Source organism: Myotis lucifugus, unplaced genomic scaffold, assembly GCF_000147115.1.
Source record: "Myotis lucifugus unplaced genomic scaffold, Myoluc2.0 scaffold_70, whole genome shotgun sequence".
In the NCBI taxonomy this organism is placed as follows: Eukaryota; Metazoa; Chordata; class Mammalia; order Chiroptera; family Vespertilionidae; genus Myotis; species Myotis lucifugus.
Window position 1 is genome coordinate 659844 of NW_005871118.1, and position 288358 is coordinate 948201.

At 39.7% G+C, this 288358-nt stretch overlaps 1 protein-coding gene and 1 pseudogene across 1 annotated transcript; one reads left to right on the forward strand and one right to left on the reverse strand.

Annotated features, from left to right (window-relative positions):
* Window positions 1–49026: 49026 nt before the first annotated feature.
* On the reverse strand, window positions 49027–215485 carry IQCJ (IQ motif containing J). Its single transcript, XM_023755176.1, has 7 exons — window positions 215478–215485; window positions 213213–213312; window positions 78246–78310; window positions 72604–72684; window positions 62070–62205; window positions 60607–60611; window positions 49027–49057 (listed from the first exon to the last, which is right to left on the reverse strand). Exons 1-7 carry the CDS (start codon window positions 215483–215485, stop codon window positions 49027–49029), a joined length of 426 nt encoding a protein of 141 aa, XP_023610944.1.
* Window positions 49231–53596, forward strand: LOC102442358 (annotated as a pseudogene).
* Window positions 215486–288358: the final 72873 nt, after the last annotated feature.

The following is a 288358-nucleotide window of genomic DNA, read 5'->3' on the forward strand; positions in this document are numbered from 1 at the left end:
AGTTATTCTCCTTTTCAATACATAAATTTGGATGTCAAAAGCATTCTCCAGAAATTAGTTCTCTCTTGGTGTATATGTAATGTCAAAATCATACACACATAAACAGAAATATTCAATCAAACTGGTCGGTTAACACTCTGTTTATAGATTCCATTGTTTTGCTGATTTATATTACAAAACAGAAACAATTTAGTAAAACTAGTGCTGCATGTAGTGACAGCCTTACCCAGCATTCTTATTAATTTATTTACTTCCTTAGTTGACAACCTGAAAACCTCCTTACTTTGATAAGGGCTAAGCATTATTTCATGGACTCATTTATACTTTGACAAGAGTAGAACCAGGGTCCACAGAGCCCAAGAGGAAAGGTCGCTGCGATGTTTGGGTAACGCTGCCAACATCACTGCTTGGTTGTGAAAGAGTTGAATTAGTCTAGTAGAGAGTTAGAACCAGAAGAGATCTTTCCTGTCATCTTCAAGCCTAACACTCTGTTTAAATATATGGGGATGAGGTCCAGAGATGTAACTTACTGAGCCAAAGACTCCAGTAGGTAAAAGAGCTGGTACTAGAGCCCAGGTGCCTGGACTACCAGCTGTTTCTTTCTCTATTAAATCACATAGAATAACTATATGTGATAGAAGTCATTGATAAAGTTTGGACAGATGAATAATAACAATGACAACAAAAATAAGAAAAGCTTTCATTGTAATGAGCTCATATTTTCTCAACTTTTCCCAGGCCAGGCCATGGAGTGAGCATGTAATATTCATTATCTCCCTTAATTCGAGGAACAATCCAACCGATGGGCATTACCGTTACCACTGTTTTCAAGATGAGCAAAAGAATTCTAAGGATTTTAAGAAGTTTGTCCAAGGTCACAGAATCAATAAGAGGCAGAACCAAATTGCTGTTCAGTTCTGTCCGATTCCACTGAGGGACTCTTAGCTACCTCCTAATGTACACTTGCAGAGTTAGATTATTAAAATAAAGTAGCACCTCTCCTACCTATGTCCTCACTTACACTTGAAAATAAGAATTTTACCTGAATAATATGGGTGAAAACATAGGTGCTATCTGTTATCAGGGTGAAAAATAAATGAGTTTCTGGAATTTGGTTAGCACACCAATCATCTCTAATCTTGGAAAATGGAGCTCTCAGGATGAATGTTATCTTTTCACTAAAAAAGATGACATTCATTTAAATAGAATAGAAGGTTCCCGCTCTATAATATCCCAATTCCACAGCAGTCACCTGTCATTAACTCGGCACGTATCTCTTTCATTCAGGCTGAACAATGTTCTGGAAAAGGCGGCTAGGCTACTTAAACATTCATACCTCTATGGGTAGGAATTCGTATTTTCAACAACTGCACACTTATTCCTTATGGACAGAAAAGGTAAGATATGAGTGAAATATGTATTGAGGAAGGAACTATTTCCCCAGGACAGTTCAAAATAGGTGGAAAGCACTATAGTAATTTCCTTGCAATTGCATAGTTCCTTTGCTTATTAAATTTTGAAGAGGTTATCAATTTGGAATATAACCTAAAGAGTTTATGTTTCATAACTTTACTTTATTGCTGAAATATTTATGCAAATATCAGTGTAGGAAGATGCTGCCAGATGGAAATGCAATAGTTGTGGAATTCTTCTTGGCATTTCCGACAGAATATATAATACTGAATAGCTTTATGCTAATGTTTTGCAATGGAATACATATTTTATAGCTACTTTGAAATGCAAATTTAAAAGATTTGAACACTTTAGAAATCATGCCAATGCAAAGTAAACTAATATAAAAAGTAGGAGTTAGATAGATAAATTACAGCAGTGTCATATCAGCTGCATTTTGGTGAAAGTAATGAGCCATGTCTTTATAGCCTTTGTGTAAATACACTTTAATATTTAGAAGTAACACTGTTTTGGTAAGATTAATGTTAACTAACTTCAAGATGTATGTGACATCTGACAAATATCTGACTTCTAAGAGGTACATTCAAGGATACTTAACTTTCTTACTCCCCTTTCTCATACTAATTTTCATCATTGATAAATTCTATGATGTAGGGTATGTGGTATCTTTGCTGCACTCAGAACTGAATGGAAAATTTGGGGCATGTATCACAAGTGAGTTTGAGTTATAAGAGGATTAATGTTTTATTATTATTGAAGATCATTAAGCCTGAAATTTAAGTTTCTATAACTTGTCGATCAATTTTATCTCACTATGTTTTAATAACTTCTAAGAATTAATACAATATCCTAACCCTGTCATCTCTTAAAATTGTGGTTAGAAACTCAGTGCTTAAATTCTAAAAACATCATTTTAAAGACACTAGAAAAGCACACGCTTCTCAACAAGTCCATTTAACAATTCCTTCTTTCAAATTGGGATATATTTCATACCAGGATTTTGAATAAAATGGCATCTTCATTTAAAAGGCATGGTTGTTTTTGACAATGCCTTCAATTGTTATTCTCATTTTTTGAGCTATTTTAACAACAATCATGATTCAGGGATTAAATCTAGGCAAGAAAAAGAAAATTGTGAGATTCTCATAAATGATTAAAATTATAAACCCAAAGCTTGATTTAAAATAACTATTTTGGTTTATTTAAGGTCCAAAATACCTGGAACATTTATTTTCTTTTGCTTCATTCTTTCTTAGTCTCAGAGAGGATATTTTAAAACACACACACAAAAAAAACCTTCCAACAACAACAAACAACATCAGTGCCGCTGGACTTCTTTGCAGACAATAGACTTCAAATCCAAGAAAAATAATGTTCCTGAATTCAGTATTAATAAAGTATATTACAGTATTTGACCATTACAAAATGCTTTAATAGTCATTATCCCATTCATTTCTTACAATTACTATAGTAGGCAGGTTTTATTCTTTGTTTTCCCAGTTGGGGAAATAAGACTCACAGAAGTTAATTGGCTCATACAAGTCACACATCCAGAGAATATTGCTTCTGGTATCATCTCTGATAGTTAAACTCTGATCATTTAGGGTTGGCTTAACCACATGCTGTAATTGCTTAGAATGCTTCAGTGTTAGTCTCACTCTGCTCCCTCTAACCAGGAAGCAATTCTTTAGAGCAACTACTGCCCTCTGGTCCACCTTGTTTTATCTCACTATAGTCTATAGAGGCAGAGGTATATTTACTATAGTCTAATGTACAGTATACTATATGAAGCACAATCATATAGTACTCTATATACTTGCTAGAGGCTGTAGAAGTGGACTGTGTGAGGTATGTGTATTTGTGGGGGACAGAGCTTGTGAGAAATCTGGGTTGGTCATGAAGCCAGTCAGGTGTGAAGCTATGGAAAAAAGCAAGGGAGAAACAATATAATTCCTCCCATCCTGCTTCACTGGAAGCCCTGACCACCACTGTGAGCAGACCCCTGTCCAGCAGTATTTCTTGACTCTGAGGCCTGGCACTCAAATCTGACCCTGCATTTGCAAACCGGAATCTGATATTATAGGGGTTTTATTTATTAACAAAAGCACTAGTGTATGCATTAAAGTTTTACCCCAAAATGTTTGCATGCCATTACATTTCTGGGTGAATAAACTGTAAGATACATCCACTAATGGCAATGACCACACCCATACACACCTACTTACCTCAGAAGGGATGCTGTGGGTGGTTATTATTCATAATAAAATTACTATTCTCTACAATGCACAAACCCAAGCTAATCAAACATGAATCATGTGGCTCCCAACACATTTGAGGTAAATTAGGAATCACCATCTGGCAGAGAGCTTTCTTCTTAAAATTGTTCTCTCCTTTTTTTAATTAAAACATGTTTTAATTAAAAATAGACATGTCAAGAAGCACTGTATATCAATTACATGACTGACAATATGCTTTCATTTTTCCCCCTAAAACATATGAACCAGAAAAGGAATGTCATTGTTTCTCTCAAGAGAAACAGTAAAATGCAGAGCATAGCGAAAAGAGGATTGCTACTGGAAGCCCCCTCAGCTTCCAACCCAAGCTTTTCATGAGTGTTTTATTGATTTAAAAGAAACATCAAAAGGCTGTTTAGGTCTCATTTTTTGATGTGACTATTGGGGTTTTTCAATCATTCTATACCAGGAATGGTACTGGAAAAGTTCTCCAATGTTCTTGGCCAGTCTCCTCTTAGTGATGCTGGAATGCTTTAAGACCCATTATTTATATCACTGTGGGTTTCCTTCTTTAAAAAAAAATCTTTTTCCAGTATTTGGTTTTGTCTTTTAACTTGTTTTCATTATTTTTCTTTACTTTATGGAACTGCAATTTATCATTTTTCTTAAGGAGACTTTTATCATTTTAAAATAGTTTTATTTTTACATAAAAACTGTGAAAACAGTACCGAGTTCCCGTATATCCCATCCCCAATTTCCCCTACTATTAACATCTTATATTACTATGGTTCATTTATCACAATTCATAAACCACTGTGGATACATCATTATTGGCTAAAGTCTATATTTTATTCAGATTTTCTTAGTTTTGACCAGGATACCACATTACACTTAATTGTCATGTTTCTTTAGGCTCCTCTGCATTGTGACAGTTTCTCAGATGTTCCTCAGATGTGGACAGTTTTAAAAACTACTGGTCAGGTATTGTGTCACATGTCCCTCAAATGGGATTTTCCTGATGTTTATCGTGGGTAGTGCGTTTTGTGAGGAAGATGACAGTGCCACTTCACCACATCATAGCAAGAGTACATACCAGCAACATGACATGATGGCTGATGTTAATCTTGAACACTGAGTTGAAGTACTGTTTGTCAGGTTTCTCCCCTGTAAAGTTATTCTTTTTCCCCCCTTTTCACACTTTTCCCTTTTATTGGAGAATGGCCTTAGAAACCAAGAAGCAATTTAATTTTTATTTGTATATATTTGCATGCACATATACATACATATATATACACATACATATGCATATATGTATGTATGTTAAATAACCCATCTTGTTTTAAAATAATTTTAAGTCTTATTAGAGTTATTTTTCCAAATAGGAGCAGATATTTTATTTTAAAAAATTAAAGAATTAGCATAAACACTGAAATTTAATCCATAAAAAACAGAAACATGGAGAAACCAAGATGGCAGCATAGGTAAACACCTGAAATTGCTGCCTCGCACAACCACTTCAAAAATACAACTAAAAGACAAAACAGACATCATCCAGAACCACAGGAAGGCTGGCTGAGTGGAAATTCTACAACTAGAAGGAAAGAGAAAAGCACACTGAGACTCAGAGGAGGAGCAGAAGTAAAGTGCAGAGGTATGGAGGCTCGAGCGCGGAAAGGGCTGGCAACTGAGGACGCAGTTGTCTTTTTCAATCGGGAGGGAGGCACAAGCTCCCAACTGCTCTGAACTCCAGTTCTGGGCGAGTCTCTGGGGACCCAGACTCATACAGGGAGAAACTGGACTGTCTGGCATCAGGCAGAACTCAAGGGCGGCTTTCTCTCAGAGGTGCTTGCAGCGATTACCAATTACCGCAGGACACTGAGACCCAGGGCCTCTTAGGGCAGGGCTGAGGATCAGCCATAGCTGTTTGCTCTGCCCTGTTGACTCCCTGAGACTCCGCCCCATCCAAGCTGTGCACAGAAGCTTTTGCATATGAATGGCCTGGCCCTTTGCAATCTAAAATTACCTAACAAACTGCATCTGGGTCAGAGAGACCCAGAACATCCAAAAGAAGGCCCAAGGCCCCACAGCAGCTTGCATTGCTTCACAGCTGGGCCTCATCTGGGCACCTCCAAATCCCAAACAAGGAAGAGGAATCTGCAGATCTCTCCGTAGCTCCTGCTGGGTAGCCTCAGGCAGAGGCTAAATTAGCACCACATCAAACATCCAAGAGGCAGTGTACCCAGTGGTCAGAGTGGGACCATCCGGATTACAACTCCTCAGATCCATAAGGGACACACTCAGGGAGCAGACTCAGTGAGCACCAAAGCCCCACTGAAGCAAGTCTTGCCCCATAGGGGTGTCTCCAGCACAGAAGTTCTCCCACCATAGACACAGCTGATTCTCACAGCCATTTGCCCTGGAGGTCTATTCCTCCCACTGATACCAACAACAATCAAGACTTAACTACAACAAGACTGTGCACACAGCCCACAAAGGGGTGCACAAAGAGTGTCCACCTCAGGTAATTGGGGAGGCTGAGCCACTGGGCCCTATAGGACACCTAGCACAGAAAGCCACTCTATCAACACAGGGAAGCAGCCAAAATGTGGAGACAAAGAAACAGGTCACAAATGACAGAAATGGAGGAAAGCAAACGACTGGATATAGAGTTCAAAACCACGGTTATAAGGTTTTTCAAGAATTTTCTAGAAAACGCTGATAAATTTAGTGAGACCCTCGAGGATATGAAAAAGGACCAACTAGAAATTAAGCATACACTGACTGAAATAAAGAATAATATACAGAGATCCAACAGCAGACTAGAGGATCACAAGAATCAAGTCAAAGATTTGAAATACGAAGAAGCAAAAAACACCCAACCGGAAAAGCAAAAAGCAAAAAGAATCCAAAAATATGAAGATAGTGTAAGGAGCCTCTGGGACAACTTCAAGCGTACCAACATCCGAATTATGGGGGTGCCAGAAGATGAGAGACAGCAAGGTATTGAAAACCTATTTGAAGAAATAATGGCAGAAAACTTCCCCCACCTGGTGAAAGAAATGGACTTTCAGGTCCAAGAAGCGCAGAGAACCCCAAACAAAAGGAATCCAAAGAGGACCACACCAAGACACATCATAATTAAAATGCCAAGAGCAAAAGACAAAGAGAGAATCTTAAAAGCAGCAAGAGAAAAACAGTTAGTTACCTACAAGGGAGTACCCATACGATTGTCAGCTGATTTCTCAACAGAAACTATGCAGGCCAGAAGGGAGTGGCAAGAAATATTCAAAGTGATGAATAGCAAGAACCTACAACCAAGATTACTTTACCCAGCAAAGCTATCATTCAGAATTGAAGGTTAGATAAAGAGCTTCACAGATAAGAAAAAGCTAAAAGAGTTCATCACCACCAAACCAGTATTATATGAAATGCTGAAAGGTATTCTTTAAGAAGAGGAAGAAGAAGAAAAAGGTGAAGATAAAAATTATGAACAACAAATACATGTGTATCAACAAGTGAATCTAAAAATCAAGTGAATAAAAAATCTGATTAACAGAGTAAACTGGTGAATATAATAGAATCAAGGGCATAGAAAGGGAGTGGACTGACAATTCTCGGGCGAAAAGGGGGTGCGGGAAGAGACTGGACAAAAATCGTACACCTATGGATGAGGACAGTGGGGGGTAAGGGCAGAGGGTGGGGTGGGAGCCGGGTGGAGGGGATGGGGGGGGGGGGAAAGAGGAACAACTGTAATAATCTGAACAATAAAGATTTATTAAAAAAAACAGAAACACCACTTATATATTTTATAATATGCTTCTGTTCCTATTCTACGTAGGATCTACATATATACACATCTTCACTGCATTGATTTAGCATGCACAATGTTTACTATAACAAAAGAAACAATTCTATCCATAGCATTGTACAAGCAATATGCGATAGACTGAATTTATGTTAGAAGCATTCTTTCTCTTGGGGAAGAAATATGTACACTCATGGAGTAGAATATATATTTTCTGCACCACTGACTTTGGACTTAGCCCTATGATCTCATTTGGCCAATGGGCTAAGAGCAGATGAGATGCAAGAAGAAGTTTAAAAGATGCTCACATGGTTTAAATTGTACTGTTACGCTCCTGTGATTTTCCATAAGACAAACACGCCTTAGGGAGCTGCTGGTCTGAGAAGAGCATGATAACACATGGAGCAGACACAGACCCGGTTCTAAGGCTGAAGCCAAGCTCTGCTGACCAACAGCTCAGAGGAGGTTTTTACATGTGGGACAATGAAGCACATTACATTTGGGGTGGATGAAAAATATGCTTTCTTTCTTTTTTTTAAGTGGAAGAAGGGCAGCTTTGAAAGGAAAAGTAGGAAAAAATAATCTAAAATATGTTCTAGAGAAAATAATCTCGATCAGTTCTAGAGAAAAATTTAATAGGAAATTGAAATTCTGAGATTTTTTTTCTGTTAAAAACCACTCATGCCCTTATTCTCCTAGGAAAATCTTTGTGGACCCCTGTTTGAATGCCATGGGCTTAAAACATCTATTATATAAGTTCACATATGAATATATGCCTCTCTATCAAACTGTTACCTAAGGGGACTTTGTTCTTATCTCAAATAAATGAAATGCTTTCTGAAGTGCAGTTTCATGTTTGAAGATGTTTAGTAGAAAGCCAGAGAACCTCTTTGTATGGCGAAAAGCTTCATATTCTCTTTCCACTTCATGATGAAACTTCTTGAAAAAGTGGCTCTGAAGAAGAAGGTCATGCTTGTGACCTTGGATAAGATCCTTTCAAGCCTGTTGGAAGAGACTAACACCAGTGCTTGCTTATGTGGAAAACAAGGAGTTTCTGTCTTTACCAAAAAAAAAAAAATGATGTGCAATCAAGCCTCACAGTGTTGCCATTTGAGTGAAGGACAGCAAGAGTTTGCTTGGATAATACATTTCTCCTCATTTGGAATATGTCAGAGGCCTTTGTAGTTTCTAAAAGGGGATCATAATATAATAATTCTTCACCGTAATAGGGATGCACAGAAGAAATGAAAAACCTTCAGTGAGCTTCCTTTGATGGTTTTATCTGGGCTGCCTATGAATGCCCATTGAATCTGCCAATATCTTCACAAAATGCTACAAAATGTTAGAAGTGTCCTCAGTACTGGGGATAAGTGTGTCATGTGACTGAGGCCCTACACTTCAGCTATAACCGATAAATGCAGCATTTTCCAGAGGACCTGGGTTCAAAGGTCTATGATTGGTGTAGCTTCTTGTGATTGAAACTGCAGTATGCACTATGTAGATTCTTCAAGCATCGCCTTCCATATTTGATGAAATTCAGATGTACGTAATATGCCAGCATGTTAAAAATGAGGCTTCTTTACCTTAAAAATAGCAATAGCATTCAATATATTGTTAGGATGTTCCTTCAGCTTAGCTAGATTCATGTTGCCGTTGGTGCCACCTGGCGAAAACCAGCACATCTCTTGCCTGGATTACTGTAATAGCCTCTAAACTGGTCATCCTGCTTCCATTCTTGGTGCCAGGTCTATACTACACATGGAAGAGTTTGATCACATCGCTTCTCAAAGACTCCCAGTGCTTTCTCAACTTGAGTAAAAGCCAACATCATTATGGTGGCTTACAAGGTCCTACACAATATCATCAACCATTACTTCTCTCATCTCATCTTGGACCATCTACTTGCTCATGCTGTCCACCTGCCACCTGGGTCTTTGCAGATCTTTGATATGCCTTGTATGCTTCTGCATCAAAGCCTTGTTCTCTCTGCTTGAACATGATTATGGAGGTATCTTCAGGGTCCACCCTCACCTCACTCAAGTTTTTACTAAAAAACATCTTTTCACTGAAGCTCTTCCTAGCCTCTCTATTTAAGATTCCAAACTTTTCGTGTGCTTTAATTTTTTTTGGCACTTGGCATTTTAAAATTACTTATTTAAATTATTTATTTTTTTCTTGCTTGACCCAATCTAAAAATTTTAGCATTGTGAGGGCAAGTATTTTGGTCTGTTTGTTCACTGCCATATTCCTAACACCTAAAAAAAGTTCCTGGCACAAAGAGGGAGCTCAAAAATATTTGTTGAAAGCAGGCTACTAGTGAGAAAGCAATGGGGCTTCATCACAAATGGTAATGAAGATAAGACCAAAGGATATGTAAAGTTTTATGTGTGTTCTTTGACATTTTCCAATTCAAACACTTAAGATAGTGTTTAATAGCAGGGCATGTTTAATCACTAACAATGAGAAAGGATTCTAGTTGTCATAGGACAAAGATGATAATAATTTTACAATGCATGAGAGTATTCAGAAGTATCTCATGCCACCATATACTTTTGGATTGAAATGAGGCCAGTATTTAAAATTAGAGAATATGTCACAAGATTTCTTAACAGACAATTTTGGCTGCCACCGGAGGTCCTTGATGGCACAGAAAATAGAAACCTGATTATTAAAGACAGAGAAGCTATTAGAATGGCTAAAATAAATAATGCTGACCATACCAAGTGTTGACAAGGATATGCAGGAACTGGATCTCTGATATGATGCTAGAGGAATGCAAAATGGTATACCCAGTCTGGAAAATGGTCTGGTAGATTCGTATAAACCCAAACATGTGGCATTTGGCTCTTAGTTATTTACCCAAAGGAAATCAATACTTACATTAACCAAATAACACCCATACGGGAATGTTTCAGAAGCATTAAACATAGTAGTGAAAAACTGAGAACAACCCAAATGCCCTTCAATGGGAGGGTTATAAACAAATGGAGGTACATCCATACAATGGAATACTACTCAGCAATATAAGGGACCAAACTACTCACACATATAATACAAATGGCTCTGAAAAGCTTTATACTGAATACATGAAGCCAGTTTTAAAAGGTTACGTATTGAATAAATCCATGTATATAACATTCCTGAGAAGGCACAGGGATGGAGAACTGATTAGTGGTTATCAGGAGGTAGATGTTACGGGAAAGTATAAAAAGGTAGCATGAGGGAATTTGGGTGAGAGATAGGACTGTTCTATATCCTCAGTGTGGTTGTGGTTACCTGAATCTATGCATGTTTGCAAACGCATAGAAGTGTATACACACACGCACACACACGCACACACAACAAACTATCTAATTTTACTTCTTATTTTTTCCTCTCTCCAGTTTTATTTATTATTATTTTTAATTTCTTTATTGATTAAGGTATTACATATGTGTCCTTATCCCCCCATTACCCCCCCCCCACTCTTGCCCTCATTTCCCCGGAGTCTGTGTCCATTGGTTTGGCTTATATGCATGCATACATGTCCTTTGGTTGATCTCTCCCCCTTACCCCCAGCCTCCCCTACCTTCCCTCTAAGGTTTGACAGTCTGATCAATGTTTCTCTGTCTCTGGGTCTATTTTTGTTCATCAGTTTATGTTCATTATATTCCATAAATGAGTGAGATCATGTGGTATTTATCTTTCTCTGACTATCTAATTTTAAAACCTTCTGCGCTAAAAAAAAATTAAAAAGACAGGACAGGATTTGTCAGCACTGGTTCTGGGGTAAAGCTAAAGTACTAGTGGTGTCATAGGAAACACAATACACAGTTGTCTCTTTTAGATCAATGACCTTTAGAAATCTTCTTTACTTGCTCCTACCCTGTACCATCCTATTTAATAAAAAGCTAATATGCAAATAGACCTAATGGCAGAAAGACCAAGCTATGACACTATGACATGCACTGACCACCAGGGGGCAGAGGCTCAACACAGGAGTGTGCTCCCACAGGGGGAGCAGCTCAGCCAGAAGCTGGGCTCACAGCTGGCAAGTGCAGCAGCAGTGGCAGGAGCCCGCCTTTGCAACAAAGCTAAGAATGTCCAACTGCCCACAGGGAGCCCCAGACTGTGAGAGGGCACAGGCCAGGCTGAAGGACCTTTCCCCCGCCCTCCCTCAGTGCACAAATCTCGTGCACCAGGCCTCTAGTCTACTTATATAAAAACCATGGGTGGTGTTCGTCACATAGGGATGAATAGCGACCGAGCGGAAGGAAGTCAGTCCTACAGGGGTTGTCTTGGCAACGGCTGCGCCCTCCCCCAAGCTGTTTCCCAGAGCTGTTTCCTGTAAGGGTGGAGTTTGAGGCAGGAACCCGCCCTGGGAGCGTGGAGGCAGATCTTTCTAAAGTGTGCCCCAGCATGGGGTGAACCTGAGTGGGGCGGCTGAAAGGCTTAGAAAAGACAGACAAGAGAATGAAAGCCAGGTCTCAGTGGGATGCTGCTTCTCTGAGAGACTGCGACCACGCCCACAGCCATGCCTTTATTTTACAGCAGATGCTATGAGGCAAAGTAAGGGCGTGACCAAGATGTTTACAAACATTCTCCTGGGTTTCAATCCTACTCAACTACATGCACCTGAACTCTATCAAGCCCACATCATTCAGGTACGTGGGGCCATGTGTTCAGACCATAGGTTCAAGCTTACAACTATAGCTGTTGGCTGCCCTGCCCTCCAAGCTGGGACTTGCACGTGGCAATGAGAAGACTGTGCCCTCTCATCAGTCCAAGCCTCCAAAACACTGTAGTGGCTCCCCACAATAAACTTTTAATTCTGTTTCTTTGTTACTAATGTTGTGGTCCCACCCCATAACAAAGAAACAAAGGAAAATTTCCCCATCGAATTTCTTAATAGTATTACTCCTTCGGGAATGCCGTGTCATAAATTAAAATTGAAAGTGGGTGCAATCATCATGCTATTGAGAAATCTCAATAGTAAATGGGGTCTTTGTAATGGTACCAGATTTATTATCAAAAGATTACGACCTAACATTATGGAAGCTGAAGTATTAACAGGATCTGCAGAGGGAGAGGCTGTTCTGATTCCAAAAATTAATTTGTCCCCATCTGACACTGGCCTCCCATTTAAATTGATTCGATGACGGTTTCCCGTGATGCCAGCATTTGTGATGACTATTAATAAATCACAAGGACAAACTCTAGACAGAGTAGGTATGTTCCTACCTGAATCTGTTTTTGCACATGGTCAGTTATATGTTGCTTTCTCTTGAGTTTGAAGATCATGTGATGTTACAGTTAAAATTCTAAGTACTTCATCACAAGGGAAATTAGTCAAGCACTCTGAAAGTGTTTTCACTCTTAATGTGGTGTACAGGGAGATATTAGAATAAGTTTAATCACTTTATCAGTCATTGTTTGCATCACTGTTGTTTTCATATCATGTTTTTGTCATTTTATATCATGCTTCTGTTATTGTTATATCCTTTTGTTACTGTTTATTAATAAATTTATATATTATTTTCATATACATTTTACTAATTTCCTTTCATCTCTCACACTTCTATTATAGAGAAAGGGCAAATAGCAATATTAAAATATCTCCACTAATTAATTCCCTTTTTAAAAAAAATATATTTTATTGATTTTTTACAGAGAGGAAGGAAGAGGGATAGAGAGTTAGAAACATCTATGAGAGAGAAACATTGATCAGCTTCCTCCTGCACACTCCCCACCGGGGATGTGCCCGCAACCAAGGTACATGCCCTTGACCAGAATCGAACCTGGGACCCATGAGTCTGCAGGCTGATGCTCTATCCACTGAGCCAAACCGGTTAGGGCAATTAATTCCCTTTTAATGTGCAGGAATTTCGTGCACTGGGCTACTAGTATGAAATAAAATCAAGTAGTGAGACAGTCTCACCCACAACTTTCTGATATATTTTCAGATGATCTGAAAGGCCTAATTAGAATGAGCAGATATTATCAAGCAACATTTCTACATGATAATGTTGATTCTTGAATGAAATTATTTCTTGTGACTTTACAAATTTAGAGGCATGTAATGTTGTTTTCTTTTCTCCACAGAGTATGATCTTCAGCACCATATTTGAGTAAGCTATTGAGTGTATGTTTCAAAGCTGGCAAGTATATTTTTATTTATTTTTTTAAAATATATTTTATTGTTTTTTTACAGAGAGGAAGGGAGAAGGAGAGAGAGTTAGAAACATTGATGAGAGAGAAACATCGATTAGCTGCCTCCTGCACACCCCTCACTGGAGATGTGCCCATAACCAAGGTACATGCCCTTGACTGGAACCGAACCCGGAACCCTTCAGTCTGCAGGCCAACACTCTATCCACTGAGCCAAACCGGTCAGGTCATGGAAGGTATATTTTTAATGCTTGCTTTCTTTTCTATTAATTATTTTTTTTTGGTTCAACTGGAATGATATCATTCCTTCTGGGAATTCAGGATAAAGCATTTGGGCCATAGGCCTGGCCTATCAGGACTAAAGACCCATTAATCACCTCTTAAATTTTAATGTTTACTTGAGAAATCCCATTAATATTAGTACTTTCTGTCTCCAATTTAACATAAAATATATTTTTAAAGACAGAGTTGATGGAAAGGGGATTCTATTGCACTTTGATGATATCAGACTAATACAAAAATTCAACCTAAAGGTTTAATTCAAGCAAACACCTTTAAAGCACATGTTGTAAGAAGGCCCATATGTATAAAAATAGTCTTTGATATTTAATTTTTTTCTTTCATGTTTGCTATGGTCTTTGAGGGTAGAATTGTAAGCACATAACAAATCATTAATTTCAGTCTCAGAGGAAGAGTCAGTGTGTGTGTGTGTGTGTGTGTGTGTGTGTGTGTGTGGTATAATTGGTAGTAGCTGGATGTTAACTAATACCAGCACCACAGAAGAACAAGACTTCATTCAGCAACTGCCTTTTCTTATAATAACAGTAATGATAATTAATGATAAACAAACCTTTATTGATTGTTTACTATATTCCATGCATTAGAGTGTCTTACATTAATTTGCTTTCCTTTCCTACATTTTTCACACAATGTTTGGATTTTCCAAGTCTTACATTTTCCAAGTTCTTATATCAGGGATCCAACTGATTCAGAATTTACATATTTTTTGAGACTTGGATTTATAGATAATTTAATAACTTATAAATAAGTAAGTTTGTATCTTAAGTTCCACAACACAAAAATATTCTTGTGAAGCCGACATAAATTTATTTTGGGAAATTATTTCTTATAATTTCCAAGATACAGGCTTTATTTCAAAAGTAACATTTTTCCAGTACAGCCTTTCGTTTTTGTTTTTTATGTCTCAAGTCAATGACCACTCTATTTCCAACATATACTGAAACTGACACCAACTGTCAAGCAAGAACTGTGGTACATGAGCAGCTCTTGCAGGAGACAGGGATACATAAATAGTGCAGTAAAACCCCAGAAACACATCCACAAAACTGACTTGTAATTGATGAATAATCATTTTACTTCCACAATCAGTGATGTATGTAAATTTACTGCTTATATTTCCAAATCTCCTTACCCTGCCCACCCCCAGGCCCTCACATATATCCTCTTGACTGTCAAACTGACTGATGCTTATTTAAATTCCACAAACTCAGAGGCATCACAATCTAAACATGGATATTCATTGCCATGGTCTAACTCTGGCCCCACACATAAAAGTTCCACTGCAAAGTCACAGGCCCCTCTCAGCAAGCTCTGCATAAAACCTTGCAGGACTCATATTCTTGGTGGCTGATTATTTCCAACCTGTAAACACATTCATTTGTAGAAAGAATGAAAAATTCAGGTTATTTTCTTTAAACTCATAAAAAGTGAAATAGAGCAAATGTTTAGTGTTTTATATTGGTAAAAACTGATTTGACATAATGGAAAGAACATAAACTTTGGAGGCAGATTTGAGTTCAAATTCTAGTTTGATCATTTATTAGCTCTGTGATCTTGAACAAGGTGGTTAGCCTACCTGACATCAACATCATTAAAGATAATAATGAGATCTTATAGGACTGCTTTAAGGATTAAAGAAGAGTGAAAGGTAAGTGCTTGCACTCAAACCATTCTCTCTGGTCTGCTATTATAAGGGGAAATCCCACTCAAGCCATGCCCAGTGGGTACTGGGGCATATGGATCTGTGCAGGGAAAGAGATGTCTGGGAGGAGATATGAATTTAGAAACCATCAGCAGATACGACATAGTTGAAGCCAGAGGAGGAAATGAACTCACCTTGAGGAAAGGAGAAGAGGCAAAATATTTAGGACATAAAGTAAAAAGGAAAAAACTCATGCACAGTGTGTGAAACTGAACAGGCATTATTAAGTACCAGTTCCGTTTCAAATAGTGGTCTTTGACAGAGAAGTTCTCAAACGAAATTGTCTGGAGACAGTGGACTAATTATTTTATAGTCTTAATTTATAGTTCTTCTGCTGTACCTTGAAAATTGAGTATTTACAGGTTCTTTATGAGCTGTAACATTTTATGGCCTGTCAGGGCATTGATTGATACAGGGCACTGAAAATAATCATATAAGATTACCTTAAAATACGTATCAGTATCTGTCATGTTGACAGTGGAATTGCAATACTATAAATCTACAAAGATTAAAAATTTTAAGTGGAATGTCCTAAGTTGAATATTTATTAAAATACCTCACTGCACCAGAAGAAGAAACAGAGACAAATCACTAAATTGACTTGAAGAAAATTTAGCTCTGCAATTTTAGGACTACAACAGTTCTCTTGTGTTAATGGACCTTAGACTGATCTGCTGTTCTCACTGCCTTTCTCATGACAAATGATTTCCAGACTAGTGTGCAATTTTATGGAATGCCATATCTCCACTTACATTTCTAAACAAAACATTGAAATAAAAAGGCACATATGATCTATGCATATTTTGACAATGGTCTACTCCAAAAATCTGGGGGGAAATAGGTAACGATGTGATCATCTTTCAGCAATCTTAAAGAAAAGCTAGTGTAGTTGGTTTTACCTTCCCATCTACCACAACCACCATGCTGCAGGCCTGTGACTCACAGTTTATTCACCTCCTAAAGTCCATGGGGTAGGTATTTTGAAAGATTTTATGCATCAAACTGCACATATTGACAATATTTCAATGTTTTATTAATCCGATATTAAATAAATCTACTCAGAGCTTTCAATCAATAAGATACAACCACTGCCATCACCCCTGATTTGATAGAACTTTAGCCAAAGTTGTGTTTTTTAATCTATATTGAGGGTGCTTGCGCCCTCACTTTTATTTCCACTGGCAGTGGGAGTAGAAAGTCCTCAATTAGGAAACACTGCTATAGACTTACAACCAGAACTAGAGTTTTAATGCACTGAGTGCCATTTTCCACTGTTATGAGGAAACAAGAAATGTTGGAAAGAAAAAATGGAAGTGAGATGAAGGCCAGAGAAAAGAAGTAGACTTTGGTGTAAAATCAGAGTACAGAAGGTTTTCAAAGAAATGAATAGGAAATCCAACTAATTCCACAGCCAGGGCTCTATATCCCAGACTTGCAACCCTCATGCATAACCCACCAGCCCTTCATGCTTCCTCCAGCCTACAGCCCCCAGGACAATCTCGGGGAGAGGAGGAGGATGTGGGTGTTTTACTGTAGGCTTTGGTTCATTTCTGTCTCATGATTGCACTGGGGACTACTTTTATTTTCTACTTCTATACCATTAGCTTCTCCTTGGTTCAATCAATTCTCTGCTTTTAAGCACGCCCATTCCCTCACTGAAAAATAATCCCCAACAAACACCCCCTGACACACACATGATGCCACTATCCCTTTGTAGTTTAGAATATCTCCTTGGGCAGGAGAGATGGTGTGTGTGTGTGTGTGTGTGTGTGTGCCTTTGGTGTACCATATTTATGTCCTTGTCCTATGCCTCCATACATTCCCACTCTATGCAACATTATTAAGGCACATTAGTTAATTAGTTAATTAACATATTAATGTGTCTCTGGGGGCACAGATGGGCCTCACTCATTTTTTTTTCCTTTGTAACAATGGGGCCAAAAGAAAAGAATCCAAGATTTATAGGACACTTACTATGTACCAGGGACTGTGCTGGTTGCTCTACCTATATCACATTATTTCATCTTCATATCATCCCTATGAGATGGAGATAAGTCTCATTTTACACACGAGAAAACTGAGACTCAGATGAATTAAATAACTTGAACAAAGACATAGTGAAATGTGCTGCATTCAAAACATCAACCCTTTGACAACAAACTCCAAGCTTTTTCCATTCCAATTCACATAAATATCCTATCTAATAAAAGACAAAAAGGGTAATTAACCGTACCTCCACTATGCTTCCCATTGGCTAATCAGCGAGATATGCAAATTAACTGCCAACAAAGATGGCGGCCGGCAGCCACGCAGCTGAAGTGAGCAGGAGGCTTGCTTGCTCCAGTGATGGAGGAAGCCAAGGTTCCCTGCCTGCCGCAGCCCCGGCTCTGAGCTCCAAAAGCAACAGCTCCAAAAGCAACAAAGTTTCAATTATAGAAGCTAAACAAACCCCAGAGACCTGCTTTCAGCCAGCCACGGCCTCAGAGCTGGGAGCGCCAGTGACAGCAACAGAGTTTCAATTATAGAAGGTAAATAAATTCCAGAATAAAGAAAAAAAAAAAAGGAGAGGCTGGGAGCTTCAGTTGCCGGCCAGCCTGAAAATGGCCCTCAGCCCCTCACCCAGACTGGCCAAGCACCCCAGTGGGGACCCCCACCCTGAAGGGGGTGTGACCAGCTGCAAACAGCCATCAGACCCTCACCCAGGCTGGCCAGGCACCCAAGCGGGACCCCCACCCTGATCCAGGACACTGAAGGGGGTGTGACCAGCTGCAAACAGCCATCAGACCCTCACCCAGGCTGGCCAGGCACCCAAGCGGGACCCCCACCCTGATCCAGGACACCCTTCAGGGCAAACCAGCTGGCCCGCACCCATGCACCAAGCCTCTATCCTATATAATAAAAGGGTAATATGCAAACTGACCCTAAGAGCAGAAAGACTGGGAATGACTGGTCACTATGACACACACTGACCACCATGGGGCAGACGCTCAATGCAGGAGCTGTCCCCTGGTGGTCAGTGCGCTCCCACAGGGGGAGCTCTGCTCAGCCACAAGCCAGGCTGATGGCTGCCAGTACAGCGGTGGTGGTGGGAGCCTCTCCTGCCTCCTCAGCAGCACTAAGGATGTCCGACTGCAGCTTAGGTCTGCTCCCCGATGGCAAGTGGACATCCCCCGAGGGCTGCCGGGCTGCCAGAGGGATGTCTGATTGCCAGCTTAGGCCCAATCCCCCAGGGAACAGGCCTAAACCAGCAGGTGGTCATCCCCTGAGGGGTTCCAGGCCTGGCTGAGGGAAAATTTTGTGCACCAGGCCTCTAGTCTTATAATAAGAGAGGGATAAGCTAATTAGACCAGATATGCTATTAGTCATGACTAAATATGCTAATTAGTCATGACCAGTATGCAAATTGGCCATCACTCCAACACACAAGATGGCCACCCCCACGTGGTCAAAGATGGCAGCCCCATGTGGCCACAAGATGGCCACCACAAGATGGCCTGCAGGGGAGGGCAGTTAGGGGGGAACCAGGCCTACAGGGGAGGGCAGTTGGGAGCGATTGGGCCAGCAGGGGAACAGGCGTCAATCAGGCTGGCAGGGGACTGGTTAGGGGTGATCAGGCAGGCAGGCAGGCGAGCAGTTGGGAGCCAGCAGTCCTAGATTGTGAGAGGGATGTCCAACTGCCCACAGGGATAAGGCCTAAATGGGTAGTCGGACATCCTTCAAGGGGTCCCAGATTGGAGAGGGTTCAGGCTGGGCTGAGAGATACCCCCCCAAGTGCATGAATTTCATGCACCAGGCCTCTAGTGATCATATAATTCCCTAGCTATTTAAAACCATCACTGTTTCCTAACTGCCCCCAAAATAGAGTCCTGGCCCCATGGTGTGGTGCCAGAATCCTCCCAGTTTTGGCCCCCCTTCCCTCCCTGGGCTCAGTACTCCAGGCCACACTAAACCAGGGTCATTTTCCTGAACACTCCACACTGCTTCACCCTTTCTTGGTTTGCTCTTCTACTCCTGCTTATAATGTTCTCCTCCACCCTGTCCACCTGGGGAAAGCCACATTTATGAGTCACGTCATTTCTCCACTCTCTGTGAAGCCTTTTCTTAACAGCTGCTCTTCCTTTGCCCTCCTATATTTCCTATAACCCATCCATCACTCTTAAGCCTCCTCATCCTAACCCAACCCCCACAACAATATGTGGACATACTCCTATCACAGCTCTAGTAATTAACTTGCTTAACATATTTATCTGCCTTCCAAGATTATACATTTCTCAAGGGCAGGAGTCATGTCTCGGTCATCGTGTACCTCATATCATACTTCTATGTACCGCTGCCCAGTAGAACTTCCTGCAATAAATGAAACGTTCCTCTATGCTTGTCCAAAATAGTAACCGCTAGCCACATGTTTTGTGGCTTGAGAAACTGAGATGTGGTTAATGAAGCTGAGAAACTTAATTTTAGAATTTTATTTTATTTTAAGTATTTTAAATTCAAATAGGCACAAGTGACTAATGGCTATCATACTGCATATTGCAGTTTAGAGCTTATAAAGGGTCTGGAACATAGCAGGTCTCAGTAAGTATCTGCTGAATGGCATGGCCATTCAGTTCAGTCACCCAAGGTTTCCACCTACCCAAGCCCAAGAGCCTTTGCTATATTCTTAATTCTGCTCAACCACTTCCTTGGTGGAGACTTTCGAGGTGATCCTTCATCTCCCCATACTTTCCAGGCCTGGCTAGAGGAGCACCCCTCTGTTTCTTGGAACTTTTCTGACCACTAATTTGTTTCCTTTGCTTTTTTTTTTCTGACTCTCATTTCTACAGAGGCTATAAAATAGGATTGTATTTCCACCAGAGTATCATTCCACAAGTAACCATAAAACATAGAAGCAGAGTTATTAAAGCCTCAAGGGAAAATGTATGGACAAAATATCAGCCTGATTCATTATGAATAGCTGTTATAAACAGTGGGCTTGCTAACAAATAACACGAAAACTAATTTGCCTCTGCAACAAAATTACCCCACACATATCCACCATGGTTCCCAACCTTCCTCCCCATGTTTTTACTGGGATTCTTTAATTAAAGAAATCCTGCCAATTTAGAAAGTTTTAGAGTCTGCTACTCGTGTTCATGGGGGCTCGACTTGAAATCTTTGCTAATAATCTCAGTATTGCCTAGATTTCCAGGTGGTTAGAAAGTTCTCTACATACCCAAGAGGAGGACCTGAGCTGACAATTACTGGGTATTTACAACATTCCAGGCACTGTGATAAAAATCCCCCCCAGAACTTCTGAATAGGCATTAATATTTATTTTGAAACAATGAGGAAAAGGAGGATGAGAAAGGTCACTACTTCCCCAAGGTCATGAGTGGCTGAGCTGGGAATACAGCCTCAGTTGCTCAATTGCAAAGCCCATGTACTTGGAAACAACCTAAGTGTCTGTTGATAGATGAATGGATTAAAAAAGGGTGTATTATTTATATATCTATCTACCTATCCAATATACACAATGGAATATTTTTCAGCCATAAGAAAAATTCTACCATTTACAACAACATGGATGAACCTTGAGGGCATTATGTTAAGTGAGATAAGTCAGACAGAAAAAAAAAACACACCAAATACTAAATAATCCCACTTGCATATGGAACAGAAAAAATTCAAACTCATGGAAACAGCAGTAGATTGGTGTTTGCCAGGAGCTAGGGGTGAGGAAAATGGGGAGTGTTGGTCAAAGGGTACAAACTTTCAGTTATAAGGTGAATAAAGTCTGGGGATCTATTGTACAGCATGGTGATGATAGTTAGCAATTCTGTATTATGTACTTGGATTTACTAAAACAGATTGCTGTCCTGTCCTGATTCTAGGTTGAATTTTCAAGGTAATAATTCTAAATTCCAAAGACTTACTCTCTTATAGATACCTTCCCTAGCAGGGGAGCACTTAAAAATATGCTAATACCAAGGACATGAACAGACAATTCACAGAGAAAGGAAAACATGACTTAATATGTGAAAAAACCTCTCAATCTTAGTAAGAATTAAATTACACTGAGAATTATGTTTTACCTATCAGTCTGGCAAAGATGAAAAGTTTGGTAATACACCCTGTTATCACTCCACAAATTAACCAAAATTTATGGAAAGCAATCCAAACAAATTTATATAAATTAAATGTCATACATCTTTGATTCAGAAATTCCACTTTAAGGAATTTATCTTATAGGTATATTTGCATATGTATTAAGAGACTGAATGTACAAATGAACAATGGTTGACCCATATATAAGATGAGAACTCTGACCCACATCCTATAGCAATCTGTCTAGGAAACCAATTTCTTATTTCTAATAAAAAGCCTAGGAAGCCAGCCTGCTGTAAGTCAGACTTGCAGAATGCCAGATAGCTATCTCTAGTAACAACCCAGGAAACTAAACAATAACTTCTGTAACAATGAGCTCAAACTGTCCAGGCCTTGATTATAAACTGACAGATTCCCTCATTTTTGTCCCCACTTCCAACTTAGAACCAATCTGCACAGCGACGACGATCTACCCTTAACCAATCACATTAGATGCCCAACTCCAGCTTCTCTACTACAACAGTCTCCCCAATCAGGGCACATCTGAAGCCTTCCTCTTTCTTTTTTCAATATAAAGTTTTCCTACTCCTCTGCCTGCCTTTGAGTCTCTACCAAAATACAAGTGCTGACCCGCTTGCTATAGCAAGCCTTGAATAAGTAGCTTTGGCTTTTCTCATTTGGTTGTTCTTTGTTTATTTCCATAGAGTGCAAAGATGTATGTAAAAGGATATTTATTCTAACATTGCTTCAAGTAGCAAAAGACTGAAGACACTCAAATGTCCACTCATAGGAGACTGATCCATCCATAGATGGAATACTGTGCAACTATTAATGAGAGAGAGGTAGATATTTGTGTGTGCACATGGACCAACTACCAAGGTACAGCATTACAAAAACAAACAAACAACTAAATTAAAAAAATGAGGTAAACAATGTGCTTAAATAGATTTAAATCTATTCATAAGGAACTGTTAAGGGGAGATGAATTGAAGAACTGAGAAATAAAGATGAGGTGCAAAATTAGTATGCATGTATACCCTTTTGTGTCTTTTGAATTTTGTATTATGTTTATGAATTATTTATTCAAATAAATAGATTAATTTTTAAAATATAACTTTTTCAATACCTGGAATAATAGCAGAGTGGCCATTTTCCCATAAATACACTCAAATTGATAATTTTCAGCCTTAAAAATATGGCAATGCATCAAAAAAATAATTTTAATGCTCATCCTTTGAGTAGGGACCCAAGGTAATCATGCAGAGAAGGCTTCCTGGTCCTCCAGTATTGGAAATGTTGCCCTTGCAACAAAACAGTTATAGCTGGAGCAGTTGGTTACAAAGGGGATTGACAAATCAACTCTGGTGATCACTGAGGTACCAGGAATCAGAGACAGAGAAGTTCCTGGTATTCCTAAATTTTAAATTCACAAACAAGTCCCATAGCTTTATATCTGTTCACTTACAACTACACTTAAAATATAAGGGAACTTTAATAGTCACTCGTGTAGCCTATATTTCCACCTCAGGAAAGAGCAGAGCCCAAAGTCTTTCTCAAGTCAGTCAGATGCCCTGCATCACATTGACTGGGGCAGGAGGAGGGTGTTGTTAAAAGAACAGATTCCTGCTCTGACTCAGCAAGTTGACAAGCATCCCTGACAATTGCTATGCTTGGCAAAGAGGACAAACCCTGCTTGGGACTGAATTATCTAGCTCAGCCTGGGCCTGACCTGACCTTCTGCTGATTTTTTTTTCACTTGGACACAGGCTCCATCTCACCCCCTGTGGCTCTCAGTGACATTCAGCACTCTGGGTGGGAAGTAGGTTTGGGATTTCTCCCTTGAACTTTGAAAATAGAGCTGGTTATAAGACAGAAATAGCAAAATGGACTTGGGATCCCATGGTGTCCAGTAAATTGTAAGAAGTAAGAGACAGAATGACCATGTTAAGATGTCAGTGCCTGCTCCTACCCAATAATTTTGACTTTATGCTGTTATCACTAAAAGGATAAATGATGGCCCCCACACCAGAATATAGGCTCTGCAGATTTTTATGTTTTATTGACTGATATTTCTGAAGCATCTAAATAGTGTCTGCCACATAGTAGGTGCTCAATACAAGTTAGATCATTCAAAATACAAGTTGTCTCACAGTCAGGGTCAAGAAGCTGGACTTAAGTTCTCATTAATTAATCACTCAAATCTAGTCCTCTAATGCTGCCCCAAACGCTACACAACTTTGGTGTCTTCTGCCTAGACCAAGCGTTAGAACTATTAACAAAGATGTAGCCTGGAACAATTCTTTCCACGCTGATAAAATGGAGTTAAGCAAAAGATATGGATGTACTCTCTAACTAAAACACTACCTAGAAAAAGTAGCTCACTAAATGATATGTGTCCCTGGTGTCAAAAATAATTAGTAAATATAATGTCAAACTCACAGTCTAGAGAATAATAAAAATAAATTCCAAAATCTTTATTACTCAATAACAATGTTGAGAAATCATGCCATTGTCTAGAAACCTTAAAGATATTCTTTTTTATTTTATCTGAGTAGACAATAATGTTATCTTCTACAAATGGCTTTATTTTAAAAAAGGAAATTAAAAGTCAATAAAATAATAGTTTTTAAAAATAAAAATCCATTTTTTGTCTATTTCAATTCTTGCCTGAAAGAAATTGGCATAATTTGTTTATATTTAAGTGCTGTATTGATCTTATAGAATCTGCTTCATAAAAGAAATAAAACATCTATATGTATAAAAGCCTAAGTGATCATTATGACCTGAAAACCGGATGACTGGCCAGTAGCTATGGTGCTCACTGTCCACCAGGGGGCACTCAATGCAAGAGCTGCCTCCTGGTGGTCAGTGCGCTCACACAGCCAACCTCCCACAGCTAGCCAATCTCCCGCAGTCCCTCCACCCAGCCGGCTGGCCCCGATGGGCCCCGATCGGGACTGGGCGAGACAACCCCGATAGCCCTGATCACCAGCCAGGTTGAGGGACCCCACCTGTGCATGAATTTGTGCACTGGGCATCTAGTACCTTTATATTTAGCTATCTCTGGACTATCATTAGTCCTTATTTCTAAGATTCCCAGTTATTTATCCCAATGAAATGATCCTCAGGTCACTGAAAAAAGATGGAGGGTCTTGTCACTAAGGACACAATGCATACATGAGGAAAAGAGGTGTTTTTTGTATTTAAAATAAGCACTGAGGTTGGGTGCTCACTTTGTGTCAAATACTTTAAATTTATTAAATCTAAATCTTCAAAATCCCTCCCAAGTAGATCTCATAGTCTCTATTTTTCAGATGACACGGGGAGAGATTAAATACAATTCCAAAGGCTACCTGTTTCATGAATAAGAAGCTGGCATGGGAAGCACATCCATGATACTCATGGTGTATAATCATTCCATGCTGCCCTCTGCACACTTTTAAATACTATGGAAATTAATGAAGTATCCTAAAATCAAAAATGCATTTCACAAATAGGAATGACCATGATTCAACAAACTAAGATTATACTATTTCTAAGGTAAAACCAGGACTCACTATCAAATGTCTTAAATAAATGGCTCTTAAGTACAAAATGCCAAGAGGCTCTGGGCCTGCGTTAGATTGATGGCTAGAGATGAACCACTGGAACCAGGTTGCCAAGTGAACGAAGCCATGTCTCGTTATCTGTACAGAGGGATGCTATTAGAGCATCAACAGAGCAAACCTGTGACATACTCAAACACTTAATTGGCCAGCATTAAGTACTGCCTGACAGATTCAAATGAAGAGGAAACCATGATTATAAAAGAGGAGGAAATGCTTTGATCATTAATTACACTTGAAAACTAGACACCAACACAAGACTGGATCTTTTTTTAAAAAAAGAGCAACAAATTTCAAAGCAAATGGAAAACAAGGCATTAATGTCAGAGAAGATAACTGCTTATACAAACAGACTTTACTAAATATTAACATCACTGCCCAAGAAAAAGGTGTTTCCACTGACATCTTAATAGAACTTTAACATGTTCACTGGACAATGATCTTGGCTCAGTTCTCAGCTGCAATCGTGATCTTAAAAGCATACCCTAAAGAAACACACAGACTTGCACAGACATTCATAACAGGTATTTAGGTTACCTACATGTTTATATGCGTTTGTTAGTGGGTTTTGAGGCCCAAATAGCTATCTGTCTGTCTTATGATTAGCTTTTTCCTCTAGAAACCAACAGCTAGGACTTTTCATACTATAACTTGCAAGACACTGCCTTTACTACCGCTCACCAGTATGACTGTAAACGTAAAGAGAAAATGAAACTTTCTCCAGTGAAAGGTCCATATCACCACTGCCCACATGCAAATGAGAACCAAAAAGATCCTTCCATCAAGGCGCCTCTTCTCCAAGGGTTATGGGCAATAACTTGAGCCTCAGGGTGCCCTCCTGACTCCACACCTGGTTTGAGGGTTTTGTATGGATGGCAACCAATATTTGGATTAAAATAATATAAAGAAAACTCTTGAGAATATAAATAAGCATAGAATGGGGGGAGGTATGAAAATCATCTAATTTTGCTCTTTATTTTATAGATGGGTCCAAAAAGACTAAATGATTTGATGAAGACCTTCCTTTCCATCGAGCCTTTTTACATCTCTCCCATTGGTGAGCATGTCTAATTTCTTATATGTTATAAGCTGAAACAGCTTCTGTCTTTTGTATCTTGCTATTCTACTTTATAAAACAACTCTACCCTTAGAAACAGACTAGAGCTTATTCATTGGACAACATACACTTATGTTTAATACATCTTCCTTTTCACCACTTTACTTTCAAATAAATATAAAGACCTTTAATTTGCATGAATATTTAATGTTTCTGGGTGGTTTCCCAACAATTTATATTCAGGCTATGATTCTAAAATGATGAAAAAATATAGAAGTGGATAAATAATGGATATGAATGTAAGTATTAATACATATATAAATACCATTAGCACAATGTGATACTACTACACATACACACACATCAGAATGCCTAAATGAAAAGACTGATACTATCAAGTGTTGACAAGGATATGGAGCAGCTATAACTCACACATTTCTGTGAGAGGGTAAATTGATATGGCCCCTTTAGAAAGTATTTGGTAGTACAGTATCTATTAAAGTTAAACATGTACATAGTTTATAACTGAGTAATTTAATTCTTAAGTTTACACAAAAAAGTAATGTGGACATATTCACCAAAAGATATGTGTGAAATATTCATAGCAGCACTATTCCTAAAAGCTAAAACTTAGAAACAACCTGAATGCGCATGAACAGTAGAATGAATAGATTGTAGTATATTTTCACAAAAATCATGCTTCACTTAAAGTGGTGATAACAGTCACTAGTCATTGGATCCAATGAAATGAAATACCAAGACTCAAATTGGATTTCAATCATAAGCCCTATAACAAATAAGTAGAAATACAGAGATAGGTTCAGTTCCATGTTTGGCTGGAATGACATCTGAGAAATGCCAATAAAGATTCAGGATATTTCTACTTTTTTGTTCTGTTGTCTCTGTATTGGCTTTATTTTCATACTGGAAACAAGATAATGATCATAGTTTTGGGCAATATATCTAGAAATAGCCACATTCAAGGGTAAAAAACAGTAAACTATCCTTTTTTAGGAGGAAATGACTTCCTTAGGAGACTATAACATACTTTCCCTCATATACTAGTATCATTGGACAAAAGTGAGTATATGCTATTCCAAACCAATCACTAAGACCTGTTTTCTGGAATGGAATGGATATTGGAGTATTGGGCACCATGACAACTAACAGTTAATATTAACAGCATTTATTTAAAACTCAAATATTGGATATCTGGTTTCTGTTGAAAGGCAAGAACTGTGGAGCTCTCAAACTTACAACAAAAATCTGAACAAACAGTAAGTTCACAAATTTTCCCTTACCCATCAGATGGCTAAGGTTGTAGGGCAACTAACTATCCAGAACCTATAGGAAAGCAGTGAAAAATGAGACACAAATACTAACCAAAAGTATCTCCCCCAAAATGTTTACTAACAATAAAGAGAAAAATAGTAGCTTTATAATGGAGAAACCTTACAGGTAGCACTTACACAAGTGACTAAAGACAATATCACTAGTGATGTCATGCTGATATCATGTGGATTCCTGTATGATACAATGAGGCAGGCCCTTTACCTCTGTGGTATTCTTCTCCAAATTCCATAGCCTTAGTCTAACACTGAGAAGAACTCATACCAACCACAATTGTGACACATTCTACAAAATACCTAAAAATATTCTTCAATAGAGAAACAATGAGTGATAGACACAGATTGAAGGAGATTAAGGAGACATGACAACAAAATGCAACATGGGCTCCTGGATCATATGCTGGCACAGAAAAGGACATTCATAGAAAAAAATAATGAGATCCAAATAGTTTGTGGATTGGTTAATAGTATTATACCAAAGTAATTTCTTACTTTTAAAAATTGTTAGACATTAACATTATGTTATATTATGTTATATGTTAACATTACAAAGTGGGTGAAGGGTATACAGAAAGTCTCTGTACTATAGTTGCAACTCTTTTGTAAGTCTAAAATTACTTTGAAAAAAATTTAACTGCCTATTTGCTATTCTTCTAGATTAATTTTTAAAATAAATATTACCAGACTTTCACACATTTCTGCAGTTCTCTACAGTTATGGTGTTTGTACCAACAAAATGAAGTGATATCATTATGGTTCCTAGGCACTATATATAAAACACACACACAAAAAGTATTCAAGTTTGGGGAGATAGAGAAAGATATAAGCCAGTTAACGATAATTTGAATGTCAGGAAACCAAATAACATTGCTCTTATCCTATTTCCTCCTTCCTGTATATCTTGGTTCAGAAGTAATTTTCACAATTCTTTTAGAGCTCATAAATCTTCTTCCATAATCCTTACAATCACTGATAAAGAAGCACTTTTTCTTGTTAACTCCATTATATGCTTTAAATAATGAGGACTGCAGAGAGTCATACTAAGTAGTTGATAGTCGCTAATCTGAGTTGCAAGAAAGCAAACAAATATGTGTTCTTGCTACGATACAAATACTTAGGCGATTTTTCAAGAGAAATAACAGCATAAAGGAAAGAAGATGACATTTGTGATTGAAGCTAAAGAATAATGCAAGGTTCTGCAGAAACAAAGGTAAGAAAAATGGTTTCTGGCTCACTATTGATTATCTGTTTCCTAACAGCAAATGTCAACCATGGTGTTTATCCCTGCTCCACCATGGTTTCCTGAAAGTATGGAAAAGGAGGGTGGGGAATGGATAATTTGCCCTGGATAAGTCATAGGTCATCAGATCATAAGGAGCCACATCTGAGGCTGTAAGAGCGTGCTGGGCACCTTCCAGAGATTCTAGAGTTTGAGTTCCATGCAGGAAATATATAAGATTTCCATAGTCTATGTATAGGAGGAAAAGTGAAATGAGTACTTGGTAACCAAAATGGTGAAGAGTGACAAAGATTGCTATGTGTTCACCAAACTCCATTTCCACTTTCTCCTGGTGGACGACTGGACCACATTCCCCAGCTTCCCTTGAAGTCAGATGGGGTCATTCAATGGAGTTTTGGCTAAGGAATGTGGGAGAAAGTGATGCATATTGCTTTCAGAACTGGCTCCTGACAAAAGTTCCATGAGATTCTCCATACCCTCCTTCTTCTCCCACCTCTCACCTAAGGCTACTTTTCTAGTCTCACATTCAAGAGAAAGGAATCTTTGGTCTGCCTAGGTTCCTGAGCTCCTCAATCACCACTTTCTTACCAACCTACACTGAACTGTGATGTGAGTGAGCAGTAAACATTTACTATATAGGCCAGTGAAATTTTACATTTTTATTTATTACAGCAGTTGCCCTACCTTGACTAATACAGTATTCCTAATTTAGGAAATAGTGATATAGGAGATTCCCAACTCTCAACTTGCCATGTGATATACATTGTATCTTGATAGAACAAATTCAGGCAGGCATTCCTGATTGGTTTTCCACTACCGCTTCCTTCTTATTCCTTCTTTTTTCCTTTGGTTTTATGTTTCCTAGGCTATGGTTTTATTGTACTTGAGTTCTTTGGTAAGTGGGATGACTGTATGTCCCAACTTTCCGGGGATGGTGCTAGTTTATGCCTGCTGCCCCAGATTTATGATTAATATTAATCCCTTCACTCCCAAATGTTTGGATGATAAATTATAGGGTCACCCTAATGATCAGCCACCTCATCTCCTTCTTGAAAGCAGATGACACATAAATAGAAGAGTCAATAAAATAGATTAATCATGAAGAGCATTATACTTTTTGAGTATTTTCAGTTGCATTTTCCCCCTATTGTTTTTTAGAAAGCCAAAAATATGGTACTTTATCTCTGGTGTACTGTATAATATTATTTCTTTACAAGTTTATTCATCACAATGATTAGCAAAAGAGTAAATGGGAAGCCTGTAGAACATAATGCTGACATTCTTTCAATGATTTAAAACAAACTGTTTTGTTGTGTGTTATGTAATTTCATTATAATTTATTAAGTGATACATCTGATTATTAAATACTAATCATTACCAAAGTATGGTCATAATAGTTTTGAATAAAGAGATTCTATGTACAAACTTAGGACTCCTGGAAGAAATAGAACTAAAAAAAGATCTGGATCACATGTCACACCTGGGTGGCTACGACTTTAAGTTCACAGTAAAGGCTATGCATAAAAATTAATTCCATGTGAATTTTTCCATTAAAAAGAATTTCACACTCACAAAAATATTCTTCATTGGCAAAGTGGGGGTAATTCTTGATTTTCTGAATCATTAACTGCAAACAGACATTTCTTCACACTCCTTAGAGTCAATTTTAAGAAATCACCTTAGACTATTTTTCCATAACAGGTATATAAAAGAAACAATAAAATAGATGCTCAAATGAATACGATTAAGTTAAGGTTTGTTATAAATTAACTTTAAAATAGCTTCCTTTTGAACAATTATAGTGAAGAAACTTCCAGTTTAGGAAAGGAGAATATGGTGAGGTTTAGTGAATATGGTACCTTATTATAAAATTGTAAAAACTATAATGTTATATGGAAGGGACTTTGAGTAGGCAAACTGAAGATTTACCTTTGTTCTACCTCCCACAATAATCCAAACCCTGGCCATTTTGAAGATGGATCACATCTCTATTTTAATTCTGGCATGCAAATCGTATTAATTTTATTCAGGTCACCACCTGAACCTACATTACTGAAATTTCCCACACCTTAGCTCTAATTTATTATTTCAAAAAATGTCATTAACCTTTTATGAGAATTAATCACAAAAGATGTTGAAATTTTGTATTATAGTCTGTACCTGCAAACCTATTTGAAACATGCTCTTCCCATTGAGTTTCTGTCTAAAATCACTGATTTAGGCCCTTGATATAGTAGAACCGGTACCCCATTCATTGTGTTATCATTTTATACAGTCTGTCCATAAAAACCCCAAGAGAAGAATGTGCTGTCTGTCCATGAAAAATAACCCACTGTCTGTGGCTTATGGAAACAACGATAGAATTTTAAATACCTTGGAAAAGTCAGGCATAGCCATTTACATGATGTTTGCCAGGTTTCCTCTGGTTGAATGGCAACATTCAAATATAATGAACAGAGAAAGACAATTAAATATGCACCCTAATGAGGAATGGAGAACTGAGATTTTTGTCATTTTTTAAAAAAAAAAAGCTTCCAGAATTTAAAATAATGAAGTCACATGCTGGAGAGAAGTAAAGGATGCATTATTAGACACAGCAGTAAATGTCAAATATAATATACTACGGCAATATTCTTCAGTTTGACTATGGCTCTTTTATTTCTCGTTCCCATGTATCTCCTGCTGTTAACTGTTCATCTCCCATCAATTTTATTCTCATCAGTAGTTGCCCTGGTCAGACAGAAAGACTGGCTTGATTTAATTAAATGCCCCCATTAATAAGAGGAAGCTAAGCAGGCTTGGGCATGCCTACAGCACCACTCTCACATTTGAGCAGGTGGTGGACAAGCCTCCAGCTTACACTAAACTGGATTATATTTCTGCCTGAGTTGAAGACTCAGAAGATTATTTTCTCTAAAAATTCCTCTGAGTTTTGATGCCCTAAAGAATGAAAATGTTTTATACCAAGATAATTAATTGATTTTTGCTACATCAAACTCTATCATAATGACTTAAGATATATTATGCACCCAACAATTTTGTTTTGAGTAAAATTGTGCTCCAAAATATTGCACTGTGGATCCAGCAAGATGTTCACCAAAATTAGAGTTATTAAAACTAAGGTTTAAGTGTTGAAACATTTTGAGCTGTTGCTAGGTCGAGGGAGAATGCAGGCACCTTTAATTCGTCTTCACCAATTTCAGTCTGATAAGAGGAGGGTGAACAAGGAGGAAGAAAAAACACAGTAATGTTGGGCTCTGACAACCTGGAAGGCTGCAGATACCTTTCACATGTGAGCAGCAATGCAAAGGGCCAGGCAACACCATCATCACGATCAGATGAGCATGACTTTATGTGTATCCTTGCAGAATGAAAATGAGTCTAACTCCACATCTGTTTGGTAGAAATTAAGTGGACCAATAAATGCTGGCAGAGTCTCAACAGTTTATGAACAGCAGGAAGTGCAAGCACCGGTCCTGCTCATGAGGTCCCTGAGAGGAATCAGGGGGCACTAATTGAGTGAACTCACTTGTTTGTACTGAAGGGAGTCTAAATTAGAGGTAAACCTAATTCATAGGCTTTTTTTAAAAGTGAATTTTTTAACCATTAGTTCTTATTTATAGCATATGTCATATAATTTATTAAAAACTTAAAAAAATAATCCACACTCACCCACACCAAAGTAACAATTACTTTCACTTGTCCATATTCCCTGCCATCCTTTATCCTTACGCATATGTAATAGATTAGTGTGCCAGGTGCTATCTTGGGCACTGCCCATACAGCTCATTTAACCTCCACAATGACTCTAAGAGTGTAGTCCCCACTGCACAGGGGGGGTTGAGAATTAGTAAAATTAAGCAACCTGCTACACATTGTGTGGGAAGTTAAAAGATCCTGGAATTGAGTTCTGGTGGGTCTAAATCTAACTTCTGTACTTAGCCACTTTGTAACGGGGCACCTGTCTATGTGATCAAGTCTTGGATGGACTTTTCTGGCCTGCTTTATATTCCAACTTGCTAAATGAACTTGTTCTTATCTTTTTTATTGGCTGCACAACATTCATTTGAAGAAATGTATCATAATTTAACTGGCTTACTATTCCTAGATATTTATGTAGGTCTCATTTCTCTGCCTGTGTAGCCAGCACTACAATGAACACTTTCTTGTTTAATGCTTTTTTCTTCTTCCTTTTGAATTAGTTCTTAAAGATAAATTCTCAGGAGTGATATTACTTTGTCAAGGGATATAAATACAAACTATTAAATTATCTTAAATACATTTACAAAACCTTACAGAGGTTTTAGAGAACTTTTAATGAAGAGATAAGAATATATTACATTCTTTGAACATTCATTATGAGCTTGCTGCATGCTGGGTACTGAGCTACAAAACCACCAGAAGTTGCCTCCCTGGTACTTCATTCTACTAACATAGAAAATTACATATTTATTTTAAATATATACTAGTATTTTCTTCATAAGTTATATGATGACAAAATTCAAACCAGATTCCTCTGTTATTAGAAAGAAAGAAGGCTAAAGTAGTAAGACACTTGTGTGTGTGTTTTCCCCACAAAGGAAGATAGCATTTTTAGGTGCCCAGTACAATCTCAGCTCCCACACTTACAGCATGTCCTTGGGCAATTTACTTAATCTTTCAGTTTCTACTCATGTAAAATGGACATAATGTGTTATAGGAATGACTGAGATAACACCTCTGAGCACTTAGAATGGTGCTCAGCTTATTAAGCACTCAGTAAATGTTAGATAATTCAATGGTGTGCTGGTGCCAGCTCAGACAGGCTTGTGCTTGCTAAATTTTTAGGAATTATAGTTGTTAAACACAGCCATTATTATACATTTCTCGTGGTAGGAGTATTTATGTCATAGAAATTGGCAAACACTACTAATCAAGATTTTTTCTCAGAGATGTTAAATATTTGTTAAATATTTACTAGCATATATGTAGTATCTTTCATCTGAAAAAGGTTGCTGCAGAGGGTGATTAACAGTTAAAGAAACAAGTGGTCATTGGGGTTTCTTTCGTGTAGCTGACTTAAATGTGCTCTAAGATAGTTAAGAAGCTACTGACTGCATTATCAGTGTATTTGATACATTTTAAGTAATGCCCACACAGACAAATCACTTTAAACCATGTTGAAATACGAGTTAAGTGAGCAATTTGTTGCCTGATTAACAGATACGGTTATGGAGGAAAGAGAAGAGAACCCAGAGTGGGTTAATGGAAGTAGCATTTATGGTTTTGCCATTAGACCAAGCCGATATAACTTAAAATACTAATTAGTTAATCTCTCTGAGTCTTGGTTTTGTTATCTTAAAAAATGGGGATAACATCTAACTCATAAAATTGTTAAGAGGAATAAAAAAGATAACATGTTCTGAAATGACCAACATATAGTAGGCACTTAATATAAATATATTTTCATTTCACCCTTAAGATAGAAAAATCATAAGTGCATTCCCATGTTGAAAGACAGAGCCAGTGGAAATGAAAGAGAAGTTATTATTGATGGAACATGACCTGAGAGAGGTGTGCAATGGATGATATCAGTTGACAATGAAAGGGTTCACTTAGGACAAGAAGAGGAACAATATTTCCTCTGAGAAAGGAAAGAAGGAATTAAGGTAGGATTTAAATAAAGACAAATTTGCAGATGTTGAGTGGGAAAGGCAAGAAGTTCACACTGACAGCCTCTGTTTTCTCTGTAATGTTAAACAAAATGTTTTTGCTCAAGAGCCAGGAGCTACCGGAGGGAGGAACTGGGGAAGACCTTAGAAGACAAGAATTACTGAGTTAGCAGTCCTGAGGACATAGCTTTATGAGAGCCCACACTTGTAAGGTGTCCCTTTGCTATCTGACCCCAGTAAGGCTGAGGGGCCAGATGAGGAAGAAGGCACCCGGTTGGACTGATCCAGAAATCAGAATCAGTAGGGCAGTGGCAGTAGAAAAATGATGCCGGAGAGGAGGTACTGCAAGAGAGGATGAAGTGATGGATATGAGAGAAATGTTGAAGTCACGAGGTGGTTTAAAGCTTTGAAGTAACAGGATGTGTCAAGGAACCAGAGATCTCCATGAACTCAAAACCAAAACCCATGTAGGGATAAGGGGAGGAAAGAGACAAAGGGGTATGGGCTGTTGTCAGAAAAGGTGAAGATTTGGGGTGAATTATTCTGGGTAGGAACAGGGTTTTGGTCACCCCCAAAGTTATTCAGAGCCAATTCCTCTAAAGTAGGGCATGACATGGCTGAAGAATGATTGAGGACAAAATACAACACTAATTTTTTTGTGACTCAAGCTGTGAATGTCTAAAAAGGAAATAAATCCAAAAATGTTTAAATAATTGGAAATGACAATGAAACAAGTAAATACTTCCCCAAGGAAATACTTTTCATTCCTTTATAGGAGACAACATGCACTTGGATATTTTAGCATGTGTACGTTTGTGTGAAAAGTGAATCTTGTTGCTTCATAGCTACATGACAGCTAAAGAAAAACAATATGAAAAACTCATGCAAACTCATTAGACCGTGGGAAAAATAAAAGCATGAAGATGTCATTCCAGCTTCATTTATGAAAGGGAAACATTGGAAACTTGAATGTCAACAAAATACAATGGTTAAGGGAACTGTGAAATATAACCATGGCAGAATATCATCTGGTTGTTAAAATAATGGTTATAAAGACTGTACAATAACATAGAAAATACAGATGAAGACCGAAAATTATAGTGGATTTTATGGAGGGTTTCTCTCTTTTTTTCTATTTTATATATTTTTTAATAATATAAGATGAAAACCGAAAATTATAGTGGATTTTATGGAGGGTTTCTCTTTTTTTTCTATTTTATACATTTTTTAATAATACTAGAGGCCTGATTGCATGAAATTTGTGCAAGAGTAGGCCTTCCTTCCCCCAGCTGCCGGCACCGTTATAGATGGTTATTTTTAAAATTAAGACATATTATCCAATTTCAACTCCTTCCTACTGCTCAAAAATCCTCTTGTTGGACACCTGTGAATTTCCTAAAACAGCTCAAGAAAGGAGCTTGCAAACTTCATTCCTTTTTTCCAGCCTCAATCCCATCTCCTCACCCAGTAGGTGACCTTGTGTTTGACCTGATAGGCTAAATCTCTCCAGGGAAAGCTACCATCTGTCATCTCTCTCTGTCTTTGCACTCAATTGTCTGCAATATCCCACAAAGGACTCTGTCCTCTTCCCCAGGCGAACCCCTTCCAGTTTGGAGAGAAAAAGTTCATCCTGTTCTTCCCTCTACCAGTGGTTCTCAACCTTCTGGCCCTTTAAATACAGTTCCTCATGTTGTGACCCCAACCACAAAATTATTTTTGTTGCTACGTCATAACTGTAATTTTGCTACTGTTATGAATCGTAATGTAAATATCTGATATGCAGGATGATCTTAGGTGACCCCTGTGAAAGGGTCGTTCGACTGCCAAGCCGTGGTTAGCAAACCACGGCTCTCGAGCCACATGTGGCTCTTTGGCCCCTTGAGTGTGGCTCTTCCACAAAATACCACGTGCGGGCGCGCACATACAGTGCGATTGAAACTTTGTGGCCCATGCGCAGAAGTCGGTATTTTGTGGAAGAGCCACACTCAAGGGGCCAAAGAGCTGCATGTGACTCGCAAGCCACGGTTTGCCGAGCCGCAGTTTGCCAACCACTGGCCAAAGGAGTCTCGACCCACAGGTTGAGAACCTCTGCTCTAGACCATTGCTTGTGTGATTTCCGGGTGGGGGTGGAAAGGGTTGGTTTGTTTTGTTTGTTTTTGTGACACTTTCCTAACTCCCCTAATCCTGCTCACTTATTAGAGCCAAGGTGTAGTCATCCCGCTCCTCTGGGATACTCTCCCTAATGCTGCTGCCTCTACGAATCTCCCTTTGAGAACGTTCCCATACAGCATTTATCAGAGTGTGTGCTCTAAAGCCCGACCTCCTGAGCTTATGTTCTGGCTCCTCCACTAACTAAGTTATTTACCCTTGCTTTGTCTCAGTTTACTCATCTTTCAAATGAGTATAACAATAGAATTTACCTCCCGAGCACTCAATAAACGCAAGCTTTTATTATTCTTGTTCTTTGATTATTTGGGTGTTCAACTTGTCTTCCTATCCACAGTGAAAGTTTTTGGGAACTGTTTTAGTCTTATTTCTGTTTTCCCCTTGAATGGTAACCAAATGTCTCTATTTTCCCAGGACTTATGGGTTTCCCAAGACAGGATATTTTTGGTGCTAAAATTGGGAAAGTCCCAAGCAAATTGGGATGTTTGTCACCCTGTCTAAGACATTGTTTTACATGTAGTATGTGCTTAAGAAATTCTCATTAAATGAGTTTGTAATGTAGTATGTGCTTAAGAAATTCTCATTAAATGAGTTTGTATGTAAAATATAGGCAAAATCATGATACATACACACATATTCCCCGAATAAACAGGAATATCTGCATTCATTGTGGGACAATTTCTAAGACAGAGAGGTCTCTTTTCTTGTGTGGGTATAGCAACTGGTGTATTTTAAAAATTCTTTTGTGGACTGGTAACATATCCTGATATTAAAGGCAGCTTTGCCTTTTCTGATTTTGCAACACATATTGGGCTTCTGCAATGGTTTTATATCATCTTTTCAGGCTAGATAGCCTTTTAAAAATGCTTGTACAAATTTAAATCTGTATTAGCTGTCAGATTTCCTTCTACCCTTAGAAAACAACTGGAGTATAATTAATTATCTCTGTAGTTCGAGTGATTTCTGCAAGTTGAAACCAAGTACTTTCCTACTTACTTGGGGCTGAGGATTCCTTGTCCCAGGAAAACTCTAGCCAATAGAACCTGGAGTTAAAGCAACTTGTCATCTTGACATCACATGCTTAGTTCTCCTCACTACCAATATGCCAGCATAGCAATAGCAGCTGGTGCCTAGAACAGCATTGTTTAAAATAAACACTCTTCCCAGTTGGCATTTGCAAGTGATCTTTTTCTTCCAATCGTTAAAATGTAAGTGTGAACATATCTGAAGAAGATGGAAAACAAATGAAGACTGCTTGGAAAGGTATGCAGCAGAAGAAAAATCATGAGGAAATGCTAACTGCCAAAAGGGATTTATGTTTTGCCTGTTATCACCACTGGAAATTCTACTCTCAGATATATTGGAAGTATTTTTTTCCTAGGGGTTTCCAAAATTTGGAATTCAAGGACCACATACAAAAAGTCATCTTCATATAATTCCATTTTTTCATGTGTTTAGAGAGTGCCTTCTATGTGCTAGAAGACACAGAGAGACAAACATGGAAGAAAAAAAGTCATAAGACAAGCACACAAATAACTACAAAAATATAAAGTATATGGAGAGGCTACATAGAATAATGGTTCAGAGCATGTTGGAACTACTTAGTAGTGGTGTGGCTCCATAAGTCACTTAGCTTTTGTATGTTGCATTTCCCCACCTGTGAAATGATTAGCACCTATTTCCAAAGACTGATGTGAGGCTTAAGTGGGTTAATTTACATAAAGTGCTTAGACTAGGGCCTGACATATAGCAAGTGCTATATACATGTCTACTGTTACTAGTTTTAAGATGGGATGTGACAGGTTATGAAGACATGCAATGGACATTTCAGAGAGAGAGAACATGTCTCAGGAGAGCATGACCAACTTCAAAGAGAGGGTGAGTTGTTGGGTTTTCAGTAGTATGATAAGGGCATTAAGAGAAGTAGAAACAAAGTACAGAAGTGGCCCGGCAAAGGGAGCGATGAGTCATTTGAGCAAGAAGAAGGTACAAGGGCAGGGGCCATGGGGCATCACTTGACAAGATGGCTCTCCATTAGCTCTCTCAGGGGCAGTTAACAGAAAACATGTTTGGGTATTAGATCATAGAGTCTCAAGACATAGGTATAGGCTTTAAACAAATGTTTCCATTGCTTTGGTTGTCATGTAGCTTATAGTCAAAGACTAAGAAAATATGTTAGTCATGTCCTAGAGGCCTGCCTATAAAGCAAGTTCCAGAAGAAATGTTTAGAAGTATACTTTGCTTGAGGTAATAGAAAAATATAGCTAATTCAGCACAAAACAATGGCAGCTTCAATAATAATGATCACAAGATGTTTAGTTTCTGCTTTTTGCTCCAAAGATAATGTCAACAAAGTACAAGCATGAGATGTTTTGCAGCATCTTGATTCTTACACCTGGTTAGATCACCTGACCACAGCGATGAAGACACCAGACAAGATGACGTCAGGAACTGATTTAACCAGACTAAGAAAAACTGCCGAAGTTTGCACAAGAACTAACCAATCAGCTTTGTCTGTGACCCTTATCCCTTTACCCTCAATCTTTGCCTTTATAAACCCTTGATTAAAAACCATAGGGGAGTCTGCATTTGAGCATTAGCCGGCTGTTCTCCTGGCTTGGTGCCTGCCAAGAAACCGCTTTAATTTCTCCACTGTAAAACTTGGTGTTCAGTGATTGCTCTTCTGCGTGTCGAGTGGGTGGACTCCCTTGTTTGTAGCATAAGCGTGACTTTGTAAGGCCTAAAGGTAGGCTAAAGAAGAGAAAATTACCTGTCTCCTTCTGGGAATTGTCTGGTTCTGATCCATTCTAAGAAGCTTAGTAAAAGTATTCCTAATTCTTATGGACCAGAAGTACCTAGATATGGAATACCTATAGAGATTGGGCAGTTAAAGTTGCTAAATAGAGGCCCTGACTGGGTAGCTCAGTTGTTTAAGGCATCATCTCAATACAATGATGTTTCGGGTTCGATCCCCAATTGGGGCATATATAAGCAACCAATGAATGGATGGATGGGTGGAACAACAAATCGATGTTTCTCTCGCTCTCTCAAGTCAATTTTTTAAAAGTTGCTAAAATAGAGATTTATTGCCATTCTAAATATTTGATTATAATTTAAGACTCTAAAATGTACTTCAGGCTTCTCTGGGTAAAGACAAAACCCAGTCTCTCTCATTATCTTTCTTTCTTTTTCTCTGAAAAGTACAATCTTGATTCTGTATGAAGACTTTAAAATGTTTTGAAGGTGGAAATCTCAGTAGCAGAAAAATAACTGTAAATAGATTTTGTCAGGATTTGAATAATTTTTCAACTTTCTGCAGCATATGCAGACAACAACCAAATAAAATTATAAATCATGGTGTGTCACTTGAGAGTTTTACTGAAAGAAAAATGTCATCTCAAATCTCAGCCAAAAGGTAGGCTATAAATAAAGACCTATATATTCTCAAGTTACAATTTCCAAAGTTGTTTCACTACACAAAGGGGGATATCTTAAAGTATCTCGTTAGCAGGTCCAGCTTGTGAGAGCTCATTGAAATCCCCAAATCAAATTGACGATATCAGTGCCTGTCATTTACTGTTGATGCAGAGATGGAAACAAATAGACATGCTGCTAGTAGTGAGATAAACACAATCCACATTTATCATATGCTGCTAAAACAAATGTTTGCAGGTTTTGGAAGCATGCTACTTGCCCTAGTACCTGGAGCCATTTAAAGTTGCACTTCCCAGAGATCCAAATGAGCAGCTAATCCAGCCTCCTCATTGCATAAATGTGGAAACGAAGTCCTAGGGTGGTTAAATGACTTGTCCACATTGCCCAGCACCAGCTTATCTGCTGCAGATGGATGATCATACAGCTCCAGAGACATGGCACCTTCAGAGCACTGTCTTTGGAGTCAGAGTGGACCCAAGATCATCTTGCCATGTAGTTTCTGAGCCTGATTCTACACATGTGTCTAACTCAGAATCTTTGTGCCCCTGATTCTTGGAAATCTCCCGTGTTGCTTTAATTTCCTTCTAAAGAAAATAATTATCTGAAAGAAGATTTTATTTCCCTCTCATCTCCCCCCTTAAAAAAAGAAAGAGAGAGAACTATTTTTCATCCAACCACTGTTCAGGCAAATTGTCTGAATGACATCTAAAGAGTAATAGGCTTTCAAGAAAGCTCAGCAGCTAATTTGATATCCAGGACAACAAACAGAGGAAAGGAAGTGTGGAGGCAGAAAAGACACCTATTTTTCTGAGGTCTCTTTGCATTAACTACCTGCTCTTTGGCTCACTTCTAACTTGCAGACAGACTGCTACTTGGCTTTGTCAACAATGACCTATCAGAATTGCAGTGCAGTTTCAAACCGCAGATTGAAATACATGAAGGCCAGAGCAAGAAACAAAATTGTGACTTGAGTAACACCTTCTCACTTCCATACCATCTTCTTGCCTCTATATAAATATTGGCATTCATCAAGGTGAATACATAGAGCATATTTGGTTGCCCAGATAAGTTCCTAAAGGCCTCATAACACTTTTGCATGGTCTGATCAGCCTTTTGGAGATGCTTTCTGATTTGGTGGCCAGCTCCACATGGGGAGCATGGCTGGGCAATGGACCTGAGGTCATTCTTTCTGTTAAAAAGGCCACAGCAAATGGGCAAACAAGGAAGGAACTGAAAAGGTAACTAATTTTTAATATGCAGAATCTTAATAAGAAAAGTAGAAAATGTACATAATGAAATTCCAAATCCTGGTATCTCTATCTGTATTTATAACCATATCTCTCTGAGTATGCTATAATCCTAGATAGAAAAACAAATTTGTAAAGATATCAATTCTTATCATATGAGTTCATAGATTTAATAGAATTCTAATTAAAGTCGTTGAAGGTTTCTTTTGGAATTTAACTACACAATTTTAAAGTTTATCTGGAATGAGCATGATTAACCAAGACATGAAAAGAAATAAAGTGGAGAACTTTTCTACCAGATACTAAAGTCTATAATAAAAATGTAATATTTCAGGCAGTCTGATAAGGGCACTAGAATTGAAAGATATAACAGGAAAGCAGTTCAGAAAGAAATTCTAATAGATTTTTAACATGTGGTAAAGATCATGTCACAAACCAGTGGAGAACAAAGGATTCATTGGCAAATGGTGCTCAGGTAATGGGTTAGCTAGTTGGAATAAAATAAGATGATTGCTTCTATTGAGAGACTGTTTCCCACAAATATGAAGGCACCAGATTAATATACAAAACTGTTAAGGTGTTTATACAAATAGTTGAGAAAAACAATGAAACCACAATAAAACAATAGGCAAATAACTAGCCAGACAATTCACAAAATAAATTTAAATGGCCACAAAATATGGGAAAATGTCAACATCACAGGCCACAAAATATGGGAAAATGTTAAATCACAGTAATTAAAATATTTATATATATATATAAAGGCAGCTACCGTAACAGCCATAATGACATAACAACTAGTGACTATGAAGCCCACTGTGGCCAGCGAACCAGCCGATCAGGGGGTGGGGCTGGTGACCCACCTTGCGGCCCCTCCCCCCTGCTGGCCTGCCCCTGATCAGACTCTCCCACCCCGATCAAGAACAGGGCCTGTTGCCCTGGCCGGTTTGGCTCAGTGAATAGACTGTCGGCCTGCAGACTGAAGGTCCTGGGTTTGATTCCAGTCAAGGGCACATGCCCAAGTTGCGGGCTTGATCCCCAGTAGAGGGCATGCAGGAGGCAGCCGATCAGTGATTCTCTCTCATTATTGATGTTTCTATCTCTTTCTCCCTCTCCCTTCCTCTCTAAAATCAATAAAAAATTAAAAAAAGAGCGGGGCCTGCTGACCAAATGCCCCCTCCCTACCCCCCAGCTGCATCCCCCATTAGCCCACCCCCAATTGGCACCCCCACCCACCCCATTTGGGGGTGGGGCCAGCCATGGGGAGGAGCGGTGGGCCGGCCCTGCCCCCAGTCGGCCCCCCAACCCCAATGGGGGCAGGGCCCACCGGCCAATTGCCCACGGCCCTTCCCCCAGCTGGCCCGGCCCTGATTGGCCAGCCAACCTCCCACCATCTCCTCCTCCCAACAGGCCCAGCCCCAATCGGCCCTGATTGGGGCCAGGCTGGCCAGACCCCACCCGTGTATGAATTCATGCACTGGGCCTCTAGTTTATTTATAACACTTTCAATATATCAGGTTAATGGTATTGGCAAAACATTTCCAGAAATGTAACAATATGTATCAAGATCCTTAAAAAAATGTATAAAAAATTTTATGCTACTTATGGGAATCTCTTTTAAGGAACTAGAAGTGTAAGAATATATAAACACCCCCAATATGATGCTGTTGATATGAGTAGGTGGCATCGTTCAGTGAATTACAGCTCATATACCTATCAGAATTTGAGGAATTTTAATGGCATATAAATTAAAACATGGAGTTTAAAAAGCAAAGTTCAAAAATATTGGAAATATTTCTTAAGAAAATATTTATATTTAATATCTCTCTATATATAATTTTATATATTCATATTTAATATTAAATATATAATCTCCAGTGTATGTGCCTAATTCTAAGAAATTCACCAAAATATTAATAATGGTGGTCTCTGTCTATTAGATTAAGGGTAAGAAATACTTTTAAAATGTTGTCCATATTTTCTAAAATAACCATAGATACACATTATAATTAGAAAGAAATAAGCATTGCTATAAAATGAGATAGTCTTTTATAATGTAATTTAGAACATTATCTTCCAAAATATGTTGATTTTTAAAAAGGTGTCTTGCCATTATTGGTAGATTTCATTTATCTAAAAGCCTCATTTCCTGAACAGTTTTAGAGAAACTAGTGGTCACTGTACTTAGTTTTAAAGTGCAAGTAGCTCCCTTCTTCCACCGACGAACCTCAGGTTTTCTGGTCTTTGCAAAGATGCAAAGTATCTTTACTAAGAGGAAGCAGATTCAACGCTGCACTTTTTCACTCTCTACACTGAAAAACCCCTATTAGCACCTTTTTCTCAAATATATAAAGGACATATTAGTATTTTTGAAATATATATATATATTTCCTCTCTCTCTCTCTATATATATATAGGCACATATGTGGAAGCCTACGTTTTTGAAAATGATTCTGATCCAAATAAAGACACTATTTAGAACCCTCCCATGTAATTATGATCACATAGCTTAACCATTTGCCTGCCATAAGCGTCTATAGACCAACTTAAAATCATTTTTTTGTGAGATTTTTCAACTGAAAATATTCAAGAACACCCGAATTGTGAGTAATATATTTATTTTTATAATATTCATTGCAAATTGATTTTTTAAATTAAATTCAAAATATCGTGGCGTGTAGGGATGGTTTCCGTTTTGGATGCGTGGCAGTTAACTGGTTAAACTTCACGTGAATAAATGCTTCCCTGGATCCCAACAAGTTTTCCTGCCTTTCTCTTCCTTCCAAAAACATTAAAATGAAGTTCCAAGAGTATATACTTCTTCCTGTTTCTAATTAGCCCATTTTTTGTTCAGGTGGCAAATGTGACATGTGCAGAATGAATAGTTCTCTTTCAAAGAGAACCGATGTGGGAGATTTTGAACAGTCTATGGAAGGTTCCGTGACCTTCAATAGGGTCCATCTAGCCTCTCAAATAGAAGCTTCCCAGCCACACGGCCCACACGTCAGACAGAGAGCTCCCACCACACATGCGTACATGGATCACTCCTCTCCCATCCCTTTCCTGCTGGCACTAGTCAGAGGTGCTGCTCCAAGTGCAGAATGCAGGTATAGGCAGCCATAGACAGCGTGTGCATGGCTTTTTTGTGTCTGTTGGTGGGACACTGGAAAATGGGTCTGGCACAGCTCATCTCTCACAAATGCTTAAAGCCATCCTATCACAAGCCCAGAAAAACACAGCTTTTAGCTGCTTGGTACTGAAAAATTTCAGGCAAATTTCCAAAAGCCCTCAAAGCTAATGTTGACTTGACAAAGTGCCAAAAACCTCTCTGGCATTAAATTCCCACTCTTTATTTTCTCCCTTCAAGTGAACAGTTGCTAAAACAATAATGTGATAATGCCACCCTGTGTTCCAAATATCTCGAAGCACCATCTTGTTAAGCTTCTCGGCATCCCTTTGAGACTAGTAGGAATTGAGCCAGCTGACTTACACATTTTACAGATGAAAAGGGTCAAATGTCTGTGCAATGACCATGTATACCTTATCACATAAGGTCCAAGGTCTGGATTTTGTTCTCAAAACAATGCCAAGTGTTATAGGAAAGGACCTGAAAAGCTCAGTGAGCATTAGAAAGGGCCAGGATATAAGTCTCACACAGGATGCTGGGTGGGGAGTGGGGTGTGTGAGAGGTAATAAACTGGTGAAAGCGATAAAAACATATCCCAGGAGGGACAACAAGGCATAGACTAGGCGTGTGGCCAACTGGAATCAGTGAGAATTGACATGTTGGCATGCACCGTTGGTAGAGCTAATGCGGCATAAGGGGCATCTTACAACAGCAGGCACAGTGGATCTGTTCCTCCTTTCTTTTTTCTTTTTTAAGTACATCTAAGCCCCCTTCCCATAATTACAGATTCCACTGTTATGGGAGTTACTGCAAGGGATAGGACTCTACCCCCCACTATGAAAATAACATCCCTTCTGTGAATCCTGGCAATCTGGCTTGAACACATGATCTAAGCCAGTCACTGGGATAGCCCTGGTTCAGGGCTCTGAGTCTGAAAGGAAGTATCTCAGGGAAGCAAGGCACGTTTTAGAACTCCTCATGGCAAGGCAGCCACTGTCTTATAAGGTCAGCAGCACTCCACCCAGGCTGTCCCTGCAGTATGCCTTTGCCTGAGGTTCCGGCCAACCAGTTTCCTTTAGTGCCTCCTTGTTTTCTGAGCCTGATTTTCTAGCTTCCCTGTGAATTCAGTTAGATAGCTGATATCTTTTTAACAAATTAATTTTTAGCTGGAATGAACTAGGGCCAGGTTCTGTGGTTTGCAACCTGGAAGACTGAAACAAGCATTGGCCAAGGTTATAGAGGAGTGAACGCTGAGCAGAGCTAGCAGTGCATGTTACGTTTGTAGCAGCACGAACTACAAGTTTGAAGGAAGATTCCTCCCAGATAGAACAGAAGTCCAGATAGGGCAGAAATAACTATGGTAAGTGATCTAAAATGCATGCTTTGTCTTATTTTTATGTATCCAGTAGATAAAGTAGGACTCTATTTCCCAGTCACCCTTGCAGTTACTGAGTTCCGTAAAAAAAAGTGTGAACTGAGTGACATGTGTGTCTGTCAGACCTGGCCCATTAAAACCTTCCACGTACACTGCTCCATTTCTTTTTCCCTTTCTGGTTTGCTTTAGGGTGAAAGCCATATGTTAAAGGTAACCGAGCCTACACCATCCTGGGTTCTCTGAATGACTGTATGAAGGAGGGTCCATACATTGACCTGCTCATTGGTCCAGCACTGATACCTAATCAGGAAATAAACTCCTGTTGTGTTTGAGCTATTATACTTTGGGGGATCTATTTGCTACAGCATAGCCAAAATATACCATGTATACTAAAAAATCTAGTTAATCAAGGAAATATTCAAATTCAGAGCAGGGCCAGAAGTAAGGTTGACTTGATATTGAGCCCTTGAATTGATGGTCTACAGCTTCAGAATTTTTCAGATAGACTCTCTAAGGGTAGATCATGCAGCTACAACTACACAGGTGAAAAGGATGCAAGCAAAAAAGCTCATTAGAGATTTGACATTCCTGAATAGAATCATAGAATTTATTAGAGATCAGTAAATTCTAAATTTTTTTGTTTCTGTTTTATGCATTGACATATCTCCATGCTAGATTATAACCCTGATTTTGCTGCCCCCTCCACCCCCCCCCGACCCACGAACCTGGTTTTCCAATAGGTCCAAGAGATATGTCTTATATGTCTTACTCTCCCTCCTGGGTGTGCCCCCCCCCAATCTCCCCCTTTCTTAGTCCTCAAATGGGTGGTTTCTTGGAGGGTTTAGTCAGATTTGGATAGTCATATCAGTTCATAGAAACACCAGTGGCTTAAGTATGTATCTAATAAATGTTTGCTGAATAAAGAAATTATTCTTGTTTTCTGCTTTTAATGAGACAACATTTACTAATGTCTCCACCAATGTTCAAGTTGAAAGAGATCTCAGAGATCATCTAGTCCAACCAGTACACATACACACACCCTTCAACAATATAGAATCCCTTTCTACAGGATCTCCAATATGGACCATCCAGTCTGTGCATGCATATTTCTGGTAATGAGAAGCTCACTGCTTTGTGGAAAAGCCTATACCATTGAACAACAGCTCCAAAGTTTAAATAGTTGTTTTTTATTTTAAATTAAGAAAATTTCTCCATAAAACTTCAACTGATTGCTCAGCATTGGGGTTCCTTGGTGACCCCACATCCCAGTAGAAATTCTCTTGCCCAGGAGTCAGAAAAAAATCTGTTTTTTAGCTCTACCTTTGCTGCTGACCAGCTATCTAACCTTAGGAAGTTGTTTCTCCTCTCCTGAATGAAATATTCCCAACTATTAAATGAGAGGTAGGGAAAAGATTATATTTAAGTTCATTGATAAAAAACAATATTTATGACAGACACCTATTACACATCACTAGATACGCACCTCCAGGCTAACTCTGATTCATTAGTTAACACAATTTCAGGAAGGCTACTTAACCAGCCAAAAATGTATTATTATTTTTCCACCCATCATTCTTTATTTTCTCCACAGAGATTTAAAAAAAACAAAAGCCCTTCAGAGTCATAAAGTCCATATATGATGCTATCCTTATATTTGTACAGTTCCAACAAAAGTTAAATAAACATGGGCAAATTTGTATGACTTGCTCTAAAGCAGGGGTTGGAAACCTTTTTTCTGCCCAGGGCCATTTGGATATTTATAACATCATTCGCGGGCCATACAAAATTATCATCTTAGAAATGTGCCTGCTATATTTGGTCAAACATTTAATTAACTCACCCCAATGCTTGGCAGGGCCAGACCAAATGATTTCACAGGCCTTATACGACCCTCAGGATGGACATTCCCACCCCTGCTCTAAGGTATTGGAGCTTGATCTTCTTTTCTAACTATCCTCAAATTTAGGCTAAGTCTAGATTTGACCACTTCTTTTTTTTAAAATATATTTTATTGATTTTTTACAGAGAGGAAGGGAGAGAGATAGAGAGTTAGAAACATCGATGAGAGAGAAACATCGATCAGCCGCCTCCTGCACATCTCCTACTGGGTTTGTGCCTGCAACCCAGGTACATGCCCTTGACCGGAATCGAACCCGGGACCTTTCAGTCCGCAGACCGATGCTCTATCCACTGAGCCAAACTGGTTTCAGCAAGATTTGACCACTTCTTAAAATATAAAGATACTTATTTATAAATCATGGATAGTCAAAGGACATGTTTTCTATGCCAACACCATTATCTGCCCAGTACAGATCTGCCCGTCAGTTCCAATTCACCCAAAATGAAACCCCAGGTGGAGAGATGTCTCTTTCTGACCATAGTGGTGAGATCACTGCATAATGTTAAATTTAAAATGGGTTTTTCCATCAAGATGGGTCTTATTAATGGAGTCATGCTGTGTAATACAGTGTGCCGTGTGCAGACGAGCCGATGAGATGGTGTCAATGATCCACATAAGAATTAGCACAAGATCCATTAGGTAAAATGGAAATGGCCTGAATTCTTCTCCTAACTGCCCAACTAGATGTGTGCTTGTATTTCATGTGCTCCAGCTTGAGTTTACTTATGGGAGGGAGCCAGGTTCATTTAGAGGAACTGGCATTTGAAAGACTAGTTAAATGGAGAAAAGCATGATATGCAGACTTATATCTTTCTGGAAGATATTCCAACTATTTTGAAGTCTTCCTTGGAAAGTCTTTAAGCTCTTTTCAGTTCTCTGAAACAGTTCAGCTTACGCCACAGTTTCTAGTAATATTTAATATAATTCTTCAATCAGTTAGGTCATATCCATTTAGGACCCACATGCACTGTAAAGTAGGACTGTCCCTTGGGAGTACAATTCAGAGAGGGAAGGGACACTGACAGTAAAACATGACGACAGAGGACAGCAATCACTTGATGGAAATCTCTGTGCAGAAGCATCAACCCAAGATGATTCTTTAAGAAGTTGGAGAACTGCCCTTGCTCACCTGATGTCAACTGAGCCCTACCCATAATGCTCATAATGCTAGAAACTCACTAAAACAAGCTTAGAATCCATTGGAACCAACAGGGGTCCTGCTTCACTGAAATAATCCAAAGAATCCCCATTTCCCTCGGAGAATCTACTCTTTGGGACCTTCCTACAACACATTCCACTTTTGGTCTCTACCCTCCTGAACCTGGTCCTGCGGGAACTGTAGCTAGAAGAGCTGCTTCTGGTAGGAAGCTGTGGTGGGGCCAATGCAGCAGAAATGAGTCTGTGAGTATCTCAGATGTAAAAACTATTCCCCAAACAAGCGTATCTCTCTTAGTGTCAAGAAAGGTTGAAATCCGTAGTAAGAATCACACCTGTCAATCAGTTCCCTCTATGTTCAGCAACCCTGAAAAGCATCCTCAATAGGGTGGTTTTCATTAACTAAATATGCCCTTAAATCCCTTGTAGCCAAAGGTTCTAAAACCTTTGCAAGGGTGTATGGACCACGCACACAAAAGAGATCCATGAGCACATTTTTACATTGGCAAGAAAAGCAAAATGTCACTCAACTAAATTTAAGATTGTTCATGCACATCTGCTACCACCAGACTGTTATAGGGGGAAAAAAAGAAAGAAAAGAAATGTGAATTGCTCACATAAATAGTTCTGGATATTTTTCTATTGTTCAGATGATTTCAACAATGATTAAAAGGCCATCAAACCAAAACATGTTTGTGGTCTGTCATACAGCAACAATTTTTGGTTAAATAAATACATAGACAACCATATCTCAACTGCACAATGTTATTTTAGATTGTTTGGTGTTATAGATACATCACTAAAATATGTGTGGAAAAACAAGAAATATAAAACATTACACTTCTGATAGTATCATAAATGAATCACATCTTTGAGAGACGGTGACAGAGACAAAGATTGCTAGAGAATAAATTTCTGAATCAAGTGCATTTACCCCATTTCAGAATATAAAGCAGATGCATCTTATCACATAAGCTGCAAATCCTCTAAATTAGAATGCTACAGTCTAATCAACCAGAATGATTTGTCCAAAGTCCACCACCCGCAGGGAATGGAGACAGTTTATCATAAAAGAACAATCAAAGTTTTAAAATCAGAGAAGTGCACTCAACAGTATGTGAAAAGCGCTACTTATTCATATGTAAAAATCAAAGCATAATTATAAAATTTGGGGAAATTAAACAAAAAGAATTGGAATAATAAATCTACCTTTCACTCTTTTCAAAAACAGAGTTCTTTTAAATATTAACATCAATTAAAGAAATCATCAGTGGATCTATTAAGCAAAGCTGACAAAAATGTATAACAAGAACTCAAATTTAAATTAAGTCACTTCCTCCAAAATTTTACACTCCAGACAAAATTTACCCAAAAAACAAATGCCAAATTATTGAAGAGTTAAGAAGCAGCAGCAAATTCACTTGGAAATCCTATATAATAGAAAGAATTCATTATAATTTTATATAAAGAATTAGGGGTTTAGCTAAGTAAATTACATATTATTATTGGTTTGTACATATGAGGAGAACTATTGAAGGAAATAAATTACATATTATAATAATATAAAAAGATAGCTTAATTAGACTTTAAAATAAATGGTTCAGCATAAATAAATGTTCCAAACCCCACAACAGGCTTGAGAAAAGATAATAATTTGTCAAATTATTTTTATGACACTATATTCTCTTAGACAAATTTGAATAGTTAATTAAAATATCTACTGGGGGCATTCATGATAGCAATTCAAAGTATCTTTCTTCATTGTCTGGGTGATATCATGAAATTACACTTTTGACAGTTTTAAAGAGAGTGTTAAAAGGTTTTTGAATAAACCATTTTTTAAATTTCTGGTTTGAATAATTAAATTGGACTCTTTTGAAACTAATTACATATTTTCAATGATTCCTACAAGTCCTTCTGCAGTGGCCCATATCTAATAATTTTATAAAAAGATCTATCCTTACCACTTAGTATAGTCTGTAGTTTATATATTGTATATCAGTAAATTTATAATTTCATAAGTCATCAAATATTCTCTATGTGTCCCGACATTAGAATACCTAGACATTTTCTCCTTTGGTAACTGAAAGTATGATCAGCAGTTAGAAAGTTTAAAACTGTCCTTCCCAATGAGAAAAAATCAGAAACTACTTTCTAAAAGAGAGCCTTGTGTTTACCAAGGGCAACAATCTCTACATTTCAAACTATTTAATGGGTATGTGAAAATGCTATTTCCAAAGCAATTGCAAGGCAATTACTTTGTGGTGAATTAAAACAAAAACTCAGATACTCAAAATTCAAAGCACCAAGCATCCACATACCAACATATACAATGAGAAAGTAATTTTTCAAATTACTGTACTAACACTTTCTAATATAATATTTTAAATGGTTAATCCTGAATTTAAAATCTAATGAAGGCCATCACGTTTTAGAGCTTAAATTTAGCCTGGCTTGCTTAGACTTTGGAGTTTCCTCTCTATCTGTAAAAATACTATTCACCTAAAGTAGGTGACAGGTGTTTGTAAAACTTACACTGTCCGACTGCTTGCTGTGGCCACAGTCCCACGTCCTCACATGCTGTCCAGACCTCTCCATGGTGCTGAACAGTTACTCTTGCCCATTTGAGAGGAAAGAGTTTATTGGAACCAGCTTTGAAAGAAATCCATAGAGGGCCGGCCGCCTGTGTTAGCAAGTAAAGGTATCTGAAAATTTTCTGTAACACATACTACAAAGGAGAGGTTTTGCCCTTCAGTTATCAACCTCGACGCTCAGGCAGCTCAAAGATTCTGGGGCAGAAATCTTCAAGTATTGACAAAAGAGAGAGAGAGAGAGCTCTTGGGAGCTGGAGTTTGCTGATTTTTGTCAGTGTTCTTCAAATTGAAAAAACACATACAGAATACAAGGCTACTCAGAGAACAGAGGATTCCAGAAAAGTTCTTGATCTTCATGCAGAAAACGAGCTCCCATTAGTCCAAAGCAGCCAATTCGCTTCATCCTATCATAACATGCACTTTTTGATAAGAAATGAAATAAAGCTCAGAATTCCACAAGCCACTGCACACACCATGTAAACAGATATGCGTCCCTCCAGCCCGGCTCCTGTCTGCTGAAGACTGTCGCAGCAGAAATCAGGCTCTTGTGGCTTTCACAGATTATCTCCTTCTGAGGCTGAAATGTGTAAGGAGCCACACAACACCCAATGATGTCATCTCTAAAGCAGGTCACAGTTGCTGCTGTATGTAGATGAAGTCCTTCCAGGGAGTGCTTGGCATAGTGATTTTCTTGAAAATCTACTTGTATTAAATAGCACAGTCTTCTATCAATATACTTAACCCTATCAATACAGTGCCATGAAGAGAAAATCAATTGATTGCTCACATATGCAGCAGAGTCTCTGTCTAACTTAAGATCAGCTCTGGCTCTGCTTTAGGAAATGAATAATGTAAGTAACTCATGGTGAATACAGTGAGGAAGGAGTTTTCCCCCACGGAGCTGTTTAGGGAACTAGAGGAATTGTAGAAACATAGAATCTGCTTCTAAAACATGACAGAATTTTTAGCAGGTTAAAAACAACTTACTCTTTTAAAAATCAATCCATAAAGATTACAAAATAAAAATGAAGGCAACTGTCTTCAACTCCTGACAACATTTTACTTAATGGAACTTAAAAAAATGTTTTATAGATGTTAAGAAATCTTACTATCTCTGAAAAATGTATGTTTTCAAATGTTGGTAGAAAACTTTCTTTAACTCATTATTTTTAGATGTTTTCTAGCTCTGAATAAAGTAACAATTAAAATTTTAACTACATTGTAACCAATCTGTACATGTAAAGTAATAGCTTCCTATAAAATAATATATATAACATTGTAGGATGTGTAATAATGACAAATGCCCATTTCCATTCTGTGTAATGTATTTCTTTTATCTTTCTCAGCTATGTATGACACATCATAATTTAGGCTTTTTAGTCATAGCTGACATTCCTGTCAGCTAATAGTTAAATCATCTAATTTCCATCATGCCAATTCTCAATAATCCTGATAGTCAAAGAGAAGAATAACTTTAATGTAAGCAGTGTTTATTGAATGCATCCCCTTTTCATAAAAACCAAAATGCCCTGTGTCTGGACCCATCTTCTGGCCCATAGTGAAATGCTCCTTAGTGAGATGCCCCAGAGTGAGATTGCCCACGACGAGGTACCACACCAAGAGGTTTCGGCCTCCACGAAAAGGTGGCCCAGGTCATTGGGATCTCAGTGGATCTGAAGAAGTGGAACAAGTCCACTGAGTCCCTGCAGGCTAACCTGCAGTGGCTGAAGGAGTACCGCTCCGACTCATGCTCTTCCTCAGGAAGCCCTCGGCCCCAAGAAGGGAGACAGTGCTACTGAAGAACTCAGGTTGGCCACCCAGCTGATCGGACTAGTCGTGCCCATATGGAACGTCTACAAGAAGGAGAAAGCCAGCATCATCACAGAGGAGGAGGAAAACTTCAAGGCATTCGCCAGTCATTGCATGGCCTGCACCAATGCCCAGCTCTTTGGCATCTGGGCAAAAAGAGTCAAGGAAACTGCAGAACAGGATGTTGAAAAGAAAAAATAAAGTGCTGTTGGTATCTTGAAAAAAACACCTTGAAATGGATCAAACAACAGATACCTTCCTTGAAAAGCGTAGTACTCTGCCAAGTTTTTATTTTATCAAGAATGAAAAATCTGAGGAAGAGAAAACTGAATTTCTATACAAACTCTGCCACTGAGAAAATTCTATTAAAACAACAGTAATTGTTTCAGAATTAGATCGGGAGAATTTTGCCTCCGCACCTCCTGAAACTATAGGTATGCAATGCTAAAACCTCAAAATTAAATCTTGAAAAATATTGACCACCAAAAGCTTCTGGTCATGCAAGTTTCCTTACTAAAGCTGATGTTTTTTGCAATTTCTATAGATCAGTGTTTTCTATGCCTTCACAATGGGAAGGTTGCCTAGAATATTTTTAAAAATACAGAATCCCAGTCCTCTTCCCAGATAATTCTGATGCAATACATCTGTTGTGGTTCTGGAATCAGCATTTTTAAGTTCCCAAAGTAATTCTTGTTTGGAAAACACTGCAGTCATTAATATATTACATTGTATACAATCATATAAAAATCCAAATCAGTAAAAATATTTATGACATTTGTCATGATAAAAGGCCGATTGTTGCTACATGAAGCATCTAGTCGAGGGGTGGGGGGTGGCTCTCATCTTCCCATCTCATCAGGTTTCTAGGAGGAAGCACTTTCCTAAATACTCCCAGTCTCTGATTTCCACCCTTTAATGCTCTCCATGAAGGCGGAAGGAGTTAACTGGTTGAAGGATTAGGCAAAGGAACTCAGCAGCCCAGGATTATTCTCCCTCCATTTTTCTGTGGGATCCACCTCCCTGCACAAGATCTGTGGGGGTGGCCGGCAGTGTTCAAGTGTGTCCTATGATGGGTAGGCTTCCCTAAATCCAAAGTTTAGTGGTAGGAAGCCCACTGGAGCCACAAGTCAGAGTTATTCCCTCAAATCCAGCTTTGACAGAAAATAAAACTGAGATTTTGATATCACTTTGTCTAAATCTCTTGTCTTTCAAAATAAGTTCTGAAATTAAGAAGCTAAAAACAGTTACTTATTGACTCCCTAAAAGCCCATATTCTAACATTGTTATTCTGTTGCCAAGACTTGGTCTTTATTTACCCACTAGCCAGTTGCTGTAACAAGTTTTATACATGATATAACTTAATAAATTTTCACTTGCATAATACAGCTCTATGATACAGGCCTATAAAAAGGAGATGTCCTATGTTAAAATTGCAATTCCAAATACATTGTTCAGCTCATATATATTATTGAGTCATTTAATAAAAAAAAAAAAAAAAAAAAAAAAACCTCTAACACTTGGAATTTTCCTCAACAACTATTAACTGTAGGATAGTGTTTCCTGAAGTTTCCATGGATCAATAGTTCAGTAAGGTGTGACTCTTAATGAGTTTCATGGTCCGAGAAGCTTGGAAAAACATAAAATCAAAATACCCTTCCTGCAGATTGGAAATGTTTGTTAACTAGAAGGCTCTAAGACAGTGGTTCTCAACCTTTGCTGCCCATTAGAATCACCTGGGAATCTTTTTAAAATCCTGATTTCTGGGCTTCATCCTCCAGAAATTCTGTTTCTTTGTTACTAATGTTGTGGCCTCACCCCATAACAAAGAAACAGAATTTCCGGAGGGTGAGGCCCAGAAATCAGGATTTTAAAAAGATTCCCAGGTGATTCTAATGTGCAGCCAAGGTTGAGAACCACTGCTCTAAGAAGTCCTGAAATAAATAAATTGGTTTACTTCACCCTTCCCCCAATTGCCATCCATAAGTATCCTATGAAACTACTATTCCAACTACCACATGCTGGGAAATTCTGCTCTAGAAGATGTTTCAGCAGTCAAGTTTTTGTTAATACCTAAAGCTTCTATACAATTGATCAGTAAAATATCGAGTATTTCCTATAAGTTATCAGTGCATTTATGAGAATTTCCAACCATGGCTGGGGAATTATGTAAATTCTGCAAGGGTAAAGGTTGTATGTATTTGGATGATCATTGTGCCTCTATTGCTTAGCAACTGCCCAGCTCCGATATTTGTTGAATGAGTGAGTAAATAATAAAGACCCAACTCAGGGATGTGAATAACCATGCCTCCTCTGCCCCCTTCACACAAATATGTCTTATTTTTTATTTTTTTAGTTTTAATTTTTAAATGTATCTTTATTGATTTCAGAGAGGAAGGGAGAGGGAGGGAGAGAAACAACAATGATGAGAATCACTGATAGGCTGCCTCCTGCACGCCCCCTACTGGGGATCGAGCCCACAACCTGGCATATGCCCTTGACCAGAATCGAACCAGGGACCCTTCGGGCTGCAGGCTGATACTCTATCCACTGAGACAAACCAGCTAGGGCAAGATGTCTTATTTTAAAAAAATAAAGTTTAAAAGAGCCTTATGCCAATAAGCCAGGGGTGGGCAACTCCTGGCACACGTGTCAAATATGGCACACCAGTAACTTCTGCTGGCACGCGAAACCCTCTCTTATAATCTTCCATTTACAACTGTGAATCTTTGTTCTCAGTGATGAATTTTGTTAAGTCACATAATAGGAGTAGCCTGACAGATGAAAGTAGTAGCTCGTGCATATCTCTGAAGGTCATGAAATATAAACCTGATGTAAAATCTCTGTCATCAGTGATGCAGCAGCAAAAGTCCCACTGATAATATCATACGGAGTTATAAAGTTTTCTGTTGGACTATCAGTGTACATGTATACATTAAAAAATAAATGTATTTTTCATCATCATATACTGTGTTTTTGTCGCTCGAATGAATTTTATTATTTCTTCAAGGTTCTTCACATACGTACACCTTAAGAGATATCAAGTAGGTGTAACATGTACTCAAAAAATTAGGGTTGGCACGCAGAAGAATTTTGAGTCAGAGATTTTGCTGGTTTTGTCAAGCACCCACAAAAAGGTTGCCCACTCCTGCAATAAGCTTTCCAGTTCCACCCCATCCAGTTTCTCCTTGGATCCTAAAGCATCTTTCATGCCCACCTAATGGGTATCATGCCGATTTGTAACAATGAAAGTGGATTTTGTAACAGAGGGTGCACTCTGGGTCTAAACTAGGGGTTCAATACTGTATCTCATCTAAGCTGCAGAATAAAGACAGGACTCACGTGAGGACAAATGTGGACACTGGACTTGAGGTAAACTACAAAGAGAACAAGTTCTTTCTCCATTCTCTCTATCAAAATGGGGCACTTAATGCCTAGGTTTTTGAATCTATACTCACAGGTCAGTAACTCTGAGGCTGCTAAGGAGGATTTATTATATTATTATAGATGAACAAGTCAGATATCAAATAGCAAATTGTCAATTTTGTATAACATTCTGAACCCTGGAAATGCTCAATATTAGCAGTGTCTCAAAAAATGCTCATTTTTAAACCTATCAAGAAAAATGTCCTCCAATCATTAAGTTAAAAGGATAATTATGAAAATAAATGTATACTATCACTCATATTCAAAGACATAAAAAGAAGAGTGTCTGTGATGTAAAGATATTTTTATACATACATATATTCATTCAAACTGTTATATATAATTATATGTCACATAATATCATTTCTAAGACTTGTGAAGAGAAAACATTGGTTCTGTAAGTGCCTGGTTCAAAGAAAAATAGATCCAGTTCTGTTCCACATATGATTCTATACTGCATTCCTTGAACCAAAATTTAAGACAAATAGACTAACAAAGAATTTGCTATTCAGGGGTCTGAGAATTGGGGTGCTCAGACACTAGAACTCATGGGGCTTAAGTTTATAACAATAGCTGGGCATAATACTATAACTTGGCTGTGACCTGGAAAATCTAGGTTACTAAATATTAGGTAGCACAAGGCTTACATTCTCTATAACTTTATAGCTTTCAAGATTATATTGGAACAGGTACCAGGGATTTCCTTTTAGGGCCTGAGTTCCCCCAAAAAACAAGTGCGACTTTGTAAAAATACTTTCTCCCTTCAGTCACTAGAGTTTTCCTGATGTGTTTAAAGCCTGGAAATTGTAAATCTCAAAAAAAAAAAAAAGGAAATAAAACTTGAAGGCTAATGAAGGAGTTTGAATGTAGATTCACAAGCACATTTGGCAGATGGGCAGTGCTGGCTCTTGGTAGTATACTTGGGAAGGTTTGGTGGGCCACCTGGATGCCCCATGCTAACTACCCAGCTACTCTTGCTAAAAGCCAGGGCCACTCAATCAGTGCCATCGATATGAGGGCTCTACAGCCTTCTTTCCAGGTAATGGGGTCTTCAACTGGCCCAAACCACTGCCCTTGAACCTGCTCAGAACTGCAATTCTTCCTAAACAGGAGAGCAGCAAGACCTGGAGGCTGGGGTGTGCAGCTACTGGAATGGCACTTCCTACACTGATTTGCCTGAGAGGTGAGGCCAAGTAGCCCCATTCTCCCCACCTTGCTGCAGATCCTCCCATGTCTTCTTCCTCAGGTCAGAAGGGAGGAAAATGATCTAGGCTTGCTTTTACTAAGTATACAGGTGTGGCCTCTCAGAAGAGGCCACTCATTTAAAGGCAAACGGATTTGTACCTGGTTTTACCTTTGGATCTTGAAAATTAGTCTTTAAAAGGAGCAACACTAAAATAAATGCTTAATTTATTACTTTTATAATGTGCAGCTCCAATCTCATAATATACATACACATTGTGAATACACATCATATGTGTGTGTGTGTATGTATGTACATATATACTCATATTCTATGGGATAATTTGATTTTCACAGATTCATTTGGTGAATCAGAAACAGGCACTGTGCCTCCCCAGTTGGAATCAAGTTAAAAATTCCACCTCTGTTCTTCACAACTGTTCCTCAGCATTTTGAACACATGGAGTGTTTTCCAAGAGCAGATTCAGAATGGGCTAACATTTATGGAGAAGCATCATGTGTCTTGTTTTACATATGTAGTGCCATTTAATCTTCACAGTGACTCTAACCCATCTCTGAGGTGGTTGTTATTTCCAGTTTGCCGACGAAAAGGGACCTGTCAGGTGTTATGTCTTAGACTCACAAAAATAGCAGAGAGCTGCTATTTTAAGTCAGGTGGTCTAGGGCCTGACTCAATGAGCCACACTGGTCCCTACAGGCCAGACCATAAAATATGGGGAACCAATGGCAGAAAGTGGGCATCGCCAGGAAGAAAGGCTGAGGTAGATGGAGCCAATCCAAGCCAAATGGGACTGAGAATGTCTCCAAACAATTCAAAGATTTTTCTGGATTTATCTGCAGGAGTAGGCTAATTATTTGTGAAAAGGTTACCAATCTAGTTTAGAATATATCATACTATACTTTCTTTCTATGATATCCTATGAGGCAAATTACAGATTTCTCAGAGCTGGGAACTAAAAGGATAAGTGTTTGGTCATATGAAATTGATTAATAAAAAGAACACAAAGCATTTTCCACTGTTCTCCTCGGTGCAATCACAATATTTTTAGTGTTTTTTTTATTTTTAATTACTTTTTTCTCATTTTGATACCTGTGGTAACAGTTATTATTCAAAATTGCTATTTCTTTTTTAAAATAGATACCATGTTCCTTTTCTTAAAAAAGAAATGATTTCAGAGAGGAAGTTGAGAGGGAAGGAGAAAGAAACATCAATGATGAGAACCATTGATTGGCTGCCTCCTGCATGCCCCCTACTGGGCATCGAGCCCACAACCCAGGCGTGTGCCCTAATTGGTATCAAAATGTGACCTCCTGGTTCATAGGTCGACGCTCAATCACCTGAGCCACACAGGCCAGGCTCAAAATTGCTATTTCTAAAAACAAATTTTTCTGTTACCGCATGATACATTGTGGTATAATGGTACTTAATATGCAAATTGCTAATAATACTTAATATTATCTTCCCTCCTGTTGCTCTTTCAATTTGGCATTGAGCAGCTGAGGCTTGAGGTTTTAATCAAAGAGCATTAAATTAGGCAATTTATAAAATCAAGCAAGGATTCTCTTTTCAATTATTTAATTCACTGTTTATACCTATTAAATTGTAAAATAATCTTTAAAATTCATTAACTGATTGTCTCTTCCAATGCTTGACCATGTCTAAACAGTCTTTTTTTCAAGTGGCACAGTATGATAGAATAGTGCAGCGTGTGGGCTCCAGTCAGATGCGTAGCCCAGAGCAAGTTAATTATATCTCTAAGTCTCATTTTCATCATCTGTAAAATGGAGATAATAATTATTCATATGGTCATTGAGAGGATTAAATGAAATAATCCACAGAAAGCATTAGTAAAGTATCTGGTATTTTTTAAAAAGATTTTTAGAGAGGGGGGGGGAAGAGAGAGAGAGAGAGAGAGAGAGAGAGAGAGAGAGAGAGAGAGAGAAACATTAATGTGAGAACGAAACATCGACTGGCTGCCTCTCACAAGCCCCTCACTGGGGATTGAGCCCAAAACCTGGGCAGGTGACCGACGGGGTACACGGAACAATGCCCAACCAACTGAGCCACACCAGCCAGGGCAAAGTATCCTGCATTTAGTAAGGGCTCCGCTCTTATCAAGATGATGAATTTGGGAGCTCATACTGAAACATTACTGTTGATATATGTTGTAGAGCAGAACTATTCTTTTTATTTAAATATATTTTTATTGACTTCAGAGCGGAAGGGACAGGGAGAGAGAGATAGAAACATCAATGATGAGAGAGAATCATGGATCGGCTGCCTCCTGCACGCCCCACACTAAGGATCGAGCCTGCAACCCGGGCATGTGCCCTGACTGGGAATTGAATTGTGACCTCCTGGTTCATAGGTTGATGCTCGACCACTGAGCCACACCAGCAGGACAAGCAGAACTATTCTAAATCTATATTAACCATTGTGCGTAACCAAAACAATCGGAGCAGAAGTATGTGAAAGGCTTCATTCTCTGCTCAGCACAGGGAGTCATCCAGGTCAGCTGGTTATTAGAGGGAGTGCATCTGTTTGTGACAGGCTTAGCCAAGGTGGGAGTGCACAGAGAGCAAACACAAACTTAAACCCACAGGCACTGATTTCTGAGATTCAGTGTCCATCATTCACATAGAGTCTTAAAAGCCTTTTAACTTTCACCTGCTATTGGCCTGCACAGAGAAGGTATCCCAAACACTCAATTTTCACACTGTTTTTCACTCTCAAATCAAGACTTAAATATAAACTTTACTGAACTCAACCATTTTCCAATGTGGTTCATGCGCGCCCTCTAGTGATATACTAAGGGCAACTAAGACCATTCATTCCCCCAAAAAACTCTCTTAAAAAGTGCCGATTCACTAAGTATTCAATTTCTGCTGACAGCTAAAAATAGATTTTCTGCCACTGTTATTTGCACAGCTATAAACTCAACTTACTGCTCTCTCTTTAGAATCAACAACTAGATAAAACTGTTCATTAAAGGATACACAATGCAATCATCTGAAAACATTTCGAAGTAACCTTTGCGTGCTCCCAATGTGACTACATTATTTTGGTTGTTGGGAAGCCTTTTGACAAATAACAGGATTACAAAGTTGTTAAGGAATATTTCTTTAAAAATAATATCCTTGGATAGTTACTTCATTTTTCTTCCTACCCTCTTCCAGTATTCCAGTGACTATTCATAAATTATGACAACGGCTAAATCTGCAAAACTCTACATTATAACCACCTAATCATTTATTTCCTACCACATTTGGTTGTGGTCGTTGTTTAAATAGAGACTTCCAGCAGGTTGTTCCACTCCTTAACTCTGTACCCAGGGATCTTAAACGGGTGGCCCTTGGAGCAAGTGTGGTCTGCAGACACGGTCTAGATATGTTTTAAATTTTCTTGTTGCCGACATTTAAAATTCTGGATTTCTGGTCTCCCCTGAAGAAAGAAGATGACTTTTGACAAGAGCCATCCTGTATCCCTACACAGCAACCCACTTCCAGGAGCTCCACGGGCTGCCATTCAGGGCAGGCCTGTGTCCTTCACACTTGGCCCCCATCAGTCACACGGGTTACTTACCTGGCCCCTGCAGGCATTCAAGTTGTAACCTCTGAGTTTGTAATCCTTTTCAATACTTTCTGTAAAAGTTCTCTTTATGATCTTTACAACCAAACTAATCTCCTATGATATTAGCACCACCAAACACCACCAAAGGCACAGACTAAATGGAGCATGCTGTTATAAAGAAAAGGAAGGTACTCTTGGTAATAGAGGAAGGCAAACATATAAAGGAGTACTTTAGGTTGATGTCCAAGGCATCACTTCCCTCAGAGTTGATAGAGTTCACTCTGTGTTTATGAATCATGTCTTCATTTGGTGACAGCAAACCCTCACCGTAGGTTCACATTCAGCAAATAAGCAATGGACGTCCTCCAATCACAAGCCACCTGCTCACATCCCAAGATTGCTCTCTTGGAGCCAAAGCCCTGGTGATCAGGGGATTGGCCTGGCCGGTCAGACCATGGAAAGGAAAATGGCACTCACGGGTGTGCTGCTGTCGGAGAAGGTGTTCATGCTGACGGAGCTGCTCAGCTTATCCGAGGACACGGAGGGCGGGGACGGGCACCTCTTCTCCAGGGGGTCCTGCCGCTGCAGGTACTCGCGCCATGCTCGCTGAATGCTACAAAAATAATAATAATAATAATAATAATAATAAACAGCACACACACTGTCACAGCACACAGACTTAGACAGCACAAGGAGTCTGAAGGAAGTGGCTTTGGAGCCGGGGAAATGGCACACACAGAATGTGGCACAGAAATCAGAAGACCCGACTGTCTCTCTGTTTTACTGGTTTGACTTTCACAGACATGACTAAGCTCAATCAGTCCACAAGTATCAACTGAGTCAGAAAAAGTCATCCATCAAAGTGAAACTGCTCTGCTCATGTAAATGTACTTTGATCTATGGAACACAAAATCTTTCCATTTCTCATCTTATATTTCAAATGAAAATAATGCACAGGCTGACAGAACACTTGCTCGTTCATTCAGGACAGCACTGTGGAGGACTGTTCTGTGCCAGGGTCAGCCCTGGGTTCTGGACGATGCAGTGGCCCTGCTCTGGGACAATATAGGCAAGAGCCCTGTGGTCACGGATTTTACAGACATAGAGAATGTTTGATAAATAAAGAAATGGAGAAGAAAAAATATCTGTGAGCATTATGTACTACTCAGAAAATTAAAGTAATGTATGATTAAGTGGCTGCTTGAGATTTCATCTAAGGAAACTTTTTATTTTATTACTTTACTAGAGGCCTGATGCACGAAATTCGTGCAAGAGTAGGCCTTCCTTCCCTCGGTTGCCGGCACCAGCTTCCCTCTGGCACCCAGGACCCGGGCTCACCTCATAGCCCCAGCTTTGTCTGGAAGGACAGAAGAATGTCCTTCTGGACATCTGGTCTAATGAGCATATTATGCTTTTATTATTATTAATTATTTTATATTTTTTATTGATTTCAGAGAGAAAAGGAGAGGGACAGAGATATAGAAACATCAATGATGAGAGAGACTCATTGATCAGCTGCCCCCCACAAGCCCCACACTGGGGATTGAGCCCACAACCTGGGCATGTGCACTACCTGGGAATTGAACCATGATCTCCTGGTTCATAGGTCAAAGCTCAACCATTGAGCAACACCGTCCAGGCTCTAAAAAAACTTATTTCTTATGTTTAGTATCCAAAAAATGTCGTCTTCTGCTCTGGGTAATAGAAACCTCTTCTTTTTTATATATATTATATAATTCCATTTATTATTATTTTTTCAATCTTTAATTTCTTTATTGATTAAGGTATTACATGTGTGTGCTCATCCCCCCATTAATCCCCAACCCCCCCCCCACTCATGCTCTCACCCCACTGTTGTCTGTGTCCATTGATTGGGCTTATATGCATGCACACAAGTCCTTTGGTTGATCTCTCCCCCTAACCCCCACCCTCCCCTACTTTCCCTCTGAGGTTTGACAGTCTGATCGCTGCTTCTCTGTCTCTGCATCTTAGAAACCTCTTCTTTGTGAAAACTAGGTGATTTTTTCCCATTTGGACTGGCTTGTAATCTTAGTGATTAACATCTAGATTTTTACAAGTGATCAGTGAACACAATCTGTCCTCTCCAGGGAGTGAGCTGAACATAAAGACCAAGTGTCAGGATTCAGCCTTTTAAAATAGTTACACTAATTCTTTCACCATCTCCTCTAGACTCCCGGAAGCATCTGATCTTCTATAATTCTTCTACATACAACTGAAGTCATTAAAGTTGTTTCTGTATAAACAAACTGATTTTCTTTCATTTGGCTCGAATGGTTCAAAGACGATCAATTTTCAACAGTCAGAGGATATAAAGAACACAAAAAAGGCTACCATCTTATTGAGTGTGTCTGTGTTCCCTAATTTATTAAGGCTCTGCGAATTACAACGCTCAAGGAAAAGTCCTGAAGCTGCAGTGAAACGATACCTTGGTATCCGAGGCCAATTTCTCTGAAACTATGAAATTTAACTCTCAGGGGCCCTTACTTACTTAGAGGCCAGAAGCTTCTGCTAGAGCCTACAAGGCTCTTCATGGTTTATATAAAATTGCAAAGGTAGATATGTTTTAGGCTTTTTTTTTAAAGGGCCCTCCGAATTATATATACTTTAGATCCCATTAAAGTAGGATCTGACCCTGGTGTGGGTTCTAGGTGGTCACTGTTTCATTATGTGATGCATCCTTTGTTATTTTCCTTTGGTTTAAAGATTTTACGCATACTCTCAAAGAAGGCCCTGTAAGACTGCATGCCTGGGTCTTGTTGCTTCTTCAGGGGACCCATTTTATTGAGGAGTATTAATCTTTTGGAAGCTGTTAGTGGTTTCCACATTCTCCCAAGCGCTGGAAGTGCTGAGTAGCTGAGTGTCTCCCAGGGTCCTGCTGACAAATTCTGCCCCTCAAGGGCTTAAAAACCTCTGACATTTTAAAAGTGATTTTTAAGATAGAATGATCTCTCTCTCTCTCTCTCTCTCTCTCTCTCTCTCTCTCTCTCCACCCCCCCTTCCTCCCTCCTCCCTCCCTCTCCCTCTCTCACTCTCTCACCTTGATTATTCAGAGAATATAGAAAGAATAGTGGCCACATGAGATATTACATTTTAGCCTGTTGAGCACCAGAGGGCAGTGTGACACCTTTAAAGAACATAACACCGCTGGTCAAAACTGAGGTGAGGTCTGCACGGGTGGATTTGCACTGAGGCATCCCTCCTCGCTCTATGGAATCTGGAAAGTGATGTATCAGTTTTCCTTAAGTCAGAGGTTAAGCATTCAATCTTCTTTTCTTCCAAGTGGATGGACAGTTTCTTCCTTCTTTAATTTACAAGAGAATGTGGCAATACTAAAGACATGAAGAGGATCCCAGATGTCACCCGAGGCCAGGTGAGGGTAGGCTGGGCAGTGCCTGCTTCTGGTAAAGAAGAATCCCATAATGGGGTTCTGTCACCTTTACAAGCACAGTCAGAAATCTGGATTCTCGCATGAACGTTACTAGCTCTCCCATCTTGCTAAATAATTTTTAAAAGTTCAAAACACATTATTATCAAGTAGGCTGAATTTGGAGATGGGAAAAAGAGGACACCATCAAAAACAGCCTCAGGAGACAATATCTAATTACACACAGCTCTTTTTGTGTGTATTCTCCCACTCAATCCTTACCACCAATGAGCTGTCAGGAGGGCACTATTACACCATAGCGGTAGGTTTTGCCTGCCCAACGTGAGTCTCTCCTTCTTTTGTTCCAGCACCATTTTCCCATGAGCGTTGGGTGGAACAGATCTTACCCCTGCACTGCAGAAAACAGCCTGTGTGTTGGGGCTGACTAGCCAGGAGGCAATGGCATGGCTCAAGTCAGACCAAGGCAAGACTGCTGAGAAAGTAGCCCCCTTTCACCTGGAGAGTTTCAGCTGGTAGGAGATAAGCCTAGAGCCGTCCATGGCCACTTTGCCACAACGTTAGGGAGCCCCTGTGAGAATGAAGAAGATGAAGAGCAGAGCTTATAGAAGAAGAAATGCAGGTATCTGATGACCTTGTTCCACCACCTGAGTCTAGCTGTGCTTGAGGCACATTAGGCCCTGGGTCTTTCTGTCAGGGGCTCCAATATAACCTCTTTCTATACACATTAGTCTGAATTGCAACAAGAGTCCTGGCCAAGTTTCGGGGAAGAAGATGGAACTAATGGACAGACCCACACTTGGGCCAGATTCCCTGTGTCCCCACCACACTGTGCTCCCTCCTCATGGTTCAGCGAGACAGGTATACAGTAGGAGCAAGACGTGGGCGTGGTCGTCACATTCTAACTTAGTGGGTAAGCAGAACGCCTATTTTTTTTACATCTCTGTTAAATTGTCTACATGCAACTAAAAGTTACTCTAACATATAGGTCATGTTTTCATTACTTGGTGTCTGCCCCAAGCCTGTGTCCTGACAAACCTGCCCAAATGCCAGGAAAGGGCCCCTGCATAGCCCTCAGGTTTCCCACAGCATCCCGCACCTCTGGCCTGTTTCTCCTCCACTCCAGTTTCTGCCTGGTTTGCAATTCCTAACTTCAGCTCCTTGCTTTATCAGGAAAACTACTTCGCTCCATTTCATGAAGGGTTTTTCCAAAGGTTCTATCATTTTCTTTCATTGGGAACACATTCCTTTGTTTCCTTATTTTGCATGACTCTGCATTGGTTTCTATGCATTAGATCAGCGGTTCTCAACCTGTATTTGCAGCTGTATTTGAAGCACATTGACCCCCTTTGGCGGTCAAACGACCCTTTCACAGGGGTCGCCTAAGACCATCCTGCATATCAGATATTTACATTACGATTCATAACAGTAGCAACATTACAGTTATGAAGTAGCAACGAAAATAATTTTATGGTTGGGTCACAACATGAGGAACTGTATTTAAAGGGCCAGAAGGTTGAGAACCACTGCATTAGATGAAAACAGCCACCTCTCCTAGTCAAAGATCAGCCTTCTGAAGGAGATAGACTTATCATTCAACCCTGCCCTAGCTCTTGGTTGTCTCTCAAACCTTTGTGACTGTCCAGGCAGCCTATGTTGTTTTTCACCGCTCCCCCATGGTGAGGGTGGGCCAAGATCAGTCAGTGATTCAAAGAAGAGGATCTCAGTCAGCAGCTGGATTCCAGCTGATTGGAAGCCAGACACGCAGGCCCCAGTTTTTAAAGAATACAAATATACGTCCTGCAGGACCACAAGCATAAGTCCCACGATTCACCAGAGCCTGGCCAGCTGGCAATATGTCTGGGTGACAGTTGCAAAAACCAGGGCTCTAGACAAGTGTATAAGCTCCTTTTTGGGAGACACCAGTGAGTGGTAGCAAGGCAAAGGGAGAGCGCAAAGCTGTGTCCCCCAGCCCACGTTCTCTGAGAGCAAGCACCCTCGCAGGCTCTAGCTGTGTGCCTCACTGAAGCCTGCCCGGAAGCTCCAGGACAAGTAGGCCTCCTTCACAGAAAGAGTGCACCTCCGCTCACCCTCTGACTGTCTATGCAGCATCCCAAGGGGTGGTAGCCTGTCAAGAACTGTCTCTATAATTGTTACAGTCCCATGAGTCCAAACAACTCAAGCCCTTTGGCCACTAGAGCCAGGAAATCAAGAGCTATCCCCTTAGCAGCAGCCACAAAAACCAGGTCACCAGATGTAAAACCAGGACATAGGACATGTGTAGAAGCCCCCCTATGGGAGATGTTGATACTCTGGAGTGCGGCAGAGGGAGGGGGCGAAGATGGGGCGAAGATGGGGCTCCCTGGCTGGAGCCAGGCAGGGGGGAGTACAAAGATGGCACTTACTGAAAAAAAATGAATAAGAAAAGAAAAGAAAAAAAAAGGAAAAATAAAAAGAACAAATTTAAAAAAGAGCGAGAGAAAGAGGGCCCCTACCTGCTTTAGCAAGGCAGAGGGAGGCAGGAAGATGGCACCAGCCAGACTCCATCCCTGGAGAGTATCCCAGCAGGCCCTGCCCCTCAGACCTGTGCTTTAAAATTAGCAAATGAGTCTCTTTCTCCTAGCGTCTGGGCATTTTTCAAAGGGCTGCTTCTGCGCTGGGCCCTGGGGAGGGTAAGTCTGGGCACAAGCCCTTTAAGAGCTGCTCCTGAGCCCTGGCCAGTGGCTCGGTTATTTGGATATCCTCCTGTACTCCAAAAGGCTGTGGGTTTAATTCCTGGTCAGGGCACATACCCAAGTTGTAGCTTCAGGCATGTACAGGAGGCAACCCACCGATGTTTCTTTCTCTCTCTCTCTCTCTCTCTCTCTCTCTCTCTCTCTCTCTCTCCCTCCCTCCCTCCCTCCCTCCCTCCCTCCCTCCCTCCCTCCCTCCGTGAGGATTAAAACAAAAGAGCTGTTCCTCATTTTGCCTTAGCCCATGGGTCTCCTGGGCATGAGCCCAGTTGGTCTTCAGAGCCAGATTTTGGGGGGCTTATCTTTCTGGTGCTGGTCTTAGAAGTTGGGGTGTGAACCTTTTGCTCCTCAGGAAGAAGCTCCAGGTTTTGAGTTTCCTCCCAACTTTGAATCATTGCACTGGGTGGTTAATGGCCTTTCCTACCTGCTTCTGTGTGGTTTCCATTTTGTTTGGTCAATGTGAAGGAGTTGCTCTGCCAGTTTTTAGGGTTTTGCTTTCAGAGGAAATAGTTCCCTCTGTAGCTGTAGCTTCTGTTGTGTGCACTGGTGGAGGTGAGTTCATCATTTCCCCCCAGAAAGTAAGTGCACTTAGAGTGATGTAGGTTTTATATCTCATTAGCTGTGGCCTTGGGCAAAGTACTAAGCTTATTGGCCTATATTTTGCTTATCCACAAAATGAGAATAATAATAACTTCTTTGTAATTCTTGCAAGGAGTCAAGGACAAGGTTTCTAAGTCACTTAGCCCCAAACTTGACAAATAGAGCTCCTGGATAAGTCATTATAATTGCTTAAGACTATCAATCACTTTCAAGTATTTTTAAGTAACATGTGCAAATTGTATCCATTGATAGGATATGCAGGATTCCTGAAGATCTTTACTGGCATTATTCTATTAGCCCAATTTGATGTAAAAATGTACTTGAAAAGGTGTAATTGCATGGAGAAGATACACTAGGCTAAATGCTTTTCTTGGATTTTCTCCTTGAAAGGTCACTATAATCATTTACGACATGGTCAGTGTTTTATAGAGGAATGCAGCTGAGGCCCAGAGAGGGAAACAGTGCTCCCAAGGTGACAGGGTAAGGAGCAGAGCTGGGATTTGAACCTAGGTTTCTCTAACTCCAAAGTCCATGCTCTCAACCTCTCTTTTCTTAATTAAACTTCTGACTAAAGTTGTTAGGCATTACTCTTAAGCAAATCCAATTTAATAAGGCTTTAGTGAGAATTATCTTTGACATTTTGGAGGGAATTCTTTTCTTCTGTGTGTGTCTCCTTTTTAGAATCTAAATGTTTCATCATTAAATCACACATATTAATAAAAATGAGAAGGAATTGAACAATTTAATGAGAAAACTTTAAAAAGATTATTTGTATGTGTTGCCTCCAGTCAGGGAATGGGACCCCCTCCCCCCCACCCCCTCATCCCCCGAAGAAGGGGGAAGAGGGAGGAGAGGGGGAGTGATTAACTGATTAACCTGAGAATTTATATGCATAAATGTATAGCCCAGGGACAGAGACAATAGAATGGTGAAAACCTGGGAGGGGCAGGTTCAGGGTGGAGGGGGTCAATGGGAAAAAAACAACAAACAAAGGGGACATCTGTAATACCTTCAACAATACAGATACATTTTAAAAAAATAAAAAGAACAAAGTTGAAGTGGAAAAAAAGGAGATTTGGATTCAATAGATCTCTATGTTATTCATCACAAAATAAACATATTGTTAAAACACAAGGAGAGGGGTTGCACGCAGTCGATGCACAACTTTTCAATGATGGGATCTGATGAGTCTGTTTCCTTCCTTGCCAGTCAGGCCTCTGTGCTGAAACCCCCACTCCTTTGATATGGGTGTCATTCTCAGACCTTTGATCCAGTCTTGGCTCTTAAGCACATTCATCCTTAGTCTTAGCGTTGTGCTGAGAGCCTTCATTGTGGTGCTTTCAGTATTAATTTTGCTTTAGCTAAGTTTTCTGATTTGAGAGGCTTGCCTTTGCTTGATCTTCAGAAAACCTGCCTTTTCCCTCCCCAACATGACGTTTTATTAATAGCTGTGCAATCTTGATTGCTTTTGCCCTTTTGATGCAGTTCTTTGATCATCCGAGTCTAAAACTCAAAATTGTCTCGTAACATTCATGAACCAGGCAATGCACTCTTCCTGGTATTTCTTCTAAATTCCACCCCTCCTTCCTTCCAATTATACTTGGAACAGCGACATGTAGGTTGAGCCTTTCTTAATCATATTATTTCCTTTTTATGCTGCCCTGAATATGAGGAAACAACTGAGACCCTTTCCTGACCCATCCAACCCCCACCCAGGGTTCCCGCTAGAGCGCTATACAGTAAAGGCAGCGACACCTGAGTTCTCATCTTGCTTTATCTTTTACGTCCAGAGATTGACCTGCCAACATACATCCCATCTCAGGACTTGCAGGGGCTGGACTATCCAGAAACCTTAATTGGAACCTGCTACTTGCTCCTCCTCATCAGGGAAGGGGGAGGAGAGTTTCCAGAATAGTGGATTTTATGGTGTAGTAACCTCACTTCCCTCTACCCCCTGGGGGAAGGCAGATGTCCAGCTGGGTCCTACCAACAGAAATGAGAAGACCCTAAGAAAAAGCCTGTGACATTTGGCAGTGACTCGGCAACCTGGGGCAAGGCCCCATCTTTCACACTCAATACTCTGCAGGTCTAAAGGACATCTCTTGGAAAGTGAGGATAGGTAGAGGTATGCCAAGATTCTCCCTGTGGATGATGCCAAGGTCATCCTGGGGTAGACAGCCTACACCATTGGTGGGGATTTCAGGGCGGGGAGGGGATCCAATGGCCCTTCCCACAAGCTATAAAATAACCCCACAGAGTTGTTTTAAAATAACTGTCTGGTAGCTTCAACTATCTGGTAGCTCGAATGTTCACCATCAATGAGAAGACTGGGGAAGCCTTGGTGTTTAGCAAATGAGTGGTGAGTGAGATGACATAAAGGGGGAGAAGAGGAAGGAAGGCAGATGGGGAGATTAGAAAAGGGAGAGGGAGAGAGGGGAGCAGGCTGCACAGCTGTAGGAAAGGTCGGATGTGTGTGGAGGAGAGATGTTTAACCTGTCATGACAGTTAAGAATTTAATAACCAGATTAGACAAGAGTCACTGAACTGGACTAAACTCTCCAATGGGACTTGAATTCCATTATTGGCCAAGATTAAGTTTTCTCTCCCTCATCCCCCTCCAGTGAGTGGAAATGGGGCCCAGAGTTATTAGAAGAGATAAAGCCATTCAGTTTGCACCTCACTGAGCTGAGACTCCTCCATCAAACCAGCTACACATAAAATCTCAGACTTTCTGAGTTGGCTAGACTCTCAGACACAGAGATTTATTTTTTCCTTGCCTGTTCCTCCTCCTGGCACCTGGCCCTCTGCCTCTACATATTAGAGATGATGAAAGCTAAGAAACAACAGGGAGGTTTCCTAACTTCATTTCAGCGTTCAAATGAAACACCCCAATTTCTGACCCAGCCAACTCTCCTTTCCAGCTTTTTCATTTAAGAGGATGTTATTATAAGAGAAAAGCTCTTAAGGATAAAGCAGCCGATGGCTGGAAACTAACATTTGTGTAGTGGGGCTGACATACTGCTTACAGAGAACGACTTGGTAGCCTGATTCATTACTCATTTAGTAAGTGTAACACAGGGCTTCCTGGGGGGACCCCACGGGTTCCGAAACCATGTTTGAACTTCACCTGGAGAGGTAGCCCGTTGTGCTTGCTCAGAGGCAAGCCTTTTACTGTAACCAAGGTTAACACAGATTTATAGTGGTGTGTGTTAATATTTGCCTTCATCCAGCAGGACATTATATATCTGCATGGTTTCTGTCTTCATTCCTAAACTCAGCAATGGCTTATTGTACATGGCAAGGCCCCCTTCTTCAGGTGGCTTCTTCTGTAAAGATTCCTCCGGGCTTTTTGCAAATGATCCGTGATCCTGGCCAAGCACCGGTATATTTCATTTCTCAGAAGCATGCTTCTTGGAGCATTAAGCTGAGTGTGTGTATGTGTGTGTGTGTATTATACACACCCTCAGTGGCTATTCTTATATGCGCCCCTGAAGCAAAATCAGAATGGGAAGGCTCACAGAGAGCTGGCGTGAATAGTTTAAAATTGCTTCTGAGGGGATTATGACAGCCCCTTCTCTACTTAAAAGTGGTTTTAAAAGGTTGTCATTTTGTTCCTTAATATGCCTGTCTCACTTTGTATCTTATTAGTTCCAGTTTTGTTGATATTGAGGTGTTTTTTGCACAGTTAATGCAATAGTCACACACAGTGGGGAAAGGGGACTAATATTTGGCCTTAGTAAGAGAGAATAAAAAATAAAAGGATAGAAAATGAGAAAGACAAGATATGTTTTTCCAAAATATTTAGATGAGAGCTGGAATGGACATAGGAAGAAGGAAGAGAGTTAAAAGGGTGTGTGTGTGTGTGTGTGTGTGTGTGTGTGTGTGAGATCAAGAAACACCCTGAGGTGAAAATAACCACATTGTTCCAAGATGGAATTAACCATCTTGATCACTAAAATAAAAGAAGTGGAAAACGCTAGTGGAAGTTGCAGAACAGTACTCTCTCTGCCTGAAGGAGGAAAACCAAGAAATGAAGTGATGACAATCAAATAATTCCCTACACCATCCAGCAGATGGTGCTGTGTGCCCAAAACAGCTTTGTGTGACCGAAACAGCTTTGTTGCTGTTTAGACCAGAGAGGAAATAATGTGTAACACATAAATGTGAAATAAATAAATGTGTAATTCTTACACCACAAAACTCCATAGTAGTTCAGAAACTAATAAAACAAGAACTTTAACACTGTTGCTTTAATGTAAACTTTGAAATAACTTACATTTTCACTTTTGATTCCAAGGGCTGTAGATTGAGGTGATAGTTTTCAATATTATTCTCCATATCCATGGCCAACTGGTGACTGCAAATAGAAATAATATCTCAATATAGCTAAATCCAGAAAAGTAACATTTATAGCAGTAATACTGCCAATTTATTTTAAAAAGCAGACATATTCTTTTTTTTTCATTTTAATTTATTAACAGAGTCCTAAAAGTTCCTATTGATGGATGATGGATAAATAACCATACCATAGAAATAAAATGTTGATTTTCCTGTTACCTTTTCTGTTCTTTTTATTTCAACTACTCAGTTCAACATTCATATCTAAGGCATGAAAATCATTTCCCTTAAGAGAAGAAAAAAGCAGAATACTGAACCATTGCGGGGGGGGGGGGGGTAAAAAGAACGTTATAAATCCCATGGCAATGTCCAACTAGTAAGTTGTAGTGAGGATCTCATTCATCTCCAATGGTGCCACTGCCATCGAATCTTCCCCCCTTTTTATCTTGTAAGCTTTTCCAAAGCTCCCATTGTGTACAACAAATGAGAAAGGCAGAGGTAGACAGTAACTGCTCCCAACGAGCTTATAAGATAATCACTGGGTGCTACAATGGTCAAGGAAGGCTTCATGGAAAAGGTGGCACTTGAGCTGGGTTTTGAAGAATGGACAGGAATTAGGTAAATTGCTATGTGAACAGTAATACATATGAGGAAGACATTAAAATAAAGACATAGAGGTGAAACATTCAGGCTATTGTTAGACCATAAAAATATCTATTTGATGGAAGTGGAGGATAAAAGTAGGAATGTAAAAGGAATAAGTTTGGATAAGCAGGAAACAAATAGTCATTGGCCACATCCTGTGTACAGCTGTCATAGACATTTTATATGTACTATTTAATTCTCGCAGTAGCCTCTACCAGTTATTATTTTCCCCAATGTACAGCTAAGAAATCTGAGGTTCAGAGAGTTTAAGTTAAACTTAGAAGAAACCACATTAAAACTCAAGTCTCACTACCACAAAGTACTGCTTGGAGGATTTTAATATCAGACTTATTAAACATAATTCTACTAACTGTGGTTTTCATAAGTAAAGTATCTGACAGCCCAACCCAATACACATGCATGTGGTAAAGATGTGTGTGTGTTTAAAACTGAAACAAACGTTTAATGAAGCATTATTTCCCCAACTACATATGTTGTTCTCTGGTATTTTTTTTTTACTATATTTCATTTTTTTAAGGTCAGTGGTTATCCATCAAATTGATTTAATAAACCATCAATGAATTGTGATCTTCAGTGTGAAATCATTGCTGCAGGAAAACATACAGCATTTTAACCAGGACAACATGCTGGATGGATATTTAAGGATGTTTTGCAGTGGCAGTGAGCAAGGAGAATAAAAATATATATATATTTAGAAAGGTATTCAAATTGGCCGGATAATGAGGACCACAATTATGGTGATAGTAAAGAAAAGAAAAATATGAGGGAAAAAAAAACATTGTGCTGGAGGCATTATTAGGATAATGCACTTATCTCCCCCTCCTTGGAAAGGAATAAGCAAGTGATGGGGAAAACACGGTAGAGCAGATAAATTCACACATGGCCACTAGGTGGTGCCATCAGCCCAAGATAGCTTTGTAATTACCCAGCTGGGAAGTTGAGGGGCAAGGAAAAAAGCACCCGTTTGCTCTGTGTGGTCGGTATTCAGGGTCCATTATATATTCCATCCTTACTCTCTCATTTAGATATGTTGGCTATATTCTGTGCCGGGAATGATGTAAAGCATGAGGGACACAATGGTGAAAGCACTAGACATGGTCCCTGTTCTTAGGGTTTTACAATCTAGAAGATGAATATTACATAATTATAAATGCAATGGATGTTATTAAAGGGACCTAATCAACGGTTGGCAGGCATATAAAGTCTCAGTTTTGTAATTCTATGTTCTTGTAGGGACAACAGCCTTATAACAAGGATACTTTAAGATTTTGTAAATTAAACCCCCAAATAACAAATTATTGAATTGAGCAATAGAGGTATATAGGTGAGGTGTTGTGGGGGTCTGTAGCAACCAAGTTTTCATAGAGAACATTTTTTAATAATATTAACAAATTTGTTAATTTGGGGTTACTATTTATACATCTTCAGCACACTATAAACTACAAATACCCGTAGGCTTAAATTGGATAACGTTAGGGCATGGTATCAATAATTGTCTGTGGGTGATGACATGATTATATGTCAGGAGAATACACAACTTGCAATCACACATTTCATACCAAAGACCCAGGCCAATCCAATATTTACAAAAAAATAGCTGTCAGCCTTAGGTCCTACATAAGTTAACGAATGATTATAAAAAAACAATAGAGTCATAAGCAGTCTCCTAGTCATTGCTCTTCTCTGTTGCCTTCAAAGTGTGTGTGTGTGTATGTGTGTGTGTGTGTGCATGTACACAAATACACTCAATTGGCCCTATACGTGGTCTCAAGCAGAATGGAGTTACAGCTTCCCCTCCCTTCACACGGACTGCCTACCACAAAACCCTGTTGAGCATTCAGAATAAATGTAATGTTCCAAGGGGGAATAACCCATCAAGTGCTATGACACCGCTCTCACTTAACTTACGGTCATTTCAAGTAGCTGAGATGATTTACATCAGCACCTAAGTCAGCTACAGCTTTAATGAAATGCTTAATCGGCTCACTCAAAGTACACCAATTTTTCAATCAAATCTGACAGCTTTCAAGGACACAGTCCTGCCCTAAAAGCAGACCAGAAAAGTCTCCAGAATTCCAGGCAAATGGGTCTAGTTGTTAGGGCAGGCAGCCACTGTTTGTCTTTTTTGTCCTGGACAAGCAGGGAAGGGAAGCTTACCCCAAAGGCCTGCGTGCTTTGGGGGTAGCTTTAACTCCCATCCCTCGAATTCCTCAATCATGATTGGAGAAAGCAAGCACACAAAGCAGGCTGGCCATTTCCAGAAGCTTTTAGCTTTCGCAGGCCTCTAGATCATGAGAGGAAAGAACAGGGGAGCGAGGAGGAGGCAGAAGCCCACATATATACCGCTAATTTCACGTATCTTCCTGAGAACAGGGGGGATGGGGAAGGTACGTGCCAGTGTGGGGGTGTGGGTGAGAGGTTTAATATAGAGCTGTGGTCAATTAACAGGAAAAAAACTTTCAGAGCTCACTTCTTACATTGAAATCAATAATGAAAAATCAGCATAGCCAGATTTAATAGATAAATGGGCTGAAAAGCACAGAGCAAGTGTGTCCTCAGAGAATTAGGCTGCACGTGAGTATTGAATGGCCAAACAGATTCTAAAATGCATCTAGACCATTGGTTCTCAACCCCAGCTCCTTATTAGAATCACACACAGGAAGCTTTTAAGAAATACTGATCTCTGGACCTCACCCCCAGAGGTTCAAATTCAATTTGTCTGGGTGGGGCTTATGCAGGACATTTTCATGAAACTCCCTGGGTGATTCTAAGTACAGTCAGGGTGAAGGACCACTGATCATGTCATTACAACATTAATCTCCACTGAAGAAAAATCTTACTTCTAGGTCAGCAAAAAGCTCTCCAGTTACAATTGCTTACATAGAGCTAATGATGGTGGTGGTGAGAAGGGGTAGAATAACTGAACTGTTACTCTTGTTTATGCATATTAATGAGAACAGACATAACGAGGATAAAGTAAATCCATAGGTAATGCAGAAACTTGGCTTGATCAAAGGGCTCAAGCTGTCCTTCAAGTGGGGACAGAAAATCCTTAGAGTCTTGAAAATGGAATAAACCTGAGAAACTAGCCCAAACAACCCCCGCCCCCAGATGGAAAGGGAAGGGGCTGACATTGAAGACACGCTTGTCATGCTGTCATACGTGTCTCCGTTAATGCTCTCGATAGACTGTCAAGCCACTGTTATTATCTTCATTTTTAAAGATGGGGAGAGTGGGCCTCAGGGTGGTTAAGTGATTTTTCCCAACCCACAAAGCTAGGAAAAAGCAGAAAGAGGAATGAAGCCCCAGGTTTTCCATTTTCAGGAATGTTGTCCACAGCATCTCAGACGCATGGTCATTTACGCTCTCCTGGGCCTTCCAGTGTCCGTGAGCTCACTCTAATGGAGAAGTCCTTTCTGTTGGGCAGGCTGGGTTTTCACAAAAGCTATCCTTTTTCTGAGTCACAAACTGTTTCTCCATAAACCTTTCTCATTGATCCTCATTTTCTTCCTAGAGTAAGAAGAGCAATTTAGCCCTTCTTTTAAAGGAAAATCCCTTCAAATGTTTAAGGATAGCCATTATGTCTCCTCTGGGATTTATTTTCTCCAGCCTCACATCCTCAGCCCTTTGTAGTAGTTTCACATGATTTCAGAATCCTATAAATTTTATTGCCCTCCTCTGGTACTCTTGGGGGTGTGCCTTTAAAATATGCCTTTAACCCTAGCCAGTTTAGCTCAGTAGACAGAACGACGGCCCTTGGACTGAAAGGTCCAAGGTTTGATTCTGGTCAAGGGCACCTACCTCGGTTGCAGACTAGATCCAGGCCCTGGTTGGGGCGCTAGCGGGAGGCAACCAATCGATGTTTCTCTGTCTCTGCCCTTCCACCCTTTCTAAAAACCAGTGGAAAAATATCCTTGGGTGAGGATTAAGAAAAATAAATAAATAAACTGTGCCTTTAAAATGTGGTGCTCAGAGCCAAGCGTGACACTCACACGGGCTTGACATTCAGACTTAGCGAGTGGTTGAGAGCAGAGGCTCTGGTGGCATTCAGACCAGAGTTTGATTCCCACCCTTCCTCACCACTCAGCTGAGCATACTTACACAAGTGCTGAAAGCTCTCTGAGCCTCTTTCCTGGTCTGTAAAATGGAAATGACAATGCCTATATCACAGGGCTATCCTCAGAGTTCCTGTAAGCACTAATAGAGAGTACACTGTAAAAATTCAATAAATGATAGCTAATTTTTCTTCTTTTATCTTGACACTGCATGACTACTAAACAGTTTAATATTGTGGTAATATTTTTAGAAGCCACAGAAAATCACGGTCTCATGTTAACATCAGATAAAAAATCTCTAAACATTTACCCCCAAACTGAAATCAGAATATCTCTCTCACATGCTCTAATTGCATAATTTTTAAAAAGCCTAAATGGAAGACTGTATTTTTATCTCTGTTTAATTTCAACTCTTTCTTGCTTTCTTTTCAGCTCAGTTTTGTTCCATTCTGTGTGCGGTATTACTTTGAATGTTCATTCTATTAGTTTTAGTGTAAACTGTGTACTTTTTTACAAATTTATGATTGGCTTCTATACACATCCCTGATTTAAAGCCAAAGACAGGGCAGGGTTAAGTTTCAAGTCCTCAAACATACCACCAGAGATATCTGCGGGCATCATATTACTCAGTTAATCAGTATAGCTTGTGTATCATAGCTCGACTAGTCATGAATCTATCTAACTATATCTCAAATGAGACACATTTCTGGGTCCTGACCACAATTATACCATAAGGAACTGCCAAATTACTTATTTATTTTTGCCTTGCCAGGTAGTGTTTCTTTTTTTCATACAAGCTTTTCAAGCTTGCAAATAATTGAATTTCCAGGGTGGTGGTGAGAAGTATTTTTTTACTTACTTTTCAAGTAAATATTTTCCATCATTAACTTGTTCTAAAGGATTCTGCAATCTTTTCATTTCTTCCTGTGGGAGGGAAAAAAAGAAGTGTTTTATAAATTGACCCATGTACTTATGAGCAATGATATTTGAAGACAATTATTAGTAAAAATGAGATAACACACCATTAGATGTTCTGGACTTTGCAATGGATAAGTGCTTAAACTTACAAAACAATTTCCTCTTTGATCCAATTACAATACGACACTGCCAGTCAAATCATATGATTTTTTCCATCATTAAAGGTAATGCTTCCTGTCATTTTCCTAGAGGGAGGACATGTTTATATGGATCCATCCATTCAAGTTGCTCTGCCATCTGTACTATGTTTGCTGGTTGCTGGGGGAGGGGCTCTGATGAAGATGAGCTGGGTTTGGCCGGTCAGTAACCATCTTCTCTTGTCTCTTGAGAGCTCTCAGCAGCCTCTTCTGTTAGCCCCAGTGCTCAGGCACAGGCACACACACAAACACAAGCCCACATCCCTTCCTGACTTTCAGGCATCCCAGTCTTTGTAGTCCCATTTTCCTGGCCACAGTGATTGGTTCAGGGATGTGACGGGAGTCAGCCCAGGTTCCTGGTGAGACTACCTGTCCAAGGGCATTTAAAGAAGGCCCACGGGACTCAGTTTTTAGAGGTCATACTCTCTGACTCATCACCACAAACTGCTGAGGTGCCAAGAGAAAGCCCCAATTAGGATTAAATGCTCATGTGCCCCTAAAAGGCCCTCAAAGCTAGTCTCAACGTGCTTCTACCACCAGACATGCAAGGCTGCTAGGTCATCCCTCATTACCCAATCTCTTTAACTTCCTAACTTCTCTATCTCCTCAATTTCTTTGAACATTCCCTGGAGTATCTTGTTCTAACTGAACCCTGCCTTGATGTTCTGAGAACAGCTAACTTTTTGTTAGAGCAAGAAGATCAAAGAACTGTTTAGAAAAAGGCTTCTAGGATCTAAAGGATTTGCTGATGACAAACTTGGCTGAGTCCCCGATCACACTTATCCCCTGAAGTCCTCTTAAGAAGTGGCCATTTCTTCCCCACCTGCTATACCGTACACAGTCCACAGGAGGGATAGAACCCTTCTTGCTCCTCATTGCTGCTCCTAGAAACTCCTCATGCCTACAACATCTTAGCTCCTCTGGAAAATCTCAGCCTGTCCCAAGCTTCTGTCCTCTTCTCTTCCCTACCTATCCTCTCTCCTCAGGAGGTCTTCACCAGTCCTATAACTTTAAATTTATATCTGCACCCGAGCTGCCCTTAAACTCCGCCCTTATACTCCCACTTGCCTACTTGACAGTTCCATGTTCATTTCTGATAGACATGTCAAGTTCAAAACCAAAGTCTTGATTTCCCCACCTATACCTTCACCCGAACCTCCATTGTCACTACTTCTATCTCATCTTAGTAAACGGTATCACTATTCACTTAGATGCCAGAGCCAATACCCAGGAGTCAGCTTTTATTATTTTCTTTCTCTCACAATACAGTCATTCAATCAGCTAATTTTGTTGGGCCCCGATTAGAAATATATCCAGAACTTGACCACCACCTCTCAGCGTGGTCTAAACCAACTGTGCCAGACTCCTGTCTCCCTGCTCGGATGTCAGCCCACTTCAGTCACTTCTCCTATATCAGCCAGCATGTTCTCTTAGTATCGGGGCTTTCTTTTGTAAGGGTGTGAAATGCATATATCACAAGTCTACAGTACAATAAGTTTTGACAAAGGAATACATTGGTAGAACCACCACCCAGAACAAAATATAGAACATTTCTCTCACTCCAGAAAGTTCCTCTGTGTCCCTGTATAGTCAAGTTCCCTCTCCTAAAAGCACCCCTGTTTTGATTTCTATCACAGTAGATTAATTTCTCTGTTCTAGAAAATCATATTAAATTATCTATTCTTTTGTATCCAGCTTAATTTACTCAACATTATATTTTGACATCGGTTTCTTAACTGATGCTAATTGTTTAAACTTCACTTCAGTATTTGGAGAAGACTTTTGTTTCCTTCCTCTGATTTTAAAAGCATAGGATTTGAAATGTGAGGAACCCAGGACCTGCAATAGAAGTGTTTGCTGTTGTGAAAAAGGCTAACCAGAAGGAAAAGATAACAGAGCAAAGAGGATGGAGGTCAAGGAAAACAGCCAAGGAGTCAGAGCCCTAGTGATGCTGCAAACTTTAGGGTCAAACTGTGGCTTGAAACTAGGATATTGAGAGATTTTTCAGTTTCATGTGCCAATAGATTCTCTCATTTTATTTTTTTAATCCTCACCTGAGGATATTTTTTCCATTGACTTTTTTAGAGAGAGTTGAAGCGAGGGAGAGGAGGAGAAAGGGAAGAAAGAGAGAGAGATCGACATGAGAGAGACACATCGATTGGTTGCCTCCCACTCGAGCCCCAACCAGGGCCAAGGATTGAACCTGCAATTGAGGTATGTGCCCTTGACCAGGAATCAAACCCCTTGATGCTTTGGTCCAGGCCAACTCTCTAACCACTGAGCAACCCAGCCAGGTGACTCTTAATTTTTCAAGGCACTCTTGGTTGCTATTTCTCTGTGTGTATTTTCTTGTTGGTTTGTTTGTTCACAATTGAAAGAATCCTAACTCAGAAGTGACAGTCTGAACTATAACCTAAGAGTGCTACATATAAAATCCTACCTTGATGAGCCATAGAACTATAAAAATTTAGAGCTGGACAGGTGCTGTTGTTTTGTTTTGTTTCATTTTATTTTGGCGTCGTCTTAAATTTTTTTTTTTTATTCAGAAGACTAATGGATAAAGCAGGTTATGGTCTTCAGTTCCTTTTTGTTAAAGGCTGCTGCTTTTATATCCAACATTGGTATAACAAAGCTCGAGTGAAAAACATTTCTGCATCTTCTGCAAAATTGCTGTATAAAGCACTGTATTTTTTGCTACAGGTTTTCTTTTATGTAAATGAATAAGATTTTAGGATTTAGTGCTAGGGGATATTTTCTCATTTTGATATAATAGTGCACTTCTTTTCACCAACAATAACTACTTATGTCTTATAGCGGTTGTTTAATTTGCCTTGGTTGCCAGAAGCTTAAGCTAAATTAAATATTCAATTGCCAGAACTATTTTTTCCAGGCTGTTAGTACAATTATCCCCTCCCCTTCACTACATGATGTGCAAACTTCTTTGTTTTTATTTTAATCCTCCTACATGTATGCTTTTCAAAGTACAGGCAAGTACTACATAGGCAGAATATAAATGATAAATGGACAGGAAGATAGAGATGACATATAGATAGGTAGACAGATAGATGGATAGTTAGATAGATAGGCAGATAGATAGATAGATAGATAGATAGATAGATAGATAGATAGATAGATAGATAGATAGAAAGATAGATATGCAGATAGATAGATAGATAGATAGATAGATAGATAGGTAGATAGATAGATAGATAGATAGATAGATATCTAGTCAGATAGATTGATAGATGATAGATAGATAGATAGATAGATAATACCTAAAGATAGAGCATTCTTTAAATAGTATACATGACTTTCTATTTTCAAGGTAAAACTTTTCATCACTATATATGCTGGATCCTTATTCTAAGAATAAGTCTCCACATCTACCCTCTGTTTGTCCCAACTCTCCATCCCTCTTACCTAATCCTTCATCATAGCCCATCCCACCACCAGTGACATAAGCAATAAATCCAGGTCAGATAAAAGGTCACGCTTAAAGTCACTTTCCCGAAAGGAAACAGACTGGACAAGAAGCCTTAGTTGTTCTTGAAAAACAGAGGAGGATTTTTTAGGTCATAAACATTCTCTTATTTACCCCCTCCATTATGATTAGGAAAGAGATGAGGTGTTGGTAGTCTCAGCACTTTCTTCTCTAAGATGTGCCTGTGGTGTGCTTTCATCTTTCCTTTTTCCCTGGAGATTTGGGGGGCAGGAATGAAAGGGCTTTTGCACTCTGCCCACCACTCTCTTTTCCTTGGTTCTTGCATTGCGGGGAGCTTGCCCAGGTGGGGAGGGCTTTGAAGTGGTACTTTTTTCAATCTGACTATCCATGCTCTAGGAAATCATATTAAACATAAGGTCAATGACTAACAAGAGCTTTCTGAACAGCTGCTCTGCTGACAATTTGGAGGATGGATTTCATCATTTGGTTATTTAAGCTAACTATACAAAAACACTTCAATTCAATTGGCCCGGAAGTTCCAAACCATGTCCTCATTTTCTCGGAGATGGATAAGGAAGAGGCTTGTTCAACAGATTTTCGCTTGGAGTTTCACTCTTTGGGATAGTTTTGTTTTAATTTGGCATTAAAAATATACAAATTGGTCTTTCCTCTCATTGGTTTCTCCCGCTCGTCCTCTTTGTCTCTGATTTTATATCTAACAATGCCATTTCCCTACTAGAAACCAACATCGCCCCCGGTGCTTTCAGATGGTTTCCAGGGTCTCTGCCAAGGTCTGATGCACCCGGGCTCAGGCTGTCTCTGCCGGCTGCACCGCCAAGCCCTGCCCCATACACTCCCTCTCCAAGTCCGGTCATTTGAAACTTCACCCAGTCCCAGAACTCACATGCTTTCTTATTGGACATTCGAGGACAATGCGTCCCCACCCTTCTATTGGCCGCTCCCATTCTCCCTTTAGGAAGCCTCCAACTTTCCCTTCCTCCATACAGGTTTTCAGAACTCAACAGGAGGGTTGGGCACCCACCCTGCTTCCTCAGCAACCTGTGCTGATCCTTATTAGCACTATCTCTTTATCTGACTCCCCGCCTTCCCTGCCCCACCCAGCTAAGTTCCTTGAAGTCAGGGATGGTGACTTACCTTAAGGTCCCTAATTTCCAGATGAAGCCTAATAAATATCTGTTGAATAAATGAGTTGAATGCATTGATATGACTGGAATGAAACGAAACCTTAGTAGCTGAATGCCCCTCTCCAAAATCCCAAGAAATTGTATGTCCTCTGCTGATTCTTTTCTGCCCCTCTATTTCAACTTTTTAAAATCACTCTGAGGTCTTCTTTTTTATTTAACACTAGAGGTCCAGTGCACGAATTCGTGCACCATTGGGGTCCCTCAGCCTGGCCTGCGGGATTGGGCCAAAACTGTCTCTTTGACATTCCCCAAGGGGTCCTGGATTGTGAGAGGGCACAGGCCAGGCCCAGGGACCCCACCAGTGCACAATCAGGGCCAGGAAGGGACATGGGAGGGCTTCAGGGTGTGTCTGGCCTGTCTCGCTCAGTCCTGATCAGCCAGACCCCAGCAGCAAGCTAACCTATTGGTCGGAGCGTCTGCCCCCTGGTGGTTAGTGAATGTCATAGCGACTGGTCAACCAGTTGACTGTCTGTCCCCTGGTGGTCAGTGCATGTCACAGCAAGCGGTTGAGTGGCCTTAGCATATCATTAGCATATTAAGCTTTGTTTGGTTGAACGGACAACTGGACAACCAGACACTTAGCATATTAGGCTTTTATTATATAGGATTATATTTTTCTAGTTTTATTGAGGTATAATTGACAGAGCTGTATATATTTAAGGTGTACATTTGATATATGTATATGTTGTGAAATCATGACACTCAAGCTAATTAAAATATTCAGCACCTCACCACGTAGTTACCATTTTCTCTGTGTGTGTGTGTGTGTGTGTGTGTGTGTGTGTGTGTGTGTGTCTGTGGTGGTGAGAACACCTAAGATCTACCTTCTTAGCAAACTTCAAGTCTACACTACAGTACTGCTAACTGTAGGACATTGTTGTACATTAAATCTCCAGAACTTTTTCATCTTGCCGACCTGAAACTTTGTACCCCTTGACCATCATCTCCTCATTTATTCTCTTTCCCTTTCTCTAGTCTCCTCTGTGCTCTGGGAGGCTCATAATTTGGGACCTTATCAAGCAGTCCCCTTGGTTCTGTGGCTTCAGATAGAGTTTGCACAGTGGAGGCCCTGGCATGAAATGAGAGGGTAGCCGAAGAGAAAAGTTGTCAACTCAAGGGCCTAACCCCAAGTTTCTGGCTCAGTTTGCCTCACCAGGAGGGGATAATTTCTGCCAGGCTCTATTTAACTTCTACCTTTTTTGAAATTTTGGCTAAGCCCCTCTGCAAAATATAAGTTGAATTATTCAAGTACAACCCAAACATATAGCATTCCATATTCTGTAATCCCATTTCTCCAAATGAAATCTTTGTTATGAGTGGCTGTGAAATGTAGGCTGTGCTGTTAGGGCAGATAATTGATTGACTACTTGCCAAAGCCATGCTTCCCACTGTCATAAGAATTGTTCTGAAGTGACTTGGGAGTTAACTGTTAGACTGGATGGTGGATGCTGAATTTTGTTCTTTTGTGTCTGGCTTTCCCCTCACACCTTAATCCTGCAGGTATTTCTCCTGTCACAAACAGGAGACCATAACAAAAGGTTAGACAAGCTTATCTCTCTGGCCACTTGATCAGCCCCTTAACCTGCCCAATAATAAATAACACGCTGTTCTTACGTTTTCCCATCCCTACCACTTATACTGTCTAAACTTGTTCTTTGGACAACTTTAAAATCAGAAGTCCACACAAAATTGCTTTTTCTCTAAAATGCACTTCTGCCTAAACCTCAGCCCTTTAATTATTCTTACTTATACCCTGGCCATTTTATTCTCAGCATATTCCAGAACATGAAAGGTAACTTAAAATGTGAAAACAATCTGCAGTTTACCTCCCTGTGCAGTTATGGGTAACAAGGCCTGTGCCCCTTACATATATCATCTTTTTGTGCAGGGGTGTGTGTGTGTGTGATAATTTCATATTAACCTGAGGGTAACTACTGAACAAAAGTTAAAAGCCAAAATTACTTTGACACTTTCAACTACCCAACCATTCAATTAAATATCACCAGCCTTCCCACTGTCCCCGCCCCCACTACTCCTTTTTAATGGAAGTGTAATAAGAACACTAAAAAAAGGGGTTACTAATGTTTGCCTAATTTGGAAAAGTAGAAGACATAAAATCCATACTAATTTTAGCTCTGCATCATTAAACATGAAATATTGATTATTGCTCTTTGTAACAGAGTTTATGAAGCTAGCTGAGCTGCTGTGTCCACATAAAGTGGTTCTGATGCTTTGCCCTCGGACCTCAGTGGCCGTAAATGATGCTCCTTGGTGACAGCTGGGAGGCTGGCATTCTAATCCACAGCCTTAAGAGGTACATTTCCCAGATTAGACCAGGAATGACCCAGCTGCATAGCCGAACTTCAGAAAATTAAATTGGAGGGAGTCCAAACCGCTGTTGAAATAACTGTGTGAATTACAATGCTTCCACAGGCCTTGTTATAATGTAAATGTGCTTTACAATTTACTGCCATTTCCCTTCCACCCCTGCTGTGAATATGGACATTAATAGTCATCTCATATATTTAAAGGCAAAAAGGCATCAAAAATAAAAATGTAAAATTCATGGCTTCTCCCTTTGGAAAGCAGAAAGTAAATTCTTTTCTTTTTTCTCTTGCCATTTTTTTTTTGTAAAAAGAGCATACGTTTTGTTTATGTATTATGCATTAATGTTTTTTATGGTTGACAGATCTGTAAATTTCACACAGGGAAGTTACCTTGCAGCTGAACATGAATTTCTTTAGGAGGAAAAAAGTGGCTAATGGGACATCAACAGCTCATTTAAAGAATTCATTCAGGTAAGTTATGAGCACAATGGGCATATATGAGGTAGCAGACTTAAAAAGAGATCTGCCCTGTTTCTAGCACTTTAAGGACATTTTGAATGTTTGATGAGATGCAGAGTGACTGTGATTTTATGGTGACAATCACTGAGCAAGGTAGTCCTAACCCTCCCTATGTGAATTCTCAGTGATATTATTACTTGCTGCCTCATACATAGTGAAACTTACTAACTTATAACCATAAGATATGATAATGAGAATCACTGTGATAGCTCATTCTTTTGTTAAAAAATATATATATAATATATTTTTATTGATTTCAGAGAGGAAGGGAGAGGGAGAGAGATAGAAACATCATTGATGAGGGAGAAATCATTGATCAGCTGCCTCCTGCATGCCCCACACTGGGGATCAAGCCTGAAACCCAGACATGTGCCCTGACCGGGAAGGAACCATGACCTCCTGATTCATAGGTCAATGCTCACCCACTGAACTACACTGGCCAGGCTGATAACTCATTCTTTATTCTTGTTTGACCAACCAGACGATGTTCCTAGACATTAGGACATAAAAGTCTTTAACTGACAACTCTGAAAATGCAAACATCTGAGCTCATTTTAACCAAATAAAAGCAAGTAAAACCCAGTTGTGACTGTTTCAGTCATTGGTCACCTTGGATCTGAGATGACTTCAGTCCCTGATATTCTCCTGGAGGAATGAGTGGAATGGTACCCATCTGGAAGGGTATACCTACAACCACATCATGGGGCTGGCTTATCTGAATAAGTGCCTGCAAACTTCATCCAGGTGCCAGGGGTGGACAGCCCCAGTGGACCCAGGACTGTCAGACAGGATGAGCCAGCCATGTTAGGTTGAATAATACCCTTTAGGCTTACATGTCCTTCCTTTCCTTTCCCTAAAAATTGCACATGTTCTCAAGATTCTTCTGCTAGTTTTAGATCACAAACATTCTAAAGTGATTCTAGAATGAAGACAGAGCTCATTACAAAAAATCCAGCCACTTCCACTACATCTAGGATATGAAAAGTGGTCACATTCTGAAAAAAATATATACTGGAGACCAGGCTTCAAGGTGAGAACTCAAAATACAAATAAGCACACAAGCAAATAAATAAATACCCCTCAGAATGCAGACAGAATAGCAAAGGTGGCAAGTGACTCCATACACTAACTCCAGTTTCCTGTGCCAAAGGATAAAAACAAAGTGCCGGCGATCAGGACATGTAACTCCCCAATGTTTACACCTGATTCTGGAATGCATTTAGCTGCAAATACTGTCCAGATTAGATTTTTGGCTTAGTCAAATTGGAAAATGAGTTTGCATTTCTTATGTACTCACCAAGTAATATTGTGGGGAAGCAACCCAAATGCATGCTGGGAAGAACTCTTCTAACATGTTCTGTAGCACCTCAGACGTGTCAGGCTTTTCCTTTCCATTCCCTGCATGACCACCTGTGTTCAGGACCCTGGTGACTCTCACCAGGATTATTACACTGGGTCGCCTAATTGCTTCTCTTGAGTACATTTCCGATCATTTGACTCTCTTACTCATAAACCCTACTGCCAGCCTAAATAAAAACAATCATCAGGATTAAAAATACTCTTAATTCCCTAAGCCCAGTATTGCTCCTTCTACATCTTCTGAACTCCTTTAAAGTTCATCTCCAATGTGATTTTATATATTTTAATATTGCCTCCCATAGCTAACTGCATGTCATTTCTTTGAACTACCGTTATTACTAACATTTATTGAATTTTACTAGGTTCCAGGCACTTTGCATAAATTATCTTTTTAAAATTATGACTGCAGCCCCATAAAAATAGCAAAAGATGCAATTATTATTCCCATTACTTGTGTAAGAAAATAGATTCAGAGAAATTAAGAAACTTGACCAAGGTCTTATAGGAGAAATGGAATGCCAACCTAAGCAGTCTGATTCCAGAATCTGAACCTTATCCTCTCTGCTCTTTCCATGAATGACATGGAACATACAACAGCATGAGCAGCGATGATATCTCACCAATGGTGCACCGATGGTAAAAAAGAAACCATAGTGTCCTGCAAAGTACCCAGGTTTCTTATCTGAACCAGGCATCTCACCTACCCGCTGTGTGATCCTAGACAACTGACTGTAGGTCTCAGTTTCTTCATTTGTGAAGTGATGATGGCAATGCCTATGAAGACATTCTCTTATGTGAGAATCAACTAAAATATCATGTTTAAAAGTGTTTTGTTTACTCTAAAGTGCTGGTCACCATAAGGAGATTCTTTAAGCATCTATCTTATTGAGGACAGCAATCATGTCTCACTTGTCTTGTCTTTCCTGTGGTGCCCAGCTCTGCTCCATTCGAAGTGGTGTTATCTTGGGTTGGGTAATCCCACCTGCGTCTCAGTTTCATCATCTGTAAAATGGGGACACTACTATACCAAATTCCAAGGATTGCCATGAGGCTTGATGATTAAAAAATTATGTAAATCTTATACCAGGCACATAGTAGGTGCTCAATAGTATTATTTTCATTATTATTAAGTTTTTATTTTTCTATATTTCCAGTCCCTCCAAAACATGGGTATGCACCTAGACACCTTCTCCTGACTCACTCTAAACCCATTTCTATCAATTCTATTTCCTAACTGTTTCCAGAGCACACCCTCTCTGATTTCACTGTCCTTAGTTGAGGATTTATCGTCAGCTAGAATGAGCACCCTAATAGGCCAACCTCATCATTAGGTTTGAAACTGCTCCCCTCATCCAACAGTTAGAGCCTAAGCTCACTGGCCTGACAAGACCTTTTATGAGGTTCCATGTGACTGGCCCCATCTGTCCTTCCAGCCCCTTTCCCTAACTCTCCCACCCCCATTACACTTAATCATCTTGGAACATAATGTCATTAAAACCCCCAGTTAAGCCGAACTGGTTTGGCTCAGTGGACAGAGCGTCGGCCTGTGGACTGAAGGGTCCCGGGTTCGATTCCGGTCAAGGGCATGTACCTGGGTTGCGGGCACATCCCCAGTGGGGGGCGTGCAGGAGGCAGCTGATTGATCTCTCTCATCGATGTTTCTAACTCTGTCCCTCTCCCTTCTTCTCTATAAAAAATCAATAAAATATTTAAAAAAAAAAACAAAAACAAAACAAAAACAAAAAAAAAACAGTTAAGATCAGGCACTCAAAAACTTGGAATGAGTCAGTCCATGTGTTGAAATAAAACAATGACACAATCTTTAAAATAAGAAAGTGTATATTATTATCAAATTGTACAGCATCACCTCAGTTATCTAAAGAGTGGTCTCAGAAGTTTTCTACATTGGAACATGCTTCATACCTGAATAGTAAGTCCCAAAATACCCCTCCATAACCCTTAACCTAAACCCACCCTTGTTACCTGTAAAGTCTTTATTTAGAGTGTTCTTTACAACACAATTCTTAGGCTTAATTTTGTTTCCTAACTTGCAGCAAATAAAAGAATCTCTATATATAAAAGCCTAAGTGACTGTTCGACCGCTCAATCATCCGACTGGTAGCTACGATGCGCAATGACCACCAGGGGCAGACGCTCAACGCAGGAGCTGCCGAGCTGCAGTGACTTGGCAGCTGCGGTTCTTAGGTGACGCACCCGGAACCAGAGAGGAGGAAGCCCCTATTCGGGGTGTGTCACCCGAGAACCACCCTCTCACAATCTGGGACCCCTCGGGGGATGTCAAAGAGCCAGTTTCGGCCCAATCCCCAAAGGCCAGGCTGAGGGACCCACCACACTGGTGCATGAATCCATGCACCGGAGTCTCTAGTTCATAAGGATATTGTCAGAAGATGTGAAGTGAGGGGATCACAGATGAGATGTGGGAGGAAGAAAGAGAAAGACTAAAACATAGATCCTGTTCTGTATTTTCACCGAATACCCAAAAGAAAGAGTCTTACTGCCCAGAATGTTGCCTCCTCTTGAAATCTTCCTGGAAGTTCCCCTCATTTGAAGTAAACTTTGCCTCTCTGAAATCTTAAAGCTATATTTGTCTATGCTGGGTACAGACCTTATGTTATCTCTTTAAGTTGTATTTTATTTTCTTTAACATTTTCTTTAACATAGCCTAAGTGTTTATGGGCAGTTTGTTTGTTTGTTTGTTTTTTCAATAAGCCTAAGAATCTTTCAAACTTACCCTACTCCTGGACTGCACAAACTGGGGTTTGCCAACAATAGGCCAGGGGTACATTGAGCCTGAAATTGAAGTACATCCTTTCAAGTTGTCATTGTTCCTCCTAGCAAAAGCATGATTTTAAAATAGAAAACACGGTTTGCATTCATTTTAAAGCAAAAACAGGAGGCCTCAGATAAAGTTCAGGTTTATTTGTGGCTATGTCTTCCCACACCCCAATGGTATACATGCTCACTATTTTCTGCCTTCAAGATTTCTGGACGGAGAATTTGATAAGCAATGCTCTAGTCGGGATGGAAAGTGAATATCATGTATTTTTTAAATTAAGTTTGTTGGGAAGTGTGTAATAGTCTGATTCCTATCAACTCTGAATAAGTAAAAGCATTTTGTACTTGTCAGGGCATAATATTCTTATTTTTGATGCTATAGGAGTTCATTTATATTTCTTTCATGCTACTCACTGGTTGTGGAGGAGGAGGTGGAATCCATGTATGTCTAATGCCTTCTGTCCATATCAGATTGTATGAAGTAGACATCATCCTACTTAAAGAAGGAAAAACTCACTTCTACACCTAACTGCCCACCAGACCCACTGAGCTTTCTGGGACTCGGTTATGATATCATGGGGACATCAAGTATGATAATTCTTAGCAGCCAGCATAATTCTGGGCACACAGCAATAACTTGGGTGTTAAGAGGAATATTCAATAGTCATAAAAAGAAGAGAAGTACATTTAGGAGTTCAATAGAAGCTACAATGCAGCAATCATGAAGCTGAAAGCAGACTTGAGAAAGAACATGAGAAAAAAGGTGTTGCAAGTCAGCAAACTTTCCTTTCATTACTTATTCATTCATTATTCTGTTCAATATTCAATAAAAATATAGTCATATGTGCTAGGCACGAGGATACAATGGGGGAGGGGAGAAGACAAACAGACACAACTCCTATTCTCCTGCAGCTTGAGAGGCCCAATATAACCAAAGGAGAAAAGATGTTTTAAGTAGTCAAGAAGTTGTTCAAGGCTGTTTTTATTAAAAAACTGGCTTAGCCCAGCCAGTGTGGCTCAGTGATTGAGTGACGATCTATGAACCAGGAGGTAACAGTTCAATTCCCTGGTAGGGGGCATACAGGAGACAACTGATGATCAATGATACTCTCTCATCACTGATGTTCCTCTTTCTCCCTCTCCAAAATCAATATAAAATATATTTTAAAATATTTTTTAAAAAACTGGCTTAAATATTTTGACATTCAGGACAGAATGCACATCCATTGAATAAGCCTGACTCTTGTGTGTATGATAATAGAGCTTCAAAGATGACATTCTAGAGAGGGCCAAGAAAAGGAGGTGGGGATCCATGGGCTCCGCCTGGCTGACCAGATAGGTGTGCCTGTGGGAAGGATGTGGAAGGGTTGATAGAAATGTCTCCAAAGTTGAAACGCAAAATTCCAAGATATGGGTTAGGGGCTTACTCAATAAAAATGACATTAGTTGAGGGAGACAGAGAAAAAGCAGGCAGACAGACAAGAGAACAGAAGACAGGGTGTCTATATCTGCTTTGTCACGTGATGAGCCATGGCACCATTACAAATGGAAATGCCCATTTACCCCCTACATATTATAATCTATAGACAACTGAGTATCACATAAGTCTAGTAACAACAAAGGCAGATTGTGCATTGGAATAAGTCTTCTATAGATAAATAGAAGAAAGGAGAGGAAAATATTAAGTCTTGTATAAACAGAGCATCGCAAAACCAACAAGAAATTGCCAATGAGATGACTTTATTTTCTTCACAGGTGAAATTCCAACATATCATGACTTTAATAATTGCCCAAATTGTTTCATTACAAGTAGGTGAACAACCTTGATAAAAATTACTTTATTCACCCAGTGGTGTGGCTCAGTGGTTGAGTGACAATCTATGCACCAGGAGGTTGCAGGTTTGATTCCTGGTCAGGGCACATGCCTGGGTTGTGGGCTCGATCCCCTCTAGGGGGCATGCAGGAGGCTGCCAATCAATGACGTTTCTCTGTCCTCTATGTTTCTCTCTATCCCTCTCCTTTCCTCCCTCTCCGAAAATCAATAAAAACTTTCTTTTAAAAAAAGAATTACTTTATTCTAAACCAAGGTGCTTTAGAATTGACATTTTTCTTTCAGACAGTTATAGCAGAATGTTCAGAAAGAATGTCAAAGTCCCAAATAGGAAATTAAACCTTAGTGCAGCACTCTGTTATTAAAACTACTATTACATCTTTTAGACATGTAATCTCTAAGTACTCAAGATATAATGACACAACTGTTATCTAAAAGACAAGTGTAAATACACAAAGGGAAAATGGGTGGTCTTCTAAAGGTAGAGTAGGAGGAAGGAAAGAGGAGAGAGAATGAGTAAATTGGAACAGAACATGGAATGCGTCTCTACTACTGAGGATTGCTAATTGATGTGGACTAACTCCCTACCACAGCACACTGAAGCTTCCATCTCCAGCCGGGTAACTAGACTACTCTTCTCCTGATTTCATATTAAATGACCTCACTGACTCACTTCCCTTCTCTGTTCAATTTGAAATGTTCACTCTCCATATCTTTAAAATCTTCAAATTGAGGATTTCACCCTGAATTTTCCAGCAACTGTTCTTAGACTTCTCGCATACACTGAAAAGTTCTTCAGAAAATGCATTTCTTCTTTGATAAAACATTTACACCACACTTTAGGGATAAATGTTTCTCCTTTCCATGTGGAAATCTGGCAGAATCTTTGAGAAATGCTTCCAGGCAGAATCTTCAAGAGAAACTAGAGTTATGCAATGGGGCCCATCTAACCAGCCTGTGCTTAAAGTCCACTCTGAACCTGGCCATTTTCTGCCAACAGCTGCTTTGAATTGCTAAGGTGGGAAACAGCCATTTAATCCATAGCACTAGTTTTAAAGGCCATTATAATACACTAGGGGCCCAGTGCATGAATTTGTGCACCTTGAAAGAAACTGTGGGCTTTGAAGCAGCGGTGGGCACAGGGGTGGGTCTTGGCCCATCCTCCACACCCCCCCATCTGGTCCCTCCCACTGCAGCCCCCAGTCCCCTGTCTGCTGACAGCCTTGCTCCCACTGCCCCTCGCACCTGCTGATGGCGCTTTGCGATTGGGGCTGGCGCCAGCAGCGGGTGCGAGCACCAGGCGAGACCGTGGCGCACAGAAGCAAAGAATTTCCAGTACCACCAGAGGCTCGCTGATGACAGCAACCGGCACCCTGCCTTGGTCTGGCACCCCTGCTCACCTGCTTCACCATCCCGCTGCAGCCAACACCTGCCATGTTCTGCGCACACCCCCTGGTGGTCAGCACACGTCATAGCGACCAGTTGTTCGATTGTTTGGTTGTTCTGCTGTTCAGTCTATTTGCATATTAGCCTTTTATTATATAGGATTCCAGCATTTACCTATATGCAAGTTGAGGAGACCAAATTCATTCTGGGACATTCCTTTAAAGAACAGTCCTGCTATTTCATCTGCTCCTCCCCGCCCCCATCCCACACACAAAATAAAGATGTGCAGACTATGTAAGAGGGCCTTGAGAATATCAATATAAGTGGTTATAAGCTTTAATAGACCTTGGAATCCAATTAGCTACAATTTTGTGGTGGATTAATAATTTATGGTAATTGTAAATTCATTAGATTATAATTCACCATAGCCAAACCTATGGATTTTCTCATATCTTTAAAAACATGTATTCTCAAGGTGAAGCATGACATTGTCTATGCTCATTGCTACCAAAATAGTCTAATTTAACAATTCAGAATGGCATCCCATTACTTAAACCTGGATCATTTGGAGGTTTTCCCTGTTAATGCAAAGACATAAACCTAAGAGCATTGTACCAGCTCATTAAGCCTCCGATTTCAGCAGCTGTCTAGTATTAGCTAGAAGCAATCTACTGTGTGTACTTAAATGGCCCCTGTTCACCTTTTCCTCTGCTCCATAAACAAAAACAAATCAAGAGAATGTACACACACAGGTACATGCATACCACACACAAAACTTTCACAAAAATGCATAGTTTGGTGAATTAGCATAAGGTAAACTTCTATAACCATCTCCTAAGTCATCGGTTCTCAACCTGTGGGTCGCGACCCCTTTGGGGGTTGAATGACCCTTTCACAGGGGTCGCCTAAATACATCCTGCATATCAGATATTTACATTACGATTCATAACAGTAGCAAAATTACAGTTATGAAGTAGCAACGAAAGTAATTTTATGGTTGGGGGTCACCACAACATGAGGAACTGTATTAAAGGGTCGCGGCATCAGGAAGGTTGAGAACCACTGTCCTAAGTCAAGGAACAACTTCACCAAACATGTGACAAGCTCCTTCACATGCCCCATCCCTATTACAACTCCCTTTCTCCAGAACTAACCACTATTACTGTAACTTATAAGCAACCACTTCCTTACATTTTAGTATAGTTTGCTCACTCAATTGTGCATCCTTAACTACTATTGTTTAGCTTTGCCCATTTAAAAACCATTTTGAAATGATAGATTCACAGAAAGTTGCAAAAAAATGTACATGGTGGTCACATTCACCCTTGACTCTTTCTCCCCCAATATTTACATCTTGCATAACTATTTACACCATGAGCACCATGAAACTGACAATGATGCACTTTGCAGTTTATGCAAATTTCATCAATTATATATTCACTCATTTGTGTGTGTTTTGCAGTGCTATGAAATTTTATCACATATGCAGCTTTGTGTAAGCACTACCACAACCAAGATACAGAACTGCCCATCACCACAGATCATGTTGAACTATAGTTTCCAAGTCTGGACTGTAGTGACTTACATGCTCTTGGTGAGGTTCATGCATGCAACTGGATCCAGAAGCCTGATAAGATTTTATTTTGATCCTTTTGGCAGGGCTTTAGGTGGCAGTGTGCTCTTTTTTTCATTTCTATTTTAGAGATATAGAGGGAGAAGCATCAATGTGAGACAGAGAGACACATCGATTGGTTGCCTCCTGCATGCACCCTGACCAAAGCCAGGGACCAAGCCTGCAACTGAGGTACGTGCCCTTTACTGGAATCAAACCCACTATCCTTCAGTCCATGGCCAATGTTCTATCCAGTGAGCCAAACCAGCTGGGCAAGCAGTGTGCTCTTTCATCAGGAGGCTCATCATGGTCTGGTGGTCTCTCAACGTCTGAGGACAGTAACCACTGAAGCTCAGTGCCTACAGCCATTAATTTAGGAGGAGGTCGCAAAATGGTTATGTGCTAATTATTTGATTTTATTGTGTTTATTATGTGAAATAATTTTTATAAAGAAACTTTTTTTATTTACTATTTGTTTACCTACTAGTACATTCATAGAGAAGAGCCAGGATAAATCTTATTTTCTTTTATCAGTTTTTAAGCTGAAGTGGCTCTCCATCATCCTGCAAAGGTGGCCAATTATTTTTTTAACATCACTAGGAATTCATGAATGGAAACAAATTTGATGAGGTTTTCCTTATTATTAGACATTAGGTACTTCCAATTATTATTGTTGTCTTACTAAAATTTAAATTGTTTCATTTGGGGGGCAGTGGGAGCCTCTTCAAGTTGGCTCTTGTGTCCTTGTGATACACTTGTAGTCTCTGGTACCTTCCTGGTTATTTGCTCTGACAAGATGATGCAGACTTATGCGGTTCCTGCCAAAACCAGGGATCAGCCATTTCTTCAAAAAGACCCGGGGTTTTTTGTTGTTGGAAGTGTTATTTTAATATAATCTGGGCAGTCGGAATGCTCATTATCACTGCAATGGCCCTTATTTCTAGGACACTTCAGTAAAAGAGCTAGGATATATAATAAAATACCTCATGGGCTCCATACTGAGACTTTCAATTCAATTTCCAGGACCACAGAGTTTTAACTTAACCTCTTTTAACAGATAATGTGTCTGCATATCTTCCACACTCAAGTCCTGGTTCTCAAGGACATAGGAGGTAATAGAATTAGAATATTACATAATTATATTATACACATAAGAAGTTATACATTTAACATTGCCCACTATGATTACTAAAAACAAACTTTTTACATATGCTATCCTCATTTTTATCCCTCACTTATTTTAATAGTTTTACTACATGTACATTGTTGCATATGGCTATTATATACTATATTCTCTCTTTTTTGACCCTTGTTTAATATTAATTTTTCAGTAACAATATATTTAATGCATACCACTAATCCATCAGCTTCTCTCTCTGGTCAGTTTGGTTGTCTGAAGCCTATTTTCTCATAAATTCCTCTTAGAAACATAATTCTCTAAGTTGCAGGAAGGGCTCTCTCTGAACTCCCCTTATCTGCCTAAAGACCATTTCTCCAAAAGGAGCCCAATTGTCAGGAATCCTCTCCCTAGGAATTCCATCAATAAGGGAAGATGATTCTTATTACAGAAGAGAGAACAGAAAATTCACACCACATCCAGACAAACAGTGTCAGAAATTATCACATCCCCCATCTATTCTTCTAAGGGCCCATTCATCTTTCCTAAACATGTTTTGCTCTTCCATAAGTTCCCTATGTCACCCATCCTTTCTACCCTTCCCCTTACAATGGATATATAAATTCTCAAATCTCACTGCAGTTTGGGTATTCACTTTCCCCCCCTATGATGTACATGTAATATGAACATTTAATAAATATTTATTGTATTAATTTGCCCCTGTTAATCTGCCTGTTATCAGTTTATTTCATGGCCCCAGCTATCGAACCTAGGATGGTAAAGGAAAGTTTTTCCTCCCCTACAGTGTTTTCTCCCCTTTTACTTGGAAGTTTTGCTTTTAAATATATAAAATCTTTGGGATACATTTTCTTTTTTTAGTATCTTAAATATGTCATTCCATTTTATTTGGGTCTAATAAAAATATATGGTAACCCAATTTCCCTTACAAATCACATGTTCTTCTTACCTAGATAGCCAATGGCTGTTTTTCTTTTTCCTTTTGGTTGAAAAAGTTGACTAGAATATGTCTCAGTAGTTGTCCTTCTGGGTTGAAAGTCTCAGGTACACAAGGTCCTCTTTCAATGAGTAGTTTCAAATCATTTTTATTTCAGGAAAGTTTCTCTAATGAAGGATAATTTTATTATTTGATTCCCTCGCTTTGATTTTCTTTAGGGATTGAGTATGTTGGATCTTCCTCGCATGTCTTCAGTATTTGGCATGATCTCCCAAATCTCTTTCTTTCTCTCTTCCTCCATTTCTTTTGTATTTTAAGCTTTACCCTCTTTTTGGCCTTTTATTTCTCCCCATCTGTGTGCTTATTCACTCTTGTGTGTCTTTCAGCTTAGTGTTCAATTCTGAAGTTATTTTTTCCTCTAATTTTTAATACTTTTTTTGGGGGTTCTGTCACCTCCCTAGCAGAAAGACTTGCTCTCAAATAAGCCCACCAAATTGGAAGAGTGGATGAAGTTGAAACTTTAAAAAAAAAACCAACTAATTTGGTATGGCTTAAGGGACTGAGATAGCAGGGGCTTTTGCCACTCGGAAGCATTTAGACTAAGTAGAAACCTAACAATGTTCTATATTCAAATCTCCATGAAGTCTCTGGGATATTGGACAGGACATTATGTACCTTTCAAACCCCTGCATTTGCCTCTACTTAAGAGAAAATAGTTGTAATTTATGACTTCATTCTCTGCAGGGAAACACTCAGGGACAATTACCTCCAGGCTCTTTCCTTCAGAATTCTAGGACTGCAGCAGAGACCATTTTAAGAACAACTTTGCAGAAGTGCATCACTTAACCCTTGAAGGTCTCTGGTTATATATCTGTGGTATTGGGGAAAGGAGCCTGGTAATCATAGAATCAGGCACTTACATTTATTATACAATTAAATATCCCCCCACAAGCCTATGAGACTACTTTAATCACCTCCATTTTAAAGAGGAAGAAACTATGACTCCAAGAGGTTAAGTACTTGTCTAGGCTCGCACGGAAGAGTGGGCATTTGAATCCCGCCTGTTCTAACTCCAGGACCATAAATAAGGTTGCCTTCTGTTTGAAATTTGAAGCAAAACAAAAAACTCCCTAATTTACCTACGCTCTGCTGTCTTATTCTAAGTTGCCTTCCACATGCTAGAAATCTGACTGTTATTCTCTCCACAACAGATTTTCGCTTTGTATAATTAGGTTTCTCAAATTCTGAGAGAACTTGAAGGGTAGCAGAATATGCCACCCCCAAAGTATGCGACTTATGTAAATTGATTATCTTGAGTTGAAGGCAATTGAGATGAAGCAGGTCCAAGGAAGGCTCTCTGTCCTTCCCTATTTGCCATAAAATTGTAAAGGTGCCTTCCCTGCCCTCTCTACCAGGAAGAACAGAAGTTAATACCCAGAGACAATTCTAGATCCTTTGCAGCCCAGAGACCACCAGAGGAATCTATATAACACATCTTGTAAAAACTAGCCCTTACCTACTGTTGCATTGTCCCTCCATATATTTACCTTTCCACAATTTGCTAGAAACTCGGAGTTATTTTCCCTTATCTTGTCAGTTTTCTAAAAAATTATTGTTCTCTTATTAAGATGCTATATAAGCCCAAGTTCTAAGTGACCCTTCGATTTACTTATAACTGAGTACTCCCTCATGAGTACTCCCATGTGTACATGCGACACACATATTAATTAACTTCTGTTTGTTTTTCTGTTAATCTTTCGTTTGCCAGCCTCATATACAGGGCCCCAGCCTGAGAACCTACGGTGAGCATAGGGAAGACATTTTTTTCACTCCTCTACAAGCCAAACATGTAAAGGAAAACTGGTATAGCACACTAATGGATAGTTTAGTTCAGGGGATAGAAGAACTTAGGCAAGTCACCTAACTATCAGCTTTGTTTTCTAATATTTAAGATGAAAATAACAACAAGAATTATAGTCAGCAGCCAAGATTTGCAGTTCCCAAACCTTAGTGTTCTAAAATCACAAAGTTAATGTTCACTCATGCTCCATGTTCATCATGGAACCACTGTTAGGATACTGCGTCTCTGTTGTGCTGATGTTGGAGCCCAGGCCAATGAAGCAGCCACCATCTGTAGTGTTTCCAGTCCGCATGACTAGAAAGAAGAGAGTGTATCAGTCTTCTAGTGCTGCTATAACAAAATACCACATATTGGGTGGGTTAACCAACAAAAATTTATTTTCTCACAGTTTTGAAGTCTGGAAGTCCAAGATCAAGATGCCAGCAGGATTGGTTTCTGCTGAGATTTCTCCCTTTTTGTTTGTAGATGGTTGTTTCCCGGTTGGGACCTCACATGGCCTTTTCTCTGTGTGCTCACTTCCTGGTGTCTCTTTGTTTTCTTGTAAGGACACCGGTTCCATTGGATTAGGGCCCCACCCTAATAACCTTATTTAACCTTAATCATGTCTTTAAAGGTCTTATCTCCAAATATAGTCACATTGGGGGTTATAGCTTCAACATACGAATTTTTGGGAGGGTGAAGTAAAATGCAATTCCTAACAGAGACCATGGAGAACTGTGCACTGGCTTCGATCCCATAACTTTACTCCCATGTTTAACCCACTGCCAAGGCTACCTTTTAAAGTCTGACAACATTAGAGTGAAAAAGGAATTATCGGGGAGCACATGTTATGAAAATCTGAGATATAGAAGGAATAAAAGCATACCCATTGTAGACTCACCCCTTGTCCATTAGGTTTTGTTCATGTCTCAACAGAGAAAAATTTCAAGAATATAAAGGGCAAAGAGAAACCTGTTAAACTTCTCCAGGGACACTGCTGAGTGCAGAGAAAAACATCCCACTTAACTAGGCTTTTTCCTCTGCTCACCCAGGGCCTCATCCAGTGGGACTGATAACAGGAGGATATTGCAGACTTAAATGTGATGTGAAAGTTAGGAAGATGTCTTTTTAGGCCAGACCAGATATCATTTCTCAAATACGGAAACACGAACCAGCTTGTATATCTCTCCTAATGAGACCAGCTGCTTCATATTATTGAGACAGAAGTACAAGTCAATACAGTCAGAAGGAAAATATTAAAATCTCTATCAAAGAAGAGATCTTTGATATTTTATTAGAAAAACTCTGAGATTGTTTTAAAGATCTGGAATTGGCTTTCTTTTTCAATAACCTTTTTGAAGTTTGTTCATTTATGAATACAAAATTCACCTGCTCTGCTGAGTATCAAGTGGTCATGTCTCTCTTGAGGGTCAGGAGGTTGTCTTCCCTTCTGACCACAGGTCATTGCTCAGAGGAGGTCCTACGTTATTCTCCTGTGTAGAAGAAGGCCGGTGATTTTGATGTGTATGGAATTGAGAAGTGGTAGTGCCAAGCTTCTGGCTAAGGAAAACTGCCCTCCATCCTTCCTGCAACACAATTCTTAAAAAGATCAGTTTTCTTTTAAGTTCTTAGTTAAAAATAAATTCTTGGTCTTTGGTTTTACTTCCTATAGTATCCTCAACCAGACACAACATGCAAGGGTTTCCTTTGGCTAGACATGCTTTTTCTTAGAGATTATTAATAGTTGTGGTAGACAGAATAATGTCTCCCACCCCCAAGGATGTTCCTGGGACCTATGAATATGTTCCCTTATGTGGCAAAAGGGACACTGTGGAGTTGAATAAGTTAAGGATCTTGAGATGGGGAGGTTATTTTAGATTATTCTGGCAGATGTAGTGTAATCACAAGGGTACTTATCAGAGGGAGGCAGATGAGTTATTATAAGAGAGAGGTTTGATGGTGTTATTTTGATGGCTTTGGAAGATGGAAGAAGGGGCCAGAAGCCAAAGAATACAAGCGGCCGCTAAGAAATGCAAACAGTCTTTTCTAGAGTTTCTATCACCCTTGGTTTAAGTCCAGTGACACCATTTCAGACTTCTGATTATCAGATTATAATCTTATTTGGGCTGTTTTAAACCATCAAGTTTGTAATAATTTATTACAGTAGCAATAGAAAACAAATAGAAAGGTTCAATTCATATAGCCCCCAAATAGAGTTTAAAATTGAGGATTCTGCCTGCTTTATTTATATTTACTCCACTGACAATATAAATGATTCTGAGACATACTAATTCTTAAATCCTTTTCTCATGCAAGCTCACCTAGGGAGTTTCAAATGGTCCAATTAAACCAAAAGTAGACTCTGACAGTATTTCCTGACCCCTCTTATTTTATAAAATACAAAGAGACAAGGTGGTTCAATGAGCTCATGACAGTACTGCATTTTTATTTTTTTGTTAATCTTCACCTAAGGATATTTTTCTAGTAATACTTTTAGAGAGAGTGGCAGGGAGGGGGAGCGACAGAGAGATAAACATTAATATGAGAGAGACACATCGAGTGGTTGCCTCCCACAGGCACCCTGATCGGGATCGGGGATGGAGCCTGCACCCCAGGTTCGTGCCCTTGACCGGACTTGAACCTGAGACCCTCAATGGGCTGATGTTATATCTACTGAGCCAAACCAGCTTGGGCTGTACTGCATTATTATGTTTCTGATTTGACCACTGGCTTCATCTCAAACATGTATTGACTAGCTTGTCATAATCTTGCATCTTTCTTGTGTGTTTGAACTTCTATTGAACTTTTGACTATGTTATCTCTCTGTGCGTGCCTCTCTCTCTCTCTCTCTCTCTCTCACACACACACACACACACACACACACACACACACACACACACACACCTTTTGAGAAAATGTTTATCATTGTCTCAATATTTCAGCATAATCACTTAGGGAACACTTAAGTGGAAGCCATGTTCACCATGTCTCTAGGTACCTGTGACTCTGTATCAACTCACAGTTACTATTCATTCCGCATATTTATTAAGAACTCAGACTCTGGAGCCAGACTGTCTGGGTTCAAAGCCCAGAAACAACTCTTGTTAGCAGTGTGAGCTTAAATATTCAAGTTAATTAACTTTTATTTTGCCTCATCTCATCATGTTTAAAATGGGAATGATAGCAATAATTACCACACAGGGTTGTTTATGATACTCACATGGATGGATTATATCAAGTACTTAGAATAGCAACTGCCACCAATGCTGCAGATGTGAAGAGAACACAGTCCCTGTCATCAAGGGGTTTTCTATTGGGAGATTCGGTAAGAGAAGAGGCCAGTCTGACTCAGGGTGAAATCTTCGATGGGCAGGCTCTGGGAGCACATAGGGGGATGCAGAACTTGGGCTAGAGGAGGAACAGTTAAGTAAGGCTACTAAATGGGTGTTATCCCTGCACTGGAACTTGGAAAAATGAAAGGAGTTGGCCAGATAAATGGAGAAACTGAGGGAAGAGGCTATGGTATGGAGCAGACATAAAAGAGAAAGGGACAAAAATGTGAGGGGTGGTGGAAATTAAGTAGAAAGGTATTCCCTGCAAGGGGGACAGAATGTGTACAGGAAGGAAAGAAGCAACTTCCTATTGATTTCCTGGAACCCTGCAAGTTGAATCATTATTCAGTACAATATGAAAATTCAAGACCCTTGTTCCTAAATAATAGAGATTGAGAATCCACACCTCTGATCCTTACAAGACAGAAAGTATTAGAATCACAAATCTTAGGCCACCATGATTAAATCCAACCATGCATGGCAGAAATGCTCAACAAACACAAACGATATCATTTGATTTTTCTAAAGAAAATGTCTTGAGGGACCACCTTGAAATCTAGATGACAGCAGTCATCCGATAATAAGAAAAATCACAATTTAATGTTATTTATAAGTGAGTTCTACAGAGAAAATATTTCTGGAGGTTTTTAACCCCATTTGAACATTAAATTACTTAGGGAGCTTTTGAAAATTACCTATTCCCATGCCTCATCTCAAACCAATTAAAACAGAATATCTATGGATGGAACCATTTCATTGGCATGTTTTAAAACTTTCCTAGGTGACAGTAATGTGCAACCAGGATGAAAATTACTGATTTAGTACTATCTGTAAGACTTTAAACAGTTTTGAAATATTCTAAACTTTTCTTTTAAGTGATGTTTTCCAATTTAGATTACTGCTTCAACAGAAATTTGTTGGGCAAAAAAGGGAGAGATAATTGAGCTCCTAAATTGTAAAATGGGAGCTATCTTTCAATGATTAGATTGATTTTGTGGTTTGGATTGTCTCTTTACTTCTTAGTCAAGTTATTGAATTCTATTTTTTTGTCATTTAATTTTTAAAAATAATTTTTATTGATTTCAATGAGGGAGGGAGAGGGAGAGGGAGAGAGAGATAGGAACATCAATGATGAGAGAGAATCACTGACCTGCTGCCTCCTGCACACTCCCCACTGGGGATGTGCCTGCAACCAAGGTACATGCCCTTGACCGGAATCAAACCTGGGACCCTTGAGTCCGCCGGCCGACACTCTATCCACTGAGCCAAACCGGTTAGGGCATTTATTCTGTTTTTAAAGATAGCTTTAGGGATTGGTTTGATGATACCGGTCTGTATTGGCAAACTGAATACACCATTAATGGGAAATGAACTGAGTGCATTTATGCACTCATTTATTTTGAAGGAAAAATAAAATACACGTATGTCGTCAAGAAACAAGTCATAGGCTGCAGAAAAATGTCCTGCTGAACAGAAAATTAAGCAACGGGCAGGAAACAAAGGGCACCATAATAGAAATCTCTCAAGCTTGAATTAGGTTACTGACTAATGAGGATCCTGCAGGGAAGAGTGATAAGGGGGCTGAATGTTTATTAAAGAACTATTCATGCAAACTACCTGACTGATGGTGCTGCTGGCAAGACCCCTGAACCCCCCCTGATAAGGCAGGACCTAAAGGGCTGCAGCCATTAAGCACTTTAGACGCAGAAACATCTGAAAGGAAAACAATTAAGAATTTTCTTTGCATGGATTCCAGGAGGCCAACTCGAGTTATTTATCAAAAGAAAGATACTTTGGCAAATATGAAGAAATTAGACCTTTTGAGAGACAATATAAAAAGAAGGATCTTTTATTGAGGGTTCACCTACAACCCTGTGAGGCATCCGTGATGCAGGGACACCGTGTAATCTGAAGCAAGCCCGTCGGTGCTTGGAGTTAGCGAGAGAGCACGTGGAGGGCAGAGCTCCTCTGTTCCTTTTCTGAGTCACATACAAATTATGTAAATATAGAAGTATATATTTTTCTCCTTCCTTTCTCAAAATTCCTCCCTCTTTAAGGAGAAAACCTCCAGTTTTTATAAGGAACGCTTAACATTCTTTCCATCTTCAAATAGTGAGTTGTTTCCAAGTGATATAAGGGGTTCTAGGCCCTGAGTGTGCAACAATGACTTGAAACAACCCTTGCTCCTGAGAGAAACTTGAAGCACACATGAAACAAAGAATTACAGATTAGTGTAGGAAACGTTGTGCGTCAGTGGAAAACGATGCATTATCTAATCCACCACATCTTTTGGGCCCAGCACACCCTCTGGGTTATCTGACCTAGCTGTTCACTGCTTTTGAGCTATTTTACAACTCTGTAAATCATAGATAGCTGATAACAATGCAATATAATCTTTGCCACATGCAAAGTCTGTCCTGTCCAGTAGAGAGGTTTGACTTCTCTCTACTCTATGAAAGAAGTCATTTTTACTTCTATTTGGACATTCACTCAACATTCCTATAAATGTGTGTTTTCTGACTTCTCTGAGTTAGTGTAACACCTTTGCTGGTTTTCTCATTAATGAGTTAAATAGAATCTTTAACAGGTGTTCATTTGTAGGTTGATATGAGGATTATTTTATCCTTTTCAAAACTTTCTTTGAAAAGTAGATTTCCCTTCAGACTGAGAAGGGGTAGCAATATTCCCTCCGGCTCCAAACACATTAGACTTGTGTAATTTTTTTTTAATTGCAGATATAGAGCCAAGCTCAAAACTTGGCTGCCACAAACAAAGAAGGAACAAGTAGCCATAGCTATGAGCCAGAGTTGAAATCCTGCAACTCTCAGGGAAACTGGGAGAGGGCATGCCTCACAGGTGCATTTTTATGTTTGTGCACGCCCAGTACCTGGTACAAAGGTGGAAAGGGTCTCTTCCATAGAGCTTGGATCTGGAAAGAAGTTATAATACTGTGAATCATTTCCAACAGCCTGCCCTTGGCCACATGGAGGAATTTCGTCGTCACTGATAGGTGGGGATCTAAAATCTATACTAGATAGGTGAGATGTCTGATTCTGAGACACTTTTTTAATTAAAAACTTAAATCCAAGAAAAAAACTTACAAATCATACAAAGCCAGTAAATCCTGTGAGGACACTAAGAGAAAGATTTTAGAATAGTCCAAGCAAGATATGATGCGGGTTAACTAGGGCAATGGCAGTGAGGATCTAGAGAAGGTGAGATGAAGCCAAGAGATCTTTAGGAGGCCAAACAGCAAGGGCTAGGTCCAGAACAAATCAGGGAAAGAGGGGGAATTGTCTATAGTAATTCCTGAGTTTTTGACACCATTAACAGGTGCCATTTATAAGAAAATAAGAGAGAGAGCAAGAGAGAGAGAGAGAGAGAGAGAAAGGACAGGTTGGGGTAGGGGTAGAGTGATGATAGGTTTTGTTGTTTGGGGCATGTCAAGTTTAAGGTCTAGCTATTTATGTTTAGAAAGCAGGTTTGCAATTTAAGGGATGATCCAGGATAGAAACAGAAAGTTGGGGATCAGCAGGTAGTAATAGGGAGGATGGGATTTCCCAAGGAGTGTGTCAGGTGAGAATTAAAAAGGAGCAAAGATGGCTCTGAGGAACATGCACATGTAAGGGATGAGTTAAAGAAGGGAGGCTACCAGAGTAGATTGAAAAACCACAGAAAATGGGGTCACAGAAGCCAAGTTAGGAGTTTCCAATAAGAATCCAAAAATGATCAAGAAGATGAGAATTGAAAACTACCTACTGGTCTTCACAAGGAGGAAGGAGATTATGCTGACAGCAAGGCTCGCTCCTCTGGTCTATTCATGTATTGAGGTAAATGCCAGATTTCTGTGGTTGAATCATAAATTCCTGTTTCCAGAGGCCCCTGCCACTAATCTTGACTTATTTCTCCCTAAGAAACTAAGATTTCCTAAGAAACCTATCTGTAAGAAGTTTCTAATACTCTAAGAAATCCCTCTTATACACACACATACCGACATACAATGAAATATTACACAGCAATAAAAAAAGAATGAAATCTTCCATTTGAAACAACATAGATAGATCTAGAGGGTAATATGCTAAGTGAAAAAAGTCAGGCAGAGAAAAACAAATATCATATGGTTTCACTTATATGTGAAATCTAAAACAAAACAAAGCAAAATAGACTCACAGAAACAGAGACCAAAGGGATGGTTACCAGAAGGGAGGGGGTGGGGTGGGGGAAGGGTGTAAAGGGGAAGGGGAGTATAGTCAATAATATTGTGATAAATTTACATGCTGACATGTGATTACTAGAATTAGTGGAGTGATTACATTGTAAGGTATAAAAATGTTAAGCCACTCTATTGTATATCTGAAACTAATATAACCGATATATATGTAAATTAAAATTTTTTAATAAAAATAAAAAATCCCTCTTAAAGACTGAAACTTGGGCAGGTGATTTGTCAGCATTCATCCTTTTATCCATTCAACAAATATTTATAGAGTGCCTGCTCTTATGAAGAATTCTACCAGGCAGTGGGATGTAAGAATCAGTGAGACCTAATCTTTAGTGGAAGGATTTTAAACTGAGGGGGAAAATAAGATAAATAGTTACAGTCTAGGAGTCCATGTGCAAAGACCTATGGGAGGACTCCTATGATAGCCTGGAAGTGGAGTCAGAAAGTGCTCCCAGGAGGAACTGATTTCATGAACTGCATTTAAAAAAATAATAGCTAACATTTAGGTAGTGCTTATCAGGAGTCGGGTTCCATTGTAAATACTACACATTTAACTCATTTCATCTTCATAACAATCCCGTAGGGTAAGCATTATCATGACCCACATCTTACAGATGAAAAGGGGGTACAGAGGTTGACTTTCCCAGGATTACACAGCTAGAAAGTAGTAATGCTGAGATTGAGTACTCTGCCTCCAAAATCAATGCTTAAACCTGCTATACTACACTGCCTTTTATTTCTTATTATTATTTTTAATCCTCACCCAAGGATATTTTTCCATTGATTTTTAGAAAGAGTGGAAGAGAGAGGGAAAGAGAGAAATATCGATGTGAGAGAAATGCATCTATTGGTTGCCTCCTGCAGGAGCCCCAACCAGGGCCCAGGCCAGGGAGGAGCCTGCAACTAAGGTACGTGCCCTTGACCGGAATCGAACCCAGGACCCTTCAGTACACAGGCTGATGCTTTATCCATTGAGCCAAACCAGCTAGGGCACTACACTCCCTTTTAAAAGACAGTTTAAAAGTCATGCAGTGGATGAAATGGGCATGCTTATTCATAATCTAAGGAAGCGAATGCACTAATACAAAGAAAGATGGAGGAACAGGCAAAGCTATGCTGGGTTTCACTCACAACTACCCTGGGGGCGGGGGGAATTCTCTCATGGCTTATGTCATCCCACTCTTATCTTCTGTCTAATTCAGACAGTCAGACACATTCTACTGAGCTCGGGCTGCCTTTCCCCACAGGACCCATCACAAGAACTCCTCTGCTCCTTCAGCACCTTTTGTCTTCCCTTCCACTCTGCCTGCTTTGACTCCAGCTCTGACAATTTTCAATTCCCACTCTAAAACCTCTCTTCTGTCTGGATTGTGTCACCACTCTGGCACGCCTTCTAAAACTGTGAAGCAAAGAAATAGAAACCTGATGATCCACACCAATGCTTTCCTTCTAAACTACTCATGGCAAGTCCAACCAATGAAAAGAATTGCAATTTGTTGCCATTTAAATAGACTCATAATCTCCCTTCCTTATTCAATGGTTATGCAATACCTATAACTCAAAATTGACAGGAAGGCTGCCAACTGCCATTCTTATTAATAGGTGATCTTTAATGTCAACTTATTTAGAATAGTGATTTTCAATCTATTTCATCTCAGGGTACAGATAAACTAATTACTAAAATTCTGCGGCACACCCAAAAATATATATTTTGCCAATCTGACAAAAAATAGGTATAATTTTGATTCATTCACACTGGACAGCTATTGTTGTGTTAGCTGTCATGTTTGTATTTGACAGTCTAAGGGAAAAGGGGACAGTGCCCCTGACTAAATAGTCAGGTATGGCATGTTTTAAAGATTCTTGTGGCACACTAGTTGAAAATCACTCATTTAGTACTATAAACAATATTTTAGATTCTAAACTTTGTTCTGTGTGGGAACAACTTACCCCTCATCTAAAGGATGACCAATGGAACACTTTGGAAAGTGGAAGGGAGCTCCATTAACTATGATGCTGGGCAACAGTCTTAAACTGGAAGTGTCCTGGGCAAACCAGGACCTATGGTCATCTAATTACCCACATAACCTCCATCTGTGCTATAACACCCGGATAATCTATATATATAAGAGCCTAAGCAACCATTGTGACCGAACGACCAGAATGACCAGTCGACCGATCACTATGATGCGCACTGGCCACCAGGGGGCAAACGCTCAATGCAGGAGCTGCCCCCTGGTGGTCAGTGTGCTCCCACAGCAGGAGCACCACTCAGCCAGAAGCCGGGCTCATGGCTGGTGAGCGCAGCTGCGGTGGCAGGAGCCTCTCCCACCTCCATGGCAGCGCTACCAAGCAGTGGCAGTGGCAGTGGCAGTGACAGTGGCAGCAGTGGCAGCAGCAGGTGCAGCGGGGCCAGGATGAGTGGCAGCAGAGCTGTGCCTGGCCCCAGCTAGGGTTCCTCGCTGGCCACCTGATGCTTTGGCACTGCTACACCCCTCAAGGAGTCTGGGATTGTGAGAGGGCGCAGGCCAGGCTAAGGGACCCCACCCGTGCACAAATCCATGCACCAGGCCTCTAGATGTAAATAACATATTTAAATTTGGAGAAATGAACTTAAAACCCACCATTTCTTAAATTCTGCATCTGTCCTTCCTTAACCACACAATAGCATACATTACGTATTTTTTTTAAATATATTTTATTGATTTTTTACAGAGAGGAAGGGAGAGGGATAGAGAGCTAGAAACATCAATGAGAGAGAAACATCAATCAGCTGCCTCCTGCACACCTCCTGCTGGGGATGTGCCCGCAACCAAGGTACATGCCCCTGACTGGAATCGAACCCTGGCCCTTCAGTCTGCAAGCCGACTCTCCATCCACTGAGCCAAACCGGTCAGGGCACATTACGTATTTGACAACCAAAATGAAATAACTTTTTAAAAAATATGTTTTTATTGATTTTGGGGGGGGGGGGAAGGAGAGGGATAAAAACATCAATGAGAGAGACTCATTGATTGGCTGCCTCCTGTATGCCCCCTACTGGGGATCAAGCCTGCAACTCAGGCATGTGCACTGACTGGAAATAGAACCTGGGATCTCTTGGTCCACGGGTTGATGCTCAACCACTGAGCCATCCCTGCCAGGCTCTTGGGGAGTTTATATTCTACTGTCTGAAGGGAGGCAGATTCATTTCTTTCAGCCTCAGAGTGGGAATTCACTAGTTAGTCTTCACTTGTGTGATCTGTTTTATGGTTACCACCAAGGCCTACCACTCCCCCCATTCCTTAGTTATTATAGTGAAAGTCTAGGTTAGAACTGAGAAGTATCATCCAAGGCCACCCCTGCCTAAAGCAAATATAATTAGTTTCCCAAGGCTTCCATAATGAATTACCACAAACTTGGTGGCCTAAAACAATAGAAATTTATTCTCTCATAGTTCTGGAGACTAGGAGGTCAAAATCTAAGTGTTGTCAGGGTCACACCCTTTCCAAAGACTTTAAGGGAGAATCCTTTGTTACCTCTTTCGACTTCTGGTGGCTCTAGGTGTTCTCTGGCTTGTGCCTGCATTACTCCATCTTCCACTGTCTTCACATGGCCTTATGTCCGTGTTTCTCCTCACGTCTGTGTCCTATAAAGTCTCCTGTCATTGTACTTAGGGCCCTCTCTAATCCAGGATGGTGTCATCTCAAGAAACCTCCAGGTCTTTAATTACATCTGTAAAAACTCTTTGCAACTGAGGTTCATTCACATGCTCCTAGGGTCAGGACATGGACAGTGACAGTATTGGGTTAATCCAAGAACCTCTCAGAAATAAGAAGTTGGAGACAAGAGAATTCCCCTTTGCAAAATGAGGATTGTTCAGATTAAGTAGATTCCAGCCTACTGGCCAAGAATTCTGTCCTGGAGACAAGTTCCTTGGAAGGAGGCTGAAAAATATCAGAAATCCAAAAGGCCAAGAAAAAACATGCTTAGGTTTACACCTGGCCTCCCTATAGGAGAGCAATGGAAGCCAAAAGTACCACAGAGAATACTGTGGGAGGGCAGAGTGTGGACAGGACAATTTGTGCACCCTGAAGCTCATGGGCTATGCAGGAGACTGCTTACCTGGTCCCTCTTGTGATGGAGGGGAGAAGGGGAGCAGCTTGAAAACTTCAGGGCATTCAGTAGGATGAGCTGGGCGGGTGAAGCTAGGAGCCAAGGCGGAGCATGGCACAGTTGTTCCGGGGATGCCTTTTCCTTGAGAAATAGTCTGGGCCCTTTTCTATCATCTGTCAGGAGCTCCCAGAAGCACTAACAAAGGACCCTTTCACAGTGAAAAGTCTCTGGACTTGATAGTCCATGAAGACTCAATGAGCTCATTTGTCCTCCCTCCTAAGTTGCTCTATTCCCACAGAAGCAAATGCACATTCATTATCTTGTCACAACTATACTAAGGGGTAAATTTTAAAATAATGGTGCTCTGCGCCACAGCCCTAATTGCCTCCAAACCATTTGTATGTTTGCTTTCTTAGCATGTGTACAAATGAAGTCAGAAGACCTGGCTGCATTTGTTTTTCTGCTTGTTCAGCTGGGGATGCTTCCTGGAAAAATCGGGGCAATTTCTGAGAGCCCCAAAGGTTCAGGAGGCGCTTAGCTATTACCTTTCCCAACACCAACCAGATAAAGCTAGAGTTCTAATAAATGCCACAAATTTCCCCAAAAAGATAGGTCTTTTCAAAAACAACTTCCTAGCCTTGTTCGCTACATTCCCCAAACGCTGAACTTCCCTTCTTATCGGCTTTTGATGAATGATAAGAAATCTTATTTACAACTTCTGCAAGTGAGAATATGACTCCTTTAGGCCTGCTTACCCCCATGACACCAGAGCAGCGATCTTCTGAAACCCATCAACGCAACAGTCAAGTGATTTTCAAAGTCATCTCTTTTTTTTTTTCCCCAAAATAGTACACTGGACATTCATTTTTCTTTTTGATCATTTTATGGTATCTTGAATTTCCCCAAAGCTCTTCGTTTTGAAATGCTATAGCTTTTAACTTTCATATTTTATTAATAAGAAAAAAGCTGACAGAAAATAAAATAATACAGCCTTTATCTACAGTTTTTCATGACTATACACAGTTGAATGCTATAACCACTTGGGTTTTGAAGTAAAGTTCTGAACATGATGAAAATCATAGAATATCAAGTATGAAATTAACTGTTTAGGTCTATGGCATGAAAGTAGAAAAGAGTTATAAAATGGAGCATGGTCCACCCAGGTGGCTCAGCCTGGTGGAACATGGTCCTGTGCACCAAAAATGTTGCGGGTTCATCTCCTGGTGAGGGCACATACATAGGTTGTGTATAGGAGGCAACCAGTCTATGTTTCTCTCTCTTTCTTCCATCCTCTCTCTCTCTAAAATAAATTTTAAAATATGTCCTCGGGTGAAGATTAAAAAGAAAACATGTAAATAAACTGTGTGTAAATATGCCTTTTTCTAGAACAGCATGTAGAACACAGGTTGCTAGGCTCAAAGGAGGCTTTATACTGTAATTCTAGAGTTTAGTAGAACTATATTACAATGCTGGCCATTGAATCATGATATCTTAGGATTTTAGAGGACAGCAATGTAGAGAAAACAAATTACTAGGGTCCAAGAATTGACAGGGTACTCGATAGTAAAAACAGAAAATACAATTTGCTTTAAGAAATTTGCAATTAATAAAACTTAATGGGACTTTTCACAAGGTGCATAACATTTGTGAATTTAAATTTACTCAACTAGTTAAAGTAGAAAATTTATTTACAAGATTAATGGAGGGTCAAATAAAAGGTGTCATTGGGGTTCTGTGGTTGCTATCAGCAGAAACTGACAGGCTAATTTAGGGGAAAGGAAGAATTAACAAAAGGATTATTGGGTAGCTCATAAAATTAAAAGAAAAGCTAAAGAACAAGGTCTTGGAGAAGGACATCCAAGACAGAATCTAATGGTGTGTCTGTTCCATTGATCACAGGGATGAATGTGTTTTGACCACTTTCAATCTTGGATTACTCAACTAAGATTCTTGTTCCAGAGAGAAAGCATAGGATCACACAGCCACCGCCTTACACAAACAGGTGGGCATCTTGACTGACAATCCCAGTAAGACTGTTGACCTCAAATGAGGAAGACATTATTCTGTGAAATTAGGGAGTCGTTACCTCAAGAAAAATAAGCAACTGCTAGGTATACAGAAACAAGGAATCCCACCATGGTAAGCAATAGTGTTTGGTAAACTACACAGCACCACGTAATGCCCATTACATTAATTATGACTCTATCAGTGGAGAGATTAGAAAAAAAAAGGAAAAGCAGAAAATTCCTTATTTTAAAAGTGGAAGGTACCAAAATACAGAAAATGGTGGCTAGAAGGAGAGTTGGTGGGTTCCACTGTAGCAGGGAAAATGGAAACTGAGAATAGGAATAACTGAGTAACAAGGATCCAGAGAGTGGATGGGGGATGGCCTTTCAAGGATAGAGAAACTGGCCCAGGCCAGCGCTCCCATCTAGAGTGGGGAAGGAGGGAACAGAAAATAAAGAAAACGGAAAATCTTTGTGACAAAGAGACCTTAAGGCACTGCCCATTCCTTTCATTTTTGTAACATTTCTAACAATTGAAAGGTAGTGAGCAGGATTGGGAGGGGGGCTTAAAAAGAAAAAGAGAAGAAAACCTGAAACACTCTACAATTTGGAAGTAGAAATATGAAAGTTGACAGAATTTGCATACTGCAAAGAAACACGTCATCCTAATTCTTGGATGCCCCTCAGACAGAGTATTCACAGGAGAGAAACCCATCCACACTGCTGGCTGCCTTCACAATATGATATTGTGTAGTAAAGAATTTAACCTCACCAAAAGGTTACCTTGGCTCCTGCAAGGCAGTCTGTGTTTGGCTGTGGTCCTTGAGCTAGCCACATAATTAAAAATATGAATAAAGGCAGGGAGGGGCTGGCCACTCAACACAGACCATTAATCTGATTTAGGGTAGGGTCTTTGTGTGACACGGTATTAGTTGACTTGGACACTGTGATCAACCATGTGGAAAATTAATCAATCATTCCAATGTAATAGAGCCACAAATAAAAACTCTGAACACCAAGGCTTGGATGAGCTCTGCTGATTGGCAAATCTCTGCATGTATTGTCACACATTGGTGCCAGGAAAGTAACATGGCCCGGTTCCACAGGCAGAGAAGAGTGAAGTTCTGCATTTGGCACTTCCTTGTCTCTGCCTATGTGCTTCTTCCCTTGGCTGATTTTAATCGGTATGCTTTTCCTGTAGTAAACTATAACCATGAGCGTAACAGCTTTCCATGATTCCTATGAGTCCTTCTAGCATATTATTGAAACTGGGGGTGGTTTGGGGAACTCCTTGAACCTGCAGTCTTGGGTACTATTCCCTCTAACATCACAGTTGGCCATACTCCTCACAGAGATACACTGCATGGTGCAGAAATGTTTGTTGCTTGTCAACCTAGAAACGAATGTGTGAGACCAGGGGAATTGGCCCAGAGTGGAAGCTAAGGAAGACCTGCCACCTGGCTATTTTCAGTCTGAGATTTTCCACAGCAGGACCTGCCTGGACTGCCACCCTTCAGAGCATCAGTTTGCCATCCAGGGAACCAGAGGCAGCAGGTCCAGCCCAAAGGCAGAGGCACAGCATTCATTCAGCTTCACTCAGAAACCTCTCCATCCTGTCAGATTCTCCTACCTCCAGCACACACCTATATTAGTCACCAATCTCTGGAGTCCACCCAACAGGAATCCCCTCCTCTCTCTCTCTTTCTTTCTATACGCACGTGTGTGTGTGCGTGCGCGCGCACACACACACACACACACACAGCAGTCCCATCATACATTGTCTCTCTCTCTCTAAGCTACAACTTGCACTTAATAGTGGCCTGTTGGAGTCTGATGTATAAATTACTTCTGATGACAGATATTTCAGACCTCTTAGGAAGGGCAGGGGTGATGGGATAGACTGCTGGGCAAATAAGTGGAGGTTGATAGTGATGTTTGAGGCCATGTTTTGATGAAAGGAGCACACACTAAACCAGAACACCCAAAACCCAGAGTTTCCGTGCTTGATCACCACCATGAACTTGATAAGTGGCCTTACCCCTGGCCTGTGCCTGCTGTTGCCACTTGGTAGTGCTGCTGCGGAGTCGGGAGAGGCTCCCACAGCTTCCTTGTCATTAAAGTGAAAACAATCCAATCACTTCATACAGTGCACCTTCCATCACTGCTGTTGATCTGCTCAAACCAGTCCCCTGAGCCCCTTCAGTAGACAACCCTCTACCAGATGCCCAGGAAAAGGGAGCAATACCTCCTCAACTCTTCAGTGATGCTGGACTTTTATGTCTTTAACATAGGAAGAAAAGTCTTTTTTTTTAAATATATTTTATTGATTTTTTACAGAGAGGAAGGGAGAGAGATAGAGAGTTAGAAACATCGATCAGCCGCCTCCTGCACTCCCCCTACTGGGGATGTGCCCGCAACCAAGGTACATGCCCTTGACCAGAATTGAACCTGGAGCCCTTCAGTCCGAAGGCTGACGCTCTATCCACTGAGCCAAACCGGTTAGGGCAGGAAGAAAAGTCTTCATACACTATCAGAACGTATTGAATTTCTGGGTAAGAATAAACTGCCAAAAGAAAAGGGTTTAGTTAATGACAATTTCCTAGAATGCTAGGTCCGCTAACAGCTGGCTATCAGGTATGGGTCAAAAAGCAGTTAGAAATCTGAGTCAATTAAAAACCCATTGTACCTTATCAAAAAGAATCTGTGTTACTTGTCTATAGGCTCAGTGTGATTATCGAGCTAAAAAGAAAGCTGGCTGAGACGGCTCCTTCTTTTTCCAAATGGCACACACAGCAATCTGCACAATTATGCTTTTCTGTCTCTTTGCCCCAGAACACACATGGTGATTGAGCACTTACAATTTGCTTAGCTCGCCATCATAGAGCCTCCTTATGCTTTGGTAGTTGAGGTGCACGATTGGGAGAGCCAACAGGATCCATAGGAACCAGGAAGGAACAACCACCATTTATCCTTATCTGCTTCAAGAGAGGACCAAGTTGGACCCGGTCAGAAAGATTGTGAGGGGATCTCCCAGAGGCAGCTGGGAAACAGAGACAAGTGGCTACAAACACCCACAGGGAACAGAAACTGAGGAGCCTGCTATTGGATCATTTCTTTATATTTTTACTTGCTTCTGTTTTGATAAACCATCTGGCCTTGGTGTTCATGGTTAGAAAATGATGTTAAAGCATCAAGTGATTTTCTCTTCCCTTTTAGCTCTCAGAATGGCAACTCTTCTCATTTTGGAACATCCCAAAAGGAAAACTAGGGTTTATAGATAAAAATAAATTTTAGCCACTAGAAACTTAAAGAGTCCAGTTGCAAATGGATCTTTGAGAGGCAAATGAAGCTAGATACATTCTCTTCTCAAAATATAAACACAAACTTAAACACAAATTTTACATATATTTTCAGGTAACCCATAAGTCTATAGTATATTGGGAGTTAAGTGACGTGTCCAAAGCCACACACTAATTAAAGGGTCTGACATAGAATCCACAACTTCCAGCTTCCAGTGCAGTGAATTCATGCTCTCACATTCTATGCATTGGAAAAACAGACTTCCCAAGGGAAATCAACCAAACTGTAAGCCCCATGAGAGCAGGAACCATGGTGGTATTTCTTTCCAACTTAGATCATAATTGACTCATTCACTCACTAATGAAGAAAAGTAAAAACCAAAAAAAACAAAAGAACCATTGTCAAGCTTTGTTTTTAATAATGACATTTTATACTTTCAGCTCTCAGCAGACTTGGTTTTCTACTCAACTTGTTTCAAAACACATATTTTTTCACACACCTGTACCCACTACATCTGTAAAAAATTACCTAGGCATGTTTACATAAATGCACTGATATTAAGCATATCATAGAATCATATTTTAATGATATTTTTTCTAAATCCTACTTTCCCCCACTAGCATGTTTAATTTCTCACAAATACCTTTGATTAGATTTTTCTAAATCATACTACTATATAAAATCCAAATCTTTTCTAAGAATTACAGCATGGTCTCCGTTGGATATAGAATTACTAAATCAGGACACAATTACTGTTAACTTCTGTGTGTATATACAAATAATAAGCACAGGTCTTCATATAATTATTACCTACTAGAGGCCCAGTGCACAAAATTCATACACTGGGAGGCGGGGGTGGGGGGGAGTCTCTCAGCCCGACCTGCACCCTCTCGCAGTCCAGAACCCCTCGGGGGATGTCCGCCTGCCAGCTTGTGGCTGGATGGCCTTCTGCTGCTGCACGGCCTGCTGCTTGAGCTTCAGCAGCTGCTGCACATGCACAGGCTGGGCCACCACAGTCTGTCCTACTAACACCATCGAGTGGGTGAGTCAAGTGAGGTGGCAGGCTCACCCTGAATTCCCTGCGCTTCCCTGAGTCACTAAGTTATTCAGACTGACTGCCTTCTACAGAGAATGGCACTGGAATCAGGCCTAAGCTGGCAGCGGGACATCCCTCTCACAGTCCTGGATCCCTCGGGGGATGTAGCAGTGTGCCAAGCAGCAGGCAGCCAAGGAGGAGCCCGAATCAGGGCCAGGCACAAGCCCCTTGCCTGTGCCTGCTGTTGCCACTTGGTAGTGCTGCTGCAGAGTCAGGAGAGGCTCCCACAGTGGCAGTTGTGCTCAGCCATGAGCCAGGCCACACTGACCACCAGGGGGCAGCTCCTGCATTGAGTGTCTGCCCCTGGTGGTCAGTGTGCATCATAGCAACTGGTCATTCCAGTCGTTCCACCATAATGGCCTCTTAGGCTTTTATTATATAGACTAGAGGCCGGATGCACGAAGATTTGTGCAAGGTTGGGCCTTCCTTCCCCTAGCTGCCAGCACCGCCTTCACTCTGGCCCTAAGCTGCCTTTCTGCCTTTGTTGCGACCTGGAGCCACCTTTCCACCTTCCCACGCTGCCCAGAGACCCTGAGCAGCTGGGGCTGTGCTGAACGCCTGCATCATCGCCATGGTGACAACGCAAGCATCCCCCAGCCCCCAGCAGCTCAGTGCCTGCATATGCAAATTAATCCACCATCTTTGTTGGGTTAATTTGCGTACTCACTCCTGATTGGCTGGTGGGCATTGCAAAGGTACAGTCAATTTGCATCTTTCTCTTTTATTAGTGTAGATCAGTGATTCCCAAAGTGGGCGCTACTGCCCCCTGGTGGGCGCTGCAGCGATCCAGGGGGGCGGTGATGGCCACAGGTGCATTTGGGGGCATATATCTTTCTGTTTAATTGCTATTAAAATTTTAAAAAAATTAATTTCCAGGGGGCACTGAGTAATATTTTTTCTGGAAAGGGGGCGGTAGGCCAAATAAGTTTGGGAATCACTGGTGTAGTTAATCAGACGATTACTCTTCAGTTTCTATACTGGTGCCTTTTCTTCGTGCAAAAATGTATGTTCCCCACCTTTCTCGTTTTATAACCCAACCAGGTCAATTTCAAGACCTCTTTGTGCTTCCTGATGAATGTCTCTGAGCCTTTATTTCATTTCCTTCTTCACCTTTTTCTGACACTGATCTTTCTCTTCACTCTCAGATTCTACAACTGTCACTAAACCATGGCAGCTCCTCATCAGAACACAGAACTCCCTACACTTCCTTCTGTAACCTCCTCCCTCACCAGCACACTGCTCTCTCACTCCTATCAGCCTACTTTCTCCCTTCATCTGTCCATGAGGCTTTGAGAAGTCAGTACAGATGTGACGGAGTCTCAAATATAGTCTTGATATGATGGGGAGGTCGGGGCCAGCTTCTTTTCCTCTTTGCCCCAGTAGAGCCAGGGGAGGAGCATGTGGCTAGAGTGCAAAGAATTAGCTGTTGTCTTCCAAAATTTTGATTCTTGAACAAGAGACACAAGGACAAAAGAATCAGATTTATTTAGAAGTCACATCCTAACCTGGCCCTTCCTGCTGGAGAACTATGGCTATGGCTCCTGCCCCTGGGTTTCCAGCTTTCCATCAATCCTGAGAGCCCACCACCACCAATCCTGTTAATCAGCTCTCTTTTACTTAAGTCATCTTAAGAAGCCTTACTGATTTATGGGGAAATCCAGGGAGCAGACGGAACCAGACCACTCCACTTCCTCTCTAATGCTGCAGCCCCATCAGGCCCCTAGAAAGTGATTAACTGCTCTCCTCTTCCAGATATTTCAAGAAGTCCCTCTGTCTACTGGGATGAAAATTCCTCTACTAGGAAATAAAATATCTGGATGCCAGTCCTGGCTGTGCCAATAACCTGCTATGGGTCTCAGCTTCTAAGTTGCAAGTGTAATGCCACTTATACTCATTGAGCACTAACTATGTGCCAGGTGTTATTATAAGAACTTTACATATACAGTGATTTATCCCTCACAACAATCTTATGAAAATACTACATTTTCCCCCCTTTTTCAGATGGAAAACTGAGCATGTTAAGTATCTTGCTCCAAGTCACATGGCTAGGAAGTAGCTTGAATCCAGATGATATGAAGGTATGTGCCCTTAGCCACTACACTATGTTTCCCATCTGGGTCTCAGTGTCCTTTTCTCTCAATTGTACAGTCATTCCTCAGTATCTGCAGGGGATTGGTCTCAGGACCCCCTTGCAGATACCCAAATCTGCGGACACTCAAGTCCCTTACATATAATATCATAGTATTTTCATATAACCTAACACACATCCTCCCAATACTTTAAATTATCTCTAGATTACTTATATACCTAATAAAATGTAAATGCTATGTAAATAGTTGTTATATTGTTTAGGGAACGATGACAAAAAAAGTCTGTATATGTTCAGTACACATACAACCATCGTAGGCCTAACTACATAGGACACAACAAGGTAACTTTTTTTTAATAAATATCTTCAATCTGCAGTTGATTGAATCTGTGGACACATGAATATTGAGGGCTGATTGTAACTGAACTACTTGGAAGATACTTAGTCTCTGTCTCAAAGAGATTTATGCTCTAATTATAGATCAATGTAACCCAGTGTGATTGGGTCCAACACTGCTACACAAGTGACTGTTCAAAGTGTTAGCCTCTCTGAAAGACCTTAGTCTCCCCTCAAGTTCCCAATGAATGTCCTGAATAATGCCCTCAGAACCTATTTAATCAAGACATAGAAAAGCTTCCTTCTTGCCACACCACTAATCTTGACCGTAACTGTCTCCTCCAATTGCTGCCGCAACAAATTCCACAAATGTAGTGGCTTAAAACAACACACATTTATTTTACAGTTCTGGAGGTCCAAAGTATAAAATGGATCTCAGTAGGCTATAAACAAAGTATTGCAGAGCTGTGTTCCTTCTGGAGGCACCTAAGGGAGAATCCACTCCCTTGCCTTTTCTACCGTATAGAGGCTGCCTGCATTCCTGGGCTCATGGCCCCTTCTTGTAACAGCAAAGCCAACAGTGTAGCTGTTATTTAAACGAGGCATGCGGCCCGCCGGCAGCGAGTTTGACATGCTTGGATTCAAATCTGTCTCTGACTCTGACTCTGTTTTGGTCATCACATCTTCTATGACTCTTTTATGGGCCATTATTACATTTGAGGCTTACCTAGATAGTCTCTTGATCTCAAGGCCCTAATTTAATCATACATGCGAAGTCCTTTTTTGCCCTATAAGGTAATGTACTCAGATGTGGAAACCTTGAGGACCAGTAATCTGCCTTCCACATTTTCTGAATACACAACAGTTAAATCTTCTACACCAATGAAAAGTACTTTAGATTCCTAAATCCACAAATAATGACAGGATTCCATATTTCTTAAAGAGTCTAGTCTTCCCTCTCATTATGCTAGAGAAATGGAGGCAGACACCCAGAAGAAGGGAAAATCAGAAGTTGGGACTCCCTTTGATTAACTGCAAAAATTGTGTGAGCTTTTATTGTTCAATGCTTCCTTTAGTCTGCATTTTATTGTTTAAATTCAGAAGCAGTTGGCTTTTCAAGCCCAGTGAAGCCCCAAATTTTTGGAATCTCTATATTCACTTCCTTTTTATAATCTAGAATTATCAATTTTTGCTTGAATATCTTGTCTAATGAAGCAAGAAAAACTATTACCAAATGTTCTGCAATGGGTTTCCAACTTTCCAGCCTGAAATAGTGCTTACTTCCTTACTGCCCGACTGCAAATTTAGAAGCACATATTATAGGTTTTTATATGGCAATACTCACTTCATGGTCCAATTTCTGTATTAGGGTAATATCGGTTGTTGTTACAAATAAATCTCAAAGGGAATGAGATTTCCTACACACTGAAGTTTATTTCTTACTTACATGAGCTAATGTGAGTGTTCTGGGTTGGTGAGTAGCTTTCTTTCATGAGATAATTCAGTGGCCTGGGTTTTTTCAGCTTGCACCTCTGCCATCAGTCCCCAGGTTCTAGTTGTCATCATTTATATCTAACTCAGATAAAGGGAAAATAACATTAAAAAAAACACACAGCCACACCTTTAAGTTTTTCGGCCCAAAAATGGTAGAATTCTGTTCACTCAAATTTCACTGGTCAAGACCCAGTCATATTGCTATATTGATCTATTTCCAAGGGAAGCTGGGAAATGTAGTCTTCTCATTCCAGAAAGAAAAGGAGAATATACATTTATGTGGTTTATCAGCTCACCAAAATGAGAGTTCTGCAGTGACTGCCCCATTTTCTCTACTCTGTATTAGAAGGTAGAGGAGGTTACCTGGGAGTCATGCCTTAAGATCCCATGATTTTCCATTTATAACATTCTTCAGGTCACTGACTTCAGAATAGCATTACCCAATTTTCAAATTCCTTTCATTAAAAGTGAGGAAATGGTGGAGAGCATGGGAAGGATACAAAGTTTAGCACTTAGTAGTTATGTTCGAATCCTGGGCTTATCCCCTTACTAGCTATTTAATCTCTGATGAGTTTATTTCATTGACCTCCACCTCCCCCCGCTCTTTTTTCAAGAAAAAAACTGTACCAATGATTACCGTTTCCACATATCTCTGTCTAACTACTGATATTTTAATGGCAAAGCTAATAGCTTTCCATCATTGTTTTAACATCATCATGTCAACCTATTACTTTTATGAAGAATGTGCCCAGGGGAAGTAAGTGCTCACCCAGCTACATTTCTAAGGTGAGAGAATGAATCCTATATTTATTATACCTAGCGGCATGCTTTGTATCTACTAGATGCTCAATAACATTAGATCCCATTATCTTTTCCTTTCCCTTTCCAGTTTAGAATCAGAGAAACTTGCCTCTGTGAGGAAATGCTGGTGCAGTCAAGTATACATGCTTTTCTACTTGATTAGAATTTCACAGTCCATCTAGTTACCCTATAACCACTGAGGCAATGTCTCCATTTCTGCCACACATTCCTTGCTTAATAGGATAAAGCTCATTTCAGAGATTGCTGGAGAGCACTTTTTAGTAGGATTTGCAGGACCTACTCCAAAATGCAAGGCCTTAGGGTATTTACAATTCAACCAGGGAGCTGGAGTACATGGAGGAGAAAACAACCTTCCCTAGACCACTGGCTTCAGACTAGAAGCGGCAGAATACATCAGCCCATAGGCATGGTTTGTTTGTCTGTACTAGGCTACTAAAAATTTGATTTGGTTTCCAACATTTAAAAGCCAGGAAGTATCATACTAAATTTGAATTTCTGGCTTCTGGAGAGAAATGGGAAAACGGCCATCTTACCACAGCACCACGAGGTAATAATGTGCTTAGTTGAGAGTAGCTATTTCCTTTGCACAGGGGGAAAAAAACCCTCCAGTTGCCTCAGCTCCCCGCCGCTCCCACCCCCATATTTACCTATGTTCATCTGCCTGGCCTCAGCAGGCAACTGACTTTGTGCTTCTTGTTCTGGAGCCTGTGGCCAGTATAACTAAGGTTTTTTTTACTTGTATAGTACCTATTCCTTCAGGAGAAAATGTGTCAGATCAACTCATGTCATTTTCTGAATTTTCTAATTTTCTCACATTTGAGAATGTAACTCTCACTAGCTGATCCAGAGTGGACTCAGATGCCATGACCAGCCCGTGTTTCAGCCAGCTTTACCTGGATTAAATGTAGATTGGGGGGGGGGAGGGGAGACAGAAAACAAGGGCAATAGTGTAGAAGAAAGGGAATGGAGGTTTGAACTAGGACAATGGTAGCAGCAATGGAGAAATGCATGATGTGGGAGATTCTGAGGAGGCAGACAACAGGAACTAACAATTGATTGAATTTTAATATTTACCTGCCCTTCACCAACTCCATAAATCTTACTGGACTTCCCACACTCACACTCCTCACTTTAATCAGACTCTACTGCTCATCTTCTAATTTCTGCTTAACATTCTAAAAAGTCACTTACACACAAGTGCCAAAGGAAACGGAGTCATTAGGGATGAATCTTACATTTTAGGTGCCTTTAATAAAGACAAATAATGCAGGAGTGTGGGCAACATCTGTTGCCTATTTCAGAGGGGTGGGGCATGGGAGAAGACTAAAGATGGGGGACGGTAAAAGGTTTAGTTTGGCACCTAAGGATCCAACAATGAATGGAGATGTGCAGTAAGTAGTGGTATAATAGTCAATCACATGGACTCTAGAACCACAATGCCTGGGTTTGGATTCTAACACTACTACTTCCTAGCTTTGTGACATTGAGTAAGTTACTTAACCTCTCAGAGTCTTGATTTACTTTGGGGGATACAGGGGGGGTTAATAATTGTGCCTAATTCATAAGGGTAGTTCCAGGGTGAGTCTGAGACCTTAGAAAGAGACATGTGCATCATAGGTATGGACAATAAATATGCTCCCTTGGGAAGACACCTGAGAGGAAAGAAAGCCAAGTGCAGAGCCTTGCTAACAGGTAGAGAGGCAGCTGAAGCCCTACATAGTTCCCAAATGTGACTGCATATGTTAATCACCGGGAGAGCTTCCAAAAATATGTCTGGTCTCACCTCCAGAGGTACTGATTGCATTGATCTGGAAAGTGGCCTGAGTGTTGGGAGTGTTCAAAGTTACCTAGGTGATTCTAATATATTGCCAACTTTAAGAAGCACATCCCTAAAGGAAGACACGAAAGAGCTAGGATTTCTCTTTTAAAATGGGCTCTATCCATCAAAATGTAGATCTAAATGTAAATTCCAACAAAGTCCTTTCATATGACATTACCATATGTCAAGGACTTGTTGAAAGATATAATAAAAGTAATAGCTACCATTTACTAGCAATTAGAGTAAAATAAAATACTGATTAATGAGCATGGGCTCTGACAATAGGCCTGGATTCAAATCACAGCTCTACCAATTTCACTGTGTGAATTTCAGAAAGTTACTTACTCATCTTTCTGTTCTTTAGAGTTATCACTTCTATTCCACAGGATTATCTGTGGGGTAAATCACCAATATATGAACAGAACTTAGAACAGTGCCTGGCACAGAGTAAGAACTTTATAAAGGTTTGCTATTATTATCCTTATTGTCGTGTTTACCTTCTGCCATGCACTTTATAAGCAACAGAGTGAATTACTGAGATAATAGTTCATGTCTCATCTTTCTGCTACTGAGGACTCCTCAGCAAAAATAAAGATTAATTGCATCTTTTCCTCTGGAGCAGGGGCAGGGTGCCTTATTGCTGCCAAGGGCCATTTGGATATTTATAAAATCATTCGCTTAATATAGTTCACTTAGTATAAATTTATGTTGCTATGAAAAAAGCTCCTAGACTTATTGAATTTCGAGTCCCACCTGCAGTTGCCTTGGCAGGGCCAGACCAAATGATTTCAAGGGCCTTATATGGCCCACGGGCCAGACGTTCTCCACCCCTGCTCTGGAGAGATGACCTGATAGACCTTCGAGTTATGAGTCTTGTGCTCTTGTGCCCTGTGACAGTGACAGATTTTGTGCCTCAGGCCCAACTTGGAGGCTTAAGCTCATCTATAACAGGAGTGGTGGATGCTGTGGTACATTCCCAGGATGCTCTTTTTGGGACCAAGACACTCATTTTCCTGATGCCAGGAGTTGTAGCTGATGATGGCTCAGAACTGGGAGCCTTTAACCAACTTCACAACTTTGGGCTCATTAGGTGTCCAGGCCCTGACTTTCACACAGGAAATATTTCCCTCCGAGTAGATGCCTACTGGTGTGTCTCTTGATACTCTCCTACCCAATTTTAAAGGTCAAATGTCACTGTTACAGACCAAGAAGGACATGGAGACCAGGATTCGGACCCCTCAAGGATGAGGGTAAAGGGTTGCCTCACAAAAAGAGCCACTTTTACCTGCAGAAGTGCTGAGTAAGGGTGAGGAGGGATGAGTAGTAGAAAAGAGAAATGATGAGTATCAGTGTGACTCTGGAACCTGATGCAGTGGAGGAGCTGAGGTTTCCCCTGGAAAGAAGCTAACCAGAATTCCTGAGGCCTGTTTCCAAATGGGGCTAACTTAATACCTGAATACAGTGGATCTGAACATGCAATGGGTGTTTGCTGTAGATGCTGTGGTGCACTGTCCAGGACCAAGACACCCATACCCCTAGATGCCAGGAGTGTTGGCCACTGGCAATGCACAGCAGAGTCTCTTTCAGGAATTGCTCTTGACTAAAGAGGGCTTCCTTGTTCAAAGTTATACCACCTCCACAGGCAGTCCATATCCAATGGCTGGTAATGCAGGCCTAAAAAAAACAGGTGCTCTTACCTCAACTCTGGACAAGCCTAATGGGCCATTATAATTCCAGAGTTTCCAGCTGAGGCCTTTGTTACAAATACTTCACAGTACAACTTCTCCCTCTGCCGATCCTAACTTCCTGAGCTCCCTCATATAAGTGATTCATGAGAGCACTCTCCCATAAATGTCTTGAATGCGAAGAGTCATCTCAGAGTCTGAGGGAGTAGGCCTCAAGCACCAGAATAAAGGTTTTTGTACCTAATGGATAAAAGAGAAGTTCCAAATCTGCTCTTGATCAGAGTGGTAATGTCTGAATTCTAAGGGAGATTTTCTTCATCCAAAGAATATAATAATAAAAAGAAAAAAAGCAGCCCTAGCTGGTTTGGCTCAGTGGATAAAGTGTCGGCCTGCGGACTGCTGGGTCCCAGGTTCGATTCTGGCCAAGGGCACATGCCTGGGTTGTGGGCTCGATTCCCAGTAGGGGGCGTGCAGGGGGCCGATCAATGATTCTCTCTCATCATTGATGTTTCTATCTCTCTATCCCTCTCCCTTCCTCTCTAAAATCAATAAAAACATATTAAAAAAAAAAAAAGCAGTGATGCCAGGGAGAGTTTCCCCGAAAATTCTGATTTTCCCAGTAATCACTAACCACAATACCTTGGATAGCAAACTCCCCCTACTACTTTCAGCATAGATTCATGTGTGAGCATAATTAAGAGGGAAGAGTTGGCTCTCACCCTCTGGACATACAGGACAGTGTCTCTCCTCTGGGGAAATAATTTTCTGCTAAAATGTCTGAAAGGGTTTCAATGGCCCCACTGGTCTCCTGTATTGAGAAATGTACCTGAGATACAAACAATAAAATCATCATAATGATAAAACATAGTTCTTTATATAGTCCCTAATGGGGAGAAAGGAAAACAGAGCTTGTGTCCAACCTCCTCTGTTTCCTGAACAGAATCTTTAACCTTGGCCAGGGTGTTTGCAGAACTGCTTTATACTAACTTGTAACAGAGATAAAATCTCCCTGTTAAAAGAGCTATAATATTAGTCACCTCAGGGGGATGCTGTCAGGCATTGTAAAGTGCTTTGTAGCTTCTCAGATAAAAGCGGAGATAAAACAGTAGTGTTATTATTTTTCAACTTGGAGGGCTATTTGGCTAACCCTCTGCATGAACTCATTCTAATAAACCAACTCAAAAGCCTTATATAAGCCATAATTCCCATGGCCCACTTCATTTCAGTGATGATAGGGAAAACAAGATGACCACTTGCTCCCAGGGCCTCAGGAAGTGTCAGACTCCCAGCCTGGGGAGCCAGAGAGACTGAGCAATGAATATCATATGGTGCCTAATGGGGGTATTATCACTGCCGCTCCCGTCACCTCAATAGCGTGTCTTTGGAGAAAATCTTTTATAGATTTTCTTGATAATAACCAAGATGCTCATTATCAGACCCCAGCTGCCACTGTTGCCGCCGCCTCCTCCTCCTTCATCTCTTCCTCTTCTTCCTCATCAACCTCCTAACTAACAGAGACAGGGGTAGCTAAGTACATACCAAAATCTACACTCTCCATCCTGAGCTTAGAGTAGTTCTGGGAAGCAGATGCCAACCAGGTAGGGCTGTTCTCACTCAATGATATGTGTCGCTTTAAAGCCTGGGTAAAGGTTAAAAAGAGTTGTGTTTTTCCCACCCTCGTCTGCTGACAAATTGCCAAGGGCTCTGACATCCCAGGAGATGGTGGAGTCGCTGAGCAGAAGAACCCCTAAGAACAGCAACAGCCCCATAGAACAGTTAGATGAGTGAAAAATGGACCTTTATTGTGTTAAGCACTGAAATCAGGCTTATTAGTACAATGTCTACTGGTACCCTAATGTACAAGAACACTATTTGAGCCATTGCTATGTGTCCCAAACTTTTCCAAGCGTGTATCCTAGATTTCTTTAATCCTGACATCAAGCCTACAAGTTAGCTACTTTATTACCCCCATTTTACAGATGAGAAAGTTAGGACAGAAATTTTAAGCAAAATGTCCAAGGTCATACTGCCGGTAAGCAGTGGTGGATTCCTACCAGCCCCAAGATGCTGCCTCCAATTATCTTCTTTCCTTTCTCCTTGGGCTACAGCCTCACCAGGTCATGCACCTCATCACAAGTATTACTGCTGGGGATGGCTTTCCTTGCCCCCATCTTTTCCTGTCAAATCCAATAAGGCCCTGGGGAATTTCCAGATGCTTCTAGAGCCGTCCTTCCAGGTCAGGACCCACCCCTCATCCCCTCAGCCTCACTCTGTCCTCCACTTGTCCTTCTGTCACCAGAGAAGTATGCCTTCCCTGATGGGCCTCCTGGCAGAATGACTTGTCCATGTGTAGATGTCCCTCCCACCTGGGGATCCAATGCTACCTTACCTACCCTAGAGCTTCACACATTACCTGGCAGAAACAGGTGCTCAGGAAACGGTTACTGAATTGAACACATGCACATGAAATACAGAAGGGGAGACAAGTGGTTATTTTCCTCAATAACATGCAGGGAGAACTGTTTGACCCTTGTATCAAACCCAGAAGAGTCTGGGTAGGCAAAGAAGAGGCTTTCTCCAACTCACTGCAGCTGAGCAAGGTGCTAATCCCGACTCCAGTTCCCAGCTCTGGTCATACACAGGGTGGGAGCTGGGTACTTATGGTCACGTTTCAGAAGCACTGGACTGGAAGGGCTGCTACCTAAAACTGTATCTACCTTCCATGCCCTAGCCATAGCTGACTGATGCCTGAAATTCTACAGTAAGTGTTCATTCCGTGATAAAGATTAAACATTTTCTGATATTTACAAACTGATGCAAATGGGTTTGTTAGGTTCTTTCTAAAGAGTGGGCTGTGGAAAGGAAACAGAGAGTATGAGAACCTCAGTGTAAGGGCCCTTCAGCTTGAGTGAGGGATCAGAATTGGCAATGAAGGGACAGATGGGGAAAAAACAATGGGACATGGAACACCAGGTTTGCCTGCTTCATAGGTGCCCAAGGTGGGTCTAAGCCCAAGATTGGCCCCTCACAGAATTAGATGCCTATTCATAGAAGGAGGAAGCCATTGACAGCCTCCCTGTGTTATTCTAACATGAGTCTCCTTAAAAGAAGACTCAAAAAATCCTGTCCTGGGCCACTAACCACTAACTGACTTAGGGCTGCAAACTCCACACAATTAGTGTCTAGAGCTTCATTCATTATCAGTCAGTTTCAGGAATTGCCTGTCATTATCTCCCTCTAGTACCAGATGATAAAGTATGAGCAGCATAAAACAATGGAAGAGCCAGATTTTGCCAAACTAATCCTGGACTTATATGTCCCAGGGCTAAAGGTTACAGCTGACTGTTAACATACTATGATGGGCTAAACATTGATTTCCTAACTATAGATAGCTAAACAAAGCTAAAAAGTATTATCAATGCTTCTCACTCTAGAGGCTGCAAAAATGTAAAAAAAAAATTTAAATTTAAATCACGATAGCCCCAGCCTCTCTTTCCAAATTTCCTTTGACAGAACAAAGCAAGTCACCTGTAGTAGTTGTTATTTATTTGATTAGTATTTTCCCAAAGAACATTCTACCATAGTTGCTATCTTCTGAATTCTTTCCTCTATTATATCAAAACTAGAGGCCCGATGCACAAAAATTCAAGCAAGAGTAGGCCTTTGCAGGTCCGGCTGCCTCGGTCCTCACAGCCCGAGCTTCAATGGGAAGGTCATCCGGGAGGTCTTCCGGACGGTCATTCTGCTGTTCGGCCGTTCGGTCGATTTGTGTATTATGCTTTTATTATTATAGATTCTACGCATGACATGGGAGTTTACATAAGACTATCTCTATAATATGAATTCAGATTGTGCCACAAAATCTCCAATGGCTAAATTCCTTCTTCTCCAATCTTATTACCACCACCGTCTCTAACTGAACCTATAATTTCATGCTTAGAGCATCATCCCCTCTGGCTTAAGTCAAATTTCAGTTTAAGATGTAAATCCCCCTAAAGGGAAAAATTCCTAAACCCCTTAAATGAACTGAGACTATAAAAGTAGCTTTTATTAATTCAACCATGCAACAAGTAATATCTTCAACTCCTACTATGAGCTGGACATACTGATTTGATAAAAGTAACCCTTGGTTTTAAGTCACAAGGTGAAGGAGGGGGTTATCAAGGAAAGGCTGAGAGACTACCACAGCCAAGAGGAGCCTAAGAAGCTATGACAACAAATTGCAAATAGTATCTTGAATGGCATCCAGGAACAGAAGACAGATGTTAGGTAAAAATTTAAAAATCAGAATAAAATATGGGCCATATTTAATAATGATGTTTCATATTAGTTCATGAGTTATGATAAATGTACCATACATTGTGAAGTGTTAATAATAGGGGAAACTGGGAGTGTAGTATATGGGAACCCTCTGTGCTATCTTACCATTTTTTCCCCATAAATCTAAAACTATTCTAAATAATAAAGTCTATTGTAAAAAGAAAAGAAAGGAAGGCTGAGAACACCAAAGTGAGTGGCATAGGAATCCATAACCCCTCCTTTTCCTAATAGTGTCTTTAAATCTCCTCTCCCTTAACCTCAGTCAGCAGCTTGGGACTGATTCCAGTTCCAGTGAAGAGCTCTGGTTGGTTTAAGTCAATCAGTATATCCCACCCACCTCAGCCACAGTGATTGGTTTAAAAATGGGCACATAACCAATCAGAGCAGTGGGAGTCTAGAAAGTGCTTGCTGAGACCTTAGGAAAGAAAGCTTTAATACTTCTCTGGGCCTGGGTGTGAAAACATGAGGCTTCTGAGGCTGCAGCTATCTTCTACCAGAAGAAAATGAATTGTAGAGATGCAATGAGAGAGCTCCCATCCCAAAGGAAGCAAAGCTGAGAAATAGGGCCTGGTGCCCTTGTCTGAGCTTTCTGGACTATGATTGCTCCTGAGGACAGCACTGCATTGGGGTCTTTGCTACTTACAACATGAAAAATTCTTTCATCTTAGGGATGTTCACAGTTCACAGTGTTGCCCATGGTGGCCACCTGATTAAGTAGGGAAGGGCACACCCAGAGAGAAGCTCCTGCCATGCTCAAGCCACTGAGCCTTGTGGCAAAGTTAAATTCATTTAAAGGGGCACACTTTTCACAATTTCATGTTGCTTGTTTCAGAGTTTAAAACAGCAACAAGAAGAGTGGGTAGTGTTAGGCAATAGGTCCCTCTGTTTTCTTTCCAAAAGGTCTATCACAATCAAGTTACCTTTCAGTTCTACACAAGACTAAGTAGAGGTCAAAAGGTCAGGCTTTACTTGAGTTTGCACTGAGTCAGAAATAAAAAGCTGAACCTCAACAGCCATGGAGGCAGGGACCATTTCTCTCTTGTCCTTTCTGTGTCCCCAGGGCTTAGCATACCAGCAAGTGTCTAATTAAGAGATCGACAAATGTATGCTGAGTAAAATAGAGTTCTGCCAATTGCCTTTATTTAACAGTAGAATAACTTTTTAGATTCAATTTATATTCTGTTATAATAGCACTAGAGGCCTGTTGCAGGAAGATTCCTGCAAGTATAGGGCCTCCTGCGGCCAGAGCGAATCAGAGAAGGGAGCGAAACCCACAGAGGCGGGCTTCGCTCCCGCCTCCGCCGCCCTGCTTGCTTCCCGTCTCTGCCACCCTGCTTGCTTCTTCTCCACAGCTTTGCTCCCTTCTGCAGTGCTTGGCTTCCTTCTACATTGTCGTCAGTCTTCACTCCGCACCTGCATATGCAAATTAACTGCCAACTTTGTTGGGTTAATTTGCATACTCATCTGATTGGCTGGTGAGCATAGCAGAGTGAGACCAGTTTGCATGTTTCTCTTTTATTAGTGTAGATGTCTGATTGAGTGTCTTCAAAACAGAAACACTGAGGCAGGTCACAGGACTGGACACTCAAAATCAACATTTTCCAGGAGAGCTCAGTGGATTTCTCAGAACTCTTTGCCTGAGCAAAGGGGATGCTGTCACACTGAGGCTTGTTTTCACTCTTCAGAAAACTAATCATGTGATTCAAGATAGCCTTTAAAAGATGACCAATCTGACATTCCATTTTCTTTCACCAGCAGCACGTTCAAAAATGCTGTGCTGGTTTAGACCTGCTAGTTCAGATTGATGAGTGAGAAATTTGCTGCTCTGTCATTAGCTGCATCTTGCTAGACAGGAAGCAACTCTTCAAAAATAGCAAGCGATTCAGGCTGGTGAAAAAGAAAGTAAGACAGAACATTTACAGTCACCTTTCCTCCCATCTGAATTTGCTGAGCTGAGAGAGTGAGCACATTTTCTGCTGCTTGAAAGCAATGGCTGTCTCCTTAATATCTAGAGCATGTCAGGCTACTGACCTGCTCATGACTGTAGCTTCCATTTGCTGATTATAAATCCTGAACAACAGATGCATGAGGGTTTCAACCTGGCTTTCTACAATGTTTGGGTTTTGTGAACTGTCTTACCGTTAAAGAAGCAACTCATAACTTATGCAACCAGATTGGCCACTGTATCATCATATTTGAAGGATTCATTTAATTATGGTTTGGGATCCTAAAAGTTGGGAGTTACTCATTCAGCCGTTGTCTACCTATTCAATCAATCCTTCCTTCCTTTATTCATTTAACATCCATAGTGTCTACAGGCATTGCAGTGTTTATATGGTGCTAGGAGACACACAATTGCTTAAGCTAACATAAATAATTAGATCAAACCCAAACCTCAAAAGTTCAGCCCTCACTGAATCAATCTTCACTATAGCATTATTTTCATATTGATTATCCCCTTGGCCTGTAAGCTCTTGATGATAAAGGTAATTGTAGTGATTTTTAAATATGTTCACAAATTATGTGATATTATTCTCTTAAAAGAGTGGAACCTCAATCTCTTTCCTTTAAAAACAGAGACCTCCTGCTAAAAGTCAGCAAGGAACCGAGGCTCCTGCAAACCGCCATGTGAATGAGCCATCCTGGAAGTATATTCTCCAGACTTCGATGACTATAGCCCCAGCTAACATCTTGGCCTCAACTTTGTCAGATGCTGAACCAGAGCCATTCAGCTAAGACACTTCTGATGTCCTGACCCTGAAACTATGAGATAAATAAATATTTGTTGTTTTAAGCTGCTAACTTTTAGGACGCTTTGCTATGCAGCAATAGATAAGTAATATGATTGTCCAATAGCTTATGTGAATATAGTAGACTGGCACTCAAGATCCTTTCTAAACTTCTTCTAGAGTGCCCTCCTGTTTACCAACACTAGAAAGCTAAAAACTGTATTTCTGAAACATCCTTGAAGCAAGTGTTCCAAATGTGATTTAGACTCTACCACTCAGAATGCACCACTCAGAAGAAAGGAAAGGCTTGTTTCTATTGCCTCTACTAGCAAGCAAAGTGGTAGAGGTTTTCTTGTTTTGTTTTGTTTTTGGGTGGCAGCTCTAGAAGAGGTCCAAAAATCCAGTTACTAGTCTTATGTGTACCAAGAGTCAGGATTCAGAGCATCCATTTCTCCTTTGTGGATTGTATTGGGCCTGGTGTGGCTCTGGAGCTGACAGTAGTAGGGGAAGAGAGAGGGTTTGAGATCATGGAAGTTAACTGATCTTTGGATGCTTCCTACTTGTGGCTTTGGGGCCATAATTTCGAAAGTAGCAACTTAAGTGGAAGCCTCAAAATTCAACATGCAACTTCTTGTCACAGAAAAAGAAGTAGTTCCTTTGGTGGCATAATTTCACAGTAGGACTTTTGGAGATGTTCTTACAAACTCAACCCAGATTCTGTTTCTCCAGTCCTATTGAATTCAGTAAACTTTTTAAAATATATATTTTTATTGTTTTCACAGAGGAAGGGAGAGGGAGAGCGATAGAAACATCAATGATGAGAGAAAATCATTGATCGGCTGCCTCCTACACACCCAACATTGGGGATCGAGATCACAACCTGGGCATGTGCCCTGACCCGGAATCAAATTGTGACCTCCTGATTCATAGATTGACATTCAACCACTGAACCACACCAGCCGGGCAAATTCAGTAAACTTTTATTGCCTTCTATAAGCTCCCTTATATCTCGTCGGCCTCTCAAACCAAAAACCAACACAGTTAGTGGTGAGGTATCATTATAGAGAGGAAAGTATGCTGGACTAGGTAGGAATCAGAAGAGTCAAATTTGAGAGCTGACTCCATCTCTTTCTTATTGGGCAACTTGGGTAGCTTATAACCCCTCTGGGCCCTTGTTTCCTTCTACAACTGAGATAATAATACTGCCCTTAACTACTGTCCAGATCTGTTCTGAGGATTAAAGTACTCTACAGGTATGTGCTATGCAAATGAAGGGGCCATTATCTATCTTGATGTTTCCTTCCATCAGAGCAGAATACAATGAATAGGTGAGACAGCATACAACACAGGTGCATCGTGAGAGTCAGATAAAGAAAAATGGTATTGGTATAAAGCACATATGCATATAACCTTAACCCACAGAGAGTGTTGCACTCTGAGATAATAAAGCTACTAGTATTGTTGCCCTCTGAATATTCACTTGTGCCAGGACTCCTGCTGCATTTCCACTAGGAAAGATCTTTTGTGGCTGATTACAGGACTGCAATGACTTCAGTCATCAGAGTGAGTGGTTGCATCACTAGGTAACCATTCACCCAAGATTAAGCGGTTGTCAGTCAAACAGAAGCTTGTACAGAACCATCAGTTCCGGAGACCTGTGCTATATCCTAGCACATCCTTGCCTCATGATGGGTCCTTTTCTGACTATTACTGTTAGTAGCAAGACACTCTCTTACTTCATGTCACCCACCTCCCAGTGAATTCATATGAGGGTACTGACACCCCAAATATGAGAGGGGCTAGAAATGAAGAAATGTTTCAAAAGTTGTTATTGTCTGGTATCCCTTCTGAACAGTTTCCTTGGATTTGCTTAAAGTACCAAGCATACTTAGAAAAGACAGTAAATTATAATAATGTTCATTATATGCTTGCATATGTCTCATGAGAAAAGAACATTGCTTCTTCTTGAAGTCAGAAGCTGTGTCTTACTATCCCTGGAGCAAGCACAGTGCCTGACAGGGTTGGCACTCACTATGCATTTACTTACTAAGTTGAATTAAATTGAAGCAATGTTGGTTTCCAGGTCAAATCCCAGCACTGGTATAAACTGGTATTGTATCATATTTATATTCTCTTACCTTCACCCCATTTTTGGTCCTGGCATTTAATCGTTATACAATACATATTTTCTTAGTGCCATCTATAGTAAAAGTCATTCCTTATTTTGTGTTCATCTCTGTGAGTTTGGCAAATGCCTACAATTGTGTAACTACCAGTATATTCAAGGTAAAGAAGAGTTTTTTCACCTCAAAAAATTCTCCGAGCTTCTTCAGTCATTGCATCCTCCCACCTCCAGTTCCTCGCATCCCTAATCTGTGCGACTAGTGTTTTTATTCACTTTGGTAAATACATAGGAGTGGAATTGCTGGGTCACATGGTAGATATAAGTTTAACTTGATTAAAAACTGCCACACTGGTTTCCAGAGTGTCTGTGCCACTTCACTTTCCATTTCCACCAACAGTGTGGGAGAGTTCTATTGCTCCACATCCTTGCTAGCACTTGGTATTGTTAGTCATTTTTTTTAATCAGATATCTTTTTAAAAAAATATATTTTATTGACTTTTTTACAGAGAGGAAGGAAGAGGGATAGAGAGTTAGAAACATCGATGAGAGAGAAACATCGATTCAGCTGCCTCCTGCACACTCCCTACTGGGGATGTGCCCGCAAACGAGATACATGCCTTTGACTGGAATCGAACCTGAGACCCTTCAGTCCCCAGGCCGATGCTCTATCCACTGAGCCAAAAGGGTTAGGGCTCAGATATCTTAATAGGCACTCAGTGGTGCCATAAATTGCTATATGTGGAATGTTGAGCAGGGGGAAGAAAGAAGAGGACACACCCAGATTCTTATATAGGTAAGAAATTTTTTTATAATTAAACCAATGACGACCATTCAGAAGGAATCCCATTGATAGGGGTCACTGAACAATAATATTGCTAAACTATTCATCCCTGTGACTGGAGGAAGAAACTTGAGGGTGCATTTTCTAACCAAATGCCTCCCCATTGCTTTTCTTTTAATGGTAAAAGAATTCCTGTCACTAATGGGATTTTTTGAGATCTACCTTCTCTTTCCAGGATATAACAAACAAATAGAGCTTTAATGAACTACCCACTGGTATTTCCAGGACACCATCAAAGTTGAAATTGCTTTTTGATATTCACCTGGCTACACAGTTGAATCTCATATATTTCATCAACACTTTGTACAGTATTGTGCACCCTGCAGGAGATAGATTATTCAATTGAAATAAATGTTGCCTTTCCTCTGGAACTTCTTTGGCCAATATGATACACCCCTAGTAAAGATGCTATTGAGCACTTGAAAATGTGGCTAATGCCACATTTTAAAATTTTAAACTGAAGCAGTATAAAAGAAAGAATGCAAAATATCTCATTAATCTTTATACTTGGGTTAAATAAAATATATTACTAAAATTAATTTAACCTATTTATTTTAATTTTTTAATGTAGTTACAAGAAAATTTTAAGTTACATATGCAATTACATATGTGACTTGCATTACATTTCTACTAGGCCACACTGCTGTAGAATACAGAACTACTGCTAAAGAGAGTTAAATTTTAGTTATGTCTCCAAGATCTATGGGGCATTTCAAAATCTAGTGCTACTTTTAAATAAATATACAGTGTTATTAAGTGTAGTAAGGTAAGTTATATACCTACTGGTTAAATATTGTTTTTTTATAAAAACTCATTCATTCTATATCAGTATTCTAAAATGGATATAACAAGTCTAATTACTATGTTATACACCTAAAACTAATATAATATTGTATATCAACTGTAAGTAAAAAATATTAAAAATAAAATGGATATATCAAATTTAAAGGAAAAATACTTTAAAAGTAAAATAGACAATACAAATCAAATATTGAATAGTAAAAATAAAAATAATCAAAAATTTAAAATTACGGACAACTTTAGCTATTTAAAAAGCATGCAAATAAATAAAAGGGAAATCCAAAAACTGGGAGAAAATATTTGCAAAATGTGTATCTCATTGAAGACTTTTATTCAGAATATATAAATAATTCCTACAATTGAATATTACAAAGTCAAGCAATTTGGTTAAAAATGAACAAAATATTTGAACAGGAACTTCACCAAAGAGCTTACATGAATGAAAATGAGCACATGAAAAGATGCTCAACAGCATTTGTCATTTGAGAATGCACACACTCACTTAGTAAATGACTAAAATTAGAAGACTGACAATTTCAGGTGTTGATGAAGATGTAGAGCAACTGGAACTCTTGTGCATTGATGGTGGGAATGAAAAGTGGTACGGCCACCTTGGAAAACAGCCTGGCAGTTTCTTATAGAGTTAAACGTATACTACCATACAATTCAGAAATGCTAATTCTGAGTATTTTACCAAGTTTACCAAGGTGAATAATAGCCCCATACTGGAACCAACCCAAATTTCCATCATGGGCCATCAATATGTAGACTATCTATATGGAATACTACTCAATAATAAGAAGAAACAAACTACTGATACATGAACAAACTGGATGAATATGCTAAGCCAAATTCTAGAACGAGAAAAATTAATGATTAAAAGCAGACCACTGATAGCTAGGGGTCAGGGATAGGAAAGGGGACTGATCAAAAAGGGACAAGAAACAACATTTTGGAATGATGGAAATGTCCTCTATCCTAATTGTGGGGGACTGCATACATTTGTTAAAACTCATTGAATTGTACATTAAATTTAGCAAATTTAATTTTTTGTAAATTATACCTCAATAACGCTGATTTAAAAAGTAAAATCAGCAATAAAATTATCAATGACAATGTGAAGTTAATAGGAATTGTCATGCATTGCTGGCAGAGGGGAGTATAAATTGATACAGTGACTTGGATAGCAACTTGGCACTGTCTAGCAAAGTTGGTGGTAAGTCCAGCTTAAGATTCAGATATTCTATTTTGAGTATATTTTCTTGAGAGATTCCCAAATATGTACAAGGTGAGACATGTACAAGAATGTGTGCTCTATATGCATCAACATAGATCTCAAAATATGGCTAAGATTTTTAAAATTTCAAAATAGCACAACATTATTTTTGTAAAATTTGATAAATATAAAAAATAATAAATATTATTATAGATACATTGTTGTGTAATAAATGTGCACAAATCTGGATAAGTATGAATAAGTATTATAATGCATAGCTCTAGGACAGAGGTCAGCCTTTGCAGGCAAGAAAAGGAAATGGAGGATAAATAGAACATATATTTTAAGTATATGTTAAACATAAATTTTAAGTATCTATAATGATTATTACTCTAAAAATAATCGGAAATATTCATTATAAATAAACATCACATTTTTTTCTGGGGTGGAAATATGGGTGTTTATACTAATCTCTGTGCTTCTGTGTACATTGAAAATATATTTTTTAAGAATAAATTTTTAAATGTGTTTTTTAAATTTATTTTAGAGAGAGAGAAAAGGAGAGAGAGAGAGAGAGAAACATTGATGTGAGAGAGAAACATCGATTGGCTGCCTCCTGCAACCCAGGCATGTGCCCCGGCTGGGAACGGAACCTGCGACTTTTGGTGAATGGGATGAGGCTCAACCAACTGAGCCACATCAGCCAGGGAAAGAATAATTTTTAAAGCTTTCTTTAACCACAAAATATAGATAAGAACTATAAGCAAAGGAGTCTTTATACTCAAGGAAAGAGAAATATTTAAATAATCACAAAATTATTTTGTTGTTTAAAATCTTTAAAGATACAAGGAGAAAATAGCAACCATCAAACAAGAATAGGACTTTATGAAACAAAAATAAAATAATACAAAACTAGAACTGAAAGATTTTAAAAAACAATTAAAATTATTATAAATAAAAATATGGTCATTGAAATTTTTAAAAATCAGTAGTTGAGAATATTGAAAACGAAATGCAATGAAAGAATTAGTGAATTAGAAGTTAGAACTGAGGAAATTTCAAATAATACAACAGAGGAAAATAAAGGGATTAAAAATTATGAAAAAGAATTGATATATATAGAGAGAATTTATTGAGAAATTTCAAGTGTGTGTAATAGAACTTTCAGAAAGATATAAATGCATGAAGTTTCAGAATTGCAGGAAAAAAAGCATGTCATCAGATTTAAAAGAACACATTATAACCAAGCAGAATAAATAAAATTAAATTCACATCCATGCATGCTGTAAGAAAATTTCAGAATATCAAAGAAAGAGAGCTAAGAAAGGCAAAGAAAAATTACCCAGAAGGAATGACAATTATTTGGCAGCAAACTCATCAGCAACAAGAGATGCAATGGAGAGTATCTCTAAAGTATCGTCGGAAATTCTTTACCCTAGAATTCTTTACCCTAATTAATTAGAGAGGGTGAGAATAACAGTGTTTTCATGTGCATGAGAGAGTGTTTACCCACAGATCTGTGAAAGAAGGGATGGACTTCAGCAAGAAGAGAAATTATCCTAGTAGGTAAGAGTGCAATAAAAGGAACAACAGTTAACAAAGACATTGGTAAAATTTTTTAAAAATATGTTTCCATTAAAATTGCAATAATATTAACAGAAAATATATCCTCCAAAAATACATAAAACACTTTGGTTAAAGATATAAAAACCATCCTGAGTTCCAAGGAAATCTCATTTCTGAACACTGTGTTAACGTCAATAGCTTAGAAAAGAAACTATAAAAATGGCTGGTACAATTTAAAAAAACAAAACAAAAACAGCATTATGGAACTTCCATTTGACCCAGTAATCTCACTGTTAGGAATGTATCTCAAGAAAACAGAAATATCAATCAGAAAGGACATATGCACCCCTATGTTCATAGCAGCAGAATTTACAATAGCTAAGATTTGGAAACAGCCTAAGTGCCCATCAGCAGATGAGTGGATTAGAAAACTGTGGTATATCTACACAATGAAATTCTACACTGCTGTAAAAAAAAAAAAAAAGAAGAAGGAATTCTTACCATTTGCAACAGCATCGATGGAACTGGAGAGTATTATGCTAAGCAAAATAAGTCAATTAGAGAAAGATAAATATCACATATCTCACTCATTTGTGGAATATAATGAACAACATAAACTGATGAACAGAAATAGAACCAGAGACATAGAAGCATCAAACAGACTGTACAACCTATGAGGGAAGGTGGGGGGCGGGGGTGGTGAGGAGGTAAGAGATCAACCAAAGGACTTGTATGCATGCATTTGAGCATAACCAATGGACACAGACAGGAGGGGGATGAGAGCTTGTGCTTGGGGGCGGGGGTGGCCAGGAAGAGGTCAATGGGGGAAAAGGAGATTCATGTAATACTTTAAACAACAAATAATTTAAATTTTTTTAAAAAAGGAATGCTTAAAGACCAAATGCAGAATATACTCATTCTTGCCAGTTTAAGTTCTGGGAACCATACTAAGGGCTGCCCACAGTCTCATCCTAAGGATGACATAGGTGTTTATGGCAGGCAGGTAACCTGGTCTTACCAGAGTCTGCAAAGCAAGATTGCCCCCAAGCCATCTAAGTTTTAACTCTATTTTAATTGTGGTGACTAAACTCCTGAAATAATAGCCCCCATCATGGGATTTAATGTTTTATTTTTTTTTTACATAGTGACTGAGAAAAATAACTCACAGCTCCTCTGGTGAACCAACACAGAATCCAAGAGTATAATTGGAGTTTCTTACAAATCCTTTAGACATTGTACGCATAATGACTAGAGATGAATGCCTTATCATTCATCATAAAAAGGAAACATCAACATGCCCCGCCTCATTTTTTGGCTGCTCTCTGCCTAATAGGAACCTTTAAGCTCTTTCTATGTCACCTCAGAGGTAATTAACATCACTCAAATCAGGAGCTGTAGGAGAGAGAGCATGTGCTGTCACCTTGGAAAAGTTGCAATTAGGATTTGCAGGCAAACATGGAATTCTTAGAAATTTCACTTCAAACCAAGATAAAACCACATTATCATGAAAAGAAGCGGTAATGAGTAATTTGATGCCAAATATATATATATATATATATACTAGAGGCCCGGTGCATGAAAATTCACACACTGGATGGGGGGTCCCTCAGCCCAGCCTGCCCCCTCTCACAGTCTGGGAGACCTCAGGGGCAGGAGGCGACCTGGCGATCAGGAGAAGGCGATGCATCATCACACCTCTGCTGCTGCCACTGCCGACAATGCAAGCTTGGCCAGCCCTGGTTACCTGATCCTCGGGCGGCCCTGGACAGCTGGGCAGCCGCCATTCAAGGCTTGCCTGCACCTTGGGCCGGCCCTGGGTGGCTGGGGGGCTGAGGGGACTGGGGGTCTCTAGAGGCAGCACGCTGCACGCCTGTCGCCTTGGCGGGGCTGAGGGGACTGGGTGCTGCCATCTTGTGGCTGTGGGCGCTGCCATCTTTGAGGGCATGGCAGTCAATTAGCATATTCCCTCCTTATTGGCTGTGGGCACTGCCATATTTGAGGGCGGGCAATCAATTAGCATATTCCCTCCTTATTGGCTGTGGCGCTGCCGTCTTTGTGACAGTGTGAGGGTCAATTAGCATATTCCCTCTTTATTAGATAGGATATATATATGTAACTTATAATGTATAAGTGCAGTTATAATTATAGTAATAAAATTGGTAAACACAGTCATAGAAAATTTGCAAGTGAATGAAAGAAAAAGAAATGCCAACATCTTGACATGACATTTATTTTTTGGGTTTATTTCCTTCTGGTATATTCTTCTTATGTGTACTTTTTCATGGTTGTAATCATAGCACTTATACATGTCTTTATGAGGATTTAAATCACACACTTTTCCATGTTGCCAACTTTCACAGCTATCATCTTTAATGACTCTTCCATTATGAGCATGTATCATGATTTATTAAACCAATCACCTACTCCTAGACATTTTAGCTAGATTGTATTTGACCATTATAAAAATCAGTTCTGTGAACATCAAGTTTATAGCTGTTTCCCATATCTAGTTGATTTTCTTACAATAAGTTCCCTAAAGCATCAACAAGCATGAATGTGTTTATGATTTTTAATATATATTGCTACAGTATTTCCCAAAAATGTTGCACTTTGTAGTGACACCAGTGTATTTTGATCCAGTCTGCCAGCATAGATCAGGAGCATCTAAACTTTAAAGCCATGTCCCTCAGTGGATGGTCCCTGGACCAGCAGTATTAACATCACATGGAAACTTGTTAGAAATACAAGTTCTCCAGCCAGCCACAGACCTAACAAGTCAGAATCTCTGAAGGTGGGCCCACCAGTATGTGTTTTAACAAGTCCTCCAGGCAATTCTGATTCACACCCAACTCTGAGAACCCTGGTCTAAAAGCAATGGCCCTTAACTTTAGTTGCACATAATAATTACCGATGGGGCTCCTAATACCTACTGAAGTTGGGACACAGTCCAAGATGTGTCTGGAGAGGTTCAAAGGCATCAGTATTTTTTAAAAGGTCCCTTCAAGTGATCTAATATGCAGCCAGGGCCTCAAGCAGTGCTGATTGAGCCTCAAGCAATACTGATGGACCCATGATTCTCAAGTCTACAGCATCAGCATCCCCTGGGAGCCTGTTAGTGGTACAAATCATCAATATCCAGCCCAGAATCCTTGGAAGATGGGGAGCGGGGATGGGGTTAGGGAATCTATGTTTAACAAGCCACCTAGATAATGCTGATAGATGCTAAAGCTTGAGAATCACTTATCTAATGATCTGTTTGGATAAAGGACAGTGTTCAGTGTCTCTGGTGCACAAGTGCCGGGCCTCTAGTAAGTTATATATTATGCATGTTATATATACAGCCTATAATATATATTATATATATTTCTGTTTGGAGTCATAACACTTATACATTTTTATTTGAGTCTTTTAAATATATTTTTTATTGATTTCAGAGAGGAAGAGAGAGATAGAAACATCAATGATGAGAGAGAATTATTGATCGGCTGACTCCTGCATGCTCTCTACCCGGGACTGAGCCCATAACCCAGGCATGTGCCTTTAACCAGAATCAAACCTGGGACCGTTCACTCTGCAGGTCGATGCTCTATCTACTGAGCCAAACTGGCTAGGGCTTATTTGAATTTAAATAATACTTTTCCATGATGCCAACCTTCACAGCTATCATTTTTAATGATTATTCCATTATGGGAATGTACTATAAAATATTAAACCTGTCACCTACCCTTGGGTGTGTATATATATATATATATATATATGTGTGTGTGTGTGTGTGTGTGTGTGTGTGTGTGTGTGTGTGTGTATGAATGATACATGGTTGTGTTTAGGAGATACATTAAGACAGAGAGAGATATATTGGCTAATTTCATGATGGGAGAGTGTTGAATGGTACCTCATTGCTGATTTTATTATATCTCTTCAATTACTAGTGAAACTAATCATGATCCATAGGTTTTTACCCACTGATTTCCTAGAATAATGACTTTAAACATAGATAGAATTTGGATGTTTTGATTTATAGAAACTTAAAAAAAATGAATTGGCTGATAACTAAACGATTACAGAGGAGGTGAAACTTTTGTTTAAGCATAAGGAGAAACAAGGAGCATAAGGAGAGACCAGAAAAATTATGTAAATGCAATCATGCCCAGGAGAATGACTAAGGAAAACATTGCACCTTAAATAACTGAGAATGGAAAGCTAATATTAGATGGTACTAAAACGAAGGATGACTTCACTTTCACTGCTCTTTTTTTTTAACTTGGGTTTTGAGAGAAGGCTGATGATGAGTCTACGGCTGAGGCTTTGGGCCAGCCTGCCACTGGGCACAGGCCCTCTGAGGAGCTATGGTTCACTGCCCCCTCAGCCATGGTGACCAGAACCATCTTAGCAGCTTACCCCAGCCAGGGCAATCTCTGATTCTGACCATCACAGTCAAACTAAAACAGAAAAGGAAGAGTGAAGATCGGTGAGAATACTAGTAGAACATTAGGCTGAGAGTCAGAGGGATGCCTGGCTTTTCATCTTGTGAAGATCTTCCTGTCACTCACTAAATTTTTGTTTAATCCATTGAAGAGTATAAAAGAAATGCTCATTAAGGTTTCAATAGTTGTAGTCTGATTTCAAAATAGCAAACTGGCCAAAATTGAATGTTTGTGTCCTTCCTGGTCATTAGAACTGTCCTGGTTAGACACGTCGTCAAAAGTTGTTCACATATGGGAGCATTCCAGCAGAATAAAAAAGAGGCATCATATTGTTTGAATTCTTATTACTTCTTTTTTTCTCTCTTTTTTCTCTGTCCCTTCCCTCCCCCTTCCTTCCTTCCTTCCTTCCTTCCTTCCTTCCTTCCTTCCTTCCTTCCTTCCTTCCTTCCTTCCTTCTTTCCTTCCTTTTTCCTTTCTTCCTAGTTTACTAATCTCAAAAAAAATACTAAAAAACCCCACTCATCTTTGACACTAAACATACCTTAATATTTCTTCTGAGTGGACTGTAAGAAGTCTCTGAATGCCCTAACATTGTAAATGTTGAGTTATGTGCATGTGTATTGTGCATCTTTTTCTGAGGAGGGAGAATTACAGTGTATATCAGATTATCAAAGATGTCTGGTCATCAAGAAAGATTAATAACCTAACTATTAACTGAGAGAAAGGAGTCTCCTTCTAGCATTGAGTCTTCAGACTATATTCAGGAATTCAGGTTTAGAAATAAAGTTATGGACCCTGGGGGGAGGGGCGGGGGGCAATAAGCCAAAGCTCCCACATGCCCTTCTTTATCCCTTATGTTTATTCTGGCAACTAGCTAGAACTGTGGTGTGATTAAAAACATGGGCTTTGGAAATCCTAAATGAAAGAGAAGTTACAACCAACACCACAGATGTACAATGAATCATTAAAAAATACTGTGAACATGCCAATAAATTTGACAATCTATAAAAAATGGATAAATTTCTAGAAGCATATGTTCTTCTATTTAGGCTCACCTCCAACATTTATTTCTAACGTATATGTCTTTGGAAAGTTATTTAGCCATCTGAGCCTTGGTTTCCTTGTAGGAAAGAAATACGAGCCCTGTCAGGTGTGGACCAGTAGTTAGAGTGTCAGCCTGAGAATCAAAGAATTTTGGGTTTGATTCCCAATCAAGGGCACATACCTCGGTTCCCTCCCAGCCCTGGTCCAGGAGCATGCAGGAGGCAACCACTCTTAGTGTCTCTCTCACATCAATTCATTCTCTCTCTCTCTCTCTCTCTCTCTCTCTCTCTCTCTCCCTCCCTCCCTCCCTCCCTCCCTCCCTCCCTCCCTCTATCCCTCCCTCCCTTCTACTCTTTCTGAAAATCAATGGAAAAATATCCTCAGGTGAGGATTAAAAACAAAAAAGAATAGTAACCCAAAAATAGTTTGAAACCCTGTACAGGAAAATTTTATCTCTTGTCCTTTCTCCTCTTCTTCCTCTGTCATGGCTAGGATCCAATCATCTTGCCCAGGGCCTTCCCATCAGAGGTAGCTTTAGATATAGACAAAATAAATCTATTCTGTAAATACAAATGAGCTGCCTGTAATGTAAGACTCATGACAGTAGGGATTGTGTCTGTTTTGTTTCCTATGGTAATACCAGGGCCTGTCACATGGTAGAAACTCAATTAATATTGACTTATTAATTGATTAATTCAAGAATTCTGCCTAAAAATGCTATCTTCTGTCTTTTAAACAATTCATGATACCTGAAGTTCTCGCCTTATTGGATTTTTTTAAAGTATGGCAATATATTCCAGGATTGAGATTCAAATGTTATCTGTAAAGGATAACATTTTAAGCTACGATGATTTGATGAGAATTTAACTCAATTTATTTTATTATATTAATTAAGCAAATACTCAACAGAGATCACTGAAAAAGAGATACAAGACAGAGAAATTGTGAACTGCAACTCTGTGGCAAGAGCCCTAATCTGAAAGTAGGAAGTTTTGGGTTCCAATTTCAGCTCCACCAAGTTGGTGATCTGTTTTTACCATTTTGGAAAATGTAAATAAAGTATTCTGCCTTGCCTTGTTGATATGGTTTCCATGGGAAGCAAATAAGATAAGGAATGTGAAAACATTTTATAAAGAGCTATAGAAATACAAGAATTCCTCACTAGCTGAATCCCATGTTTCGATGGCAAGAGATACCTGTGCTAGGGTTATAGGTAAATGAAACATCAGATGCGGACACAAGGAGACACAGCAGAGGAATTAAATACCAAAGAAAAACTGCCACTGTCCATTTTGACCAAAGAAAGCCTGTATGTACAAGACCACCATCCAGGGTAGGAAATACTGAGGTTGCCTCTCTGGAATTTAATTATATGGTACTAGAGGCCCAGCGTGTGAAATCGCACGTGGTAGCCCACTGCTGCTCGCAGCCCCGCCCACCCGCCTGCTGCTGCTCACTGCGCTCACTGCCCCACCGCTCACTGACCATCTTGCTGTGATCGGAGCCTGTGGGCCACGGGGAGGGACCGAGAGGTGCTCAATGCACCCCATGGTTACTGGTTGTTTGGTCATCCTGGTCATCACAGACACTGGCTTTTTATATATATAGATGGTTAGAGATAAGTTTCCATCATCCTTCACATTTTCACATGTATTAGACACAGGACTCTTAGCACTAGGATCTTCCCCAGCTTGCCAGGGGTCACTCCCAATGACTTCTAGGAAGCCATGCTGGGGGGACACACCTTGGATGCCAAAATATTTTCCCATCTTTCCTCCTGGGAAAATTCTGAGGCTCTGTGGGTCTTATGATCAACTATAGACTGGTTAGTTCGGGTCATCCAACTCTTCCTTTGCACAAAGTAACACCTCCCACACACACCCTGTAACCTAGGAAACCATTCTCCAACCTTCAAATAGCAGCAGTTCTGATAAGTATATGTAAATGCCCCCAGTTATGTGGTTATACTTGGTGCTGGGAAGGGTAGTGTTTCCAAATTCCTGAGCTAATTCTCTCATGGACTTATTTAAAGAAATGAGGGAGTTAAAGTTTAATTACAATCCAGTGCCTGCAAAGAATCTACTCTTTCGAAGCACCCAAGACTTGGGCTAACATAATTTTAACTCAATGGACATAAAAAATGGATTACAAGAATCCTCATGTGGATGGATGGCAGCCTCGAAATGCCATAACTGAGAGTGGAGCAGGACTTCTAACTGTATTTGCTATGTTTCACAGTTAGCTTGACCCAGGTCTGAAACTGCATCTTTGAAGATTGTGACACTGCTGATGAAAGCTACAAGAGTAGGAAATAGAAAAACAAAAAGATGACGTAATTTTTGTAAGTTATATGAGTTTGCTTCAAGTTGTATGGAGAGTTTATCTAATTTTTCACATGCTGCGGACATTTAAAAGGAAGGTTGGTTTTGATTTTTTAAACACTGAAATGGTTGCTTAGCAACTGCTTCCTGCATTGCATGATGCTGTTATGATTTCCACCTGCCAGAGAAAAACATCAATAAAATTATTTCTTTGCAAATCAGAAAAGTGGGAAAATGAGTCACTGACTCAAATTAATGTATGATACACTTGCAAGATTCCAAAGACTTCCAAAGGCACATATGCATTTACTTTTTTGAAAACTAGCTGTTATATTTTACAAAATGTACTTTAACAAAATTTAACCATAGCTCAGGCTTCCCAAAATAAGGCTTGTTTCAGGATAGTATTTTGAATGTTCCAGTACACTTTCTGTTGTAACTCAAGAAATACAGAAAGAGCTTTATATTCAGACAGAATATACAGTTGCCTGTGTGATATAATCAGAGGGGTGACCCAGAAAGTTCTGCCATCCCCCAAACTTCCCACTGACACATGGTACCTAAAGTAACCACCCTTGGAGGCAGTCTCTGAGTCGAGTTTTTATTCAGAAGACCCTGTTAACCTGATGTGCACAGAAGGGCAAGCACTAGTACCTTGCGATATGCTCTATCATCACGTTATTTATTGGGCTTGCAGACACAATGTCCAAGATATTGATTTGCCCCATTAGGGAACTGAGTGTAGCTTTGCTGCCCCAGTGGTGCTTCAGTCATAACTCAGGGGTGAAGACGGAATGTGGTAAAGGCTGCTGACTGCATGCCTACATCCATTTTCCTTCTCTTCCGCAGCTGTAGACCCCCTAGCTTTTAGTTTACTACATTCCTCAGTCTCCCTTGCCTAACGTGAAATTTGTGCCTAATTTTGCCCAATAAGACATAAGCACAAGTATTGTGTGGCAACAGGTTTCCTTTAAAACACTGCCGACAGACACTCTTTGCCCTCTTCTTTCTCTTTCTCTATCCAGCTCTTTGGAATAAAGATGTTATTGCTGGAGCTCTAGCAGCCACATTAGACCACAAGGTCAAGTGCCAAATGTAAGGATAGTAGTTATAAGATCTGAAAGCTCTTAATCATGGCATACCTTCCCAAACCTCTCTGGAATGACTGGAGAAAAACACGCCTCTCATGTACTTAATGCACTGTCATGTTGGGTTTTCTGTCTCATGCAACTAAATCTAAGCCTAATTATAGTAGGCTTGTACAGTAAGGTAAAGCTTTACTAAGAGTTTATGAGCTTATTTTTCCCTTATACTTTTAAAAACAATAATATCAAGCAGTGTAAATTAATTTAAGAAGCAAAGAAGATATGGCCACTCCCTACTTTATGAATACCTGAGTTATACACATCCAATACTGTAAAAGTGAGGTCAGTGGGAAAGTAACTCATCTAACCTGAGACCTCGGTTTCTTTCCTACGGTAAAGCCAGTTGTTATCATGGTTCTAGCAGAGCGACCAGGGACAAGCTTTTGCTATGACTCAATTACTTCAGGGTTTTATGGCCCCTTATAAGTTATAGAAAGTAGCTTCAAAGAGGTTACCACTTGGGTAGTTTAACTTGCCAATTAATTTATTGACAAATATAGTTAACCACACCTTGAATTCATATTGAGATTTTTTTCTAAGTCACCTTGAATAGTCTGGAGCCTTCTGAACCCAAGGGTAAGTACTCCCAGATTTGCACTCAGATTGGCTTCCAAGCTTCTCTGTAAGTTCAGACAGTTAAGCGCTATGAAGTGCTGGTGAGAGAAAACGCCCTGTTCCTGGTGCACATATTCAGAGCCTGGATCCCAATCCTGCTTGTCTCTCAAGCATAGTGTGTGCAGGATTCAGGATGTGGGACCTGGCCCCACACTGCCCAACTTCAACCTGGCTCTGTAATCGGCACTCCACACCTCCGTTTTCTCACCTGTAAAGTGAAAGTGATAACCACATCTACTTCATAGAATTTTTAGGGTCAAATGAGATAATACATATAAAATGTATAGAATTGTGCCAGGCATGAGATAAGTGCTCAATAAGTCACAGCCATGATGAATATCTCCTCTGTTTAGCACAAAGTCAGGTGTGGGAGGGTTAAGAACAGGTGAAGGAGTGGGCGTGGGCGCTGCTGGTCGGGCTAGGGGAGCATCTTTTGCAGTAACTTGTTCTGGTCCTGAGTTTGGCTAAACTTAAGTCCACAATCTATCTATATAAAAAAGCCTGTGGCCCTAACGCCATAAGGACCAAAGACTGGTGCAAGTGGGTGGGGCTGTGAGCATGGTGAGGTCACACGGGTGGGCAGGGAAACGCGATTTCACGCGCTGGGCTTCTAGTAAAAACAGAAAATTTGGGAGAGGTTATAAGGCAAGAAACTGTATCTCTCTTCAGAGCTTAACACTTCTGAGTCACGGAACACTTGGCAGCCTGGTGAAGACCATAGCCTCCTTCTCAGAAGTGTTCATAAATACAGAAGATAAAGTACAAAGGCTTACAAAGGAAGCTAGATTGAAATAGAGTAATTAAAATATTTTTAGAAGCACAACTATGATAATGTAGGACCCGTGCTTCATTACGAATGCATTACATAATAAATATCTAGTTGTACCGAGTATATTTATTTCCTGTATTTTTAATGCTCTGGCATTTGGGCCCTTGATCCTGGAAGGACTGCCCCTCCCTGGACTAGCTAATCCCGAGAGTAGCAAATGACTCCCTTGCAAACACACCTTTGATTTAGGAACCAACCAATCCAGAGCCACACCCCAATCATCTGCTTTATCAAATTCCGACACACCAAGCCAAGATTCCCCCTACCCAAAACCACCCCAGTGCCAGGTACAGGATACCTAGGGACCACCTTCATAACTTGCCAAAATTATTCTAACTATCCAATCCTAAATTTATTCAACATACCTACACTGCCTCACCCATTCCTCCCTTGAAAACTCCAATAAAGGATCAGAGCCATGATGTCCCCTCTCTCCCTTCTGCCTCCTAACTGACCCTGTGTTACCCCTTGTAGTCTTGCATGGAGTAGCATGATTTTTATCTCTAGAGATCTGTGATTATAAAACTTCCTTTATGAAAACCATTTCTGTGTCTGAGTGTTTTACAATACCTAATTTTTTCAAGTCTTAGGCACAAATTTTAGAACACTAGCTGTGGGTCTAATAACTTCATTTCAACATAATGATGAGTATAAATGATGTTTCAGAATATTTGCAATGGCCATAATGTGATATGGATATAACTGTGATTTCTTCAGTGACAAAATCACAGGTACTGTCAACTATATTCATACTTGAAGAGAATATTTAATTTCAGACAGAGGTTAGTACAAATAAAAATGCAATTCTTCTCATTTAAGTTCATCTCATTTAATTCTATGATCTGTTGATCTTCATTTAAGAACCCCAGTAAACAGATGTGACTCGTTTTGTACTGTTTATGAAGCCAGTGGCTCTCTGAAACGTCCCTTCTAAATAGCTACTGGGGAAGGAAGGCTAATGAAATCACCAAGAAGCTTCACTACCCCAAACACACAGGTTTCTTATGAGTAACCGTTAGAATCAGAAGGATACACAAGAACCCAATAACAGTGGTTATTTGTATGGGGATAAATGGGAATCATCTAGCTGGTAGACAAAACTGAGAGGGGAAATTGCTTCCTTTTACCTTTATACACACCTATGTCTATATCTATACATCCAAACCTATATCTATACCTATAGACATATAGAGGGAGCACCTACCAAAAAAATCTTTCAGAGAATGCCTCCATGGCTTTACCTCACACCTACTAATAGGCTAGAATGAGTTTATTACTCACGCTGTATAAAGATAAATGTTTGCTTACAAAGCAATATTGCCCAAGGCTTCTTCTGACCAGAAACATTATTAAATGTTTGTTTTTACTGAAGAAGATAAAGACAATCACCAGAAATAACCACATGCAGGATAGAGGCAAAAGATATAGCCTTTATACTCATGAATTTTAATGGGAGCCACTTTCAAACACATTTCTTTTGAGCAGACTACCACAACTTATAAACGGGTTGACCATTCCACTGTTGATTGTAATTACCTGTGAGGGGATTGTCCACAGTGCAAATGATGTGTGACAAATTCTAAATCCTGAGGCAGTTTCCCTGGACAACAACCCTTCTCTCTTCATTATCTTATTCTCAACCTCCACCCCTTCTCTCCAACTGTCCAGCCACTGTGTGCTCAGGGAATGCAAATTAAATTCAACATTAGACTAAGCAAAACACAATTAGGAAGGTAACTGTTATTGAAGAGATCAGGCAGCATAGTACAAAACCAAATACAACTGACTTTTGGATTATCTGCTGCTTGGAAACACTAAGTCCCTTGGTAAAAATAGTCTAAGTGTAGGTTGTAAAAACTTAAGAGAATGAAAAACAGCCACTGGCTGCTCTCCTGGTAGCCGGTTGGGAGTTGAGTCTCTGTATGTTACTGGTCCATGGATGGGCTCAAAAACCTTTCATGTTTCTTCATTAATTGTGACACTGGTTTTCATACTTTTATTTAGTACTAGACCCCATCACTGCCTTCTAAGCCCAGCTTAAGACCCTCATCAATGCCTCCTTCCTTTAGGAACTCTTGCTTCTTCACATCAAACTGGTCATTTTACTCATCTCTTTATAAACACATGCAATTTTCCCAATAAAATTAGAAGCTCCTCAAAGAAAAAAAATCCAGTTTCATCTTAGATTTCTCTCATTGCCAAGATCTAACAGACAGCAGAGCTTAAGAAATATTTGATGAAAACATGTAGGGAATTAGATGAAGTCAGGAGGCTGTCGGAATGCATAAAGAGTGCTAGATAATGTGTATATATTCAGAAATGAGATGGCACGTATTCAGCGTCTCTGGCATTCCTTTCCAGGTACATGTTATGGCTGCAGTTCAATTTGCAAAATAGGGTGGGTAATTTCAACACCGGCTAGAAAAGCCAAATTCCACTACCTCACAGCTGATGTACAGTCACTTAGTAATGTTCGCTGAGTGCCAGGCTGGTGCCTGTGCTGCTGTTTGGTGAAATGAGTAATAAATGTTACTTTAAAAAGCTATAAGTTAGCCCTAGCTGGTTTGGCTCAGTGGATAGAACATGGGCCTGCAGACTGAAGAGTCCTGGGTTCAATTCCAGTCAAGGGCACATGCCTGGGCTTCGGGCTCTCGATCCCCAGTAGGGGGTGTGCAGGAGGCAGCCGGTCAATGATTCTCTCTCATCATTGATGTTTCTATCTCTCTCCCTCTCCCTCTCCCTTCCTCCCTGAAATCAATAAAAATATATTTTTTAAAAAGCTACAAGTTAATATTCATTTCTCTTTGCTTAAAATATTAGCCAAAAAAATTTCAAATGATTTTATGTTCTTAATGCCTTATGGCATTCATTTCTACAATACCCTTTAAAAGGGTAAATTGAAATTGGCATATAAAAATTAGCCTGAGTGACTGAAAATCCATGATCAGTATTTATTATTTTATGTCAAAGCCTGAGATAAAAATTATCTTGTTTACAAATTCCCTGTATTTAAATCTTCTGTAACACCATAAAAGACTACATGAAGACAGTGTCCATATTTTTAAAGCAATACACGTCCCCTTCTGTAAAGTTCTTTGGGTTACACAGGAGGGATCTAGATTAACTAAGTGTTTGGCAAGAAGAAATGACAGACTGGTTGCTGTCTTCATTAAAGACCATCCAGAAACATCCCTTAGAAAATATACCCTTGTGCTCAATGAAGGGAATATATGCTTCATTTCCAACCAAGATCTTAGTCTCATTGGCCCAGGAGATAGAAGTGTGGACATTGGGAGAGGGGGTTGCTGGAGAACCTGAAAGGGAGACAAATATAAAGGAGAAAGTAGAGTGGAAGAGAGGGAAAAGAAGGAAGAAGAGAAGGGAGAAAGGGGAAAGAAAATTAGAAGGTAAAAACCTGAGAAAATAAGAAAAGAGATCTATGTATGTATACGAGGATACTGAGTGTCAAACATGGCTATTGGCTGTAGTTATGACACCAGGCTGCTGTGACTACAATGCTAAATGACACCCTGACTAGATATGACCTGAATTCACAATAACTTCAGAGAGAGATTTTCAACCAAAGAGGCTTTGCTTGGAGCTCCCAGAGCTATCAGATCTGAAAGGGCATCTCTAAGTTTAAAATGGCCTTGTTCAAAGAGCCCTAGAACTGCCTGAGCGGGGGAGGCCCAGAGAAGCCAACGGTGGGGCAATGCAGGAAGCTCCCCCTTGGACATGCCAGAGGCCTCCAATAGTATGGAAATCTCTGCACTTGACAAAAGGCTGGCTGACACAAGGTTGGTTCATCAAAGTGATTAAAGATGAAAAAATTAAAAAATGATTCATGAATAATTTAACTATTTTATTTTAAATAAAAATGTATCAAGGTGCATTCATCTTCCACCGCTTGATGATGAATCCGTGTCTTTCTCTCAGCAGAGCCCACTGACTAGAATCCCACCACACCATGTGCACCACCAACACGTGTCCCTTTTGCTCCCAGCACTCCAGCACACACCTATGTGTCCGACTGACCACATCTGCAACGCTCCATCAGTCTTCTTTTCACAGCCTTGCACAGGCCAGAACCGACAGGGATTCGATGCCTCTAGGAGTAGCACTCAGCCAGTGATGGATAGGAACTGGAGGGTATACTTGCTTCGCCCCATGTGGCCTGACTTTGCACTGGCACCCAGCATTCCCCAGCAGGTTCCAGCCTCGGTGGCTCATCGTTAACTGCTTATGTATAATACACCTTTCATTGGCTTGCTTCACTTCCCTCTCTCACCCACTTTCCTACCAGTACTTCTTGGAATTACTTCTCCAAAAATGATTTTCAGTCAAAATCTCTGGCTCAGGTTTGGTTTCAGGGGAAACGCTCCAATACATTCAATCAATAACCAATTCTGGGAAAGAGGCGATGAGCACTAACCTAGGTTTAAAGAAGAGAAAGTAGGTAACAGAGGGAGCATGGGTGTCAGTGGGTAGGACACGCTGTCATGCGAGGCAAATATGACAAGTGTAAGGAAAAGAGACAAGGAGAACCTTCCTGATGGACAAAGAACTTAAAGGACATTGTAAGGACTTGGATATAAAGGGGTTGGGGGGCAGGAGAGATGACTTACTGGAGGTACAGAGGGGTGCACCCTAGAGAGCCTTGGTTGCAGACTCAAAGCTTGGTGTCAAATGGGGCATAAGAACAATAGGATCAGCAGAGTAAATCCCTTCAATCCAATTTACCTGCGTTAAGACTGCAGTGAATGAGAATAAATGTTAACTCTCATCTCCTGAGCAATGCTTACACCAGAAGACTGCGCTGAGGCTTTCAAAGGCTGAGTTAAAAGGAAGAACACTTTCTCAGGAATACTACATTCCCATTATAGTTCATTTTCTCTTTTACCTGGGGAAGTCTATGAATTAGCCCCCAAACAGCCTCTTAATGTTTAATGTTTTGCTAATACAACCCCACCCAGGAGCACCCCAGAGAAATCGGGAATAGAAGGGGAAAAAAAGCTCTATTTTTAAAAACCCCCAGCAAAAAAGACGCTGCCTGTGAAACTCTACAAAAGAAGCTGCTCGCATCCAATATCTGAAAGAGCTACCGTCGGTATGAATAATTCAAAAACAGCTCCAGACAAATGATCTTGGGATTATATGGAAATAGAAAAAACCCTCCGCAGTCTGCCGCTCCTTTTATTAAAGCCTGGTTCACACTGAACACTGTTTTCTCTGGGGTTATTTCTACTACAAATGAGCAGGAATGAGCAGTCAATAAGGCAGAGTCTCCCCGCGATCAGGCTGATGCGGGCGCCAGAAGAGAGGTCGTTTTGATCTTCTATTCATTTTTACCTTGTAAATTATTAACTAATGTGGATTGGGCAAAAATTAAAAGTAAGCAAATTAGTCTTCATTTGTTTATTTTAATTATTTAGTGGGCTCTCGAGCATCATTATAAACCATACAGGAGGATGAATCTTCCCCTAAATATTTGTGCTTGCCGCACAGATCTGACACCATTAACCTCTAGAGGTGTCATCCATCCCTCAGTTAAATAAAATAGGGCTTTGGTGGCCCAGATGATATGGCTGCCATCAAGCTGCATCCTGACTCAGCTACTGATGGTTTTGCTGCCAAAGTCTGTCGGAGCCGTTGGAAGGCGTGGATGCTGTGTATGTGAATTTCCCTGAAAGCTGACATCTTACTTACCCTTTGAAATCATCCACCTTAAATAAAGGCACCTGTAAGAAAAATCCCTCTTTTATAATCCCTTCTGGCTCTCAATGTGTTCATAAAGCCATTAGGTGGAGGTGATTTTTCAATGTCAAAAAGAATGACTTCGACGGCAAGGGAATCCTTGATGAAAAATGTCACTACGATTAGGAAAAGACAGGGCCTCTGAGAGGTAAATAGGAGTTCTCCGTTTCGAGGTATTTAAGTTCATGGATCCTTGTACTGGAAAGATGTCAGTATGTGAGAGCTATCTGATAAAAGGAGCCTGGCTAGGTCTAAACAGCTTTTCTCGAGAATATCCCAAATGAAGATCTCACTTTGTACATAAAATAAACAGAGAACTGACACCAGGAAATTGTACGGGAAAATGCTATCTGTTTGTTACTCATGCTGATGGACAAGTTTGTTATTTAATGCTCGGTCTTTCAAAATATTCAACACGCTAGCATAATTATGATGGGAAAATAAAAATGGAAAATAAAAAGTGACCATAGGATCTTGCCCAGGCCTAAAACTTGGCTGTCAGCTTCCTAGCAGACAATAATAAATAGGAAAACACATTCATTTTAAGGTTAGTCAGAAGGTTCACAGAACCCATTGAAAACAAGAACAGTAAGTAAACAATAAAGAAAATATAACCATATAGCCAGGTAACCTAACTTTCCTAAAGTCAGATGCCATTCAACTTTAGTTCAAGAAATGAACATACCAGAATGCACAGCATGCTGAACCTTGTATGCATCTCAATTACCTGGAAGGTTTGCACAGGCAGAGCGTACTGGGTCCCACCCCCAGAGATTCGGATTCAGTAGGTTTGGAGTGGGGCCCAAGAATTTGCATTTTGAGCAAGTTCCCAGATCCTGTTGGTGCTGCTGGCTCCGGGCCACCTTTTCAGGGCCATTGGTATAAACAGATTTCACAGTTTTACAGTTCTCTTGCTATGGTTAGCATCCCTAGAAACTGTATGTCATACCCTTTTTAGTAAGTTTTAGAGAGAGATTTAGATATAAAATTTAGATAGACAAGACACGCACAGATTTCATATGTTGGTTATCTTGGAATAAACCAAGACAGCTTATAAAAAATTCAGTAACAGTAATTAGTTTTGTAACATTAATGATTCTGTTACTTCTCACTCCTTAACCTCTCCCCTCCCCAACCTAACCTTCACCAAGAAGAAAGAAAAAGTTGCTGAAGTTTTGCCTGCAATTTGTCCAAGGTCACCGAGGCATTTTGCAGGATGTTTCAGGACCTAGGTCAAGGTCAGTCCTCTCAGAAGAGTATAAAGTTCTGAGAAAGAGGAAATCTGTCAGCAGAATTAACATCTGTTCTTTTGAAGTCTTGTTGTTTCTACTCTGTTGTGAGAATATAACCCATTATTCTGTCTAGATACAATGAGGAAGGAGAAAAACAAAGGTGGTGATTGAAAAGTAAAGTGCTCATCTTCAGCTGATCACATACTTTACAATCTGCAGCAAATGATAGTCTTTTTCCCTTAATGAATAGTTTAAACTCAGTCCAAATTCCTGGAGCAAATAAATAAATCATTCCCCTTTCCACTAAACAAGTGCTTCTATACATTCTTCCACCCTTAAATTAAAGGAGAGCAAATGGAACATCATCTTGCTATGAATGCTTGATTCCAGTAAAAATTAGCATAAATTATACATTGACATATTAAAATAAAATGACACAAACTTGAAAAAATGAATAGAATTTTCTCAAGGCTAAAGCCTGGCACTGAATGGGGAATATTACTTAATTCATAGATGCTGAAAAACAGGGACACAGACTTTGTTCATTTGTTTTCATGACTGACATTGATTTTAATTATTTATGATAATTCTTCAAAGTGTATTTTTAATAGTAATGAAGTCTTAAGAAGCTGAGCCCACCTGACAGCCCCTAACTATTTAATTTTGGCTGAAAAATGTGATGTAATAAAAAAGTTCTTAGAGAGAATTATATAGCTTATGAATTAATGAAATTAGAATTAACATATTTCTTTTATGTCTGAGGCTTTTATTTACACACATGAAAATATATTTTAAAACATCATGTCCTTTTCAAACCTAATAGCATGCTCTCATAAAATGTTTTGGCTTAGAGGTTGGTCTGTCCTGACGGATGCGAAATCTCAAGTCTTAAGAAGTTAAATGACTTGTCCAAGGTTAAACGCAGAGTAAGTGTCAGAGCCAGGCTCCAAACATGACTGCACTATTGATTCTTGCCCCTCACTGTCGATGGCACCAATCCACGTGGAGGCAGGGTGAAGGGAAGGCTGTATCACAAAGTGAAGGACTGGAATTCGCCTCTTAATTATTTCATGTGGCTGAAATCTGAAGCCTTCAAATCTAAAACCTCCAAATCTAAAGCTCCACGTGTTCATTTCCAAAGCCTTTCCATCCACCCAAATAATGGCATCAATTTGCCATATGTTCAGTCTAGGGCTAACACCATGCCAAGCTGAGCTCCTGCCTTCCAAAGGCCAGTAAGTGAATAGCTAAGAGGGTTTCTACAAACATCATCAATCTCCAAGGCCAATGTAATCAACCCTTTCCAATCACTACTGCATGAATTTCCCTCACCTTCTTCCTTCCCTCCTACCTCCTATCAAGAGCCTTCTCGCCCTAATGTCCCAAATGTCTCCTTCAGGCACCCTTCCTTGAGGTGGAAATAGCTTCTCCGTGGCTCTGATGATGATATCCTGCATTATGGTGGTTGTGGGTCTAAATTCCCCACCCTATCCCTGGTATGATCACTTGGAAGACTGACTCTACTTAGCTATGCACCCCACATATTATAGTGCAGGTAGTTAATGCCCAATCAATATCTTTTCATTTTATTCATACTTCCTGAATTTATTCATATATATGGAACCTAGTATAAATGGTATTTTTTTGAATGAAAGAATAGATGAAAAGTTGGAGAAATTAATAAATGACAAGCACATAAAAATGTATTGATTCCTCCACTTTTCCCCAAGTCTTTCTCCTATGATTTCAAAAAACATTTAGTAAAGCATAACCTTGAAAACTATTTCAAAAATCAAATGTTCCCTGTCACAAAAATTTCTTTTACAATTCATATTCACTTCTCTTGTTCCTAGAGAAAAAAAAATCTTTGGAAACTTTTAAGGCTACTTAGAATACATTTTGCTACCCATGTAACAAAAACACTTCACTGCTTCTTCTCAAATGCAAACAGATTGTGATCAGTGTGGATGAATTAACAGTAAATTGAGAAGAACCTATGGCTCTACCCTGCGAGTGCACATGGGCCAGAAATGCCCCCTACAGCCCTGCATTCCTTTTTCTAGGTCTGACCAGCTTCTCCACCATTCTCTTCAACATACTCTTTCCCTTTCTTCATTTTCTATCTATACTGGTTTGAAATCACCATAGCAACAATCTGAAATAAATCAATTCCGCTACCATTTTCTGGATGTTACAGCCTTGTTCAGAGGTCAGATTTCAAAGAAAGCAAAAGACTGAAGCTCCTGACAGATAAAGGAGGCAGAATTTTCTGCTAACCTGAATAACACCAATGAAAGGAACCAGAAGGTGATCTCATTGCTTCGAGCTCAGAGTGAGACAGGTGCAAAAAAAAAAAAAAAGGAAGAAGATGATCACTAGACACTTTTAACCATCTATGGGCAGTGCTGGAAGAAAAGGTGGAAACAACTTAAGCAAATTGAAAGAGGATGAACATTTATTTTCCTTATTTGAAATGAGGCCATTCAAATCTTTATGTCCAAATTCTTTAAAAAAGATTTCCTTTAATAACAAAAGTCACTGATTGATATCCTCCAGTAGGGATTAAAGTTGTCTTTTTCTACCCAAAGAAGATACCAAGATCTTGCAAAGTTTTCCCCATTGTACACTACAATTCTAGACACAACAGCGTGTGTGTATGTGTATATGTATGTATGTGTACATGTGTGTATGTATGTGTGTGTAGGATAGAATATAGCAGATAGGTTGAAAAAATAGACCAGTAGTCAAAAGATATTTGGGAATTATTTGTGGTTCAATCATTTACCAGCAATGTGACCAGAAACAGGTCTGGCAGCATCTCTGATACTTGATTTTTTCATCAGTGAATTAAAGCTAACAACATCTGCAGTTTACCTTGCAGGGTTATTGTGAGGACTCAAGACACAGTGTGCCTAAAAGGATTTGTCCACCATAACATTGCTCCATCTGTGGTCAGCGTCAAAGACCCTCCTGATTCTGAAACCATGGCAAATGTTTGCTAGCTCTTCTATACCGCATACACAAAACCTGCAATCTAGCCTGATTGCTCATAACTGAAAACTCTTCAGGTGACTATTCTGCATAACCATAGTAAGTGAGGGATCAAAGGCTTGGGTTCTATTCCTGGGCCTGCAGGTGAATAGATGTTCAAGCCTGCACGGGATGGGACGGGTCACCTAGGAGAGCGCCTATGTCCCCCTGGTGCCTATTATACCTCCCGGAGCTGACATTCCTGGAGAACACATTAAGAATTGACTGGTTATAATTTTGAAGTAAACACTTGTTCCTCCTTATTTTGGAGGCAATTATTTAGAAGTGGAGTTTCACAGCTTTCTTCTCTTCCTCCAACTGTCAAGACCACTTGGGCGGGTACTGTTTAGCTTCACCTGGCCAACCCTTGCCCTGCTTCTCTGAGAACAATAACAAGTGTCCATGGAATGCTTGTGAGGAGAAGAGAATACGATGAGGTATCATGCAGGAAAGCTCAACGAAAGGAAGAGGAATTGACTGATAAAACCAAAAGTCAGCAAAGGTGAGCCTGGAGATTCTTCTGGGATGGGGGCTCGGAAGGTACCAGAAGGTTCAGGCTACTAAAGAATAGAAAGCACCCTAAGAATTTGTGGGGAGAAGTACATTGATTTCTTTGAATGAGAGAAATAGAAATATTTCATTTAGGCCCTGATTCCTTAAGTGCAGCCCTGCTCTGGACCACATGTGTCACGGCTTTGTGGGCAGTGCCTACCAAATGCTGTGAGTGACTTCACAGCTCACTGTTGACTGCAACACTGAGATGGTGACAACAGTGTTTGATCCAAAAGCACAAGTTTCCTTTCTCAAGAGTCAATGTATGGCTGTCACCGTAGAATTCTGATGGTTAAAACATGCAGTAACATAGCCAAAACAGTTTGTTCAAATATGATTGAATCTTGTATTTCTCACAGACATCATTTTGGGCACAGTGATGACAAACACATGGCCACTTAAATGACCAAAACCCAATATATATCAGTTATAGAAATATATGTCACATGCATATATGTGTGTGTATATATACATATCTATGTGTGTATGTATATATACATGATATGAATTATAGAACCTTCTTAGGCTGTATGTTTTTAATTTTAAAAAATCTGTTGTAATGATCAAATTAAGACTAAAAGAAGACTCAGTGGTATAGGTGAAAGTCAATATTATAGATTTTTAGGTATCATTTGGCAATACTGTCCAAAAATAAAGTAAAAGTACTGTCCTCTCAGGGTATGGCCTCAAGATGACATCCTGCACCTCTAGCATTTACCATCATCAATAACTAAACAACACAACCTTCTTCTCACTGATAGCCCTTGCGGCCATGTGTGCCTGCTGTGAAGAACATAAGATCCCATGTTCTCGTGCAGGTACCAACAATAGCAGTTTTCTCCTGAATGACTCTTGGGAACCTTCAGGAAATAGATTGAACCATGATCAGTTCAATTGATAGTTACAGGTTTCTGACTAAGACTGCAAACTAGAAAACTGAGTCAAATATTTATCCTCCATTACAAGGAATTGTGACAATCAGCTATTGAAATGGAGGACACAGAATAACATAGACTCTTCAGAGGCATGACTGGTGAGGATTCTGCAGAATGCAAGGTAAGCAACTACTCCATGCTTCCAATTACTCAAACCAACTGAAGAACAGACTAAAGGAGGACGCTAAATCCTTTATTTTTATTTCATCTAGCAACAACAAAGGTACAACTCGAGCTGATTAGCTTATATGCACTTCAAGTAATCAAAGTGCAATGGGACATATTCTAATATTTCAGCATATATAATTTGTTCCATAAGAGTAGATAAATTCATAACATAATATGTAATTAAAACCTGAGTGTATAGGATATTTAAGTGATTCTGTTAGGGTCTATCACAGTGCTTTCTGTATAGTAAGATGCTCATCTGATTTGGAATAAAAATATGGTTTAGTAGTAATATGGTTAGTAATTAAAAATATGGTTAGTAACTACTTTATCAAAATCATATATCTAACTTGTAAGGAGAACTTATTAAAATACCAACTTTCAATTTTAATTACCTAAAAAGATTTATGGTGTTTTTACAATATTTGATGAGAATTTATTCTACTCTCTTAGTCAATCAGAAATTTCTCAAAGCAAAGATGGGCTTCGTTGCAAATGATGTAAGCAACTTCATTGCCTTATTTATAGTCGTAATTACCGATGGAAAATTCTTCTTGATTTTCAAAATTCTAAAGCGTTATCAGCCCTTCAAGATTTCCCATCAATTTTGCAGATCAAAACCTTTAACATGGCCTACCAGGTCCTTTGAGATTTGTCCCCGCCCTCCTCTCCAGCATCACTGTCCATCCCAGCTCCTCATCTGATGCTCTCAGCCTCCCTGGACTTCCAGGTTTCCCAATATCCCAACATGAGATAGCTCATGCTCTCCTCGCTGCATGGGATCTTCTCCCCCATATTACCTTTTGCCAAGTTTATCCCTGAATATATATATATTCTAGAGGTTAGGACTTCAACATATTTGGGTTGAATTATGTATCCTCCCCCAAATATGTTGAAGTCCTAATCCCTGGAACCTATGAATGTAATCTTATTTGGAATTAGGGTCTTTGAGGATGTAATCAACTTGAAATGAAGTTAATCTTAATTAGGCTGGGCCCTAATCCAATATGTCTCGTGTTTTTATAAAAAGAGGAGAACAAAAGAGACAAAAAGACATAAAGGGAGAGCACCAGGTGCTGACAAAGGCAGCGTTTGAAGTGCTCCAGTGGCGAGCCAGGAAATGCCACTGATCTGCAGTGAACCACCAGAAGCTAACAAGAGGAAAGGAAGGATTCTCTGCCACAGGTTTCAAAGGGAACATGGCCCTGCTGACATTTTGATTTCAGACTTCAGCCTTCAGAAGTGTGAGAGAAAAAAATGTCAGTTGCTTTAAGCCACCCAGTTTGTGGTACTTTGATCTGGCAGCCCTAGAAAACTGGTACGGTAGGTACCCTCATACTCGTTTTACAGGTAAAAACCTGAGGCATGGGGCTGTAAGCAACATGCCTAACATTTCACAGTTCGTGTGTGCCAGAGTCAAGGGAGAAACTCAAGCACTTTTATTCCACAGCCTACACTCGAAACCCCTATAAAATCCAGCCTCTGTGTTCAATTCTTTCTTTCACATCCCATGCTTTGCTCTTAGGTGTCTCTATGGAAACTATCTAATGATTTAACACTGTGGACATGTGACAAAATTTAAAATGGGTGATCATATCTTACATATAGTACTATTCAAAAACTAAAGATGCTAGGGTTTGTAACAAGCCCAGCATATGACTCACAGACCTTTGCACCCAGCTTCTCTATTGCAGTCCACCCACATCTGTTCATCCCTGGGCCTTCCCTGCCCACTCCTGGGGTTGCTGGGCCCTGGCAGAGTCACTAAACTTGGAGTCAGAAGACCTTTGTTGTCCCTCTTTAAAAAATGTACAGCGAAACTATTCTGGGTGATTCTATAAATGGTTGATACTTCTCATTATTCATTTGTCAAAACCCATAGGATGGGTACCACCAACCATGAACTCTAATGGAAACTATAGACTGTGGGCGATAATGATGTGTCAATGTAGGTTCATCAATTGTAACAAATGTCCCACTCTGGGAGGCTGTTGATAGTGGGGAGGCTATGGGTGTGCAGGCGGGGGCAGGGGAAGTTGTCCTTTCCAATCAATTTTGCTGTGAACCTAAAGCTGTTCAAAAAGATAAAATCTATTTTTCAATTTCTATGCTACCATTTTTAAAAAGGTGACTTTAGGGTGCTCAGTCAGAAGACCTGGGGTTTGATCCTGGCCCTGCTTATCCCTGGATGTGGAACTTTGGGGAACAGGTTTATGATATGGTAGGGTATGATCTGATATAGGATAGGATATATTTTTCATTAATAAAATGAGCCTATATCCAATCTTCTCATGATCTGTGACACAGGTATAGGAGAGCATTGAGTGCAGGGCCTAGTAGAGACTATAAGTTCTCAATAAATATTTGTTCCAGGCCTGCCTTGTTGTCAATTGCCTCAAATGAAGGTCAGTGTATGAGGAGGATCTTTCTGTTGAGCTGCCATGCACAGATGTATCTGCCCACTGCTGCTGGGTTCCTGGGCTCCTTTGCAAGCCCACAGGCCATTTTTCCTGCTGTCTTTATTGCAATTGTCCCAACAGTTGGTGCCCATTCTCCCTGGGTTGCTGTGTGGGTCAGCCAGCCACACAGGACTTTGGAAAGTGGGCTTCAGCCTAGGGCAGCGGTTCTCAACCTGTGGGTCATGACCCCTTTGGCGGTCGAACGACCCTTTCACAGGGGTCGCCTAAGACCATCCTGCATATCAGATATTTACATTACGATTCATAATAGTAGCAACATTACAGTTATGAAGTAGCAATGAAAATAATTTTATGGTTGGGTCACAACATGAGGAACTGTATTTAAAGGGCCAGAAGGTTGAGAACCACTGGCCTAGGGGAAGAGCATAGAGCCAGGCCTCATGAAATGGGATCATTTAGCAGCTTCACAGTAAAGATATGTGTAAATAAACCCAGAAAATAAGGAACTGTCTATGACCCAGGAGTGAAAAGTTGGGACACACCCAGGTCACACAGTCTCACAGTAAAAGAGCTAATAATAATATGCCATCATACAAAATGCATTTTTCCAAGTAAAGCTGTTTTTAAATACAGCCCCATAAAAAAGGAAATAAACACAAAACAGCTACTTAATTTAATTTTTAAATTGTTACTGCAGGGCCAAAGAGTCAACAGAACTAACTTAGAATTCACTTTTCATTAATTGGGCTGCTAAATAAAAACCCAACATTCTTACTAAGCAGAACCCAAGGAAGAAAAATTTTTTCTTGATTTTCATATCCTTTCCTCACTCAGAAAAGTTAATTTTATAAAGATATGAATGCAAATGTATAGATTTCCTTATGTGTTAGTTTGGCTTCTTACAGAAATAAAACATTGTTTCAAAGCATCAGAGAAAAGATAACTAACTGTTAATTCTAGTCTAAGTGACAAATAAGTCCTAGATCTTGTTTTCAGGATCCTTAGAAACAAATAACTGCCTTTCATATAAAAACAATCACTAATTTATGAAGAAATCTCCAAATTACTTCTAATTAAAGAGCACTATAAATAAATATATATGCAAAATCAAGTATGAAATATCAGATCAAGAGCATCAGTCCCTAACATAAAAGGGAACAGTTTCATCTGAAAACATTGGAACACACCCAGCAGGTAAGCTCAGATGCTAGGTGTGAAGAAATACAGCATGAACATAGGCACACCCACTCAATCAAATAATGCACACATATGACCTCCACATGGTCATATGCAAATGACCACTTTCTCCCTCAAATATTGGTTAAGCCCCACACCAGTACCAGTGCCTAGCCACCTAAGCTTTAATGTTTAACTCTATACAGGTATGTCTAAGTGCACACAGAGTACTTAGAATAAAAGTTTTATTTTGAAAGAAATACAGGAAAAACACAGAATTTTTATTGATAAACAGAGGCTTGAATTCTGATTTTACTATTATTAACCATGTACTTTGGGGTAGGTCGTGTCATTTTTCTTAATTTCAGGGGTTTTCACCTATAAGAAAGAATAATAGTAACACCAACTCCAAAGTGTTATGATGAGGATGAAGTTTCTTCTGAAGAGGGCTGAATTCCTGGCAGATTTTTGGGAAGATGCAGATAACCCTTTCCTCCTGCCCGAGGGTTATAATTCCTTTTACTTCCCAAAATTGTGGTGAACATATGAGATGAAATTATGTGTATGAAATCAATTTCAAAGAACCTTGAAAATATTGTGAATTTTTATACAGATCAAGACAAAAGAGAGATATACAAACATTCAAAGGGTTATGTTGGAATGACAAGTACCCTATGCCTATTTGTTTTGCTTTTTAAATTTCTTTTAAAATCTTGTAAGGTTAACAAAAACTTTGGTGTTTGTGTGTTTTTTTAAGAGATTCATTATACTGTTTATATTGAGAGCATTAGAGATTTAAAAAAATGACTTCATAAAGTAGACTCATTTGTTAATGATGGTAGAATCATGTCATTTATAAGATAGGCTCTAATATGCTCACAACTTAATCCAAAGAGATCAGGTATATGATCTTGGAACTTAATTAAAAGGTCCCCCTCAAAAACTCACATGTTAAAGCCTAACCCCCAATGTGATAGTACTTAAAGGTGGGGCCTTTGGTAGGTGATTAGGTTGTGAGAATGAAGCCATCAAAAATGGTATCAGTGCCCTTATAAAAGCAGTTCCCTTCCACCATGGGAGGAAGCAGAGAGAAGACAGCCATCAATGAAGAAGCAGCTCCTCACCAGAGACTGAATCTGTCAGCACCATGACCTTAGACCTCCCAGCCTCCAGAACTGTAGGCAATACATGCTTGTTGTTTATAAGCCACCAGTCATTGGTATTTTATTATAGAGGTCTACATGGACTAAGACAGTTATGTGAAACATTTTAAAAATTGCTAGAATTCTAGATTTATTTCAAATGTAATTGAAATGCAAAAGCAAAAATACTATCGCAAATTTTTCTGTTTAAAGGTATCATTTTCCTATGATAACTCTGATAAAAATCTGAAAGTTCAAGGTAACAGTTTAAAAGACAGATCTTTAAGTGTTGTTCATAGACTGCTGCATGAAGTGTAAAGGTCAGATCACCGGCTGCAGAATATTCTTTAATACTCTGTAACCTTCAGTCATACAGAAGTATGAAGGTCACATCAATATCTCTATGTATTATTTTTCTACAATAAGTACATGTGAGTCATGTGAGGGATTCTCTATCGCTTACTAAATTCCTTAATCCCAGGGGTTGCAGGCATCATCCGACACAGAAACATTCTGAGTCTTTGTGCTGTTAATTCACACCATGCTGAAGACCTCATGACAGCTTGACAGTAACAACACCGGAAGTTAATTCATAGTCCTGCCCTGTCCCTCTTGGATTAAATGCTCTTTTGCCTCAGATGAAATACTCATATTTTTGCCTATAAAAGTAGCACCAGCCCTAGCTGGTTTGGCTCAGTTGATAGAGCGTCGGCCTACAGACTGAAGGGTCCCAGGTTCGATTCCGGTCAAGGGCATATGCCTGGATTGCGGGCTCAATCCCCAGTAGGGGGCATGCAGGAGGCAGCCAATCAATGATTCTTTTTCATTATTGATGTTTCTATCTCTCCCTCCCTTTCCCTTCCTTTCTAAAATCAATAAAAATATATATTTTGAAAAATAAAATAAAAAAGTAACACCAAAATGCTGAGGGGTGCACACTCAAAGCTCAATCTATAAAAACTATATGTGGCCATGAGAAATGTCAAGTTCAGCACAGGGTGGAATTCTTCTGACAGAGACACAGCAATTTACTGCTCTGGTTGTGTGTTTGGGGAGTTTCCTCGACTCTTGCATTATCTATAAAATGGGAACACACTGTCTCTCCTCAGGAGGCATTAGATATTCAATTTCCTTACCTATAAGATGTTATTGTGATGAAAGAGTCACAGTGCTGACGAAATCAGAATCTATGTAGCATAGCAGTGCAACACAGACCTTGAAACCAGGATGCCTGTGTCTGACCTCTCACTCCTGCCACGTACCGGTGCCATTATCTTCAGCAATCTACTTAACCTCTCTGCGCTTTAGTTTTCCCATCTGTAAATGAGGATAACAGTACCTACCCTGTAGGGCTGTATAGGAATTAAATGAGGTATTATTTGAAAATCGCTTAAAGCAGTATCTGGAACATATTAAGTTCTACATAAATGTTCAATAAGTAAAGCATTGGTAATTGTCCTTTTCCTCAAAGGTGATGCTTACTGAGTTTTCCCAACATGCATTTGGGCTGCCAAAAGGTTCCATGTGGCAGAAATTGCTAGCTAAATTTTCCCCTTCTACCTAGCCACATTTCCCAGATCCCCTTGGTGTGGCCTGTGAAAATGAGAAGTGATGAGCATTCCTCCAACCTTAGCCCATGCAATCTTCTTTGCCTAACCTTCCATAATCTCCCCATGACTTTATGACTATAAACATAGTAATTGGAAAGATGTGTGTCAAAGATGGCAGAGCCACAGAATGGAAGGAGCCTGGGTCCCACCATCTCTGCATCTATAAGAGAGATGACTGACAGGAATGTCTGTGTTATCTTGTTGTGTCAAGAAGAAATAAATTCTAACTGTGTGAATTTCCTGATATTTTGTTTCAGCAGCTACCAATGCTGTCTTAACCATACAGTCCAGTATTTCTTAAATACTGTGTATTGAGGTAAATAACTTCATCCTTCAGTGCCTAGAGGGGATGGCTGGGTCAAAACTGGGGTTGAGCCAAGATCAGATGCCAGGAAAGCATGGATGACACAGAAAAGCCTTATCCAGAAATCAAAGTAGAGTTATGGGGAGACCAGAGACAGATAGAAAGTAAACCATGCAAGAAATATCAAATCCAAAGGATAAGCACAGACAACTAGAAGGTATGAGTTGAAAGATGGCTGCATTAGCAAAGCTGCCAAGGGTATAAGAATAAGGACTGATCTAATTGGCTTCAGGTAGTTCCTAGAAGAGTCTTTTTCTTTTTGCCAGAGTTCCTATTCCCATGAGAACAGCCAACTGTCTTTGAAGCATAATTTTCTTGGCCTGCATTTGTCATAATGTGCCCAAACATCTTCCCAAGTGGTTTTGCCTCTGCGAGTAAAATCCCTGTAATTATTACAACCATGGGCCAATAATAGTGTTGCCCCCTATTACCATGGAAATGCAATCTGTGTTACATAACAAAGTCTTTATGGTCATTTTCAACTCTAAATTCTTGGGTTCTGTTGCTTTATAAGAACAGTTTCCTAATTGCTTGTAGCAGTGGTTCTCAACCTTGGCTGCACATTAGAATCACCTAGGAATCTTTTTAAAATCCTGATTTCTGGGCCTCATCCTCCGGAAATTCTGTTTCTTTGTTATGGGGTCAGGCCACAACATTAGTGATTCTAATGTGCAGCCAAGGTTGAGAACCACTGGCTTATAGGGACCTGAGGGAATGGAAGGAGGTGAGGGCAATTTTTGCTGATGGAAGGAGGGCTCATCTTCTCTGTGGATGCTGCCAAGAAGGCAACTTTGGGTATGTCACTTTTAGGGGAAATACTAGTCATTTTAGTGCTAGCAAGTCTCTGCTAAGGGTCCCAGGAAGATAGGCAAGGGCACTGGAAGGAGGATGTATAAGCCTTTTGTAGAAGTGTGGTTCTGGTCACTCCCAGATTAGTCCTCTGGACAAGCAGAACTGTTCTAAATGCCTAATCAAAAAGGCTGATTCAATTCATGCAAATGAAGAGATTCTTAGCATTCTCTTTGTGTTGGACAGACTCTAAATTGACTCCCCCATGACTCCCAGCTCCCGGTATCGACAATTCTATGTAATCATCTCCCTTTGAGTATAGAGGGAACTTTTGATTTGCTTCTAATTTACAGAATATGGCAAAGGCAATAACATTTCATCCTCAATAGCGTTAGGATATATAAGACTGTCTTGCTATCAGACTTACTCTGGAGACTCTTCTTGTTGACTTGACAAAGAAAGCAGGCATACTGGGAAAGCCAGCAGGGCAAGAAATGGCAACAGCCTCTAGGAACATTGGGCAGCCTCTTAAAGCCAAGGGCAGCCTCCAGCTGACAGCAGGCAAGAGGGTGAGACCCTCAGTCTTGTCCTACAACCACGAGAAAACGAATTCTGCCAACAACCTGAATGTGCTCAGGAGATATTGCCGCAGTTGAGGCTGCAGAAGAGAACACAGCCTGGGTGACACCTTGACTGCAGCCTGAGAGAGACCCTAAGCAGAGGACCCATTTAAGTGATGCCTTGAATCTTGACTCACAAAAATCATAAGATAATTGATGTGTTGTTCTGAGCTGCTACGTGCATGGCCATGTGTTACACAGCAAGAGATAACTGATACACTCTATTCACAGAAACAGTGACCACAATTCCAGCTAGAGAATTCCATTCTAGCAAACTATAAAATGTTGCTCCTACATCCCCGTCACCCCCGAACACATTTTAAGTCCCTCAAAGTTCCCATGTATTTTGATACTTTTGGAGGCTTCAGTCCACATCACATAAATAATATCAATTGCACCCATGTCATACATTAAATATATTTTTCTCTGGAAGAAAATGAAAATGAACATAACATTTTTTTTTAATTTACAATTTTACCTTGCAAATTATTTGGCTCAAAAACTCATTTAATTTAGAATGTCAGCGATTTCGTAGCAATTATCATGCATGCTTGGGAACTTGTGAAAGGAGAACATCTCACCTTCAAATGTTTTACAATCTAATGGAATTTTCACATATACTTGATTGAACACTTAATGAAGTTGACATGATGTTATTTTTAGGAGATGTTTAATTAATATTTATTAATTTCATTTTTGAGAAGTTCTCTAAGCATTTTTGGAGACAATTATTCTTTCAGATCTCAGTCTGTTTGAGTTCTTCTAAGAACATCATCTGACCTGGACCTTGTGCCGGTCACACCTGATGAATAAAATACCCCGTTTTTCTTGCAGATATCTCTTCCTTTTTAATTAAAGTTATAATTTTTCACATAAGCAAATGCCATGAATAGGTCAAAGATAAAGTTATTAAAGAAAAAAATGAAAGGATACACACATTCAGATATTAAGGAAACTGAAGCCAATAAGTAGTTTTCAGAGATTGTTAGCCAGAAACACAAAGAAAGCAAGCATGTGCATACACACACACACACACACCAGGATTTTCATCTTAATTTTAAACTGAGAGGCAGGTGGGTTGGCATTCTCAAACCTCTGTTTTCTTTCCAAAAGAGTCTGTGAAAATGGGAACTTTCTCTACGCTCAAGGTCCTGAGGTCAATAGCAACACTTAGATTACACTTTTGAATTCATTACCTGCCAGGGCTGACCAGCAGACCCTGAGCGAAGGGTGAATGATTACTCTGACATATGTTTCTGTGAAAAAGAGGGCAAAGGGACTGCCTGGCTAAAGGAACCAGACAGCCCCATTCACCTGCCTCCTTAGGCTTTTATTGTAACAACAGCTTGAACTAAAATTCACTAGTAGATACTAGCAGTAGGGTAAGCATCCTTGAGAAGACACATGTGTCTGCAGAGTCCTTTAAGCAAGGACATTTAAAGACTAAACATAAAGATTCCAGTAAAACACCCAGGGGCTCAGACTTGTTTGGAAAAGTCAAGGCAGGGGCTGCAGCCTTCGGCCAGATACTCCTGGAAGCCCCCCAACCTTTCGGAGATTCCTCCATACAGACTTTCCAACCAAGTCCCGTGCTTCCCCACAATTATCCTTACAAACTAGAAAGGGCATCTTTCCAATGAGTGAGTATGTTCCTGACTGTGAGCCCCACAGTTGCCTTTCTGTAAGCAGTAAGGGTCCTCCCAACTCTGAAATCCCAGGACTCTAAGTATCCAGAGGTAGAAACAGACTTGAATAAGACCCTGAATATTAGCAATCATATTCTTTGTCTCTGGTCACACAACTTCATTAGTCTTTCTCTTCCTAGAAATTGTATAACAAAAAATCATTTCCAATTACCAAAGGATATTTGTAAAATTAATTATATTCATTCAATCATTTAGGGGAAGAAGACACATCTAATCAGAAAGGTATTCAAACGGCAGCACTTAATCCCTACCTGGATATCATGGGGGAGGGGATAGATTTCTTTCCATTTTTCTCCAAATCATATTCCTTAGTTTCCTAGAGTTTGAAAGGACTGGATGCCCATCTGCCATGAGTGATGTTGAGGTTGTATAAAGAAGGGAAGCTGAAGGACATACACCCCAGGTAGCTTCCAGTTCTGAGCCTGAATCTTAAAAGCAACAACAGAATGTTCTCTACCTTAAAACAGGCTCTAAAAACTACAGAAGTGAGGCTAAGTAGCACATGATCTTTAGCACTTAATACAAAAAAAAAAATCATAGTTTAAAAACTAGGGTGGGGATGAGGGTCTAGGGTTGGCTAGAAGGGCAGGCAGAGGAAAAATCTGAGACAGCACAATCTTTGTGTGGAAAATCAGGCAATCAGGCTCACTGTACTTCTTCTTCGTCTTCTTTTTTTTTTTTCCAATCCTCACCCAAGGATATTTCCATTGATTTTATTTTTTTTTTTAGAGAGAGAGAGTGGAAGGGAGGCGAGGCAGGGGGAGAGAGAGAGAGAGAGAGAGAGAGAGAGACAGAGACATTGATTGGTTGCCTCATGCCCACTCCCTGATCAGGGCCAAGGATCAGGGATTGAGCCTTCAACCAAGGTAGGTACCCTTGACTGGAATCAAACCCAGGACCCTTTAGTCTGTGGGCCAATGCTCTATCCACTGAGCCAAACCATCTAGGGCTCACTCTACTTCTTGTGCATTTAGTGTAAGAAAGTGAATTTGATGTAAGCCATGAGGAACAAAAGGCAGTTACTCTGCACAAAAATGAAGCACAAAAAATAAACAAATGAGAGCCTAAGAACCCTTGTTTATCATTATGTGCCAGGTCCAAGTTTAATACAGTGGGGCCTTGACTTACGAGTTTAATTCGTTCCGTGACGGAGCTCGTAACTCAAATTACTCGTATGTCAAATCAACAGTGAACGAGTGAGACACGTGATGCTGGGCTGATCTTGTGGTGTTCACTGTGACGTTCGCTGCTCCAACTAGCAGTGGGGTATCCGAAGCTGGCTCGTAACCCGAATTTTAGCTCGCAACTCAAAGCAAAAAATCGGCCGAGAGATGGCTTGTATCTCGAAAAACTTGTTAGTCAGGACACTCGTAAGTCAAGGCCCCACTGTAATGTTCATTTATATTTAAATGTAAGCCCTTCCCACCTGTACCAGTTGGAATTTCAACAGGAATAATAATCAGTGCAGCTGGTTCAAAGGAACAGACCTAATGAAGGTACAGAGGTATAGATAGGATTAAGGGAACCAGTAAGGGCTGGCTAGGCACCCAGAGACTAGCCGCAGGAGGAAGCTATTACCACCCTCCAGGAAAGGATAGTGTTACTAGAACCCAGACAGAACCACAACTAGGGAAGAGGGGAGGGTTGTGGCTGTCCAGGATGCTGGGTTCCAGAAGACAGACACATCCCTTGCCAGAGACAAGGCATTGAAGCTAGAGAGAGCAAAGAAGCGCCCAGCCTCTTTCCTATCACTGTCTGATCTGCCAGTGCCTCCCACTGGCCAACTCAACGGGTAGCCAACTGGCAAAGAAGCCTGGATAATGTATTGATAGGGATCAGACACCCGAGATACAGAGAAAAGCAGAGATGGGATTGGCATAGGGAGGCGGCATGTAGAGTAATCAGAACACAACCTTAAGAGAGACATATATATGCAATGGCATTCCTGTGGGACATGTTAGAAAACGGGCTCAACTTCTTGTTCCTGGCCACAAACTAGCACAAGGTGGCTGAGCTGGGATTTGAACCCAGGACTGGCTCTAAATATGTGCTCATTCCTCTATGCTACTCTCGTGATACCTCACATTTGCAGGCCCTTTGCTGTTTACTAATTCTTTCACGTACTGTACTATGTCTGTTCCCTAGAATAACCCTGAGGGGTAAGAAAGTTAGATTTTAGTTCAATTTTACAGATGAAGGAGGTAAAGATCAAAGAAGCAATTAACACTTTTCTTCTAAAAGGTGGGTGATAATTAATGGCTTTGATCAAACAGGAGAAAGAAACGGGCAATAGAGGGTAGGGGCTGCCTGGTACATAAGTTAGCAAAATAGAAAAGATTAAGCATTGATTGATAATACTCGAAATTTAAAATGAAGAAGGAACTAACAGTTATTTATTATGATAATCGTTGTTAGGTTTGCATGCATCTTTCATCATTGTCTAAATTTTATTTTTCCCTAGGAATTTATAAACACAGATAAGAATTAACATCTAGCCAAGTGCTGCTATTCGAATGGCATGACTTCTAAAAAAAGATCACCCAGTAAAGTAAATTTCAAGGTGTAATGCAAAACTATTTCCCATTCTAAATCTTTGTTAATTACCTTGGAAAGGATTATAAAATGGTAACAAACAAGGGGTAGTACTTTTAATTTATAAAAAACTCTTATCCAGAAGTATGATTTTGCTAAAAAACAAATAAACAAACAAACAACACAGCTCTTCTGTAGAAAAGTAGATCAGACCATATTATGTTTTAATCCTGCTTTCATATGTTATCTGAAAACAGACCCCACTTAACTATAAGTGGATCTCTCACAGAGCCCCATCTAGCCTTGCCCATCATTATATCTGATCCTGGCACTTCTTGGCATATAACATATGCTCTATACACTTTTGTTAAATATACACCTGAGGAGATACTGTGTTTCAAATTCTATGTGCCAGAGAAGGAACACAAAGTATGCATTTCATCTTCACTTCAATCCTATGAGGTTAATGTGATTATCACCCCATTTTACAGATGAGGAAACTGAGCTTACTCAGCTAGCAAGTGCTGTAGTTAGAAGACACTCTATGGCAAACATTATCTAATGCAATGCCACCTCTGCCCTCTTGCCCCTTGTAGATCTAAGTGTGATCTAGGACTGTGGTCGGCAAACTGCAGCTCATGAGCCACATGCGGCTCTTTGGCCCCTTGAGTGTGGCTCTTCCTAAGCCTTAGGAGTACCCTAATTAAGTTAATAACAATGTACCTACCTATATAGTTTAAGTTTAAAAAATTTGGCTCTCAAAAGAAATTTCAATCGTTGTACTGTTGATATTTGGTTCTGTTGACTAATGAGTTTGCCGACCACTGATCTAGGAGGTCTAGGATCTAAATCTGTGTCTTTGAAAGTCAAAGCTCCTGGAAAATTCTGCCAATTCCCAAGAACTCACATTCCATCTCATACAGTCTCTGCATGGCATCAGTTGTAAAGGCAACAGTGAGCAGCGTAGACTGTCTTGAGATGATATGAGGAAGATGGCGGAGGAGCTTCCAATACAATACTTCCCAAAAATATTCCTGTTAAAGATTTCTGTTTACTGTATGATTACATTCATATAACATTCTTGAAACAGCCACATTATAGAGCTGGAGAACAGATTAGTGGTTCCCAGAGGTCAGGGGAGGGAGAAGGAGGGAGGTGGCTGTGAATTCAGAAGCCCACACTAGGAATCCTCATGCTAGATCTGTTCTGTGTCTTGACTGGGGCAGTGGTCACACCAGTCTATACATGTATAACATTGTATAGAACTAAATAAACGTGAGCACATACATGCACACACAGATGTACATATACAAATGAGTGTATATAAAACTAGTGAATCCATATAAGGTCAGTGCAGTGGATTGTAGCAATGTCAATTTCCTGGTTGCAATATTAAAGATGTTACCATGGGCGGGGAGGGGGGGGGGCGAGGAGCTGGGGGAAAAGAAAATGGGATTATTATGTGTAATATTTCTTAAAGCTGCATAAGAATCCACAATTACCTCAAAATTTAAAATAGGAGCATTAATAATTACATCAGACTTTGTTGTAATTTTTCTCTTTTCTAGTTTCCAACTTGTCAGTAAGGTTGGTATCATGATTTTCTAATTAAAATAAAACATGTGTTGTTATGTTTGAACATGTGATGGGTTGGCACCTACAATTGGTTTTACCAATGAATGGAACATTCCCAGATGGAGATGGGGATTACAAAGAGGGTGTTACAGGCTAAAGGAGCAGGAGGAGCAAAGGCACTGAGGCAGGAAAGCAAAGAGTGTGTGTGTTCAGGAAACGAGGGGAGCCCCATCTGGATAAAACAGGAAGGAGTATGTGTGAGTTGGGCTGTAGAAGAAGTTGAGTTGGGCTGTGTCATGAAGAGGAAGTCTGTGCTGAAGGCACTGCGGGAAGAAAAGTGTTCTGTGTGTTTTGGAGATGTAGTGGAGCCATAAGTTTCCACTGAAGCTTTGGGGAGACTGATCTGGCCACACAGGCAGGCCAGAAGGACTGGAAGGTTTGTGGACTGGAAGATAAGAATGGCAGTGAGAGGCCTCTCCCACCAGAGGCCCGGCAAGACATAACCAAGAGGGATAATGCCAGGGTGATATCCAGCATCTAGAAGGGTTCAGGAATCTGGAGAAGGCGCTGTGGCATAAATTAATAAAGAGACTAGGAATATAATATAAATTTGTAATCCATGGGGGAGCCAGAGGAAGCTTAGCTGTAGTAGCTAAATTCTCTCCATCTCTGGATCCAGGGTTCTTTTTATTCCCCCATTTTGCCCTATAGCAAAGTAGATATACATATCAAAGGTAAGGTTTAGTATACAGTAGGCATTGTCAGTTTTGGGGGAACTGCCTTTAGCTGTTCAGGTGTTTGGCCAGCAGGAGGCAATAACATGTAGATTAAAATGCCCTGGGCTGTCTGGCAACAGGTAATTATTTATGTATCTTCAGGTTTGGGGAAATGCCTTCAGCTATTCCAGCAGGCAATAATATGTATCTTCAGTCCTTGCTGAAGGCTCAAGATTCCATCAACCTTTTGATAAAACTTCTTGCATTTATGACATGCTGGAATTAGCCTCCAGCAGAGGGACATGTAAGTCTAGGAACAACACTGCAAAGAATGTGGAATGTGGGGATGAAACTCGCACTTGAGAAGGGAAATTCTAACAGCCATCACTAGGGACATGTAAGTCTAGGAACAACACTGCAAAGAATGTGGAATGTGGGGATGAAACTCGCACTTGAGAAGGGAAATTCTAACAGCCATCACTAGAAAAATATTTGTGAACTCTGCTTGTGTATTCCCAGATAACAAGAGAGGAATAACATATCTCTAACTTTCTTTTCATTATCAAATGGATCAGAATAATTCTGTCTGCACTAAATGAAATGACATAAGCAGTCTGAAATTAATGCTTGATGTCTGGATTTCTAGACATTCCTCTGGCTCCTATATAGGCATATCCATAAGCAATTCCAATCTCAGTTATTACTAATTTTCAGTCCCAGGACATACTTCAAATTTGCAGACTCCAAAATTTCTCTTATAAATGTATTCTTTGATAGTCTCAGCGTATTGTCCCATGAATTTTAACATGTAAGGTTACCTGATAATAAAACAGAGCCTTCTTGCTAGTCTATGGTATATTCAGCCAAAATGAAATTTTAAAATTTTCTGAACTGTTTTATAGGTTCATGAAGATGGAACCAAGAAGCAATGATTTCCAATATTTCCTTCTACCACTTTTCAAAAACACTGTAATAAAAGTGACCAAGGTCTCTTCTTTTACATAGAGAGCAGGAATAACTTATGAGAGATCAATGATAACCATTTATCACATAAATATGCACTGTGAAGTTACAGAACTCCCAGATTAAATGAGAAGCATTTATTACACTTCAGCATTGCAGTAAAATCTGTGGTAAACATTGTACAGAAAACCCAAAGGCAGGCCCCTGTTGGTTTTTAATTAAGTGTCATTCCCACTGAGTTAATAAGAATGCTATCAAAACATATCTTTCCTTTAAAGTTTTGATAATAATGGTTCAAACTATATTTTGTAATTACTGATCATAAATTTGATAATATTCTCTCTAATTGTCTAAACTAAATGTACTATGCCTTCTGTGTCCAAGAACAATCAGTCTCTCCATTTCTAAAGCTTTAAAACACAAATCACGTGAAATTGATGGTCACATGGCTAAAGAAATAGCTACTGCCAAGATTTAAAACTGGTTTCCTGAGCTCTCTTTTGTACCAGGCACTGTGCTAGGAATCTTTATGAGCATTGTCATGAGTGCTCACTGTAAAATAAGAATCAATACAATATGCACAGGCCTACTGGGGCAAAGAGAGGTTAGCGACCTGGTCCAGTGTCCCACAGCTGATTAGTGGAGCCAGAATCCCAAAGACTGTGCCCTTTGCACAGCTCACCAATTCCCTCTGTAGGTAAACATTGTTCACTCACTGGATAAATGAGGAAGGCAGTATTTGGCCAAATGAGCCATAGCTTGGATAACATCACATCCACTTGTCTATGCTGATGCTTTGCCAACAACAGACACTCAAAACATGCTTGTTAACTTCATGGAACTCCTTGTTACCAAATTAACAGAGGCATGTTAGCATCGTGCCCATTTGCCTCACCTCGGTGCCCTCTAATCTGTGCAATGCAGGGGCCAAAAACACATGAACATGGTACCCAGGAAGCGTTAGTGCCCACTGTGGCCAGTGGCCAAGCGAATCTGCCCAGGGCTTCCAGCTAGGCGTTGTCTACCACTGGCTGACCCACCTGTGCTAACCACCAGTATTTGGCTTGACCTAATTATCTGCCCTCCAAGTAGGATCAGCCCAGGCTGAAACAAATGCATTAGTGCAGTGGTGAGCTGATTACTGTTAACTTGGAAGCATTTTATTAACAGCTGATGATCAAAGTTCTTTATCAACCAATTGAAACAAATATCAGCATGTCAGTCAAAAGAATCTCTACGTAAGTTGAAAGAAAGCCTTGGGTACCTCCCAGGGGTCATTAGTTGGGTTTATCCACTTTTATCTAACTCCATACAAGTAAGCATCACTTGAAAAATACCCAACCTTTTCTGTTCAGTTTAATTCAATTCAATTCAGTTTAGTTAAATGGATCATTTGTTCAGAACCCACCCTGCTCTACCAGACACTGGGAATACAATGATGAATTAAAAATGATTCTCTCCTTTAAAGAGTTTGTGGTCTTGTGGGGGCACAGTCATTATAACTGATAGCAGAGACTGAAACCAGTTCTTAATAATACAATGTACTATTACCCCATAAAGAGGAAAATGGAAAAGAGACGAAGGAACTCTCTTACTCAGCATTTACATGTTATGTCCAAGCCACTGAGCTAGATGCTTTCACAATCACTGTTCTCTTTCCTTTTTCACAGCAACCCTAAGGGTAAGAATTTCTATCCCTGTTTTTTAGAGAAGCAAATTGAGCCTCTAAGACAGTGGTTCTCAACCTTCCTAATGCCGCAACCCTTTAATACAGTTCCTCATGTTGTGGTGACCCCCCAACCATAAAATTATTTTTGTTGCTACTTCATAACTATAATTTTGCTACTGTTATGAATTGTAATGTAAATATCTAATATGCAGGATGTATTTTCATTGTTACAAATTGAACATAACTAAAACATAGTGACTAATCACAAAAACAATATGTAATTATATATGTGTTTTCCGATGTCTTAGGCGACCCCTGTGAAAGGGTCGTTTGACCCCCAAAGGGGTCGCAACCCACAGGTTGAGAACCACTGCTCTAAGAGGTTGAATACTTGGTCTATTGTCACATGACATGACTAGCAGAGCCTATCCATTCTAAGGCCCTGCTCTTCCATTGCTGACTTCACACTACTAGGGTTAACTTTTTCTAGGAGGATCAGAATAGTTTCATGGATGACATAGGTGGGATTTCAACAAAAGGAAACTGAGGAAAGGATGGTTGAGACATCAGCAAGGAATCCATTCCTTCTTCAGCATAAGTTGTTGGGGAAATTGCCATATTAGCAGCCTCAGATGAGCCCAGATTAAAGTGTAAGGAGTGTCCCCATGTCCCATTAGTCACTGCCTACAATCCTGCTCCAACTTGCTTAGAACATTGTTCCTAAAGCACACCCATGGCTCAGTCCCCAGATTGGTGCACTGTGGGTGTTGAGAATACCACAAATCAGGTCCAGATTTGGACTGACTGTGCCAAATTGGCACCCTGGAATTTGGCATGTTGTCTTATCTTTCAGGGACAGCCTTAAGGAGAACTTCACAGAGTGGTGCAGAGGTTAAGAGCAAGGAACAGGGTCAGATAACAGGGGACCAAATCTTGGCTATGTCCATCGCCAGCTCTGTGACCTTGCCTTTTTTTATAATTAAATTTTAGTTTTTAGAACAGTTTGAGGTCTACCAAAAAATGCAAACATTGAACAGAAAGTTCCCATATACCCACCACCCAGTGTGCTATATTTTCAACATCTTATATTATCAGTATGGTTCATTTTTTGCAATTAATAAACTGATATTGATTCATTCTTATTAATGAAAGCCAATCTTTTTTCTTTTCTTTTTTTCAGACTGCCTAAGTATTAACCGAATGTCTTGTTTCTGTCCCAGGACCCCATCTAGGATGCTACACTACTTTAATCTTTATGTCTCCTTAGGCTCCTCTAGCTTGTACAGTTTCTCAGGCTCTCCTTGTTTTTAAAGACCTTGTCAGTTTTGAGATGGATAAATCAGGTATTTTTTAGAGTGTCCCTCAGTTGGAATTTGGCTGATGTTTTCCTCATGATTATTCTTGTGTTTGGGAAGGAAGATCACAGAAGAAAAGCACTATTTTCATCATATCATATCAAGGGAACATACTATCAATATAACTTATCGATGATGATGATGACTGTTGATGTTGACCTTGATCGCCTGGCTGAGGTCATGTTTGTCAGGGTCCTCCACTACATAGGTACTCTTTTTTATTGTCTTTATACTGTACTGTTTGGGAGCAAGTCACTATGTGCAGCCCACACTGAAAAAGTGGGTGCGTTGCCGTTTTGTGCCTCAGTTTCCTCATTTGTATAATTGGGGATAATAATAGAACATATTTTGTGGATATGTTGTGCATATTGAGTTAATACATGTAAAGCATTAATAACAGAGGCTGGCACAGAATAAACAGTAAGTATTAATGACTCTTACTGTTACTTTCCTTTTATTCCAGCTTCCTTGTAGAAAAACACATTGAGGTAGTCATTCATACATTTATTCATTCATCCATTCAACAAACATGGTTTGAGATCGACTCTGTGCCAGGCACAGTGATAGAGCCTGGGGTTATGATGATAAGCAAAAACAAATCAGCCCCTGACCTACAGAATAGAGTAAAGTCTAGCAGGAGATACATTAATGAAGTAATCACACAAATGGACCCATACTTTCAAATAGAAAGAAGTGCAATGATGAAAAGTCATGTGGTGCTATGAGGATATGTTCCAGGGGAACCTACTTATTTCTTCTCTGAAGAAGTGAGTTGAGAGGGCAGCTGAAGAATGGAGTCCTAGGGGGGGGGACACATAACTATGAAAGCAATGTGATAAGGGCAGTATGATGAGGGTGCAGAGAGTGAGGAGGAGAGTGGTATGAGGAGAGGCTGGACAGGTAGGCTGGACAAGACCAGGTGGAGCCTGTGGGTGATTGCAGACTTCAAGCAAGGAGTGACCTGATTCAGTATCAGTTTCAAAGAGATTACTCTAGGCACAGAATAGAGTTGGGATTGGACAGAGTCATAGTAGATGTGGAGAGGCCAAGCTACTGCAGGGATCCATGTGGAAATGATGGTAACTTGCATCAGACAGGTGGCCACGAAGAAATGAGAAAAGGAAAAATTCCAGGGATTCCAGAGGACTCCTGGCCCTTAGCCCCTGGCCTGCCTGCTCCTTCTGGCCTATCTCCATACCCACCCTGTATCATGAAAGAACTCAAGTGCAAGTCTACGGATGATCCAGCCAACTCATTCAAGCTCCAAAACACCCACCTTCACCACCCCCAGGAAAAGCAGCCATCCCTTAGCCACTTACACACAGATTCTAGAAGCCAATTAGACAAGAGTGTCCAGGGTGCTAGGCAGCTGTGGTGAGGTCTGTAAGAGGATCATGTGTTCCAGGTGGTCAGTGTGAACTCTTCTCCCACTGGTGCTTATTTCAATTACATTCCCCATTAACACTACTGTTGTATGACCTTGATCATAACTCACCTACTGCCTGTCACATTTAAAATTTACTATTTTGAAAGAAGGGGGAAATTTAATGCCCCTACCTTTCCAAATCTCATGACTGACTGAAATAAACATTGCTTTCCTTTGAAAGTTCAAATAAAAGAAAAACCACCCTCATAATAAACATCATCACTATTCATTTCGGTGGTAATTACCCATTCAAGATTTAAACTCTAGTTAAAATGCATAGAGATGAACAGATTGAAGAATGTAGCTTATTACTTCCAAAGTAAAAGTGCTATTCTTCAATCCAAAGACTTTAAGACAAATCTGACAGCCCAAATTACTCCCTACCAAACAATATGGTTTTGATAGAATAAGACATTAATAAACCATATGAATTTTCCTCATTTATTTTTACTTTATTTGTCATTTCTATTCTATATTTCAAAAGGCGGCTTATGATAAAAATCCATATGCAACAGGAGATAGTTAAAGTGAAATTAAGAAAAAGATATCAGAAATTGTTTAGAGAGAAAAAGGAAATAATTTTATCGGGAATCTGAAATAAGACATTATTCATGTGAGCACTAAATTGGCTCTGAGTTTCCTAGCAGCCAAGGCAAAGAAAAAAACAAAACAGAGGAGAGCACCATATCTCTCAAAGCCTGCTAATAAACATAATCTCCATTTTGTTAAAAGAGACATATTTTCTCTTGTCATCAAAGTTATACCAAACACTCCCTCCAAGTAGCAGTAACAAGGGTTGCAAAATTCTCTTCGTTTCATCATGAGTCCTGTATATAATCGAAATGTGTAACAAGAAGGCCTGTTTGTGGAGAACAAGCTAATGCCAAGCACATGCTTCCTGAAGCACTTGATTGCTGCAGGGGTCAATATCGGGAAACCAGAATAGGGAGGGACAGGTGCGGGGTCCCTGATGCTCTCCATCTCATGTCAGTTGTCAGGAGGAGCATTTGGTAACTAATACAAGATGGGGCTTTAAATGCTTGTGCTCCAGTTTACTTAGAAAATGTGCTTCAAAAGACGTACATGATAGTTAACTAAGAGGAAATACACATGTAAAGAATGTCAACCTCAAAGAAACTATGGCTTCATTTACAGAACCAGTTATAAGAGATCTTAGCAGCCAACTTGACTTCAGACCAATAAATTGCAAAAGCATAACTTACGCCTTGATATACACTCCGCTTGGCTGCAGAACAGCCTCCTTTCACCAGGCTGGACTCATTAAGAAGCTGAAATTTTTTGAATTATCAAATGGCTGCATGCAGATAGCCATTTTTTCTCTTCTTTCTAGGTAATAGACCTGCTAATTTGTTCAGGTTGGCAATATGCTCAGCTTAAAACAGTCGTTTTGCAGACTCCCTTGCAGCAATGACTGGGTAGGTTGGTCTTGAGACACAGTTATGGCCAAGGAGGTATGAGCAAAGTCTACAAGGAGGGGTCTCTGGGAGACTTGGTAAATAGGACAGACTCACTGTCATTTGCTTTTGCTTTTGTTTTTGTTCTTATCCTTCATCTAAAAAAAAAAAAAAAAAAAAAAAAAAAAAAAACAAAAACAAAAACAAAAACAAAAACAAAAAAAACACAGCAAGATGTCTGGGAAAAGACCGGCCATCTGGGTAAAGGAGTCTAAACAATAGAAATAAGAACGCTGGAAAAGGAGGAAAGAGCCTGAGTCCCTTGCCGATTCCCTCGAGCAGCCCACCAGTCTGGACTGCTCACACCACACTTCTTAACATGAGAATAACGAAACCCTTCTTAGTCAGCCAGTCTAGGTGGGCTTTTGTTACAATCGGCAAAACATACTCCTTAACTGAAAAACAGGCACAGACCCGCCTCTCTGAGTGTCTCATTCAACAAACCAAAAGTAAAGTGAGACTTCACAAGGGAGACGCAGAAGAGAATCTCCCCTTCAGTGGAACATTCATTCTGTTGGCAGAAACGCTGTAGGCAGTCACCAAACGCTGCTTTCATGGCTGCGTACATTCTGGAGCTTTCGCCAGATGTGGCTGAGTTCTGGCCAGTGAGACAGGGAAGGAAACGATGTATATATACCATTTGCAGATTCAGTGCCTACTCCCCCCATTCACCATGCTCACTTTTCCCTAACCTCTAGTGGAATGTGAAGGACAAGTTCATGGAAAATGACAGTCACATAGAGGAAGAGGTCCAGGTCCCTGCCCCAGGGGACACACACAAGAAGAAACATTTACTATGTTACACCACCAAGATTTTGAGGTTGTTGTTTTAGAACTCTAGGAATGGTCTCCAAAGTGGAAGGCAAGCACTATGGGGGGGAGGGAGGGGTTACACAACATGATCCAATGGGGTACAGGGAGAAAGTATTATAGTTTCCACTGAATTGCATTTTTTAATTAATTTAACCAATTTTGGCCATTTTAAATGCACACAATATGTTGGTAAAGTGCTAAATGTATAAAACAATAAATATGCTTATATTGAAAGTATGCTCAAAAGTGTTTTTTTTTTATTAATGGGATACACAATTCTTTAAAAATACACAACATTGTTCTAGAGCATTTTTTTAAACTTTTTAAAGCTACAAAACTAGTTCTTCAAATGAGAACATCCATGCGAGGAGAGTATAGATGACAGGTGTGGCACTATGACTCTGGTTAATGAGGGTGGGAGCCTGAAACCCCACCTCGCTTCGTCCCACACCCCAAGAAGTGAGGCTACATGGGAAGGGAGGAGAAGGCTCAGTGAGGTTTTGCGTGAGACTCTAATTAGAAAGGGGATCGTATTGCTTAACTGGCTTTTAAAAAAAATCACGCGCTACAGAATCTATGGAGCAAAGCAACATTCTAAAGATCCTCAGAGTTAACGTATCTCTAGTCTCCTTGTTCTTGGTTCAAATTGGCCAGCTGGTTTGACTTGGTCGCTTGTACACTGGCTCTTTATCCAAGGTGAAGGGAGCTGAGAGACCTGGCCTCTTAGATTTGCTTGATTCTACGGCCAAAGGCCTTCATCTTCATCTAAGACTCAGGAACAGAGCAGGGGGGAAAGAGGAAGTGGAAAAGCTAAGAAAAATTTTTAAAAAGATACTGTTTTGGGGGCAGTTTGAGAAACCAGGAGCAGCTCACACATCTCCACTGCAGATGCACCCAAGAGGCCAGGCAGAGGCCGTGGGTTCTTCCTTGCTCCCCCAGTCCTCTTTCCTTAGGTGGAGGGTGCAAAGGAACTCAGGCTTTAGCCCAAAGAAACAACTTAAAACAACTTAAAACCATTTAGAAACAAGAAGTCTTGCGTGAAATTAAACCTCTGTTACTGATAAGTGTGAAATACAAGAGAATTATTCACTCACCGAAGACCCGCAGAAAATACAGGGTACTTTTTCTATGCAAAGACTACCCGGAAACCCAGTGCATTCAGGGAACATGGGGCCTGTTTCAGTCGCTCTTCAACTGATAAAAATGAGGACAGCAAATTAACAAGTGTCGATTTTAAGTACACAAATTTCTGAATAATGTCTTTGTGTTTTTTCTTCAGGATGGAGAGAAGGAGAAGGAAATAATAGCAAATTCACCCCTGGCAGCCAAGGGCCGAGCTGAAAGGAACAATCCACCTGAACTGTGATTTGACTTTCTATTGTTTCCAACAAGCTTATGCTGTCAAGTATTTACATCTATCCTTAAGCTAGCACTGCCTCTTAATTTTTTCAGCGTATAAAAATAAATGTTTTTCGACGTTTCCCCCTATTATGGCGCCATCCGTCTTATATGCTATTCCAGGCTCCATTGAGTCCGTACAATTTATCTGAACAGAGATCATTGAGTAAGCAGTAGTTAATTAGAGCTGCGAGTCTTCCATCCCTAAGTGCTTCCCCACCCAACCCTCCCCTGGCTGCTCCGGCCTCTGACAGGTACCGATGATGTAATTACTATCTCAGCCCACTGGATCAAGGTGCCAAGAACATCACTCTGTATTGGGAGTGTTGTAAGGGCAGAGCTATCTTTGGACTCAGTGTTGCTTATTAAATGAACATAAAGCAACTCAAAGGACAATAAAAAGCAATTCTTTAAATGGAAGGCCCCTATAAGAATATTCATTTGCTTCTCTGTGACAGATGCTGTCACGAGGCTTCTATGTAACTTCTCTTTCTTTTCCTCCCTTGACTATGTTTGCTGTCCTGATGATAAATCTGCAGTCGACGCTGAGCAGAAGAAAAATAGCTGGGGCTTTTCTGTATGCCGAGGCTGTGGGCCCCATCCATCATCCTCGTGCTTCTGTTTTCCTTTAATTATCTCACTTCAGTCAGAAACTTGACTTCAAATCATAAGCCTGAGGAGAAACTAGATTTTAATTTACAGAAGTGCAGCTAAATATTTTTGCTCTCAGACTATATTTCATAATAAAGATGGGAGCCCCAGGGCTCTTTAAACCAAACGGCAACTATAAACATTTTTCTTCATGGCATGGCCTTTTGCTTCAAATCAAACCTGAGTACACCTACAGCCCATCGACCACAAAGTTATTTTAAGATTACATTCCCCTTTTCCAATCTGCCACCAGCACACAATAGCCTGAGTTAATCACACATTAGAAGAGAACTGTTCTTAAATGGGCCCTTTATTTGGAAACTTTCGACAGTGGATTTAGGCCTCTGGTCGGGCTAGGTGACTGGGTCAGAGGTGAGCCCACTCTATCCCATTGGGAAAGGGCTCCCTCTTTCTTTCTCATTTTCCCTCCAGCTCTGCAGGTCCCACCCCAGAGAGACTAGAGAAGCTAATAATCTGGGACTGCGTGGAGATTGCTCAAACAAGCTCCCCTGTTCATTAAGCACAAGATCTGTCCTGAGACACCAAAACTGTGTTGCCCATAGCTGAGTTGCTCCAGTTTCCCCAGAGCCCCAATGCAAGGATGTGCAAAGCTGTGGCTCAAGCCCCAGGTCTGCCATGGTGGCCAAGAGATTTCACACCAATTAAGAGAACTGATGGCCCCGGGATCAGAGGGAGGAAGGGGACAGTTAACACTCCCCAGCCTTCTGTCCAGCAGCGTTTGTCAGAGATATTAAAGTTCTTTCAAAGGGGATATATTAGTTCTATATGCCCAAAGGTCTGGGCTAAGTGCTTTCCTTTCATATTTCTTTTATTTCAAGGGAAAAAAAATAAAAGACTGTACAACTTCCAATAAGAAAGGTGAGTTCATGTTTCAATAAAATTGATGGAAAGAGCTCAAACATTGCAGTGTTGTCAGTGATGTCTAAGAAGATGAAAAAATCCAATTTTATGGGTCAGGTTGGGTGACGCAGTGGAAAGGTAAACAAATGGTAGAAATCTGCAGGGCTTGGCTCAAATTTCAGAGATAGAAGGAGCTAGAGATCCATAAATCCAAATAGGTTAGAAAAGGAAACTTATCTGCAACTTGCTCACCGTTGCCCAATGAGCAGGTGGCGGAATGAGGGTAAGAATCGAGGGATCTCCACAAGCTGGTAAGGATCTGTTGAGCACCTATGGCCTGTGGTATGCCATATAACCAGGGGCTCTTGGGTCACTGACAAACTTTTCCCCCCAAAATCAGCATCATAAGTGGAACCCATTATAGCATTTCTCAAAATGGACTAATTATATGGTTTTCTTTCAAAGAATTAGAAGGGAAAATACACCTCAAGACACAATATTGCTTTACATTAAAAATTATGTTATTTAAATATGTATGAATGTAAAACTAAACCCCTTGTGCTTATTGTTCTTTTAAGCAACTATCAAACCAGAACAAATTTTCAAATTAGATGCAAAAAAGACTACAAAACCAATAAAATCCAATTAATAGCATTACTTTAATGTGACAAATGTATGTGCTTTTGCTGAAACCAAATCTCTTTGGTAATGTACCTGTACTGCCTGCCAGGTACAGCTTCTTTGGGCTGAGCAGGCCCATTCTACCATGTGCAGATGTCAACTGGCCAGCTCTGATCTTCCTCCTTAGCCCGGTCTAGGATGTTGGGGTCATTTGGCACCAACACAAGCAGAAATGCAAGCCCAGCATTCAGTTACAGAATGAATGGCCCATAACATGCTGAGATTAATTATCAGACTATCATAAAAACAAAAGACCTAATTTTAAAGATTCTCAACGAACATCCATTGTGCCTCAAAAATATAGCCTCAGACCAGTTTGAGAGATACTGGTCAATTTATTACTTTATTTTTTTTCATTGTTTTCCATTTTAAATCATATAATCAGAGTATAAAATGAGCTCAAATAGAAATATTTTCAATATAATATGATTAAGACAAAAGAATGTTATTGGATAGTTTACCATTTATTTATTTATTTATTTATTTATTTATTTATTTTAGAGAGAGGGAGGGGGTGGAAATAGGGGAGAGAGGGGAAGGGGAGAGAGGGGAAGGGGAGGGGAGGGGAGAGAGAGAGAGAGAGAGAGAGAGAGAGAGAGGGAGAGAGAGAGAGAGAGACATTGAGTCATTGTTCCACCTATTTATGCTTTCACTGTTTAACTTTTGTATGTACCCTGACCTGGGACAGAACCCACACCCTTGGCATATCAGAACAATGCTCCAACTAACTGAGTTACCCAGACAAGACAATTGGATAATTTCATATCATTTCAAGTTACAGCATCATTTTAATAGTTGAACTCCATCCCCCACCACAAATGTACTCCACCCATTTTCTGTTAAGAGATTAGAGGACACTTTGTATTCAAAAGGCTTGTCCTAGAGCTTATGGAGAATATGAAAATCATAAACATAAATAAAAACTGTGGCAGTTACAGATAAGTCTCCAGTGAGGACTAAACTACTGGGTAGGAATATCAGCCGCCTGGAGATGTGTAGTAAGAGCAGGTGAGGCCTAGGACAAACATATGAAACTATGTCTTGCAAAACCACACCAATAAGGTCTGCTGTTAGCCTCTTCTATTATCATAAGGGATCTAGTCATTTTCTTATGCAGGTCATTTTCTTTTAAGTTCCATTGTGTCCAATGTCACATGAAAATCCTTTCGACCACAACTTCAGATCTTATACTTTCCTTTTTTTCTGGGTATGGAAACCATCTCAACTTGATGCAGCAGGTGGAAAAACATTTTTTATTGTTAAATGCCCTCGATTTTCAGATTCACAGTCCTTGGTCTCTTTTATACCAAGTGCAACACAGCTCCACTTGTCTGTTAAAAATTCATCTGAGAAATCATCCATGGAGTGTCCATTGTCTGCCAGGTAATGCACTGGGCGCTGGAGATACAACAATGAACATGAAAAAAACAGTTTCTCATAATGGTCACCGTCTAGACAAGGAGAGGAGATTGACTCCATAAACCATCATCATGGCAGGGCATCTAATGTAACAGAAGAATCAAGCACAAGGTAAGGAAGGAGCCCTGCAGAGGAACAAGTTATTATACCTGGGCTAGAGGTGAGGAGAGGCTTCCCAGAGGAAGTGACATTCTAGCCAGCTTTGAAAAAAGGAAAAGGAGTTCACTAGGAAAAAGACCAAGTGGGAGAAGATGCAAAGGAAGCACAGATACAAAGATACATAAAGCTAAAACAGCATATAATTCAATGACAGTGCTGATAATCATATTAGTTAATCTTCACTGAGCGGATCTGTGTGCCAGGCACTGTGCTAAACTCTTTAGGTGCATTGTTTCATTTAATCTTCAAAACAGACCTATCCCCCATTTTATTGATGAGAAATATGAACCTTAGAGAGATTCATCTGCCCAAGATCCTACAGCTAATAAGTGGCAAAGTTCAGGTCAAACTAGAAACAAGGTATTTGCAGCCTACATTTCCACCTCTCAGCTCTACTGTTCAGGAAACTATAAAAAATCTGACATTGCTAAAGCATGAAGTAAAAGCAAAAAGAAAAAACATATCTGATTGCTAGAATACTACACATCTATCAATGTTTATATGTATGATTATGAACTACTAGAGGCCTGTTGCATGAAAAGATTCGTGCAATAGGCCTTCCCTTCCCCTGACTGCCCGCACCGGTTTTCCTCTGGCACCTGGAACCCAGGCCTTTTCTCCAGCCGGAGAGCATAGCCACTTCGTGCCTACGTATGCAAATTAACCACCATCTTTGTTGGGTTAATTTGCATACTCTCCTGTTTGGCTGGTTAGCGTAGTGGAGGGATGGTCAATTTACATGTTTGTCTATTATTAGGTAAGATAATAAACCCTCTCAGATGTTGTTGCCAAAGATAGGAGTGATGCATCACACATAATCCATGTTATTAATGTTTATAAATATTAGAGATGTTTGTTATGCCAACTTCTGATTTCATTCTTCTTAGGAAAGGTGGGAATTTTGTTTGTTGACTTATTATTTAAATACTGAAGTGGATCTGATGAACATCTCATGTGTAAATAAATCACCAATTAGACAAATCCTTTATTATTCTATGTGTCCCAATTCCATGTTCAGAAATACACACACACACACACACACACACACACACACAAACACTCACACACACTTTCTTTCCAGAAAAGTAGAGCTTTAGCTGGCATACAACACAAAATCACAAGAACTGGCATAATTTTAGTTAAAGCAATAAAAAACTTTGAGAAATTATATTTGCTGTTTTTTAAATTTGGCTATTAAAGTACAGTTGTCTCCCTATTTGTGACTGTAAATGTAATTAACATAAGGTTCCTTAGTAAACCTCTTGTGGGTTATATGATCATTTCCTTATAAATGTTCTACTCTCCTCAAGTGAGCCTGACAGAAAGGATAGATTTACATATTCAAATTACCACAGTTGGAGAAAGGCCTTGTAGGGGATCTAATCCCTTCTACCCTACAAAAGGGAAAAATCATAACAAAAACAGCAGGAAGGCAAACAACTTTCAACCTCCTCAGTAAGGACCAGGTGCAAAATTCATTGCACCTGGGTTCCAGATTGCTATAAGACTGGAGATGAGCAGAAATGCCCAGGTTGAAAACTTCGGTTCATCTTAGTGCTTGCCATTGGTAAATTAGGAGTGATTTTTTTTATCCACCTCTCAGGGTTGTTGGGATGATTAAATTAGATTATGTGTTTAAAGGAAGTAGCTCAGTTGGTTAGAACACTGTCCAGATGTTACTTCAAATAGTTGTTTCTTCGACCTGGAGGTAGCTGTTGGGAGGGCTTCAGGATGACAGGTATCTTGGGGCTTGAAATTAACCAATAAATCACCGCAGATAATACACCTATGTAAATTACAGTTTTTTAATAAGACTCAATTTAAGTAACCAAATAGAATATAAGGTATTTTTACAATAATCAAAAAAAAATAATAATACCTCTTTTTTGTTTTCTTTCCTCATCACCTATTTATATAGGGCGGAGGAAACTCCTTTTCAACCCCAAAAATTAAACAACTGAGGGGCCAAAGAATGGCATCTACTTTTAAATAAACAGACACTATTATAAGTTTAAGCCTTTATCTCCTTTAGTCTTGTTGCCATCTTTAAAATTTATTTTATTCTACAAGATGAGAAAATATTCAGGTTTGCAGGGAATGAGTGATTAACAAAATGCATGCAAATCAAGTAATTAATTTTAACCAGATCTTCGGTGTCCTTCTTGCTGACAGAAAAGGGGAGCTGGGAAATTTAATCACAATTTGTCAATATTTACAACCTCTAAATAAAACAGCAATCACAATGGCAGCTTCTTAGGGCTCCTGACAGGCACTTACATTATGCAAGTTCTCATTTCATTAACTTGAACTCGTGTCATCTTTGCCAACCCAATATTAAAGTTTTTTCATGCCTATCAAGTGGTTTTCTAAAAAAATTTTTAGAAAATTTTAAAAATTTTTTAGAAAACCACAGATGCAACATGTACATTCTCAGTTCACACAACTATTCAGGAAAACCCTGGTAAGCATGAGCTGTTCTTAGGGCGTGGAAGCCTGTTATCCTTATCTATCACCAGTGCCCAACACATCGAGAGCACCCAATGAGAGAATGAATAAATGAAGACATTCTACCTTGGTGTAACCAAGCTCAGGCTCTGGGTACTCAGGCCCTCCACTTACTAGATGCCTGACCTTGACAAGTTGCTTATTACCCTGTCTGGGCCTCAGTTTCCTCATCCATATGACAGAGTAATAACAGTACTTAGCTCATAGGTTGTTGTGAGGATTACATGAGTAAATAAATTTAAAGCACTTAGAACAATGCCTGGCACATGGTAAATGCTTAATAAACAATCATTATTACTATCAGACTTATTGATATTACTTATAAGCTTATTAATATATCTGTCAGGTTCATTAGCATTGTCCTTAAACACACTGGACAGAAGCTTCATTAGCTGGTAGAATGTCATTTTTAAGAAAATAAATTTAGAGACTTTAAGCACATCAAGCAGTTAGGTCGGTTAGATAAAGAAATGAGAGTTTGACTTAAGAAGGAAAAAAGAAACAACACCTGCTACATGACTCACAATCTTAGAAAAATTAGGAGGCATTAATTTGTAATAAAACAATATTCAACTTCACAAAATGACTTCCTTCTAGGAAGTGATATTAAGTAACGGAATCCTCTGATGCCTATAAAACAGAATTTGATTTATAAAAATACAAACAACAAATCAAAAAGCATGGACTCTAGCTTTTCGGCCACAGTATGGGAAGTGGGTCTTGGGAAAGTCATCGATAAGCACAGTTTTTGCCAAACCCAGTCAACAGTTTCCTCATTTTATGATACCTAGCAGCATACGGCATAGCTGACCACATTCCTTCTAGAACAGCGGTCGCCAACCAGTGTTCTGAGGACCACTGGTGGTTTGAGGTCTGAAAGGTTGGCAACCGCTGTTCTAGAACGATCTCTCTCTCTCTCTCTCTCTCTCTCTCTCTCTCTCTCTCTCTCTCTCTCCCCTACCTCACTGGACATTCCTTTAGCCCTCTTCTCTTTCTTCTCTAACTCACCTCGCTTCCTGGGACCTGGATTTAGAACTACCTTTATACAGACAGCTCTCACACTTATATCCCAAGACCTAACCTTTCCTCCATAGCCTGGGTTGTATGCCTATTTGACAAGACCCCTGGATGTCTAGAGATATCTCAAACCAAGCATCTCCAAGACAGTTCTCATTATCTGACTTTCTACTTGAAATCTGTTCCATCCTCAGTCTTTCTCATCTCAGTCAATGGCTCCATCATTCTCTATAGGCAACTGAAAGTGTTTCCTTCCTTTCACTCACCTCCCCCACACCCAGTCTCCTCTCTTTCCCCAAACACACACATTCAACCAATTTGCAATTCATATTTGTCCTACTTTGAAATATATTTCAGATCTGACTACTACAGCTACCATGTTGAGTTACAGCAAGAGTCTCCTGACTGGTCTCTCTCTCTTCGTCCAATCTTTTTGCTGCTATAATCAGCCAAAGTGATCTGTTTAAGACATAAGTCAGGTATCATAGCTCCCTGGCTTAAAACTTCCCAAAGGCTTCCTGACATACTCACAATGTCCTTATCACAGCCTATAAGGTCCTATGTGATGTGTCACATACTATTCATCTGCCTTAGTGTAAATGCTCATGCTCATCCCAAATTCATATGTTGAACCCTAATCCCAAGGTGATGCCATAAGGAAGTGAGGAATTTGGGAGGCCTTCCCTCATGAATGGGATTAGTACTCTCTATAAAAGAGGCCTAAAAGCACGCTCTTGCCTCTTCTGTCATGTGAGGATACAATGAGAAGTCAGCAGTCTGCAGCCAGGAAAAGGGTCTTCACCAGAACCCAACCATGCTGGCACCCTGACCTTGGACTTCCCAGCCTCCAGAACTGTAAGCAATACATTTCTTCTCCGTCTAAGCCACCCAGTCTATGGTATTTTGTTATAGTAGCCCAAATGCACTAAGAAACCATCTACTTCATCTACACTCCCCTCTGCCCCACCTCTTGTTAACCACAATGCAACCTCAGGGGCCTCCCACTTGTTCGTCAACCCACCAAGCCTGTTCTCCCCTCCTAGCCTTTACACTTACTCTTCCTTCTGCCTGGAACACTCTTGCCCTAGGTTTTTCTGTGACTAGCTCCTTCTCATTCCTGTCTATTCAAATGTCCTGACCATCCAATTCAAATTATCCATTACCCACACAAGATCTCTCTCAAGCCCTTTAATACCACCTAAAACCATATGTTTACTTACTCATTGTCTCTCCCATGAGTAAGTGCCACTGCAACAAAGATTTTGCTTGTTACCTTCACCACTGTACACAGTCAAAGACATATGTATTTGAACCCATCTCTGTTAGGTTTAATGTAAGGTTTAATCTGAGATGTAAGATTTAATCTGACCAAAGCCAATAAATTGACCAAGACAAGCAGGGTAAGAGCGAAATATCGCGTTTATTGGAAGCTCTCGGGTGAGGTCCCACGGTCTGGGGGTGCAGGCCGGGGGAGTCACACCCGCCTATGCCTGGCAGAGATTTTTTATGCTGCTGTTGGACCAATCAGGTTTATCTGAGGTAGCTTGTGGCGGGTGATTGATGAGCAGGAAGTTGGTACAGCTGCACCCTGGCCATCTTGAGAAGTCTCCGGTGGTTATTTATTGGCCATCAGCACAACAGGATGCTCTGGTGGGTCCCAGGATGGCAGCTATTGTCCAGCAGGATGTGGCTCGGCAGTTCTGGGTTGTTTTGTTCAACTCAGCTGGTGGGATCAGGAAAGACCCTATTTTCCCAGCCCCAGACCTTACAATCTCCATGACTCATGTTAAAGTTAAATTGTAACTTTAACAATTTAATTCATCTTTCTAAGCTTCGGTTCCAAATAAAATGGGATATTATTACCAACTGGCCATATCATTAAGAGCACTAAGAGCTTCTGGGATTCAGCAATCATGTCTTGATTTTGTTTATACATTTGTTCATTCAATCAACAACAAAATTTTTATAGAGTATCTACCATGTTCTAGACATTGGGCTAATTACTGAGAAGTTAACCATTCAACACTGAGCAAAGCAGACATGATCCAGACCCTTGGGAGCTTTTTGGCTAATAAAGCATTATAACCAAGTGCCACCTTAGTTTCAATAAGGAGAGTATTGCATACAGTGAGCAAAGGACAGGAGCCCAAGCATACTCTGGAGAGGAGATCAGGAATTTACACTTAAGGAGAAATATAAAAGATGTGTAATAATAAGTATTACATGGGTGGTAAGCATGGGGCCAAGGAGGATATGCAATGACTTCTGCTGCTTTAGAGGAATGTAAAGAAGTTAATGTGTCTAGAATTCAGGGTGTGGAGAAAGGGAGGGAGGCCAGTGAATCACATGCAGAGAGCAGGACTCTAGGAGAATAGATAAGTACAGTGGTTTTACAGACACTGTGCAGAATTAGAAGAAATGAACTAGCTTATAGTACACACACACACACACACACACACACACACACACACACACACATAGATATTTAAACTGTATTAAGGAGAAAATGTAAAAAAAGAATGAGAGCTTCAACATAACACTTATACAAATTTAAACACACACAAAAACATGGATACAATGAGAAGTCAGCAGTACCATCATACTAACATCAAACACATTTGAGTAGATGTCTTGGGGAGGGAGAATAAGTTGTGATTAGGGATTAACAGGTAAATAAATACACAAAATAAAAAAAAGGACCTTCCATGGGCCATTACTGAGATTGCTAATGAACTGAGGAGTGAGATTAATTCACTTCTAAATCCAAGTCCAAAGGGAAGGAACAAAAGGAGGAATAGCCTGGGAGAAGGCCAGTAACTAGATCTCCAGGAGCCAAGGCGAGAAAACTAAGGCACGTTGGGGAAGAGCAAATGGTCCTGTGTGGCTTGATACTTCCGCCCCACCCCCTGAGGTCAAAGGCCACATTTGCTTTGCTCATTTCTGAACTGTCGACTCCCCACCAGCCAGCCCTGCTGAGGCTTCATGGCCAAGAAGCACAGAGACCGAATGAAGGCTCTCTCTGCCTCACTAGCTTGGTCTTGAAATGAAACAAAGAAACCCATATAGGTGTGTGCAATTTTAATATACATTAAACTAAATCACTTCAGGGTTTCCATTCAAAATGGGAATCTAAATCTACCCAGCATTATTACTTCTCGAAAAAGTTATATCTATTGCATGTTTAAGCCTCGGCAGTTACTAGGAATTTAAAGTATCTCTGCCTGATATAAAGAGAAATGAGGAATGCATGTGTCCCAGCCAACCAACAACGTAGATGTAAAACACTGCAGACAGTGAGTGATTAAATGTCAGCCGGGGGAAGATCCCTCCCAAACTGCTATAAGAAATAGTATTATGGAATTTTAGACTTAACTGAGAAAAGAAAAATATAAAACTTGTTTCATATTTTATTTCAAAATGGTAAGCTTTAGTTTGGACTTTTGCCATTAATTGCCCTATAAAACATATTTGCTCTTTAGTCAAGGAGAATGTAGATCCTAAAATATCCTGGAATCAAGTCATAAGCTATTACAACTCCATTTGTGTTTAATTTAGTCACCAAATATCTCAAGAGTGGAATATGACATGTTTCAGGTATCTTTATAATTGTCTATCAAATCACACGCAGTGCCTAAAAGTGGAAAGCATAAGTCCTAATTTACCTACAAAAGAAGTACTTCTGTAGGTGTTAAAAATGTAAATGGACAGCCCTAGCCAGTTTGGCTCAGTGCATAGAGTGTCAGCCTGGCAGATTTAAGGGTGAAGGGTTCAATCCCCATCCCAGTGGGGATGCATGTGGGAGACAACCAATCAATGTTTCTCTCTCACATTGATGTTTCTCTCTCTGTGTCTCTTCTCTTCCCTTCCACTCTCTAAAAATCAATGGAAAAATATCCTTGGGTGAGGATGAATGACAACAATAAGAAATTTAAATGGACACTGCACAGATTTTCTGCAGATATATAATAATGTACACATTTTACAACTGTAAGGACACTTAAAAATATTAAGTTTAACTTAAAAATTTAATTTAATTTAAAAAACAAATGAGTAAGTTTATAGAAAAAAATAAACATTAAGTGTGTACTACCTTGTAGATAACTTTCAGGTGGAATCTTTGTGACCAAAGTTAATATTTTCTCAATGATCTGAACTAGACACACCTGAAATAAACCATTAATAAAGGCTAGCCTCAATCTTGGCATAAAAATAGATGAAAAGCCTAATAGTAGAGGTAAAATATATAGATGTTTAGAAATGCACTTGGATTTGAAACAAAAAAAAATAGAGGAAAGCTTGTAGAAATGGCAAATCATTTCAGGCAACTTTTACATAAATGAAGTTAGATGAACACAGAAATACAGGATGATCACATCAGGAATAGAGAACTAAACTTCACTACTACTGGTTCTGAGAGAGAAAGAGAACCCCTCACTCAAAGCAAAAATGTCACACGTCCCCAGGAACTTTCATTGCTCCTATACAAAATGAAAATAAGAAAGCACACTATCTATACTAACTAAGAGACTGAGTACCAGCTAATGTTCTCAACAGAATAAATTCATTAATTATGGCTCTGTTTACCCATCTTCTGTCAAAGCTAATTATTTGCTTATTTTTTAATGGTGTTAGCAGCTTCAAAGCCATTAGTGCCAATAAAAGGTGATGTATTAGAAATGTCACAGGTGAGGATCAGTTAATAGTTCAGTGCTCAGGAAATTCAGTTTAGCCAACATTTGCCTGTGTGGACATATGTTATCAGGTACAGGGCATTTCAATTGGAGAATTACTATCCTGACAAAACAGAGGTACAACAGAAGCTTAATTCATGAATTAATGATTGTTCTTTTCTGCTATGGATATTAGTTGCTATTCATTTCTATGTTTTTAACATAGTTCCTCTCTCTGCAACTATTTTTTCCCAAAATTTGGAACAGATTTGTCTTTTGTCACTCCTCTCCCTAGGTGCTTAGAAGAATAAACATTACTATCAAAGTGTACTGCAAAAGTGAATACATTTTAATAGGATTACGATAACAGAATCTTTATCCAGTAACTTGCAAAAAGAAGCGAAAAGGAGACTTCTGTTTTAAGATTAGAGTACAGGCTTTGAAATGAAAAGAGGATTATCTTATTAACTCGGCAACTGATGTACAGCACTCAAAGTTATGTTTCTTATTTGTGAAAAGAACCATTTCAGGTGAACATTCTCTTGACTGGCAACTGGTATGATTGACTCTCATCATAGCAAAAGAGCAAGAGAAAATACCAAGAGAGCCATTCTTCTGCACTTCTCATGCCAACTGTAATTACTTTTTTTCTGAATCTGAATGGCAATATAATACCCCAGTAGCTAAAAATGTGCAGCTGATATGTATAAATAGTAGATAAATAAAAATAAATGTATAAAGAAGCATACTCTCATAGAGACTTGAATAGAAATACATTTCACTTGGACTATAAAATAATTTAATGAGTTTAGCATTTCATATACTTAAGAAACATGTTTAACTGAGCATGAGCTAGGAACAAGAGGTATTGACATATGAACGTGTTGATCCTAGAAAGACCTTGGGTTTTCTGGTGAAACCAGTAGACAAAGAGAATCTAGATCTGGAAGGCATTAAATAAGTTTGAGGCCATGGTTCATGAGAGATCATTAGAGAAAATAGCTAAAGACAGAGCTCTATTGACAAAGATGGAGTCAAGAGAATTCAATAACTGGGGAAGGCTGCCATTGTTTAAAAACAGATTGGCACTCATCAGCTCTTCCCTCCACGTGGAATAGCCTCATTCCCCATAGGAAGATCTAACAACAAGCATGGAGTGCTTGAAGTATGCAAGGCTACATTCTGCTTGATTCTTTCCTAATTTTCCTCTTGACTGACAGAATCTGTACTCTAAAAAGAGGCAGCCTCCCTGTCAGTCATTCAGGAATATGAACATTATACACATTTAATTTTATCACTTTAACTAGAAAACTACTAAGACTGAGTTTTCACTTGATGTCATGATTTTGAATAGTTTTAGTAGTCAGTTTGCCATGTTCTAAGGTATGAGAATATTTTAGAGGGAGAATTGTGTAATTAATGGTATGAAATTAGGAACTATAATAATAACTAGAAAAAGGAAGGCACTCAAAATATGTAGCCATCAATTTTCTTGCTGTGCAAAGCATTAACGCTTTGTCTAATTCCATCATTTCTTCAGCTGAGGACTAGCTTTCCTCACCCATTTTTCCTCCTTTCTCTCTCTTTTAAGTATCACTATGACCCTGGACTTTTGAAAATTTCACTTAATAAGTTGAAATACTTTAGTGTTTTTGATGTTCAGATTTTGCCATATTTTGCCAAACGGAGTCCCTTCAACCTGTCTCTATGTATGTGTGTGGGTCCATGGGGGTGGGGAGGGTTAATGACATCTATGCATTATAAAAACTGCCTTGATTTCTTTCTTCCAGTTTTATGAGATACTAGAGGCCCGGTGCATGAAATTCGTGCACAGGGAGGGGTTATAAAAACTGCCTTGATTTCTTTCTTCCAGTTTTATTGAGATACTAGAGGCCAGGTGCATGAAATTCGTGTACAGGAAGGGGTCCCTCAGCCTGGCCTGCACCCTCTCACAATCCAGGACACCTCAGGGGATGTACAAATGCCAGTTTAGACCTGCGGGATCGGGCCTAAACTGGCAGTCGGACATCCCTCTCACAAACGGGGACCGCTGGCTCCTAACTGCCCACTCTGCCTGCCTGCCTGATCGCCCCTAACTATTCTGCCTGCCTGCCTGATCACCCCTAACCACCTCTGCCTCGGCCCCGGCCATAGCAGCTTCAACCGGAAGGCTGTCTGGAAGGTCATTTGGCTGTCCAGTCTAATTAGCATATTACCCTTTTATTATTATAGGTAATTGACAAATGAAACTGTAATAATTTACTAGTAAAGTGTACAATGTGATTATTTGATACTTATGAGTGTCCCAAATATGTATACACACACTTTGAATAATATAAAGGCAGTGTTTATTAAATTTCATTTTCAAAATTGAGCTATCAGCTGATACAGTGTGTATACATTTTTTGGGATACCCAGTATACATTGTGAAAGGATTCCCACAATCAAGTTAACAAATCCATCACCTCACACAGCTATCTTTTTTTGTGTGTGAGAATAAGATCTACTTTCTTAGCAAATTTCAAGTATACAACACAGTACTATTAACTACAGTCACCATGCTGTCCATTAGATCCTCAGAACTTATTCATCTTATAACTGAAAATTTGTGTCCATGACCAAGCTCTCTCCATTTCACATACCCCCCAGTCTCTGGCAAGCACCATTCTACTCTCTATTTCTAGGAGTTCACATATAAGTGAAACCACACAGTATTTGTCTTTCTCTGGCTTATCATGTCCCCCAGGTTCATCCATGTTGTCCTAATGGCAGAATTTTCTTCTTTTAAGGTTAAATAACATTCTTTGTAAATCACATTTTCTTCACCCATTCATCAATAAACAGACACTTCGATTATTTCCATATCTTGGCTATGATGAACAATGGTACAATGAACATGGGAGTAAATATCTTGAGATAGTGATTTTATTTTCTTTGGATATATAGCCAGAAGTGAGAATACTAGATAATATTATAGTTCTATTTTTAATTTTTTGAAGAACTTCCATACTTCCATACTGATTTCCAAAATGACTGCACTGATTTACACTCCTACCAACAGTATACAAGGGTTCTCTGTACTCTAAACCTTCACCAACATTTAGTGTCTCTTGTCTTTCTGATAATAGATGTGAGGTGATATTTCACTATAGTTTTAATTTGCATTTGCCTGATGATTAGCGATGTTGAGCAAATTTTCATATATCTACTGGCTGTGTGTATGTCTTCTTTGGAAACATGTCTGAGTCCTTTAGCCATTTTTCAATTGAGTTATTTGGTTTTTGCTATTGAGTTATATGAATTCCTTATATGTTTTAGATATCAATCTCTTACTGGATATATGGTTTGCAAATATTTTCTCCTAATCCATAGACTGACTTTTCATTTTATTGTTTCTTTTTCTGTATGGAAACTTTTAGTTTGGTGTATTTATTTTTGCTTTTCTTCCTTTGCTCTGGGTGTCAAATAAAAAATAAAAATAAAAAACCCACATGCAATCATTGCTGAGACCAATGTGAAGAAACCTTTCCCTGCTTTCTTCTAGGCATTTTATATATTCAGGTCTTACATTTAAGTCTTTTGTGTATGGTGTAAGACAGGGGTCCAATTTCATTCTTTTGCAAATGGATATACAATTTTCCCATCACCATTTACTGGTATTGAAGAGATTATCCTTTCCCATTGTGTATTCTTGGTATCTTTGTTGGAAATTCACTAGCCTTGTATACCTGGATTTATTTCTGGGCTCTCTGTTGTGTTTGATTGCTCTATGTGTCTGTTTTTATACCAGTACCATACTGTTTTGATTATTATTGCTTTGTAATACCGTTTGAAATCAGGGAGAGAAGTGCCTTGATTTCCGGTGCTACAGACTCACTTTGTATTGTTTCTACTCTACACCTGTAGTCATCCATTTATCCCAGCAGCATTCTCCTCCACCAGATTATAAGGTTTTGTATTGCATATATTATTTATTCTATGTTAGTACATTGTAGGTTCTTAAAAAACATTTTTGAACTGAATTGACTGTTACAATCCAATTAATAAGCCAACTCAATTTAAAAATTATTTTGCTGATTTTCTCCCCCTTCAATCACCAAATTATTTTACTGAACTAATTATTTTGGCATTTGATAGACATCCCTCCACTTCCATTTTTGTTTTACTGTGCTAATACAAGCATGAGGGTTAAATTACTTGCTGAAATAAAAGGTAGTATTTATTCATTATAGAAAGTGTGGTGAGTTTTTTTCTACTTAAGGCAATACTCTTTAAAAAAAAGAAAGAAAGCAACAAATTGTTGCTAGACATCATAGACAGATACTATTGGAGCCATTTTCACTTTCCATTAAAATCTTACTTTACTCTCATTCTTAGAAGTTGTATCAAGAAGGACTAGTGCAGAAGAGTTAGAGTAGTTGAACACTCTGGTGAAAAACAACAACACAGAATTATATTAGAGAAAAACGATAGAAATGGGAATATATGGTGGAGCACACTGAAAAACTGATATGCTCATTTGTACATGGTGGTTGCACAGGAGTAAAATTTTATAGTAAAGCAATAGTACACTTTTCTCCCATTGAATATATGCTCAATTACTTAGGAAAAGGAATCTCATGAAAGCCACGTTGGCAGCATTTTAGGTTGCTTCTTCCTGCCATTGAGCCTGGCTCTAGTTTCAGGTTCACCCTCTCCAGCCCTGGAAGTGAGTCTTGATTGGCCTCAGCCATTCTCCAAAGCAATGTTTGGGTCAGGAAAGGACTTTATGACACAGTTCTGGACTGTGCGGCACAACAGAGACTCTGCTGGGCAGTTGTCTTGCTCTTAGAAGAGAGAGAGAGAGGAGGAAGAAGAAGAAGAAGAAGGAGGAGGAGGAGGAGGAGGGGGGGGGAGGAGGAGGAGGAGGAAGTGGAGGAGGAGGAGGAGGAGGACACCGCCACCATTCCATTTTCCTGTTTCTGGATATAGTTTTATGAATATGTATTCGGAGCTCCGACACAATATGAAAGGGAAATAGAAGCCAGCACTGAATGGCAGAGCAGCAAGATTGAACGTACCTGGATCCCTAATGAAATCACTGAGCCTCTGACAAAACCCAGAACCGCTCTGCCTCAGGATATCTTGATAAGCAAGACAGCAGACTTTCCGATTCTGGTTTACAACAGTATCTTAACTGACACAGCATTGATAAGTGGATGGAGTCTCTAAGTCTGCCTAACACATCTATTTTTACAAGGGAACCTATAGTTTCATTGGCTAAAAGTGTATTCATATAGACAATGACTATTCTAGAAGAGAAACACTCAGGCTTGCCTAAACTGGTGAGAAGGAGCAGTACAGCGAACACAGGCTCCAGAAGCAGGGAACCCAAATGCAAACCCCACCTTTAAGGCTCACCAGCTGTGTGGCCTTCGGAAAGACACTTTATTTGACTGAACTTCCATCCCTGTGTTGTAAAATGCCCACGGATTACCTACCCCATGGGTTTATAGGGAGTATTACATGCAATAATGTAATAAAGGGCCTGTCAAATAAGAACCCAAATAAATGTTAGTTTCTCTTCCCCTAATTAATCCTTTGCCAAGATGAAACACTAACTCTGTTTATTAGACCATTAATTCAGACACTTCCTTTCCAACAGGAATTACTCTGACAGCAGGCCGGTGTCATCCAGAGTAATTTCTACTGAAAAGGTTCCAATCTTAACGTTTCTGCTGTGAAGCCTAGTGTGCGACAGAAGGGATCGGGCGGGTTACTTTCAACCCTAGAGAAAATTGATGTGACGATAACCACAGTGGAAGGGTTTATATGCCCTTGATTGTCTTATTCTCACATCTTAAAAAGGGCATGTGGGTGGAATTGATGGGCTCGCGGGGAAGTGTGCTTATAGTAACTTTCCCTCCAAATTATTTCCACATTTTCTGTTATATTCCATCAAAAGATAATCATACTATACTGATGTCATTTCCAACCTCCTGAATATAATTAACGACTATTTTATGGATACGTTGTGCATGGAATATAAAAACAAAAAAGAAGTTGGCATTAACAAGAAGGATTCTTTATTCTTGGCATAAAGGTGTTTGTAAAGTTATCTACCTTCTATGATAAATGAATAGAAGTCATGTTTACACTTAGACAGTCATTGATCTAGTTGTTCTCTTGTACAAATAGTAAGGATAAAATTGGTAAAATATAACTGGAAGACAATTTGACACAAAAAGCCTTAAAAATGCATTCACACAATGTGTGCTAGAAAATCGCCTTCTAGAAATTTATTTTAACAAAAGACAAGAATTTCTACAGTGATTTTCAAGAAGAATTTTTCTTGCAGAAAAAAAGAAACCTAAGCATTCAACACTAGAAGATTCGTAAAACTATGAAATATCCTCCCAAAGGAACACTGTGAACTGCTGAAAATGAAGTTATGGAAAAACATTTATTGATATGGGAAGAGGTGCATGAGATATTGTTGGTATTTGAAAGGTCATAAACTATATGCACAGTGCTTCACAGGTTTTCTAAAAATAAATATATTTATCCCTAAAATGTCTCAATAACTATACACCAAAATAAATATGAACAATGCTTTTTTCTAAGGACTTTCGTTTATTCTGTTTTGATTCTGTGTATTTTCTGCAGTAAGCATAAATTAATTGTATAGTAAGAAAAATAAGTTTCAAAAACTCAAAAGAACTAGTAAAGTACTTCTGAGCTAAATAGCAAATTGATCACTTCTTCATTTATTATGTGAATTCTCAGCTCTGGCTTTTCAGATTCCTTATTTTAAAAATTTAAGAGGCGAAGCTGAACTCCCAGAGCAAGGAGATCTTAGGGCTGCTCTCTCGGAGGAGGTGACTGTCCTTGTGTTAAAGCCCTGGGTGATAGGCTCTTTTTACCGACCTCATCTTACTGTTGACCATAAACTGGAAAACTGGTATCAAGATGGGGGTGGCTTTGTCAGAGATACTCAAGCCCCTGCCCTAAAGCTCAGTGAAGTTTTAGGCAGCTTTGCTGCCCGTTCTCAGTTCTTTGTGGTTCCAAGGAAGTTTCCTTCAAAAGGAAAGAAACTGATTAGTGCCCACTCTGGGCTGCTGTCACCAAATGGACACAAGCTCTGGCTGCTATGCCTGCTGCACTGACCTGAAATCTAACTTATTATTATTATTATTATTACTAGAGGCCCAGTGCACAATATTTGTGCACTTGGGAGAGGCCCTTTCACAGTCTGGGAGCCCTCAGGGGGATGTCCGGCTGACGGCTTAGGCCCGCGGGGAGTGGGCCTAAGCCGTCAGTTGGACATCCTTAGCACTGTCGCGGAGGCGGGCCACTGCACTCACCAGGCCTCAGCCCAGCTTGTGGCTGAGAGGCGCTCCCCCTATGGGAGCACACTGGCCGCCTGGGGGAAGCTCCTGCGTTGAGCGTCTTCCCCCTGGTGGTCAGTGTGCATCATAGCAACTGGTCATTCTGCTGTTCAGTCGATTTGCATATTACACTTTTATTATATAGGATTATTATTATTGTAGCTAGTGTATATTAACCCTTTGCTATATTCCATGCACCCTGTCAAGCACTTTGCATACATTATTTTACTTAAATTCTTAACAGCAGCCTTGGGAGATTAATACCCTCATTACTCCCAATTTATAGAGGAGGGAACAATTTGCCCAAGATGACACAGGTAGTAAGGGGTAGAGTTGAAATAGAAACCCATACCATCTGGATTTTATTAGATGCCCCTTAACCATTTAAAGTCCATATGTTCATAATTCCCATTGGGAAGAAAGTTCAGTTGGCCATTCCTGAGTCTTCCTAAACCAGAAGAGAAGTGATTCCAAGAAAATACTAAACAGCCTTCACAGCCAGAGGAGTGATTCTGCTACACACAGTGCCCTTGGCTGCTGGAGGCAAGGACAGCCAAGATATAACCGAGGGTCCTTCGTGTTCAGCTACACACTGACTGGCTTAAACTTATCACTTAACCTCTCTGAACCTCAGGGCCTTCTGTGGAAGATGAGCTTTATAATACTTGTCCTAAATACCTCATTTGTGAATACCAAAGGAGACATGTATGTGTAAGCACTTTTAAAAGTACAAAGGGCAAGGAATCTTGATTAACCCTGCATGCAAATTGCTTTTGCTGGAAAACCCAAAGGCAATGCAACTTTTATATACCACTTTGCAAAAGACAGAGAGGGGCTGTAGAAATACAGAGAAACCGTAATGTGAAAAAATCCCATGTGTAATGTTTCCCCCTTGTTTAGAATTCAGTTTATTAAGTTCTGAGGAAAAGTCATTTACTCAGTGTTCCCTTCTCCCATTGAATGCTCTTTATTTAATGATTTCTCTCTAAGTGCATGAACTTTTGAACAACAGGAATTTCTGCCACAGGACTTAAGACTCTCCTGTGACTTGATGTTAGGAAATCTCCTTAGTCATGTGCTTTCTGCTCCCCGGGGGCGGATTGGAGCTTTGGCAGTGAGTTCATACACATTCTGTTTGAACTTAGGATGATACTTGGCTCAATAATTCAAAAATATTATACCGAGGTTTAGGATTATACTTGCATAAAGGACTAATCTTTTTAAAAAACTAGTATCTAGGGTTAAGAAACAGGAAGGGATTTTCTAACCATTTTTAAATTGTAAAAGCATTACATGCCCATGTTGAACAATTCAAATGGAAAGCATATGGTGAAAGGTAAAAGTACCAACTCAATGCACATTGCCACTTCCCATTGGTAAACACTACAAATGATTTCTCATATACGTTTTGAGAATTTTCTATGATTAAACAAGCCAATGGATGTAAGCACACATCTGTTTACTTTTTAACACAAAACAGTATAATTCATAGTATATAGTCAATGCTCTGAAAAAGCCTGTCTTCTCCTACAAGTGTGCTTGTACTGTTTTCTGTGTCCCCTTGTAAAATTATAACAGTTTTAATCTCTGCAGTATTCCATTGCATGAAAATATCGTAAATTATTTCAGTACTTTCCTCTGGATGTATATTTTGTTGTTCATAGATTTTTAATATCACAAACAATGCTGCAACCAACTTCACCACATTTCTTTGCTCGGTGATACGAGTAAATCTGTAGGAAAATTCTTAGAAGTAAAACTGATAAGTCAAAAGAGATGTGCATTTAAAATGTTGATAGATATTACAAATTGGGATTCATGGGACAGACTAAGAGCTGTCAGAGGGGAGGGGGTTTGGGAGACTTGGTGAAAGAAGGTGGAGGGATTAAGCAAAAAAATCATATATATACATGAAATTCATGCAACAGTAGGCCTTCCTTCCCCCAGCTGCCAGCACCAGCTTCCCTCTGGCACCTGGGACCCAGGCTTCCCTCTCAGCCCTGGCTTTGTCCGGAAGGACATCTGGTCTAATTAGCATATTATGCTTTTATTATTATAGATTTATATAAAACATATAGACACAAACAGTAGTGTGGTAAAAGCCAAGGGAAAGGGGGTAGGGGTAGGTGGGTGTAGATAAAGGGGAGGGAGGATAGGGATGGAAAGAGACTTTGCTTAGGGTGATGTGCACACAATGCAGTGTGCACATGATGTTTTATTGAGTTGTACACTTGAAACCTGTGTGGTTTTGAGAACCAACGTCACCCCAATGGATTCAATTAAAAGAAAATAAATAGATAAATAGATAGATAGATAGATAGATAGATAATGCTAATTTCCTTTCCCCACAATTGGAATGTGAGAGCCTGATCTTCACCAACAATGGGTATGGACTGTACAAGAAACTATTAGACTGAGGTGCATAATATCAATGATTCTGTGAACACTGAATTAAAATAAGCATTTCTAGGTCTTAGATATTAAAAAACTGGAAATACCTGCGTGAGGTGTACTGTGGATTGCCAGGCTTCTCACTCTATGAGAAACAAGGCTGCAGTGAACCAAGTCTCATAAAGAGGTTAACACATCTGAGTGCTCATTGGGTGCCAGGCACTGTTCTCAGTGCTTTACTTACACTAACCCATGTCCTCCTGCCAATCCTCTGAGGAAGGCACTTCATCATTTCCATTTTACAGTCAAGACAACTAAGGCACCAGAAGCTAAGTTCATTCAGCTCATAAGTGATAGAGCTCAGGTTTGAACCAGAAGTTCGAGTCCAGAGTCAGGCACTTTTAACCATGAATGCCTCTGCCTCTGTGCTCCTACTGATGTGCTAAACACATTTGTTAAACACAGATTCTATGCCAAGAACAATGCATGCACCATCTTATCCTCACAGCAATACAAAGCATTATCCCTATTCCTCAGAGATATTAAAGTGGCTCACCAAAGTGACAGAAAGAGGATTTGTACCAGAAGCTTATATTTATCCTCCTACACCATTTCTTCACAATGAGATGTATAAGGAGGCTAAATGAGAGTCATCCTGTGAATAAATAGCACTTACTGGGGGCTTCATCATACCTAATTCTTCCTTTATCATAGTTATATACATTAGAATGCTCACATACTTTTAATCACATGCTTGTGGTCATACAGCGGCGACTTGCTCTATCTTATAAAGTGTGTCTTCAGATTGTCCAATTTGGACAAAAAATGAAGGCAAAATTGAGGTCTCCTGATTCTAAATATCAACAAAGCCTGTTTAGGAAATGTGACATATTGGGTGAGGATGAGCAGGTCCCACGTTCCGGGACATACATCACTACAATGCGATAGCAACGTATTTTTAATCTCAGTGAGCAACGCATTATCAGCCCATCAAAAGACAACAACAAAAACATCACCGGTGCTGGTTCCTGAGCTTACAACTGTATCTCCTTACTGTCTACAGAAAACCCAAGAGATGAAGGAGAGCTTCAGAGAAGAGGTTTCTGGGTGGGAAAGCCCACCAATCCCTGCTCTGCTCACAACCACCAAACCCAACACAGCCCTGGATTCAAATCTGCTAGGCTTATTACCCACTGTGTGACCTGGGACAAGTTACTGAACCTCCCTAGCCAAAGTTTCCCCATCTGTAAAGGGAGGGATAGTCAATAGTCCTTACCTCATTAGTCTGTCATGAAGATTCAATATCACTGCCCTGAAGGTTGAGAGTGAAGCACAGATCACAGAAGCCCACCTGGGGGGATCCCCTCCCTTTCATGCTGCAGTGTCTTACTGAGTTTTGTGTTAATGCAATCAGAAAAACACTCTCCTATATCTACTAGTAAGTCTGAGACTAGGGAAAAATGTCTACTCATCTTCTTATGACAGATTCATACTCTTGAGGTCAGAGTGTGCAAATCCTATATTTCTGTGTCTGGCAGCCCAGGTCATGAATGGGGCATCAGAGCTATGTTACTGTCACAAAACAAACAAACCTGTCATCAGAGCTTATCTTTTCCTTATCATAGCGTGTTAGGCATAAGTCTCTCGGTATGGTTGCTTAGTAGGCTTGGGAGGTTAATTTGATCGTCTCCTAAAAGTTTATTTTTTTGTACACCATGGATGCTAATGTAATATCACTGCAAGTGTTTTCCTGTGCTTGTCTATAGTAAAATAAGTCAGCCTGGAAGAATATGCAAATTTTTCCATTATGCTGTCCAGTTTTAAGGGCAATTAAATATTTACTTTGAGCTCCTCACATTGCATTGCAAATCCATAAAAAACTTACTATTCATTTCTGTCCCTAAAGCTTATTTAGCATTAAGTTATTGCCATTATTTCTCTTTCACTGAAAATTGGGCTTTCAGTTATACATCATGACTTATATTATGTGAATCTCTGTTTGCAAATAAATTTAGTCTTTTTTCTGTTTATGTGAGATCGATTACCTCTGTAGGGAGGTATAGGAGCTGGGCAGAGAGCAGCAGCTGTTTAAGGTTTTCTCTATGAGAAGATATCTGCATCTCATGAGATTAGTGTCTGCTTTTCTATCACCCTGTGAACAAAGACTTTCAATGAGCAAGGCCAGTCTTGCTAGGCTCTGATGGCCAGAATCAGATCTATATGAAGTCAAGACATCATTTTGAAAAATAAAGTATAAAAATAATAATAATAATTTCTCAAACTGGCTGTTAGAAATTGTGTAGATCCAAAAATGGTATTTTCACAGTTGCATTTGAAAAAGAAAGCTACATTTTGTCAGAATGGTTGCCGTCTATAAAGATAACTTTTGTCTTCCATGCCCTAATCTTTTGTTCTGGGGATTAAGACAGTGAACTAAAAATCAGGCAAAACTTGAGGGTTGAATAAGCAGTGTCTAAGATAAGAAAAAAAATAAAGGTTTGTATGTCATTCATTTGGGGCAATAAAGAAGACAGTTTTTGGACTCTTGTTAGCTTCCCTTAACAAGACCCCCTTCCTGTCCATTTCTGGTTCCTATACACCTGCCTCCTGCCACCCAGTTCAAACTTTTAAGTCCTCTTTGAGTTCTCTCTTCCCCTTACTCCCTTCCTTTCATCAATCTTGAAATCCTATTCACCCTTACTTCATATTTTTCATTTGTTACACACCTAGTTCAAGAGTTCGTTTCCCCTTCTCTATCATAGCAAAACGGCCTTCTAACTAATCTCCCTGATTCCTAATGGCTCTCCATTCAGTGTAGCCTCTACATCATGACCACATTCACCTTCCCACAAGACCATTTGGTCATATCACTTCTCTGCTCCAACACTTTCCAGGGAAGACTTAAACTCCATGGCTAGTTATTTGATCGATTCTGATTTGCTTTTCCAGGAATATTTCCTGAATTGCAAAACTAAGGAGGCACTCACTCTCAGGTGCCCACCCTGCACTTAAATGCTCTTAAGAGTAAGGGCTTCTATAAATTCTTCACCCTAAGTGGCTAGCTGGCTCCACCCTGAGCTTCTATGGTACATTTTGTAGAAATATTTCCTTGGCCAAGGAGGCCCACCACTCAGATCTCCCTTCAAGAAAGAACTTGCTAGTCAGCTGCAAAAAGTGCAATTAGCTGCCAGTCTCCAGCTACAGGACATTCAGGATCTGTCTCAAGTTTTGAGTCATAGCCATGTTCTTCCTAGGAACCACCAGTCAGTGACTAAGCATGTTAGGGGTACTAGGCCTGGCCATTTCTGTACAACATGGGGCTCCATTGATATAAAATAAGGCAATCTCCTCTGGAGGCGACTGCATTGTGGTGTGAAGCAGAATTGGCTTCCTCCTCCTTTTATCTCCTTTTATTTTTACTCTCCAATTCACTACTTGTTCAGTAACTCTGCTTCAGTATCTGTTTCCAGAAAACATAAATGACATAACTAGTCAGCAACTGGTCCTACCAGCCTGGACCTGGAGCTAGAGATGGAGTGATATGCTGAAATGGCCTTGCCATAGTGTTTAGGAGGCTGGGCTCCAGAATTTGCAGTCAAACCCTAGCTCTACCACTTCTGACCTGTATAACCTTTTACAGATTATGTAACTTTTCAGTACTTCAGTTTCTTCATCTGTAAAATGAGGGTTTCAGTAGCAAGAGAGGACTAGGTGAGATAATGCATTTTCAAGTATTTAGCACAGTACCTGGCCCATAATAAATGTTCAAGAAATATTCATTATTATTTTATAGACTTAGAAATGCCATTTACAGAGGTTGTTGGATATAATAAAATAGAAGAAATTTTCACTTTCTAAAAGAATTTTCCAAAGGATATAATAAGGCTAATAAGAATTAATTTAAAATGTTTCAAACCCAACCCTGTATTTTTTTTTCAGTTACAGTCCTCTTATTACAAATGTAGGTCCTCTTCTCTACCCAAATGTCATCACCTTGCTGTCTCCTGCCCTGATTTGTTTCTTCCCATATTTCTTTCTATCCCCTCACAGTGCCTATTCCTCATCTCTCCATCCGTTTCTGCTAATAATCTCCTTCTCCAGTTGGTTGAGAACCCACCTTCTCCAGAGTTTCCTTGACCAGCCTTCCCTCCCCTCCCCAACTATGATCATTCCTCTCTACTGGCAAAGCCTAAGAATGGTATCATTTTGAAACTAGAACAAAAAATAAACTAATTCTCAAACCATATTGAAGATCTCTGTGCCTCCATAAGCAACCATTAGTAATGAAACAGGCAAGACCTCTCCTCTCCCACCTAACTTTTGCCCAAGGCTGAGATGGTTGGCAAAGCAATGCTCATAAAAGCTTACTTAAGGATGAATGTTTTCAGCTATGGATGCATGGTCAGTCTGCAACTATATTTTTTACATCCTCTTTCTATTATGTGAGCCTTAAAAAATAAATGTTTTATAAGACAATCTTGGTCATATAAAGGGGAAACAATTATATGGGGGAAGTGTTTTACAATCATTTTAGGTATTGTAGTTAACATAAAGCTGTTCTATAAAATAAAAGCCGGGTCTGTAATACATCTAAAAGCCAGTAGAAAATCATAATTAGAGACAGATGGCAAACATGGTATTCTTTCCTCTCACTATTTTGGACATAGGATGTTCCCTATAAAATGGCACTGAATGTGACCACCTAGTGCCATATAAGCTCAAAAGAATAAAGCTCTTTTTATGCCTATGAAACTGATTTCCAACAAAATAACCAACTTCAAAAGTAAAATGAACATGATTTGTATGGAGTTAAATGTAATAAATATTTATATATAGCTTAATATTTACATATATGCATTAATGCATATTGCAATACATACCAAAAAAGTACTACTAAAGCTTCAGCCTTCCTGTACATTCAATTTGAAATTCTCATCAAGTTGTTTACATTCAAAGCCAAGATTCCTACATCAAATAGGTTACAATCTTAGGTGTATGTACTTAAGTATTGTAAATGAATAGTACCTAAAAAAAAATCCATTACACATGAGCAATACATGAGTATAACATTAATAGCCTACACAGATTTTTAATGGCTCCTAATATAATATGCCCTTTCAAGGAACCCTTAGTACATACTGAGGTTCATTTTTACTATATTACTTTGAGTAATTATGACTGGAACATGGCTAATAAAATAAGCTTTAGAAATAGGTAATTGTTTGAAATACACATAATCCTCTATAAGCATAGAGCTCTATAAATGATAAACTACTAGATCTCAAACACTAAAAAGTAAAAGTGGTTTCCACACTGATTTTCAAGAATATACATTTTTATTGTTACACTTCGGTAAACTCTTTTACCAAAGTTGACAATCATTTCCAATTCAAAGCAAATCAAAAGCAATTGTTTGTTCTTTAATCAACATCATTATGCAAAAATAATTAATAGCAAATGTAAAATAATTAACCTATATACTAACTCATTTTAAATATAGTGAAAAACTATAAAATGTCCTAATATATTCCACTTAACAAATTTACATTTAAGCTTCTTCCATTTCCAATATCAATACCCACTGTGCATTTAGAAAACCCAGTTGTGAAAACCTATTTTATTTAGTTTCTTAGAAAACTCCTAGTTTAACCTACTTTACCTTATGAATTCTGAGTTCCTACTTTTTTTTCTCATCTTCACAACAATTAGTAATTATTTATCTCTCCAAAAGCAAAAACATAATGCAAAGTGAAAGAATTATTATAATATGAAGACAAGAGAATTAATTTCTACTCTACAAGTGAACAATACTCAAGACAAGATGTTTATTCTAAACATATAGCACAGGACAGTCATAATTAGCTCCTCACCACAGTTAGAAATATACATACACATTTTTTCAAAATAAGTCCTTTAGATAAAGTCAAGTAACGTAAGCATCTTTGTAGCTTAAGGATTTGAAATAGCAATTAAATCAGAACCTTAAATCATTCATCTCTTTAACTAGAAAAGCAAGTCCCAAGGATGTCTCACTGAATGAGACAAGAGATGCTGAATGTGTAATTAATTGCTAAATTTCTTAATTTTAGGATGTAGCACCCAACATTGGCAAATAAACAATGTGATTTATGAGCCCACACTCTCACACTGCTTCACTAGAGTTAAGAAACACGGATATCCTAAATGCGCCCTGTGGATGTGATTTCTGCAAGCCAAGAAACATAGCAGGACCCGGCGATAGCAAGTCTAGCCCATCTACTTATTATTCAAGCACTAGTATTTAGAATACCTAAAGTGCCTGCTGAACACTGCAGCTCAACATCCCCTGAGGTGACTCCGAAGCAGAACCACATCTTTCCCCTCGCTGATTACTGAGTTTTAAGAAGGCAGGCAACACGGGGTAGAAATTCTCTCGTGCAGCAGCAAGATAACTCTTCTCTCCAAATTTTCAAAAACAACACTCCCTCCCTATAGACAGAGACACACTCACCTTTTTTTTAAGAAAGAAAGGAGGGTTTTTCAAATAGATGCCTAAAACATGCCGCTTGCATGGGGATGAAAAATATATTTTTCCTCTACTTGCTGCCGTGTAAGATGCTTACAGATCTGATTAGAAAACCTGGATGTACATAAAAAGTAGTGCTTTCAATGAGATTCCTTCAGTGATATCTGCCTGCACAGACACATGTGTACATAAATAATACATACTTATGCAAACATGCCTACATTAACAAGGACACACACATGCACGCACACATAGACCAGTCATTAAGCTTACACTGTTCTATAAGCCCCCTTTGACATTTTTTTAGCATGCAGATTATTCAGAAGACAGATCTTTAAAAAATTAATAAGCAGCTGCATATAATGCATGCCAAAGTGACATGTTTAGAGGAGCAAATACATTACCAGACGCATTTTGAAGTTTCTGGAACACCTGCAGGTAAAAGCAGACTGTGAGTCAGATGCTGGCACACGGTATTCCTCAGAATCACAGAGCTCGCTGAGTCTGTGGGGGAATATGAGGCGAGTGTGAGGCTGGAAACCTTTGAGTTGAGCTCACTCTAGGCATCAGAAAGCCTCAAAGAGGGGAAAGAAAAAGGCAGCCCACAGACAGCTAGATGAGAAACTTCTGGCACCTCTCCAGCTCAGGAATGAATTCTCTGTAATTTGGAGACGCATAGTGATGGAAATGAAGAGAAACTTGGATTTACGCGTGGATTTGCTCAGCCATGCAGAAATGGGCAGGTAACAGTCTCTCAGCTCATTTTGAAGCAGTCACTCAGGGAAAGACTGGATCAAAAAATTAACAGGCATCCTCTTTTGAAAAAATCAAAAGGCTACTCCAGCCAGCTTCCCAAGATGCCTTTACAAACTTCAAATGGATCATTCCATTAGCTATTTGTTGCACATTTTATTAATCCCAGTGCAGAGGTAAGCTAGAAAATCTAATTCCTTTTATGTAGAAAACTGGATTTATTGCTTGTCTTTATAATGCACTTTAGTCATATAAAAACATAGATTTACTTACAGAGTTCTCATTTCTTGTGTAAAACCAGTACTGTTTTGTCCAGAAAAAAAATAATGCTAAAAGGCTTGTTCACAGCTTTTCAAGGAAGTGGAGAAAAAATGTTTTAATACTCAGAAGCTGAGCTGAGTACGTATATATTTAAATGTGGGGTATGAAGCAAAGCGAGTATAAAGGAAGAGCCCTGAGCCATTCAGTGGCACATAAGAGAAATGGTTACACACGAGCATTGAGCAGGCAGGTGGCTCAAGTCTATAAATATATACATAATTAAGGGAAGGGAGAAAAGAGCTTTGGCAAATTAAGTTCTCACAGACAATAGCTGTGATTCTGTCTGGGCTTACAAACAGGCTAGCAATTTCTGGGGAGCACACGTGGACCTCACCTTGCCTGAAGAATTCCTCAGCTGACTAACAGAGCGAGCTTGGAAGCATTGCACACTGGCAATATATATTCAAATGTAATGAGGGAAAGGACAATATAACCATGAAAAATGTTGTCATGTTGCATTGTGCCTGTGTGGCTTAACTACTCATCCAACCTTGCAGATGGCCATTTGCCTGAATTCAATAGCAAACCTGCTATTGATGGGAGAGTGGAGGTGGGAGGCGGATTTTATTTGTTTTACTACACACACACACCTTTGGGAGGCTCAGAATTCAGGATAAAATGTCTGGGTTGAGTGTGGGAGTGATTATTTTCAAGGCCACATTTATCTATAATAAATTCAAAGTGGAATTAATAATGACCAATTAAGCTATTTATTATTTTAACTCTTGAAGTCAAGGGCAGAACAATGTTTATGTTTATTGATGAAGGGTCGATGGCAAGACCGCTAAAGATGGCCAGGCTCCCCTTTAAGCATGCTCAATGAACTCGTATTGACTGAGCAGCCTCCAGGCCTCCTCACGTTCCAGTACCCAGTCCTTTTTGTCTGGGAGATTTTTTCCTTATCTCTCCACTGCCATCTTCTTCATCTATTCATTCAACAAATATTCAGTCAAGTAGACACTCCACCTAATGTTATGAAGAACACAAGAACACTTAAGATGAGACCCTCCCTCAAGAAGCTTCCCATTGTTAAAGAGTACCACAACGGGTCTCAGGAAGGGGTGGGCATATCATAATTACTTACAAAAACCCACACCCACTGCCATCTCTTTTTCCACTTTGGATTCACGTTTGGGGAGGTGAGGCAAGCAGAATTTGCACCTGTTTTGAAAAAATCTCCCCAGGTGAGCCTTGGTCTCTTTCTTCACTCCATAGGAGGAACTACAATTCAAGGGAAATGTTAGAAGCCCTCTAACCATGGAGAGGAGGGTGTGCCACCCACTGCTGCAGGTAGACTCAAGCTACACAGCTACTCAAGCTGACCTGCACGTCTGTGTCTCTGCTGATCATGGGACCATGGCAGAGGCCCATACCTACTCAGTGTGACCCACAGGCTGGGTCTGCAAGATTCTGAAGAGAAAAGGTAGCCTTTTGGTTCATTCATATAACTTCTCTGGGCTGTTTCCTTATCTATACAATGACAAGATAGGGCAGGCAGTGCACTCTCTGAGGAAGCCAGTTCTATGCTATGTTGGCACCTACACAAGTACAATCCCAAGGTCAGAACTAAAAAGTCCTGACTTCTACTAACTTACTGCTTCATGGTACCTGCTCAGCAAAAAAGAATATCTTGAGGGTGAAGCTTCAGCCAGAGAACGAGGGACCTAGCATCATCGGCTTATCCTTCTCCACTTCTCCACATGGAGGGCCACTGAAGAATTCAGGGCATGAGAACAAGCCTGTTATCTGTTAACTCCCTCCATCCTTTGCTTCAGCAATGGCCTCAGCTCCAGTCCCAAAGGAACCCTAATGAGTGACAGATTCTGGAAACTTCAAGCAGAGTGGTCACCTACTCAGAGGCCAGGCTGCCACCCAGCCCACAGCCTCCATGGCCGATCCCTTTCAAATAAGTATGAGAGCCTGAGGAGGAAGGTTTAGGGCTTAGAAGAACAGCTCCTCCAGGCTCTAGTTCTAATGTTTCATGGTGTCCCATGACACTCCTCAGAGGTCTAGAGGAGACTATGGCCATACCACTCCACCCCTCCTTGTCTGTCAGCACAGGCTCACTCTGTGTCCTGCAAGCCCACCCAAGGTGACAATAAAAGTAGTTCAGAAGGGAAGCTCACCCAGCCTCCCCCACTGACTGCTCTGAGCTCAGCTCCACTGTCACTCACTCAGGAAGAAGCCAACCTTCACAGATATTTTAAAGACAAAGTTCATGCAACCAACTAAAAGATAAACTTCTTCATGTAATAACTCTACTAAATAACAAATGTTTCTATCTCCTCTTGTTCTCAGTTAAGAAAATCAGGGAAGCTCAACCTTGAAGCACAACTATTCAAAAGCGATAGCACTGCAGAGAGAATGAAGACAGACAGACCTGAGTATGTAGACAGGATTCTCTACTTAGTGGCCACATGTCTTTGAATAAGCCATTTAAATTCCCTCATACTACTCCCTCCTCTGTAAAAGAAAAAATATCTACCTTATCAAGTTATTTGGGGAGTTAAAATCTGTTGTGAAATGTTCTGTCTCCAAAAACAGATATTGCTTCTCTTTTAGAAAAATATTCTTGATTGGATCCCTGAACTTTAATTAAAATCCAGGGTGCCCTTTAAAAAAATTTTAAGACTATGGCCGTACCACTCCACCCCTTCTTGACTGTCAGCACAGGCTGGCACAAAATTAGTTACTCAAGAAATAGGAATTCAACTTATAATAATCAAAAGTGCCCAAATGCCCAGCTGGTGTTGTGCAGTGGTTGAGCATCGAACCATGAACCAGGAGGTCACTGGTTTGATTCCCAATCATGGCACATGCTTGGGTTGCAGGCATGATCCCCAGTAGGGGGCATGTGGGAGGTAGCTAATCAATGATTCTCTCTCATCAATGTTTCTAACTCTCTATTCCTCTCATTTCTCTCTCTCTAAAGATCAATAAAAACATTTTTTAAAGTGTCCAAATGCCTTCAATACCCCCATTAGCCTGTGAGGACAGAAACTATGTCTTAATCATTTTCATATCCCTCATACCCACTATGCCATGTGCTTCTGCATCCATTCCACAAGTTTTTATCGAGCACCTACCACTCCCACATTCCTACCTAGGTACCAGGGACATAGCAGAGGACAAGACAGGTGGCTCCAGCCCTCATGTGGCTCACAGCCCAGTGATGGACACAAAAGTTAAGTAAGTTCCATGAATAACTAAAATATATGTCTTAGTTATCTTAGGTTGTCATAGCAAAATACCACAGCCTGGGTGGCTAAAACAACAGACACTTATTACTCACAGTTCTGGAGGCTGAGAAGCCTGAAATCAAGGTGCTGGCAGATTTGGTTCCTGGTGAGGGCCCTCTTCCTGGCTTGTCTACAGCCACCTTCTCACTCATTGTTCACATGGCAGACAGAGGAAGCTCTTCCTCTTCTTACTAGGATACTAATCCCAATGGGGCTCCATCCCCATGACCTCATCTCCCAAAAGTCTCACCTCCAAATAGCATCATATTGAGGATTAGGATTTCAATAATATGAATTTTGGAGGGACACCAACATTCTCTCCATAACAAATATAAATGAATTAACTAATTAGTTAATGATAAATCTTGTTAGTCTTTTGTTTACAACAGCCCAGACAATGTCAAGGGCACAAATGGAAGAAAATTTGTGACTGTTTCTGATAATTATCTTCAAACCTGAGACTTGGGGCTAATGGTTGGCTCTCGTTAAGTGGCAGGTTTCTCCCTAGGAGCTGTCTCAGGGGATAGCTAGCCCAGGCAGCCTTTGATCTGTCCTCACCATCCCTTCCATCCCACCGGCAAAACGTTCTGGTTCCTGGCCTCACTGTTTTACATCCAAGCTGTCTGAAATGTAATAAGCTTTTTTAAAAGAGCACCCTGGATTTTAATTAAAGTTCAGGGACCCAACCAAGGATATTTTTCTAAAAGAGAAGCAATATCTGTTTTTAGAGATGGAACATTTCATAACAGAGATTTCATATATTGTGATGAGTGATAAAAAGTGACACGGATTGAACCCTCAAAGGAACCAGACTGCAGGATGGATGTGTGTGCACGTGTACATGTGTGCACACGTGTGTGCGTGTGTAATGCTCAGCCTGCATAATGAGGACAGAGTCAGGGAGACTCTGTTACTTAAACCATCCACCTATTTAAGGCAAACAGCGGAACAACACAAAGGCCTGTCTCTTGAGAGCAGGAGAGTATCTTTTGTTTTCCCTGATGATTCCCTTTGATTTAAAAGGCTTTAACTACAAGACTCCCTTGCAAACAGCATTAGATAAGAATTCAACTTCTCCAAGTGCCGGTCAGCAGATGTCTATCACAGACCTCAGAGAAAGGGACCATGTGGGATACTGCAATTCTATGCCACTCACTGGTAAAGAAATGTAAAATAAAATGAGGCCCCAATAGCATACCTGGCAGTTTGGCAAGATTATTCCACCCACGAGTTTTGTTTTGTTTTCATAAATTCATGCTTGCTGCTTGGAAAGTCCCTGATAATCCCCATTCGTCAAGCCAGTCAGGGGCTACAGAAAAGTGAGCTCCAAAGCCACCTGCTTTTTCAATGAACCCGAAAGTCCTACGACCACACTGGTGTGGGCAGGGGTGACTCGTGCCCATTTCAGGCCCTTCTGGGGTCCTTAAGTACTGTGAAATGGATAGTGGAAGACCTATTAACAGCTGGCAGATGACCTCAGGTAGCAGGGCCAGAAGCTTAGAAACTTCTGGTATTCCCATCCCCAGAGGCTCTGGCACTTCATAGGGCCGGCAACCACAGGTGCTATCCTACTAAAACAGCTGAGAGAGAGGCTGCCAGCGGTTATGTAGAGCCTTAGCCAAAGTGCTGGCTGGGCACCAATCCTGGGCCTGTGGACGTGAAACAGGAACCTGGGGTAGTGGTATGAGCCCCATTTCCCTGACATTACAAATGTTATTTCTCCAGATCCAAAGGACAAAGGATAAGGAGGTTTTATGAGAGATATCATGCTGGCCAGATATCTCAACCCTAACCATTAAACCATCAAACAATTAGGCTAAATCACCCGCAACCTAGTTTTCTACATCAATTTCAGCTTGTGATGGTAAATATAAAATGATGAGCTATAACACACACTAGAGGACTGGTGCACGAATTCATGCACCAGTGGGGTCCCTCAGCCTGGCCTGTGGGATCAGGCCAAAACTGGCTCGCCAACATGCCCCTAGGGATCCCAGATTGCGAGAGGGTGCAGGCCAGACCAAGGGACCCCACCAGTGCATGATCAGGGCTGGGGAGAGATGTGGAAGGGCTCCAGGGAGTGTCTGGCCCATCTCACTCAGTCCCGTTCGGCCAGACCCCAGCAGCAAGCTAACCTACCAGTTGAAGCATCTGCCCCCTGGTGGTCAGTGCACGTCATAGCAACTGGTCAACTGGCTGACTGCACCCCCATGGTCAGTGCACATCATAGTGAGCGGTTGAGCGCGGCCTTAGCATATCATTAGCGTATTACGCTTTGATTGGTTGAACAGCTGACCAGTCGACTGGGCACTTAGCATATTAGGCATTTATTATATAGGATAACTCTATATTTATTGTTACACATTTTACTATAAGGGAAATATATTGCAATCTTTGACAACAGCAAGTGACAATACTTCCAAGCCTTGAAAGGCCAGCCAATAAAAGAAAATGAGAACAATGTGCAAGCACCACCTATGAAAATCTAAGACATGGAAAGTACGTAACCAGGAGTCAATTACCAACTCAGAATCAAGAAGTGACATCTATGATTCTCAGAGTGTACAGAACAGGGGGGTGTCCACAACAGGCACAAGTGACCCTCATGCCAAAGGAGATGGGTCCACGTTTTGTCTGTGTAGGAGACAAGCACAGGACCAGGAGTTAGAGGACCCAGGGTCTCAGTTGCTGCTCCATTTCCTGGCACTGTGACCTCAGCCTCCGATCTCCCATCAGTGTCATGGGATCATGTCAGCCCTGCCTACTTCTTAGTGTTAATGTACAGAGAACAACACATATGCTGATTTGCAGTATACAAATGCATTGAGGCCTTATTGCCCTACCTCAGCACAAGGCATGAGAGCATCATTGAAAATCATTACTGTTTCAACACAATGTCTTTGTGAAAGGAGAAAGTACCTATAACAACCTTAAGAGGAAGTCAGTGTGTGAAGGATTAAGCCATATTAAAGACAGAGCCAAGAAAATCAAACATCCCCGTCGTGCCTAACAATCCAGCCCAGTCGGGGGTAGTATACTTCAATTACAGAGAGCTGTATGGACAGACTATCAAAGTTCTTGCTCAACTGAACTGAAGCATTGCAAAGTGGCCACCACTAAGACTCACCAAGGAATTCTTCATATAAACAGTAGTCAACGTCAATTAACCTTTGTGAACATGAAAAGTAAATGGAAAGGTTGAGGAATTAACAAGGAGACAAACACAGATGCCAGATGCAAGCATGATGTTACTGTAAATGCTACAATCACATGGTGGTTAATTTTAGTATAGTAGGAATGGCTCTCATGATAAAAGATCTTTTCTAAAAATGGATGTGCATTAAAATAGAGGCTGAGTCTAATCTATATTTTTCCCTATAGCACTCTGATTAATCTCACATCTGCACTTAAAGTACAAATATTTATTGAAGATACCATATTAGTGCCTTCTGAATGTTTGAAGAATCAGTAAATATATTGCATTCGGCAGTATATCATTCGACTTCCTTAATTGAAGATTCAAATAAAATTAATTAAATCTATGTCATTAAGACATCTTTTCCTCTAAGGGGGGAAAATTGTGGAGTATATAACGGAGCAACAACACAGCTTTGAGTCCATTACCAGGCCCAGGGCAATAATGCAATTGGAACCTGCCACCCTTAACCCTTGACCTGGCCCTCATTCTTCACATGCCACCTCTTTCAGCAATGGGGGGCCCTATATGCATGTGTGTGGACAACCCAGAAGAGAGGTGCAAATTCTGATCAAACCACCCCAACCTCATGGTCCAAAATACCCACATTGTACACCTCTTGGGCTTAGATATGTGCATACTAGTTACACAGTCCTGCCCTCAATATTTTAGACCAGAAGGCCCTGGAAATTGCCTTCCATCATTTATATAGGGGCTTCTGGAACCATGCTCTAAAAAGTGACCACAGACTCTATGTGGGTGTCTCCTTTGTTACTTGACTTTTCACCCCATGGGAAAGGGCATGCCCAGAGGACACAAGGCAGGCCCTCTTAGATGCAGGGCTCAGGGCAAGGACCATGGTTCCCCAGGTCTAATTCTGAAACCCATTATCTTTCCAGCTAATCTCTTCTCCCTATGATTCCTTTAACTTGATGAATACGTGATCTATATCCATGATTCATTTCTTCATCAGCTTCTTCTTTGTTAGAGCCTTTAATTTTACAACTTCTCACATTATAATCTGTGTCCTCACTACTGAGCATCATTATTTTCTCTAAGAACACTCAGGATTTTCGCCTTATCAAATTAAAATTCCCCAGCAGGTGTTTTTCCCTCCATCTAGCCTTGTTCTGCCCCTGTGCCCCTTTCATGCTAACATCATTCATTTCCTCTGCCACTACTTTTATTTCTCTTCCTCCTACATCCATTCAGTGCACTGCTATGAACCAAGTATCCTTCCAACTCTACACGTAGGTGTTCATCTATTCCCATGGTTAGCTGGTCCAAGCATACTTATTCAATTTTCTTTGACCCATAGCACTTCTCACCACATTTTCAGCAACTCAAATCCATAGTTTGTTTTTAAACACTTGAAGCTCATCTTTTCTATGAACTATTTCCACAGACCTAATCACTCCAGATAATATATAACAGCTCCAAAGTTGGGGCTCTAGTTCTGTATGAGTACAATAGAGAAGCACACAGAGATGGTAAAAAGGACTCCTTTTATTTGCCAAGCCTTATGGACTGACATTAGTATCTATATTCCTGGAGTCATGTTTCCCACACCTTGACATAGTACAGGAACCATCTGAGGATCTTGTTAAAATACAGATTCTTATATAGTATTCTGGGTGGGGCCCGAGAATTTACATTTCTAACAAGCTCTCAGATGATGGTGATGTTATTGATCAGTGGGTTACACTTAGAGTACTAAGTGCCTAGAAGGTTATATAGCAAAACTCTTTTTAGTATGAGTTTGGATTTATCAGGAGAGAGTGACGTTATCAATTAGTAATGTCTGCCATAAGCATGGGGATAGAGAATGGCAACATTGATCAAATTATTAATGATTCATTGATTTATTTAAAAATATTTATTGAATACTATGTATCAGGCCCTATGGACAGAATAAAGACAGAGAAAATCCCTATGTTCATAGAGTTCACATTCTAGCTGTATAGACAATTTAAAAAGTAAAGCAATAAACAAGGTAATCTATGTAGTAATAATTTTATATAGTGCTACGGAGGCAATGAAGGCAACAAACAGGTGACACATAGAGTAAGTGGAGAGGCCTACTTCCAACCAAGTGGTTAGGGAAAGCCTCTCCACTGAGGTGATGGCTGGGCTGAGACCTGAAAAGTAGGACATGTTATTACTAAGGGAATAGCCTTTCTTCAGAGGGAACAGCAAAAGCAACTGCCCAGAGTCAGGAAGGGGATCAGCGTGCCACATATTTATCTTCAAATAGTAATACAAACACAGACTTTGTATTCAGGCAAATGTGGGTTCTAATCTCAATTGTCCCACCACGAACAAGTTACTTAACTCATTTCTATGTTGTACAAAAAAAATTGTTTCTTGCTATCTGTCAGAGGTTTGCTAGAAGCCAGAAATACAATAGTGAATAAGAGGTAATCCTACTCTCATGAAGCTTCTATTTCAGCCCTATTAGCATGTTTCCTCATCTATAAAGTGAATAAGATAATACTTACTGTGCAAAGTCATCAAATAAAATAATGTTTTGAAAATTTTATTATATAATACTTAATAAGTATTCAATGATTACTAGAATTCCTATATTACTTTCATATTTGGCAATATAATGTTGACAAAATTTACATGCCTTTTGTGTATTTTTTGTTGTTGTTGTTAATCCTCACCCAAGGATATTTTTTCCTTGATTTTTTTTTCTTTTGAGAGAGAACATAAGGGAGGATAGAGACAAAGAAAAAAACATCGATGTGAGAGAGACACATTGATTAGTTGAATCGAACCGACATCCCTTCAGTTCTCGGGCCAATGCTCCAACCACAGACACAAACTGGCTAGGGCCCTTTTGTGTATATAAAATTTGTGATTTTAATGTTTTATTTTTCCCCTTGGATTATAAATTCTCAAATTTAAGGAGCATAATCTTTTATAGTTGTTTGGCACCTTAGAGAGGATTTTATTCACACAATTCTTCAACAAATATTTTATTGAGGGCCAAATAAATAAATAAATTGGTGATTGTGTTATAAAGAAAACTAGATAAAAATAAGAGGAAAAAAGAGTGATGGGGAACAGGAAATATTATTATACTTAGAGTAGCCAGGGAGGACTCAATGATAAGGTTATATTTAGGCCAAACTGAAGATTGAGGGTATAAGCCATGTGAGTTTCTGAGAAAAGAATTTTCAGGCAAAGGAACAGCAAGTGAAGAAGCCTGAGAGTTCAGTGTGTTTGGGAAGATCAAGGAGGCCAATATGGCAAATTCATTCATTTTATAAAAGAGGAAATTAAGGCCTAGAAAAATAACTTTGGCAGACGCAAGTGTATCAGTTATTGTAGCAGCTATAACAAAATGAACAAATACTCCAGTGCAAGAAAAGTATATGTCTTACTTTTGTAAATAAGACATATACCATTCCAGAGCAGCAGGGAACTCTCCTTCAAGCAGTGATTCAGGATCCCAGGATCCCCTCATACTGTGTCTCTGTCATCTGCAACCCCACAGCTTCCAGGATCACTCCAGGTGTCAATTTCTTGTGTCGACAGGAAGAGATTATGAAGGATCACATATAGGAAGAGTATAAAATAGGCCATGCCTTGAAGTGTCAACCATCAATTCCATTTTTACTATTGTTTAGTCACTTACAACAAAGGAGACTGGAAAATGTAGTCCAGCAGAAAAACGAGGAAAAGGGATTTGGTGAGCACCTAGCCAGTCTCTAGCAGGTCAAGTCACCTTCCTCCTAGCCTGTGCATTCTTCCTTTGCAATACACATATGTGGGTATGATATAATGCTCTCAATAAAGTGATCTCTGTCTTAGTGATAGTTGGTGCTAATCCTATATAATAAAAGGGTAATATGCAAATTGACCCTAACAGCAGAATGACCATAATGACCACTCAACCAATCACTATGAGGCACACTGACCACCTCTCGGTCCCTTCCCCCAGCCGGCAGGCTCCCATCACTGATGGCAAACAGGGAACCAGGGGTGAGTGGCGGGGGACGCAGGCAGCGCGAGGCCAAGGCCCGCCTCACAGATCGCCCCACACACAGAGGGTGACCCATGGCAGGGGCGAGGATGGCAAGCAAATGGGAACAGCCAACCTCTCAGTCCCTCCCCCTGGCTGGCAGGCTCCGGTAGCCCAATGGCGAATGGGGAACCGTGGGTGGGTGGCGGCAGGGGGTAGGGCCGGCTGCTGGAAGCCGGGGAAGATGGCCCTGATTGCAGGCCAGGCCTAGGGACTGTACCCACACACAGATTTTGTGTACCGGGCCTTTAGTAACAATAGAAAAGAGAAAGAAGAATTCCGAGTTATCTGCTGCCAGCTAAAACACATTCTATTGGTCAAGTAGTTTAATCTTACTGAGATTGGAATAATGGAGAAAGAGAGACACCTATAACAGAGTGAAGGATCAAACAGAGATATGTTGTGATGAAGGAAAATTCATAGACAGGAAATCATATCACCCCACTTCATCTGCCCCCACTGGTTCACAAGAGCTGCAAGCCGACAACCAGTTGCTCTCTCTACATTTTCTTACTCCAGCATCTCAGCAGATTATTGTGAGGATCATATGGAGGTCACATATGCAAAACAAACAAACCAAAAAAAAAACAAAACTGAGGTGTCACTATTGTTATAAAATTCAATTATAAGTAATGGAAAGAAAATATCTGTGTTAGTGAGGCAAGAAGTTAGAGCCTTGTAATTAAACTGGATTATTCTATAAAAATCTTTTTCAATATAAAAAAAGACCAATTAAAACTTTCAAAAGCAATATATATCTAAGAAAAACACAATTACCAGAGGATAGTTCTAGAGGTAAATATAAACAAAGTCTATGGTTTACAAACTCTAGTTTTAAGTTTTGTAGGAGCTAAAATTATATAATTAAAGTCAAATGACCCCCTTCATACAGAAATAATAGCAACATTATGAATAAATATAAATCAATGTTTGGGATAAATGAAAACAGTCCAAGTACTCCTTCAACAGAAAATATTACTTAAGATATCAGGCTGGATTTTATTTAAATAATAGTCATTAATGACCAGAAAACACTGTGTAAATTAAATCCATCACTGATTTTAAATTGAGTAGTGCATATAACAACTTGAACATCTCCCCAAAATAAATAAATGAAAGTCATGAAAAGATTAAAATAATGTATAGCAGAAAATTAGGAAAGTGTCTATCAAGTTGGAAAAAAAAATAAGAGCTGAGTTAATATCATTTCATTTTAATAAATATTTGCTGAGCACTCACCATGAGTATGCTGACCACCTCTTACAAATGATTCAATTAATCCCCAATATCTGAAAATAGTTACAACTCCTCCAAATCTGGGCATAAGCTTGGTAAGGGTACTTGCATCTGGTACCAGATTTTTTCTTTTTACAAGGACAGGCTAATGATGATGTGGAGGCTTTGGGAACATGCTTGATGGAGTTAATTAAGTGGCAATGAGTAATATATGGGCATGGGGTACACAAAGCACAAAGAGAGTTCTACTTTCTCAGAACTCATTATACTTATTTCCTATTCCACTGATTTGCCAATTAATCATTGATCATGTGCTGCCTGTGACATTTCCTGTCTTGTCAATCTGTATTAATACATTATTCTTATGCTGGTTTAATTTCTTCATCTTGCCTCTCTAATACTGAGAACAGAAACCAAACAAACCAAAAAACCTAACATGTTTGACTTCTTTAAAAGCTCTTTTGCACACAATAGGTGCCTAATTGTAATATTTATTAATGTAATCAATGAATTCAGAATCTGGGAATCTTTTTACAAAAAAAATATGTTTTAATTTATTTTTTTAGAAAGATAGAGGAAGGGAGAGGAAAGAAAGAAACATGGATGAGAGAGAACCATCAACCGGCTGCCTCCTACATGCCCCCTACTGGGGATCGAGCCTGCAACCCAGACATCTGACCTGACTGGAAATCAAACCATTGACCTCTCTGTGCATGGGGTGACATGCAGACAATTGAGCCACACCAGCCAAGGTCAGAATCTTGGAATCTTTTTAGATTAAGCCAAGCCAGATTAAAAGTAAATCCAAACTAGAATATAGTCTTCTGTCTATAATTGAGGATCTGAGACTTCTACTGAAGTGCTAGGGTTGATTTGTATCAGTAATTATAGGAAAAACTTTGAAGGAAACACAGGAATGATATGGACAGAATGGACTGGGGGAGAGAAGGAAAGACCAATGGATTGAAAAGCACATCATACCCAAACTTCACAAATCCATCTACCAAAGAGTTGGCTAATAGTTTTCAAACTTCACATCCAAATACATACAGCATAAAAAAGATTAAGAATGAAGAGCCAGTCAGAAAAAAAATTTTTAATGATACCATGATGCCATTCTATTGTGAAAAATCAGACTTCATAATGAGTCAAACCTTTAAAATGCAAATACACACACAGAAAAATGTTAACTTACATAATGAAGTATATTTGATTTTTAAATGAATTAATTATAATCACCTTACAATTAATATTTTGTTCAAGATACACTTTTATTTTAAAAGTATAAAAAGTATGAAGAAAAGACTGCAATAGCAGAATAATGGCCCCTCAAAGATGTCCACATCGTTGAAACTATAACTACATAACATTAATTGGCAAATGAAAATTAAGGTTATAGATGCAATTAAATTTGCTAATCAACTGACCTTTAGAGAGTGTCCTGGATTATCCAGGTGGGACCAACCATAATCACGGTGGGCCTTAAAATGGAAGAACAAAGAAGAAGGATTAGTGTCAGAGAAAGACTCACCAGCAATTAGAGATAGAGGAGGGGGGCCACAAGCCAAGGAATGTGGGGGTCTCCGGAAAGTGTAAAAAGCAAAGGAATGGATTCTCGTCTATAGCCTCAGAAAGAAACACAGCTCTGCTGATACCTTCTTTCTTTTTTCTGCTGACATCTTAATTTTAGCCAGTGCCACCTGTGTCAGACTTATGACCTCCAGAAGTGTAAGATAATACATTTGTGTTGCTTTAACACACTAAATTTACGGTAACCTTTTATAGCGGCAATAGAAAGCTAATACAAATACTAAACATATTAAAAGCCTTAAGACTTACTACTTATTTGACATTAATCTCAAATTCACTAAAAAATGAAAGAAAATACACACTTTTAAAAATTAGTTTGCAACATCAATAAAACAAGTAAACCCAAAACAAGAACAATGAAAGTAACAATAACAACAAAGCCCAAATAGAATAATATTGTTTTCCAGGGAAAAAAAAGACCTAAAACTCAAAAGCATTTCTGTGATCTTAAAGTCATCCTCTTTGGGCTACTGTGTAGCATTTTTCTTTCACAGTAAGGAGCAAGGGGTAAAATACCTTAAGAAAAATGGGATGAAATGTGTCTCAGAGAAAATGGTAATGTGTCTTAGCCCTCCCTTCCCCCAGTGTATTGCTTTGGTGTAGTCCTAAGCCCTACTTTAGCTTTAATTTAAAAGAGCATAATATAATATTTGCTTCAAGTTCTCTGATGAGAAGAGGTACTGTACTAGGAATAGCAAGCAGGTAGACTGTGACAAGGTCAAAATGAACCATTCCCAGGGTAATAGCAAAACTCCAGCTGTTCATCACTTCCTATTGGCAGTGTAGGGAGGTAGCAGGGAGGAAGGTATTGTACTTATCCTTATTGCTGATTTGTTGAGTTGAATTCAGTCTCTTAATTTCAAGAACCTCCAAAATTCAAATTCCACATATTCTATGTTTAAATACAAATAAGTATATACAAATAAGCAAGCAGGTGTTTAAAGGGAATAGTAAATCCACTCAAAGAAGGCAAGAAAGCAATAATCAGTCGCTCCTTTACCAAAGGCATCATCAATAACCAGTTACAAGAGAGTTCAGTTGGGCTGTCCCCTAAATTGACAGGTGAACTCTAAATAAAGCATCACACTTTTCTGTTGTTTTAATTGCAGGGAAGAAACTAGGGATCAGGAGACCCAGGTTCCAGAGTTGACTTGCCCAATAAGTGATCTTGGTGAATCTGTCTTTTACTTTGAAAACTAAGGACATTAAACTAAGTTAACAAGTTTCAAAGTTTAAGATCTATACAAGTAGAAGTAATAAGTGAATTGGTAAAAAGTATTAAATAATATAGACTCTCAAAGCAAGAAAGTTATTTCCTTTTCAATGCTCTTTTTAACTTTTCTAAGAAGGTCAAGGAGAAAGTCTCAGCGTGGTGCTAGTATAGCTCTGACACCTCCCTAATACCAGAAATCTCCTTTTTTAACAAAGAGAGGGCCAACCTTAAAAGTTCAGAGCTTTCCAGAAGCAGAGTCTTTAGCTAGACCTAATGCATGCAGTCATTAAAATTGGAAGAAGAAAAAAGGCTTAACTCATCCCAGTAGGATTTGAGTGTTATTTTTATGGAATTAAAGGAAACCTAAATTAAAAATCCATACTGTGCATCAAGAAAGAAGTGACAAAGAATAAAGAGTCGGAAAGTACACGGAGCATTATCACTTTGTGCCAAGAATTTTAAAGCCCAATCTGGTCTTTCATACCCGCACTATAGAATATAATTTCTTCTTTGTTTTTTCTGTGCATTACCAATTAACCTAATGAGAGGGACTTAGTCAAGCTGGCCACTACAATACAGAATTTGGATAAGGACTTGATGAGGGGCATTGTTTTCCAACAGTTGGCCAAGAGGCTCTCTGCCAGTGTGTTTAACAGTTTCTTCAACCTTTATAATGCCACCACCTGGGGCTCACAGAGCTTGTTTCTTAAAACATGGTAGAACTTGGACTTACTCTCAAATGAAAGTATTCTGAAAGGGCATGCCAGATTTTTTTAAAAGACAATATCGTGTTTAATTTTATGATTCTAAAAATACGACAATTCTAGGGAGAAGATGCCGTAATAAACACAATATTTTTTAAAGTATATTTTGTAAACCAAAGTTAGTTTACCTCCTCTGTAGCATATTCTCTCTTCTTTTGGGGGGATGGAGGTATTTTAAGCAATACTTTGAATGCCCGTGGGTGGCTAACTTTCTTGGTTTGCTTTTTTCAAGCTGAACCCAGAACAACAACAAAAACTCTCATTCACCTCCTGGGAGCTAATTAGTGGAGAACTCGCATGCTAGAAAAGTCATCTCCAAACACCACATGTACTTCATTTAAAAATGTAATTTACCTCTCATGTTCGAATTTACCAGTTCTAAAAATGTGCCATTTTGCGGTTGTTGCAAACTTGTGTGGTTTAATACTTTCTGAACATTGGCTTACACATTTAGTTTGCAGACATTTCAGCTACTTGTAAATGTGATGGCATAGAAAATGGCCGTTTTCTTTTTGCTTGCTACTATTTCGATCTAGAGAACAAGGATGCAAAGACTCCAAATCACCAAGCAGGTCTACTGTGATTTAGAATCTGTAGCATCTCTTTACAATGTTTCTGCCATATCAATTAATCAGTCTCTATATTAAACATTAGGTAACAAAGGAGCAATGAAGTCCATAAACCTCAACTTTGATCCATTAAAATAGCTTTGACATAGATTCAATTGTAGCCTTGTTGATAAGTCTTTTTTATCTTTTTTTATATTTTTCAATTACAGTTGACATACAATATTATATTAGTTTCAGGTGTACACCCCAGTGATTAGACATTATATAACTTACTATGTGATTATCCTCATAAATCTTGTACCCATGTGACACCATACTAGAGGCCCAGGGCACGAAATTCGTGCACTCAGCCTGAAACCTCTCACAGTCCAGGAGCCCTCGGGGGATGTCCGACTGCCGGCTAGGCCCGTTCCCCACAGGGAGTGGGCCTAAGCCGGCAGTCGGACATCCTTAGCACTGCCACCGAGGAGGGAGAGGCTCCCGCCACCACCACTGCACTCACCAGCCATGAGCCTGGCTCAGGGCTTCTGGCTGAGTGGCGGTCCCCCTGTAGGAGCGCACTGACCACCAGAGGGCAGCTCCTGCACTGAGTGTCTTCCCCCTAGTGGTCAGTGCACATCATAGCGACCGGTTGTTCTGCCGTTCAGTCGATTTGCATATTACCGTTTTATTATATAGGATGTCTCTGGTGTCTTTTGAGCTGCTATCCCAGTGCTGGAACTCAGAGGGAATGAGGCTGAGTAAGTCCATGCCTGGGCCTTTAAGAGGAACTGCCTGGGACTCCAGCAGCCCTCCACCTCACTCAACCACAATCCCTGCTAGCACTTGAAACCTGGGCAGATAAAATATCCCTCCCAATTTTTATCTGCCACACATGGGGTGTGACCAGCCCATTCTGGGGCTCTGCCCCTCCTATCAGTCTGGATGAGTCTTCTTTATAAAGTTACTTGTGGGATTTCCATTAAGATAAGTTTCAGGTGGTTCTGAATCATGGTTGTTGTGTAGTTTAGTTGTATTTTTTATGTGGTTGTGGGAGGATGTAAGTACTGCATCTACTCTGCCACCTTTACCAGAATCCTTTTTGATATAAAACTTGACTTGGTCTTTAAAATTTGGTAGTATTGAAGTAGCAATCTTAAGTAAATAGCAAGTATCCTTGAGTTTATGAATATAAATTACATGTAACTATTATATTATGTCATTTGCTAATAAGATTAACAATTGAATTGGTTGGTTCTCCAGAAATTTTTAACTGGTTCACATCTGAAGTGCAAAGTTTTAGATGTGCAAAATTTCAGACATATAAATAGCCCTTATGAGAAAAACATTTGATGATTGTGATTCAGTTCAGGGCAACTAGGTGTCAAAAAAATAAAAGAGCATTCCAACATTGTTATGTACGGTGCCAGGTGGGTACTTAAAAATATCAGGGGGACCACTTTGTAAAGTACATGACTATCTACCCACTATGCTGTTCACCTGAAAGTAATACAAAATAAATTAAACTGCAATTGAAAAATAAAGTTAAACAAATGAAATATACAACATGATGAGTTGACAATAAATAATAAGAGTATTTGATTATTCCCAAAGTTCAGTGAATTGTTGTATTAGTTTGCACAGATGGGGAAAAAATCTCAAACCGTTTTTTTTTTCAATAAAACCTAGATATTTCTAAAAAAAAAAAAATCCTGTGAAATGAATATGGAGGCATAAGTAATAAACATACCTGGAAGGAAAAGGCACTTTTATTTTCCTAATTAACTTCATAAGTGAGACTGATGTCTTTCCCTAGGATATTTGACTCCCTTTGTTTTGCTTCTAATATCTGTTGTTTCAAACATATACCTCCTTCCCCTGGCAGGGGATGACTTCAATTGCTTTTCAAAATATGAATTTCCCTCTCTGGGTTCTAAACCCTAGAGCATTTTCTATTTCTGCATTTTTCAAAGGGAATGTTTGGGCAATGCCAAAAGTCTCCCTCCATGTTGAAATCTCACAGTCTCATATATTTATTTGCTAGGAAGATAGCTGGAAATAATTAAGATCCTCAAAATCATTTTGCTGGGTACTCGGAGCTCTGCCACTCAAACTTTTAATTATAAACTGACATCTAATAAAGCAGAATGTCAGAGAGCAACCACGCTCGCCTGGCAGTTTTGCCGTGGACCTTGCTATAGCAAAGCCTGCCTTGTTGATCACTTTTAATTAAATAAAGGCAAGCCCTCCCAGAGCAAGAACTGCGATGAAAGTCAGCTTTTCAGTGGAGCAGCTGTGTAAACGGGTTCTAAAATTAGTCTAGTCATTTCCAAGCTGTGTTTTACAGCTTCAATGTGTCTTCTGCAGCCCGTGTCAGAAAAATAAAATGAATTTTCTCAAGACCATCCCTGTCATTTGGGGTTCAGTCCATGTTAATCGTGACATAGCTAACTCAAACCTCCCAGTCCTAAGCAGTCTGGGCGTAGAGACATGTGATCAAAAGTGCCATTTGAGAAGAGTGTTTGCTTTAATTTCGATGGTGTTGACAGAGCGATGGGTACTGTAATAAAACCACCCGGCCTCTTGCCCAGGGGATGTATAATCTAAACAAGACAAACAAGAATGTAATGAACAATGTGGGCTGACAAGCAGTAGCTAGTTTTGGATTTCAGACTTCCTGTCTAATATCTAATAAAGGTATTAGGACAGTAAGGAGGAACTTTTTTCTAACATTTATTTTTGCAGGACAGCCAGTAGGGGTGATCCTAGAAAAATACTCATGCAAAAGAGGTTTGCCATTATCCCTACCCTCACCACCAAAAAAAATTAAGAAAGAGACAAAAGAAACTTGAAATAAATGTTAAACCTTTCCTACCCCAAACTCATGCACTGGATTTCTTAGCAGATCAAGGGGCAGTGGGAAGCAGACAGGTGTGGGAAGACTGAAGTCTGGGAGAAGAGGAAGGGAATGAGAATGATGTTGGCATTGCAGAGTAAGAGAACATTAACAAGAATTTATAATGTTAAGGTGTTTGATAAGGAGCTTTTTAAAAAAAAATTTATTTTAGGGAGGAAGGGAGAGGGAGAGAGAAAAACATCAATGTGATACACATCGATCAGCCGCCTCCCGAATGTGTAACCCAGGCATGTGCCCCGACCGGGCATCAAACCCGAGACCTTCTGGTACACAGGATGACACCCCAACCAACTGGCCCATGTGGCTCAGTTGGTTGGAGCACCCTCTTATATCTCTGAAAGCATTCAGATCCATACATGACCACAAACATGTTGATTTTGTGGTGAGCAAGCACTTGCCTTCCTTATCCTTTATTAGTGAGAATCTAATGTTGCTCATGCATTTGGCACCATGAGAATCCTCAATCTGAAGGGCACCAGACCTTGCAGAATCACAAACTTTTTCTTTACAGAAACAGGTGTTCTCAGGCTGGGAAGATTATAAAGCCATCTCTGACCTGGGAGAGGGGGCAGAGATCGACAGGGAGAGGGAGAGGGAGAGGAAAGATTATATCAAAACAACAGTGCTGAACAGTGCTGGCCAGTGCTGAACCCATACTAAAAACTTAGAACCAGTACTCAACCCATTCACAGCAATTCACCCCACCACCTGCCTGGACAGGAACTGTTCTTATAGGTTTGAGAGGATCTAAGTGGTGCCTTACTGGGATTAAGGAACTCTATAGTGGCCATTCTGACATGTCTGTGGTGACCTTTTGATGTGTGTTTTAAAATGCTATTTTATCTTATCAATTGATGAGCACCACAAACATATTAGCACTCAACTTATTTTCTAAGTGACCTAAAAATGGTGATCACAGGTATGTCTACCATGAACCTAATGGAGCTAAAGCTTCAAGACCCCTGATTTGCACCACCCGTCTGAAATCTGGAAGTTATAGAATGTTCCAGAGGGAAAGGGAAGCCAAGTTGCAATCAAGGACTTCGGGTACATTTCCCAAACAGGTCTCAGAAGAAAAGGACCTGAATCCCCACACTTCTGCTAATTTGTTACTATTGCTTTCTCACTCAACAAAATTTCATTTTGATATGTAAGTATTTGTCATTTTGTGTTCCTTTTCTGAACAAGGAGCACTCAAGAATGCATAATATTCAGTCCTTAGAAAACGTGGACCTGCCTCTCATGGTGATATTGAGAACTTTCAATATGTTTTCTTTTTTTAATAATTTTTAATTGATTTCAGAGAGGAAGGGAGAGGGAGAGAACCATAGAAATATCAATGAGAGAGAATCATCCATCAGTTGCCTCCTGCCAGCCCCTACTGGGGATTGAGCCCACAACCCGGGCATATGCCCTGACTGGGAATCAAACCTGTGACCTCTTGGTTCTTGGATCTATACTCAACCACTGAGCCATGCCTGTCACTTGTGAAGTAGTATAGCTGGGGTGTTGTACTGGAGTAGTTATTATTAGCTGGGGTGTTGTTCTGGAGTAGTTATTATTAGCACCTCATTTCACTCTCAACAGTGTCTTGGTTTGAATGGTAAATAATGAAACTCTGGATCAAAGTAGTGGGCTTAAAATCAATCACTGCCATTACGTAGCTATGTAGAAGTAACTTGTGAAAGTTATTTAACTTCCTTGTGCCTCAGTTTTCTCATATGTAAAATGGGGATAATAATACATACCTCATAAATAGCAAGGATTAAATGAGTCCACATACATAAAACACTTAGAGCAGTGGCTGGCACAGAGGAAACAGTACAGGCTAGATTTTTGTTTTTGTTGTTGTCATTATTATTAATGCTTAACTTGTTCTTTAAAAAAAAACAATTAAGTTTTTATGAGAAAGTACTGTGGCCATAAAGAGCTACACTCTATGGTGGTTATTAGTATGTCATGATCACTGATTTAAAGATCTTTATTGACTTCTGGTTACTTTTTTCCAGTTCGATTAAGATATAACTGACATATAACATTGTATTAGTTTAAGGTGTACAACAAAATTATTTGAATTATGCTTATACTGTGAAACGATTAACATTTAGTTAACATGCATCACCTCACACAGTTAATGTTTTTTGTGATGAGAACTTTTAAGATCTACTTTCCTAGCAGCTTTTAAATAGACATTATTGTTAGCTATAGTCACCATGCTGTACATCACATTCTCAGAACTTATTTACCTTATAAGTAGACCACCTTCCTTCAATTTCTCCTCCCTTCACCCCTCATCTCTGGCAACCAGCAATCTGTTTTCTGTTTCTATGAGATTGGTATACTTAGATTCCAGATATAAATGAGATCATAAAGTGTTTGTCTTTCTCTGACTTATTTCACTTAGCATAATGCCCTCTGTGTCCATCAATGTTGTTGTAAATGGTAGGATTTCCTTCTAATTTATGACTGAATTATATATATATATATATATATATATATATATATATATAATCATATATATATATACACACACACATATACACACACACACATACACATACATACAAACACAATATATACATATATACACATATATACATACTAGTAGCCCTGCGCACGAATCCATGTGCCAGTAGCTTGCTGCCGCCCTCCTGTAGCTCCTCCCACCCCCCTCATAGCTTGCTGCCCTGCTCTCTCCTGTAGCTGTCTGCCGCCCACTTGTAGCTTGCTGCCCCACCCTCATGCTGATCCATGATCTGGTCATTATGTGGTCGGCCGTTACGCTTCACGGCGTAATGACCATTTGCATATTACATCTTTATTATATAAGATAAACACAATATATACATATATACATATATACATATATACATATATAAATGTGTGTGTGTATATATATATATGTCAATGGATACTAAGGGACACTTAGGTTGTTATCATGACTTGGCTATTGTAAATAAGTAATGCTGCAATAACATGGGGGTACAGATATCTCTTTGACATAGTGATATTATTTCCTTTGGATATATACCCAAAAGTGGAATTGCCAGATTATATGATAGTTCTATTTTTAAATTTTTGAGGAACTTCCATACTGTTTGCCATCGTGGCTGTAACCAATTTACATTTCCAACAACAGTATACAAGAGTTCATTCCCTTCTGCCACATCCTCACCAACACTTATCTCTTGCCTTGTTGATGACAGAGATTCTAACAGGCATATAATATCACATTGAGGTTTTGAGCATTTTTCATGTACCTGTTGACCATATGGATGTCTTCTTTGGAAAAGTCTCTATTGTGTTTTTCTGCCCATGTTTAATCAAATTGTTTTATTTTTGCTATTGAGTTGTATAAATTTTTATATATTTTCTATATTAACTCCTTATCAGATATGTGATTTGAAAATATTTTCTCTTATTCTGTATGTTGCCCTTTCATTTCGTTGATGGTTTCCTTTGCTGCACAGCAGCTTTTTAGTTTGATGTAGTCCCATTTGTTTATTTTTGCCTTTGTTGTCTTTGCTTTTGGTGCCAAATTTTTAAAAAATCATCTCACTTGTTCTTGAATTCAGTTCCCTCAATGCATACTTGGAAAATCATTCCTTTTAATGGAACTTACTTTTAATCATTATTAAGAACAGCAAACATGCCTTTAGAATATTATTTTATTCAAAATCACTTTGGCAATTACTTAATCCCCATGTAATTGATATAGGAGAATAAACTAAAATTAGTGACTCTTTTAGAGGTAGAATTGAACTCAAGATGATCAGAACTTTCCCAAAATACGCATTGCCCAATTATAATATAGTCAGGGCTGGCTTGTTAGGTGGTGAGCTCCCAAACACTAAAAACATTCAAGAAGTGATTAGCTGATCAACCACCTGGAGATGTGATACCTGGATTCTGCATTAGATAGATGATTCAACTTGATGATTTCCAAGGTCATGTCCAACACTAAGACTCTATGTTTCTGTCACTCTTAGGCAGGACACCTTATAGCAGACAATTTCCTTTCCCTTACCTCACACTCAGCTCTCCTGACTGCTGCATTTCATTTGATGGGTTTTATAATCTGTGCCCTGGGGAATTCTTGGCCTATTAATCCACCCTTGTTCTGGTGGAAGAAACACTTCACAAGTAAAGATTCACAGTTCACAATAATACATTAAAAAATACTGAGATTGCTCTGGCTGGTGTGGCTCAGTTGGTTGGAGCATCATCCCATACACTGAAAGGTGGATGGTTCGCTTCCTGGTCAGGGCACATACCTGGGTTGCAAGTTCAATCCCCAGTCTGGGCATGTAAGCTGAGGAAACCAATCTCTCTCTCTCTCTCTCTCTCTCTCTCTCTCCCCTTCCCTCTCTCTAAAAACAACAAAAATGAGATTCTCTAAACTCACATAGAAAAGTGGAAATGTTTAAGGGGTTCAAGAACTTTGTAATGAGGAAAAGTTTTAAATATTTAATATGCCTGGCAAGGTCTTTTGGGGAGAGATTAATATTCAAATACAGTTTGTTTGTATTAAAGTATTTAAATGCTGTGCATTTAATATAAAATACATATTCTCACTTCTTCCCTAATGCAAAATCACATTGGGAATTATCTGATCATATGTAATTTGTTAAATGCAAATCACATTTTAAATATTCATATACCATATTTGCATTCCTTTTTTTAATAAGAATTTTCCAAAGAGGGAGGGAGAACAGAGAAGGAACAAAATACATTCTACTGAGTACACCAAAGAAAAGAATATAATATGCATGGTAGACAGACAAATTCCTATAGCTTCTGACAAGACAACAGAGAAATCTGCACAGATTTGAAATGTGAGATTCACACCAAGGGATGAATCAGAACCTTGAAGCCAAGTGGGATCTTGGGGCAGTTCTTCATTTCATAAATGAGAAAAGAGAAGCTGAAAGAAAAGAAGTGACCTGTACTTTAGTAGATCAAGTGGAAATAGATGCTGGTTAGAGTCTATGGTGGATGACCAAACAACTGGGATGCTCTCTGACCTCCATCTCTTCCCTCTTCACTCAGCCCTGTTCTTTCTGAAAACTCTTTAAGTAAACTCAGTAGAATCCAATAGCTGAAAATTAAAAAATCAATAGGAACACTAATTGCTAATATATAAATGATAATGCCCAATGCTGACCAGGGTGCCCTGAATGATATTCTTACATTGCTGGCAGCAGTGTGGATTGGTATAGCCCAGGGGTGGGCAAACTTTTTGACTCGAGGGCCACAATGGGTTCTTAAACTGGACCGGAGGGCCGGAACAAAAGCATGGATGGAGTGTTTGTGTGAACTAATATAAATTCAAAGTAAACATCATTACATAAAAGGGTACGGTCTTTTTTTTTTTAGTTTTATTCATTTCAAACGGGCCGGGATCCGGCCTGCGGGCCGTAGTTTGCCCACGGCTGGTATAGCCTCTTGGAAAGCAATTTGACAATCCTCATCAGGAGTGTGTCAATGCCACTCCTTCCAATAACTCCAAATCTAAGTATACAAGTGCAAAGAAATAAAGCTAAAACTGGAAAAAATGTCTAACACACCAAGGTTTATTACAGATTTACATATTATAGCCAAAAGTTGGAAATGGTTTAAATGTACACAATGAAGAAATGGCTAAGGAAATTATGATTTATTGCTCTCATTAGAATTTCATACCATAATGAAAAATTACAGTTATGGAAATATTCTATGGAACTTATACCACTTAATGTATAAAGCAATGTATAAAACATTTTTAAGGATGAATGATCCCACAATCTAAAATGAGAACTACATAACATCTACCCCACATTAACTTGAACATAGATAAGTAGAACAACCAAAAGCACACAAGAGTCTGATGTCAACATCTAATTTCTTCTCCTTGCTAAGAAATGGGTGGAAAGCCTTAGGCTTCTATTATTTTTGGAGGGAGCTTGACATACTAAGGAACTTTAGACTTTGTTGGATTGTTAAATATTCACGGTAAGATTTCAAGAAAAAACACTAAAAGAAGGGAATATTGTATATATTCTAATCTGTTAAAGGGCGAAATTGTAAAAGAAAAATAAACAAAACACAAAAAGAGGCAAGAGGGGGAAGAGCACAAGGTAGAAACTGCACATATATAAACTCTAAGTGAAATGGTTGGAACAGTTCCAGATACTATCAGAAATAAAATAATATAAATAAAATTAACTTGCTGGTTACAAACAGAAGTTGTCTGATTGTAAAAGAATAAACTACATCCTGCTTACAAGATACATATTTAAAAGAGAAGGCTACAGAAAGGTTGAAATAAAAGTATGGACTAAGATATAGCATGTAAGTACTAAGTGAGGGAAAGCTGGGGTAGCTATATTCATATCAGGTGTGTTTGTTTTTTTAAAAAAAGAGAGATTAAGAAAAAAAGTATTATATAGCAAATTCTCTTCTAGAAAGACAGAGCCTCACTCAAGGAAATTTTGCTGGAAGTAAAAAAGGAAAACAAGGTGAGCAATTCAGGACCCTGGGGGTCATGGAGATCAAAAGTTTCAAGAGTCCAGAGGAAGCAGAACCCAAAAAGTTCTGATAAGCAAAAATAGTGCATCTAAAGGCAAGAGCATTTCTCTTGAAGATGAGGTCTTTAAAATTCTATGAAAAACAGGGCTGGAGATAGAAAATGTTCTTGAACCAGATTTTGCTCCAAGAGACACAGAAATAGCTGTACAGAAAGGCCATATATATATTAACTACCTTATGGTAACAATAGAAGAGGGAGCCTTTAAACTATGAAGGTATGAAGGCTACTTTGGACAATCACCATTCCCTCTGAAACCTCCTCATAGCCCAAGAAAACCTATCTCATTTACATATGAAAGGAATGCATTCTAATTCCCTATAGGTTATCAGAAAAAAACACATTTAAATGAACTATAACATTTCCCAACAAATAATGAAAACAAACCAGAAAAAAATGCAGACTCAAAATAGATGAAAACTAAAATCTAATATTTCAAAATGAACTGAAAGAAATCAAGAAAGCTTAATTTTAAAAAATATAGTACATATCAGCTATAAAGTCATAAATAAAATGGCTAGACAAGAAGAGAATAAAATGAGACTATCAGAAATCAGATAGAATTAGGAAAAAAATAAAAAAAACACAAGAGAAAATAGATCACCATAGAAAGTCAAGGAGCTAAATATACAATAAAAAGGGATATATAAAGAAAATCATATGAAAATAGAGAAGTGATAAAAAGATCAAAGACAAACAAAAGATAGGCCAAAAATGCTAAACATGCATACAAGTCCCCTAAAATAAAACCAAAACAAATAAAACAGAAAAAAATAATGATAATTCAAGAACGCATGCCTGAAATAAAATAAAATTTTTTAACTAAATCATCACACAAGAAGGCCCTACCAAATACCCAAGAAAAGTATTCTACAATAGTTAACACCAAGAAATATCCTATTAAAACTACCACATTTCAAAGAAAAGGAAAAAATTATTAGGGTGTTCAAACAAAAAGACCAGGTCACATATGAGGGGCAGAAAATAAAATTAAAATCAAACTTCTCAACAAGATTTTATGATTGAAACAATGGAACATTTTAAAAGATATTCCAAGAAAAAATATAAGCCAAAGATTTTATATCTATCTTTCCAGAATAAATGTGTTAACAAAACAATTATGAATACACAAGAATTCAGAAATATTGATTCCATGAGACTTTCCTGAGTAGTCTACTGGAAAATGAGCTTCAGACAAATAACAAATTATGGGGAAAGCTTCAGCATAAAAAATAGATTGAACCTTGAATATATTTAACTATAGAACTAAAGTCAAAAGATGAGGATAGGTCAAGTAAATAGTATGAAAAGTGTTATATGCTCTAATAACATAAAAATGATACAGCTAACAAAAGTAGGAAGGGAGAAGAATGAGTGCAAACTTCAGGAAATTTCAATAGCATTGGTAAAAGTTCTCCTTCTTAAACAGGATGTGGATTCATAAATGTTCAATTTATTATTATGTCTTACTAGAGGCCCAGTGCATGAAATTCGTGTGGGGGGGGGGTCCCTCAGCCCAGCCTGTACCCTCTCCAATCCAGGACCCCTCGGGATTGGGCCTAAATGGGCAGTCAGACATCCCTCTCGCAATCTGGGACCGCTGGCTCCTAACCACTCACCTGCCTGCCAGCCTGATCCCCCTAACTGCTCTTCCCTGCCAGCCTGATCGCCCTTACTGCTCTCCCCTGCTGACCTGATCACCCCTAACTGCCTCTGCCTCGGCCCCACCACCATGGCTTTGTCCGGAAGGACGTTCAGAAAGTCATCTGGAAGATGACCAGTCTAATTAGCATATTACCCTTTTATTAGTATAGATAATGTAAATATGTGATACATATTTTAAAAACACTTTAAAACATTTTTTTAAAGAATTATGGAGTGTTGTCCTGGCCAGTGTGCTCAGAGCAGAACACTGGCCTATGCACCATAGGGTCAAAGGTTCAATTCCCGATCAAGGACATGTACCTGAGTTGCAGATTCTATCCCCAACCCTGGCCAGGGCTCGTATGAGAGGCAACCCATCAATGTGTCTCTCTCTCTCTCTCTTTCTCTCTCTAACTGTCTCTCTCTCTTTCCCTTCCTTCTTTCCCTTCCACTCTCTCTAAAAATCAATGGGAAAAATATCCTTGGGTGAGGATTAACAAAAAAAGAGTTATGGAGTGTTAAGAAATTATCTCCTCACCCCCAGCTATCTGTAAATAAATACTACAATATCCAGCAAAATCTGTAAAATGGAATAACCCTTACAAAAATTATCAGCCTTCACAAATGGGTCACCAATGTAAATTTGAGGGCTTCTTTTTACCAATGTAAAGATTCCAAAGGAAAGTCTGCACAGATTATAAACAATGCCTTAGTAAACTGCCATTGCTTGGGGATATCGGGTGGGGGGGTGGGTAAATCAGATGAAGAAATTGAGTTCTTAGAGAAATTAAAATTCTTTAATCTATTGTGGAGTAAGAGTATTATATTTTTAGAATTGAAATGGGCCTGATGTTTGGAAAGCCAAGCCAATTGCTAAAGCATTTGATTTTAATCCATGTTTCAAACACTATGGAGATGGAAGGAAGCCTGAAGCCATGGAAGTTCTCACTTGTGGGTTAAGACAACTACCAGAGCTCTTATAAATATGTCTTAGTAATTAGTGGCTGGCATGGCTCCTTCAAGTCTGTTGCTCACCATCTGTGACGCCTTTTGTTAGCCAATCTCTAACTCCTTATTAAGCAAGAGGACTATCAACTAAATGATATTTTGAGCTATTGACTACTGAGTCAAGTACCAGTGCTACAGATGGGGGCCATATTTCTTGATTTTTGGCTTCTGTGAAGAATGGTTAGACAGGTGCATGAACGGAAGTCTATCTGGTGATGAACAAATACAAATGGGTCTTGTCTTATACATTTGACTTCTGCGGGTGGGAGGGGGAGGTGCATTTATAGATAATGCATAGGCCTCCACAAAACTGCCTTCATATGCATATTTTTATACCTCAGATGAGTAATACACATTTAAATCTATCACACTATGGCACTGCCTGCTTGCATCCAGTTCCATTTTGGCAGTCACCATCTTTGTACAGCTATTTGTGCAATTACGGGACTACTTTATTGCATTTTGTCCTTACTGGTTTATAAAATGAGTGGAAAATGTAAAAATGAAAGTGCTGATACCAGTGATAGGAAGTACAATTCTCATAAAGTTAAAATAATCGGTACAAACTTGGAAATCACTAGGTGTGCTGAAAACAACAAATCTTTAGGCTCAATTGGAAGCTCACTGGACTCAAGCCAGTTGCCTGTGACTTCAACTGTGAAGACAAATGAGAAAATTAAAGAACATGCATGAAATGCTGGCACTGTATAATCAGAGATAATGTCTAAGGAAAAGTGAAATTACAAATTTATACATTTTCGTTCTTTTATAAAACAGTAGCAGTGGTAATGATTGTAATTGTGCCTACCATACTACATGCCAAGCTCTAGGTGAAGTACATTATTTACCACTCTGGCTGAGTCCTCTAAGTTTTCTTTTCTTCTGCTTGACCTCTAAATGCAGTAGCTCAGATCTCAGCCCTCTTTTATTTCCCCGCTAAACACCAAGCACGTCAAACTCAAAGGCTAACACAGGCCAAATAAATAAGGTTTAAGTTTATGTGGGCCACAAAAAAACAAAAGCTTCAATTTTCATAGAAACGTAGGTTTATTTTGATAGAGACATGCTGAATACAAAGGGCTGAAATAAATGAGTAATCGTTAACATAAAATAATAGAACATTTAATAAAAATTAATATTTTTTCTTGAACATTAACTTACCAGACACTGAATAACCACACAAATTAATAAGTGTAACGCAAATAAACCTATTTTTCTTATTCTCTGAAAGCAAAATACAGTGGGGCCTTGACTTACGAGTTTAATTCGTTCCGAGACCGAGCTCGTTAAGGAGCTCGTTAACTCAAATTACTCTGTCAACTCAATGCAAAAAATCGGCAGAGAGACAGCTGGTATCTCAAAAAACGCGTTAGTTGGGACACTCGTAAATCAAGGCCCCACTGTATTTCTTGTTGCACACACCAAACAAGTCAGTCCAAGACTAATGACATGGCAATCGGCTACTAAAATATTCGCTGCTAGTATTAGTGGAGAGAAATGATGTGCCTGTGCATAAGGCACATAAGAGAAATGAATGCAACACAATTGTAGTAATCGGTCATTAGCGAATGTTATAGTTCATTATTAATAATTATGTACAATAGGATATTGTAAAAATTAAGTTACAAAATTTTTATTAAAACGTTTCTTACATACCGTTATATTAGCTGGGCCACAAAAATATTGTGGGCTGCATGCGGCCTGTGGGCCATGACTTTGACCTGCTTGCTCTACACCCTCTCCCTACAAGATCACATTTATTCCCAAGGCTTTAAATACCATCTACATACCAATCACTCCCAAATGTGTACCATCAGTTCCTATATCTTCACTGAACTACAAATCCAATATCCAACTGCCTACATGTCATTTCCATTTAGATGTTTAATGTCTAAAATTTAATGTCACACATTTATGGCTAACACAGAACTCTTGAATTCCATATAGTACTATACCTACAGTCTCCTGCCCCCTCCCCTCCCAAAAAAAGTCTGTCTCCTCCATCTTAACTAACACCCACCCAATTGCTGCTCAAGTCAAAGTGTTAGTGTTATCACTAATTCCTCCTTTTCCATTTTCTCCCTCCCATACTCAATACATGAGCAACCCTGGGGATCCCACATCCAAACTATAGTGAAATTTACCCACTTCACTTTATCTCCACCAGAATCACTTTGGTCCAAGACACCACCTTCTCTTTTCTCAGACTATTACAATCATCTTTTAACTGTGTCCCTGCTTCCACTCATTCTTCTCCAACCCATTCATCATACAATAACTAGAGTAATCTTTTCAAAACCCAAATCAAATCATCCATTCCCTGCTTAAAACTCTCCAGGGACTTTTTCTTGCTTTTACAGTAATATCCAATTCCTTGACCTAGCCTATAAGGCCATATACAAGCTGTCTCCACCTGCCTCTCCAGCTACTCTCTCCCCATTCACTGTGGTCCAGCTCCACTCCACGCTTTGTTCTTTCGCAAACATAACATGCTTATTCACAACCCTTGCACTCACTGTGTCCTACTTAGGATGCTTTCCTCCATATTGGTGAATAACTGCCCCTTTTCTTATTCAGATCTTATTCAGTTTTTTGAGGAGACCCTACCTGCTTACCCCCATGAATGCAGATACTTTGACGCTATAGCCCGTACTCTAACCCCTTCCTATTCTGCCTGCCTTTCTAGAGAAATAAAGGATCTGAGGTGCTCATGTTCACACAGTCAAGGCAAGGACAATTCTGGGGAGCCTAAGTAGTCCCTTCTTTTTCCTCTCACATGCAGAGTACCAGGCTGCTTGACACCTTTTTTAGGTATATCTTTCCCCCAGATTACCCTGGTTTTAATTTTAACAAGATTTCACCAAAATAAAAAATGTAAGAGGAAATGAGCCCTCTCCCCAGCCAAGGAATACCATAACTACAGTTGAACTGTAGTCAAAATGCCCAGTGAGCAAGCCAGAAAGAAGTTAGATCTCCCTAAGCTCCTTAAGGCAAAACTTGGGTCAGAAAAAGTACAAAGGCATCCTCTCTCAACAGAATAGATCTCTTTAGCGGAAGAGCTAGAAAGTCATCTCAAATGAAACATCCCAATCATCTCCCAGCCCCGGTGGTTTTAACAGATGTTGTGGCTGAAAAGATCATAAGTCAACAGACCCAGTCCTCATGGTCATCATGGTCAGTAATGTTGAGCCATTACCATCCTGAGTAGCTGAGCCCAGAGGCCTTTGGCATTGGAGAGCTCACAGGCCCCTTGAAAAACAAAGAACAGAAGGGGCATGGTGCCTAAGGAGAGATGGAGAGGCAAGATTGGGAGAAGGGTGGCCTGCGGCAGCAGCATCAGAGAAGAGGGGCAAAGGAGGTATGATGGGAGGAAGGGAAGCCCATGGTTAACTACTGTCCAATGCCACTCTCAGTTTCTCTCCCCGGTCTGAGTCAGTTTCCTTCCAGCCTGACCTTGCCAAGCACCCAACTTTCTCTCACCTCTTCCCTATCAAGGCCTATTCCCTGGCTGCTCTATAAAAGAGGCTGCTTTACACTAATAACCTGAGACCTCTGCCCTCCACAGAGAACTAATTCAATGAAAGAAGGAAATTCCATTACAGTGATTTCAGGCATCAAAGAATGAATGGCAGGCAAATTTCACTGCTGAGGCGGCTCTCTAACCTCTCTGAACATTACCCTCTCCTGCCTTTGACTCTTAGCTAGAGGTGATTAGGCAGGGGGAATAGGGATGAAACCAGAAGCTATAGTATGAAAACTTAAAGAAGTGAAACTACAAAAGTAGTCAAACAAGAAGTACATGGAAACCTGGTATTTTGGGCATTAGTTTTTATTTGATGTCCTTAAATTTAGTCATTTGTGTCATCCCTGTTTTTCCTTAGTTACCCTGGCTATGAGCTTATCAATTTTATTGATCTTTTCAAAGAATCAGCTTTGGGTTTCTTTGGGTTTGTGTATTGATTTCAATTTGATTGATTTCTCCTCTCATTCTTATTATTTCTTTTCTTCTGCTTAATTTATACTTCCTTTTCTAGTTTCCTAAGTGGAAACTCAGATTATTGATTTTGGATCTTTCTTCTTTTCTAACATATGCATTTATTGCCATATATTTCCCTCTGGGCACTGCTTTTGCTGCATCTCACAAACTTTGATAAGTCACTTTTTCATTTTCATTTAGTTCAAAAAATTCAGTTTCTCTTGAGATTTCTTCTTTGAAATGTGTTATTTAGAAGCATGTTGTTTAATCTCCACCTATTTGCCTATCAATAGTTTAGCAAGGTTATACAAATTAAATCTTCCATGTAGGGGAAGGGAGAGATCTTCAGGAATTCTCAGAGAAGTGAAGAATAAGACTGGAATGGTCAATATTCAATTCATGCTTTTGTTTAAAGAACCAATGCCTATTTCAACTTAGTGTGATGAATTATTAATTCTTTACTATTATCTTTTCTTGAGTTCTAATGCCCCACAGAAGAAACGCAAGGTAAAAATTAGGAAGATTATTTAATGCAGTGACAATACTGTGATTGAGTAATAGCTGTCGAAGCCAGAATATCTTAACCTTGAAAGAAGACTAGGAAAGGAGAGTTTGAAGCCAAATGCATGCCCTACTCATGCTCCTGAAGTAAAGTGTGTAGAAGCCATGAAATAAAATAAATAACCTGGAGATTAATGTTTTACATCCAAACCTGTTCCAATACTCTGCCCATCATACAGCAGGACTACCCACAGTCACCACTACCAGGCCTGAACTGACCATTCACATCTCAAGCAAAGGCTTCCTTCAGTGCCCACAATTATCCCACTTCCTCCCTCACTTAGTCTTCAGTGAATATTCATAAAAAAATGGCAAGGCCTGGAGCCAGCAGAGCTCACAACCACCAAATCCTTCACTGGTGAGTATTTTCATAAAAACACAATTTTTGGTGCTGATGGCAGACAATCAACAGCAGAAGTAACTCCTCTCATAAAATTGTCCACAACTCAGCCTAAATCTGAGTTTCAGAACAGCCACATTTCACTGTTATATAAATGAGCCTAAATTGGCCTCTGTGTATTCATTGCAATCTGAAACTCATTAGCTCAAAAGCCCACCAGTGCCAGACTCAAATTTTAACACTTCCAATTATTTTTTTTAAAATAGCCCAAACCAGCAAATTTTAGTCGTTCAGAGCCTGTTTTGCATAACCCACAAAACCTCACCTAACAGCTGTTGCCTTGTGATAAGACAGGACCTTGTAACTATTAGGCCCCAGCCAAGGCTGCCTTTCAGAGCTCTCTGACCCAGAGATTCCCCATCTGGCTGCTGAATGACATCATGTATATATACAAACCTTTTCCTGATCCCCCTTTTCCCCAGAATTCATTACCCTTCTCCCTTTCTGGATGGTGACCCCCACACCCTAGGCCAGTGGTCGGCAAACTGTGGCCCCTTGAGTGTGGCTCTTCCACAAAATACCACGTTCGGGCACGCACGTACAGTGCGATTGAAACTTCGTGGCGTGGCCACACTCAAGGGGCCAAAGAGCCACATGTGGCTCTCAAGCCGCAGTTTGCCAACCACTGCCCTAGGCCTCTGTGTGGTCTTGTAACCAGACAGTCAATGTGTCCATGTTGCCTGTCACTACTTGAGCCAATTAAGCAGAGACAACGTTGAATCACACATGGGTATTGACTCCAATACTACTGGCAGTATGGAAGAGCAGCAGGTCATCCACAAAATCTGCTCTGCACCCTACCATAAACCAGAAGCTTATCTTGAATAGAAGGATAAAGATTACATGGGGAAGTAGGTCAAAGGGTATGCCAAATGGGCAGTTTACAGGTAATGGGGGCTGGAGATTTGCAATGGCCTGCAGGTATGCAAAGCCTGGGGGTCTTCAAAGGGCTGGCGACTCTGTTTTCTACAACATGGTTGTTAATCTTTCCATAATAGGCAATTCCCAGATGGAGAAATGGGCTGCTTTTCCAGGTGAGTTCCCAGGGCCCACATGCAACTCCCAGCCAGGTTAGAATGTGCCTTCTTTAATCAGAGTAAAATAATCATGGTTAACAGAGCATGATTAATATGTTTTACAATTCTAGCTGGTCCCCAATATTCTATTTCTGTCCCTGTCAGTCTCATGCTGAGAGGATTTCCCCTCTCCTGCAATCCTGTCTAAGAACCATGCAATAAAACTTGTGTCATTGCCTCTTGTGGTCCTATCTTTTTCCTGAATCAGTGCCTAAGTCCTTCAATCTACTATACACTATTATTTCATTTCATGATTAATTCAGTTATGTTGCCAGCTAGTCACTGAGATCTTCCTATTTGCAAGGCAACATGTTGTGCAAGGAGCAAGGTGAGTTTCCTTTCTTCAAAACTTCATACTCACTAGTTGAGGCAATTAAGAAACCCACCTACAAGAACAACAAATACTATTAGGCCCATAGACTTTGAAATCCGAAAGTCAAATTTCAGTTCCACTGTTCATTTAAAAGATGAAGTGCCTTTACTTTGGCAAGCCCCTGGCTCCTTTTCTGAAATATGGTGGTAACATTATCTTATGCATAAAGTTGTTGGCAGGATGGAATGAGATATGTGCCTTGTGCCTGTCCCGGTATTTCATACATTTTATAAATAATCTCTCTCTCCCTAAAGATAGTATCACATGCCAAATGTGAATGACCCTCTTAGTGTCATTTTTCTCCTTTCCAGAGCTTATTATAATAATTAAATTATTAATGCTATAATTGTGTTGTAGGGTCTGTCTTCCTTAGAAAATAAACTCCAAAATGCAAAAACAGCTAGCATCTATATGGTTCCCTGGATACAATACATATAAGATACTTGAATGAAGGAAGGAGGGAAGGAAACAAAACAGATGCCTTTGGATCTGAGAGCAATCGCTGAGAAATGATATGAATAGAGAAAGGTTTATGAAGGATCAAGACTTGATTTGGCTTTCTTAGGAATTTCCTCCATGAAGGAGGAGAAGGGGAAGGTATGGGCAAAGGCATGAAGATAGAAATACCCACTGTGAGTTGCCACATAGTAAATAGCCTGGCTGTGCAACTCCTTTCAATGGGAATAATAAACAATAAGGTTGGGAAGGAAGGTTAATACAAGAATTTATGGCTATTTTTAAAGACCCACCCCCTCCCTCACCAAAAAGGTAAGTAGAATCTCATGAGACTCATGGATATCCCCAGGCCTGAAATCACACCTCCCAAACCCAATCCCTCATCATCCCCAAACTCACACTGTGAAATTAGAAATATCACGCCGAAACCGGTTTGGCTCAGTGGATAGAGCGTCGGCCTGCGGACTGAAAGGTCCCGGGTTCGATTCCGGTCAAGGGCATGTACCTGGGTTGCGGGCACATCCCCAGTAGGAGATGTGCAGGAGGCAGCTGGTCGATGTTTCTCTCTCATCGATGTTTCTAACTCTCTATCTCTCTCCCTTCCTCTCTGTAAAAAAATCAATAAAATATATTTTAAAAAAAAAAAAAAAGAAAAAGAAATATCACAATTCTTAACCTCAAACCAAGTCACAATACACTATATTAATTACGTTAGTTGAACACTCAGGATGGAAATTAATCCAAATTACTAGACTCCATAATGGAATTTCTTGAATAGATACATGCTCTACCTTCTGAGTTTCAAAACCCACTGTGGCTGATAGAGCCAAATCCTGATAACAAAGGTGCAAATAACAAATAGCTTTCCAGGCCTCTGAGCTAATTATAAAGGTGTTTATTCTCCAAATTAGATGCCATCTTTAGTCATAAAAGGAGCAGTTAGCCTAAACTGTAAACTACCTGGGTCTCCTGGGAGACTTAATAATCTGGTATCCTGTTAAGTAAGCAGTAACCTAATCACTGATTCTCCCCAACCAAGGTCTAAAATAGCCCCTTAAATTCTGCAGGAGGCCCAGATACCCAGCACATTCTTTTTTAACAGGGAACTTACCCAGTTTTGTTTGCATTCATGGATGTTTAGATTAATTGTCCTTCAAAGCTGATGGCTGTTTTGAAAAGCAGCAACCAAATTTTAATAACACGTTTTTGAGGGAAAACTCTACGAGGGTAGAAAACATTCTACCAGGAAGGAACATATGTGTAAAGATATACAAAGAAGGAGACTGAGGCCTAAGTTTTAAGAGACAACCATTATGGGGAAACCAAAAGAGGTGCCTGATTTTTATGGGCTACATCCACCTGGGGCTCTCTGTGTCACCTCATTAGACCTGAGGTGACGTGAACAGGAAGCTCATGCTTCTTGCTGTGCCATGAGAAACACATCCCTTGCCTCTGATCCAAACTTCTCGTGTCTTCTGGCAGCATCCATGAAACAGTAGCAGGTTAATTTATTAGCTTGCAAGTAGGATCTAATTCCCCACCCTCACCACTTCCTAACAAATGGCAAGTAAATGGGTAAGAATTATAGACCTTACTATAGGCCCAGTGCATGAAACCCGTGCATGGATAGGGTCCCTAGGCCTGGCCAGTGATCAGGGCTGATCTGTGGGGTGACCAGAGAGGTGATTGGGGGCCCACGCTGGCACCTACCTTGGCTAACCTGGGGCCTGTGGGCTGGGGGCAGCTCCTGCATTGAGCATCTGCCACCTGGTGGTCAGTGCGCATCATAGCAACCGGTCGTTTTGATGGTCATTCTGCTGTTAGTCAATTTGCATATTAGGCTTTTATTATATAGGATAACACCCATCTCTCCACTTTCCTCAGCCAAAACATTTTGCTTATGAGTCTTCATGTAAATGTCCTAATCCTACTTTGTGACTCCTGAATATACATAATTAGGATTTTGTGTGTTTTTTAACCAAAGGCTTCACTGAGGCAGCTTTTGCATATTACTCTCTCTCTCTTGAAGACCCTCTGGTGTTAACATGTGCTCTTCCAATTTATCTCAGACCAGTCACTTGTGGGGCTGGGGAGCTGGGATGATTGGTGCATTCTTCTCTTTGTAAACACTATTTGTGTTATGTGGCACAGGTGAGGGTTATATATTAAATAGCTAAAATAAAAATATATATTCTTCACTAACTAGTCAGAGGATCCCATTTTTGTGTTAAAAAAGACAAATGTTTTAAAAATCATTAAAAGGTTACATACAAAATTTTAACAGTAGTTATCTCTAGATGGTAACATTATGAATAATATTTTTTTCTTATTTTTATGAATTTGTACTGCCTTTTTTCTAATATGAACATGAATTACATTGTGTAATGTTTTATAATAAACTATATCTTTTCACCTGGCAAGGTAACACCTCCCTCAACCTCCCACAGACTTTATGCCCCAAGGCCAACATGTAAACAACCCTGCCAGTAGTCTCACCTCATCTCTACCTCTATTTCCTTCCTTCTTTCCTCTTCTTCCTGGGGGTGGGGGAGAAGCAACCTGCAAATAACTAAGTATTAAAGTAATATTTGGTTATTCAAATTAGCTTAGCCAACATAACCTTTACAGGACTCATGTTAAAATGTATGCAGAGAGTTTTACTAATCCTAAACACAAATACAACATCCAATTTAAGACACTGTGTGTTTCAGCTGAAGCCAAAGCAATGACAACCCCTGAAAATTCCCTAAGGTAAGACTAGAAATGCACTGAGTGATATATAATAGCTATCTCCCCAGAAAAGAATAAGGAGCCATTTAGGAAATCTTACCATGTAGGAAGAAGACTAATGTGTCTATTAAAAGCAAAAATGTGAACTCCAGGTCCTCCCACCGGGGACTGATTTAAATGCAGTTTTTGCTAAATTAACTATAGAAGAAATCTGAAGGAGAAGGTTAACAATAAAGTCATAAAACAGCACATCCTTGGTAGAAGTAATTTATATGGTACTACTCCAATGCAGAGCAAGTGAGTAAATAGGTTAAACAACAGTTTCTTTATGGTGTTACTGTATTGTTTACAGAAACCAGGCCTTTTTCATCAAATCCATATCATACTAGTGAGAAACTGTTTTCAATATTCACTTTATTGCTAAGAATAACCCATTATTCTTCTTAAAAGAATAACCTGTTTTTTAATAAAGTCAAACAGTCCTGAAAATTAACTATATTTTTTAAAGTAGAATGTTTTTCTAAACTAAAGCTAGTTTTAACCCAGGAAAGCCAGACTAAAGGACAACATAATATGAAGAGTAGTCAGTGTGTGACTTCTAATTCTATCAAACTCATTATAAACAGTTTGCAACATAAGCATTTTTCTTTTACCTTATCAATTCCCTCTTATTTTCCCAATGTTTAAAACTTTTTATCATGCTTTTAGGGACAGTATGAATTGATCACTTAGCCACTTTGGATTAAATTCAAATTCATTTGTGCCTGCTACATAAATACAAGAGTTTATTAGAAGCATGAAGAAGTGTGTTTATGATATATTAGAAGCCAGAAAGTCTTTCCCTTAGAAATAATTTTAAATGTTCACTGCCCCTACACCTACCCTCACATCCCCCATTTTTCTTAAGTACATAATTAAGCAAGAAAGATATTTAACACAGTATGGAAATGTTCTTTATTGAACAAGGAAAACATTAATTCTCCTCTGCACAGCAAAGCAAAAACATCTGCTAATCCAGTTCCTCTCTTTGGCTTTTACAATAAGAAAGCTCAGAGGTTCTGTAGATAACAACAAAAAATGCACACCCAAAGGCACAAAAGAATGAGAAAATCAACCACCAAATAGGCAGCAGTAACAGCAGGCAGGGAGGGTATCCTGGGTACTGTGCTCCAGGCAGCTAGGAACCTTGAGTGTTTTTGCGAGACATCAGGCTTAGTTAGAGCAGATGTTTCTTGTTCACCAGAGAGGCCTGGGTACCACGCATGCCTGCCTGCCCAGCAAAGGAAGTATTACTGGATTGAAGAGTTAGTACATTCTGTTCAAGTCTCTTATTCTCTCTCTCTCTCTCTCTCTCTCTCTCTCTCTCTCTCTCTCTCTCTCTCTCTTCAGAGTTCTGGAAATTTTAAAATAAAGCCAAAGAGAAAAGTAAGTGAAAGAGAAGATAGTCTATTCTGAACGGCCCATTCAAGAACATGGTGTCTGCTCTGAGTCTTGTAGAGGAAATGGCAAAAATATAACAAGCCAATATGCTCTTAAGAGCAGGGAGAAGAATAGTACCTGGTAATGGCCTGGGATACTGTAAGGAAGAGGCTTCCAATTGACATCAAACCAGAGAGTCCATGTCATTTGAATAAGCCACAAACAAGAAGCCATTTTTCATTCATTCAACCAACAAACATGTATTAAGGATCTATTATGTGCTGGTGCTATTTTAGGTGCTGAAGATACAAACTTAAGTAAGGTGAAGAAAGTCCTTGCCCTCATGAGGCTTACTAGGATTAAATAAAACCAAGTAGTGTAAGTGCTGGGAAATGAAATAAGACAAGATCACAGAACAGAGAAAGTCCAATGGTAGATGAGTGGGGATGAGTGGAAGGGAGGAAGACTGGTGGCCACTTTAGATTTGGGGTCAGGATGAACCTACATAAACCAACAAGAATTCCAGCAAGGTCCACCTTAAGCTGCCTGCTAAATGTGATTTAAGGATGCATTTCATTAATTCAAACAAATGTGTACTGGGCCCCTTCAACGTACCAGACACTGCTGAGCACTAGGAATGCAAGCAAGCCAAAGACACATGGTGTCTGCCCACATGAGGTTTACTGTCTCTGAGGGAGAGAGGCATTAATCAAGTATACAGCCACAGAAATAGAGGGTTACAGTTGGTGACTGCTATGAAAAGTACAACAAAGGAAACTGAAATAGGTAAGCACTAAAGCTCTCAGGGGTCATCAGACTCAAATGCTTTCTGGCTTCCTCAACCATCTGAGATCAGGTACAAAGCAGGGAGACAGGGAGCAAAAAAACTGTGGAAGTGGTAAAGGCCTGGGTCTGGACAGGCAACAAGCCTAAGGTTACTGAATGCCTGGAAAGGTAAGAAGGTACCTCAGAGGGTGGAAAAGGTCATGGAAGGGGGGGGTGAGGTGTGTGCATGAACCCAGAGGCTCTCAGGGCTGAAAGACATTTTGGAGTAAGTTCCTCAAAACCCATGCCTATTGCTAAGGTGAGGCCACTGAAGCCCAAACAGGTTAGTTACGTGGCTTGCTCAAGGTCACAGAACTAAATAACAGAAAATCTACAAACAGAAGCCTAGTCTACTTATCAATGAAGTGTTTAATTTGAAACCTGTATTTTAACTCAGGGTGAGAGGGGAGAAGTGCGCTTTTCCTCTATTTCCAGAATTTGATTTAAAAGAAAGAATTATGAATCAGTATTTGCCACCAGACTCAGAAATATCACGCATATAAGAAATATCTATAAGCTCTCCTTAAAATGAATCAGAATTTTATTTAAAAATAAAATCAACCTCTAGACACGGTAGACGTGAAATTCTCCTCTTAGGAAAGGGATTTGCTGGGCTCATTAATTCTGAGCTGAGGTTGTTTTCTGCCCAACTTTCTTGGGTGTATTTTCATTTTTTGTGCTTGTACTTTTTTGGGCATGGAGCCCAGCTCTCAGAGACTCCTGGGTACAGGCATTTGGAGAGCAGCTGCTGTTGGGCCTGAGTGCCCATGCCATCCCACAGCAGAAAAAAAAATGAAGATAAACCACCATCTATTTCTCAGTGTAAACCTTTTAGTTACTTAGAATAGAGATGCTCTAAATAGCTGGAATGTTCTAAGTGGTGACTTATCTTCATTCCCTTGACATGGTGTGGAGCAATGTCAGTGCAGCCTGCTGGGAAGGGGAGGGGCTCCAGCTAAGGGCAGGAGTCACCAGGACAAACAGAGGCCTAGAGGACGGACTAACAGTCTAAGTGGTTTGGAATCATGACTGCAAACTCCCCCCAGTGATGAAGGGGGACACCTTATCATTTCCCTTTGATAATCCTTTCTAATTATAGGTAAAGAGCCTTGGCAGTCACTAATGAAGACTGGGTGGTTTGCTATTTCTTCCTGGAATTTCACACCAGTGGTCAGTTGCCCAAACTCAGCCCCCTTGGCCGCAGAGCACAATGCTTTTAGGTAAGAATGACAGCATCGAACTCTGCTTTCACTGAAGAATTCTTAAAGGAAAACAAACAAAAAATCCTCCAGTTCTTTTTGTCCTGTTTGCTGAAACCATATAGAATTTGCAGATGTGCTATATCAATGGTCTCACCCAGATGCGTGAGGGCACAGGAGGTGGCTCTCTGGACCCCATCAGGGGAGGGGAAGCAGAGCACCCTCAGTGTTAGCCTCTCCTGCCTAATATTCTGCTCCTCATTTGCAAAACTCAGGAAGAGGGAACACTGGATCACATGTCTTTTACTCCACTGACTTCCTTCCTTTCTTCTTCCCCAAATCTCCCAGGGTAGAAAAGGGTCAGGCTTTGTCTGATTTCCCTTGCTTTAAAGGCTCCTTCTACTGTGAAAGATACGGAAGGAAGCCCTGTGGCTTTGCTGTCAGCAGCAGGAGGATCACTTCTGATTCCTTCCTACGCTGACAGGGAAACAGTGATATTTGCAAAATCCTCTCTTGACACAGGAGCCTGGCTTTAGAGGCCATCACCCTGCTGCACTACTCTGCCTGTCAGAAACTGACTATGCTCCCTCACCAGGCGTGGGCTTTCAGACTAACTGGAGAAGCTCACAGGCCCGAAAAGAAAACAGAAAAAAGTATAATAATAATTTTCTAAATATTACCCCCTTCGCTTGTAGATGCTACCAGATGGTAGACATCTACGTGTTTCTTTTGTGGTTACAAATAATGCTACAAGGATGGCATACATATTTGGCTGTCTGTGTGAGCTTGTTGAGGAGACAATCCTATAAAGGAATTTCTAACAACTTTATGGATAAATATATTTTTGCAATAAATATATTTGCAAAACTTAAAAGTCAAAATGGAAGGGCAATGAAGGAGTGAGAAGTAAAACTCTTTGCCATTGTGTAGGAGAGCAGGACTCAGAAACATTACCAAAACAATTTATCCACACACCACGCACATTTGTCATGCCAAATGTGAAATACCGGAGAAAAACATACGAGGCACCTGCTTTTTCACTTCAACAGGTCAGATTTCTCATTCAGTTTCCCATTCAGTTCATAGTTCCAGGCTATTCTGGGTCATGTTTCATTTGCCCTTCAAATTTTCTTTCTTTAAGGTGACTGAAAAAATTGTGAATGAGATACAAGGCTTTGGTCTCTAGATCACTGGCTTTCATATCAACTAGGCCCATATCAGTGTTTCCAATAGAAAAATAAATAACTAGACTATGAGTGTGGTGATTTATTGCCCTCTAGTTGGTTTCCTTCCTACTTTCACTTTTTTTTCCTTTTTTGATAAATTAAAATGTTTTTAATTACAAACTTTGAATTGAAATTTTTATTATGTAATAATAATTTCCCCTTATGTTTTACACTCAGGCTTCTCCTATTAACCCCATCTCATTTTCACTCTCACTCCCTAAATAGTTTTTCCTTTTTCACCTCCCATCCCCTTTAACTTCTCCTTTACCTAGGTCTGTCCACCATGATTCATTCTTTCATCTCAGTATATATACATACAACTCTCTTTCTTTGTTTATTTTAATCATCACCCAAGGAGTGAGGATATTTTTCCATTGATTTTTAGAGAGAGTAGAAGGGTGGGGGAAGGGGAGAAGAGAGAGAGAGAGAGAGAGAGAGAGAGAGAGAGAGAAACATCAACATGAGAGTGATACATCAATTGGTTGCCTCTGTTCACACCCCAAGGGGCATGGATTGAACCTGCAACCAAGATACCTACCCTTGACTTGGAATTGAACCCATGACCCTTTGGTCCAACCACTGAGCCAAACAGGCCAGGGCCAACTCTCTTTCTTTTAGTCAAAATTCATTAAATTCCTGAATTGCAAACAGAGAGAGAGAGAAACATCAATGTGAGAGTAAAACATAGATCAGCTGCCTCCTTCACACACCCCACCGCACTGGGATCAAGCCAGCAACCCGGGCATGTGCCCTGACCAGGAATCAAATCAGAGACCTTTCCATACACAGGATGATGCCCAACCAACTGAGCCATGCCAGCCAGGGCTATAATTTTGTAATGATCATTTTACCTACTGTCGTTATTTACTAATTTGTTTTTCTGCTATGTCCTGTAAAATTCTCTCCAAAATTACAGTTGGGCAAGGGAAGAAACCACAAAAGCAAAAGGAATCCACCTAGCTCTACTTAAAAAATTAAGCCAGAAAAATACTATATTCAATCTTTTTTGTGAACATCCTTTGAGAAGGTTTCATTGCTCTGATGAGTCCTTTAATCAAAAATAAAGACCTGATAAAAATATTTTCAGAAATTGTGAGATGACTCTGTTAGTTAAGGAGGATGCCACTGTAGATGTATAGATAATTTCATTATCTCAAGACAAGGACATAAACCCTTGAGCCAGATGGCCTCCCAATTGAATTTCTTAAGAAATTTGGAAACTTATTACAGAAACCATCCTACACTCACTGAGAGACTATATTTTTTTAACCAGAGCATAAATATCACAGAAACATCTGAGTGATTGAGTTTTATGTAAATCAAATCACCATAGACTAAGGCTTCTGCATCAACATTTCCCAAGATAATGTAAAATCTCCTAAAATGAAAGAAAAATAAGTATTATTTCTACAAGGCATGGTCTACCATGTGTTTTTGAGTGCCCTGAATGCAGGCACATAGAATGCTGGGAGGAGGGGGTAGGGTCAGGACTTCCTGGGAGTACCCAGGAAGCAAGGAAAAGAAATAATGAAAAAAAATTCTTTCAAATAATCATTACCCCACACACACCCAATATGGACCCCTATTCTAATTCCATCTCTCAGTCTTATGAGGTGTGTATGTACATGTTTAGTTTTTACAGGAATTTGTCCTCTCTGGCCTGGTCATCCTTATGCTGAAGGTTAACATTCAGAGAGGCAAAAGAGCCATATGTTGACCCCCATGACATTGGCAGCCAGAAAAATGAGGCTAAAATGGTTAATCCCTGCAGTGCTTAAATTACCCCACATTCACATCTGGCCTTGGAGCATCTTTCACGGCAGCAGAAAGAGAATATATTCAACCCAGAAGAGCATGAATCGCAGGGGTTTCAAGTTCAGGGTTTAGTATTTATAGAGCTTGAGTGTGGAGAAGGATTTCGATCCACAATATACCTTTCTAGATTATTTGCTGATAATTGGAATCATTTTATTTCACTTAAACCAGGACTGAGCCACTCCAGGACTATGGCTTCCATAACTGGTAGCAGCAGCCATTCTGATGCCGACGGACTCACAGGGTTCGGCAGTGAGGGGTCTGCAGAACCTGCAGTGATGGCATTTCATCTCAACCTGAGCCGGGGGACACTGGCTCCTCTTACACCTTCAGAAATGGAATTGGAGGCAGGCCATGTGAGGTGTCTCACAGTCAACATGATACCCACCTACACTAAAGCCCTCAAGACTAGAAGCTACTAAAAGCTGAGACTGTATTTGTTTTTCTGCCATTGTCCAGCTAATATGAAGTCCCCAATATCTGTTTAAAAACAAATAAATTATCTAAATAAGCAAAAACATTTCAAGTGCTCACAGGAAAATTAAAGCAATCTGGTTCTTGTGCCAATTCCCCATCTGTACCTACATAGTATGAAGACAAAACAGATTTTTTAAAAAGGTGCTATTTTGATAAAATTAGCTGTAATATTATTAATGATTACACTATGTGTTATTAATAAAAATGTTAACCCATGTAAATTAAATGCATGCACACAAAACAATATGCATTTTGAAGAAGATATACCAACAAAAATTTACACATTAAACAAGTTGAAATGGTTATAAGTAAGGAAGAGAAAAAAGGAATAGGGTATGGGGATTTAAAAAAATTGTCCATTCAATAATTTAGTAAGTAACTAATGATTAATACTTAAGTAACAATTAAATTAAACATTCAAGGGAATTATATATGAAAAAAAGAAACCTTTGAACTGGAGAATGGAACAGAGTCTTGGGGAAGCAAGATCGATGGCCAATGTTGAATGTTCCTGGGAAGACTCCTGCACACTGCCCACCACCAAGCAGAGCCACAGTTGGGAAAAGGGAGAAAATAACAGGTAAGGCAACACCCTTTCCAGGTGCAGCTCAGTGAGGGGCAAGCCATGTAGAAAGCTCCCCTGCCTTGCAGAACTGTTGAACAGTTGCATAGCAATGTGCACAGAGACCCCCACCATAGGTTCACAGGCTCTGAGCAAGACCTAAGGAGCAGGAAGACTTGGCACCAAAGGCAAGCAGACCTGAGGGGCCTTGTTGTAAGAACAAGAAAGACTCTGCAGCGGATGCCAGAGGAAGCTGATTACCAGAGGCCATCTGGGAGCTCAGAAGTCTCAGCAGATGCTGGCAGGGAGAGATGATGCTTGGGGACCAGATGGGCCAATGTGCTGTTTAGCAGATGCCAGGCAGGACAGATGAAATCACAGACCTAATGCTTCCTTCCCCCACCTGCCCTAAATGCCCTCACTCTAGGCTTTAGAAGCAGCCTTCGTGAGAAGGACGGGAGAAGAAAATCTTGAACTAAGAAAACAAAAGAATATATGTATCCCAAATTTATTGAGCTTTTCCCATTAGGAAACATTAGACAACATGGGACCATGAACTAGAAGTTAAATAATTCAGTTGGTGCACTGAGAATTCATTCCTTCTACAATAATAACCAAATTATTCCTGTGAATGACACAGGTCTACTTTGTCATATAAGACACTGCTAAAGGCTATCATAAGGGATTTTTTTTTTCAGGTCAGTGGAGGCTTCTTAAGTCATTAAAGAAAAGCCAACTCATGTGCTAAGAGAGATAAAAGGAGATGTGGCGATTGATGGAAAGGGTATCCAGTCTGCAGTTCCCAGGCTTGAGTTGGGTCCAAGCTCTTGCCCAGTGACCTTGGGCAAGTCACTTAAACTCTCTTTGCCTTTATTTCCTCACTTACAAAGTGAAAGTGATGACATTAATACCCACTTCACAAAGCTCCTATGAGAATAAATGAAATAATATATGCAAAAGTGCATTGTAAACTATAAAAAACACATAGCTATTAGCCATCATCATTTTTATCATCATGTATGACTAATAAGCAGCCTTACAGATTGCTTGTACATCTAATGTATTCACAAAAAAACACTTATGCACTGAAAGAATCTGACTTATCTGCTCTGTTTTGGTCTCCTTGGAAGAATAATGCTACCCAAAATCAATTCTTAAACAGATAAGCAAAATCAAAGTTCAATGACTAAAATAAATTAAAGATAAGATTAAAAATTTAAATCTAACTTTAGAATCATGGTATTACATATATTTTTTCTTCATGATCAACACCTCTTATCAGCTTTTAAAATAGAGGAATGTTTACTCTATCAAAATCTTTCTAGAATATTAAAAGCAATCACTTGAAGTTGTAGAAAATTCATACTAACCTTCTTGCTGAAATTCTAAATATCATGTATGAATAATGTTTCACATTTGATCAAATTTAAAATATGGTAATGACAAAGTAAGCTGAGAATTACTTTTTATTTATTCTGTATCATAAAGGTACAAAAATGACATTTAAAATGAAAGTGCAGCCCTAACCGATTTGGCTCAGTGGATAGAGCATCGGCCTGTCGGCCTGCGGACTAAAGGGTCCCAGGTTCGATTCCGATCAAGGGCATGTACCTTAGTTGCAGGCACATCCCCAGTAGGGGGCATGCAGGAGGCAGCTGGTCGATGATTCTCTCTCATCGATGTTTCTAACTCTCTATCCCTCTCCCTTCCTCTCTGTAAAAAATCAATAAAATATATTTTTTTAAAAATAAAAAAAATAAAATGAAAGTGCAATTTTCTTAAAAAAGTAAATTCAGTCAGAATTTTATAAAGAGGTGAATTGACACACTTTTGATGGAATAAAATTCATAACAATAACATTAATCATTAGGAAAGGGTAAATTAAAACCACAATAAGCTACTATTTTGCACCCAGTAGGATGGCTATCATTTAAAAAATAAAAATAACATGTTGGCAAGGATGTGGAGAAATCAGAACCTTTATGCATTGCCAGTAAGAATGTAAAATTCCTGTGAAAAATGGTATAATGGTTCCTCAAAACATTAAACATAGAATTATCATATGATCCAGCAATTCCACTTCTGGGTGTACACCCAAAGATTTGAAAGTGGTCACTCGGTCAGATATTTGTACACATGTTCATAGTAGCATTATTCACAACAGCCACAAGTTGGAAGCAATCAAGTGTCCATCAACAAATAAATGGATAAACAAAATGTAGTATATGCATACAATAAATATTCAACCTTAAAAAGGAAATTCTGACACATGCCACAACATAGATGAACCCTGAAGACATTATGTTAAGCAAAACCAGTCAGTCACTAAAAGATAAATATTGTATGATTCCGTTTATATGGGGTACCTAGGTAACTTAGTCAGTTGGGCTACTGTAATAAAATAACACAACAAATATTGAGCACAGTTCTGGAGGCTGGGAAGTCCAGGATCACAGTGCTGGAAGATCCAGCACCTGGTAAGATCTCATTTCCTGGTTCATGGACAGCCTTCTTCACAGTGTCCTCACGGGGCTCCTTCTCTGGGTCTTATAAGGACACCAATCCCATTCATAAGGGATCTACCCTCATGATCTAATCACTTCCCACAGGCCCCACCTCCACATACCATCACATAGGGGATTAGGTTTCAACATCTGAATTTGGGGATGGGGCACAAACTTCAATCTATAGCACTAGGCAGTCTAATTTATGGGGAGAAAAAGTAAAAAGATGGTTTCCAGGGGCTGAGAGAGGGAGAGATGGAAAGTTTTTGTTTAATGGGTATGGAGTTTGGGAAGATGAAATTCATTCCACATTCTGCTCTGTGGTGTTTCTGATCCCAGTGATGACTGCACAAGAATGTGAATGTACTTAATGCCACTGAACTGTGCACTTAAAAATGATTAAAATTGTATTATTTTATGTTATGTATATTTTCCCACAGTTTAAAAAAAATGTGCAAAGATGCTTGAACATGTGCTTCGGTAATTTCAAACACTGCCTCACAATTTTGTATGCAGTTTAATTTTTCTTAGCCAGTTTAAGCAAAGGTAAAAGTCTGCATAGCCTTCTTAAGAGAATTCTTATGGCCCACCTGTAGACTGAAGTGTTTTAGAGCTCAGAAAGACACTCCTCCATCAGAAAAGCCTCCCTCCTGAAAGAACACTTGCTTCATGTTCACTTTATTCCCAAATACTTTGCCTTAAAAATTGCAAATTATGCCCTGGCCAGTGTGGCTCTGGTTAGAGAGTTGGCCCATGTACCAAAGGGTCATGGTTCAATTCCAAGTCAAGGGCAAGTACATGAGCTGCAGGTTAGATCCCTGGCCGTGGTTGGGGCATGTGCGGGAGGCAATCAATCTCTCTCTCTCTCTCTCTCTCTCTCTCTCTCCTTCCTTCCACTCTCTCTAAAAATCAATGGAAAAAATATCCTCAAGTGAAGATTTTTTAAAAATTGAAAATTACCTTAAAAATTGCAAATTAGGAAGCTGTGCACATGGAAAATACACATTAAATACCAATTACAGAATTGTTAATCCTCTTTTAGTCCCCTCTCCTATTTCAGTGTTTGGCACACAGTTAAATCTCAATAAATAACTGTAGAATTAATTGTACAATAATTAATAAATGCAGTTTTTAATAACTATATGCTAAATGAATGTCCTTTAAAAGCTGACAACCCACATCGTTATCATGACGCAGGCCTTGAGATCTGGAGCCTATTTCCAACTGCCCCTGGACATTTCAACTCAGATGTTCTTGCAGGAAGATAGAAAGAAGGGGGAATTGTAAATTAGCAGGGGTGACACCAGGTAATAGAATAAAGTAGCTTGTGTTGGCTCCACAGGCTCACAAATTTCAAGTTGCTATGAATAAGTCTATACATTTTTGTCCTTTAGGAAATCATGTAGAAAGCATTCATGATTTCTCTCTTAAAAAAAGAGAAAAGGCTGTAAATGCATAGATTAAAAATGCCAATAGTGGTTATTGTTAGAAGAGTAAGATGAATGAGTTTTTATTTACCTTGTTACAGTAAGTATTTATTACACTTAAATTTTCTTTTTATTGGTCTTCAGGAGCATATACATTATCACCATTTGTTCTTACAAAGCCTCTCTCTTTTCTACTTGTTCTTCTCTTTCACTCCTATTCCTTCTCAGGGAAACCATGGTTACTGTGTGGTAAAATGTGTATTGTTGCTTTGGTTATGTATTTTTAATTACATAAATGGTGTTGTGATATTTCTTTCATTTTTACTTTTTATCAGTCAGAACTATATTATGATCTATCTACAATGTTATGTGTAAATTTTGTATATTGTTTTTAATAGCTTCTTAGTGTTCCAAATTTATCACTTTTATCGTTTAAAAAAAACACTTAAAATGGCTTTTAATAGCTTTCTTTTTAAAACCAATTTGGGGAAATCAGGGTAAAATAAGTAAGAATAGATAACAATTGAAACCCATTACATTAGACAGTTCTTTAAGTTTTATCCTACATAACGAACCACTTCACACAAGAAATTAGAGCCCCATTGATAACTATATTTTATTTTAACAAATTATTTGGGTTGTTCTCTGCTTTTATACAGATCTTGTAGTAACCTGGTCATTGATGCCAAGATAATCAAATGTTCCTCCTAGGGAAATTCTATAAATTTGAAGCATAAAAGCTTGGAGGGAAAAAAAATATGAGCAAGCATCACATGGGCCAATTCATTTAAATGCTCAGACCAACTGAGGTTTTTTTACTAAACTAACCAACTGAAGGATAGTCCCATTATTTGTGATGCTATGCTGATATCGATGAATTCCTAAACCACAATACTTTCACTGGTCTATTGGTCACATGAGATTACGTCCTAATGGAAATATCAAGCCTCCCTTTCTCTTAGATTCAAAGCTTAGGTAAACAACTAGAGAAGGAATTTTTCCCACCTCTCTGACCTAACCAAATGTGCTGGTCTGGATCCTGGGTTGAAGCACTCGCACTCAGACCCACAGTATCATGTCAGAGTCAATCTGACTCAGAAGCAGTTCAGTATCATGAAGCTGGAAAAGGGAGACATGAAAGACTCAAGTCAGATCACAAAACTGGGGTCAGAAACACCACAGAGTAGAATGTAGAACGAAGAAAACACAACAGAGTAAATTTAACGAGCCCCAAACTGGCATCCTAGTCTCTCTCCTCGCCTTCTTCCTTCTCCATCTCTCCACCTGGGGAGTATATATTTATTTATATGGCCTTACATGTGTTCATTCAGTTCTTATACAGCACTAGGAGAGAGGTTCTTTTATATCCCATTTTACAGATGAGATTAAGTGCCTTGACTGAAGTCACCCAGGTCATTCATCCAGTGGGGGATTGGAGTTTTACCAGAGCCCACCTTTTTAATACGACACTTAAGAATGCAAAGGACTCTGTCACAGAAAAACTCTGTAGAATTTTTATTTCCAGTGAAATTTCCTCAATAACAAGGTGAATGTTACTTCACATCTCTCAGAATAATAACTAGTGGCTTTCATTATAAAAAGCAGTCAGGAGTCTTGTACCAAATATAAAATAATGACATACATGATACACCATGCATATGACAATATAACTCTCATTGACAAAAATGACAAATTTGGATATTAGAATAAAATAAAGTTCATAATAGAAATCCTAAAGAGCTTTAGACTCTGTGGTACTGTGGACAAAAGGGGCCACATGCTAACCTGACAAGCTCAGGGAAGGCCTGCCTGGAGGTCTTGCAAACTCAGAGACCTAAAGTAACCACAAAAGATGGTCTGAAATTAAACTTTAACTAAAAGCAATTATGGTGGGCAGTTACATCCTAGGCTGGTATCTTCACTGACCAGGTCAACCTTTACCTTAACTGAGTCTATCTTTCTTTTTGCATCTATAATAACATACCCTTGAAATGTCTGGGTAACTTGTAACTTCCCTTTTTATGGACCCCTTGGGGCACAACCTAATGTGCCTGGGTGCCAGGACAGATACCACAAATTCCTTCATTGTTATCATGTTAATTGTTCCTGCACCCACCTAGTATGTGTCTATCATTTTATTTTTTATCCAATCCCAGGGGTTTCCCTGCTTTGCTTTCTCTCACCTCTCTAGTCTATCACCAATGGATTTCATGTAACCCACCTACGTCCCTTCCTTTGATTGCAATGTATAAATATAGATGTAACCTGCCATTCTCCGAAGTATTATCCCAATCCGTTGAGATTCTGCTTCCCTGCAATTGTCGACAGATTGGCTCAAATAAACTCACAAAAATTCTTTATAGGTTTGAATGTTTTTATGTTAACATTACTAATAAGAAACAATATTAATCCTATTATGCAAATTTTCTCATGATTTCTAAACATTTAGGGATCCTTCCTCTTGCAGCTTATCATGGGTGACTATTTACAACTTCTAGAAGTAGCAGTGGAGGCAGAGCCAGCAGCAGCACAGTGTTTCAAGGTAGTGTAGTCCAGGTGGACCTGTGGGGTCTACTTGCTTCAGAAATTTATGTTTAGAGAAGAACCAACTGCCCATAGCAGAACCATCCATGAGAAATGGAGAAGAGTTTGTCAGGGTTGTGGTAGAGGGAAGCAGGAAGCAATATTTATCTGGGGCATTAAATCAAGGAGACAGCCTAGCAAAAATGGAGTTGGTTCTGATTTCAGATGTCCTGAAATCATGGTCTTACACACTGAACAGCTCATCATCTCCATCCCCTACAATCTTCAAGGCAAATCACCCGGGCTCTACCTGTCCCTACCATTACTGATACACTTTTCCCCTGCAAGGCTGCCATTGCTGTTCCTGGTAAACAAACTTTATTTGTATAAACATCTGAGGAGGGGCTAGAACAGCCGTCGGCAAACTACGGCCCGCGGGCCGGATCCGCCCGTTTGAAATGAATAAAACTAAAAAAAAAAAAGACCATACCCTTTTATGTAATGATGTTTACTTTGAATTTATATTAGTTCACACAAACACTCCATCCATGCTTTTGTTCCGGCCCTCCGGTCCAGTTTAAGAACCCATTGTGGCCCTCGAGTCAAAAAGTTTGCCCACCCCTGGGCTAGAAGCTGTGGAAAGCATGATTTGCTTGGGTTCCATCCTGAGTGGTGACCTGGGTCCTCCACTCTGTACCCCCACCTTTACCTACAGAGGTTTGGAGTATGCTAATCTAAAACATGACATTCTGGCATAGGATTATTTTGTGTTGAGAAAAAGACACAGGATGAATTATTGGTCCTCCCCCACCTGCCTGAAAGCAGAATGTAAATTCCCCTTGTGAAGGTGTCTCCTCCCCACCCCATTTCCCATACCAGGAAGGGGATAACAACCTTATCACTGGAGATGAGATGACACAGAAATACCTGATCAACTAGCCCTTATCTTTCATCAGTTTCCTCATATATTTGCCTTCCCATTATCTTCACACACAAAATTTTTGGTTTCAAATTTTTGTATATTTTTATATGTTTTTATTGTCTTCAGAAAGGGAGATAGAAACATCAATGATGAGAGAGAATCACTGATTGGCTGCCTCCTGCACACTCCACATTTAGGGATTGAGCCCGCAACCTAGGCTTGTACCCTGACTGGGAATCGAACTGTGACCTCCTGGTTCATACCACTGAGCCATGACGGCGGGCACGGTTTCATAACTTAAAGGAGCAAACTCCTTCTGTGAACTAAGTCAAACCCATCTCCACGGGGCCAAAAACCATTTCCTTTGGAGCCACAGAAAACTATAATCTTTGTAAATGGCAGTACTATATCAAAATGTTGAGTCAACCCCAGAGTTCTAGATATAAAACAGAGCCCACAAAGTGGAGCCAAACATAACATCCTCCTTCCTTCTCCTTCACACCGTGTACTAAGTTCCCCATGGCCTGCTCTCTACCTCCCTCCCAAATCAATGGGAAGGGAATTCTCTACATTTTCTATTTTTACCTCTTCCAATCAATTTCTTAGTTGATATTTCCTAATTCTGACTTGTTTTACAGGTCATCCCTTCAAATTCCAAATGATTCAGAATTCTCATTTAGAAAGTGGTTGAGTATATTAATCACCACTTCTGGGCTTTATCTCTGCTTCACGCAGCACTGAAACAGAGCTGATGAACTTTGTATTCGTTACACTTACTTTTGCCCTAAATGCTTTTATTTTTATTATTTTTTAGGGTTTTTTAGGTGTTTTTTTAAATTTCTTTATTGATTAAGTTATTACATATGTGTCCTAAATGCTTTTAATCTTTTACTAATACCTGAGGATGTCTGACTAGGAGAACTTGAGAAATAATAGCCAGAGTCTTTATAGCATCATACAGATTGACAACTTCTTGAAATGTGGTCCTCCCTCCTGAATCAGCATCACATAAAAACCTTGGAGTATTTTGCCGTTATTTATTTGTTTTGTTTTTTAAAGCAGATTCTTGGAACTCACATCAGACACATTGAGGTTTGACCCTCTGAAAATAAGGTACAGGAATCTGTAAATTAAACCAACAGAATGTGTTTCCAGTGTACTCTTAAGCCTGAGAACCAGAGGCATGCGTGTTGAAATGGATTAAAAACTAATAAAATAGCCCTAGGGGGTTTGGCTCAGTGGATACAGCATCAGCCTACGGACTGAAGGGTCCCGGGTTTGATTCCAATCAAGGGCACATGCCTGGGTTGCAGGCTCGATCCCCAGTAGGGGACATGCAGGAGGCAGCTGATCAATGATCCTCTCCCATCCTCTGATGTTTCTCTTCCTCTCTGAAATCAATAAGAATATATTTTTAAAAACTAATAAAATATTCCTCTAATTAAAGAATCAAGCAATGGGCATGCATCAATCAGAATCAACTAAGTTATGCTGTGGTGACAACTGGCCTTCATACCCTAGAGACTTGAAACAAAACTTTAGGCTTTGCTCACATTCCATGTCCTGCATGCATTAATGGTGATGTGGGTAAAAGTGGGAGGGACCTCTGCTCTACATCTCACTGGTATCCTGGCTGGTGGAGGCTCCACCATCTGGAACACCCCTGGGTGCAGCAGCAAGGGCAAGAGAATGCTAGAGGTCATCTACAAGCAATGAAATGCTCTGGTAGGGGAATGACACACAATACTTCTGCCCACGAGTCTGGCCAATATTGATCTCCTGGTGCCACCAAACTGCAAAAATGGGTTAGGAAGTGCAAACTTTTCACATTATCCAAAAGGTGAAAAGAACTAGATGTGGGTAAGCTAAGCATTAGAGACATCTCCCCCAGGGAAGCATCTCATTTTCAAAAGATAGAAAGTGAGGGACAGGGAAGTTAAGCTACTTTCCCAAATGAATACTGATGTCAATATTGGGAACCCTCCTCTCTAAATTCTGTCCAATTTCAAGGAAGCAGACATCTTACAATCCTTCCTGTTTCAGCAGAGTTTTGGTAAAGTGCCATTTGTCACAAAGGACAGACAGTATTGGAATATAAATGTCATCATTTTCTTTGTGAAGCAGATTGCCTAATGTATAAACAGAGAAAAGAAACCAGTTTGTGACCTTTCCTCTGAATTCATCATCACAGGAACATAATGCATGGATGTGCCCAACTCAGCTGCACTGTCTGAAGACTTCAATTAAGCTGTTACAGGAGCACATACTATGTGCCCAGAAAAAATATGAGGCATGTTCTAATGCATCAACAGAAGTCTGTCTGCTCCACAGGTCCACTAACCCAGTCCTCCGTAGGGAAAAGTTGTTCTTGCTCCTCTTTCTATTCACCCCCACCCCTTGCCATTTTGATGGGCTGCTGCCTGGATGCTTGCTCCCAGACACAGCCATCAGGGTACACACCTGCCTTAGCACCAGGTAACCACAGAACCACTCCCAAGCTCTGAAAGCATCAGCTAAGAGTTGTAGCATCTCCACTTCAGGTGAGCTGCCCAGAACATAATGGCTCAGCACAAAAAGAAGGATACACAGAGTGCATTTGTGACTCTGCCACATTGGAACTCTTTCCATTACTTTCTAAGAAAGATGAGAGACTCGGACAGATAACAGCTCTGATGATGAAACAAGTTGCAAGAGGATGACTTCTCGTTCTATATAAGGTAAGGTCAAGAGATAATTACTGCAAATGGCAACAAACCAGATTTGACTCCTTCAGATCTACATTTTTTTAAAAATGAAAAATAGTATTCATTTTTCCAGTGATTACCGCAAGTAAAGGGGTTCTTAATTTATCTAATTATGGCTATTATCCTTTTCCTTTGAGCATAAACACATCCCTCTTTGTCAGAAACAGTTTGCTTCAATCTGAACTCATTTCTCACCCTGCAAGACCCCATGATTTCCATCATTATATCAGATGACTTTTGATGGAAAAATCGACATTATGCATCAGCCTAGTAATGTCAGTGGTATCAAAATTACCAACATAATCTCATATCAGATAAACAATTCTATCTATAAACTCTAAAGATGCTATCCTGACAGTCGCCGCTTTGTGTAAATTTTTAGAATTATTCCATTATGTTCGGCATTGTGCTATTATTTCTTGCTATCAACACAAGTTTCTGTGATTTGGATTCTAGTACGTTTTTAAACCACAGTCAAGCCTTGCTATTATACTGTCCTTGAGAGCCCGTGACGAGCAATAGTGTTTTCGCTGTAGTGTTTTCAATAGTTGCTCTAAGAATCCCCTCCACTAAAGTCCTTTAAAGGCAAATCCTCAGGCTTCCCACCAGGCTCTGCAGCAAGGATCCAGTCATTTAAACTAAGTAGCATACAACACGTGCTGCACTTCCTATTACTTCTGAGACCATTTGTCTTATTTCCTTCCTAATATCTTGTCATTGCATTAGAGAATAATACTTAAGTGAAAACTGAAAAAAAAAAAAACCAATGCATTTGTATTGATTTTTTTTAATCTGGGTCCTCAGTGAAACTGTAGTTCTAAGGTATGCCTTTCAACATGCCTTTCCACTCCTGTATTTTCTCCTGTAGGTTCCATGAATCCAGGCTCCTTGCTTTTCTCTTCCATTAAAAGTATATTTCTGTAAACTGGGGAGTCAGCAAAATCTCTCAACGTAGTTTCATTTGCCTCCAATTAAATTTACACACGAGATAAACCCTATTATGACTTTGATCTGAAACCACCATGGAACCTGGAAACAAATTTTTAAATTTCTGTTTGCTCTGATATCAATGTTGGTTCCAACTGAAAGAGCTAAAATTAATTTTTTCCAAGGAAACAACAAATTTTTTCACCAAGTTTGATTCTTAAAGCCCCTGAAACTTTTTAATAGATTTATAAGTGGGAAGAGGGGGAGCTGAGACTGGCTTATGTTTAACAACAATTCCAGTGATAAGAAAACTAGAATTGGAAAACCCCTGAAAATGAAGGTCCCAGGGAGCATGCCCGTGTCATTCCCTTCCCCCTCTCCTTCCCACACAGGCACGTACCCCCTACCTTTAAGGGACCACATGAGACCTGCAACCAGGGGAGAACACATTTTCTATGGGACAGAATTTCATTGGTCCTTGTTTCACTGACCTATGTTTTTGCTGCAGTCAATAAATTCTTGCTTGCTTTTTAAAAAAGAAAGAAAGAAAACTAGAATGATATATATCTTCTCCCTACTGTCCACCTCTAATGAGGGAAGAAAATCTTCATAGCGAAACCACAGAATGTTAGACTTAGGTGAGACCTTCAAAAATATCCGGATAGTTTCATTTATTAGATGAGAAAACTGAGATTCATAATAGATTGATACCTTAATATTAATTTAAAAAAAGAAAACTAGTATTGAGCATTTACTATTAGCTGTATACTTTGCCTACATTATCTCCTAAGCCTCAAAACAGCCATTAGAGGGAAGACCTATTCTGAACTCCATTTTAAAGATGGAAAAATTGAGGCATACAGAAGTTAAATAACTTCCCCCAAGGTCACACAGCTGTATCAGGGCTCTGAGTCTAGAGTTACAGCCCTATTTTCAGTCTGGCACTGCCTGCCAGCTTCCTGACAGTCCCCAAAGTAAGAGATAGATAACCCGCCCTTTATCCTACCTTTGCAATTAGGTAAAGGAGTGTGTTTCCAGCCTTCATCACAGGGTGTCTGTGAGGTTAAAACTACTTTCATAATAATACTAAGATGTTATTTGCCTTTTGCACTCACATTCTCTCACAAGTGTACACTGGAGCTTTCCAGAGCCAAGTTAATGTGTGAGATCGCAATGGACTGAGAGTCTGTCTTTTCTTAAGCCAGAAATTAAAGAGACTTGCACAAAAATGTAAAACAACACCACTCTTCTAAATTTCTAACATGATACATCTCAACAGATAAAACACAAACAAAGCTCTTCAGAGTCCTCAATAATTTTTAAGAGTGTAAATATGTCCTGAGGCTAAAAAGTTTGAAAACCACTGTTTTAGAGGATCTACTACTACCCTTAGCTCCACTAGAGTCTAGGTTCTCTCTCTCCCCAACATCAACCAAGACCAACAAGCCAGGGCTTTAACAATTTTGGTGCCAAAAGACAAGGAAAGAACAAGGAGCATGGAGTAATCCAGGTGGGTGTGAGTAGTGTCATGACCTTCCCCGTATCTCCATCTGAGTGAGTGTGTGTGTGTGTGTGTGTGTGTGTGTGTGTGTGTGGCGGGGGAGGGGGTGATATCCTCACTTCTGGATCCTCTCAGAACCTCTAGTTGTTAGGTGTTATGTGGTAAAATCTCAAGAACAAGGAATTCATCTCCTATCTTTGTGTTTTCTCCTGTTTTGGTAAAATACTCCTTGTAGAGTTGGCTCTTGAAGATGCTTAATGAATTTACCACCCTAATATTGACATAGAGTACCTAACCTAATTTGTCACCTCTCATTCCTCACCCCGACACCCCCAATACACATTCCTATATCACCTTCCTCAATTAAGATGTACTGCCTGTCTCCCTGACTTCTGATTTCCAGCAAAGAAAAAGAGATTGATTGTAGCTAAGGAGCACATCCCTTTCCCATGTGAACTGAGCACTATATTATCAAGGGCAGGAACTGAGCTCCCTGGAACAGACTAGAATATATAAAGAGTACATCTAGAGCTGCTTACATCCCAAAAAGAAGAATTGGAATTAGTCAACCAGCTCCTACATACATTGTGTTTGAGCCTCCTACATCCTTATGCCTATTTAGATGGCTCCATCTGCATACATTGGCAATGTGGGGATAAGTTACCAATTCTGTAGGGCCTCCATAGTTCTTTCTCTAGTCACTTTCACAAAGCACCCTTTCACTCTTCATCAAAATAATTATATCTGCAGCAGTTCTACAGGTATCTACATAGGTAAATAGTGATAGTGGCAATATTGAGTGATTACTGTGTGCTAGGTGCTTAACATGAATTATCTCATTTATTCATATTAATCCTATGAGATAACTATGACTATTATGGAAACTGAAGCTTTGAGAGTGAAGCAACTTGTCCAAATTCACCCAGCTGGCTAGTGATAGAGCCAAGAGGACTCATAACTCATTAATGAATTAGTACCATAAAGAGCAGTTAATTTTAATGCATGCCATCAGAGGAGTACCAACCCAAAAGAGAGAATTAAGATGGAATCAACCTTGACAAGCAACTCTTCTGAGTGATGACCATGATTCCTGAAAACTTCACAAAAAAGTATCACTGATACATCTCTGATTGCATTTTCTCCTTAGTAGATTTTTGTGTGCCTCTGCCCACTTTTCACTAGCACTGCTACATATTTCTTGATTAGAACAGCACCAGATACTATAATATCACTTTAAGTTCCACTCAATGCTCCCTCCTTGGCCTTAATTCAATGGAAGAATGATTTACTAGCACATGAAACATGTGCTCCTGTATATCAATGCCACCCTTACCCGCTCCCAGAAAGATTTAGTAGACACTATATATTAGAATAGCAATTATCACATAATGTCAGAACATTAAGCATTTTACATTTTCCAAATGATATATGAATAAATTGAGCCCTGTGTGTACACAGCCCTTATAAATCAAACATTTAATTTTCAAGCACTTTTGAAAGCTATAAAGACACCTCTTTTTAACTTTAAAACAGTCCATGAACTTTCCTCTGGTGCTTTGATTTATCCCTCCATGGACACACTACTAGTTTCTGATTCACAAACAATTGTGCAAGCACCCCAGATTTTTAATAAATTAGATTTATTTTAAATCACACTGTAAAATCAGAAAACACTAAATATTACTAAAGCACTGAAATTATTTAGAAACACACAAAAAATGAATCTACCTTTCAGGCAAAAAGAAGTGCTGGGATGGCTGCAAAAAAAAATGAATAATGAAGACTGGTAATTAGTTTTATTTCATGGATATAGTTCCTCAAGTTAAAATCTAATTAAAGCAAAATGAAACATAATCTTTAATAATGCCAAATTTAAGAAACGGATGATTAAATTTGTAGTTTTTAATAACAAGAAAGCCATGTAGGTGAGAATTCTTAATTTTGTCTGCTCACTCTGATACTCAGCAGAGATGCACCCCATCAGGTGACTGGGCTTACAATTAGTGCTGATGCCACTGTGTCATTAGTCCTTCTCCAAATGATACATTTATCTGGGCATGAATCATTAACAAGAAAGACATCAACACATTTGACAAAAAATAAAGTAAAAGACATCGCAAAAATCTCCATTATCCAAACATTGACACCTGATTGAATACATTATTTTATCAAAACTCACATCCAGGTGAGCAGAGCAAAGTCAAGAATCAGGTAGAACTTATGTGTTCGATTACCTCCATTAACTATATGAGAACCCAGAGAAACAGAAAAGGCCAGGCTTTGGAAGTTCAACACAGGGAAGCAAAAATTAACTCTGACAAAATGGAAGGTCTGGGCTTCTTGGAATAAATAAATAAAAACAAGTCATATAGTTTAACAAAGTAATTTCCACTTTACAATAAAATGCTGATGCATAAGCAATTACAGATGTTGTCTTGAAAGAAAGCTATTAAATACAAGTGTAAAGAGGTTTCTCCCCTTCATATAAGAAAAATATCACAAACATCAAAGCAAAAATCATCCCTTATCCACTTCAGGAGCTCAAACTTAAATAACTTAATTTATTTAAATAAGGTCAATTTTCACAACCTATGTGTGACATTTGCTCGAGAGAAGCTGCTTTCAAAACTAACCTGAACAAATAAAACATGGGACTTCAGCAACCTAGGAGATCCTAAACCAGAATGGTCTCAACTTGAGGGGAAATAACCTCAAGGAAACCAGGGTTCTTTTAAATACTGGTTTAAAGGGTTTCAGCCAACACAGAATGTGACCTCCAAACCAATAACCCTCGGTAACCATCCTCTAACTGTGTTCCATCCACATAGCTCACAATTAATGACAGCTCAGGAGGAAACGTCTCCATCCCTATGAGCAATCAATCCCTTTGCCCTGACCATTTAGGAAGGACTTGGACTCCTAGATTGCCAAATCCACTCAAAAAGTTGATAAACATTTATTATACACTAACTATAAGCCAGGACAAGAAGCCATGCAAAATTTTATGTAAAACACAAAGAACCATGAGATATGAGGTTTAAAATATAAAATGGAGAAACAAGAACAATATGGGAAAATATTAATTAGAAATGTAAATAACAGCTTGGGCAGCTATAAAACATACCACTAATCAGTACACAATTATCAAATCAGTCAGGGTACTGTCAGAAACACAGAGACCACCATGTATTTCAACACAGAGAATTTAATATCATAGATTGGTGTTGGAGGGTGGTGAAAACAAAAAGGGAATGCTGATGTTACACAGAGATAGTAATTGCATCTACCATCCCTAGGATGAGGGAATAAGCAGCTGGCATATCAGATAGCAGATGTAGGAACTTGGAGGAGAGGACTGTGGAGCTGAGACCCAGACCTCTGGTAGGGGGCACTATCCACAATGTTGGCCATAGGAGCTCAGAGGAGTGGCCTGGTGGAGCCAGGTTACAGATTCCCTGGGAGAGGTCACTGTCTGACTGGCACTGGTGCCTCTGAGAGGCCACACAGTGAGTGGTTGAGTTGGAAACTCGAACTCGCTGCTGCTGCCAGGGTGAACAACCATTGTTGAGGGTCTGGCAGGAAGAGCAAGCAAACAGGAAGAAGCAAGTCCACTCCTTCCCACTCTTACCTTTCAGTACCCCCTACTGTGCCCTATTAGTGGAACCTAATAGGAACTCAGCTACAAAAGAGAAATCTAGTTTACATAGTGCCAATCTCCATATCACAAAACAGGGTAGAGAGCTGAAAGAAAATATCTTTGTAATCAGCACAAATGGCTAGGGTAGTGATAATGGATACATCACAGCAAGCTGAGTTAACTGGAAAAGTCCTCATGGAAAGGATGGCTATAATGAGTCAAAAAATGATTTAGAAAGGTGAAAAAAAATAAAAAGGGTAGCCTGGCTGGTGTGGCTCAGTGGTTGAGCCTCAACCTATGAACTAGGAGGTCATGGTTCTATCCCAGTGAGGGCACATGCAAGGTTGCAGGCTTGATCCCCAGTGTGGAGTATGCAGGAGGCAGCCAATACAATGATTCTTTCTGATCATTAATATTTCCATCTCTCTAGCCTTCTCCTTTCTTCTCTGAAATCAATAAAAATATCTTTTTTTAAAAAATAAGAAGGGCAGGCACAAAAAGGGAAAATTAGAAAAAACACTGGCAACTAAGTAAACCATTTGGATAAACTAGTTTTCATGTAAGGTACAAGTAGGCATTCGTATTTTCCTCTAAAATGTCAACTATTGCCGAAACCGGTCTGGCTCAGTGGATAGAGCATCGGCCTGAGGACTGAAAGGTCCCAGGTTCGATTCTGGTCAAGGGCATGTACCTGGGTTGCGGGCACATCCCCAGTAGGAGATGTGCAGGAGGCAGCTGATCAATGTTTCTCTCTCATCGATGTTTCTAACTATCTCTCTCCCTTCCACTCTGTAATAAATCAATAAAATATATATTAAAAAATTCTTAAAAAAATAAATAAAATGTCAACTATTAATTTATTTTTGGACACTATATCAGCAAATCAACAATAATTAATTAGTGTGTATTATGGGGTGCTTGGCCTCTATATAAAACAAGAGAAAAGAAAGTATAAGAAGATGCTTACAATTTCAATGACAGAAAAGATATGAAACAAATGGACAAAATGTCATATAACTAGCAGGTTGTATTTTCCAAAAAAGACTGCACCTATATTTCCAACCCCATATGCATTTATGCATTATGACTTCAGCACATTCTCAACAAGAAGTAGAATCTGTCCTAGCTGGTTTGGCTCAGTAGATAGAGCATCGGCCAGTGGACTGAAGGGTCCCAGGTTCAATTTCAGTTAAGAGCACATACCTTGGTTTCAGGCTTGATCCTCAGCTCTGGTCTGGGAGAGTGCAGGAGGCAACCAATCAATGTGTCTCTCTCACATAGATGTTTCTCTCTCTCTGTGTCCCTCTCCCTCCCTTCCACTCTCTCTAAAAATCAATGGAAAAATATCCTCAGGTGAGGATTAACAAAATAAAAGTAAAATCTATTTCCCCACTCCCTTGAATCTGGTTGGGCCTAGTGACTGCTTTGACCAAAAGAATATAGCAGAAAAGCCAGTTATAGGGGTGTTTCTGGCCTAACAACTTCTGCTGTCACCAAGTAAGAATAGCAATCACCATGAAACTGCTCTTCTGTGAGGCCCAAGGTATGTTGGAGAGACCCTGGAGGACAAGATGTCATATGGAATGAAAGAGAGGCTAAGAAGTTGGTTGGAGCATCATCCTGTGCACAGAAGGTTCGCAGATTCAATTCCCAATCAGGGCACAGACCTGAGTTTCAGATTCTATCCCTGATCCAGGCATGTGTGGGAGGCAGCCGATCAATCTCTCTCTCTCTCTCTCTCTCTCTCTCTCTCTCTCTCTCTCTCTCTATCTCTCTCTCAAATCAATAAAAAAAATTTAAAAAGAAGCACTGAGGAAGCAGACATGTGGGTGAAAAAGCTGTACGAGAAGTAGATCTTGCCCCAGCCATGAGATGAACCTCCCAGTTGAACCCTTCCAAAATTCCTGACTCTAAATTTTGGGGTGGTTTTTCAGCAATGGAAAACAATGACCAAGTGCTAAATGGTAGAAAGGTAATTCTTTCTGATATTTACAAAATTTAAGCACTAATTTCTAACAGAAAAAAATTTAAAAATGCGATTTCCCCCTTTTCAAAAGCAGTCTTTGTCCAAATTAAAGTATCACATCCAGGGTTGTAAGAGTCGACAAAGAATTATTCAGTTTAAATATGGAAGTGATAGAACTCTAAATTCAAAGTGATCGGAAAAGACTTCTTTCTGGTGAAAAAACTATTCGTGAGCAACTGTAGTTTGCTCCCCCTTGCAATTTGATCATAAATGCACAGGAAACAGCCGGGCAGTGAGGAGAACCCAGCAGAGATCAGTGAGCAGGACCAGGCAGGCTGGTAAGGAAGACGGCCATGCTTTATCCATTTGTGCCTATCACAGAGAGACACCATGCCCGAGGCAGCCCCTTGGAAGGGCTTGCAGCAAGCTGGCCTGAAGTCATGGATTTAAGGTTTTAACAGCAAGCTGGGCTGAAGGCAGCCAGTCCCAGAGGAGGCTGACTCCAAGAAAAGGTTCAGTGGGAACTGGAAAAATATCTTCTATCCATGCCTCCGAGAATTACCGGTTACACTGACTCAAACTGATAATGATTAAGACTTAATAAGTTGCCTAATAATATCCAGGTGTTTCTTAAATCTGCTCTGAAGTGCTTCATTAGTAGGCAGCATGCATGTGATTAAGGCCACAGCTTTGGAGCCAAGTGGCCTAGATTTAAATTCCAGATCTACCACTTGCTAACTCGGGACTTTGGGCCCATTGACCATCCTACATTCCAGAGCTCTGCTGGCCAATACAAGAGCCAGCAGCCACATGCGGCTGCTGAGCTCTAGAAATGTGGTTACTCTAAGTGGAGATGTGCCATAATTGTGAAATAAACACTGGGTTTCAAAGACTTGGTACCAAAAAAGTAAGATATTTTATTGATATTTTTATATTAATGGCATGTTAACATATTTTAGACATATTATATTAAATAAAATATACCATAAAATTAATTTTACCTAGTTTTTATTTTTTGTAACATAGCTACCATAAAATTTGAAATTCCATATATTTCTGCTGGACAGTGCTGATTTAGAGGAATAATGATAAACTCAGCTCCTAGGGTTGCTATGAGGAGTAAGTGAAATTATCCAAGTTAAGCACCTAGAATAGTGCTTGACATATAGAAAGTTCTTCATTCTTGTGTTCATTCATTCATCTAGTCAGTTATTCATTCATTCATCCAACAAACATTTATTGAGCAACTATTATGTACCAGGCACTTTTCTAGGTATTCAGATTACAGCATAGAGAAACGAAAAAGCCTCTATCTCAATGGTAGTGATAATAATCTATTTAAATTCAATAATAATTCACATAAGCTAATATGTTCAATGATGCTAATAAAAGTAAATCTGATGCCCATTGTTCTTGCCTGTAATTTCGTGGAAATGGATGCTGCTATCCCTCGCTATTAACCTTTCCCTGGGAAGAACCCAGCTGTTGGAAACATGAGGTCATAAGAAGGTATATTCAAAAAAAAAAGAAGAAGGTATGTTCACCAGGGGCAGCAGGAGGTCCAACTAGACTCTAAGCCCTGACCTTGCAAAGCCCGAACTGGTATTAGAGTACAAAATCCAATAGGAGTTCAGAGAAGGAGAGTTTAAAGGGGAAAGAGTGCTGGGAAAAGAAATCGAGGAAAAGATGGATGTAAAGTGAGGTACTGCAGGATGCCTAGAGCTAAAATGACCCTGAGAGAGAAGCTGTATCTCGGGCATCTGAGATTTATAACAGAACAGCATCCAGGATGGGCTCAGTATTTCCATGTTCTATCTCTGGGTCACAGACATACGTGTCTGGGAAATTGATTTTTCCTGTCAGATGCCTGCTGGCACCTGGAAGACAGCCCACAGCATGACTTGGAAAAAAATAACCAAGTCTTACCAAGGCAAATCATGCCAGCAGAGTCATCTACCTCACTGGACCCCTACGACTTGCTCTTTTAAGCCTTTGTCTATACTGGTCTCCCCAGTCCTCCAAGGCCCATTTCCTTTTGTTTCCATGGTGCAGACACAGTAACAGAAATCCAGTCACGTTATCCCTTTAATAACAATCATTTAATCACTTCCAATAGCCCACAGAAAAAAAGACTAAATCCTAATTTTGGCTTTTCAGGGCTGGAATAACCTAAATATCCATCAACTGATAATAGAAAAACAAAATGTGTTATACAAATGTGTTATAATGGAATCATATACAGCCATAAAAATGAAGGACTGATACATGCTACAACACAGATAAACCTTGAAACATTTATGTTAAGACACACACATACACACACACACACACACATAGTATGTGATTCCAGCTATATTAAACATCCAAAACAGAAAAATCTACAAAGTCAGAAAGTAGCTTAGGGCTGGGGAAGGAATGAGATACGGGGATGATAACTGAGGAGTGCAGGGTTTCTGTCTGAGGCGATGAAAATAGTCTAAATTGATTGTAGTGATGGTTGCACATATATGTAGACATATATAAAAAACAGTGAATTGAACACTTTAAATGGGTAGATTGTGCAGTATGTAAATTATATCTCAATAAAGCTGTTTAAAATATTTTTTAAGTAAAAGGATCAATAAGGCTACAATCCTCATCACTTGATAGGTTTTTAAAAACTAAAAATAAATAAATAATTCTGATTTTATTAAGTTAATTAAGTTGATATATTAAGTTTTATTAATCACTTGATTATGTTAATTCATTAACTTTTATTATTCTCTCTTCTCATTCTTCACGTCAGCCCCTCAACTGGCTGTTATTTCAGTGGTACTTTAGCTCCTTAAGAACAAATTAGAGCCATGGTTTCCCAACCTTTTATGCTGTGAAAGTTTTCCTGTTTTGTTTAAGTTTGTCCACTGCGTTTTTTCCTACATAGTCTGGATTATTTCAGTAACTAATAAAATGAGTTTTTTAGAAAGAGTTTTCCAAACTAACGCTAACCTGGACACAGCAGGAGTTTACATAAAAACCATTATCATCAGGGTTCCTTTGGAAAGCTCAGAGGCAAGCTGTTTGCCAAGCCCTGGGCTGGGCACTAGGGACACTGGTAAGAAGAGGTTTCTGCTAGTAAGGATCCATCACCAAAGCTCCCTCCTCTGGCCAAAGGCAGATGTGTAGGATCAATCTTCCCATCTGGGTGCCAGAATGCTACTACCATAGGCAGGCAGTGGGGTATTTGCTCAGTGGCCTATGGTTAATGCACATTTTTGCACTTATATCTGATAGAGTGACACAGGGGCCCATCTCACAGATTCTCTCAAAGTTTGGCAATTAGGAGAGGTCGCTGGTATCTGAGGTGATTAAGTGGCGTTCTAGTAGGCTAAAGGAAGAGTTAAGTGACATAGATATTTTTTAATTCCAGTTGTAAAATCTGCATCACTTTTCTAAAGGTTCAGGAAAAAACTGAGATGCCACAATGTCCATTGATTTTATAATCCCTCAATTCAAACCTAATCACTACTTATAATGCAGCTGCTTTTCATCACTTTTGCCAAAACCAAGCATGGCATTGGTTTTCTTTGCTTTAATATCTCAGAGGCCCTCTGAGAAAAATAAACTTATTAAATAGAATCTGCCGTGTTCACCCCATGTTTACACGAACCACTCGCCCAATGTGCTAACAGAATGTGGATAAGATATCCTAGCAATTGGATTTTGAGTAGCTACTGGCCACATCAGTTTGCCATAGGGTGGAAGCTGCCACATCCGGTATTCACAGCACACTTCAGGGTGGAGGCTTTGTATCAGTGGTATCAGCCAATCTTCAGGAGAGCTGAAGATCAGAGACTGAGATCAGCCTGGGCGCAATGCCTACATGATGGTGCCCCATGAAAACTCTAAGGTTCATGTGAGCGTTCTTACCCCTTGTATATTGTCACAAATTGATGCCAGAAGTGTAACGCTATCCTGACTCCACAGGGAGAAGTTCCGTGTTTGGTTCTTTTCCTGGGCTCGGCCCTCTGCATCTTCTCCCTTGGCCGATTTTAATCTGTAACCTCCCTGTAAAAAACCTTAAGTATGGTGTCAGTGAGTTCCATGCGTCCCTCTAAGTTATCAAATATGAGGGTGGTTTTCAAACTCCCTCCACACTCACAATTAATTCCAGAAGTGAGAGTGGTCTTGCGTGAATTTTGTTCCCTCTAACTTTTTAGTTGGCTAACTTGTACAGCAGGTAGACCTGACGTATGTCCTACCTTTCTCAGCACTGAGTGTTCCCCTATTCTCTCTCCTTCCCCCTACCCTGTCTCTCAATTCCACTTCCAATTTCACTGCCATCTTTCTCCTCCTCACTTATCAAAACCTACTATGGAAAAGACCAGGGGAATCTGTTTATACAAATGTGTTTAAATTGATACCACCTTACAGAATAAAAATGGACCAACTAGACAGGCCAGGTGGTATAAATGATGTTGCCCTAAGACTTTGGGATTTTAATTGATAGGCAGTAAATAGCACCCAATTGCCTGGGTTTGAATCCTGCTTTGCCAGCTACTAACTTGGGCAAGTTAGCTAACATCTCTAAGACTCAGTTTCCCTATTTTGAGATAGGGAATTAGTAATAGTATCTATCCCTTGGGTTATTGTTAGAATTAAGTAATATATTTAAATACTTAAAATAGTGCCTGACAAACAATAAGCATTTAATAAGCAGTGGCTATTGCAATCATTTTCAACCAGAATCCTATTTTAGGTTGGTTTCTCATATTATCATTCATGGAACTTCTAAATCAGAATCACCTGGAATCTAACCCATTGATCAATCTTAGCCTCACAAAAAAATGAAATAGATATTATGTGCCGCATTATATGATACAATTTACGCTACAATAAGAAGTAGATAACTCAGATTATAAAAAGTTACTGCCAAACATTTTTGTTGAAACTGAATCTAATCAAGCCTCTATATCTATGTTGCCATTTATAGGCAACACGGGTTAGAACAAATTATACAACACCAAGAACGGACTCAGACAAATCCAGAATGTGGGACATTCTTACCTTCAGCAGCTTTAGCATCACCTGAAAGACTATTAGACATGTAGACTCTCAGGCCTATCTCAAATCTACTGAGTCAGCATCTGCATTTAAAGAAGGTCCCCGGATGATTCCTAGGCACATTAAAATAGAAAAGGTCTGTTCCCTTTACAAATCAATGTCTTAAAAACTGGGGAGTCATATAGAATAGACATTTATGACATAGCACATCCAACTGCAAAGCTTGACCCATGTTTGGATAGATTTAAACAAAACAACCATAGAAAGACATTTTGAGGTAATCAAGAAAATTTTCTAAATTAAATTTCAGGTAGAATTCTAAGTGAAGTGAAGTTTCAAGCATACAATTTGCAACTTTAATATGATGCCTATCACCTTTAATTAGGATGTCCTTTTTGAAATCACAATTACAGACACTTGTCATTTTTGAAATACTGGTATATAATAACTCATCCAGGCCATAGCTGGCTGTACCCATCAGTGAAAGAGATTTACAGAAGCTTCGCCACAGTAAATACACCAGAGCAGACTTGAGAGGCTCTGAAACAGTTTCAAGATGAAAACTGTGTGGATAAAGTGAGACCTGAAAGGATAAATATCCCCCCAGGTGATATCCAAAAAGGGTAAAACTTTATGTCTTTCCTGGTAAATTTTAACTGTTTTGGCTTTACTTCCAAGCGGACTACTTAAATCTTAAAACTATTTTTGGATTTAAACTTACTCTTGAACAACACAGCATGACAAGTGATAACTCTTTAATACATTTTTAAATGAATTTTTTATGTGACAGCAAGAAGAAAACAAAGGAAAAAGTGGAGCTAACTCCCTGTTTTCCAGGAAAGTGAGTGGATGAGTGCGGCAGTAGTTCATCACTCTGGGAGCATCAGGCCTTGTCACCTGTGTCCATCAATCCACTTTCATTCATCACCTGAGCCCAAGCCAAGAAGATAAGAAATGCCAATTAGACCTTGCTTTTCCCTAAGGCCTCCATGAATCTGAAGGCTCCATCTTACTCAACAACTATAATTTATCTTCCTTTTTTTTCAGCTCTGTTGATATACAAGTATAGATTAACTAGACAGGCTGAAAGGAATGAGAGGAGGCATAGCTAAAGTGTGGTTCATTCACTAGATGACAGCTGCTCACTAGCTTCTCAGGGTGAGTCCAAGTTGCCAGGATGACCCCATATTTATTGTGAGACTGAGGGATGCTTTTAACATCTAGACTGATTTAGAGGAAGGGCAGGAAGAGGTGCCTCTGAAAATTTTAGGTAATAGTTTCCCACTGTCTGGAAAGTCAAAACCCACTGGTTAGCATATCTTACAGCTGGCCCCTCCCGAGATGCCCGGCCTCAATGCCCACCACTCCCCTACCAAATCCACCCCAGCCTACCCAAAACTCTGACCTCTATAGGTCCATGCACTCCTTTTTCCCACCTGGAATTCTCTCTGATACCCCACACATCTTCCAAAGCCCAGCTCCAGCATCATTTCCTCAGGGGAGGCTGTGCTCCCTCCTATTTGCACTCAGGCTTTTCTATACGCCTTTACCAAAGTCATCTGTTTATACAGATGTGTGAACATCAATGTGCAAAGGTGTTTCAATATGGAAAAGTAAATGTTCTGTTTTAAATGTTCTGTTTTCTTTTCCTATTTTGCTGCAAACCAAGAATAAAAGGCCATATATTCCCTCACTATCTGAGAGATTTGAAGATTTTATTTCTGACCAGAAACTTAGGGAAAAATTGGGGTAGGTAAAAGCTTGCTAATAGGTTCTGTTATAAAAGAGAATTTATGTGCAGAAATACAGAGGGGAGGGTGAAACTCGAGAGGACTAGGGGAAAGGATAGTAAGTGAAGGGATAGAGGTGAAAGAGTTGGGGTTCTCTGAGGGTTGGAAACTGATAGAAGCCATATTGGAAATGAGTCCTTGTCCAAGGACAGCTCAGCTCTCGTCTTCAAGAAGAGGCTTCTATTTTCTGCACTCAGGGTCTAAGCCATATAATCCCTCTTTTACATCAGAGGACAACCTTCTCTCCTCCCCTCCTTTACTTCACTACACATCTGTGAGTGCACTCACCGCTGACTGCCCAATACACTCCACACCCCCAGATATTACTTAGTTCTCATCCCATTAAACCTCTCCACGCTCTGGAAAATGCATAGGCCATATTGGCAAGGATTCCTGAACACTTAGTGGTAGGGAAAGCCCAGAGTAATCATAGGGAGTAGGGAGCATTCGCCAACTGAGGAAACTAGAAACCTTAAGTTGGACCGAAGATGTTGATAGCCCTGCACCTATACACATCTCCCTAATTTGTGAGCTCAAGGACCAGGTCATCATTGGTTCCCTAGAAAAATATTTAGAATGTAATAAAGTTCATAATAAATGTTAGTTGAATTAATATCTAAAAGAAAATTATGTGCTCTTTCCTTTAAAATATGCACTTTGTAGTAGATGAAAGTTTGGAAAACTTTTCAGTGACCGAACACTTTTGGTTTTTACTAAACATGCATTTATTGATCACCTACCATTTGCAAGATACTGTGACAGGTGGAGAGAAGGGGAAGGGTATTACTATAGGAGTGAATACATAGAAAAATAACAATTGATGTGAGGTGACCCAAAACATGAAAGTAATCATTTTTATAAATGCCAATATGCATAGCAAAAATGTTAAAATGTTAACATAATTCAATTTTAGCCATAAATAGTATACATCATCACTTTGTAGTGAACACTGAAAAATGAAGTTTTTAAGAATCATCCCCATAAGTCTCTACAAATAGTATCCTAGGCTATGGAATGTAGAAAAAGACTTTGACACCACCAAATATGGACTTACAGACATTGAAGGAAGATGGCTCAACATTAGCGAGTTGTCTGTGAGTAAAATAGTCTACTACTTGTAATCTGTGTTGAGTGAAGAATTCATGATTAGATTTAAGTGCCAGAAGAAGAATTATGAAGCCTTCTGCTGGTTTTCTTTAAACACGGAATTTAACCTTGTTAGCTGACAACTTAAAACAAGTAACATGTCGGAGGAGGAAACAAGATGGCAGCATAGGTAAATACCTGTACTCGCCACCTCCAACAACTACATCAAAATTACAACTGAAATACAGAATAATCATCATCTAGAACCACTGGAAAGCTGGCTGAATGGAAGTCCTACAACTAGAGAAGTAAAGAAGAAAACACACTGAGACTGGTAGGAAGTGCGGAGGCACTGAATGGGCTGGTGACACTCACATGTGCCCCTTTTTTAATTGGGAGGGAGACTGTCCCTGCAGAGGCTGCCCAGAAGAGCAAGAGGTCCCAGCCCAACACCAGAAGCCCAGCCCAGGGTCCCAGCCCAGGGGAAGAGAAGTCCCCATAACTACGGACTGTAAAAACCAGTGCAGATTGGGGCTCAGTGACACAGAGGCTGCTGAAGACCCAGCTGTTCCTCTTAAAAGGCCGGCAACATGAACTGAACTTATAAGCTCCCACTTCCTCTGAGCTCCAGTACCAGAGTGAGGCTTTGGGGGACACAGATACATATGAGGAGGAACTGGATTGTCTGGCATTGGGGCAGGAACTCTGGGGCAGCTTTCTCCCAGACAGAGGTGCTTGCAGGGATCATTGTTCCTATGCTGGGACCTCCTGGTTGCAGGGCTAACTAGCAGACATTTCTGTTTGCTCTGCCCTGGTGATTCCCTAAGACCCTACCTCATCCAACTTACAATCCCACCCAAGCTCTGTGGCACTGCTTTTGCATATGAATGCCCTGTCTTTGCTCAGGCTAAAATCTCTCAAACAAGCTGAAGCTGGATCAGGGAGCTCCAAACCTATCAATAAAAAGGCCCAAGATCCAGCACTAGCGCCAGCCTGCCTTGCTTCATAGCTGGGCCTCATCTGGGCACTTCCAAACCCAATACAAAGAGGAGGAATCTGCAGATCTCTCTGTAGCTCCTGCTGGGTGGCCCCAGGCAGTGGCTGACTTTGCACCTCCCTGGAGACCCAAGAGCCAGTGTACCCAGTGGTCAGTGTCAGACCATACCAGATTACAACTTTATATATCCATAAGGGACACACTCAAGCACGGGTGGAGGGGGACAATGAGTGCAAAAAAGGGGACATCTGTAATAATCTCAACAATAAGGATTTTTTAAAAAGTAACATGTCAAGCTGGGATATTAGGAGTGATCAAATAAATCATATACGTAATTAATGAACCTAAGGTTTAAATTTAAGAGAAAGGTTCAAAGATTTGTACAGTTTATCTCACAGTAAGACTTCTCAGGCCAACTCAGGAGGACTCATTCTTTTCCTGCTTTCTTTCACTCTAATTCTCTCTTCTTCTCTCTACCAGACCCCCTTTCATCTTTACTGTTTTAACCTCAAGTATTCCCTCCACTTGCAAATCACTAGCTATGAATTACACTCATTCTCCAAGAAGGAAATACTTCTACACATCTTTACACAGGCAAAATTGTTTTATGCTTTCCTCCCACTTTATCTCTTAATGTGGTACTGGAAGCTTGTTAATCCTATCTAATAAAAGAGCAATATGCAAATTAACCATCACTCCATCACAAAGATGGCGGCGCCCATAGCCACAAGATGGCGATGCCCAGTCCCCTCAGCCCTGCCGCTGGAGTGTTTGGGCCTGTCGGCCTGGCCAGGGGTCCCGGGGACCAAGTGGAGAGGCAGGATCCAACCAGTCCGGTAGTGGATCAAGCCTCGCTGCTCTGCTGCCTCTTGAGTGTCTGCGGCCAGCAGGGCCTGCTTGGCCTTCGCCGCAGTGACCCGCAAGCAGGCAAGTGCGCCCACAGACAGCACCCAGCAGGGCCTGCTTGGCGGTCGCCACAGCGACCCAGGTGCTTCGGTGCAGGCAGCACCCAGGAGGGCCTGCTTGGCCATCGCCATGGGGACCCGCGAGCAGGCAAGCTCGACCCACAGGCAGCACCCAGCAGGGCCTGCTTGCCCATTGCCGTGGTGTGGAGCAGTCAGGCTCTGCAGAGAGCAGAGAACCATGGGGGGTGTGCCCAAGCTGTCAGTAGGACATCCCCTGAGGGCTCCTGGATTGGAGAGGGTGCAGGTTGGGCTGTGGGATACCCCTCCCACCCCCGTGCATGAATTTTGTGCACCAGGCCTCTAGTATTTATATAATTTCTCTAGCCAATGTAGCTCCCATATCAGTCCACACTGATGCAAAGGCTCCTCCTCCTTGGTGGCCTCTTCCAGGATTTGGAAAAAGCTTTACTGACTTAGCATGAGCACACCTCTTGTGCTACCTGTTCTTCTGGATAAGGCCTTCTTAATGCAGTCATAAAGGGCAATGGACTTAGATGGTGCATACCTTGGAGCAAATTAAAGCTTAGATTGTAGACACTGGAACCTTCAGCAATTGACACAAAGAAATGCATTTATTCAAATGAAAACATCAGTGAACCAATTATATTGATGTTGAGTCCACAAATCAGCTAGTTAAGTCAAATCTTTCACTTTCCAACTGGTAATTTAGCAGAAGCAGTCATCTCAATAATTAGTGAGTTGGGTTTTTGAAATAACTAAGTAACAGACAGGCTGCAATGCAAAGCACTTAAACTAAAAAGAAAAAAAATTATTATTTGGTAACTAGAGTAAAGTAAAATTACACTTTCCTCTAAAATGCTTGAAATGCCACCTCAAAATCAATCAATCAATGGTAATGACATCAAACAAGTCATTGTACAAGAGATTATGGAAAAGATTCCAGCACTGCTAAAATAATGAAAGCTTATAAAGGTGTTAAATATATTGTAGCACTGATGTGTTAATCTTAGAAAACCTCTTGGAATCCAAGGCCATCATGCAAACTCCAGTGGTGGTGTCATCCACTTTCATTAAAGCCACATACTAAATTATAACTTTAAATTCTCCTTTAGCCAATGCTGGACAAAAAGACACTTATTTTATGCTGTATTTCATTTCTCTATAAGAAGAATTATAATTTCACATTCTACATAAACACTATCTGGAATACTTATTAATATTAAATTTGCCCATCCCCTCCCCTAAAGATCTGGATTCAGTAAGTTTGAAGTGAGGTTCAAAGACCATTCTTTCTTTCTTTTTTTTTTTTTTTTATATATTTTATTGATTTTTTACAGAGAGGAAGGGAGAGCCAATGCTGGACAAAAAGACACTTATTTTATGCTGTATTTCATTTCTCTATAAGAAGAATTACAATTTCGCATTCTACATAAACACTATC

What these genes read in the sequence shown, in the direction of transcription:
- IQCJ (XM_023755176.1), bottom strand. An exon ending in GAAACTTCAAAATGCGTCTG is followed by an intron (nt 78,311 to 213,212) that starts GTAATGTATTTG and finishes TCCCTCCCACAG; the next exon opens with GAAGAAATGAAAAGATTGCA. An exon ending in TTGGAATCAAAAGTGAAAAT is followed by an intron (nt 62,206 to 72,603) that starts GTAAGTTATTTC and finishes TTATTTTTGTAG; the next exon opens with CATTCAGCGAGCATGGCGCG.